At 37.5% G+C, this 288,358-nt stretch overlaps 7 protein-coding genes across 10 annotated transcripts in view; 5 read left to right on the top strand and 2 right to left on the bottom strand.

Moving 5' to 3' along the window:
- The window catches only part of ccdc30 (coiled-coil domain containing 30), a 28,740-nt gene extending 2,276 nt beyond the window's left edge, over nucleotides 1-26,464 (top strand). Inside the window, exons 2-26 of the mRNA XM_055165479.1 lie at nucleotides 181-345; nucleotides 992-1,112; nucleotides 2,588-2,778; nucleotides 3,258-3,344; nucleotides 5,895-5,972; nucleotides 6,258-6,414; nucleotides 8,063-8,178; nucleotides 8,971-9,086; nucleotides 11,096-11,288; nucleotides 11,363-11,458; nucleotides 12,624-12,752; nucleotides 14,144-14,281; nucleotides 14,352-14,530; nucleotides 15,246-15,495; nucleotides 16,001-16,123; nucleotides 16,663-16,833; nucleotides 17,995-18,204; nucleotides 18,619-18,776; nucleotides 19,338-19,503; nucleotides 19,971-20,092; nucleotides 20,197-20,338; nucleotides 20,852-20,988; nucleotides 21,734-21,851; nucleotides 21,930-21,979; nucleotides 23,377-26,464. Coding sequence (XP_055021454.1) covers nucleotides 181-345; nucleotides 992-1,112; nucleotides 2,588-2,778; nucleotides 3,258-3,344; nucleotides 5,895-5,972; nucleotides 6,258-6,414; nucleotides 8,063-8,178; nucleotides 8,971-9,086; nucleotides 11,096-11,288; nucleotides 11,363-11,458; nucleotides 12,624-12,752; nucleotides 14,144-14,281; nucleotides 14,352-14,530; nucleotides 15,246-15,495; nucleotides 16,001-16,123; nucleotides 16,663-16,833; nucleotides 17,995-18,204; nucleotides 18,619-18,776; nucleotides 19,338-19,503; nucleotides 19,971-20,092; nucleotides 20,197-20,338; nucleotides 20,852-20,988; nucleotides 21,734-21,851; nucleotides 21,930-21,979; nucleotides 23,377-23,563 — 3,600 coding nt within the window. The 3' untranslated portion in view covers nucleotides 23,564-26,464. The remainder of the gene's footprint in view (nucleotides 1-180; nucleotides 346-991; nucleotides 1,113-2,587; nucleotides 2,779-3,257; nucleotides 3,345-5,894; nucleotides 5,973-6,257; nucleotides 6,415-8,062; nucleotides 8,179-8,970; nucleotides 9,087-11,095; nucleotides 11,289-11,362; nucleotides 11,459-12,623; nucleotides 12,753-14,143; nucleotides 14,282-14,351; nucleotides 14,531-15,245; nucleotides 15,496-16,000; nucleotides 16,124-16,662; nucleotides 16,834-17,994; nucleotides 18,205-18,618; nucleotides 18,777-19,337; nucleotides 19,504-19,970; nucleotides 20,093-20,196; nucleotides 20,339-20,851; nucleotides 20,989-21,733; nucleotides 21,852-21,929; nucleotides 21,980-23,376) is intronic.
- A 7,875-nt stretch (nucleotides 26,465-34,339) lies between these two features.
- Nucleotides 34,340-51,015, bottom strand: znf362b (zinc finger protein 362b). 2 transcript variants are annotated; one of them, XM_020925825.2, is made up of 9 exons: nucleotides 50,896-51,015; nucleotides 49,634-49,697; nucleotides 48,077-48,347; nucleotides 44,353-44,457; nucleotides 40,792-41,110; nucleotides 40,145-40,369; nucleotides 39,591-39,669; nucleotides 38,238-38,396; nucleotides 34,340-37,235 (listed from the first exon to the last, which is right to left on the bottom strand). In XM_020925825.2, exons 2-9 carry the CDS (start codon nucleotides 49,694-49,696, stop codon nucleotides 37,116-37,118), a joined length of 1,341 nt encoding a protein of 446 aa, XP_020781484.1. In that variant the 5' UTR covers nucleotide 49,697; nucleotides 50,896-51,015; the 3' UTR covers nucleotides 34,340-37,115. The 2 variants fall into 2 exon arrangements, with proteins under 2 accessions (XP_020781484.1, XP_055022447.1); XM_055166472.1 differs by having other exon boundaries at nucleotides 48,077-48,320.
- Nucleotides 51,016-61,607: 10,592 nt separating this feature from the next.
- On the top strand, nucleotides 61,608-85,024 carry si:ch211-112c15.8 (tumor necrosis factor receptor superfamily member 1A). Of its 2 annotated transcripts, none has more exons than XM_055165685.1 (10): nucleotides 61,608-61,785; nucleotides 69,770-69,854; nucleotides 70,435-70,557; nucleotides 72,818-72,913; nucleotides 73,387-73,417; nucleotides 73,732-73,862; nucleotides 77,132-77,293; nucleotides 77,850-77,881; nucleotides 78,016-78,127; nucleotides 82,194-85,024. In XM_055165685.1, exons 1-10 carry the CDS (start codon nucleotides 61,762-61,764, stop codon nucleotides 82,514-82,516), a joined length of 1,119 nt encoding a protein of 372 aa, XP_055021660.1. In that variant the 5' UTR covers nucleotides 61,608-61,761; the 3' UTR covers nucleotides 82,517-85,024. The 2 variants fall into 2 exon arrangements, with proteins under 2 accessions (XP_055021660.1, XP_020781488.1); XM_020925829.2 differs by having other exon boundaries at nucleotides 77,123-77,293.
- Nucleotides 85,025-87,027: 2,003 nt separating this feature from the next.
- On the top strand, nucleotides 87,028-103,848 carry alas2 (aminolevulinate, delta-, synthase 2). Its single transcript, XM_055165683.1, has 10 exons — nucleotides 87,028-87,185; nucleotides 90,453-90,801; nucleotides 92,226-92,321; nucleotides 93,647-93,869; nucleotides 95,266-95,450; nucleotides 96,350-96,529; nucleotides 98,212-98,376; nucleotides 100,138-100,406; nucleotides 101,568-101,730; nucleotides 103,403-103,848. The coding sequence occupies exons 2-10, from the start codon at nucleotides 90,477-90,479 to the stop codon at nucleotides 103,564-103,566; spliced, it is 1,770 nt and encodes a 589-aa protein (XP_055021658.1). The 5' UTR covers nucleotides 87,028-87,185; nucleotides 90,453-90,476; the 3' UTR covers nucleotides 103,567-103,848.
- A 65,308-nt stretch (nucleotides 103,849-169,156) lies between these two features.
- Nucleotides 169,157-188,299, top strand: LOC110161109 (ERBB receptor feedback inhibitor 1). 2 transcript variants are annotated; one of them, XM_020925820.2, is made up of 4 exons: nucleotides 169,164-169,321; nucleotides 178,154-178,304; nucleotides 180,759-180,814; nucleotides 185,349-188,299. In XM_020925820.2, exons 2-4 carry the CDS (start codon nucleotides 178,258-178,260, stop codon nucleotides 186,269-186,271), a joined length of 1,026 nt encoding a protein of 341 aa, XP_020781479.2. In that variant the 5' UTR covers nucleotides 169,164-169,321; nucleotides 178,154-178,257; the 3' UTR covers nucleotides 186,272-188,299. The 2 variants fall into 2 exon arrangements, with proteins under 2 accessions (XP_055021477.1, XP_020781479.2); XM_055165502.1 differs by lacking the exon at nucleotides 178,154-178,304 and having other exon boundaries at nucleotides 169,157-169,321.
- A 556-nt stretch (nucleotides 188,300-188,855) lies between these two features.
- emc1 (ER membrane protein complex subunit 1) lies at nucleotides 188,856-217,766 on the bottom strand. Its single transcript, XM_020925819.2, has 22 exons — nucleotides 217,629-217,766; nucleotides 215,684-215,811; nucleotides 215,514-215,579; nucleotides 215,031-215,124; nucleotides 214,813-214,941; nucleotides 214,121-214,247; nucleotides 213,847-213,996; nucleotides 212,550-212,717; nucleotides 211,981-212,052; nucleotides 210,813-210,911; nucleotides 210,639-210,735; nucleotides 209,782-209,898; nucleotides 207,814-208,013; nucleotides 206,933-207,082; nucleotides 202,672-202,833; nucleotides 201,494-201,613; nucleotides 200,958-201,095; nucleotides 195,838-196,011; nucleotides 194,171-194,381; nucleotides 192,391-192,475; nucleotides 192,111-192,240; nucleotides 188,856-190,612 (listed from the first exon to the last, which is right to left on the bottom strand). Exons 1-22 carry the CDS (start codon nucleotides 217,718-217,720, stop codon nucleotides 190,433-190,435), a joined length of 2,889 nt encoding a protein of 962 aa, XP_020781478.1. The 5' UTR covers nucleotides 217,721-217,766; the 3' UTR covers nucleotides 188,856-190,432.
- Nucleotides 217,767-219,810: 2,044 nt separating this feature from the next.
- On the top strand, nucleotides 219,811-287,694 carry ubr4 (ubiquitin protein ligase E3 component n-recognin 4). Its single transcript, XM_055166171.1, is given in 105 exon segments — nucleotides 219,811-219,949; nucleotides 221,891-221,988; nucleotides 222,066-222,169; nucleotides 222,457-222,586; nucleotides 223,230-223,378; nucleotides 224,481-224,580; nucleotides 224,668-224,809; nucleotides 225,958-226,082; nucleotides 226,185-226,309; nucleotides 226,385-226,444; nucleotides 226,950-227,140; nucleotides 227,430-227,529; nucleotides 228,121-228,258; nucleotides 228,344-228,461; nucleotides 230,412-230,497; nucleotides 230,499-230,600; nucleotides 231,708-231,864; nucleotides 231,943-232,028; nucleotides 232,940-233,109; nucleotides 233,278-233,557; nucleotides 234,630-234,762; nucleotides 234,855-234,934; nucleotides 235,013-235,141; nucleotides 236,936-237,118; nucleotides 237,348-237,470; nucleotides 237,553-237,782; nucleotides 238,571-238,689; nucleotides 238,767-238,864; nucleotides 238,947-239,104; nucleotides 239,391-239,597; nucleotides 239,695-239,796; nucleotides 241,063-241,163; nucleotides 241,244-241,631; nucleotides 241,712-241,775; nucleotides 242,311-242,502; nucleotides 242,588-242,658; nucleotides 242,960-243,107; nucleotides 243,690-243,923; nucleotides 244,406-244,576; nucleotides 244,759-244,941; nucleotides 245,024-245,182; nucleotides 245,572-245,724; nucleotides 246,053-246,280; nucleotides 247,088-247,245; nucleotides 247,465-247,639; nucleotides 248,399-248,600; nucleotides 249,429-249,592; nucleotides 249,673-249,889; nucleotides 251,260-251,476; nucleotides 252,623-252,686; nucleotides 253,379-253,513; nucleotides 254,062-254,233; nucleotides 254,619-254,741; nucleotides 254,816-254,937; nucleotides 255,447-255,558; nucleotides 255,794-255,924; nucleotides 256,004-256,181; nucleotides 256,305-256,409; nucleotides 256,584-256,721; nucleotides 257,362-257,530; nucleotides 258,213-258,417; nucleotides 258,954-259,067; nucleotides 259,597-259,806; nucleotides 260,108-260,257; nucleotides 260,715-260,942; nucleotides 261,304-261,382; nucleotides 262,326-262,568; nucleotides 263,122-263,290; nucleotides 263,870-264,014; nucleotides 264,096-264,181; nucleotides 264,269-264,356; nucleotides 265,147-265,340; nucleotides 265,659-265,898; nucleotides 266,951-267,089; nucleotides 267,257-267,382; nucleotides 267,472-267,600; nucleotides 268,067-268,416; nucleotides 269,604-269,694; nucleotides 269,892-269,976; nucleotides 270,066-270,193; nucleotides 270,281-270,410; nucleotides 270,846-271,006; nucleotides 271,353-271,462; nucleotides 271,745-271,886; nucleotides 273,113-273,194; nucleotides 273,281-273,454; nucleotides 273,573-273,694; nucleotides 274,205-274,402; nucleotides 274,627-274,707; nucleotides 274,788-274,875; nucleotides 274,982-275,109; nucleotides 276,280-276,387; nucleotides 276,469-276,585; nucleotides 277,423-277,613; nucleotides 278,687-278,860; nucleotides 278,944-279,043; nucleotides 280,026-280,244; nucleotides 281,145-281,258; nucleotides 281,562-281,704; nucleotides 281,785-281,910; nucleotides 283,405-283,599; nucleotides 284,050-284,274; nucleotides 284,917-285,007; nucleotides 285,100-285,262; nucleotides 286,870-287,694. Coding segments are annotated over 105 exon segments (15,465 nt in total). The 5' UTR covers nucleotides 219,811-219,827; the 3' UTR covers nucleotides 286,935-287,694.
- The last annotated feature ends 664 nt before the right edge of the window (nucleotides 287,695-288,358 follow it).

Below are 288,358 nucleotides of genomic sequence, written 5' to 3'. Positions count from 1 at the left end.
TGAAAGTAAACAATTACAGTGCATTTGAAGAAATGTTTAACACACATATCTGTTCTAGTGGTAAATTATCTATAGATTTTTATCAGGATAGTCATTTTGATCAATATTTCCCACCCCTATTACATACAGTACAACACCTTTCACTCATACAGTTGTACTCATTGATTGTGTGGTCCCCAGGTCCCGGTGGAGGGGGCCTCTCCTCCGGGACTCAGTCCGGGTCTCGGTCCGGGGCAGGTGCAGGAGGACCTGGTTCAGCAGCTCCGGGACTGTGAGGCCAAACTCCAGTCAGCCACAGATGAGCTGCAGACCCTCCGGACGCAGCAGGCCAACGAGATGGAGGAGGTGAATTATTCAGACTCCCCTGGGCTCTTTGTGTCGCAAAAGGTCAACTGTTAAAGAGCTTTTATGACTACAGTACCACATACAAGCCAGCTCATTATGTTGCTTTGGGTTTTATAAGTTTTACCAACTGTGTATTAAAGTTATTAAAATGTATTCTATGTCCTATGAAATCTAAATAACATTACATTATAGTAGAATAAGGCAAGATTATGCAGTAAAATCAACTGACCAGAATAACAAATGGGACTGACAACCATTAACCAAAATAAAAAATTTTCTGAAATTGGCTATTGGCTCACTTACCCAGTCATTGCTGATTATTCCAACTATATGAATTTTGTAGTACTTATTTTTTTATCACAGAATTACCACTTCTTGGATTTTTATTAGTTGAATTTATGGGCCATTCACTGTTGATCTGAACCCACTGCAATTTCATAAAGCTGATATGCATTCAAAAGTAGTAGAATTGGTACAGGATGTAGTAAGATGCAACTATAAATCTAAACTAAAACTACTTGTGTTATCTCACTATGTTCAGATATTGATTCTCTAATTCAGGCGTTAATGCTCTTAGTATCTATAGAGCCATGATATAGAACTGCATTTTGTCATTATAACTATTTCTTGTGCATCTTTCCTTCAGGTTGAGAGCTACGTGGCCCATATCCGAGGCCTGCTGGAGGAGAGAGAGAGTCTGACTGCGGACTACGAGAGGGACAATGAACAGTTGCGTCTGGAGCTACACCACATTCGAGAGCAGCAGGGTAAATAATACTCCGTCCACTGAGCAAGGCCGTCTCCGCTCGGCATATTTCACATACCGAGCACAGAAGTCTGTATAACTTGTCTTATGTTTTGGAGGAATTATGCAGCCTTCTCACACGACGGGCTCCCAATTATTCGAACTGTTCAAGCTGTAATTTAAAGTATTTATAAAAACACAGTGGTGAAGAAAGACATTTCACTTCAGTGCCAATTTCAGCTGATGTAGCCTATTTTATGTGGATGATAGAGACAAAAAACTAATAATATTAACACTTATAGTAACTGCACTTTTAATAGCCTTAATAAAGTATGACTTAATTCATAATTAACAAGTGATTTATGAGTAACTGAGGTTTATTTAATTGTAATGCCTAACCCTCTAACTGAGTAGTTTTGAAGTCTGAATCATTTTTAATAATTAATTTGTTCAACATGAATAGTCTTTCATGTTTTATTAAGGTTAATGAAGGTGTAGTTATTAGAAAGTGGTAACCAATTTCCTATTTATCATTATGTCAGTTCCAGGGATGTAACAATATCCAAATCTCTCAGTACAATATCATCACAATATGCATCTCACAGTACAATATTTATTACCATATTTTTGTAGATGGGACACTTTTTTGCTTTTAAAATACCTTGACAAGAGTTTGGTGTGGATTATTACTGTCATAATCCCAAGAGTTCAAGCAAAAAACATATTTCTTCATATTGTCTGCACTGAAAGGAATCATGGGATATGTAGTTCCTGATGTTTATAAGGTGTTGCTACTATAAAGCAATGCATTTAAGCAAAGGAACTTGTAAATCGATATACTGTGACAGTCACGATATTATTGTGAAACTTTTGATGATACGATATCACGATATCTTGGTTATTGTTACATCCCTAGTCAGTTCAGATGCCTCTCCTGATACGACTCTTGAAACTCCATGTCACTGTACTGAATCCTTGTATCCAGTTTTTAATTATTAAAAAATATACAGATGACTTAAAGGTTATAATAAGTTATAATGTAGCTTCCTCATCACAAACAGACCTGGAGTTGTGTTTTGTTTCATTCACACATGTTTAACACACAAATCTTGCATATTTAGTTATTCTCTCAAACATGTCATTTGGTAATACAGTAAGTGCCCCACTGTGTTTTTAAACTACGTACACCTTCACTAGAATCATTTGGATCATTTGAGCCCTGGAATGCCAATCTCTAGCTGTTAACTTGACCCCTACATGACATCACAAGGTAGACCGGAGCAATTTGAACTTTGGAGACAGACTAATAATAAAGGGTTACACCAACGTGTGAGAATGAAACAAAACACAACTCCAGGTTTGTTTTTGATGAGGTAACGATATCATAAGATCGCTTAATGCTCGTAATATAGAACCTTTTAAGACATAAAATCTCCATCTGACTAAATTTTGAGAAGGAAGATCAAAAGTGTCCATAATTCACCCTTTGTTTTGCAGAAGTGGAGAGTAAGGAGTTGGCGGAGATGCTGGCTCAGAAGGACCTGGGGGAGATCGGGCTGAGCACTCCCAGTGAGCTGGTGGCCTATCTGCTGGTGGAGAGGGCCACGCTGCTGGAGAGACTGGAGGAGACGGAGAGGAGGCTGGAGGGACAGAGTCTGGGCGAGGAATACAGGGAAATGCATTTACAGGTAAGAATAAATACTAAACAATTTTACAATTTACTGACTTACTAAAATAATATAATACAGTCCACTGGCTTTTTTGGTCTTCCTTAAAAATTATTAAGTTTAGGTTCAGGTATGTCTATTATTATATTATTATCTTGGAGTTTGATGGTTATAAGCTTTTGGAATTTGGTTGAAAATATCCTTTAGATTCACAATATTGCAGTAAATGTCAAAAATAGTTTAGCTGTGTGAGAAACGAGCCTGCTCAGTGCTGTAAAATAAATTTGAAATAAAGGCATACATAGAACAAATAAATCACTAAACAGTTTACCAAGACCGGGGTATGGAGTGAATGATTGATGATCTGTAAAAGCATCTTTGTGACATATGTCGGTGAAAAGCTCTATTTAAATGAAAACTTACTTACTTACTTTAATGTATCTTTTTATTTGAGCTATTCTTGTATGTAAATGTTGCGCTTGTTTGATGGTTTGATCCAGGAGATGGAGCACTTGAGGCAGTCTGTGGGCGAGGGGCTGTGGACGCAGAAAGAGGAAATGCAAAAGACAATGGAGAACATGGCCAAGGTGAGCTCGTTCACACGTCACCATGGAAACCAGCGCAAAACAATAATGGATTTATACCAAATAACACAGGTGCGTCTTTGTTCTCCCGCTCATCTGGGTTTGTTATTATGGCAACAGAAGAGGATTATCTCCAATGCAATTTTCTCCAACTCAAGAAGCTTTGTGCGGATGCGTCTCATACAATTAATATTTTTTTACTTGAGAGAAAACTTGGATCAATGCCGTCTTAGTATGAGTGATTGATGTTACAAAAACTAAAGCATTTTTAGTTCATAATCACAATTTAATGATTTACTGGCAAATATAGAAGGATATCACTGTATTATTTTTACACAGAAGGGCATCAGTCTAGTTCCCACTCCCTTCTTTGCCAGAACCAAACATGTTTATGTCATCAAAAGAGTTTTTTCAGTGACACAGGTGAAACGCAGGATCTCATTGTTCACCTATCATTTACAAACAAGTATAAGTGTAACGATATCCAAGTCTCACGATACGATATTGTCACGGTATGAGCTTCACAGTACGATATTTATTGCGATATCATGGGAAAACTCACAATATGGTGGGGAGGCTCACGATTAGGGATATAACAATATACAAATCTCTTGGTACGATATCGTCACCATACCACACCATACCAACTTTATTTAAAGCACTTTAAAAACTTTACAGGAGGCCAAAGTGCTGTACACAAACACAGGACAGACAATGAGAATCACAGTAGAAGAAAATATACAGTAAAAACACAATACAACTACTAAAAAACATAGAAAACAGTAAGATACTCAACAAGAAATGTACATGTCACTTGTTAAAAGCCAGTGAGAAAAGGTGCGTTTTTAGGAGTGACTTAAAAACAGGTACAGACTTGGCCTCTAATCTCTAATGGTGACAGGTTCCGCAGCCGTGGGGCAGCAACAGAAAACGCACGGTCCCCATGAAGCTTATGTTTAGTTTTTGGGACGGCGAGCTGCTGACCTGAGAGTGCGAGAGGGGACGTAAAGGTGGATCAAGTCAGCGCGTTAGGAGGGTGCTAGGCTGTGCAAACACTTAAGTAAATAAAAGAATTTTAAAATCGGCTCTAAAAGACACCGGGAGCCAATGGAGAGAGGCTAAAATAAGTGAGATGCTCTCGTGTTTCCGGGTTCCAGTTAAAAGTCGAGCCACGGTGTGAATCTCATGGTACAATATTTTGTGGAGGTTAACAAAACTGCTATATGATATTTTTTTCTCTTAAAATGCCTTGGCAAGACTTAATCCAAAGAACTAAGACTAAACGTGCTTAGAACTGTTATTTTTTCTTGTAATCTGCACTGAAAGGAAACAAAGGATCATGGTCTATGTAGTTCCCTGTCTTTTTTTAGCTATTGCTGCACCATAACTCCTGATTTAAACAAAGAGACTTGTAATTCGATATATTGTGATGGTCCACGATATTATTGTGAGGACTTTGACGATATAATATCACGATATTTTGGTTATTGTTACATTTATACAAACAAGATTAGATTTCCGTCACCTCAGATGAAGTTTTTGAGTCTAGTTCTTTGCTCATTGATTCTACAGAAATCAACAATGTTTTTCAGTCCCCTGTGATTTATTTATTTTATTTTATTTTTTTCCGCAAAAGCCATACTAGTTTTTATACGGACGAACCGTGCGTGCCCCTGATTGGCTAATCCATCAATCATGTCACAGAAAACAGGGATTGATGCACCGTTATGTACTTGGGAAACATGGCAGATTATGTACAAAAGGAGGACCTTTATCTGACAAAGATTCTGCTGACAGCAGCTAGAAGGGCAATTAAAAACAACGACAGTGGATAAAAATTATACAGAATATTTACCTCATATTACATTAGATTGAAGGTCTCAAAATTTATGAAGCTCTGGGAGAAGTGGATTACATCTGATCTAAAATGGGGTAAACCATGGTCACATTCCACGGTGAAAATGAACATCTTTTAAACTGACAATTCTTTTTGGGTGACTAATGGGAGTTTGCCTCGCAGTCTCAAAGCACACTGACTGAGGATCGCTGCTTTGTTGACACTGAAATTACAATTCTTAGCACTGGTGGTACTCCTCCTCCCAATACAATCAAGTTCTCTATTGTTTTATTTTGTTGCCTTTTTAAAAAATTTTTCCTCTCTGTTAAAAAGCAAATAAAAATGAAGTTGCAAAAAAAAAAAGAAAACCGGGATTGACCAGTGACCAGACTCATAAATTTGTAAAGTGTGTCTTCTTCATTTCAGACAACAACAACAAGAAGAACAAAATAACAGCTTTTTACCTGAAGAGATTCAATTGCTCATTTATCTCGTTAGAACTGTAATTTGTTGGGAAGAAAAGCACAAAATTTCTGTCTCTATACTTGGCGTTTTCTTCAAACTTTGCCCGTGTTTAGTCAGGAGAACAGCCAGCGTAAGATCTGGGAACTGGTCAATTACCACTTATTATCTACTACAATGATTATGAATTTTTATTACCATCGCTTTTTTATGATGTTGTAAGTTTTTGTGCACACGTTGGTCTTTGATTTTAGCAGTGCCCCACCCAGAGTCCGTGGAAGAAGCTGTTTGGTCTTCGCAGATCTGGTCAGAGCAAATACAATCTCACCCCTGTACGTTCAAATCTCCGGTCTATTTACACTCCACTAACACCAATCACGGGACCACCGAATCCTTTTACCTGTCCATGCATGACCACCACAAACCTACGTCCTCCAGCATGTCACGGGCTAAAGCATGTCTGTTTTAATCGGCAAACGTGGGACTAATATTTACCGAGCCTCTTTTCTCAGGTCTGCAAAGATGAAAAACAACATGCATGCAACTTTCTAATGATAATCCGTAATATTTGCTATGGTATATTTTCGTTATTTGAGTTTGAGGTGCTTTTATTTTAGGCTCGGATAGAGGAGATAACCCAGGAGCGTATCGAGCGGCAGAGGCTGGAGCGGGACCTGGAGGAGGCGTCTCGGAGACTGGCCATGGCTCATCAGGACATCAGGAGACTCACCAACGAACTGGACACGGCCAAAAACAATAACACGGAGTCCAGTGGTAACAAATTCAAAATATTACTGTCACTAATATTTTTTATATATTTTATGATTTTTTTCAATATAATAACCACAAATCTGTCCTTTCACAACATCTGACATCCATGTTTCATCAGCAAAGGGCACTATTTTTTGATCTTTGTTTTTTTTTTTTTTATCTGTGTTGTTTCCTCAATCCGTGTATCATTCGTTCATTCGTTTTTCAATATAAAACCAAAAATAAGAAAAGGAAAGAACAACTGTTTTCTTCATTATTTGTCTCCAAAACCAAAATGAAAAAACGGCTAACGATTTGTTTTTTTCAGTTTTCGATTTTGTGTTTAAATGAATAATGGAAAAAATGGATAATGGCCGTTTCCCGTTTCCCTGACTTAAACTGCAAGAACGGACTGAACCAGGAATAAACCAAGTCTAAACCAGTCTCAGTCCCAGTCTCAGTCCCTGTCCCGGTCCCGGTCCTGGTCCAGTCCCGGTCTCAAGACTAAACCAGAACTGAACCAGAACTGAACCAGGACTAAACCAGGACTAAACCAGGACTAAACCAGGACTAAACCAGGACTAAACCAGGACTGAACCAGGAGTGTTGGGACTGGCCCGGCCATGCCCTGCGTAGACTGTCGGGTGATCAGGAAACCGGGACCAGACTGGGACCAGGCCGGGACTCAGACCGGGACTCAGACCGGAACCAAACCAGGACTGAGACCAGAACTGAGACCTGGTTTAGTCCTGGTTCAATTCTGGTTTAGAGCTGGTTTAGGCCTATCTTAATCCTGATTTAGTCCTGGTTCAGTCTGTATGCTGCGCAAAAGTCCAGTATCACAGTTTAAGTCACAAAAACAAGAAATGGCCGTTATCCGTTTTTTTCCATTACTGATTTAAACACAAAATCGAAAAAATGAAAAAAACTCATTGTTATTTGTTTTTTCATTTTGGTTTTGGAGACAAATACTGAAGGAAACTGTTGTTCTTTCGTTTTCTTATTTTTGGTTTTATATTGAAAAACAAATGAACGAATGATACACGGATTTTCCTCATCGCAAACAGACCTGGAGTTGTGTTATGTTTCATTCACAAATGTTTAACACACAAACTCTGCATTTTTAAACTGAAAACACTAAAATCATTTGGATAATTTCAGATCTGGTATTGCCAATCTCTACTGAAAGGTAAAAGGTATTCTAAAACTACCACTGCATGACATCACAAGGTGGAACAGAGCATTTTGAGCTTTGGAGATGTAGACGGTCTAATAATAAAGGGTCACTCAGACGTGTGAATGAAACAAAACACAACTCAGAGGATGTTTTTGAGGAGGTAGAAACATTATAAAAAAAAGGCTTAAAGCTCACAAGAGTCAATTTTGTGACCTTTAAAGCTTGAAAAATTAAGCAAATAATTAAAGGTACAATTTCCATATATGTTTAAATCATTGTCTGTAATCCCAGGCTGTGAGCTTGAGGGAACAGTCCGAGAAGTAGAAAATCTGAAAAAGGAAGTGGACATACTCAAAACCAATGGTGGGACAGACTTGTGTTTGAAGTGAATTGCACGCTTTGTTATTTTTCTACGTGTGTTAGTGTGCGGTGCTTGCTTACAGGACACTTTTGTCTCTATTCTTAAATACATGAAAGTATTTGTATGTTTTTCAGACATGATGAAGCTGCAGAAAGCCAAAGATCAAAACGACAAACTGGACTCTGAAAACCGAGCTCTTAGAGACAAGATCCACACGTTAGAGGCTGAGAAGAGGAACCTAATGGAAAAGGTTAGAAGATTTAAGAAAGGTTTAAGAATAATGGAGATGGCAAATTTATTTATAAGGCGCATTTAAAACCAGAGTTGAGTCAGACTTGAGTCACTATTTTTAAGATTTAAGACTTGATAAATTAGACAAAGACTTGGGACTCGACTTGGACTTGAAGGTCAGGTGACTTGGGACTTGACTTGGACTTGAGGTCTGTGACTTGATAAGGTCTGATACTTAGACTAGCTGACAAGATAACTGTTTTTACGCATTCTTAAATCTAAACTCTTTCTGTTCTGATCGTAATAATTTGCACTCTTGTCAAGACATTTAAAAAAGAAAAATTAGAATTTCTACAGCTCTTATATAAATACTCATATAAAATATCCCATGACTTTTTAAGTACAATTTAGTTTTAAAAGTATATAAACTGCAAAAATCTAAAAGCTATATTTGGTATTTTGGTTTAAAGACTTGAAATGACTTGAAGCTCAAAGCAGACGACTTGGACTTAACCTGGATTTATGGGCCAGTAACTCGAGACTCGACTTGGACTTGTATGTCTTTGACTTGGGACTTGACTCGGACTTGAGGTCAAAGACTTGACACTTACTTGCGAAAACAACGACTTGGTCCCACCTCTGTTTAAAACAACGTTAGCTGACCAAAGTGCTGTACAATCAATAAAGTAAAGAAACAAGATTAAACAAAAACTTTTAAAACACAGACCGTTAAATAATTACAATACTAGGTGTGGTATAATTCTCACTATTTCTTTCCACTCTGCTTTTTGTTTGTGTTGTGCGTTCATAGATTTCCAGGAACAGCAACCCAGATGTTTCTTCCAAAGAGGAGCAGGGCTTTGGTGAAGAACCAACTGTGAATAAATCTGCCTTATTCACCAGTGACAGTGATCCCATTCACAGACGGTAAATAAAGTAGAATTGTTGAGTCACAAAAACTGTTTGCAGAGGTGGAAAATAGGCCTTGGTGATATGGAGATACAGTAAACATCTAATTGTGATCTCACTGCTGCGACGATCTGTTATTTTGGTGATACAGTCATAAAGTGATTCACTGTTTCTCTGTTTACTGCAGCTCTGTTGGTACTTCGCAGTGACACCGCTCATGGGGTGTTCTACGTGTATTTATAGGGCACAATGTTTACCAGTTGCCATGGTGACACAATGCACACATTAGCACACACCGTGAAAAAAGTTTAAGATAGTCTGAGATTTCAAGAAAGAATAGAATTGATTTAAACAGCACATTTTCAGGAGCTTGTGATGAATAGGAGCGTTCATGTCCCTGTTTGATTTTCAACAAAAGATGAGAGTAAATAACAGAAAAGCTGAAAAACTAAGGCTTGCTCACTTGTGATAGAAATGTTATTTGAGAGGGTTTAACAGCACAAATCAGCTCACCTACTGTACTTATAATTGTAGTTCCAGCTAAGTCAGTTCTTCAGACAGAGCAATGCCTACAATTAGCAAAGTATCACTGCTCAAACACGCACTTTTCCACACACTTTTCAATTTGGTTAGATTTAAGTGAGTGACAGATGAATTGAACCGATACAATACAATGTGTTCGTGATTTATAATAAAATCAAAATGTGACCCCCAGTGGAAAGTAACTAATTGCAATTACCGTATTTTCCGCATTATAGGGCGCTCTGAATTATAAGGCGCACTGTCATTAAATGGTCTATTTTTGAACTTTTTTTCACAAATAAATCACACCGGACTTTAAACGAAACACAACAGTTGGATGGGTCAGTGGGACTTTGTTTGACACGTTCACGGTGACTCTGGGCTTTGTCCAGCTGTGGCGTGTAGGGAGGGTGCTGTCTGGGACCGCTGGATTGTCGGCGTGTTCGCAGTGACTCAGTTGTTCAGTTGTGTCTAGAAGTGGCACATTGCACTCGCTTTTTCGGTTCGTTCCTCCGTTCCGTTTCTCGTCCGCGTGGAGTGATGAGTGTGGCTGTGGGTGTTTTTCGCTGCGCAGTCGCTGTCTGCTCCGTGTGTTTGCGTGCGCTGTGGGTGGTGCGGCTTTGTAGTTTACTAAAGTCGTGCTGGGACACCCGAGTGGAATTGTGTATAGGGCGCTCTGGGTTGTGGGGCACGCGGTCGTTTTTTGATGGGGTTGGAGGCTTTTGAGCGCGCCCTATGGTTCAGAAAATACGGTACTCACATTGTTGTAATTTAGAGGATTTATAGGTAATTGTACATTTTTTTGTAGACTTTAAAAGATGTACACTACTTCTCAAAAGTTTTAGAACATAATTTTTCCATTTATTTATTGCAATTCAAGTCGTGCGAGTCCAATGAAGAGCTTGAAATGGTACAAAAGTAAGTACTGAACAGCCAGAGGTTAAAAAAAGACAAAAGATAATAAAATACAAGTCCAGGCTCTGCCAAAACTACCTCAGGAAAAAAGAACAAGATGTAAAGCTTGAAAACATGGAGTGTCCAGCAGCACAGTGTCCAGACTTAAACCCCATGAAGCTCGTTTGGGATGAACTGAACCTACAAGTACCACACATTTATGGGAACTTCTGCAACAGATTTGGAAAGAACTTTCTGAAGAATATTTAATTTCTGTTGTAAAAAGAACGAGCTACAAGTGTGTTCAGCTGTTATATTTGCCAAAGGTGGACACTTTCATGAATCAAAAGTTTAGAATACATTTTGGTCAACAGTAAAAACTGGACAAAGTGTGGTGTTCTAAAACTTTTGACCTGTAGTGCATTTGTAATTGAGTCTAATTGTAAATCATAAGACTGTATTTATTTAATTTAAAATCATAGATATTATACAGTACAGCACAAGTCCCAGTTGTTCTAAAGCACATCTTTAGTACTTTGCACTGCTGCTTGTTTTTGTGTCCATAAACCAGGGGCTTTAGTCAACTCACTTTGGCCTGTTCTGTGTATCAGGTGTCAGGCGGCTGTGGAGGACGGTCTGGTTCAGCTGAAGGATCTCCAGAGGCAGCTGCAGAGACAGAAGAAGGAGAAGGAGGAGCTGGAGGAGAGGAACGAGGAGCTGGAGGCGTTACTGGGAGAGACTCAGAACAGCAGCCGTGAGGAGAGGCACCGGCACGAGGGGGAGGTGGAGGGGCTGCACAGGAGGGTGAGGGATGCAAATATAACACAGAGCAATGCTGGGGTTTCAAGTTTGTTCATACGGGAACTGTTGTGATGCAGATTAAAAGTCTTGAAGCCGAACTAAGGAAGCACGAGGCTCAAGAGCATCCTCTGAAGAACGGAGAAGAGGTCAAGACCGAGTCCTACTTACAACTGGTAGGAAATTACTGCTGAACTTCACAGTATGTTTTTTTTTTTTTTCCACCCATAGCGTTCGGCTCCAGCCAAATGAATCCCCGTATTAAAGCATAATAAAAACACCAGGATCATGTAGAGCAGGGTAATAGACCAAAATGATGAGGCTCGCTGCAGCAGTTACAGACAGAGGGGCAGCAATTTTTTTACGGAAAATCAATATGAGCCACGTTTGAGTTGATGGAGACGAGTTGAACCGAGTTTGAGGTGATGGAGCCGGAAGCCCCCCACCATCGTCACTTTCTATTTGGAACATGAAGCTTAGCAGATTAAATCTCAAACCTCAACTTTTCCATGTAAGTTTGGTTGTGGGCAAAACACCTCACCCATCATGAACTGTAGATGGTCAGAAGAGCCAGTGGTGCAGTTTTATCAGTGTAGTTCTGTTCAGTTTACACCAAGGAGACACCAGACCAAGTAAAAGTCAGATTTGTGGAGATGTAAACATACATGTTTTTCAGAGCAATAAAAACATCCCAAATCTTTTATCTGACTAAAAGGTAACATGGTAAGTAGGGATGTAACACTAACTAAAATATCGTGATATTTTATCATCAAAAGTTCTCACAATAATATCGTGGACCGTCACAATATATCAAATTACAAGTCTCTTTGCTTAAATTAAAAGTTTTTATGGTGCAGAAATAACTCTTAAAAAAGACAGCGAGAACTACATAGACCATGATCCTTTGCTCCATTTCAGTGTAGACTACAAGAAGAAATAACAGTTCTAAGCACTTTTAAGTCTTAGTTCTTTGGATTAAGTCTTGTCAAGGCATTTTAAGAGGAAAAAGTAGAATATTATTAACAGTTTTGTAAACCTCTACAAAATATCACAATAAATATCGTACCGTGAGATGTATAATGATAAAATATCGTACAGAGAGATTTGGATATTGTTACATTCCTAATTATGAGCTTACCCACCATATCGCAATAAATATCATACCGTGAGGTTCATACCGTTACAATATCATATTGTGAGACTTGGATATCGTTACACCCCTAATGGTAAGGCTATAATAGTTATCAGTGTTCCAAAGCCTTAATTATTCATGAATATGTATTAGTTGCTTAAAATAAAAATAAGAAATTCAATAAGTTGTGGTTTATGTATTATTTCTAGCATCTCAGAGACAGCAGTCAGGAGAGACTGGCTCTGCTGGAGGCCCGTCTGACAGAGGAGAAGGACTGGAGGAAACAGCTGGAGGTGGATCTGAGCTCGGCCCAGACGGCTCTAAAGAAGGACAAAGAGGTCTGACTCACTGAGGACTAAATTAAATGTTCTTTCTTTGGGCCAGCAGCAGAAGTGGCAGAATGTGTTAAACAAGACTTCCTCATCCACGTGAACCCACTTAGTTTTGTTATATTTAGTGTGATTTTCATGCATGTTTGTATTAATTGTAGTAATTCTGCTGCATTCAAGACGCCATTGTTCAGAGAATTCCAATTTTCACTTCCAATTACATGCCCACTTTCCTGTACTTTCAAAAACATGTAAAACAAATGTGGATATCAGCTTTGCAGTTTGAACAGGAAGTCAAACACTCTCCTTTTCTACAATGTTTTAAATCATTATTGTGATTTAAAGCAGATCTAGAGAGGTAAATGAGATCGCCTCGTCTTATTTACCCTCTCAAAGTTTTATTTTGAGTGATTCATGGATGTTTGAGCAAGCTCTAATCACTGCATGATATTCATCTATCCGAGGAGTGGCTGAGTCATTGTTGTGATGACGTTTACAGTGACGTCAGCTCCTACTGGGCACCGCAGTGTTCTTACACGGACATCAGCGGATGTGTGTCTTATTAAGTCATTTTAGATGAATAGTTCAGCTGGGTATCATTGAGAAGTTGCCGATACGATACATATCTTGATACAGTGCACTTTCGATCTGATACGATATATTTCAAAACGATTCGTCTTTGTTAAACCATTTCTTCTGCAAAGTGAATATAAAACACACACATTTTAATCATCAAAACAGTGAAAATGTCAAATGTGTTCCATAAACAAGTTTCCTTCCTCTAAATAAGCAACAAAACTCTAGTGCTGTAACAAAATAATTTAGTGAAATATACAAACGTAGAGAAAAATCCCGCACACTGTCTTACTCGCAAATTGTGAGATTTATTATAGTAACTGAAAGGATTTATTAGGTTTGTTCTAATAAATCTCACAATTTGCAAGTAAGACGGTGTGTGGGATTTTTCTCTATGTTCTTGGGCTGCTCCCTCCCTTCCAACGCACCCATCTCTAGTAAATGATGTGTGAAGTTCTCATTCTTTTAAAGTGAAATATACTAAAATATACTCTTGGCGATAAAGCAGCCCTTGATATCGATACTGTATCATCACATTTAACGAAATGATATATCAATAATGAATAGTGTGATTTCAATTTTGCAAATTATAACACAGCACCTTCTGTGTTCTTTAAATGAGCTAAATGTAAAAAAAAATATCTGTGTTTCTTTAAAAAGTGTACTATTTCTATACCAGATTGGATTTGAAAGCGCACTTCATCTCCCCACGACCTGCTCTATTTTGGCGTAACAACATCGACATTTTAAATATGTAATTATTCATTTACCCAGTGGTTAAACGGTGAGCTTTTCAGGTTACAGTTTAGCTCCTCTGTGTGCAGGCTCTCCAAGCAGCTGAAAGAGAGCTGAAGAAACTCAAGATGGAGGTGAACAGTCTGCAGACCGAGTGCCAACAGGGAAAGACTCTGATCAAGAGCCTCACGCAAGTCAAAGGAGAGAAGGCGATCCTGGAGGAAAAGGTCTGGATATAGAATAATGATAGCTCAGAAAGATGTGACTAAAACTAAAACGTAATCTTCCTGTCATCAGATGGCTCAGTTGGAGCGAGCTCACACCCGGCTGCAGACTGAACTGGAGCGAGTGAAAGAAGATGAGAGAACTAAAGAGGCTCAGAGAGGAAACAGTATTCAGATAGAACATTTACAGCAACAAGCCGATCGACTGAGAGGTGAAGTGGACAGTCTGCAGTCTGCTTACAACAAACTCAGGTACAACTACACATGAGAGATCAGTGTAAATGTTATATCAACTTAGGTCAATATGGGATGCATTTTTAAATTCAGGGCTCACAAGCTTTCCACTATTTTGTTTTCTTGCCACAAAAAACAAACTTATGTGATCTAGGACTGAAAGATTTGGAAAAAATATCAATAATGTCAATTTTTTCTGATAAGCAATGCAATTTTTAGTTTTAATAATAGGATTCTGTCCAAAGTTCTCATTTTAAACATGTCCGGAAACACAAAATTATGAATTGGCAAACTAATACAAGAATCACATTTCAGAACAGGTTTGCACAGATCTAAATTACAGGGTTAGTTTTTTATGCAGAAAAAGACACAGGTCATTTTGTTGTTTGTGGATGAAATTATTGTACTTAAAAATTGCAGTCTTTTGCTAATTGCGTGCATTTTAATTATGGGTTTGATTCAATTGTGGTTAATCTTGTTGCTGTCTTGTTTCATTCCCACCTGGATGATTATTACTCTGTACTGCATATTTAGGCTGTCTTCCTCTTGAGAGCCAAAATGTTTTGTCTCACAGCATGATGTCATCCGTACATACACATTTAGTAGACTTTAATAGGGTTTCATGTTTTAATTATCTACACTTTTTTCACTGATCAACTTTGAAATATCATTGCAAACATGTATTTTGTCCTTTACTGCTCCTTACACCATGACTTAATGTTTTATATTCCAGGGATGAGATGGTCTCGGAGCGGCAGCAGACCTCCGAGCTCCAGGACAAACTGAGCGCCAGTGTCCAGGAGAAGATCAGCGCTGAGGGGGAGAAGGAGAGGCTTCAGCTGGAGGTGCAGCGTCTGAACGAACAGCTCAAGTTACACAAAGAACAACTGGAGTCCAGCAAAGAAGCTCTGACCACACAGAGGGTCCAGACAGAGGAGAGGCTCAGCCCAGTGAGGAGCACCCGAGAGGAGGGCTCCAATGAGGTGGGCTCATGCTTTTGGGTTACAGTTTGTTAATGGTCAGTTGGATTTTGAATCACTAGCACTGTACAAACAAAACTGTAAATCATTTATTTAACAACCAATTACGTTTTTTCTTTTGTATGGAATTATTTAGATGCGACTAAGAATGCAAGATACATTAAAATTAAATCAAAATCAGTTTGCAAATTAATCTGGATTATACATACGGTACAAATAATTGTTATTTGTGGGTTTATAGTCCGCATTTTTGGAACTTTTCACCATTCAAAAGACATACGATTGTGTTTTAATTTGTTAATTGCTATGATAAAAGTGGTAACCTACAGATAGTTCAGGAAATTGTCACTTAGATATTTTTATAGCAAATTTCCATTGTCAATAAGTCAGTTTCAAGTTTTCCCAGTACCCAATACCACTAGCAGTTTTTTGTTTTTGTTTTTTTTTTCTTAAAATTAAAAAATAAGCATTTTGAAAACATTTATTTATTCATTCATTGTATCTTTAGCTCTTCCATCTGAAGCAGGAGCTGAGTCAAGTCCAGGCCAAACTGGACCGAGAGCGAGAAGTGTCTTCCCAACACCAGCTGGCTCTGCAGGCCCAGCTCAGCGAAGCACAGGCTCGTGTTAAGGTAAATATTTAGACTATTACCAGTCCGTTTATATACAAGGATATGTTCACTTTCATGCTCCATTTATTTTACTTATTTTGTCATTCAGCTTTTTGCAGTGACAGTTTTGGTTTGGGCTGTGTAATTCATCACATTTTAATCGAGCTCAAGATTGCAAATTATCAATAATTAACTTGGATTTTCGGTTGAATCAAGAGATCTGCAGCCAAAACTCTGTGATTTGGAGAAGAGTTCAGACTTTGTAGGACATTTTTGGACTATTTTATGTTAAAACGCCACTGTATAATTTTGTACTGTTTATCTTTAAGAAATTAATATTAAAACCTTTGAACCAAATTTTTGAATCATTTACCTAACACGTAATCACATCTTTCTTTTTTATAATATTTAGATATGACTAAGAAAGTAAGATCAATTTAAAGACATTTGAATTTATATACTAAGACAAAATCAAATTATAAATCGTGATCAATCATTATGAGGATTTTTGGACTATACATGTCTTAGTAAAAGTTGTATTTTCTGTTTTGTTCGCACAGTCCCAGGATTCTGTGTTGAACCAAAGGGCAGAGGAGGCTCGTCAGATGAAGCAGGACCTGCAGAGAGCCCAGAATCTGTTCACTTCAGCCGAACGAGAGCTGAGATACGAGAAGGAGAAGAACATGGACATCAAGAAACACAACACACTGTTAGAGCAGGAGAAACTCAAGGTGAGACCTACAACACTGGTCTTTATGGAATTATACATGCAATAAAGTCCAAGTTTTAAAAAAATACTTTATGAAGCTTGAAAAGAACTTTATATTTTACAAATCTTTGAATGTAAAAGTAATGCTTATTTAAGTGTGTTTCAGTCGTTTGTTTTGGTCTTCAACTTTTAACCCCCATGTAAAAATATTTCTAGTTCTTGGTTTAGATAGAAGAGATGGATGAATATACATATGGATTTTTATTTTATTATTTATTATGTATTTATTTATTTTTAAACAATAGAATATAACATTTAACAAAATACAATAATTAACATAAAAACAAAACACAAAAACAGAACAATACTTACAACAAATATTAACAACAAAACTGCTCACCCTTAACCCACCCCATCCCCCCAAACACACAGATAGACACAAATTTAATTAAATAAAACAAAAGTAATGTGGTGCTGCAGCATAACCACACTGCTAGGCCACCTTATAGTATTTATATTTTGGCCAATCTGTAATTTAATTTCCCTTGATTTTATTATTACTTGAATTTTAATATATGCATCAAAGAAACATCTTGTGTAAAAGTTAAAAAATTGAGTTGCTGTGTTAGAATTTTCCTTTTAAGTGGCAGTTTTCAGATGTTTTGACCTGGTTAAAGGCGCAGTACATGATTTTTACTGTCTCAAAAACGTGAAAAACGGAATTAGTTAATTAATTTAAGTTATTTATTATCTCATGCTTTCTGATCATTCTAAATATTCATCACAATAAGTTCGTAAGAGCTTTTCACTTCGCTCGCAGACAACTGCTTAGTTTTACCATGACTCTAAACTCACAACAACTAGCAGGGTAACACACACTTCCTGATTATCAGACGCTAAAATACTTTATAATTAGATGCAGACAGTATGCATTTTATTTTGAACTCAAGAGCTGCTTATACGACCAGGGCAAGGCTCAAATGCATGGGGGAAAATAAGGTACAGGTCCTTTAATATCTTTGAAATTACTGGGCCAATCCAAATAAAATAATAATAATACTGTTTTTAGTTAAGGTAATGTTTTTTCAAATGGCCAGTTGTTCATAGAGTTGGTTGCCGCCTCATATTCACTAAACTAAGATAAGATAAACTATAATTATAATGTCTGTCTGTGTGTTCTCAGCTGTGTGCAGAACTGAAGCAGCTCCAGACCAAACTGATCCACACGGAGCAGAGCGTCCAGTCCCAGATCTCCGAGTGCACCCGACAGCAGAACAGGGTCAGAGAGTTGGAGCTGGAACTGGCGCGCTCCACCTCCAACCGCAGCGCCACCACCAGCCTCCAGGAGGAACTGCAGGCCGAGAGAGCGCGCCTCATCGTCGCTGATAAGAAGGTCAGAGCATTGAATGAATGAATTAATGCCTTTATTTGTCAGTTTCTTCACATTTACAAAGCATACAAAGGAATCAAAATTGGACTTGTCACCCCATTTGTACATTTAGAATAATAATACATAACATTGGGAGACTAGACATGGGCCAGTCTGGAAGACAGGGAGCAGAGGAAGAAAACGAAACACCAGAACACCAGAAGAAGAGGAAAAATTGTTCCTTGTTATTAAAAGATGTATGGATGCCTGTTTGAATAATTTATGTTGAAGTCCCAAATACTGGTTCAGAAAATTTTGTGATAATTGTATATTGAAAACCATGAACAAATAATCCAAATTTTTACTTTATTACAGGAAAAAATTATTACATAACCATGAAAAAACGAACACACTTGTTCTAATAAACTTGTTTTTCAGGTGGTGGAGTTGCAGCAGCAGTTGAAGTCAGCTCAGCACATGTTGCGTTTGGAGGAGGCTCGGGCCGGAGAGAGCAGCCGTTTGGAGAGAGACAGCAGAGACCTGAGCGACGCTCTGTCGGCGCTGAGGGCCCAGCAGCAGGAGGAGCACATCACCAGGTCACACACAAGTCCAACTTTGTTTAGTTTTCCTGTCTGGTTCAGTGTTATGGATTCTAGTCATTATAACCTACAGTTTTAATGTAAAAATCTAAGTCCACGTGTTATTTAAGGATGACTCCAGTATTCCAGTGTTTACTATCGATGGATTTCAGAGTGTATTAGCACTGTTCACATAGCAATTAACGATAATCTTCTGAAGTCCTCAAATGACACCTTTAAACAGGAATCTAAAATCCATGAATATCCTTTGACACTATGATGGCAAGATGTGTAAGCATTCCAGTTCTATTAACTTTTAGTATAATTACTTAATTTTTGCGATATTACAAGAAGCAAAAAGTAATAATAATAATACAATTTGTTGATCCAACATTAGTTCAGCTCACCAGCAGTTTGAGATCAAAACTCTTTTCATACCTAGGATTTTTCACTTTATCGTGATTGTTGCATTATGATGAATACCAGAGTTGAAATGTTGTATTGTGAAACAAATATTATGTTCTTCCATGTTTTTGTGCTGACACGACTTAACCGTACTGTATATTGTGTTGTATTCAGGAAGTTGCTGGAGCAGAGGGAGGAGGAGCTGCAGCAGCAGCTGAAGGCGCTCAGACTCAAAGAGGCGTCTCTGAACAGAACCAACTCTGAGCTGAGTCTGAGGAGCCAACAGCTGGACACACGTCTGGTGCTGCTGGAGAGTGAACTGAGCAAAGCCAGAGAGGAGGTCAGGATGTACAACAACTGTAACAGCTTCTGCCACAGCACAAACGGCTCTAGAGCTAACTGTGCTGCTCAAGTCAAACTAGATCAAATAATTACACCTTCTCCGAAAGTGTAATTCTGTTCAGACAGCACTTTGTAAACGACTGCAGGACTTAAACATTTGAGAAAAGACTGAAATATGAACTGATAAACTAATACAAGAATCTCATACTTTTCTGAATATGTTTGTAGAGGTACAATAAGATGTAAGACAGAGGGAATGATATTATCGAAATAATTGCAGCCGTTGCAATTTGATATTTGCACCAACTCATATATTGTGCAGTCATAATCTGTATATCCAAACCTTCACTTAGGAGTTTCTCTTCACTTATGCAGATTTAATTACCACAGGAAAAAAATCATTAACAATATTCAGAATAGTAATAAAAAGTCAAAACAAAATAAGTTTATTTCTTGTTTCTAAAGGTGAAAAGCAGCCAGCAGTCGACTCTCAAACTGCAGGAGGATCTGGCATCTAGTCACTCCGAGAATGAGCGACTCCAGTCAGAAGTGCAGCAGGTTCTCCTCCAGATGGATTCATACATCAGGTGACATATCTATAATATATAGACCATAGGCTTAATCTTATAGTATGTTATTTATCATACTAATAATTATATATATACTCTTACATTACCTGTGTCTGAAACAGGAAGTACAATGAAAAGCAGAGCCAACACAAGACGAAGCTGCGCCAGGCCAAACAGGTGTATTTGAAAGCCACAGCCCAAAGAGACCGACTCATTCAGAAACTGGAGAACGACCTGCTGCTCGCCTCCAGCCTCTGCCACAAGGTACTGCCCCCTGTTTTTTGTTGTTTGTTTTTCTTTTTGTTCTGTTTTCAGGTTTGAGCCGTTCACTCCCAAAGAGAAGTCATTTTGCATTTTGAAGTAGAAGACTGTGCAGCCTTCAGTGCAAAATTTGGAAAAACTTCACCAACGGGCAAACAAATTTGGACTTGGTACCAAAATTTTAAAAAGGAAGGCTGTTTATGCAGGGCTAAAGGATTACATATGTGTGTGAACATATTCCAAAATGCAAAATGACTTCTCTTTAGGAGTGAACGGCTCTACCTGAAAACAGAACAAAAATAAAACATTAACATAAAACCTTGATCTGTTTCTATACAATCTGTGAAAATTTGAGGTTATTTCAACAAGAACTGACAAAATTATCGGCCGGCGAAATTATGTACACCCTGTATTTCCATGGAAACAAGCTTGTGTTAATTGAATCTACACAGAGGCTTTAATCACAGGACTTGTATTTATTATTTATTTACATCTGACTGTGTGGTGTTTGTCCAGGAGAAGGAGCGCACAGACACGGTGATGCAGGAGAACGAGAAGCTGCTGGAGGAGAGACGAGAGCTGCTCCAGAAGATCAGCGAGGCCGAGGAGATGGGCAGCAAAGGCATGAGGACGGCCTCCACCATCGAGCACAAGTACGGGACTGTAGGAAGAACTATACTCACTGTTTAAACATATAATGAAGGTTTTCTCTCACCGTTTCCTTGCTCTGAGATATATATCGATTGATTCACGCATGTTTGAGTCCCACATTATGCACCTATTTCATACTTACTACTTACTGCAGTTCATTGAAATATTCAGATTTCAGGTGATGCACAAACCAGAGCTCGAAATAACAACATTGGAAATAAAATCAACCTTTTTTGTCAGTGAAAAGGTCCTGGTATTGTCCTGTTTTATGATGAAATCCAACACAACTTAACATGAAAGTCAAATCTGTTCAGTAGTTCAGAATGTTAAGTTAGTGGACTTGATTCTTTTATTATCTTATTATTATCTTATCAAAGTTTTCTTCTTCCTACTCCTTTTGATGTTATTTCTGCTATGATTTCACTGATGTTATATGTTCCATTGTAAAAGAATGTAAATTTCTTAGTTGCCCAAAATAAATACATAAATATCTTTAATGTATTTTACAATTGAACCACAACTGCAAAATAAGGATCTCTGTGAAGGCAAAGAGAAATTTGATGTTTGTAGGGAAAATTGTCCTTGTATTTAAACGATCTTCTAGCAAATTCTCATCAACCTCTGTACCACAGCTGATGATGAAGTGGCAGCCATTGACACAAGCCCCTAATGTATCTGTAGTTGATGTGATGTTGCTTTCTTTCCCTCTGTGACTTTTCTGTTTCTTTCCTTTTCGTTCTGACTCAGAGTAAACGTGTTGGAGGCTGAGAATCGGCAGCTGCAGGAGCGGTCTCTGAAACTGTCCAATCAGGTTTGTTCTTTGGAGCGCGCCCTGAGGAACGTGCAGTCCCTCTACAATCTGGAGGTACGGCAAGTATCAAGTATAAATAAGTACAAATAAAAATGTGGAGGCACCATTATCATACGTATTGACTGTTTTCAGAAGAAACAGACTCAAGATGGTTTTAGTGAGCTGCACACATCATCTATCAGGTAAGATCTCTGCAATTACTGCTAAAAAACTTGAGTAATCTTAGAAAAATGAATGGAAATTTTAATAGACTCTTGTATATTAAATTTTTGTACAGTATGGTACTTGTGGACAATATGATACCCACATTAAAGATCCATTATTATGCAAAATTTACTCTTGTGAGCTTTAAGCCAGAGGTGGGACCAAGTCGTTGTTTTGCAAGTCTCAATTATGTCTCAAACCTTTGACGTCAAGTCCGAGTCGAGTCCCAAGTCAAATACAGGCAAGTCCAAGTCGAGTCTCGAGTCACTGGCCCATAAGTTCAAGTCAAGTCCAAGTCGTCTGCTTTAAGCTTCAAGTCATTCGAAGACTTTAAACCAAAGTACTAAATATAGCTTAGATTTTTGCAATTTATATGACTTTTAGGCTAAATTGTACTTAAAAAGTCATAGTATATATATGAGTATTTATATAAGTGTTGTAGAAATGCAATTTTTTCCTTTTTAAATGTCTTGACATGAATTTAATGTGAATTATTACTGTCAGAATAGAAAGAATTCAGATTTAAAAGTGCTTAATAACAGTTATTTTGTCATGAGTCTGCACTGAAATTGAAGGATCATGTTCTCTGTAGTTCCCTCTGTTTTATTACATTGTACTGTATATTACTGTAGTACATTTAAGGATACTACATCACAGTACTTCAGTTGCATCCAAAGTAACAAGTAGAGAAGTAGGAGGGACATGTTCCAGTTTGTTCCTGTAAAATTCAGCACTGCATTTATCAATTGTAAAGAGAAAAGTATTTTCTGTGTATATATATATATATATATATATATATATATATATACACACATATATATATATACACACACACACACACACACACACACACACATATATATATATATATATATATGTTTTTTTTTTTTTTTTACAAGTGTCTTCTAAATTCAGAGGGCTCAAGTCTGAGTCAAATACAAGTCAATGACCTTCAAGTCCAAATCAAGTCTCAAGTCTATGTCATTTTATCAAGTATCAAGTCCTAAAAATAGTGACTCAAGTCTGACTCGAATCCAAGTCACAACTTATAAATCCCCACCTCTGCTTTTGGCCATGTTTGATTGTTGTTACCTCATCAAAATCATAAGCAAAGTTGTGTTTTGTTTGTTTGTTTTAGTTTGTCTACATCTCCAAAGCTGAAAGAGTGATGAACTTAAATATGCAGTGTGTGTGTGTTAAACATGTGTGAATGAAACAAAACCCAACTCCAGGTCTGTTTGTGATGAGAAAACAACATAGATCAGAAAATAGCGTAATATGGGCTCCTCCAGATCTACTTATGACATTGTTTATAACTGTGTAAAGTTCATAAATAATACAATACAAGCTCATGACTTTGTTACTTTCCCTTTAGTTTCTCCTCCGCCCCGCGCGAGAAGCTGGACATCTTGGACGCTCTTTGTCGTGTGAAAGTGGACGGGACACGCCTCTCCTCCCACAGCTTCACCGAGCAGAGTTACCTGAACCTCACCTCCCCCGTGGCCCCTCCCCCCAACGCCAAAGACCCCGAGGACGGACCCCCGAACCAGGACAAGACCTGAACTCAACCAGGTCTCAATCCCAACTGGTACAGGGCCCCGAACAAGCTGTAGCATCTACCACAAGACAGAAGAAGAAATCGTGGTGAGAGTAAATGCGTAAAAAGCAATCGTAAAGGCTTAAAATGCGTCTCGGCTCAGGTATCATCCATTGTATTAAAGGGCCCATATTACGCTTTTAACTGATCAATGTTTTAATGTCGTTTCCTCAACACAAACAAACCTGGAGTTGTGTTTTGTTTCATTCACACATATTTATGCATATTTAGGCTGAGTTCTTCTTTTCAAAATTCAAAACTGGGACACACTCGGGTTGGGATGGTTGGTTTAAATAAAATTGTGAAAAGAGCTCATAACATTGTCCATTCTTAACTCACTTGTTGTGGGTCATAATCTGAAGGACTTCTGTCTGTGTATTTTTTTGCCTTATGCTCGTTTTTAAGTTCAGTTTTCTGTGTTTTAGCTCAACAAATGACATTATATTGCCCCTTTTTATTGTTGGTGTGTATCAGATTGGTCAAAATAAGGAAACCTCGGACATTTCTTGTATAAAACTGGGATGAATCAGTGGTTTTAGATAAATAAGCTGAGACAGGGAAACGGCTCAAAACTGGGACTGTCCTGGGACAAAGATCCAGAGGTGGGGACTTGCAATTCGTGACTCGAGTCGAACTTGAGTCACTATATTTAGCACTTGAGACTTGACTTCGTAAAATAGACTAAGACTTGGGACTCGACTCGGACTTGAGGCCTGTGACTTGAGAAGACTTGATGCTTCTACTAAAAAAATATATGTTTTTAGAAAATACTTTTCTCTTTACAGGTGATAAATGCAGTGATTAATTTTACAGGAACAAACTGGAACATGCCCTTCCCCCTCTGTTTGTTACTATGGCAACAGCAACTGAAGTACTGTGATGTAGTATTCTCAAATGCACTACAGTAATTAATATACATTACAATACAGTAAAACAAAGGTAATTACATGCAGACGGTGCAGAGTACATTACAATATAATTGGAATTTAACATCTTAATTCTTTCTATTCTGACCGTAATGATTCACACTAAGATCTTGTCAAGACATTTAAAAAGGAAAAAATAGGATTTCTACAACTCTTATAAATACCCATATATAAATACACCATGACTTTTTAAGTACAATTCAGTTTAAAAGTCATATAAGTTGCAAAAATCTAAGCTATATTTGGTTTAAAGGCTTGAAATGACTTGAAGCTTAAAGCAGACGACTTGGACTTGACTTGGACTTATGAGCCAGTGACTCGAGATTCGACTTGGACTTTCCTGGCTTTGACTCGGGACTTGACTCAGACTTGAGGCCAAAGACTTGAGGCTTACTTGGCCCGACCGCTGCAAAGAGCGACGTCTGGTCACCCTCGAAACCTTCACTAGAATAATTTGGATAATTTCAGCCCCGGAATTGCCCTTTTCTACTGAACTAAAGATAAAAGGTCACTGTTAACTTGAAAACTACTGCTTCATGACATCACAAGGTGGAACAGAGCATTTTGAGCTTTATAAATGTACACAGACTAATAATAAAGGATTACTCAAATGTGTGAATGAAACAAAACACAACTCCAGGTCTGTTTTTCATTAAATAATAACATTATAACACAACTTAAAGCTCACAATTTTGCGTAATATTGGACCTTTAAATATTGTGGTGGAATAATAATCATGATTTTAGGCACTTTGACCGTCACTTGTGGCCTCTGTGGTAAATGAGTTTAATGTACAGCGTCGCCAGTCACCGTTAATAGTTTACGCAGCTTTGGACTTTTTGGTACAATGAATTTTGGTAAAACTATTTGTAAAAAACCTTGTAAATACTGAGATGTTTGACACGAGCACTTTATACTTTTTTATAGTACTACTTTCATTTGTTTACATGACGATGGAGGATGTAGCAACAGAATAATAATAATAATAATTGTCCTAGAAACAGCTGAAGTATTTGGTTTTGTGTCAAATCTTGTTTTACTACGAAGATTCAAGAATACGGAGAAACACTATACACTGATCAGCCGACTGACATTTGTTTGTTTAAAGGTCCACTCCACTAGAAATGTTACGCAGTGCACCTTTAATTAACATCTTTTATAAGCTCTAGTAACCGAGAACCTCATTTTCTTCTTGTTCTTTTTTTTTTTTTAATTAAATCATAACCGTACAGTACAAAATTCTTAAAGTGTTCTGGTAAGCGGTACTTTTGCCCACTTAAGTATTATATTTTTCTTTTAACTTTTAATTTGTGCCACAGTTAAAACAGATAATACAAAACAAAACAAAATAGCTACGTAAATATCAAATGTCTCACTGTAACTGAATTTATCTGTTTGAAGTTTTAGGCTTGATGTACGATTTCTTAAAACTGTGAGCTTTATGATAGTTTTGCATTAAAAATAATCATCTTATCAAACAATGTAGGTTTAGTAAATAAGTATACAGCATGTGGAGACGGAGAACTACTGAAATCAAGTCTGAATTCATGTGTTTTAATGAATGTGAAAATTCCTTTTGTCGTCAAAGGCTGTTCAGTGTGTAGTCGCATGGTACTTAGCCATGTTTTCATCAGTGGTATTCTCCTGTAGTGCTTCTGAGCGCTTCTTTTATACAAATCTGCAAAGAAAAAATGTCGTGAAGCAAAAGCACTTGTAGTTTAAATGCTTGGATTACCGACACGTTTCTTCAGAAGTGTGAGTGTTTTCTACCACTGTGTGTTTTTTTGTATTAAGAGTTCATGATCACGTAAAATGTGCCTGAAACGATTCACTTGGACTCGCTGCTGCGTCTTAAAACAGAAGCCTAAAAGCAACAAACGAGGATCAGACTCTGTATTCTGTAAATATGTTTTGGGAAATAAAGTATTTTCATAAATAAATGTGTTAAATCTTTTGTGTGTTCAGTGGGTTTCAAATGCAGGTTTAGGAGTCAATATGTTTGACACTTTTCACACCGCTATGATGTCCAACGACGTTCATTTGGTCTTCTGATAATTTGTTATTAGGTTCTTTAGGGATTATAAACCGGGACGAGGGGCTTTTTTACTCTCACACACCTGGGATACAGTCCTGAGGAAGTTGGACTGCAGATGGCGCTGTCATCCTGTCTTCCACCGGTAGGTAGACAGCGCCAAAACGTGTATAAATCAGATGACTAGACACGTCACAGCAACATCACGTGACCACTCTGAGGAAGACCGCAGGGAGCAGTCGAAACTGTCAAGTATGAAAACGAGGAAAAATAACCCCTATGATGTGTTTGTGATGTTATTTTTGTGGCTGTAGAGACTTTTCAAAGCCTGATCTCGTCAGATCTCAGAGGCTGGGACTGGGTACTAAATGGATGGGAGAGTGCTGATAATACCAGGTGCCACAGTGGGTAAAAAACCAAATCCAAATCTCTTGGTACAATATTTTCCAGATATGCATCTCACAATATAATATTCACTATGATAGTTTGGAAAGGCTGATATAATTGTAGATGGAACACTTTCTTCCTTTTAAAATACTTTGACAAGATTTTGGTGTGAATTATTTCCTTCATAATCCCAAGAATTCAAGTAAAAAACACATTTCTTCATGTTGTCTGCACTGAAATGAATCATGGGATACGTAGTTATATGTTCATTAGCTTTTGTTATATAAAACACAACAACATTTAAGCAAAGGAACCTGTAATTCGATATATTGTGACAGTCTCTGATATTATTGTGAGACTTTTGGCGATAAGATATCACAATATTTCAGTTATTACATCCCTATTGTCTAGTATGAACGTGGAGTGCGAGAGTGTTGGTGGTGGTCGGAGATTTCTGTCAGTCTATCCCAGGGCAGCTGTGGCTACAATAATAGTTTACCACCAAGTATGAAAGGGACTTTTCCTAGAATCAAAAGCTAATCAGGTCCATACTGCAGAAAGATCCAAAAACATTCTACATACTTACAAACAGTAGTCAAGATGTAGTTAAAATATGAAAAGACAATTTGTTATAGAAAAACTTCTAAATGTACTGAGGTAAAAAATTGCAGGCGTTTTAACTTAAGTACTGGAAATGTACTTCCATTTTGTTACGTTCCACCACTAAAACTACTACAGCTCCTCCTGCTCCTGCAAACCACAGACATCACAAGAACAATCAGAGATAGCAACCCCCCCATGAGGCATTGGTGGGAGCAGTTCATCACCACAGAAGCAGCTTATGAGGAGCCCAGCCCATACCCCGGTTATGTGTGTGCCAACTTGTGTGATGACTGGGTGAATATTTTAGCCCACAGATGGTTCAGAAATTGCCGACATTGTCTATCCTTTATAATGGCGTGACCTTTCAACTGACCCGTGTGACCTCAAATGACCTCGGATCATCACCAAACTTTTTTTGCGGCATCGGGCACGGGGGCTTGACCCAACGTACCAAATTTGGTGACAATTGGTCCATAAATGGCGGAATTATCGCGGGTGGACAGACACAAAACCTGGTCAACCATTCGGGGACCAGGTAACAAACTGATATTTACCACAATAATCTCAATGAAAACAGTACAGCGTTCAGTTTATAACAGTCTGTTTAATAAACAAGGTTAAGATACAAAGCTTGTTTTCCTTTTTTAAACATTGATAGTTTCTCACTCCTGGCTGTGCATAATTAGTTTAGTCTAGAAAGTGTTTTAATATGAAAGCACAATGCAGACAGGAGGAAAAAGTGTCTAAGGAAATCTACATAATACTTTTCCATAGAGAAACATGGTTAATACAGAGTCAGCTTGGTGTGTTAAAAAACAACAACAAAGAAATTAAAATTATATGATTGAATACTGCAAAAAAGGACAGAGAGGGAGACGAAGCTGGTTCAGTAATGTGTGAATGTGGCTTTTCAATTCTGAGAAAAAGGCCAGAAATAAGAAGAACTTTGTATGACTAATTGCAGTGAACACAACGGTCAGCTCTAGTCAAATGAAGCTCACTGAGGCTGGCAGTTATAGGACCGAATTTGGCATGAATTTATGAGGAATAGGAGTTTATTTAAAACACCAGGATCATGTAGAGCGAGTTAATACGAACATTTTAGGACGCAAATGACTAGATTCTAAGGTGTTTGCTTTTGGAATGCATATCTTATACCAATCTTACACATATTTGGTAAAGTGTCTTGCCCAAGGACACAGCAATATCATGGATTATCGATCACATTTACAAAATACTGAACCCTCGTTGAAAGAGTTAGTTAAAGTCTCTTGAAGTGTGGCTGTGAGCTGTAGCTGAAAATGCTGCTTTCTCTCTTCGAAATCATCGTAATTGGACTTTTGGAGATTTATTTAATACAGATTTAGTTTATTATATTTGGATTGTGATTAAATTTGTGAGAAATGGTTGAAATCAAGCAGTTCACAGGGAAAAGATCTTAGTAATAGCGTAATAATTTGGGATAATATCTAGTTAGAGCTGACAATTTATGGCCCAAAAAACATCCGTCTCTGTTAATAAATTGCTAATTGTGACAATTTAAAGGCGCACTGTGTAACTTTTCTGGTAGAGTGTCCATCAAATGCTTTTCTCCATGTTGTCTCCATGTTATTGCTTTGTCTGGATTGGAATGTTTCACAGTATGGCATTAAACCTTTCTATCTTCACGGAGACCAAACCAGACCAGGTTACAGGTCAAATCTGCCAGTTTTTCAAAGTATTTTTGAGCTTTAAAATCATCTGTACTTGAATAAATGTGCGTATCCATAGAAACAAGCAGGTGACGGAGCATCCACCAGAAAAGTTACACAACGCGCCTTTAAAATAGAAGTTTACATTTCAACTGCTATACTAACCAAAGCCACAAGGGGTCAGTAGGAGAACAAATAATTCATCTAGTTTACGATTGGCTGCTTTTGTGACAGGATTTTCCGATATGTGTGTCAGTGCGTTAATTTCTAGTCAGTGCAAAAGGTTAAATTAAATACCCATCTTTTTTTAGTAAACGCAGTATTTGCAGCTACAACATTCAGCCTTACTACAAGTTTTAAAGGTCCTATATTACACACGTCATGTTATAATGTTGTTACCTCCTCAAAAACAGACCTGCAGTTGTGTTTTGTTTCATTCACACATTTGAGTAACACTTTATTATTCGTCTGTCTACATCTACAAAGCTCAAAATGCTCTGTTCCACCTTGTGATGTCATGAAGTGGTAGGTTTCGTGTTAACAGATCCTTCTTTCTGCCTTTCGTTCAGTAGAGATCGGCAATTCCAGGGCTGAAATTGGCAAAGTTTGAAATGATCCAAATGATTCTAGTGAAGGTGTATGGAGTTTAGAAACACTGTGGAGCATATTTATGTGCAAAAATATTGAAATATTGTAACATCGAAATATCGTATCGTTTAATGTGATGATACAGTATTGATATCGTCGGCTGTTGTATGGATATATCGCCAAGAGTATTTTTTTGGCGTATTTTACTAAATTATTTTGTTACAACGCTACAGTTTTGTTGCTTGTTTAGTGCAGGGGTGTCAAACTCATTTTGGTCCGGGGGCCATAACCAACCTACTTTGATCCAAAAGGGGCCGGATCAGAAAACTCATGGCATATATAACCCCAAAAATAGCAATAAGTTCAAATATTAGTGGAGAGAAATGCAAATCTATAACAGAAATCTTTTTTAACTGATGAACTCTTTCTTTTACAAAATATTATAATATTATGAACAACCTGAAACTTTAAGAAAAATGCAATTTCAACACAATGTTTTAACATTAACTTGTATGTAAATAGGAATAAGTCAATTTTCATGGAAAATCCTGCACTCGGCTCCACTTTTCTCATTTTTGACATTTTGTTGATGAGGGTGTCACGGTCAACAGTCAAAACGATCGTCCTTTAAGAGCGTTTGGAAAGAGACAAGTCTTCATTTGTGCTGCTCTGGTGGGAGGGGCCACGTACAGAGACGCTGGAGATGCTGCTATGATAAGCAACGCAGAAAATTACCAATATTTTCATAGAAAATATAATTCAAATATTTTAGTAGAAAATCAACCAGAGGGCCAGATTAGAGGTCTTGGAGGGCCGGATCCGGCCCCCGGGCCGTATGTTTGACACCCCTGGTTTAGAGGAAGGAAACTCATTTATGCAAAACATTTGACATTTTCAGAGTTTTGAGGATTAAAATCGGTGTGTTTTACATTAACTTTGCACAAGACTTTTAGTATCACAGCCATGATTTAGTCTTGATTTGAAATATATCGTATTGAATCGTATCGAATCGAAAGGTCACTGTATCGAGATATGTATCGTATCATGGCCTATGTATCGAGGTATGTATTGTATCGGCAACATCTTAATGATACCCAGCCCTAGTTGAGCACTTTCTGTATCACCACATGACATCACAAGGTGGAACAGAGTGTTTTCAGTTTGAGAGAAGAATTAAATATTCAGAATTTCTGAGTTAAACTTGTGTGAATGAACCAAAACACAACTCCAGGTCTGTTTGCGATGAGAAAACAACATTATAACAGATCAGAAAATAGCGTAACATAGGCCCTTTAAATGTGCACTGTGTAACTTTTCCGTTCCGTCTCCATGGCGATGTCACCGCTTGCCAGCTTTGCCTTGAATGTCCCACAGCACGGCATTAAACTGTCATAACAGAGACGAAGAGGCGACGACGGCACACCGAGGATGCATGCGTTCGAAAGGGTGTTAATTTCACTATAAAACACCTGAAGTAATTGAATAACTGTAAGAAAAGATAGGTTTAATGCCCTACTGCGGGACATTACAGGCCAAGCAATGACAACGCCGTGAAAAGGGGGAATCCGAGCCAACTTAAGTTACACACTGGCACCTTTAAAAAGCAAAATAACTGAAGTAAAACATGGTTAACATAAACATCAGCTAAAATAATTACAGTAACTTCTTTATAAACTTGTACAGGAACAAAATATGCTTCTTAAAAAAGCTACTATGAATGGATAACATGTACAAACTCCCATAGACGAGGGAGCTAAAGAGGCAGGATTCGTTGTAATTTCGTTCTGTTTTTGCCCAATGGCTTGAGTAGTAACAGTATTTTCATCTATATAGTGTACTGTGTGTATACTTATTTTACATAGTCCCCCAAAAAGTCCAGCACTGTCTCCGTTAAGTGCCCTGAAGGAGGATTTTTGTACCGTCCAGAGGTTCAAAGTTACAGTCAAAACACAAGCGTACAGAAATACAACGTACAAATTATCATGAGGCGTACGGGAGGTGGAGTATACAGTCAGTAAAGCTTATTTTGACTTTAAAAAATACTAAAAGTGGGCTGGAACATCTGCACAGGGCGTCACAATTTGGTCCCGTGTGTTACTGCAGGGGTCAAAAGTCGCTGATTTAGCCAGGGGAGTCCAAAATTTATCATCAAAACACAAACCGAGGTGAAGGCAAGTCATGGGTCGTAAACTGGTGGGTCATACAGTGAATAATTTAAAGCTGCATTGTGTAACTTTTCTGGTGGATGGTCCGTCAAATGCTTTTTTTCTCAGTGGGACAGAGCTGGGACCAAGTCGTTGTTTTGCAAGTCTCAAGTAAGTCTCAAGTCTTTGACCTCAAGTCCAACTCAAGTCCCAAGTCAAATACAGGCAAGTCCGAGTCGAGTCTCGTGTCAGTGGCTCATAAGTCCAAGTCAAGTCCAAGTCTGCTTTGAGCTTCAAGTCATTTCAAGCCTTTAAACCAAAGTACAGCTTAGATTTTTGTAATTTATATGATTTTTAAACTAAATTGTACTTTTTGTACTATTTACAGAGTATGTAAGAGTTGGAGAAATGTAAATGTTTCTTTTTTAAATGTTCTCAACAGGTCTTAGAGTGAATCATTACAGTCAGAATAGAAAGAATTCAGATTTAAAAGTGTTTCTCAAGTCACAGGCCTCAAGTCCGAGTCAAATCCCAAGTCACTGACGTTCAAGTCCAAGTCGAGTCCCAAGTCTTAGTCCATTTTATCAAGTAAAGTCTCAAAAAAAAAAAAAGACTCAAATCTGACTCGAGTCCAAATCACGACTTGCAAGTCCCCATCTCTGGTCTGGAATGTTTCACAGTATGGCTTTAAACCTTTCTATCGTCATGGAGACCAAACCAGACAAGTTACAGGTCAGATCTGTGGAGAGGCGACCTCGCTCACAGTCAGAATGCCTGTTTTTTTGTTTTGTTTTTTTTTACATATTTTTGAGCTATAAAACCACCTGCAATTAAATACATGTAAAGTAGAGCTGTTTAATGTCATACTGTGGAACATTCCAGACAGAGCAATGGCGTATCCATAGAAACAAGCAGGTGATGGACCTTCCGCCAGAAAAGTTACACAATGCAGCTTTAAATATGTGCATTTATAACAGGTTAGAACGAGCCTCTAGACCTGTAATCATGCTTACAAACACACATCTGACACTGGCTTTATCAAGGTAGATTTTAGAAAACTCGTAGTAGTAGTAGTCGTAGTAGTAGTAATAGTAGTAGTAGTAGTAGTAGTAGTAGTAGTCGTAAAAAGTACTACGCAAGATAATATGGGCCAATTCATCTGGAAGCCTGAGGGCCAAGAAAAATTGGTTTGAGGGCTGCATTTGGCCCCTGGACCACAGTTTGGACAAGCCTGAATTAAGCCATTTGTTTTATATTTGGATTTAACGGATGGATCGTCCTTTGGCTGGTTTAGAACCGATTTAATCCTTGTTTAGATCTTCAAGTGGATGCTCCAAAACTTTTGAGCATTAATGATAAAACATACTGTATATTTTTTTGTCTCGAACAGACATAAGCACAACATAAGGTACATTTTTGTCCTTATTTGTAAAAATGTAATAAAAGTAAAAGACTAAATATTTAATCTACCTAATAAAATCATTGTCCACTCTTTTTTAGAGGAATGATGGTGAACTTAAAGGTCCGGTATTACGCCAATTTGACTTTTGTGATGTTTAAGTCATGTTATAATGTTGTTACCTCCTTAGAAACAAACCTGAAGTAGTGTTTTGTTTCATTCACACATGTTTGAGTAATCCTTTATTATTAGTCTGTCTACATCTACAAAGCTCAAAATGCTCTGTTCCACCTTGTGATATCATGACTTGGTAGTTTTCAAGTTAAAATTAATTCTCGTGAAGGTGTATGGATTTTAAAAACACAGTGGAGAATTTCCTGTATTACCACATGACATCACAAGGTGGAACAAAATGTTTTCTGTTTGAGAGAAAAACTAAATATGCAGGATTTGTGTTAAACATGAATCCGTGTATCATTCGTTCATTTGTTTTTCAATATAAAACCAGAAATAAGAAAGCGAAAAGCAAACTGTTTTCTTCATTATTTGTCTCCAAAACCAAAATGAAAAAACAGATAACAATTTGTTTTTTTCAATTTTCATTTTTGTGTTTAAATGAATAATGGAAAAAACAGACAACGTTTCTTGTTTCCTGAACCAGGACTGAACCAAGACTAAAACAGGACTAAACCAGGACTAAAACAGGAATAAACCAGCAATAAACCAGGACTGCAACAAGACTAAAACAGGACTGAAACAGGACTGAATCAGGATTAAACCCGGACTAAAACAGGACTAAACCAGGACTAAAACAGGACTGAACCAGGACTAAAACAGAACTAAAACAGGACTAAACCAGGACTGAAACAAGATTAAACCAGGACTAAACCGGTCTCAGTCCTGGTCTCAGTCCTGGTCTCAGTCCTGGTCTCAGTCCTGGTCTCAGTCCTGGTCTCAGTCCTGGTCCTGATCACCCAATAGTCTACACGGGCACACCTCTGGGTCTGTCCTGACACTCCTGATTCAATCCTGGTTCAGTCCTGGTTTAGTCCTGGCTCAAGTCCTGGCTTAGTCCTGGCTCAGTCCTGGTTCAGTCCTGGTTCAGTCCTTGTTCAGTCCTGGTTTAGTCCTGATTCAGTCTTGGTTCAGCTCGAAAGTCCGGCATCACAGTTTAAGTCACGGAAATGGGAAACATGATACGTTTTTTCATTTTGGTTTTGGAGACAAATAATAGTAGAAAATAGTTGTTTTTTCATTTTCTTATTTTTGGTTTTATATTGAAAAACAAATGAACAAACGATACACGGATTGACATGTGTGAATGAAACAAAACTCCAGGTCTGTTTGTGATGAGGAAACAACATTATCACAGCGTAACTTGGGCCTTTGTAAATGTTTTTGACTCATAGGTGTCGCATCGTGGGTATAAAAACAAAACTAAAGACACACATTTAGTTTTACACCTTGTTCAGGTTCTTATGGCACTAAAACATAAAAACTAAACCTAACATGGAAGTGTTTGATTACTTTAGGATCATTTAAGGTGCCTTTAAAACATGGAGGAATATTTGGGGATTAATTTAACATTCATTTAACGTTTCGCCCTCGTTTTTTTTTTTTTTTTTTACAATCACCAAATTATTAAATTGTCTTCCAGCGATTGCCTTTTGTTCACGGACCCTGTATCATGGAACAGGACTGAGGCTGTAGCTGCCTTTGGCTTCTCACGATTTCGCCCAAACCCCAGTGGCCTCAAAGTGCTTTAAATCATCTTTGGATGCTTCTAGTTACACCCAGAAAATAGGAATTATTTTATATTCATTTTTAAAAGGGCTCATGTTGTGTGGCACATTAAAAAAAACATTTAATGGAAGTAAAAATAAGCCTCCTTCAGACCAAACACAAAAGCCTTTCTCTCACAGATCAGCTGCTGTCTACGTTTACTCTTCTCTGATTGGTTGGACAGCGCTTTAAATTACCGTATTTTCGGGACTATTGGGAGCACTCATAAGTCTGCAACCCCATCAAAAAACGAGTGCGCGCCCCACAATCCAGAGCGCCCTATACATGAATCCACTCAGGTGTCCCAGCACGAAAACATGCAAACACGCACGGAGCAGACAGCGACCGTGCAGTGAAAAACACCCGCAGACACACTCATCACTCCACGCAGACGAGGAACGGAACGGAGGAACGAACCGAAAAAGCAAGTGCAATGTGCCACTTCTAGCCACAACTGAACAACTGAGTCACTGCGAACACGCCGACAATCCAGCGGTCCCAGACAGCACCCTCCCTACACGCCACAACTGAACAAAGCCCAGAGTCACCATGAACGCCACAAACAAAGTCCCACTGACCCATCTAAGGCTACCTTCAGACTTAATGCTCAATTGCGATTTTTTTGTGAAATCCGATGTTTTTGCGAGGTCGTTCACATTTCCAATTAAATGCTACTTGTATGTGACTCCAGTTTGAACAGTAAACGACCTGAAAGTGTCCCGCATGTGCACTGGAGACACGATGACGTCAACCACAGCGAGCGTGCTCTGTGTTTATGGAAGCTGTCCAAACATGGACGCGAGCATTGAGCACCTGGCGATTTTGAAGTTTCTCTCGTACCGGAGCCAGAACATGAACAACTTTCTTGTTTTAAGGAGGAGATTGAGAAGGAGAAGGACGAGGTTTTGGCTGTGGCGTTTTGTGGGGCAGCGGCATTGACGTCCTTTGAAAGGAACGTGTGGATGTGGAGACGTAGTCAAGAGTGGTGAGTGGTGATGTGCTTCGCTTCAGTGACACGTAGTTCATTAACAATTTTCGCTACATCAGCGCAGAATAGTGACGTTTGTGGCTTGTTGATAACGTGTAGGTCTGATGAATGCGCTTTGGCCGTTCAGACTGAAGTCACATGTCAAAAGATCGGATATGTATCGGTTTTAGGACCATATATCGAAGTGGCCTGGGTCGCATTTGAAAAAATCTGATCTGTGTCGTTCAGACTGTCATTAAAAGATCGGATACAGGTCACATAGGGGCCAAAAAATCAGATTTGGGTCACTTCAGGCTGCAGTCTGAACGTAGCCTAACCAATGACAGTGCGCCTTATAATCCAGAGCGCCTAATAGTGCAGAAAATACGGTATTCACTTCCCAGATTCTTAAATAGATAAACACGGACAAACACAGACAGAACTGTAATTGAAATGTGTGAAAGTTTAAGATCAGTGAATCAGCAAATTTCGGTTCATCATTTAGGGAACTTGCAATTCAAGTCTTTCCTTAAATAAGATTCTTAGTAGCCTGGCCAGCCAGACTATTTGTAATATTCAAAGAAGTTAAGTTATATAACCAGTTACTTGTATCATAACTTTTACTATTTTGTGAAAAGGGGCAGGACAAACGGATGACAGACATTCAGTCTCACTCCACTAAAAGGATCTTGTGTCTGGTCTGAAGAAGGCCTTGGACCAACTCAAACATGTCTAAAAGTCCAATCAACCCAACGGTTTACTCAACTGTACCAAAAAGTGCTTTAGAAATCTGACGCGTAACAATATCCGACCTCTCCACTCTCCACGAATCAACAAGCTTTGACATTACATTCGTAAAATACTGCTGCTTTGTTTTTCAAACCACTTTCACTAGGTTCAAATGGCCTGTTAATACCAGCTGTAGTACTGTTTGTGCCTGTAGGTGGCGGTAGCGGCAGGGCCTGGTGAGCGAGCTGCGCCGTGGGCCCCACTCTGGATCAGATGAGGGAGATGCGGATGGGGATGCTGTTGGGGGAGTCGGTCCTCTGTGGAGACTGGTGGTTGACCAGGTGTTCCACAACAGTGTGTTTGGACATGTGCTTCATAAGGTAGGTCTCCTGGGAAAAAAAACACAGAGAAGAATCAGAATATGTTTCATTAAAGATGCATTGTGTAACTTTTCTAGTGGAGGGTCTGAGATGTTGTTGTTTTGTCTGGTATTAAACCTTTTTTATCAGTTTTTTGAGCATTAAAACCACTGTGGAACATTTCAGGCAGAGCAATGACATCTCCATAGAAACAAGCAGGTGATGGACCCCCAACCATAAAGTTACACCATGCATCTTTAAACAACAACTATGCACTCTTATGTAACCTTACGTCCTGTCAATCATCAGATCATCTTTGTACTTTTTCCTTACGACCTGCTGAGTTTTTCTGTATCGAGTTTTTTAAATTTTTATCTATATTTTTTATTACTTTATTTCTATATTTTATCTTTATTTTTTACTGGTACATATACATTTATATAATTATGCCTTTTTTTTTTTACACCAGCCCTATTTTTGCTACTTATCTAGAAGTTACTATTACCATTTATATTTTTTTCTCTTTATATTGTTATTTATTTATTGTTATAATATAGTGTGATGTGTGAACTCCTGTGTCCAAGTAATGTCCCTTGTGGATCAATAAAATTTGTCTTAGTGTAAGTCTAATAAGCTAATAATCATATCATATCATATAAATAATATACTAATCAATAATAAAGCTAGTATCAAAACATCTATACTTGGATTTGAACAAGTATAGATGAAAATAAAAATATACTGGTTATACTATAACATTTTCTGAACAATTTAATCTTGAATGTTATCAGAACAAGTGTAATACCACATAGTAAAATAAGCAAATACTGTAATTGTGTGTTGAAAACGAGTATATTGTGTAAAAAATAGCCAAAATAGTCAAAATCAAGTCTATTCCTCAGTACTAGAGTTCAATTTATTTTATTGTTTGTTTTTAAAGCAATAAGTACATCTGGGACCTCATCCAAATGTACATAGATGGTACAAAGTTGTAGTAAAGCAGATTGAAGTATAAAAGATGGTGCGACTCACTGAGGTGTACGCGCGCCCGCACATGCTGCAGCAGTACGCCTTGGCGTTCTTTATGGCGTGCGCCGACAGGTGGATCTGGAGCGAGGCCGAGTCCGAGTAGGCACGGTAACAGTTTGGACACTTATACGGTTTGTCTTTGTTGTGCTGCCTCTGGTGAGACTGTGGACGGAGACAGGGAGACTGTTACCATGGAGACAGAGACAGGACAGGGAGGCTACAGCAGGATGTTACCACAGAAACAGAGACAGGGAGATTACAGGAGACTATTTCCATGGAGACAGAGACAGGAAGAGTACAGCAGACTGTTACCATGGAGACAGACACAGATACAGGTACAAGTACAGGGAGAGTACAGCAAGATGTTACCATGGAGACAGAAACAGGACAGGGAGAATACAGCAGGATGTTACCATGGAGACAGAGAACGGACAGGGAGGGAACAGCAGGATGTTACCATGGAGACAATGGTGTGTGTTGGGACCATAGACTGTATAAAGAAGTGAACTTAGGCTACGTTCAGACTGCAGGGCTTAACACTCAATTCCGATTTTTTTGTGAAATCCGATGTTTTTGCGAGGTCGTTCACATTTCCAATTAAATGCGACTTGTATTCGATCCCCTGTGCGAACAGTAAACGGCCCGAAAGTGTCCCGCATGTGCACTGGAGGACACGATGACGTCAACTGTAGCGAGCGTGCTCTGTGTTTACGGAAGTTGTCCAAACATGGACGCGAGCATTGAGCACCTGGCGATTTTAAAGTTCCTCTTGTACCGGAGCCAGAACATGAACAACTTACTTGTTTTAAGGAGGAGACTGAGAAGGAGAAGGACGAGGTTTTTTGGCTGTAGCGTTTTGTAAGACAGCGGCAGTGACGTCCGCTGAAAGGAACGTGTGGATGTGGAGACGTAGCCAAGAGTGGTGAGTGGTGATGTGCTTCGCTTCAGTGACACGGAGTTCATTAACAATTTTCGCCTACTTCAGCGCAGAATAGTGACGTTTGTGGCTTGTTTATAACGTGTAGGTCGAATGAATGCGCTTTGGCCGTTCAGACTGAAGTCGCATGTCAAAAGATCAGATATGTATGGATTTCAGGAGCACATATCCAAGTGATCTGATCTGTGCCGTTCAGACTGTCATTAAAAGATCAGATACAGGTCACATAGAAGCCAAAAAATCGGATTTGGGTCACTTCAGGCTGCAGTCTGAACGCCTAAGTGAGTGTGACGTCACCCATAGCTTCAGTCAAATGAAGCTCATGAGGCTGGCAGTTATAGGAGCACTCAGGTTCACTTCCTATTTGGAATGTGGCGGCTAGAGGGTGAGTTATGTCCCTTTCTATCGCTGGGACTCACCTGGAGGTTGGAAAGCTGAGTGAAGGCCTTTTCACAGCCGGGATGAGCACATTTGTATGGCCGGTCACCAGTGTGGATTCTGGAGGAATTACAAGAAAGATTAAAAAAGATTAACTAACACAATATGCACAATGTGTCAAATTACACTGGTATAATACAAATCTAGAGATAAAGATAAAAATCACAACTCAGTATGTTTATATTTATGTTTATATTTCCTGTAAGAACTAAACTCATCTCCTGCTCTTGAGACTTATTGACTATGATTTGTTAATTCTACATCTGCCAGTCTGACAGATCTGCCAGATCCATCAAACTGACCACACCTAGAAACAACAGCTAATAAGAGACACACCACAGCAGTCAGCGGACACCTCTGACGAAGACAGAAGTGTTTAGCTTTTTACAAAGTTGTCTTATTAAAAGAAAACACAAAGTTTCTAACACTACTATACTGCTTTATACAATGTCTGTAGAACAATTCACAACACAATATAATCCAACCAAATAATCCTTCCACTAATCCCACAGTATAAACCAGTTGGGCCGCTGACCTGGTGTGCTGCTGCAGATGGGACAGCTGTCTGAAGGAGTTCTCGCAGTAGGAGCAGTGATACGGTTTGATGCCCAGGTGGATGCGCAGGTGCTGGGACAGATACGAGGCGTTGGCGAAGGTTTTGGAGCAGTGTGGACACTTGTGGGGCTTGGCTTCTGTGTGCGACTTGGAGTGAAGCTGCATCTCCGACTTGGACAGGAAGGTCAAAGGGCACACTTTACATCTGGGAAAGAAGTTGAGAAATAAGAAGCTAATACCAAAATGTTTCTTTGTGTCATTTCCTAAAATTATTATTATTTCTTTGCATCATTACTGACAGTATGTGTCGAAAATGTTGTGTCAATGTGTCAAAACAGCACCTATAAATATATATTACTAAAAAAAAAGAGAGGTCAATCAATGTATCATTAGTTTTTCAAAATAAAACCAAAAATAAGAAAATGAAAAAACAATGGTTTTATATTGAAAAACAAATGAACGAATGATACATGGATTGAGGTCCAGCACAATTTTCATTTGTTGGATCTAAAATTGTAATGGTTCATATTGTGCTGTGGTAGTGGTTTTGTTTTCTTTGGTGGCTGCAGTTATTGGACTGGTGAAAACTGCCAATGCTAAAAACATTACAGTACACTACATCCCGACCTGTACGTCCTCCCCTCTTTGGGCGCCACGGTGACACAGCCCTGGTCGGCGAGGATGGGGTAGGGCACCACCAGCAGCGGTCCGGACGGGTTCTCTGCCTTGATCTTCTTCCTCCCGCGTGGGGCTTTAGGGGGCGGTCCCAGGAGCCCCGCCAGGCCCCCGGTCTTCATGTGGTCCATCCCCGGCGCGGTGGTCAGCCCCGAGAGGATGTTGACAGAGGGGGCGCTGCTGAGCCTGTTCTGGGAGCTGGAGGTGGGCGTGGTCGGGGTCAGGGCATCAGAGGAGCTGTGGGTGTCCGCTCTCGAAGAAGGAACTAAACCTGGAGGAGTGGAGATGGGTTATGGACAGTGTTGGGCGTAACGCGTCATAAAAGTAACAAATTACTGTAATGCGTTGCTTTTTTCTGTAACGCAGTAATGTGAAAGTGGTAATATTTTACTCGGTACAAATGTCAGTAATGCACGTTACAATGCATTTTTAACCTGGATTGAAGTGGTGGGTTTTTTTCGTTTTTCTTCATAAAAATTCCCTAAAATCACCACAATATCAGCAGCGGTGAAACGCCGGAGATGCGCCCGGGTAGACCGTGAGCGAGCAAAAGGGCCGACGCAGAAGTCCGAGCTCCATGGGGCTAATCGCAGCTGATGCCCGATCACGCTCGGGAGTTCTCTCAGGCGCGGCCCTAGATTCCAAGTTCTAGTCCAAGATTAGTCCTGGTTTGGTCCGGGTTTACTCTTGGTTTAGACCTGGTTCAGTTCTGGTTTAGTTCTGGTTTAGTCCTGGTTCAGCTCTGGTTTAGTCCTGGTTTAGTCCTGGTTCAGTTCTGGTTCAGCTCTGGTTTAGTCTTGGTTTAATCCTGGTTCAGTTCTGGTTCAGCTCTGGTTTAGTCCTGGTTTAGTCCTGGTTAGTCCAGGTTCAGTTCTGGTTTAGTCCTGGTTTAGACCTGGTTCAGTCCTCCTGTTTCAGTCCACAGTTCAGTCCTGGTTTAGTCCAGGTTCAATTCTGGTTCAGTTCTGGTTTAGTCCTGGTTCAGTCCATATACGACGCAAAAGTTCAGCATCTTCACAGTTATTTTGGTGAGAGTAACTTAAAGTGCTGCAATAGTTGTGTAATGTTTTACATTTTAAATACAGTAATATTGTAATGTAATGAATTACTTTGAAATGGCAGTAACAAGTCATAAATAACACATTACAGTTTTAAAGTAACTTGTCCAACAGTGGTTATGGATGCGCTAATTTCTTATGAATGCGTAAAGGTCCTAAATTATGCAAAATTTACTCTTGTGAGGTTTAAGTCATGTTATAATGTTGTTACCTCATCAAAAACAAACCTCGAGTTGTGTTTTGTTTCATTCACACATGTTTGAGAAGCACTTTATTATTAGTCTGTCTACATCTATAAAGCTCAAAATGCTCTGTTCCACCTTGTGATGTCATGAAGTGGTAGAAGTTTTCAAGTTACCAGCTCCTTTTACTTTTAGTTCAGTAGAGATTGGCAATTCCAGGGCTGAAATTATCCAAGTGATTCTAGTGAAAGTGTATGGAGTTTAAAAACACAGTGAAGCACTTGCTGTGTTACTACATGACATCACAAGGTTAGGGTGACCGGGTTTTTAAACTCAAAAACTGGGACACCCCCGTTTTGTGGTGGTTGGTAATAATAAAATTGTCAAACGAGTGAGTAATTAAGGAAAATTGTTCTGTACTCGGCCCATTCATGGTGAACATGTGAGTCAGTGTAGTGACTCACTTGACTCAGTGTAGTAGTACTTTTCTTTGTGTTTTGGTCATTTTTAAGCAGCTTTTCTGTATTTTACCTGAACAGATGACAATTTATGCCTCTATTTACTAGGAGTGTAATGATATTCAAGTCTCACGATACAATATAATCACGGTATGAACCTCAAGGTACGATATTTATTACGATATGGTGGGAAGGCTCATGATTAGGGATGTAACGATATCTAAATCTCTCTTTACGATATTTTCACGATGTACATCTCACGGTACGATATTTATTGCGATATTTTGTAGAGGCAAACAAACAAAACTGTGAATATGCTACTTTTCCCTCTTAAAATGCCTTGACAAAACTTAATCCAAAGAACTAAGACTTAAAAATGCTTAGAACTGTTATTACTTCTTGTCGTCCGCACTGAATTAGAGCAAAGGATCATGGTCTATGTAGTTCCCTGTGTATTTTTTAGCTATTGTTGCACCATAACTTTTAATTTAAGCAAAGAGACTTGTGATTTGATTTATTGTGATGGTCCACGATATTATTGTGAGAACTTTGACGATACGATATCACGTTACATCCCAACTATTTACTGTTGGCAAGGATCAAATTGTTCAAAAATAGGGACAAATGGGACAATTCTTGTATAAAACTGGGACAAATCAGTAGTTTTGGATAAATCTGCTGGGACAAGGGATGAAAAAAAAACACATACTGGTTATAATATGACTCTTGAAGTGTAATCTGTAATACCACATAGAAAAATAAGCAAATACTATTATTGTGTGTTGAAAATGACTTTATTGTGTAAAAAAAATTGCTTTTAAAAGTGTAAAAGTGGAGTGTTTTAAGTCTCGTCTTAAGACCCACTTTTATTCTCTGTCTTTCCGTACTGCGTGAGTTGTGTGGTCTCTCTGTCTTTTACTTTATTTATTTGTTTATTTTTATCAGTTTTATTTTTTGGTACTACTTTTATGTATTGATTTAGTTGTTTTTGTTCACTGATTTCATTGTTATTATTTTGTTCATTTATTCTGTTGGTTGAAACATAATTCTGCAGTTTTTTTTTGGAAGTGGGATGTTTTATATTGCTACATGAAGCATTTTGGAAGCTGTTTTGTTTATAAAATGTGCTATACAAATAAAGTTGGATTGGAAAATGATCATTTGAGTATCAAAATAAGCAATAAGTACATTTATGTCTCTCTTTACTGTTGGCAGGGATCAAATTGGTCAAAAATAGGGACACCTGGGACATTTCTTGCATAAAACTGAGACAAATCAGTAGTTTTGAATAAACCTGCTGGGACAGGGGGACACAGGGCTCAAAACTGGGACTGTCCCGGGTAAATAGGAGCGCAAAGTGGAACAGAGTTTTTTTTTGTTTGAGAGAAGAAGTCAGCCTAAACATGCAGGGTTTGTGAGTTAAACATGTGAAAAGGTCAGGTCCAGGTCATGTTTTTGATGAGGAAACAACATTATTAAGTAACACGGGCCTTATAAATCTGCTCTTGGGTCTTTGTGTCAGTAGCATAAATTAGTTTCAGTTTGACATTTACTTCAGCAATTGTTATAACTTCAAATTTTGTTATCATGACGGCTAATGTCAAAAAAACACAGAAAAACTTTTCACATTCTCACTTTTTCTTTTGTATTTTGCGGATAAGCGCTCACGTATTGACTGTCCTATTTATAATTTCAGGAAGTGAAAGTACATAGAAAAGCCCGGGCTTTCAGACTCATTGCTTGCTAAAACCACAATTGTGACTAACCTGTTCAGCGAATGCCACATGAAATTTCTCAATCTGAGACTCCTCCCACCTGTTCTGTGGTTGAGCCTCGCAGACTGCTCGCTCAGTTGTCTCATGTGCCAGTCTTCCCATAATCCTTTGGCCTTCACAGCAGCTTTATCATCCATATTTACATCTGAAATTAAGCAAACAGTAATTATAGTTATTTATGAGATGGGTTTTGAAGACATATTACGTGTTATTTTTTCAGCTTTTTCAGTTCCAATACCAATTTCGATGCCCAGAAGTACTGAATTTTGTTACTTAAAGGTGCATTGTGTAACTTTTATGGTGGAGGATCCATCACCTGCATGTTTCTACGGAGATATTTTGTTATTTATTTATTTATTTCAAACCTGCACATACAATTTATCTAACAACATAACAGTACAGACGCAGGTTGGAAAAGGAGATGGATGAAACTTAAACATGTCCAATCCCGTCCCACACTTCACACAACAACACTTCAACTATTCAAGACAGACAAAACAAACATTTACACACTCATCCAGATGAGGGTGATCAGATTTTCAAACTCAAAACCTCGGACATCCCTGGTTTGTGGTGGTTGGTAATAATGAAATTGTGAATCAAGTGTTTAATTAAGGAAAATTGTCAGTATAGTCATATTTTCTTTGTGTTTTGGTCATTCTTATGCAGCTTTTCTGTATTTTACCTAAACAAATGACACTTTATGTCTCTCTTTACTGTTGGCAGGTGTCAGATTTGTCAAAAATAGGGACACCTGGGACATTTCTTGTATAAAACTGGGACAAATCAATGGTTCTGGATAAATCTAATGGGACAGGGGACTCGGCCCAGGTAAAGAGGGACGTCTGGTCACCCTATACTTGCTCTGTATCTGTGCAATAGAAAAGTTGAGGTTAAAACTAAGGTGTATTTATGTTAGATCTGAGCTATCTATCTATAATAAAATTGTGAATTGAGTGCGTAATTAAGGAAAATTGTTCTGCACTCGGGCCATTCACGACTAACTTGAACCAGTATAGTCACATTTTCTTTGTGTTTTGGTCGTTTTTAAGCAGCTTTTCTGGATTTTACCTAAACAAATGACAATTTACGCCTCTCTTTACTGTTGGCAGGTGTCAGATTTGTAAAAAAATAGGAGATTTTTTGTATAAAACTTGAACAAATCAATGGGTTTGGACTGGGACTGTCCTGGGTAAATAGGGACGTCTGGTCACCCTATACTTGCTCTGTATCTGTGCAATAAAAAAGCTGAAGTCAAAACTAAGGTGTATTTTTGTTTGATTTGAGCTTTCTACGATAATGTAAATAATTTTTAGCCTATTTATTATTATACCACTAATCAGAAACAGTGTTTTTCTATGTATTTCTATTGGTAAAACTGCACAACACATTTTAATCATTGCAAATTCATTAATATTTTTCAAAAGCATACAAAATAGGGTGACCAGATTTTCAAAATAAAAACACCCCTAGTTTGTGGTGGTTGGTAATAATAAGATTGTGAATCGAGTAATTAAGGAAAATAGTTCTGCACTCGGCTCATTCACGACTAACTTGAAACAGTATAGTCACATTTTCTTTGTGTTTTGGTCATTTTTAAGCAGCTTTTCTGTATTTTACCCAAACAAGTGACAATGTATGCCTCTATTTACTGTTGGCAGGGATCAAATTGGTCAAAAATAGGGACACCTGGGACATTTCTTGAACAAAACTGGGGCAAATCACTAGTTTTGGAAAAATCTGCTGGGACAGGGGACATAGATCTCAAAATTGGGACTGTCCCTGGTAAATAGAAATGTCTGATTACCCTAATCCACAACACTCTCTGACTCAGGGCATCACTGTCTCTCCTACCAAGTATTTTTTCATTGTTTCTCTATTAAATAACTTTTTAAACTGAATCAGACTCCTACACACTTTTAATTCTTCTGATAATCAGCTCCACAGATCAACTCCACGCACTAGTTCTAAATTTCGGCTGATAAAATGTTGTATTACCTCTAAATTTGTAGTTATGATGAGCATTTTGATCTGAATGAGCTGGAAGAGAGTTGCTAAATGTCCTGAACATTATTTGAGCTGTTTTAAAGTTTAACAGATCAAGTTTTAAGTTTGATGATTTTAAAAACAGTGGGTTTGTTGGATGCGTACAGTGGACATTGTGAGCAATACTAATGACTCTTTTTTGCAGTGAAATTAAGTGAAGTAAATAAATGAGTCTTACAGAGTTTCCAAAGACTTCAACACAATAATATTAATAACAAAAAACAAATGAGTGATACAGTAACAGTAGAGCATTCTGGGTTAATAAATGACTTGATCGTTTCCTCACTCCTACACAGTTAGCAACTTTTGTCCGCTGGAACTTATATGAGGTTTCCATGACATTTTCTCATCTATTATAATTCCAAAAAATACATTGCTCTGCCTGGAATGTTCCACAGTGTGACATTAAACAGCTTTACCTTACGTTTATTCAGTTACAGTGGTTTTAAAGCTCAAAAGTACCAAGAAAAACAGGTGTTCGGACGGAGAGCAAGGTCGGCTCTCCACAGATCTGACCTGTAACTTGGTCTGTTTTGGTCTCCAGGAGGATAAAAAGCAAATCAATCAGCAAAACAGTGAATATGTCAAATGTGCTGCATAAACAAGTTTCCTTCCTCTGAACAAGCAACAAAACTGTAGTGCTGTAACAAAATAATTTAATAAAATATACCAAAAAAATAACTCTTGGTGATATCGATAAAGCAGCCCATGATATCGATACTGTATCATCATATTAAATGATATATCGATACTTCTTTTTGATATTTTTGCGCACCCCTAGCCCCCATGCTCACTTCCTATTTGGAACATGGAGGCTAGTGGATTAGCTATGTCCATTTACTAGGAGTGTAACGGCACATGTATTCAGGCCGAACCGTTTTGGTACAGGACGTTCGGTTCGGTACAGGGCCGTGCACGAGTGAGTTTGCGCAATTTGTGTGTGTTTATATTCTGCCACTACGTGTGCACCTACACAGAAGGCTCGGCTCTTTAATATTCACGACGGAACTTGTCCGGGATTGAGTGTTTCCTACAGCGCTTTATAGTTAGGGCAGCCTCCTTGACAACATTTGCCCTTGGCCTTGACTACGCCCGTTCGAACCAAGTGAATCCTCGCAAAACTACGGTCGTCGTGCCACAGTCCTCACTTTCGCCTTTCACGAGCATGAAATCTCCGCTCCTCACACCCCAGACCCACGAGCTCTGTCCCGAGCTAAAGATTATTTTGAACCGCTGAGGACATTGTAACTGCAGCAGATCTGCACTTACTGCAGACAATGTGGACAAGTTGTTTTTTCTGGCCAAAAATATGAAGACTGAGTAAAACTTCATCGTGGTACTGTTAGTGCTGCGCTTTACTTTTTGAAAAGTTTAGTTTACTGTTTACAAGGAATGTATTTTTTTATATTTCATACATTTGTTTCTCATGTATAATTTATATTTAGAAATGTATATATAGAATATTTTATTAAACTTATGAGTATTACCAAGCAGCACTTTGCATTAATTTTATTTTCGTTTAATGAAAACACAAATAAACGACAAGCAAATGGTATTTCATTTTTTTCCCATACTGTACCAAAAATGAACTGAACCATGACCTCAAAACCGAAGTACGTACCGGACCATGAGTTTTGTGTACCGTTACACCCCTACCATTTATATATACAGTCTATGCTTTATACAATTATGAATCAGTTTTCTCTTTTCCTGTGTACCTGGTCCGGAGCTGGTGGCGGGGCGGGCGTGGAGAGCGATGTCCGGTTGCCCTGAGCCCTGCGTGTGGTGCCCCGGTACTGACGGCTGCTGCTGTGGTGTCTGAGGCTTGGGTCCTGTGATGCCGTGAGCAGCGCCCCCTTCAGGAGAGGGGGAGGGCGGCACCAGGAGAGGCTGTTGGGACGGTGTGGAGGTAGGGGGCAGGTGCAGGGGGCGGATCTTCTCACCCATGAGCTGCTCCTTGATCTTGTTTATGAGCACGAGGTTGTCCAGCTGAAAGGGTTAACGCGTCATGCTCAACAGAAACAGCCACCAGTGTCAATGTCTCCTGCTACAACCAAAATCTCCACTGATATTTTTAAAAGATTTTGTTGCTTGTAGGTTGTGACACTAACGTATGATCTACAAGAAGAACTTAAAGGTCCTATATTACATAAAACTGACTCTTGTGAGATTTAATCCACGTTGTCATGTTGTTACCTCATCAAAAACAAACCTGGAGTTGTGTTTTGTTTCATTCACACGTTTGAGTAATCCTGCATTATTACTAGGGCTGGGTATCATTAAGAAGTTGTCGATACGATACATATCTTGATACAGTGCACTTTCAGTTTGATACAATATATTTCAAAACGATTTGCTCCGGTTCAATAAAAATAAAGGCTAAATCATGGCTGTGATACTAAAAGTCTTTCTTAAACCGCTTCTTGTGCAAAGTTAATATAAAACATACCCATTTTAAGAGATAAGAGTTTAATATAAGAACATAAGAAATTCCTTCCTCTCAACAAGCAACAAAACTGCAGCGCTGTAAAAAAAAATAAGTGAGTAAAATATGTCAATAAACACTCTTGGCGATATATCGATACAACAGCCCATGATATTGATACTGTATTGTCACATTATGCAAGACGATATATCAATATTTCGATATTTTTTGCACACCCCTAATTATTACTGTAGTCTGTCTACATCTCCAAAGCTCAGAATGCTCTGTTCCACCTTGTGATGTCATGAAGCAGTAGTTTTCAAGTTAACAGCTGCATTTTACCTTTTCTTCAGTAGAGACTGACATTAGCAAAGGTAAAATTATGAAAATATTGTATGAGTATGAAGAGTATGAAGATTTAAAACACAATGGAGCACTTCCTGTATAACCAACCACATGACATCACAAGGTGGAACACATGTTTTCTGTTTGAGAGAAAAACCCAGCCTAAATATGCAGGGTTTTTGTGTTAAACATGTGTGAATGAAACAAAACAAAACAGAACTCCAGGTCTGTTTGTGATGAGGAAACAACATTATAACATAGATCAGAAAATAGTGTAATATGGAGTTTGGTGAAGTTTATAATTTTATCATCAAAAATAGCCTAGGTTTATTGTTCATATTATTTCAAACTATAAAACATCAAGAAAGCAACTCGTAGGTAAAACTATTACAGATCTATAGACTAAGTCAGGGTCTTCCTGCAGAAACTGGTGTCTGAAGACTCTCAAACTGGGCTAAGAATAGCTGTGATTGTGAAGGAAATGTCAGAGCTGGAGCAGACGTACCTGGCCGGGCATGGAGGGAGGAGGAGGCCAGAAGTACGGATTATTGAACCGAGGCTCCGCCATCCTGACACAAGACAACACATGAACTTAAAACAGTGGTACAGATATTTGTCTGAATCATAGACAGTAAATATAACTTTGTTATACAAATATACAGTCTATGGTCTGTGCTGGTTTGTAAGTGGTTTCAAACACAAAGAGCACTGGTGTATTTTTTTACACAAAGTACAAAGGATATTATACAGATGAATCACAGTATTTTGTTCTCTCTGTAGCTTTATAATGTTACTAACACCAACTGTTTTACAAGGTCCAAATGTCATATTTTAAGGTTTTATGTAATATTTCTGTAATAGCAACGCTTACACTAAAAGGAGTAAAAACATTTTCAGCCTTAAATTCTTATGAAAACATGTTAGAATGTTAATAACTTTATTTCACCAAACCCTCTCCAAACGTCACCTGTGTTTATTCATAATTTATACACGGTGTATTCTCCAAAAGATTCATTGAATTACTGTTTCAGGTTTTTAGATTCTCATTCCTTTGTCTTGTCGTGGACCCTCCTTAAATGTGATCAAATGTAGTTTGAAACGCTGTTAAAAATCCTAAAAGTCATAAAGCCAACTTTGGAGTCGGTGAGTTTTCGGACATGTGCGCGGTCCGCGGACCTCTCCAGGACCAGCGGTGCGTCCCAGACACTCTCAGACACTCTTAAAACATTTCCAGACAAAAGAGAAACAAAAATGGCAGCCTTATTTTTATAAGGCGGGGACGCCATATTCTGCAGACCCCAAAAATGTACGCGTTGGACTCTTTTGTGTTTGGTGAGAGCTGATTTTGGTGCTAAAGAGCGCGCGGCGGCGGACACAAAGGTGTGTTTATCATGTCACAGGCTTGAATGATTGTTTACAGCGGCTTTGAATAGCCCGGCCTCCCTTAAAAAAACTGACACTTCCTACAACAACCATCCATGCCCCGTAAAAAACACACAGAGCACGGAAACAGCGGAGAGAGGCGAGCTCCAGATCAGGGACATCGCTGTTACTACAGCGCGTCCGCACAATGCTTCGTCTGCTCACAGACACTAAGCCATGTTGTCCACTTTCCCTTTTTATCCCCATTCTGCAACTTTTGGGCGAACAGCAGCTGCACAATTCAATGCACTCGCCATATGCATCTTACAATCCAAATGTATTTATTGCATACTGCACGGAGACACACGCATTGCCTTTTACACATACAAAGACGTGCACACGTACCTTTTTACCCGCTTGCAGATAATGTCTTTTGCAGCTATTTTTTTTAAAGCTAGATGTTCTTCTCTCTCCCTGCTGCTTCCAGACGGACCACCGCTTCCGGGTCGCTTTGTTCACTTCTGGGTGTTGCACAGCAGCAGCAGCGATGCTACCGCTAATCGCAGTTTCAAACTCACGGATCTATTGAACAAACAACAAACTACACACATAATGCACATCTGCAGGTTTATCCTGTGCACGCTGTAGTCCGAGTTTGTGATAAGAAAGAAGGCATTGCATGGTCTAGTTACATTACAGAGTGAATAGATCTGCAAAAATGGCAAAAGCCCTGGAGAAAAATCAAACATTAGGAGTCAGACATGCATTTTTATAAAAGGGGTAAAAAGAGAAACTCGTGTCTGACAAGAGTCTGTATTTGGGAATCTTCTATTACAGAGTATTACTGTAGTTGTAGCAGATTCACATAGAGTCTAGGAGCTGCACACAAGAGAAAAATAGAGAAATAGGTTTTGGATTCAAGCAGGATTCAAGAAATTAATAAATTTATCTACCCTTTTAGTTAATGACCAACGTAAAAGTGGTAAAGTACTGCACTTTACTGTAAAATTTTAGGTATATGTACTTTACTTAAGAACATTTTAAAGTGGATGCTTTTTACTCTGCTACATTTTTGAACTGAAAAGTAAGTAAAGTATTTTTTATTATTGTTTGAGACCAGCTGAAAAGGCTGAGGGTTTATTTTTAACATGTTTGTAGTTTGAGTAAACAGAAATATACAAATACAAAAACATTTTCTTTCATTTGTTTCTTTTGAACAAAATTCAGCTCAAATCTTTATCAAAATCACTCCATTTGAAGTTTTATTAAACCTCAAAATCTGTGTGAAATGCTTCTACTTTTTACATTTTTAAACAGGTACTTTAATACTTTTACTTAAGTTGACTTTTACTACTCACCTACTACATACTTTTACTTGAATGTTTTTGCTCCAGTATCTGTACTTTTACTTAAGTAACAAATTTGTGTTTATTATTGTATCATAAAAACTCTGTTGCTTATACTTTAGCAGGTGAACCATGATATGAAATGAGAATGAGGAGACACGAAGACAAACATCTCCCCTGGGGTTTTGACACTCAAGAGGAGGAAAGGGAGAGGCTGAGGTGGTGGATGGTTCTGCTGCTGCGGTGGAGCAAGCACTGTCAGCCGGATACAGGTGAGTGTGTTTTATTATTAGGGATGTCAAAAAGGTTATGCAGACACTAAAAGTAATAGTATGAAAACTGTAAACTTTAAATATGACTAGACTCGAGTAGTGACTGGTTTAGAAATAAAACTTGTAAAAATCTATAATGTTTAAGTATGTATAGTCAATATAATAACAACACTTGAATGAGAATTATTGACTCTTATAGACAGTGATGGAAGAAGTACTAAATTTTGTTAAGTAAAAGTACAGATATTATTAGTCTGTCTACATCAGGGGTCTCCAACCTTTTTCCTTCGGTGAGCTACATTTACAAAACAAAAATGCCAGAGAGCTACTCATTTTGGAGCCTGCAAGAAACTGAGACGATTATAAGAAAGAGATCAAGCCTTTGGGAACAGTTAGATGCCTACAAAACATAAACCATTGTTCATTTATTAGTGCACAAGGTTGGGCTTCAAAGTTATACATTTACAATGGTAACAGGCATGTAGTTAACCAATTTTTGTTATTCAGCACAGTGGTATAATTCAGAAATCCTTTGGCGAGCTTCTTGGAAGGGGGTGGAGAGCCACTGGTAGTTCCCGAGCTACAAGTTGGAGTTCCCTGCTCAAAATCTCACTATGTTCAAAATGCTCTTTTCCACCTTGTGATGTCATGTGTTGATAGTTTTCTGTTAACTTTTACCTTTAATTCAGTAGAGATTTGCATTTCCAGAGCTGAAATTATCCACATGATTCTAGTGAAGGTGTATGGAGTTTAAAAACACAGTGGAGCACGTCCTGTATGACATCACAAAGTGGAACAGCATGTTTTCTGTTTGAGAGAAGAACTCAGCCTAAATATGCAGGATTTGTGTCAGTGTGAGTGGTGGAAGTAGTACCTAATTTCATTACGTAAGTAAAAGTACAGATACTGGAGTTACAAAAAATAACTCAACTAAAAGTATCACATGAAAAAAATTTACTTACTTGTCACAAATATGCGACAAACTCTTTGGATGGAGATATAAGCCGGGATAGCAGCTGCATTGCTGTTAGTGCATTTGCTGGACCTTCGTAGGAACCTTTGGCAAACACTTGTTTCTAATTGTCGCAAATTTGCAACATACACAAATTTCTATTTATTATTTTTGCTGTAGTCAAATTAATATTCTCAACTTAATGTACCTACTATGTAATCTACTTAAAGACAAAAACACACACAAAACTTTTTTTTAAAATATATATATACATCTATATAAATTCAGGTATTAAGGAATTAAAGAACTGTTTAATAACATGTACTTAAAGGTGCATTATGTAACTTTTTAGATGGGGGTCTGTCACCTGCTTGTTTCTGTGGATATGCCATTGCTCTGCCTGGAATCTCGATTTACCGGTCAATCTTCGTTCCTACTCTCACCTATGGTCATGAGCTCTGGGTAGTGACCGAAAGGACAAGATTGCGGATACAAGCGCTCGAAATGAGTTTCCTCCGCAGGGTGGCTGGGCGCTCCCTTAGAGACAGGGTGAGGAGCTCAGTCACACGGGAGGAGCTCGGAGTAGAGCTGCTGCTCCTCCACGAGGAGCCAGCTGAGGTGGCTCGGGCATCTGTTCCCGATGCCTCCTGGACGCCTCCCTCGGGAAGTGTTCCGGGCATGTCCCACCGGGACCCAGGACACGCTGGAGGGACTATGTCTCTCGGCTGGCCTGGGAACGCCTCGGGATCCCCCTTGAAGAGTTGGAGGACGTGTGTGTGGAGAGGGAAGTCTGGGAGGCCGTCCTCAGACTGTTGCCCCCGCGACCCGACCCTGGATAAGCAGAAGAAAATGGATGGATAGATGGGTCTGTCACCTGCTTGTTTCTATGGACATGCCATTGCTCTGCCTGGAATGTTCCACAGTAGTAGTAGTAGTAGTAGTAGTAGTAGTAGTAGTAGTAGTTCTTCGGTCAATTAACATAATCATACATCATATTACAATGATTTAACACAAAAAAACAAATTATGCAGTTAATGCATATCAATAAGGTTATTCTATAGACCGAAGGGGTTTAGGCTGAAGTTTAACACTTGTTTTGTCAAACCCTATTAACATATAGAACAGGACACAAGATGGCAGAACTATTTACAGAAAACAACACAAAACTCCTCTTTATGAGAGCAGGAAAGGAAATGTCCCTAAATCTTTTAGTATATACATAAACAACACAGAACACAATCCAATACACGTCGATGTTCATATACACACACACACACACACTCTGACCCTGTACATGTTAATATTTATACCTATTGGTTTATAAATACATTTAAATATATAAGTATAATTGGGGGTTACAGTTAATCTGTAAATTCAATGGGGTAAAATATGATTTATTGTTTTTCTCTGTATTTCTCTATAATTTTAGTCTTATATATTTTTATAAATGTGTAAATTGTTTTAGAGCCTTTTAAAGTTTCATCGACAGTGTAACATTAAACAGCTCAAGCTTATATTTATCCAATTACAGGTGGTTTTATAGCTCAAAAATACCTAGAAAAACATGGCATTCTGACTGTGAGCGGGGTCGCCTCTCCACAGATCTGACCTGTAACTTGGAGCTTGTTCACACGAGAACGCTTGCGGGTAAAAACGACAAAATATGTTATTGGAAGTGCCTTTTGTTTAGACAGTGACTGCATTTTTGGGGCTTAAAAACACAAAAATCTGAAACCACCCTCCAGAGTGGAAAAGTTGAATACGCTCGTGTTGTTTCCGTCTACACTGCCCAAAACGCAAAACTCTGGTCAGATCTGCTCACGTCACATACGAATTTACGTCACATACATCACCACCTTGCGCCACCACCGAGCCGCCTGACATGCACATCCAACCGAATTCCACACACTCTCGCGTCACCGTATGCTCCCGAAAACACTCGTCTAAAAGTGAAGACGTGACCCCACTTTTGCGTCTTCTGTTCAGACCGTCATCATATAAACATAACCTTGGTCTGGGTTGATCTCCATGAAGATAGAAAGCTTTAATGCCGTACTGTGAAACATTCCAGACAAAGCGATAACATCTCCATGGAGCAAAAGCATTTGAAGGACCCTCCACCAGACTAAAGGTTCACTGTGTGACTTTTCTGGTCGAGGGTCCGTCAAATGCTTTTGCTCCATGGAGATGTTATCGCTACTCACACAAATCTCCATATATGGCCAACTTTTTTAAAATAACCTTTCACCTATAACGTAAACATGCAGTGGAGAATTTTATACATTTCCTGTTTAATATGTACGCATTTTGAGGTGAGTAAGTCTTCGCCCACTTCCACAACCTTAGATAGAAATCTGCCTCGCTTCCTCATTGTTCTTAAATATTAGACTGTTTTCTGATCTATGTTATACTGTTGCTTCCTGATCACAAACAGACCTGAAGTTGTGTTTTGTTTCATTCGCACATGTCTAACACACAAACCCTGCATATTTAGTCTGAGTTCTCTACTGAAATAAAGGTAAAAGGAGCTGTTAACTTGAAAACTAATGTAGATGTAGACAGACGAATAGCACAGGATTACTCAAACACGTGTGAATGAAACAAAACACAACTCCAGGTCTGTTTTCGAGGAGGTAACAACATTATAACATGGCTTAAAGCTCCATTTAAGAGTCCATTTTGCGAAATATAGGACCGTTTGAAGCTGTTATAAAGACTGGCGGATCAAATGAGGCAGACAAAAAGTCCAAAAATTAACAGGATTTATTGATAACAAAAGATGTGCAGGTTGATGGGAGCTGATTTGGAGGCTGGGGTGAGAATCCAAGGAGGCAAAACAAAACAAAAAAAAAAGGCAAACTAAGTACTGGGAAACAGGCAACAATTCAAGAAACAAAACTGGAGCCCAATAGTTGTACAACGTAGGATAAAGTGTTGATCTGTAGAGGTGTGGATGTTTGAACCAGTTCTTAATACTGCAGAGGGGTCCAGTCAAGTGTTAACGGAGGGAAACAGGGGCAGATATTTCACATTCAAATGTCTCTTATTCAGAAACTAGAGGGACTATTGAAATAAGTAAAGTATCAGAATGTAGGAAAGAGTTAACACTCCAACAGGGTAAAGTTAAACCTGTGATATTCTTTCAAGTTGTTGACAAAAAATTTAAAAACTCATGTCGTTAACGGAGGGAATGAAATATGCAGCACTTTTTGGGCAATAAATACAAACAGTGATAACTCTTGGTTCTCACTTACATATCCTTAACAAACTGGTCTGAATATTTGCTTCATATAGTTTTCTACCATATGGTACAAGATTAGGTTGAAAAACCTCTTACTTTTTGAGTAATGATATTTTTTATTAAGAAAGGTCATGGTAACGGAGGGAAAAGTAACGGAGGGGAAATTGTGCAAGCAAGTAGAAGGTGCATGATTTTGCATAATTTGTCGCTTTTTTCTTCTGAATACTTTAATATTACTTCAAAATGAAAGGAAACTATTTCTATAAAATATGTCAGTCCTTCAAAGCAAATTTTAATCATTTTAAATACTTTTTTTTTTTTTTTAAATCATGTACCTTCATCAACAGTTCAAAGATGGAATAACACAAGATATGATGAAATACATCAGTTTATTTACATGATTTGCAGGTCTTTGAAATTTGGGAAATAATTTTTGTTCCATAAACTAGAGTACATATGTATCTGTTGAATACATTTTTATATCAGATGCATTAACTTGAATTTTTGGCCTTGCTGTTTACTTCTGCTTGACCGGGCCTAGAGGTGTAGCAGAAGTAGAAACCCTTTAGCACAGTCCTTCAGAGTTTACAGAGTTTACAAAGTTTACTAATCTTCTCAAGGGTCTAAAAGTCAGTCTCCATCTGGAATGTGGCCCAACACAGGGAGAACGTGCAAACCCCTCTTCTCGTCCCCCGGCATCAGCAGCACTGCCAGTACTCAGACTGTAGTACACTGGTAATAGACAATTGTGGAAGAAGTACTCTGTTTTGTTGCTTAAGTAAAAGTACAGATAACAAAGCAAAAACATTCTCAAGTAAAAGTAAAAGTATCAAGTAAAATTATTAAAGTACATGTTTAAAAATGTAATTTGAGAGTAAAAAGTAAAAGTTTTTCAAGCAGATTTTGAATTCTAATAAAGTTGAAATGTAGTGATTTTGACAAAGATAGAAACAATTCTTTTTTGTTGTTGCTGTTTTTATTTGTATATTTTTGTTTGCTCTAACTATAACCTTGATAAAAATAAAAATAAATAGTGCAGGATTTTCAGCAGGTCTCACACAGTAATACAAATACTTTTACTTTTCAGTCCAGTTCAAAAATGTAGTGGAGTAGAAAGTATAGATACTTGCTCTCAAATGTAGTAAAAGTAAAAAGTATCCACATTAAAATGTTCTCAAGTAAAGTACAGATACCTAAGAAGGGACTAGTGCAAGTGCAGTAATCTATTTATGTATTTATGTATTGTTTTTATTGTTATGGATGCATGAATGTGTTTATATTTATGAATTTTTACTGCTCTGGCCGAAGTTTCGCTGTATTTTGTACAATTACAATAAAACTAATGCTAATTAATTTTATTATATTAACGTAAAACTTAATATGTACCACCCCTGGTAAAAAACGTACACTTAAATCACGTAGTATCATCTGTAGTAGAAGTATTATTAACAGCAGTGATAGTAAAAGGAATAAAACAGTCTTACAGTAGCAGTAAAAGACTATAAGTACTTTGATATAATTATACAGACAATATTGCTGTGAAGTTTTAGTGGAATTTCATGTCAGTTTCAGTCTGGAAGGGCATCTGGCTTTTAACTCAATACACAACTGCTCATTTGGCAAGAAGTAGGTTTAAATAAAAGTTATATTAAGTATTTGCAACAGAAACACGTCATTTATTAGACATATTATTATTTTGAGTATTTATACCAGTGTTTCCCAAAGTTTTTTTCTGGGGATCCATATTTTAAAAGTCACAAACCTTTGCAACCCAAGTTAATAGACATTATTCATAAATCACAAAATAAAAGTGGATTTGACCATTATTGAACATTAATGAGGATATTTTATTGTTGTCTGAGTGATCGTGTCTCTCTGAACAATTAGTATTACTCAAGTTTTAAACAATGAAAAACAGTCATTGAAGCAGCAAAAAAAGGATCCATAAGTCGCCTATTTGGACATTAAATGTAGCTCATTTCTTTTTCTTTTCAACATTCAATTGAACCAGCAAAATTGGAACAAAATAGTCAACATTTCTAATGAGATATGTGGGCCGGACTGTGTTTTTGTAGCGTGTTCCAGTCCGGTTTGCAGGAGGAGACGCAGCAGCAGATCAGACGCAGCGTTCAGTCTGTTTCTGTGCTTTGTTTTCATCTTTGTGAGCACAGATGTGTCATGTGTCAGAACTGTAAACTGCAGAGCTACATGCAGATTGTGACAAGGCGACCCAAAAAAAAAATCTCTTGCGATTCACCGAAGGGTCACGGTCCTAGTCTTTGGGAAACAATGATCTACTGGACTAACAGTAAAAGGAGCTGTTAACTTGAAAACTAATGCTTCGTGACATCACAAGGTGGAAAAGAGCATTTTGAGCTTCAGAAAATAAAGGTGGATTTGAACCATTATTGAACATTAATGAGGATATTTTATTGTTGACTGAGTGATCGTGTCTCTCTGAACAATTACTCAAGTTTTAAACAATGAAAAATAGTAATAAAAGTATTCATAAGTGTCCTGAAGTCCTCTGACCTTTGCTGATTTGTCATTCTTCATTCTTTTTGGACAACCAAGCTGCATTTCTCAACTTTAGCTGCAGGAACACTCAGGGCAGACAGGACTCGCTGACTCACTCGCTCTTTCATGTGTCAGAACTGTATACTGCAGACGTACATGCAGATTTTGACAAAGTGACACAGAAAAAATCTCTTGTGACCCACTTAGTTATTATTTTATTATTATACATTGTGTCCATTGTAAACTGTAATATCGATCTAAAACGGCTTAATAATAGAAAAAGGTTCAGCTGATGTTAAAGGCCCTATATTACACAAAATTAACTCTTGTGAGCTTTAAGTCATGTTATAATGTTGTTAATTCGTCAAAAACAGACCTGGAGTTGCGTTTTGTTTCGTTCACACATGTTTGAGTAACTCTGTCTACATCTCCAAAGCTCAAAATGCTCTGTTCCACCTTGTGATGTCATGATGAAGCAGTAGTTTTCAAGTTAACAGCTGCATTTTAGCTTTTGTTCAGCTGAGAAAATAAATGGGCAATTCCAGCGCTGAAACTAACCAAATGATTCTAGTGAAAGTGTGTTGAGTTTAAAACCACAGTGGCACACTTTCTGTATCACCACCTGACATTTCAAGTGTTTTCTGTTTGAGAAAAGACCTCAGCTTAAATATGCAGGGTTTGTGTGTTAATTAAACATGTATGAATGAAACAAAACACAACTCCAGGTCTGTTTGTGATGAGGAAAAAACATTATAACATAGATTAGAAAATAGTGTAATATGGACCCTTTAAAAGCAGAGGCGTCAAACTCAAATTCACAGAGGGACAAAATTAAAAACTGGGACTAAATCGTGGGCCAAACTAAATATTTACAGAAAGATTTCAACAACATCTGCATGTTTTCTTTTCTTTCAAGATATGTAATGATAAAACTTTTCTTATTAAAATTAATGTTTAATAATTAAGAATATAACAATATCCAAATCTCTCTGCATGGTATTTTCATGATATACATCTCATGGTACGATATTTATTGCGATATTAAAAGTAGCATATTAACAAAACTGTTAATGTGCTACTTTTTCCTCTTAAAATGCTTTGACAAAACTTAATCCAAAGAACTAAGACTTAAAAGTGATTAGAACTGTTATTTTTTCTTGTTGTCTGCACTAAAATGGAGCAAAGGATCATGGTCTATGTCAGTGGTGTCAAACATACGGCCCGGGGGCTGGATCCAGCCCTCCAAGATCTTTAATCTGGCCCTTGGCTTATTTTCTATTAAAATATTTTAATTTAATTATATTTTCTATAAAATATTGGTAATTTTCTGTGGTGTTTATCACAGCAGTGTCTCCAGTGTCTCTGTACGTGGCCCCTCCCACCAGAGCAGCACAAATGAAGACTTGTCTCTTTCCAAACGCTTTTAAAGGACGATTGTTTTGACTGTTGACCCTGACACCCTCATCAGAAAAATGTCAAAAATAAGAAAAGTGGAGCCGAGTGCAGGATTTTCCATGAAAAATTGACTTATTCCTATTTGCATACAAGTTCATGTTAACCCTCTCCAGGCAGGCGTTGCAGATTTGTAACAGCTAAATTCCAAGTACCTACTTACTCCACATCCATATTATATGAGCTTTTTTTACTCAGGAGCCTTTTCTCCCATCCATGCTGATAAACGTGGACGATGCAGACTGTGTAAGAATGGCTACGTGCAAACGGCCTGCCAGAAGTGCAAAATACTTTTTTTTTTTTTTTTTTTACAAAGGATAAAAAAGTCTGAATTGTATATTACTACCCCATATTATAATTTTCCCCAAATATCAGATTTTTCCTGATACTAAAAATGTATTTGAGCCTGAGAGGGTTAAAACATTGTGTTGAAATTTTTTTCAATTTTTCTTAAGTGTCGCAAAGATGTATTTCATATTTTAAGTACAAAAAGTCTTGTTCCATTCGTAGCAATAATGACATTATTGCTGAAACCCTTGTTAATTATCCTTGGTACATCAGAAGTATTTAATAATCTGCCTAAAATCAGACCAAAAGCAGTTCATTTCCTATTGTCTTATTAACGCAAAGAAACTACTCTTAATGTCATGTCAAGCTCTAAAATGTGGCTGCGAGACCTTGTAAACATTTTACATCTAGAGAGAATACGATACTTGTTAAAGGATAAACTGCAGTCATTTAAGAAAGTGTGGCAACCTCTTATTGATTTTTTTAGAATCTGTAACTATGTGAGTAACATCTCCAAACAAATCCACAGATATGTTGTTATGTTTGTTCTCAGTGTTGTGAGATTTATTTTTATTTTAACTTTTATATCCCAAAAAGTACTGAGCGCTGTTGATCCTGTACAATTTGAGTTGTGCTCTGTTTTTGGCTCAATAAAAATGTTATGACTAAACAGTGAATCCAGAACAAGCATAAGATAAAATAATAACAGAATTTTAAATAAATAATGTCTCTATTGCCTGTATCTGTAGCCGGCGGGCCTGAGTCTGACACATTTGCTTTAAAGAAACAGCATTAAGTCCAATTTAAACCTCGTACTTATTGTAAACACTTTTTGTTGTATTTTCATTTTTGATCACTGATGAAAATATTCTATAAATACGTGATCAATTCCTTTCAGTCATTCCCTTTGACTGTCACTGAAATTGGGTCGAAGTCAGTGGGTGTGTGGAAAGGGCGGAGACGCCTAGCGAAGATCTGACGTACTTCTTCTCAGCCCTCTTTGGGTGACGCTGTTTCCTGGTGCTTCCTGTTTTCACTCACCACTTTTGTGAAATCTTCACATGGGTGACAGCTCCTCAGCAGCCTCACAACTGAACCGTGACTCGAGCGACTATGGAGACTTTTGGATGCTAATTTATGAGAAGAAGAAGAAGAAGAAGAAGACCAGGATGAGAAGCTGAGTTTGAGCTGCTGCTGTTTGAGATGAGACAGTCCATCATGAGTTTGGTAAGTTTGTGTTTTGGAGCGGTGTTTGTACCATGTGGAGATGAAAAAAACACATACATATTAAATTAAACGTGCTCTCCGTAAAGATGTTATTGCTTTATCTTGAATGTTCCACAGTATGGCATTAAACATATCTATCTAAAAGCATTATAAAGGTAAGTTAAAATGACTTACGGAAAGGAACAAATGAATTTTTCTTATTTCAAGCAGTGTTCGATTTTGATTCTTACTTTAAGCACAAAGAGTTGTTGTTTTTCTTATCTTAAGTGAAGCAAAGATGTATTTTCATGTTTAATAAAATGACTTAAATTAAGAATATTTGACTTTATTTGAGGTAAATTATCTGCCAATGGACTAAATGTGTCTTTCTTAATTCGAGCAATTCGTTTAATTTTGTTTTTAAGTGCAAAGAGTTGTTGTTTTTCTTATTTTAAGTGAATGTATTTTAAGTACAAAAAGTCTTGTTCCACTGGTAGATCGTTTTACTCATCAAGTGAAATTTACTCAAATCAAGATAAAACTTTCTTAATTCAAGTCGTCTTAACTTGACTAGATTTTAGTTTTTTTAGTGAAAGTGACAAAAAAAGTGAAAAGTGACAAAAAGTGATTTACCAAGATTTTTTGTACTTAAAATAGGGAAATACGTCTTTGTTACACTTAAGAAAAGAAAAACAACAACAACTCTTTGCACTTAAAAACAAAATTAAATGCTCCGTGAATTAAGAAAAACACATTTAGTCCATTGGTAGACAATATGGTAGATAACATTTACTCAAATCATGAGTAAATGAGTCACTTTCTTAAATTAAGTTGTCTGATCTTGGATATATTTTAGTTTTTTCAGTGTACAAGTTATCTATGCTTTATACATTATCTACCAATTGACTAAATGTGCTTTTCTTAATTCACACAGCGTTTAATTTAGTTTTTAAGTGCAAAGAGTTGTTGTTTTTCTTATTTTAAGTGTAACAAAGATGTATTTTCATATTTTAAGTACAAAAAGTCTTGTTCCACTGGCAGATAATTTTATTTGTCAAGTGAAATTTACTCAAATCGTGATAAAACTTTCTTCATTCAAGTCATCTGAACTTGACTAGATTTTAGTTTTTACTCATAATTTAAGTTAAATGACTTAAATTATGAGAAAAATTATCTCCAATGAATGAATCAAATGTGTTTTTCTTAATTCAAGCAGCATTTAATTTAGTTTTTAAGTGCAAAGAGTTGTTGTTTTTCTTATTTTAAGTGTAGCAAAGATGTATTTTCATATTTTAAGTACAAAAAGTCTTGTTCCATTGGTTGATAATTTTACTTGTCAAGTGAAATTTACTCAAATCGTGATAAAACTTTCTTCATTCAAGTCATCTAAACTTGGCTAGATTTTCATTTTTTCAGTGTACATGTAAAAGCTGCACTGCGTAACTTTTCTTGAAGAGGGTACGCTACCGTCTTCATAAAGATGTTGTTGTTTTGTCTAGAAGGTTCCACAGTATGGCATTAAACATCTTTATAAAAGCAAGATCTATAGGTAAGTTAAAATGACTTAAATTATGAGTAAAATTATCTATAATGGACTAAACGTGTTTTTCTTCATTAAAGAAGCGTTTAATTTTGTTTTTAAGTGCGAAGAGTTGTTGTTTTTCTTTTCTTAAGTGTAACAAAGATGTATTTTCATATTTTAAGTAACAAAAGTAAGTACAAAAAGTCTTGTTTCGTTGGTAGAAGTGAAATTTACTCAAATCATGATGCAACTTTCTTCATTCATGCATGGCTAGATTTCAGGGTTTTTTTTTAGTGTACATATTAAAGATGCACTGCGTAATTTTCCTGGTGTTGAGTAAGCTGCCGACTTTTCTCCCTAAATATTTTATTGCTTTATACGGTATGAAATATATCTGTCTTCATGGTGACAAACAGTTGATGTCAGCAGGCCAGGCATGTGGGCAGATCTGTGGAGAGGTGACCTATTAGGAAATATACGTTTAATGCCATACTGCGGAACATTCCAGGCACAGAACGGTTCATGGAGGGAAGCAAGTGGCATACCCAAGAAATTAGAAGTTAGAAGTGCTTTGATTTAGATCTTGTCTAGTTTTTAAATGAAAAAATAAATAAAATAAAATTTGGTCAAAAATGTTCATAAGTAGCGTTATAGTTTTTTGTACATAATTTTACTTCAATAACAATTTCTCATCATCTTAGAGAAATTTTATTGATCCATAAGGGAACATAATTGCTCATACATTAGGAACTTAACAATATCCAAATCTCTCGGTGCGATATTTTCACGATACGCATCTCACGGTACGATATTTATTGCGATATTTTGGAGAGATGGGACACTTTTTCGCTTTTAAAATACCTTGACAAGAATTTGGTGTGAATTATTTCCGTCATAATCCCAAGAATTCAACTAAAAAACATGTTTCTTCATGTTGTCTGCGCTGAATTGAATCATGGGATATGTAGTTATCTATGTTTATTTGCTTTTACTACTATAAAACAATATATTTAAGCAAAGAAACTTATATTTCGATATATTGTGACGCCCCACGATATTATTGTGAGACTTTTGACGATACGATATCAAGATATTTCGGTCACACATCAACAACAACATAACAAAGTGTAAAAAATATAAAAAATGGTAACAAAACTTCTAAATAAGTAGAATAGGACATAAGACATAATTATATAAAAGTATGTACAGTAAGTAAAAAACAAATATCGCAATATAAACACAGAATATCACAGTTGTTTGTAATCTGATCAATCTGTAATCCATCATAAAATAACACAGATATTAGAGCAAAAATATGAAGTACTAGAATATGAAGTACAAACTTTTAATATTGTCAGTGCAATGTAGTACCCCAGTTAAAGTTTACTTTGATAACTACAAGGCCACAATAAGAGATTTTGAAGTCCGATATGATTCTGAAGTAAAAGTAAAAGATAAACAGAAATAGAAGACCCAAGAAGAGATTTAAAAACCACAAAAACTATTCTAAATGTGTCATATTGTTAAACAAACACGAGGTGCAATAAATAAACAGCAAAATTAAACACTTTTGTAGTTAGTTTGCATCTGAAATGAGTCATCGAAATGATTAATGCAACCCTTTACGTCTTTGTATCTCATAATACGACTGAAAACTAACCAAACATTTCCTAAGCTGCAGAAAGAAAATGAACACACGACAGTGAGGACTGACTGATTGTGGTTAAGATATTATAGACCTGTGTAGATTTGTAGTTTGTAATTGTGTTTCTCATCAAATTTATCTAATGTTTGTAAAGAGACACTGTGATGTATTTAACTGTATAGTGATGGTTTAAAGGTGCACTGTGTAACTTTTCTCTGTTTGACACCTTCTTGTTTCTACGGAGATGTCATTGCTCTGCTCAGAATGTTCCACAGTGTGACTTTAAACAATTTTGCTTGATATTTATTTAATTACAGGTGGTTTTAAAGCTTAAAAATACCAAGGAAAACAAAACATTCTGACTGTGAGTGGGGTCGCCTCTCCACAGATCTGACCTGTAACTTGAACTACTGATGAACTACTTCAACTACTACTACAAGAACTACTACTACAAGAACCACTACTACAACTACTACTTCGACTACTACTACGGAAACTGCTACAGATACTACTATGACTGCTACTATGAATACTATTGACTACATATACTACTACAACTACTACTTCGACGAATACTACTACAACTACTACTCTGAATACTATGAATACTATTGACTAGTACATATACTACTATGAATACTACTACAACTACAAGTTTGATGAATACTACTACAACTACAACTTTGACAAATACTACTTAAGTACAACTACTACTATGAATACTATGAATACTTTTGACTAGTACATATACTACGAATACTACTACAACTACTACTTCGACGAATACTACTACAACTACTACTGTGAATACTATGAATACTATTGACTATTAGTGGGGTCACCTCTCCACAGATCTGACCTGTAACTTAAACTACTGATGAACTACTACTACTACTACTACAACTACTACTACAAATTGTACTACAATCACAACTATTGCAACTACTAATATGAATACTATAAATACTATTGACTGCTACGTATACTACTACAACTACTACTAAGAATACTATGAATTCTGTGAATGTACTACTACTGTAACTACTACTTCAACTACCTTTACAAATTCTACTACAAATACTCCTATGAATACTACTACTACCACAACTACTATGACTACTAATATGAATACTATGAATACTATTGACTACTATGTATACTACTACAACTACTACAACTACTGCAACTACTACTATGAATACTATGAATACTTTGAATACTTTGAATACTATTGACTACTACGTATACTACTACTTCGACTACTACTACGAATACTACTACGAATACTACTACTACTACGAATACTACTATGGATACTACTATGACTACTACTGTGAATACTATGAATGAACAACTACAACTACTATTTCGACTACTATTACAAATACTACTATGAATACTACTACCACAACTATTACAACTACTACTATGAATACTATGAATACTATTGACTACTACGTATACTACTATGAATACTACTACAACTGCTACTTTGATGAATACTACTACAACTTCTACTACTACCAAAACTATTACAACTACTACTACGAATACTGGGAATACTATTGACTATTACGTATACTACTACGGGTACTACTACAACTACTACTTCGACGAATACTACTACAACTACTACTATGAATACTATAAATTCTATGAATGAACTACTACTTCAACTACTGCTACAAATTCTACTACAAATACTCCTATGAATACTACTACTACCACGACTACTATGTCTACTAATATGAATACTATTGACTACTATGTATACTACTACAACTACTACAACTACTACTACAAATACTATTATGAGTACTATGAATACTTTGAATACAATTGACTACTATGTATACTACTATTTCAACTACTACTACGAATACTACTACAAATACTACTACGAATACTACTACTACAAATACTACTATGAATACAATGAATGAACAACTACTATTTCGACTACTACTACAAATACTACTACATCTATTACCACAAATACTAGTATGAATGAACAACTACTATTTTGACTACTACTACGAATACTACTATGAATACTACTACAAATACTAGTATGAATGAACAACTACTATTTTGACTACTACTACAAATACTACTACAACTATTACTACAAATACTAGTATGAATGAACAACTACTATTTTGACTACTACTACGAATACTACTATGAATACTACTACAAATACTAGTATGAATGAACAACTACTATTTTGACTACTACTGCAAATACTACTATGAATACTACTACCACAACTATTACAACTACTACTGTGAATACTATGAATACTATTGACTGTGAGCGGGGTCGCCTGTCCGCAGATCTGGGCTGTAACTTGGTCTGGTTTGGTCTCCGTGAAGATAGAAAGGTTTAATGCCATACTGTGAAACATTCCTGACAAAGCTTAACATCTCCATGGAGACGCAGTACACTTTGGACTAAATGACTTCGCAAAACGATGACAAACTATAAAAAATATCACGTAGATGGAAATATTCTAAATTAGGAGTATGATTAAATTTCCTTTTTTGAACACTGAATATTTTAAACTATTTTTTCTGTCTTTTTGTTAAATGTAAATGTTTTGAACGTCTGTATAGAATAAAGTATATAGAGAGAGATACTGTATGTTCTGTTTTCTTAAAGGTGCACTATGTAACTTTTTGGTTGGGGGCTTGTTTCTATGGAGATGTCATTGCTCTGCCTAAAATCTTCCACAATATGACATTAAACAGCTCTACGTCATATTTATTCAATTGTAGGTGCCCAAAAACACCTTAAAAAAAAACTGGCATTCTGAGTTTGAGCGGGGTCGCCTCTCCACAGATCCGACCTGTAACTTGGCCTGGTTTGGTCTCCGTGAAGATAGAAAGGTTTAATGCCATACTGTGAAATATTCCCGACAAAGCCAGAGCTGGGACCAAGTCGTTGTTTTGCAAGTCTCAAGTAAGTCTCAAGTCTTTGACCTCAAGTCCAAGTCGAGTCTCGAGTCACTGGCCCATAAGTCCAAGTCAAGTCCAAGTCATCTGCTTTGAGCTTCAAGTCATTTCAAGTCTTTAAACCAAAGTACCAAATATAGTTTAGATTTTTGCAATTTCTATGAATTTTAAAGTAAATTGTCCTAAAAAAAATCATAGTATATTTATATATGAGTATTTATAGATTATATAAGAGTTGTAGAAATGTTATTTTTTCCTTTTTAAATGTCTTCACAAGATCTTAGTGTCAATCATTATGGTCAGAATAGAAAGAATTCAGATTTTAAAGTGCTTCTCAAGTCTTCTCAAGTCACAGGCCTCTTCAAGTCTGAGTCAAGTCCCAAGTCATTGACCTTCAAGTCCAAGTCGAGTCCCAAGTCTTAGTCCATTTTATCAAGTCAAGTCTCAAGTCCTAAAAAAAAAGCATTTAACGGACCCTCCACCAGAAAAGTTACACAGTGCACCTTTAAATATTAAAACGTTCAAAGTAAAGTAACTCTAACCCCAAAAATATACAGTTCTAGCTTTCATATATTGAACAATAAGTAGATATAGTAATTATGGTGACAGGCCTAGTAGCACCTTTATGTGTGGGAGCTCTAAACAATCAGAGAAGACTTTAAAGAGTATGTGAAAGTATAAACAACTGGGTCAGTTACCACACCAAACTAAGTTACAGGTCAGATCTGCGGAGAGGCGAATTTTTCTTCCAGGTGAATTGGCCTAAATTACCTTGCATCAATTAAAAATGAACTTTTTACTGCAAGTTTTTTTTTGAAAATCTACCTTGATAAAGCAAGTATTTAATATTTAGTGTGTGGTTTTGAGAATTTTAGCATGAATTAAGTCTGATGGCTCATTCTAATGTGTTAAACATGCACATATTTTAATTATTCACTGTACTGAGCACCAGTCTACGGCCCTCGATCAGCCCTCTGCTTCATCTGTGTTTAGATATGTGGCCCTTGATGAAAAAAGCTTGGACACCCTTGTTCTAGTATATTTTGAGCTATAAAACCAGCTGTAATTCAATAAAAGGAAGGTAGAGCTGTTTAAAGGGACAGTCTGGAATTTTGGACACATGACCTCATGTCCTTGTGAGCCAGAGTGTTGGAGACGTGTGGAGACACTTTTTAAAATATTCCATCCAGTCCTTGTATTTGCAGAGGTCACTGGTGCTAGACTAGTGCATGTCAATGGCCATAGTTATCCTGCCACTAAAAACACTCTTACCCACTCCACAAAACACCTGAAGTAAATCTATTATTACACCAGACTGTCCATGTAAATTGTTATGTCGATAGAATAATTTTAGAAGTAAAACCAACCTTGCATTTGAAGTTTTTATGTCTGAGCAGCAGCAGTGAGTTGTACTTCCTGATAGAAAGCTTGGCAGCGGCGGACTGATTTATGAGAAAATAGTCCCTCAACACAGACATTCACGTCGACAGTCTGGTGTAATAATAGATTTGCTTCAGGCATTTTGTGGAGTGCGGTAAGAGTGTTTTTAGTGGCAGGATAACTATGACCATTGACATGCACTAGTCTAACACCAGTGACCTCTGCAAATACAAGGACTGGATGGAATATTTAAAAAAGTGTCTCCACACGTCTGTCCCTTTAAAGTCATACTGTGGAACATTCCAGGCAGAGCAATGGCATATTCATAGAAACAAGCAAGTGACAGACTAACCAACCAAAACGTTACAACATTGGGACTGGATTAAGAATAAATAAAAATAATCATAAAAACTGAGCTAAACCCGGGGTTAGAAGAAAGTGTGAACCCAGCTTTAATCTACAGTAATATTAAATTGTTATCTTTCTGATTTTATTTTCTACCAGGTTTGTGCTCTGATTCTCCTCTTCATCTCAAAATCTTTGGTGGTAGCACAACCAGAGAAGTGCCAACAAAACCCCTGCCCTCCTGGTAAGGCAAAGCATAAATATCACTACACATTTCACAATTATAACCAATGTAAATTAATAAACATATTAAATGTCCTATATTACACAAAACTAACTCCTCTGAACTTTTAAGCCATGTTGTAATGTTGTTATCTCATCAAAAACAGACCTGGATTTGTGTTTTTTTGTTTTATTTACACATGTTTGCCTTTATTATTAGTCTGTTTACATCTCCAAAGCTCAAAATGCTCTGTTGCACCTTGTGATGTCATGAATTGGTAGTTTTCCAAGTTAACTTTTTGCTTTTGTTCAGTAGAAAATCACAATTCCAAGGCTGAAATTAGTCCAAATGATTCTAGTGAATGTATATTAAGTTTAAAAACAAAATAGAGCACTTCCTGTATTACCACATGACATCACAAGGTGGAACAGAGTGTTTTGTGTTTAAGAAAAAAACCCAGGCTAAACATGCGGGGTTTCTGTGTTAATTAAATATGTGTGAATGAAACAAAACACAACTCCAGGTACGTTTGTGATGAGGAAACAACATTAAAACATAAATTAGATAATAGTGTAATATGGGCCCTTTAATATCATTGTAGGTTATTACAGAAAGAAGTGTGGCCCTGATAATAGCTGGAATTTATGTCAAAAATGTAAGGATGGATACTACATGGACACAGAAAACACTGCAAGAACTTGTATCCAGTGTACGAAATGTGGTGGTAAGTATATTATTCCCAAAGTTTTTTTTTGTTTTTTAACTTAATTCTTCTTTTTTCTTTGCACCATTTCTCCTCGTGTCCTGCATTTCTATTATTTATTTTTAGTTGTATTTTACTTTTTAATCTCTGAATAAATCACAGAATTTATTTGATGGTGTAACTTTTCAGTTTCGGGGTCCATCACCTGCTTGTTTCTATGGATACGTCATTGCTGTGTTTAGAATGTTCCACAGTATGACATTAAACAGATCTACCTTACATTTATTCATTTATTACAGGTGGTTTTATTGGTCAGAAAGACCCAGAAAAATAGGCATTCTGACTGTGAGTGGGGTCGAATCTCCACAGATCAGACCTCTAACTTGGTCTGCTTTGGTCTCCATGACAACAGAAAGGTTTAATGCCATACTGTAAAACATTATGGACAAAGCAATAACATGTCCATGAAGAAAAGCATGTTGCATTTGCATGAGAAAAGCAAGTAGCACTGTTTTAGTAATTTAGTATTTTGATATTTTTGACCACATTTGCCATTATAATAAACTCAATCATCATCATCGTTTTGGTGATTTACTTTACTTAAGTTTACGCCATATGAATCTATTCTTCTTACCCTTAAACAAATTAAGTTATTAATCAAATTGGCCAAATTGGACAAAAATTGTGCAAAAGAAGAAACAGATCCACGTTGCAGTTCTTTGGAGCTCTTACATTTTTATTTATTTATTGGGGTTAAGCCCTTCTTAAGACATGAACAAATACACCACTTTAAAACAGAGTGAACACCTGTTTGTATTAGGGTTGGGTTCATTAAGAAGTTGCCGATACGATACATACCTCGATACACAGGCCACGATACGATACATATCTTGATACAGTGATCTTACGATTTGATACGATATATTTCACATCGATTTGATACGGTTCAATAAAAAAATGTGTCTAAATCATGGCTGTGACACTAAAAGTCTTTGTTAAACCACTTCTTGTGTAAAGTTCATATGAAACACAAACATTTTAATCATCAAAACAGTGAAAATGTGGATTGTGTTGCATAAACAAGTTTCCTTCCTCTAAACATGCAACAAAACTGTAGCGATGTAACAAAATAATTTAACAAAATATACCAAAAGATACTCTTGGTGATATATCGATACAACAGCCCATGATATTGACACTGTATCATCACATTAAATGATACGATATATCGATATGTTTATATTTTTGCATACCCCTAGTTTGTACTATAGAATTCATTCAACAATTGTAATCTTTTTTTTTAACATTGGGACTGATCATATGGTGGGTCAGGAGACTAGACCTGGGCCTGTATATAAAACAGGTGTGAGACTAAACTTTTCCTCTTTGAAGAAGGGCTGCCTAAAATGTCACATTGTGGTGGCAAAAGGAGAAAATCAATTTGTTTATTTGGTGGAATACGTTTCTCAGCTCATTCAAGCTGCTTCTTCAGTTCTGGTCAAAATGCTGGTGGATACTAGCCTGATTCGTTCATTCTTCTACGAAGTGAAACCGGCATTAGGATTCGTTTGCTCGACGATAGGTGGGTACATTTTTTATTTAACCAATCGCTGCTATTTGGTTGTGACGTATGTAATGCGCCACTAACGGGGCTAACGGAGCTTTTCCCAAATCCCGTAGAAAGAAGGGCAATAACGTCTTTCCCCTTGATAAAATTCACCAAACATTCTCTTTGTTCTGGCTTTAAATCCTCGATCTCGGGAATCGTTGACAACACAGAATATATGACTCTTCGTTGATTGGCTTGCACTTCTGGGGTTTTTGCAAACCGTCTAGTGTACTCCAATTCCTGACCTAGATGCTGGAGAGAAATGAAAATTGAGCGGAGGCACTAAGTGGCACCAGCCTGACCAGGTGGACACTGCCTTGAGCCAACCATCACATTGTGGTGTCATTAAAATAAAAATTTGGGGGCTCCAAAGTGCACATCTGTTTCTTTTTTGCATAACTTTAAACATTTCCATCTAGCATTTATTCATTACAGGTGTTTGTGTTGCTCAAAAATGCAATAATTTCTTCTGTGAACAGGGGTGACTCTCCATAGATCTGAATTGTAATGTAGCGTAGTTGCTTGTCTCCCTCTATAATCTATACTGTGGAACATTCCAGACAAAGCAGTCATATTTCCACTCAACTAGAAATGTTACACAGTGCACCTTTAAATGCAGACTCATAATTTCAGCAGATTGACCACATATTGTGCCATGTTCTTTCTGCTCAGTCAATACGGTGATGAAGAAACAATGCACTTCTGTTTCTGATCGGCAATGTGTCTCGAAAGGAAGTGACAGGAATCTTGGTTGCTCGTCCTGTTTGAGTATGTACTGTTATGTTTTATTTCAAATTAGCGATGTAACAATAACCGAAATATCGTGATATCGTATTGTCAAAAGTCTCACAATATATCGGATTACAAGTCTGTTTGCTTAAATTCATTGTTATGGTGCAGCAATAGTTAAAGAAAGCAGAGAAATACATAGACCATAATGCTTTGCTCTGTTTAAATGCAGACTACATGAAGAAATATCTGCTAATAATAAGAATAATGATAGTTTTTTGGATGTTAGTTCTTTGGATAATGACAGAACCAAAGTCTTTTGAATGCATTTAAAAAGAAAACGTAGCATATTGTTCACAAAATATCACCATAAATATCGTACCCTGAGATGCATATTGTGAAAATATCATCGATAAATTTGGATATCGTTACATCCCTATTTCAAATTACCCAAAATATATAAATTGTGATTTTAATAAAAAAGTAATGACTGTTTTTTGTGTACGTGGCAGCCACAAGGAAAAAGCATACCGAACCCCAGAGGTAAGACATATTTATGTTTTTAAATCTGATGAAATGATAAAAATGAAATAAGTACTTTACTTATTTTATTAGTCAATTCATAGCATCCTTTACTGGCTCATACCATTTTGTAAAGTAAATTTGGGTATTTATGTACTTATCTTTTATTGGACTAAATTAACGGTGCCTTTTACTTGTGTTCATGTTCTGTGGTTTCTGTTTTTAATATGCTTAAATTTGTCAGATTGAATGTTTGTGTGTGAATTATTATTATTATTATTATTATTATTATTATTATTTATTTTTTTTTATCAAAGTTGTATTTTGTTTTTCAGGGTAGTGGAGTGTAACCCACTGTGCATACTGTTAACTACACATGATACCACTGCAGTTACTACTAATACTACTACTACTACTATTTCTGCTACTACAAGAGGAGCTTCAAATGTCACAACAAAATATATCTGTAAGTCCACTCTCATATGTATTGTGTCTTCAGAGATTGGTTATTTCATTTGGGTTGCCAGTTCCTTCAACTAAAATAAGCCCCAAAGAACTCTTTGGGAAGATGTGATGACAACCTCCGGCGGTAGTAAGTCTGACAAATCTAGGAAAAATAAAAAAATCAACAACAACAACAACAACAACTCAACAATTACAACTGTTTTCATCATTTCCCCGCTGACACACGACTCCGACTCCTCTCTTCTCGTTGCGTGGGAACATACAAATTGTCATCGCATGTTTCCAAACGTCTTCCTTGTTTGTGACGTAAGCGTGAATAGAGCCTTTCACGAATCAGTGCTAGTGCGGCCTTTGCAGCTCAGTGAGTGTATTCTGGAGGTTCTGAGCTTTCACATGTCCATATACCTCGAATGAGATAAAGCTGTACAGTATGTGTTGTCTGTTGTACAGTTGTAGGGAGTATTATCTGTTACATAAGATAATTGTTGTACAGTTGTAGGGAGGATTACCTGTTAAATAAGTGTGAGTTGTTATACAGTTGTAGGGAGTATTATCTGTTACATAAGGGTGAGTTGTTGTACAGTTGTAGGGAGTATTATCTATGACAAAAGGATGATTTGTTATACAGATGTAGGGAGTATTATCTGTCCCATAAGGGTGAGTTGTTGTACAGTTGTAGGGAGTATTATCTATGACAAAATGATGATTTGTTATACAGATGTAGGGAGTATTATCTGTTACATAAGGGTGAGTTGTTGTACAGTTGTAGGGAGTATTATCTATGACAAAAGGATGATTTGTTATACAGATGTATTGAGTATTATCTGTTACATAAGGGTGAGTTGTTGTGCAGTTGTAGGGAGTATTACCTGTTACATAAAGGTGAATTCCTGTACACTTGTAGGGAGTATTATCTACTACATAACGGTGAGTTGGTGTACAATTGTTGGGAGTATTATCTGTAACATAAAGGTGAATTCTTGTACAGTTGTAGGGAGTATTACCTGTTACATAAGGGTGAGCTAGTGTACAGTTGTAGGGAGTATTATCTGTTACATAAGGTTTGTTACAGTTGTAGGGAGTATTATCTGTTACATAAGGGTGAGTTGTTGTACAGTTGTAGGGAGTATTATCTGTTACATAAGGGTGAGTTGTTGTACAGTTGTAGGGAGTATTGTTACATAAGGTGAGTTGTTGTACAGTTGTAGGGAGTATTATCTGTTACATAATGAGTTGTTGTACAGTTGTAGGGAGTATTATCTGTTACATAAGGGTGAGTTGTTGTACAGTTGTAGGGAGTATTATCTGTTACATAAGGGTGAGTTGTTGTACAGTTGTAGGGAGTATTATCTGTTACATAAGGGTGAGTTGTTGTACAGTTGTAGGGAGTATTATCTGTTACATAAGGTGAGTTGTTGTACAGTTGTAGGGAGTATTATCTGTTACATAAAGGTGAGTTGTTGTACAGTTGTAGGGAGTATTATCTGTTACATAAAGGGTGAGTTGTTGTACACAGTTGTAGGGAGTATTATCTGTTACATAAGGGTGAGTTGTTGTACAGTTGTAGGGAGTATTATCTGTTACATAAGGGTGAGTTGTTGTACAGTTGTAGGGAGTATTATCTGTTACATAAGGGTGAGTTGTTGTACAGTTGTAGGGAGTATTATCTGTTACATAAAGGTGAGTTGTTGTACAGTTGTAGGGAGTATTATCTGTTTGTACATAAGGGTGAGTTGTTGTACAGTTGTAGGGAGTATTATCTGTTACATAAGGGTGAGTTGTTGTACAGTTGTAGGGAGTATTATCTGTTACATAAAGGGTGAGTTGTTGTACAGTTGTAGGGAGTATTATCTGTTACATAAGGGTGAGTTGTTGTACAGTTGTAGGGAGTATTATCTGTTACATAAGGGTGAGTTGTTGTACACAGTTGTAGGGAGTATTATCTGTTACATAAGGTGAGTTGTTGTACAGTTGTAGGGAGTATTATCTGTTACATAAGGGTGAGTTGTTGTACAGTTGTAGGGAGTATTATCTGTTACATAAGGGTGAGTTGTTGTACAGTTGTAGGGAGTATTATCTGTTACATAAGGGTGAGTTGTTGTACAGTTGTAGGGAGTATTATCTCTTTCATAAGGGGTGAGTTGTTGTACAGTTGTAGGGAGTATTATCTGTGACATAAGGGTGAGTTGTTGTACAGTTGTAGGGAGTATTATATCTGTGACATAAGGGTGAGTTGTTGTACAGTTGTAGGGAGTATTATCTGTTACATGAAGTTGAGTTGTTGTACAGTTGTAGGGAGTATTATCTGTTACATGAGGTTGAGTGGTTGTACAGTTGTAGGGAGTATTATCTGTTACATAAGGTGAGTTGTTGTACAGTTGTAGGGAGTATTATCTGTTACATAAGGGTGAGTTGTTGTACAGTTGTAGGGAGTATTATCTGTTACATAAGGGTGAGTTGTTGTACAGTTGTAGGGAGTATTATCTGTTACATAAGGGTGAGTTGTTGTACAGTTGTAGGGAGTATTATCTGTTACATAAGGGTGAGTTGTTGTACAGTTGTAGGGAGTATTATCTGTTACATAAGGTGAGTTGTTGTACAGTTGTAGGGAGTATTATCTGTTACATAAGGGTGAGTTGTTGTACAGTTGTAGGGAGTATTATCTGTTACATAAGGGTGAGTTGTTGTACAGTTGTAGGGAGTATTATCTGTTACATAAGGGTGAGTTGTTGTACAGTTGTAGGGAGTATTATCTGTTACATAAGGGTGAGTTGTTGTACAGTTGTAGGGAGTATTATCTGTTACATAAGGTGAGTTGTTGTACAGTTGTAGGGAGTATTATCTGTTACATAAGGGTGAGTTGTTGTACAGTTGTAGGGAGTATTATCTGTTACATAAGGGTGAGTTGTTGTACAGTTGTAGGGAGTATTATCTGTTACATAAAGGTGAGTTGTTGTACAGTTGTAGGGAGTATTATCTGTTACATAAGGGTGAGTTGTTGTACAGTTGTAGGGAGTATTATCTGTTACATCACTGTGTAACAGGGTCCACCATTTGCTTGTCTCTGTGATGACGCTATTGCCTATGGCTTTGTCTGGAATATTCCACAGTACACCATTAAACGTATCCATCTGACATTCATCAAATTAAAGTTAAAAATACCTCGAAATACATGCTTTCGTACTGTGAGTGGGGGTTGCCTCTCCATAGATCTGGCCTGTGACTAAACAAGTAGTGATGATGATGTTAAATCTCTGTCAGTCCCTGCAGGTGTGGGCCCTCTGGTGTGGGTGCTGGTGTTTGTGGTTCTGCTGATTCTCGTGTTCTGCGTCAGTGTCCTGTTATTGACAAACCTGTACAAATACGTGCACGTCTACTGCCCCTGCTGGAGAGTCAAGGAACACGCCGAGGCCCCTCTGCAAGCAGACAGAGGTAAAGGACACACCTGAAATCATAGAATCTGTAAAGACGTGTATAAAGAAGTGGATAAAGAAGTGTATAAAGTGTTCAGCTCGAGTCAAATGAAGCTCACGAGGCTTGCAGTTATAAGGAAAAGGAGTTTGTTTACGTACAAAATAGTGAAATAAAAACACAGAATCATCTAGAGTGGGTTAATATGAACATTTTAAGACCGAAATGACGAGCCTCACTGTTACAGAAATAGGGGTGACAATATCCAATATAAAGTCAATTAGAGCCAGAGTTGATGGAGCCAGAAATGTCTTTGTTCATGCTTTATTAAGGCTGATTAAAATGTAGTTATTGCAAAAATGTTTTCGTCAAAATAAACACGGTTTTCTATTATCACTTTTACTGTACTGCTACATTCTTCACTTTCACACATGCAAAGTCAAAAGATTTAACAGCTTGAAATGATTAGATAAAACGTAACATATGTTCAAATGTTGCATATCAGCTGTGTCTTTCTGTAAAACTGCAAAGACTTTCATGAAACAGGAAGCTGACTTATTATCTTTTCTCTGAACAGAGCCAGGCTGCCTTCAAAGCCCGACCACACTGGTGCGTACTCTGGCCTTTCCTGATAACTATCTTTAAGTTTGCATCGCTTCTGCGAGTGCTTCATTCCACCCCTAAAATGTCACCAAAAGTTCATTTCAGACCCATGAATGTTCTCACATGTAAACTTTTTGTAGGTTCAGGATTTTACCATCTATGAGGAAATTCCCATGTTCGATGCCATGAGCCCTGTCCCCCCGAGAAATCCTGCCAATGGCGCCCCCCAGCTGTCAGAAGAGGAACACAGAGGTAACGCACATAAAGACAAAAGAGTTTATAATTACCTTTATCAGAAATCATACTGAAGTAAGAGTACCACTACTTCAAGGGATGTTTGTTCTTATCTATCGGCTGGATGTAACAAAACTTCAATTTTCAGCTTGTTCTGCTGTTGTGACGCTTCGACCAGTCAGATAGTCGACATGACATTCTGTGTTTTCCGAAAGCTTTCAGTGAGAGCCGTCTCAGACTGATAAAAACAATATAGATCTAAATTCACAGTGATTAAAATAAATCTGCCATGAGCCCGGTTATTTATCTTATGCCAAAACCATATGTGATATATACAATAATATCATGAGAAAACTAGATTTATTTCTTTGTTTTATGTGGAGCTTTTATTGTCTGGGCTGCCTGATAATTATACTGCTACAGAAGCTCCTGTGCACATCAGTGTTTGCACTATCTAGAGTCAAATATATTCACATTTTCCTTATTTGGGTTAGTTCTCATTTGAAACTGTATTAAAACAAAAACATTATAGTCTTGTTTTAGATCAGCTATACACCTGTTTTCATCCTGGTGTTACTCTGAAAGCCAAATATTAGAAGGTTAAAGATCAGTGGTGGTGAGTTTGCCCAGTCCCACATGGGCACTATGCTGGATAGATTTTCCCACTGTGGGGACTAGAACACTGATTTCAGAAGAAAGAAAATAATGAATCATATTTGAATGGGCATTTTTTTACCAATTAAATCTGCGCACATTTGCTGTTGAAGAGCCAGGTCTAAACAAACAATCTGTATGAGGCAGTATTTTCTCACTCTACCTCAGAAACATGTTTGCATAAGTTTCAGTTCTGTGGCTGTTGTGGGGAGGTAGGACCTGAAAACAGTGGCTTCTACAGATCAGACAGAGCTGCTCCTGAGTCTGAGTACCGCCTCACTCAAAGATTTATATCTATTTTCCATAATATAATGAATTCATGTGACTCAAAATGTAGATGTCTTTTAATTTGCTTGAGTAATTTAAAGAAAGCAATAATGATGATGTTTGCAAATTCTTGGATGTAACTAGAGGCATTGGTACACTGAAAAAAAAAGGTAGCTGGATTTGCGTTAAAAAGTTATGGAAAGCGGTTGCATGCAATAAAATTATGTTTATGCTTTGAAACTTATTCCGATCCCCTCTACACATATTTTTCTCAGAACATGAATGTCACTTTTTCATGTTGTTGAAATTTGATCAAATCATGCTGAATATGCATATTTATCTTATGGTACCTTATCGTGAAATGTATAAGTATGTATAATTTTATTTAATTGATCTAATTCTGTAAAAGAATACAAAAACAGTCTTTAGTTTTCCACAGTTCTGTATTGCCTTAACAGAATCAAACACACAGAGCACAAGTACAGAGACACACAGTTTGGAGCTGGACAGTGTGAAGATTTATTCCAGTGAAGACGCTCTGGTCTCTGCCTGTGGACACAGGAATAACACATGATCACATTCTGATGATCTACTCTCTTGTACATGTTTAAATACATTTAAAGTACCTATAATGGACCAGAACAGAATCACGAGAACATTAGAACTGTATCTGCAGAAACAAAACTCACCGTGTGCTGCTTTTCTTCCTCTAAACGCAGTAACAGGGAGGGCATCTGGTATAAAGTCTCCTAGTGCCACATCACCCTGTAGAAACACGATAACTGTTTCAATAGTTCAGTATCTGTACTTTTACTTAAGTAACAAAATTGAGTACTTTTTCCACCACTGCCTACAGGGAAATATATTGTGTCCATATATTGTGTCCATGATAATTCTGTGATTAATATAATATCATCCATGAAATAAAAAAGCTTTTCAGAAAACTAAACTAAAAAACTTAAATTAAAATAAAACAAAAACTATGAAATCTTCTAAACAGAGATATATATTAACATTCACTTTTTGGACAAATTTAAATTACTTACAGACAAATTTTTGCATATTTTACCTCTGATTTTCTGTCTTCAGCTGATGTTTATTTCATCAAGTTCCACACTTTAACAGTTCAAAATCCTTGCTCTGCTTCAGATGTTCCACAGTGTGACATTAAACAGATCTACAGTACTGCACATGTATTCAATTACAGGTGGTTTTAAAATACCTAGAAAAACAGGCATTCTGACTCTACCTCTTATTTTTAGCCTTATTTCCATTTAACTGGGGCTTGTTTCCTTTTTTAGACGTTGGCTGGGTTTTAGCTGGTAACTCTACACATATATTTGACCCACAGAAACAGTAATATTTGAATGAGGTCAGAGAGGCAGTCCTGTGCGTAGAGCACATATATTCCACTTTACTTTCTGTCTCTGAAAACCCCTGTGGTTTGAACAGAGCAGGAGAACTGGCCACCTTCTGCAAAGGTAACCTTTATCTGACTTTTAGATATACTGTATGTGTAGATGGTTTGGAGATATCATCAAAACAAAAGGTCCCCTCTGCCTCGCTCTCCTGGTTCTGAACCTCAGCACCTGATGAACTGCACCAGGTTTCTTGACATTTACAGTGTGCACGTTAACATTCCTGGTTGTGCAGAAGATATTGATCTTTCTGAGCAGAGGAGCCGTTTCCTCGTTTTGTGGGTTTTGGTCTCTTCCTCTCACTTGCTTAAGTGCACTGGTAAATACCCTTTAAGTGAATGAATGTGAAAGTGAATTGTGGCCTGCTCCGCCAACTGTCAAGTTGCTGCCTGCTATGGCTCCTAGAGCTACGGCTACAGAGAACTTTAATGAGCCTCAATATAAAAGTCTTGTATTGTTGATTACAAGTTCTCATTTAGACCTGCTTTTAATTTTTATAAAGTCTTGGATTTGATGAAGCAAAAATACAACAAAGCCCAAAAAGCTAAAGTAAGGCTTTCTAAATAGAACAATATAATGAGGGAAAAAACTCCAGCTCCAGTTTGCAATTTTACACGCACAACCTGGAATAGACACTGGTTACCATAGCGACAATGTGAGACCGTTGTTAATGTGTGTGTGTATATATATATATTTATTTATTTTTTTAAATATATATATATATTTTTTTTTTCTTGCAGTAATTTGATTTACATCATCCGACGTGTTTTTCTGCCCTCTGGTGGCCATTTTCCATGTCTACAATCCCTAATCAAATATTGATTGTTTTTGCTCAAATGAATGATCATAGTTATATAAGATTTTGGTGCCGCTGTAATTCGGCGGCCCCGGGCTCCAGCGCTTAACGCTGAGCTCATGGGGATGGACCGGACGCGGTCCTGCCCCGCTTGTCATTAGGACAGGCCTGGGCTGTGATGAGTGACACCGGTCCGGTGCTTTGACTTTTCTTCATCCACGTATCTATTTTATTTTATTTTTTTGCGTATTTGTTGTGAAAACTCGCCGCTGGCAGCTTGGAATTCTCAGGTGAGACTTGAGGAGTTTGCGTGTACCCTCCAGTGTCTGAGTGCGTTACTGTGGGTTCTCCGAAAAAAACACACAAATCAGGCCTAACCTCGGTAAAAGCTGGAGGACTTTGAACTTACAAATGCAGTGTAACAGAGCGTGGCCAGAGCAGCCTGTGGTGTTTTCTCTCAATATTCCAAATCGCTGTGGTGAAGGTGAAGGCCTTTTGCAGCTGCGCGTTTCCTCAGCAGTCATTTTAAAAAGTCACCACAAGGGGCGCTGCTCCACAAGAGTTTATTTGGCTGCACACGTGCATAGCCAAGCCTTAGGCCCTATGGTTAAAGGGACATGTAGTTTGAGCTCTACTGTTTTAAAGGTTACCTTCTTTCAGACTTATTTAGATGATAGGCCAAGTTGAAATGTTTAGCTGCTCCCTCATTCATACTATAGGCCATGTGGGTGAAGTGCCTTGCCTAATGACACAGTGACGGATATTGCCACTGGTGTCCCACTGTGGCACCTGGTATTCTCAGCAGGCTCCCATTTAAGTACTAGCCAGGTCCAGCCCTGCTTAGCTTCTGAGATCTGATGAGAACAGGCTTGGACAAGGATGTTTGGCCACATCATTATAACCGTATTTAAACTATATTTTGACTCTTGTGTTCTTGTCTGATTCTTAGCTCTCCTAGACCAGACCCAGCGGGAGCCCTTCCCTGCCATCGTCATGTACGCTGTGATAAAAGAGGTGCCTCTGCGTCGCTGGAAGGAGCTCATGCGTCTGCTGTCGGTGGCAGATCAGCAGCTGGAGCGGGTGGAGCTGGACGTGGGCTTGAGCTCTATGGAGAAACAGTACCAGCAGCTCAGGCTCTGGAGTCAGAAGCCAGGAGCTAAAATGGATGATATTTACTCAGCACTTCACTACATGGAGCTGATGCGATGTGCACAGATGATCAGGGAAAGTCTTGACCAGATACAGCAAAGACCAGAAGGGGACGCTGTATAAAACAAACTAAAGATTACAGCCCTGTTATATTTGGTGCAGAACATTTTAGAATTTTCTTTTTTAACCTCAAACCCCAACTAGTATAACTTCTCCAAACAGAAGTCATGAAGATTATGATATGAACTCACTCACAGCATCTTAGGATCAGATAATAATTTGCCGCCAAGCAGGTTTGAAAGGACTCCGTAGTTGTAGTACTGCAGTCTTATGATACTGTAGTACTGTAATCTTTTGATACTGTTGTACTGTAGGCCTTGAGTTCTAAACACGAACATGTTATTTATTTATTTTAGTAATTTCTGTGACTCATGACTTGACTCTGAACACAAACTTTGGCTACATTTAGATGTCCAATGAAAATCTGAATCATCAGATCCCAATAATTCAGTCAGAATTTTGGTGTGTTTACGTGCACAAAAGAAATCTGATAAAAATCCATTTCAAAATGTTGTATTTGATAGACAATGACAATGAACTGTAAATATTTCTTTCTACTTTTATAATTTTCTCTTTATTTTTTATTTGTCTCTTTATTGCATAATTTTACTTGTCAAACCTGCTCAGGTGTGGACAGTCAGATGTTTGATGTGGATATAAACAGAGACACTGGGACTAGGTTCAGAGCAGAGAATTTGGACTGGAGCTTGTAAACTCTCAACCTGGATCTGTACAGGCAAGTGCAGAGGGGGAGATATAGGGGGCGCTATAGCAGGGGTATTCTTGCCCTACAAGTTCCCTTTTCTATCTTTTTTTAATTTATGCCTCCACAACCTGACAGATTTTCTCTGCACAACCATGTCTCTGACTCTTTAGACTGTTTTGTTGCAAGCAGGACTAAACCAGAACTGAACCAGGACTGAAAAAGGACTAAACCAGGACTAAAACAGATTTAAACCATGTGTAAAACAGGACTAAACCAGAACTGAACCAGGAGTGAGTGTCGGGACTCGGTCTCTATCTCTTTCTCGAGCCCAAGATTAGTCCTGGTTTATTTATTTTATGCTGAACTGCAGCCAAATATGCACTTTTTTTTTTTTTAAATCCTATGCACATGCAGATTTCTGAAAGTTTCGTTTTCAGCCGCTGCTGCTGTCAAACTATGGGTCTACATGCGGCTTGAAGAGAAAAAGTGAGAAAAAGAGAAAACACGGCTCCCAATAAGAAGCAGGCTCCCGTTGTTCGCTTCAAAGAGTCGGCTCTAAGAGCTGCTTCTATCGCGACCGACCCATAACTCCTAGCTAGTAAACTATCGCTATTAGCCTTTAGCCGTAAAAACGTGCGCACCGCGGTAATTAATTATATGCATAAATGTGGATCATTCACACGTCTATTCACAGCTCATTTACATATCAATGCTGGTCCAGTAACAAATATACGGCCAATATAGTCACTTTACAATAGGCCAATAGAAAACAGCCTGTTTATGTGCCGTAGCTACAGCAGCTAATCGCTAATAACAAATAACCAAAACTAGCTTCAAAGTCGATGTATTTCCAACAATCAACACTCACACAGGCTCCTCCTCACATCACAAGTCTGAACTAATAAAAGTCCTTTTAATCCAGACTCAAACTGATTGTCTGTAAAAAGAAAATAATCTCAGTGTTGCGCACCGCTGCGGGTGTAAACAAGAACACGTGAGTGAAGTGAAGTGACTCTGTGGTGTGTTCAGGGACAGTACGGACACACACAGACAAATTACACCGGAGATAAATACTGATGCGGAGCCACATATTAGGACATTTATCTGTCTGTAAATTGGATTAAATGAACATAATGTAGAGAGTCTAAGCTTTATAACAAGGTATAACATGCCCACGTGAAATATCGGCCGATATGTCTCCAGTTGCCCACATCGGCCGATATATCGGCCGGGCTCTAGTAGAGGTATTGGAAGTGTTAATAGTGATTCCTGTAGTAAGTATCAAGTTTTTGTGTGGTGCAGCATTGCTGTTGTTCTTTTGTTCTGACTACTTCTACTGGAGTGTTAGCAGTCAGAGCTGTACCTACACTGCAGATTGTGTGGTTGTGTTGTAGGCTGCGGGTGACTCAAACAGAGTATTGTGGGTTTAGTGGTGGTGACCTGTATCCACCATCGTACATAAATCAGAGGAGAATTCCCCTGTAGAGATACAGTAGGCCAGATGTATTTTCACATCTACATCCTCTTATGAGAAAGTATCTGTTAAATATTGATGTGTGCTGTTTGTGGATGTGTTTTTCATTAAAGGTGCATTTGTAACTTTTCTGGTGGAGGGACTGTTACCTACTTGTTTCTATGGAAATGTCATTGCTCTGCCTGGAATGCTCCACAGTGAAGGAAGTTCAGCCACCACAGCCTATTCCACCAGACTATTTCCTGGTGCTGATGTAGTATCTCATTTTGAGAGTTTAAACTGTTGGTCTGATTCTGCATCGACTTCTAAGAATTTATTTTCTAACACGATGTATCATATGAGTGACTGTTATTTTTTGTCCAAAATAAATTTGTATTATTTTGTTAAGAAAGTTGTTGTGTAGGATGTTTGTATGTTTTGACTAAATCAGTAGTCTTAATTCACAAAATTATCACTAATCAATTGCCTACTGTTTTGCACATTTGTCATGCGTAAAATTAGTTAATTTATTCTTCACCAAAATGAGTCTTCTTTTGGTAATCACTATTTTTGCTCCGTGCTCATTAGCCTTGATGATGATGAATGTATTCTTAATGTACCTTACCTAAAATGAACAACATTTGTTTCATTTGTACTATTAGTATGGTAGTATGGTAGAACATGGGCATTAGATAAAGTAAAAATACAAAAAAAAAAAAAAAAGCTAGAGTTAAAAGTCCAGCTCCAGTTTGCATGAGTTCAGGTTTGAGTAGAATTTTACACGCACAACGTGGCTCCTGGAAAAGACACTGGTTACCATGGCAACGATCTCGGACCTTTTTAAAAAAAAAAAAAAGAAAATTTTTATTTTTTTTTCTTTCTTGCTGTAACTTGATTCACATCATCCAACGAGTTTTTCTGCCCTCTGGTGGCCATTTTCCATGCCTACAATCCCTGATATTGACTGCCCCCCTGGGCTGTGATGAGTGAGACTGGTCCAGGGGGCCAGGGGTTTGTGTGTTGGAGCCTGTGTGATCTGATTGTGTTTCTCTGTCACTCTAAAAAATACGCACAAACACTTACAAGGTGGGGGACTTTGGTTTAAAAGATTCAGTATGTCATGGCCGTAGCGCCGCCTGTGTAAACTGTTTTCTTCAAATGTCATATTCATGACACAACAGAAGGCGCCTGTTTTTCAGCTGCGCTTGTTCTCTGCGGCTGCACGGATTATGATTGTCACCACAAGGTGCGCTGCTCCACTGTGGTTTATTTGGGTGACTAACAGCGGGTTATAAAAAGCCATAGGCCCTGTCATTATCGGTTGAGACCCAGGTTTCCTCTCCTACAGTTGGAGGTCTTCAGGACAATAAAAGTGAACAGTTGTTTACGCTATATGCTACATGGATGTGTCTGAAATCAAACGAGAAGACAATATTTCAGGTTCAGATAGAATAATTCGGGCTTTATTAATTCTCTGCAAAATTTTCCAAAAGCAGACATTCAGCGACATTTAGCAGCGGGAAAGAAATTGAAATTTGAATTCTCTGCTTTTCCCTTTGTTGTTGTGGTAAAGTCAATAAAAACAGAAGAAAACAAATGAATTAGAGTTACATGAAAAACAATCAAAGTTTTAAAGAAAACAGACATTTTCTTCGTAAATAGCAAATGGTCACATTTTTATATAGCGCTTTTCCACCTTTAAGGTGCTTTACATCAAGGAACCATTCACCCATTCACACTGCTATGCTTGGCTCAGGTGCACAACAAGAAGGGGAGATGACACCGTGTTGCTCAAAATAAGTTTTTTTCTTTTTTGTCATTCACTTTATTGGATTGTCTTTATGGAACTTTTGAGTAACTGCTTTGCAATATTTGACAGATCATCCAGCAATGATGGGTCCCCTATCAACATACCGACCAGCAGGCCTCCTGTTATTCCACACTCTATGTCCTTCCATTTTCAATTATAACTAGGTTTGCACCAGCCCACTAACGGGCGTAACTGTGATGCTCTGTAATAATCTTGAAGACACGGAAGTGCTAGACCTCCTCTGTCCTTTGAGTGTTGTAATGTTTTATATTTCACCCTTGTTTTTTTGCCTGCCCATACAAATCTTGAGATAATCTTATCCCATTCTGTAAAACCAAGACTGAGACAGCATGCGAGAGTCATATTGACTGTCCAAACTAAATAACAAACATGTGTTATCAAATTAAGTTTGATATTCTTAAAAATAAATATATTACAGTAGTGAATTTCCCTCGGGATCAATAAAGTATCTCTCTCTTTCTTCATTCACAAAGTCACGACAGCAAACTACCAAATAACAATAGAGCTGATTCACTGTCACAACGCAGAGATGAGTAACGCAGGGAGAAGTTAGGAGGGGAAATCTCAAGTAAATGTGAATGTAACTTGCGTGTGTGTGTCTTGTAAAAGTTTCAGGGAGGCCCCACGAAGCAGAGGGAGGGAGCTGTTACATCATCTGCTCATCTGATTAACTGGCCTCTCTCTTTCCTCCTCCTTCAAACCATCAGCTGTCCAGGCGTTCGTCCTCAGTGCAGGTCAACAGGTGAGGCTGTTTTAACTATTTCTGTGTTTATCTTGTATTGTATTATGGTAATACAAGCCCCTGCTGACTGTTTGTAAATGTTGGTCATTCTTATAATTTTTTTCTAATTCTAAATTGAAGAGCTTTGTTTGAGATTTTTTGTTGAGATTATCACTTCATCTTTTTAAAATTTATCTATAAACAGGCCATGACAACTAAAATATGCGAAAAACCTGGGCCCCCAACCACAAATTATAATATTTTTGTAAGAATTCAAGTGAGAAAGCAGCTCAAAACTAGTTATCCTGAATTACGAAGAAAATATAATACACCATTAGTTTTGTTAATGTTATTAATATATATTTTTATTATGTTTTTTTGCATCCTCTTTTATAAGTTCCTTTACACAATTTAGACATCTTTAATTATATTTTGCCGTATAAAACTGTTCTTTACATCTTTTTTCATGTATTTTGATGTATTTTCTATCATTTTTTTTAACTTCTGATTTTAAAACGTAGCCCGACCCTGTTTCCTTTTCCCCTCTTTCTCTGAATGTAAACACAAAAATACTATCTTGCTCCGAAAATGTATAGATAATGCATATTTTGACCCAGAAATGTGGTTTAAAAGCCACCTATCTTCCTCGATAACATCTCAAAACAGAAACCCGCAAATCCCCAGAAATCCATTATCACTAAAACACCAGATGGTAAAGTGACGTATTCACCTCCAACTAAACCCGTACAATATTTAATTAAGTAGATTTTAGTTACATTCATTCAGTAGCTCTAATTACCGCTTGAATTGTGAGATTTTGACTAGTATGAATGTAAAATTATTGCATGGTTTTGCAAATGTGACGTATTCGGAGCCTCACTCGGTTTTACGTCATATCAGCACCTTTGAGGTCTGCTCATATTGATAATGTTTCGTCAGGAGCCGCACCCAAGAGGAGGAACTTATCACTTTTATGAGGCGGTCACTATGAATAATTATCTCCTAATATTTCAACATTTTAAATTACGCTGAACTTATGACTTCTGAATGTTTTTACGGTTTAGTTTATAGTATTGTATCTGACTCATTTATGAGCAAGTTGAAGAATATTTTGCTTTACTTTACTTCACTTTATTATATTATTTTACTATATTTTGCTTTTGTAATAGCTACCTTATTACAACGTCCAATATACATTGTTTATTATGGACAGTAGTTTGCCTCCCTGCTGTTTTTAAATATCAGTCCTATTCAAATTATGTATTTAACGTGTTTTTGTAATTATTATTTAAGGCAGACATGTCAAACTCAGGCCCAGGAGCCAAATTTGGCCCGCGATACAATTATATTTGGCCCGTGAGATCATACCAAATATATATTAGAGCTGGCCGGCCGGCTACAGATTCAGGCTATATTTTTTTATTTATTTATTAAAATTTTTGTTATTACTTTATATTCTGCTTGTTCTGGATTCAGTGTTTAAGCAAAACTATTATTAAACATTTATTTTAACGAGAAAACAGGCAGATGTTGTTGAAATAAAAAAAAAAAAAAATTTAGTTTGGCCCACGACTTAATCCCAGTTTTTAATTTTGGCCCTCTGTGAATTTATGTTTTACACCCTTGTTTTAATGCATTTTTCACATTTTCAACATGTAAAGAGGAGCTGAGAAAATGTAAATACAAGAAGCACATTTCAAAACATGATTGTATAGATCTAAACTTCAGGGTTAGATGATTTTTTTATGCATGATAAAACTGAAAATTTTATTATTTGTGGAGGAGATTAAAGTACATAAAAAAATGTTGCCTTTTACGAGTTGTTAATTACATCCATTCACGTTCAAGTTTTGTTTTACTTTTGACCAAACATGGAGCAATAACACAAAGACATTTATTACCAGCAGCAAGTGGACTAAGGGAGTGTGATGTCTCTAGATTGTCTCTAGTAATGAGTTTATTTACAGACAAAACAGCAAAATAAAAACACCAGGATCATTTAGAGCGGGTTAATACGAACATTTTAAGACTGATGAGGCTCACAGCAGCAGGTACTGAGAGAGGGGTGACAGTTTTCCGTGTAAGGTCAATTGGAGCCAGAGTCGATGGATCCAGAAGCGCCCCCATGATCGCTTCCTATTTGGTATGCAGTGGCTCGTGTGTCAGCTACAGCATGTCCATTCATATAAACAATCTATGGTTGCAATACTATTGCTTTTAATACAATAAAATAATACAAAAAACACTAATAAACAAAAAACAAAAGACATAAAGGAACAGAAAATAGTAAATGCAAATTTGATCTAAATGTAAACACCCTAAAATGTAAATACACATGTAAACACTGCATTGAGAAACTCTGCACTCTACACCAGGAGTCACCAAACCTTTTTCTCTGGGGGGCCACATTATCGCTCCTGACTGTGATGAGGGTCGGGTCGGCCGTATAACAGAATTAAACAACCCTTTATATATACAGATTATATTGTTTGAAAACCACCACACTCTCTTTACATGTCAGACAAACTGCACAGTTCAACACTGAACAAAAAAATAATCAGTCGTCCACTGTTCTTTGAAAACTCAACACTCTGCGTGTGCTTTGACTCTCACTGTTTGATCTCGAGCTTGTCAGGTGACGAAAATTCTGCGGCAAATTCTGTGGCAAATTCTGTGGCAAATGTAAATAAAAACAACAAAATACAGGATGCAGACGTGTTAATATTTGCCAGAAAATAATAAAAGGGGGCAGTGGCGGGCCGAAGTTGGCTCGCGGGCCTTACTTTGATGACCCCCCTGCTCTACACTGTACTTCTTTTTATTTATTTATTTGTTGTTCTTTTGTTGTTTGTTGTTGTTGTTTTTTTGTTTTTGTATTTTTCTATGTGTGTTAGTCTTACATTTTGTTATGTCTTACGTTTATTTTGTTAGGAAAGTGCTGCATATTCATTCCCTTAAAACAGGCATGTCCAAACTATGGCCCGTGGGCTAAATGCGGCCCTCAGACAAATTTTTCTTGGCCCTCAGGCTTCCAGGTGAATTGGCCCAAATTACCTTGCATTAATTAAAAATGAACTCTAATGAAGTTTTATTGAATATTTAATATTTAGTGTGTGGTTTTAAGGATTTTAATAAAGACTGATGGCTCATTCTAACGTGTTAAATGATATGTGGCCCTTGATGAAAAAAGTTTGGACACCCCTCCCTTGAATAAAATAAAATAAATAGATAGATAAAACTCCTTTACAGTGGTTACATATTGTATGATCTTTGTTTTTTGTTTTTAAGTGTCAGAACAGCTCTTGATCCAAAATGGCTGCCTTCCTCCATCACTGCCCCTTCCTGAAGTCGGTCCCTCAGCCGGCTCTGAGAAGAACCGGAGCTGCCCTCATGTCCATGGCCGACCAGTGCCCCATCATCACGCGCCAGATCAGCGTGAGCTCGCTGGCCACGCTTGAGAAGCAGCCCGCAGAGTCTAAACCAACCCAGCGCGGAGTCCTGGGTCTGAACCAAAAGAGGACCGTGGCTCAAACTGCGACTGACGTGGCGGTCTCTGTGTCTAAAGGGTGTCCGTTTGTGAGCTCTCAGATCGGTTTGGTCCGAGCCAGTCCCGAGGTGCAGGAGGATGTGCAGGAAGGTGAGATCAGTCGTGGAAAAAGTACTCAATTTTGTTACTTAAAGGTTAATTTCCTCCTTGTTTCCATAGAGATGTTATTCCTTTGTCTAGAATGTTCCACAGTATTGATTAAACTTGTCTATCACGAGGGGAACAAGCAGGTGACAGCACTACGCTACATTACAGGTCAGATCTGTGGAGAGTCGCCCCTATCCACGAGAGAATTATTGTATTTTTGAGCAACAGAAACACCTGTAATGATGGAAATGTTTAATATCATACCATGGAACATTCCGGGCAAAGCAATAACATCTCCATGGAGACGAGCAGGTAGCGAACCCACCACCAAAAAAGTTGCGCAATTCCTATATAATGTACTGTATCTAGTTTGCAAATAAATAAAATAATAATAAAAAACAAACTATAAAACCAAGTAAACTTTAAAACCCACAAATAAAAAAAACAAAAAAATAATATAAAAAAAGTAAACTTTAAATCCCACAAACCAAAAAAAAAAAAAAAAAAAACCCTATAAAACCAAGTAAACTTTAAAACCCACAAACCAAAAAAAAAACCAACAAAAAAAAAAACACAAAAAACTATAAAACCAGGAAACTTTAAAACCCACAAACCAAAAAAACTAAACAAAAAAACAAGAAAGAAAGAAAAAAAAAAAACAGTTGCACAATCCACATGCTTAGATCTCAGAGCAAAACAATACTCAAGTAAAAGTATTTTGTGCAAATTTTGAGCTCTAACAAAGTTTCAAATGTATTAATTTTGCTAAAGATTTACACTGAATTTTGTTGAATAGAATTAATTATGCTGGTAGTTTTTTTCCTGTATGTTTTTATTCGTATATTTTACTTTATTTACATTATGAACATATTTAAAATAAACCTTCAGCTTTTTCAGCAGGTCTCAGACAGTAATAAAAATACTTTTACTTTTCAGTCCTGTTTAAAAATGTAGTGGAGGAGAAAGTAAAAAGTATCCCTTAAAATATGTATATGTAGTAAGTATAGTAAGTAAGTAAAGTACAAATACAGATACTTAATACTTCAGTACTTAACTATTTACTTTGTTATATTCCACTTCTGGGTGAGATTAATCAAAAAGTCTGATTAGTTTGTGGCAATAGTGACAGTAGAGTGACAAAATGTGAGGTATTTATGTGATCAAAGTAATTAAAAAAGGCTTGAGTTTTATTTTAACTTTGCCCGATACTTTGTTAGGCACAGTTGAGGTCCTCGCTGCTTCTTACTTATAAATTAACTGTGCTTATAAAACGGGACAACACCCAATGACAGTTAACATCCTTGTATCGCAAAGATAAGGCCCCAAATAAACGCGCCATTACATTACACACAGAATTTCAGAGTATTTAGAGCAAGACAATACAAATAACAATGTAATTATTATAACTTTTTTTTATTATTCCACAGGGAGGATGAAGTCTCTCCTGAAAAGTCTTAAGGAAACAGTTTTACCTTCTGCAGCTCAGAACAATCCCATCACGCAGCTTCTGAAAGACAATATGGGTAAGATTTGGTTACGTGTATCGGTGCAGTGGTTCTGCTTTGTCACTTCCAACACCGATTTTTAAGTATCTGAGCTTTAAGTATCTGCCAGTATCCGATATCAACCGATACTAGGCTAAAAACAGCAATAATTTCCTTTAAAACAAAACAAAACTGATCCAGACCTGTAACTAACTACACAACAGCTTTGTTACATCAATATATTTGTGCACCCAGGATATCGAATGAACCGATACTTGAAACCGATATCCAATAGAATAAATCTGACGATACCAGTACTGAATTGGTGCATCCGTAATTATATACAGAGATTTAATTTATTACCTACAAAGAGACACAGAGAACATATAAACAATCTGTCTACTTCAAAACCAAAGTCACCTTAAAAACTGGAGTATTCATTCTGTTGGAAGCTACTACTACTACTACTACTACTACTACTACTACTACTACTACTACTACTACTACTACTACTACTCCTAATACTACTACTACTGCTACTACTACTACTATTACTGCTCCTACTACTACTACTACTACTACTACTACTACTACTAGTGCTATTACAATTACTACTATAACTACTACTACTATTACAACAACTACTACTACAACTATTACTACAACTACTACTACAACTATTACTACAACTACTACAACAACTACTACTACTATTACAACAATTACTACTACTACTACTACTAGTGCTATTACAACTACTACTACAACTACTACAACAACTACTACTACTATTACAACAACAATTACTACTACTACTACTACTACTACTACTACTACTACTACTAGTGCTATTACAACTACTACTACAACTACTACAACAACTACTACTACTATTATAACAACTACTGCTACAGCTATTACTACAACAACAACTATTACTACAACTACTACAACAACTACTACTACTGTTACAACAACAACTACTACTACTAGAACTACTACTACTACTACTGCTCCTAATATTACTACTACAACTATTACTACAACTACTACAACTACTATTACGACTACAACTACTAGTACGACTAGTACTACTACTACTAATACAACTACTGCAACAACAACTACCACTACTACTACTACTACTGCTACTACAGCTACAACAACTATTGAGTAATTTTTAAAGTGGGATAAGTGAGAGTATATGTCAAGATGGAACTTTTTTAAAGGTGCACTGTGTAACTTTACCGGGGAGAGGATTCACCACCTCCTTGTTATTGCTTTGCCTGGGATGTTCCACAGTATGGCATTAAACAGATATATCTTATTATATTTATATTATATTATATTTCTTTGTTTTCCAGTTGGTCCGTGTTACGACTACGATCGATTCTTTGTGGAGAAAATCAACGAGAAGAAGCAGGACCACACGTACAGAGTGTTTAAGACCGTGAATCGTAGTGCCCACTCTTTCCCCTTCGCCCAGGACTTCTCTGTGGCCGGGCGCGAGGGGGCAGAGGTTTCCGTCTGGTGCAGCAACGACTACCTGGGCATGAGTCGCCATCCACGGGTCATCAAGGCCATCAGGTAGAACTGAAGTCTGATTTTAAAGGGCCCATTTTACGCTGTTATCTCATCTGTTATAATATTGTGTTTGGACTCGGTCTTGTCTCAGATTTGAAGGCATTTGGATTTGGTCTTGTCTCGGTCTTGAAGACGTTTGAACTCGGTCTTTTCTCTGTCTTGAAGGCATTTGGACTGGGTCTTCTCTTGGCCTTGAAGGCATTTGGACTCAGCCTTATCTCGATCTTGAAGGCACTTGGACTCGAAGGTGTTTGGACTCGGTCTTGTCTTGGACTTGACGGTGTTTGGACTCAGTTTTGTCTCTGTTTTGAAGGCATTTGGACTCAGTCTTGTCTCTGTCTTGAAGGTGTTTGGACTCGGCCTTGTCTCAGATTTGAAGGCATTTGGATTCGGTCTTGTCTCAGACTTGAAGGTGTTTGGACTTGGTCTTGTCTCGGTCTTGAAGACGTTTGGACTCGGTCTTTTCTCTGTCTTGAAGGCATTTGGACTGGGTCTTCTCTTGGCCTTGAAGGCATTTGGACTCGGCCTTGTCTCGATCTTGAAGGCACTTGGACTCGAAGGTGTTTGGACTCGGTCTTGTCTCGGACTTGATGGTGTTTGGACCTGGTCTTGTCTCAGTTTTGAAGGAGTTTGGACTTGTTTTTTTCTCGGTCTTGAAGGCACTTGGATTTGGTCTTGTCTCGATCTTTAAGGCATTTGGACTCGGTCTTGTCTCTGTCTTGAAGGTGTTTGGACTCGGTCTTGTCTCTGTCTTGAAGGTGTTTGGACTCGGTCTTGTCTCTGTCTTGAAGGTGTTTGGACTGGGTCTTCTCTTGGTCTTGAAGGCATTTGAACTCGGTCTTGTCTCGGTCTTGAAGGCAAAGGCACTTGGACTCGAAGGTGTTTGGACTCTGTTTTGTCTCGGACTTGACGGTGTTTGGACTCGGTCTTGTCTCTGTTTTGAAGGCGTTTGGAATCGATCATGTCTCGGACTTGAAGGCGTTTGGACTCGGTTTTGTCTAGGTCTCGAGGACTGACACTCGATGAGCGACTAAATGGAGATAGATTTATAAAAACACTGATATATATATGTGCCAAAATAACTGTATAATACAAATAAATGTCAAAAATGACAAAGATGGTCTTGATTTGGTATCGATGGCGCATGGCCTCAGTCTTGTCTCGGTCTTGGCCTTTAAAAGCCTTGGTCTTGTCTCGGCCTTGACCTTCAGGCCTTTTTGTCTTGGTCTCCGTACCCTGTGGTCTTGGACAGGTCTTGGTCTCGTTTAGTGCGGTCTTGACTACAACACTGCACAGGTGTTATACAGACCTATGGAGAAAGTTAGAGAGTTAGTTGTGTATCTTTATTATTCAGTCTGTAAATCTTTTTAAAAGTTTTAAAATCCTCTCTTCCCTTCAGTTCTGCTCTGGACAGACACGGTGCAGGAGCCGGTGGCACCAGGAACATCTCAGGAACCTCTAACTACCACGTGGCGCTGGAGAAAGAACTGGCACAGCTTCACCAGAAGAGCGGCGCTCTCGTGTTCAGCTCCTGCTTCGTGGCCAATGACTCCACTCTCTTCACTTTGGCCAAGATGTTGCCAGGTAATTTTACACCACAAAACTATATTTAAAAGAAATTAGAACAAAACAGTAGCAGAATAAAACCAGGTATAAGAAAGCTGAATGTCCATAAATCAACTCCATTTTCCTGACAGCTCTTAGACTTAGAATATATTGATCCACAAGGGAAATTACTTGGACACAGTAGCTCACACATCACAATATATGATAATAACAAAGAGAAAAAAGTACAAATGGTAACAATAAAGTGCAAGTAAGTAGCAAACATAGCAAGAGACAGGTGTCAAATAAGGCATAATTATATAAATGTACATGTACAAGTAAAAATAAAATTGAAATAAGTAGCGGTGTAACAATATCCAAGTCTCACGGTACGATATCTTCACGGTATGAACCTCACAGTATGATATTTATTGCGATATTTTGGGAAAGCTCACAATGTGGTGGGGAGGCTCACGATTAGGAATATAACAATATCTAAATCTCCCAGCATGATATTTTCACAATATGCATCTCACAGTGCAATATTTATTGCAATAAAAAGGCCTTGACAAGACTTAATCCAAAGAACTAAGACTTAAAAGTGCTTAGAACTGTTATTTCTTCTTGTAGTTTACACTGAAATGGAGTAAAGGATTATGGTCTATGTAATTCCTGAAGAACTTTGATGATACGATATCACGATATTTTGGTTATTGTTACAGTACATCCCTATAAATAAGTAATACAAATATCTCAGAAATATACAAGAGGAAGAAAAAGGAGAACAAAAATGATATAGTCTGGTGCAGTGAGTGAGCAGGAGTGTCCATAAATAACGGCCTATACTTACTTGACTTACCTTCAGTTGCCCTCATAGTTCATTCAGTGTGCTCACGGTGCATTCACTGTCCTCACGATGCATTTGCTGTCCCCTCGAGGCTGCGAGATCTACTCTGACGCGGGGAACCATGCCTCCATGATCCAGGGCATCCGGAACAGTGGAGCCAAGAGGTTTATTTTCAGACACAATGACAGCAAACACCTGGAGGAGCTGCTGCAGAAGTCTGACCCGACCACGCCCAAGATCGTGGCCTTTGAGACTGTGCACTCCATGGACGGTGTGTATACTTTTTATTCAGATTTCAAGTATTTATTTAGATGCGAGTGTGTTTAAATGCTCCATATTATGCTGTTTATAATGTTGTTTCCTCTTCAAAAACTCCGTACACCTTCACTAGAATCATTTGGATAATTTCAGTTCTGGAATTGCCAATCTCTACTGAACTAAAGGTAAACTGTAGCTGTCAATTTGAAAACTACCTCTACATGACAACACAAGGTGGAACAGAGCATTTTGAGCTCACATGCGAATGAAACAAAACACAAATCCAGTACGTTTTTGATGAGGTAACAACTTTATAACATGACTTAATATAATATAAGTCAAATGAAACAGAAAACGCACACCAAAGTTCTTGTAAAGGTGCAATTGCAAGGAACAGCAAAATAAAAGTGAAAAAATGCATAGCACACTCAAATAGCTGATGTCCTTTTTTTATTTAACACTGTAAAAAGCACGAAAATATATCTGATCAAGGCTTTTTTTGCCGAAATGTTATTTAAAAATTTTAAAAAAGCTTTTAGACATTGACCATCTGAGTGTGCTATGCATTTTTTCACTTTTATTTATATAATATAGGATCTTTGAAGGTGGCCTATGTAACTGTAAGCAAGTGGAACCACCAAGTCAAGTTACTAGGTAGACCTGTGAAGAGGAGAGCCCGCTTGAATATCTATCTTGAACACGCGCAATTAGAGATAGCAACTTGGTCCCCCATGAGGCATCGGTGGGGTCAGTTCATCACCACAGAAGCAGTTCATGAGGAGCCCAGCCCAAATTACATGATCGTTATATCCACAATGTAATGTGTGTATCTGTACAGGCCCATGAACATTTGTGTGATATTGGTCACACATGAGAACATCTGTGTTTACTAGTGTGTAACGAAAATGTAATTTTCGAAAGTTCTGTATATGTTAGTTGTGTGACTGTATCAGTGTGTTGTGTATCACCAGAAAAAGAAGAAATGGAAATAATTTTCGTTCCAATTAGAATTTTAGCGGCTACACTGAAAAAGAAAGGAACTGTTATAATTAGTGATTACCTCAAAAACTATTCATATTTTACTATACAAATGCATAGAATTATAAATAGATAATATTTTTTCTGAGATTTTGAGACCACTACCGTTGCTCTAGCTCGATCCTTCGCGAAGTTATGACCAAAAACGCTGGTTACCTTGACCTTCAAGTGACCTTGACCGGTTTAAACCTGTAACATCCAGTGTACCCTGGTTATGTGTGTGCCAACGTGTGTGATGATTGTGTGAATATTTTAGCCTGCAGATGGTTCAGAAATTGCCAAAATTGCCAATCCTTTATAATGGCATGACCTTTCAATTGACCCATGTGACCTCAAATGACCTCTGATCATCACTAAACTTTTTTTTGCGGCATCGAGCACAGGGGGCTTGACCCACGTACCAAATTTGGTGATAATCGGTCCATAAATGGCGGAATTATCGCGGGTGGACAGACACACACAGACACAGGGTGAATACAAAACCTGGTCAACCCTTCGGGGACCAGGTAATAAATGCAAGATAAACATGTTTAATGCTATACTATGGAACATTAAAGGCAAAACCATCACACATAAATAAAGTGATGCATGTGGGAAATAAGTTATGCAATGGGTATTATTGCAATGCACTAATCCAGGTGTGTGTGTTGTCTGTAGGTGCGATCTGCCCCCTGGAGGAGATGTGTGACGTGGCGCACAAATTTGGAGCTCTGACGTTTGTGGACGAGGTTCACGCCGTGGGTTTGTACGGAGCCCACGGAGCTGGAGTCGGAGAGAGGGACAACATCATGCACAAGATCGACATCGTGTCTGGAACTCTGGGTGAGTTTAGTCAGACAGGAAACGGCAACGTAATTTAGCTGAATATGCTTATTCGATTACATTATTTTTATTTAGTTTGTTTATTTATTTGGAGGATAAGTCACTAGAGATGTCTGGGTTCTCATAGTTACAAAAGCAAAAGACAGATACAGTAGGGCAGACAGTAGGCTACATAAATTCAAATAACTGTCTTGACCGACTCTTGCAAGTTTGGAGTCAAAGTGGGGCAGCATCTCATTTTTAAATTGCTGTAGAGTGTCAGTCAGGGTTTTGTTGTTCACAGACTGGTCCAACTCTGAATCCATGTTGTTAGTTGGGTAACAAAGGACATGTGGAAAACTTGATGAATTCAGATCCACAAAGTAAATAGAAGAATGCAAGAAGTTGAGCAGATTTTGCGCATTATAGAAAACAGACTGAGGGTTCCACTTCAGCTCGCATCAGCCATACTGCTCTGTCAGCCTTCTTTATAAATAAATGGTTACTTTTATGGGGCAAAAGTGTAAAATCGCAAATAAGGGAGCGAAATATTTGTATTTTCCTGACTTTGCCAAAAGAGGTCAGCTCAGGTCACAGCCTTATCAGCTCTAAGTGAGTGTGGAGCTGTAGATAAAACTCTCATCCAGATACATATGTCAGTCCGGTTTATGTGTCCAGTGTAATGTTACATCACCAAATATAAAGTAAATGAAGTAAACCTATGCAACAAAGACCAGTGTTGGCATAATCATTTGTTGTAAATAATGGTAGTAAGTCTGTGGTAGTAGATCGAAGTACGTAGTAATAGTAGTAGTAGTAGTAGACAGAGCTGGGACCAAGTCTTTGTTTTGCAAGTCTCAAGTAAGTCTCAAGTCTTTGATCTCAAGACCAAGTCAAGTCCCAAGTCAAAGACAGGCAAGTCCAAGTCGAGTCTCGAGTCACTGATCCCTAAGTCCAAGTCAAGTCCAAGTCATCTGCTTTGAGCTTCAAGTCATTTCAAGTCTTTAAACCAAAGTACCAAATATATCTTAGATTTTTGCAATTTATATGAATTTTAAACTAAATTGTACTTTAAAAGTCATAGTATATTTAAATATGAATATATGAGTTGTAGAAAAGGGTTAATTTTTCCTTTTTAAATGTCTTAACAAGATCTTTGTGTGAATCATTACAGTCAGAATAGAAAGAATTCTGATTTAAAAGTGCTTCTCAAGTCTTCTCAATTCAAAGGCCTAATGTCCGAGTCAAGTCCCAAGTCACTGACCTTCAAGTCCAAGTCCAAGTCGAGTCCAAAGTCTTAGTCCATTTTATCAAGTCAAGTCTCAAGTCCTAAAAATAGTGACTCAAATCACGACTTGCAAGTTCCCACCTCTGGTAGTAGATACACACTCTACTACTATTTTTTTTTTTTTTCCACTTTTTTTTAAGATACATCTTTTGGTGTGCTAGGTGTGCAATTAATGTTATTTTAAAAAAGTACACAAAAAAACAAAACAAAACAATTACGATTATTTTTTACATTTGACTGGTTAGTCCTAATGACTACATTTGCTTCTACCTGTGTTAATTGTTTAAAATTTGTATAAAGAAATGTATACACTTCCAAGGTTATAGTTGGATTCAGTATTTATCTGATTTTTCTTGACTGCGGCTGTACAATAATTTAGATTTTTGTTGTTTCGTATTATATAAAGGAATGGATAGAGTATGTTTAGTACTTATTTTACCATGTACTAGTCATTTTGGACATTTAAAGCAATAATTACGTTGTTTCCTTCCCAGGTAAGGCCTTTGGTTGTGTGGGAGGTTACATTGCCAGCAGCGCCGCCCTGGTGGACACAGTTCGATCCTACGCTGCGGGCTTTATCTTCACTACTGCACTTCCCCCCATGGTCCTGGCGGGGGCGCTGGAGTCCGTGCGGGTCCTGAAGAGCGCGGAGGGTCAGGCTTTACGCAGAGCTCACCAGAGAAACGTCAAACACATGAGACAGCTGCTGATGGACCGCGGGCTGCCTGTGGTCAACTGCCCCAGCCACATCATCCCCATCAGGGTAAGAGGGGCCGGGGTCTGGGGTCTGTGTGGAGGTGTGGAGGAGGGAGAAGAGAGGAAGGAGTGAGGATAACAAGAGATAGTAGGACAATTCAAGAACAACAAAACAAATTCAGAGGTTGATGGTTCAGTCTCTGTTCCAACAGCAGCATTGTACTGTTGTGCATATATATCTGGATGGATGTGTATGTGAACGATGTCCCAGCAATATGAATCTTTTTACTCTTAGATCAATAAGTTAATAGTTAATCTAATAGTTTAAAATAAGAAGAGTTTAAAATAAGTACAAGTTAAAAATAATAAGATTGTCTTTCACTATTAATGTGCTTTACAGGCTTGTCGAAGCCTCTCAAATAACTACACTGTCTCACTGTCATCATTATTGATTCACTTCACACTCGGGGTGTTAAGTGTCTAAGGCAGGGTTGGGCAAACTTTTTGACTTGTGGGCTACAAAGGGTTCTAAAATTTGACGGAAGGGCCAGACCGAGAGCAGATGGATGGAGTTTTTTTGTAATTCACCTCATAAAAGAAAATAATAACCCATGTTATTGAAATATCCCATAGTTGAAAATCGTTACAAAGCATTACAACAAAATATCTGTGTTTCAAGTCCCACGATATTTGCTATTTATTGAAATGACTTTTAAAACACAGAAAATTACTATTATTATTATTCAAGTTCAGCGGGCTGTATTAAAAAGATTAAAGGACAGCATATGGCCCCTGTGCCGTAGTTTTCCCACCCCTGGTCTAAGGACACAATAATAGAATTTGGTCTGAGCTGGAATCAATCTTCCGACATTCAGGTTGAGGGACCACTGCTCTAACCACGAGCCACTGTCACCAAAGTTATGGTTATTGTTTAGGTTAAGGTTAGGCAAGTACTGACTACGGTTCAGGCTCCAGAAAATTAAAATAAATATTTGTAAGTATATTGGCCTCAAGAAGTATGGAAACAGATTGTGGGTGAGTGTGCTGGTGTGAATGTCCCCACCAAATAACGAAAACACTAATAATCATTGCTGCACAGTGGGAGAGATTAACATAACTTAAAAGTAATTCAAACATATTGTATAGCTAACAGTGTATTTACATATTATTGCACTCTTTGCTATGAATAATTGTTCTGTTGTTGAATAATTGTCAATAAATATTGTAGGTTGGAAATGCCGAGCTGAACACCAAAGTGTGTGACACTCTCCTGGAGAAATACAACATCTATGTCCAGGCCATAAACTACCCCACTGTCCCCCGAGGAGAGGAGCTGCTGAGGCTGGCCCCGTCCCCACACCACCAGCCGGACATGATGGAGTACTTTGTTGGTGAGTTATCGAAGACTTTATAAAACTTAAAGCTGCACCACGTAACTTTCTACGGAAGCCGAGAGGGGTCACAACAAACGCAAATGCCGCAACAAATACAAATGCGACAACACACCAAAAAAAGCCACAACGGAAATGATCGCGGGACTCTATTTTAATGCAAATGCCGCAACAAATACAAACGCCACAACACAAATGCAAATGCTGCAACACATCAAAAAGCCACAACACATCAAAAAGCCACAACGGAAGTGAACGCGGGACTCTATTTTCCGACAGACCGATCATGCGGCAAGTGAAGAAGAAGAACTACAACGTGAAATGAATAATTATAAAACAATAAATTACTTTTACTTACGTTTCCAACTTCTCCGTTCCTTTACTTTTCACTTTGTAGTTCTTCTTCTTCACTTGCCTCTTGATCGGTCCGTCGAAAAATAGAGTCCCGCGGTCACTTCCGTTGTGGCTTTTTGTTGTGTTGTGGCTTTTTAATGTGTTGCAGCTTTTGCGTTTGTGTTGTGGCATTTGTATTTGTTGCAGCTTTTGCATTAAAATAGAGTCCCACTGTCATTTCTGTTGTGGCTTTTTTTGGTGTGTTGTGGCTTTTTGTTGTGTTGTCGCATTTGTATTTGTTCCGTAACTTTCTGGTTGGGGGACCGTCACCTGCTTGTTTGCTGCACCGCTATGTCATTGCTCTGACTGGAATGTTCCGCAGTATGACATTAAACAGCTCTACCTACAGGTGATTTTATTGCTCAAAAATACCTAGAAAAACAGGCATTTCCCCGGGTCGCCTCGACATAGATCTGACCTGTAAAACCTGGTCTGGTTTAGTCTCTGTGAAGATAGAAAAGTTCAATACCACACTGTGAAACATTCTAGACAAAGTAATAACACCTCCACAGGGAAAAGCAGGGGGCAGACCCTCCAAAAAGAAAAAGAAAAGTTACACAATGCAACTTTAACACAGCTTTAATTATTCACGAGGAAAAACCCTTTGTTTGGATTAACTGTAATCATATGAAACAATAGGGCTGGACCGTTAATAAAATTATAATTAAGATCGAGACTCAGTCATTTCTAATTGTCAATGATCATCTTGGGACTTTTTAATCCTCTGTCACTAAAACATGAAGTTTGGAGCAGCGTTTTATTATTAAATAGCACTGATTAGTTAATTAATATTCAGAAAATTTATTTTGAAAGGCATTTTTAAACACAAACCATTATTTAATATTATAAGAGATTACTTTTTTGCTGTATCACCTGTGAAGGACGGTACAGTTTTTGTCATTTGTACTACACTTGTGTATCAATAAATCAATATTGTAAAATTTAAAAGTACATATATAATGTATAATATATAATTATTATGGCAGACCTTTTTATATATTTAAGTGACTGAAGATATTAAGTACCGATAGAAGCTAAAAGTAGTTGTAGTTGTCGTAGTAAGTTGTAGCAGAATTGATGAACTCAATAAATTCAGTGCTGATTTGACAACGAAGTACTAGTTGTAGTAATAGTACTGCAGTATTTATAGGCTGTATAGGACTTTTTTTTTTAACAACATTTATACAATTTATTTAGTATTTAGTAAATCCAACAATTTGTCTCATCATTAAAATATAACAGCTTTATTTTACAACAAAGTTCTCTTTTCTTTGTGCAGATAAACTTGTGGAGGTGTGGCAGGAGGCTGGTCTGGTTCTGAACAACCCAAACCTGGCGTCGTGCAACTTCTGTAACCGCCCGCTCCATTTCGACCTCATGAGCGAATGGGAAAAGTCTTATTTTGGAAACATGGAGCCTCAGTACATCACTGTGTTAGCCTAGGATACTAAATCACACAGTATATTTCCTAAAGATATACTTATAATTCTGCTGTATCATTACATGTGGACATTATTCTGATTTATAAATAGTTTGTTAATGTTTTATTTATTATAATTAATCAGTATAAAGTAAAAGGTGCCCTTCAGTGGTAAAGACAAATCCTGCACTAGGCACTTTCTCTCCATTTAAGAGTGAAGAAATAAAAGGCTTTTAAAAGAGTTGTAAATTGGTGCTGTGGGCTATTAAATAAAGCTTAAATAAATAAACGATTACTCAAAAGTGTGTACTCCATTTTGGTTGCATGTCTAATGTAGGATTCATAATTATGTAAGTAAATAAAATAATACATAGTTGTTTAAAATTGCCAGTTAAAGTCTGTATGAGAGACAGTTTTTTTAAATTTAAGTTGGTGGGATAATAATCAAGAGATGTAGTGGTTCATTGTACAAAATGGTTGCTAGGTATGAAAGTCCCAAGTGTTTAAACCTAAAAAAATTTACAAATTGGGGAAACGGATGTGAATTTTTGCTAAAATCTTAAATAAAATTACGTTAAATGTGTTTTGGTAAAATTAGGAGTCTAACCAGTCACAGGCACTTGAACACAAACGGTGGGTAATATGCAAAATAAGTTCATATCACTTTTTAAAAAAGTATTATCACAATTTTTATCACGATTCATATACACGTACAGGCAATGTTGGGGAGTAACAGATTACATGTACCGGAGTTACGTAATCAGAGTACAAATTATGAGTAACTGTTACAGTTACTGTTTCAATGAGTGGTAATTAGATTACAGTTACTTTGTTGAAATAAATGGATTACAGGGCGGTATTTTCCTGTTTTCACATTTTGGGCTATTCCCTTTTTTTTTTTTGTCTGGTAATTCCACTCATTGCTGGACACTAAACCAGGTCTAAACCTGGTCTAAACCAGGTCTAAAACCAGGTATAAACCTGGTCTAAACCAGGATTAAACTAGGACTAAAGCAGGACTAAAGCAGAACTAAAGCAGAACTAAAACCAGGTCTAAACCAGGACTAAAACCAGGTATAAACCAGGACTAAAACCAGGTCTAAACTAGGTCTAAACCAGGTCTAAACTAGGACTAAACAAGGACTAAACCAGGTCTAAAATAGGATTTAACATGACTAAACCATGCTGCATGGACCATGACTCCTCCTCTTTTATCAATAATATTTTTAATACGGTTAAGTCAATACTCTGCCTTTTTATTTTCTTTTAGCAGACAAAACATCTTATGTTACAATATCCTAGTCTTTGCTTCTCTACAGTAAATCAAGCAGAGTATTCAGATTACGTTACTCACTTTAAGTAATTTAATGGATTACGTTACAAACTATATTTTGGTGTATGTAATCTGTAATCTGTAAAGGAATACATTTTAAAAGTCACCTTCCCAACACTGAGTACAGGTCCTTTGGGTGTTAACTAAACCTATTTGCGTCTTCTGAAAGTTAAAATTTCTCTGTGTTTGGTAAATTCTACTTGTCTCACGCAAAGCCTTAAATATTACTCTATTTTCTGATCTATGTTATAATGTTGCTTCCTCCTCCAAAACATACCTGGAGTTGTGTTTTGTCTCATTCACACATGTTTAAAACACACAAATCTCGCATATTTAGTTAGGTTGTGTTCTTCCCCAAACTGAAAACACCTTGTAATTCATGTAGTAATTCAGGAAGTGCTTCACTGTGCAGTTTAACAGGAGGACTGGTCAGGTAGTGTCAGCAGATCCAGGTGAACACAACAGGAAAGGCCACGTTGTTACTTCGCTCTGTTGTTTTGTGGTGATTACCGTATTTTTTGGACTATAAGGCTTAAGACTTAAAACCCAGAGATGTTCATTTTGACTTCTTATATACTTTAACTTCTTGGGTTCTTTTTAAAGACAGTACAGTAAAATGTTTTTACCTTGTTGACATGTTTCGGCTTCTGCATCTTCAGAACTGTCACCGGTGTTGGTTTTGACGTGTCGTATATCAGCTGTTGTTACTTCCTGTAGGTGTGGTCAGACCTGATGGACCTGCAGGTCGCTCAGACTGACCACACCTCCCGTCGCCCGATGTTGTCTGGAGGAGGGAGTCCCAGGTGTGTGAAAGGAGGAACGCTCTGTCATCACGGTTAATGCTCTCCGTGCCTCGTTTCATGATTTCGATGGCCTCCCTGATCCAGCGTTTGAACTTGTTGTTTTCTGATCCAGCAGCCGAAACATGTCAACAAGGTAAATGCACTTTACTGTATTGTCTTTAAAAAGAACCCAAGAAGTTAAAGCACTTAAAACCCTTTCTCAAAAATCGGCAGTGTGCTTTATGTATTAATTCTGGTTGTGCTTACTGACCTCGAACCGATTTTATGTGGTACACGGAGCTCAAAAATCTGTCAAAATGTTTTAGTGTGACTTTGGTAAACTACGAAACTGCACCGCCGGATGGAAACCACAGAGTAAAGTCCAGTTTACGGTCCTTAGTCTGACAGAAGCTGCACAAGGAGTGAGCTGTTTTTTCAGGGTTTATAATTTATGCAAATGAGCCATGTGGTTTTTAATCTTCATTCATTCTTCATTTGTGTAAAATGTAAGCAAATGTGCGCAAAGTTGCATTAAACACATTATTACTCAGTGTATATTTGAGTCATCCTTGTAAAAAAAAAACAAAAAAACAAAACTTAAATGATCCACTCACATTCACATTCATAATACACATTCACCAAGACAGGGAGGCAACGCCGGGCGAATTACGCCACGATCTGCCGATGGATCGTGGACGCCTGGGCTAAGGGATCAGTCTCAAGTGTCGTCCGTTTGTTTCTCTTAATGCGCCTTATAACCTGGTGCAACTTATGTATGAAAATAGAAGAGAGAATTCAACATTATTGATATTGTGCCTTATAATCCAGTGCACCTTATTGTCCAAAAAATACGGTAAATGGTTCATTGCCTCAAAATATCTCCTTTGGAAGGTCTCGGAGTATTTCCTCTGGACCACATTTGCTGCCACATGTGGAGTAAAAAGCCTGTAGCATCTCAAATGTCCATAGCTCGCTCCTTAGTTAGCCTCTTGCACATTCTTTATGCGTACGGGAAAAACTAAAACAATGAAATCCTAATTCACATTACACGGACTGGTCACTTCTCTTTTCACCCTTGTCCTTAGTCTCTTTAGCTCTGCGTTCTCACTGTCCACCGCTAACCCACATTCTACCAGCGTCCAGGCCTTGTCCAACTGCTGCTCCCCGTAATGCTGCAGCGCCCCCTTCAGGAAGCACTCTGCCGCTCTGCTCCTGCCCAGACCGGACTCTATACACCCCACAGCCTGCTCCCGGTGAAGTCTCAAGGCCTTGGTGAAGTCCTCCAAAGCAGGACCGTCTTTTGAACTTAGCAATAAACTCCTTCCCCGTCTACACAAATCCTCAGACTGGATTTTGAGCTCGTCTTCGCCACAGGGGGCGCTGTTGTGGCGGAGGATGACGCGGTCCAGGTCGGAGATGGCGCGCTCGTGCAGTCCCAGCTGTGCCAGGCAGGCGGCGCGCTGGCGGAGGTACTGGAGCTTGTGGTTACCGACGGCCTGGACGGAGACGGTGAGGAGGGACAGGGCCTGGTCCCACTGCCCGCTGGAGGACACTCTGCTGGCTTCTGCTGCTCCCGCCTAAAAGGGAGAAAACACTGTTAAAGCTGCACTGCGGAACTTTTCTGGTAGAGGTCTTATGTATCTGCTTGTTTATATAGGGATGTATATGGGGATTCTTTGCATGAAATGTTCCAAAGTATGGCATTTATTTTCATTCGACCAAGCCAAGTTACATATCAGGATGAAACATTTGTAATTAAAGTATATGCAAGATAAGTCCGTGTATCATCCGTTCATTCGTTTTTCAAAATCAAAAATAAGAAAATGAAAAAACAACTATTTTCTTCTTTGTCTCCAAAACCAAAATTTAAAAAACGGATAACGATTCGTTTCCTGTTTCCGTGATTTAAACTGCGATGCTGGACTTTTGTGCTGCATACTGACTGAACCAGGACAAAAATAGGACTAAAACAGGACTAAAACAGGACTGAACAGGTCTAAACCAGCTCTAAGCCAGAACTGAACCAGGAAAAAAACAGGTATCAGTCTTGGTCTCAGTTTCAGTCTGGTCTCGGTCTGAGTCCCGGTCTGGTCCAAGTTTCCTGATCACCCAACAGTGTACGTGGGCACATGTCCGGGCCAGTCCCGACACTCCTGGTTCAGTCCTGGTTTAGTCCTGGTTTAGTCCTGGTTCAGTTCTGGTTTAGTCCTGGTTTAGGACTGAGAACGGGACTGGACCAGGACCAGGACCAGGACTGAGACCGGGACTGAGACTAGGACTGAGATTGAGAGTTTAGCCCTGGTTTAGACCTGGTTTAGTCCTGTTTTAGTCCTGTTTTAGTCCAACATCGCAGTTTAAGTCATGGAAACGGGAAACGTCCATTATCTGTTTTTTCCATTAATATTTAAACACAAAATCAAAAACTGAAAAAAACTAATCGTTATCCATATTTTCATTTTGGTTTTGGTGACAAATAATGAAGAAAATTGTTGTTTTTTAGTTTTCTTACTTTTGGGTTTATATTGAAAAAAAGAATGAACGAATGATACACGGATTAACATAGATATTTAATGCCATACTGTGGAATATTCCAGGTAGAGACCCGCGGGACCCGACGCTAAACAGTGCGACGCTGGACACATTTTAAAAGCTCACTACGAGCGCGGGCGGGAGCGGGACTGCGCAATGTGCAAACTAAATATGAGTGTAAAGTAAAATATAAAAATGATTCATGTTTGCTTATCGTACATCATTTGTGCTGGATATTTTATTTACCATTAATAAAAACAGCCTAAACTTTCACATGTGGTGTAATCTCATGCGCATTTTAGACAACTCCTTTCCCTTCTCCATGTTTGATAGAGCTTAAGAAAGCGAACATCCCCATCTTGCGGGTTTTGCGGGCGGGAGAGAGAATGAAAATTACAATTCTTTGAGGGCACGAACGGGAGCAGGACTGAAAATACTGTCCCATGCAGATCTCCAATTCCAGGTATAGAATTCGTATTATATCTTCATGGAGACAAGCAGGTGACAAACCCCCAGTCAGAAAAGTTACATAGTGCATCTTTAACTAAATGGTGTTAAAAGGTGATTCACAGATTATTTCAGGGGCCCAGAGTGACTTTGTCCTGTTCTTTAATTTGGCAACTCAAACCCCGATTTTGATAACATGTACGTGATATAAATTATCGAAAGTGATCGCAATTACATACAAATGTAGATATATCCTAGATAAAAACTGTCTTTTTATTATATACAACTCGCTGGTAATGCCCTACATAACCTACTGTATTGAGATTTGGGGCAATACATATAAGACTAATACAAATCCAGTCTTTACCTTTCAGAAAAAGGCAATAAGAGCAATCACATTATCATCTTATAACGAATCATGTTCAAAGTAAACAATAATCTCCTGTCAAAATCTTTACAGAACATGTTCAAAATCAGAAATATCCAATATGAGCTCAGAGGCACAGCCATGTTTATCAAAAAGAAAATCAGAACAAGGGGTGGAGCTCTGGAACAACTGTACAGAAAACCTAAAGTTGTGCACCAGTCTCTTTCACATTATAAAGAAGTTTAAATGTTAAACTCTGGACAGATACATGAAATATGATACTTAGTTTGTGCTGTAGTACTTTGTTGTACTATTTCTGATTTGTTTCCTCTTGCTGTATTTATGAAGATGAACTGGTGTCAAGATGACGCTCTGACAAAGGAATAAAGGGTAGGCATAATAAGCTTAAGCTTCAGTCTGCACCTTTTCGGTCTGTGTATGTTAAATTTGACTGTGAGTTAACGTCAAAATATACCTGTGACCGAAATAAATAAATATACGTCATACATATGAAGCATAACAAAAAAAAACTCACCATGCATGTAGGGTGACCAGATTTTCAAAATAAAAAACTGGGACACCCCTGGTTTGTGGTTGGTAATAATAAAATTGTGAAATGAGTGCGTAATTAAGGAAAATTCTTCTGCACTCAGCCCATTCATGACGAACGTGTGTTAGTATAGTCACATTTTCTTTCTGTTTTGTTCATTTTTTAAGCAGCTTTTCTGTATTTTATCTAAACAAATGACAATGTATGCCTCTCTTTACTATTGGCAGGGATCAAGTTGGTCAAAATAGGGACACCTGGGACATTTCTTGTATAAAACTGCGACAAATTAGTAGTTTTGTGTGAATCTGCCGGGACAGGGGACACAGGGCTCAAAACTGGGAGTGTCCCGGGTAAACAGGGACGTCTGGTCACTCTACATGCATACCAACCTGTCCTTTATTTAACTTTGTGAATTACTTAATCTCTTGTTGCTCCATTTTGTTTGAATATTCCAGTAGATTGTACAACTGACTAATAATTGTTCTTTACCTGTGCGGTCCGTCTCCTCTGGTTGGTGGGCATTAGTTGCAGCAGAGACTCTAGTGCCCCCATGTGTTTGTCTGTGAGTTTGCAGAGTCTGAGGGCAGCGCTGCAGTAGCTCTGCTCCCAGGCCTCCACCACCCCCAGTCTGCCCTGAGCCACAGCATCTCGGGGCTCCTGTCCGAAAACCTGCACCAACTGAGCCTCAGCGGTCTTCACATCACCTACGACAATAAGAAAATAACATGCTCTGTTCCACCTTGTGATGTCATGAAGTGAAAGTTTTGAAATTAATAGCTACCTTTTACCTGCTGTTCAGTAGTGACTGGCAATTCCTGGGCTAAAATTATCCATATGATTCTAGTGAAGGTGTATGGAGTTTAAAAACACAGTGGAGCACTTCCTGTATTACTATATGACCAGTGGTGTAGTGTTTTTGTTTTTTTTTAAGTCGGGGTACACAATTTGTGACATCGATGTGATGAATATACTCGACTTGACGTGCCGAAATACACACAGGTGTCATATAGATGTTTGTTTACTTTTTTTAAAAAGTCACGTTCAGTACAAACATAAATGCTCCAGCCCAGTAAAAATCTGTAATATTTGATGTTTTTTTTACTCAAAATGATGCAGAATCATGTTATTAACATTAATGCTGTTCATAATCACCTACAGAACATAAATCATAGGCTACAACATGTGCCCAGGACTGAACCAGGACTAAAACAAGACTGAACCAGTGTTAAAATATGTGAATGAAACAAAACACAACTCCGGGTGTGTTTTTGATGAGGAAACAACATTACTGGAAACCACTAGGGCTGGGTATCATTGAGAAGCTGCCGATATGATACATAAGTTGATACATAAGCCACAAAACGATATGTTTTTCGATACAGTGAGCTTTTGATTCAATACGATTCGATATTGGTCTGTAAAAACCAAAGGCTATATCATTGTTGTGATATTAAAAGTCTTTATTAAATCACTATGTTTGTGCAAAGTTAATTTACTCAAAACAGCGAGTATGTCTAATATACCGCATAAACAAGTTTCTTTTCTCAAAACATGCAACACAATTGTAGCTCTTTCACAAAATAATTTTGTAAAATATACCAAAAAAACACCCTTGGGGTATATCGGTACAACAGCCCACAGTATCATGAAATTAAATGATACGATATATCGATAATTCAGTATTTTTGCACACCTCTAGATAACTTGAATTAAAAAAAGAAAAAAGTGTGCGATTTGAGTTAGGGTTGGGTATCATTAAGAAGTTACCTTTATACGATACATATCTCCATATAGTGAGCTTTCGGTGCGATTCGATATATTTCAAATTGATTCGATACAGTTCAATAAAAACAAAGGCTAAATCATGGCTGTGATACTAAAAGTCTTTGTTAAACCACTTTCTGTGCAAAGTTCATATGAAACACAAACATTTTAATCATCAAAACCAGTGAAAATGTCAAATGTGTCACATGAACAAGTTTCCTTCCTCTGAACAAGCAACAAAACTGTAGCGCTGTAACAAAATAATTTAGTAAAATACATTAAAAAAAATACTCTTGGCGATACATCGATACAGCAGCCCCCGATATCGATACTGTATCATCACATTAAACGGTACGATATATCGACATTTCAATATTTTTGCACACCCCTCGAAACCACCCTTTAAATTTTAATTAATTACCCAGCCCTACATCTTAAGCATTAAGCACCCACCTTTAGCTAAGAGTAAATCCACTTGAAGCAGGTGCCATCTCGGATCTCTGGCCTCGGTCTTGAGCAGAGTCGCACACACCACACTCTCCTCTCTCAGCTGTTCCTCTGGTATCGGGACGCCGTTACAGGACAGATTCTGGGCCAGTTTATGGAGACAGAACTCGTGCAGCCAGTCGCACACCAGCCTGCGCGCTTTGTCCTTCAGAGAGAGGAGGTCTTTGCTCACTTCGTCAGGGTAGATCAGTAGAGCGGCCAGCAGGTCCTGAGTGCACTCCTGAGGGAAGAGGGGAGAGAGAGTGTAAGAGTAGAGGAATACAATTGAGATTTTAAATGATACTTTTCAAACTAGAAGCCAGGTTGTGTAAGTACATATGACAGGTTTTCATGTTTTTCTAAAAATTCCATCCAAAATCTCTGGCAGTTTAGAGGTCCTGTATTATGCAACGTTGACTCTTATGAGCTTTAAGCCACAGAACGCAGTTTCCTCATCAAAAACATACCTGGAGTTGTCTTTTATTTCAGTCACATTCACAGCAAAAATTGGAGGGTTAAAATTTCAGTGTCATTTTAAATACTGTATTTTCCGGGCTATTGGGCACGCTCTTAAGCCTCCAACCCCATCAAAAAACGAACGAGCGCCCCGCAATTCCTATACACGAATCCACTCAGGTGTCCCAGCACGACTTCAGTAAACTACAAAGCCGCACCACCTGCAGCGCACGCAAACACACACGGAGCAGACAGCGACCACACAGAGAAAAACACCCGCAGACACACTCGTCACTCCACGCGGGCGAGGAACGGAACGGAGGAACAAATCGAAAAAGCGAGTGCAATGTGCCACTTCTAGACACAACTGAACAACTGAGTCACTGGCAACACGCCGACAATCCGTTGGTCCCAGACAGCACCCTCCCTACACGCCACAACTGAACAAAGCCCAGAGTCACCGTGAACGCGCCAAACAAAGTCCCACTGACCCATCCAACTGTTGTGTTTCGTTTAAAGTCCGGTGCGGTTTATTTGTGGAAAAAGTTTGAAAATAGACCATTTAATGACAGCATGCCTTATAATCCAGAGCGCCTAATAGACCGGAAAATACAGTATTTGAAAGTTAAATGGGGGTTTAAGTTGGGGTTATTTCCCAGAGTTGATATGGTTTAAGTTAATTCAACTTCCTCTAGTGTTAATTCAACTTTCCTTAGTGTTAATTTGGCACCTTCCACCCACGACTTCAATTTCCCATGAGAGAAGACCAGTTTGAACCAGTTTTGTACATAATTTCATCTTAAATTAACTAAAATAAAGTGTAAAAATAAAACACCTTTGTGTGTTGTTCAGCTAAATCAGGACAACCCTACAAAGTGTTATCTGTTTACTCTCCAAACATTAATGTAACTCTTGATTTCAGGGTTAAACAGGAACTTTGGTCCAGTGTTACTTAATTAACATTTCCAAAAATGTTAAATTAACTCTAGAACAGATTGAACTCATATTAACCCTGAGAAAATGTTAAAATTGATTCTATGAGCGTCAATTTTTAATACTTTTTGCTGTGTATGTTTTAGTAACCCTTTATTATTAGTTTGTCTACATCTCCACTCAAAATGCTCTGATCCACTTTGTGATGTCATGAAGCAGTAGTTTTTAAGCTCCTTTTACCTTTAGTTCAGTACAGATAGGAAATCACTTAAATTATTCTAGTGAAGGTGTTATGAAGTTTAAAAACACAGTGGAGCACTTCTTGTATTAACACATGACATCACAAGATGGAATAGAGTGTTTTCCATTTGAGAGAAGAACTCAGCCTAAATAGAGCTTTTTCACAACAGCCAGAAATCCCGCCCAGTAAGGTTGTGGAACTTCCCGTTAATGCTTTTCTTTGGCAAAATATCTGTGGAAATGTCTCGCGTATTTTCCACCCGCTTCATAAATCTGCCCCATCACCAAATCTTCACCCAACAAGGTCGACAAAGGATAAACATTCTGTCCATGAAGAATTTATCCACAACTATCAAGGTAAGAAAAACAAAAATGTAAAGGCGAACAACAACTAGCATTAGTGAACTACTGAGCAAAAATAACGTTATGATCATGAATAAAACATAAGTCACTGGTTAAGTCAGACTGATTAAAATAAAAAATTGATTTCATAATGTTAATATTGGCATAGATAGAGAGATTTGTGCAGTTTAAATGCTAGACATGTAATCTGTGAACTTCTATAGCATCTGAACTGCACAAATCTCTCAATCTCTCAATATCTAAATCAGGAAATCAATTTTAATTCTAGAATCAGGCTGAATTAACAAGTTACTTATTAATGAATTACTTATAACCAGTGTTGGGAAGGTTACTTTAAAATGTATTCCTACAGATTACAGATAACATAACCCAAAATGTAGTTTGTAACATAATCCATTAATTTACTTAAGGTGAGTAACGTAGTCTGATTACTTTGTATTACTTGACACTGTTATGCTTTTTAAAACTATATGAATGTACCAACAACATCCTGAAAATTCTTGTTAGTTCTTTTCAAATTGTCTGTCTAGCCCAAGTCTCCATGAACAGCAACTGTTTACTGTAGAGAAGCAAAGACCGGAAAATCTTAACATAAGATTTTTTGTCCTGGTTTTAGTTCCTAGTTTAGTCCTGGTTTTAGTCCTCATTTAGATCTGGTTCAGTCTTAATTTAGTCCTGGACTGGTTTAGTCCTGGGTTTAGTCCTGGTTTAGACTTAGTTTAGGCCTAGTTTTAGTCTTAGTTTAGTTCTGGATTGGTTTCGTCCTGGTTTTAGTCCTGGTTTAGACATAGTTTAGACCTAGTTTTAGTCTTAGTTTAGTCCTGGTTTAGTTTGGACTGGTTTAGTCCTGGTGTTAGTTCTGGTTTAGAGGCGCACAGGAGAACGGCGGTGTCCGAGCAGTACTGAAGGAGACGTGGGATATAGCCCAAAATGAAAACAGGAAAATACCACCATGTAATCCATTTATTTCAACAAAGTAACTGTAATCCAATTGCCACTCATGGAAGCAGTAACTGTAACTGAATACAGTTACTCATAATTTGTATTCTGATTACATAACTCCGGTACATGGAATTATTCAATACCATACCGTTAGTTTTGCTCAGTAGTTCTCTAATGCGTCGTCGCTGTTTGCCTTTACTTTTTTGCCTTGATAGTTGTGGATAAATTGTTCATGTACAGAATGTTTATCCTTTCTCGACTTTGTTGGGTGAAGATTTATGAAGCTCATGGAAAATACGCAAGACATTTCCACAGACATTTTGCCAAAGAAAAGTTCCGCAACCTTACTCGGTGGGACTTCCGGCCGTTGTGAAAAAGGTCTATATGCAGGGCTTATCTTTTAAACATGTGTGAATAAAACAAAACCCAACTCCAGGTCTGTTTGTGATGCCGAGGAAACAACATTATAACATAGATCATAGCATAATATGGGCCCTTTATGTATCTCCAGGCCAAAATCTCCTGTACCTTTTGTTGGTTGAGCATGAGATAAGTGAAGCCTCGTCCACACAGAGCAGGTACATGTTTGGGTTTTTCTTTTAAAATGGCACTGAAGTCGTAAATGGCTGTTTTTCTTTGGCCCAAAAAGGCGTAACACCGAGCTCTCTCCAGCAGCGATTCAGAAGCATCTCCACCTGTAAACACATTTAACACATTCATTTTAGCGCAACTTGTCGAAAAACACATGTAGATAAAACTGGGAGGAAGTAGTGACGCTAACAGTGGGCCTATTCATTCAGATAACAACATTTTCTGGCAGGAGACCATATCTTGATAACACTGTCAACAGTTCTGAGTAAATGTGATACTAACCAGACGCCATGATACCGATGGACAGATAGGCCACTGCTTCTCTCACGGTGCTCTCGTCTCTTAAACTCTCCAGGATTCGTTTGGCCACAAAATGACAGTGTTTCTGCAGCTGAGACCGGTCCTTCTTATGGGCCACGGCCAGCAGGGGGCGCAGGCAGCTGGTGTCGCCACACTGGATCAGCTTTTTCAACAACTGAAGTAGAAATGAAGAGAAATATAAATACAGATAAAAGCTTTCATATATTGAGAAATGCTCTAACACAGGGGTGGACAATTATTTTTTCCAAGAGGCCACATGAAAAACAGAAAATACTGTGTAGGCCTAAAATGCTTAAGTCAATTCTGCATAATATTAATTGTACACACACGTTGATTGCGTCACACAGTACATGAATAAAAAAACAGCTCTAAAATAAAAGCGAGGCAGCTTTAGTCCATGTGTGAGGTAAAATGATAAAATGTTTATTTTGTAATAATTGTAATTTGGTTTGTAAAATAGACCAGTGTTTTATTTAACTCACTGCAGTACATGTATTATGGATTATCTGAAGTAAACACAAGACAAACAGATTTGCAGATATTTTAAAAAAAGTAAAATCAGCACCTGGAGCCTTCAAACAAAAAAACAACCTTAGCCATGGCACTGAGCCGATCTCGTAACAGGAAATATATGAGGGTATTTAAAACACCATAATCTAATCTTAAATACCTGACACTGTTTGTATTTGTATTGTATTTTATTACATGAATTCTTTAACAGACGTCCGGTGATAATCCTGTGCAAATCTGTATCTCAGTATTTAGTTTTGGAATTTTCTATCTTCTATCTTTTCTATCTCTTTCTTTTCTTTTCTCTTTCAGTCTCAGTCAATGTCAGTAAAATAGAGTATTTACAAACTTCCCTTATCCTGTACGAATGTGCTGCAAAATAACATCACTGTTGGGCAAGTTACTTTAAAACTGTAATGCAATATTTATGACTTGTTACTGTCATTTCAATGTCATTTGTTCCATTATAATATTACTGCATTTAAAATGTAAGACATTACACGACTATTGCAGCACTTTAAGTTAATCTCACCAAAATAACTGTGAAGATGCTGAACTTTTGCTCCATATATGGACTGAACCAGAACTGAACCCGGACTAAACTAGGTCTAAACTAGGTCTAAACCAGGACTAAATTAGGACTAATCTTGGACTAGAACTTGGAATCTAGGACCGCCCCTGAGAGAACCCCGAGTCTGTGGAACAGGATGTCTGCGCGGCGCAATCAGGCATCAGCTGCAGTTCGCCCCGTGGAGCGCGGAGTTCTGCATCGGTCCTTTCACCCGCAGTCACCCAACGGTCTACACAGGCGTGTCTCCGGCGGTGATTTTTGTGAATTTGTATGAAGAAAAACCCACTACTTCAATCCAGGTTAAAAAAGCATTGTAACACGTGTTACTGACATTTGTACCGAGTAAAATATAATTTTTTTTTTCCCTGTAATGCCTTACAGAAAAAAGCAACGCATTACAGTCATTTATTACATTTATAATGCGTTACTCCCAACACTGAGTAACACAGAGGTGGGGCTAATGTCTGATCTTGAACTTGGGGATGTTTGATAATTTGCAAATTATCAGACATCCTCAAGTTGTTCTTATGCCGTGTGAATAGGTCTTAAGGGAGTGTGACGTCATTAGGTTAGGTTAGCACTTGGCAATATGGGCAATCTTGGAGCCAAGTTACATATTAGGCATATAATTTTATTTGTGGACAAAATAGTGAAACAAAAACACCAGAATCGTGTCTACTGGGTTAATACGAACATTTTAAGACCAGAATGATGAGTTTCACAGCAGCAGTTATAGAGAGGAGACATTTTCTCAACGTAAAGTCAATTGGAGCCAGGATCAGACGTTACCTATTTGGAACTTGCGGGTTAGCAGTGTTCACTTCAGTGTGCACTGTGTAACTTTTTGGTTAGGGGTCCATCACCTGCTTGTTTGTATGGATATGTTATTGCTCTGCCTGAAATGTTCCACAGTATGACACTAACCAGCTCTATATCTTACATTTATTTAATTACAGGTGGCTTTACAATTAAAAAATACCTACAAAAACAGACATTCTGACTGTGAGCGGGGTCGCCTCTCCACAGATCTGACCTGTAACTTGGTCTCTTTGGTCTCCATGAAGATAGAAAGGTTTAATGCCATACTGTGAAACATTCCAAAGAAAGTGAAAACATCTCCATGGAGAAAAACACTTGACAGAAAAGCTACACAGCGCACCTAAATATACATTCTATGTCTAAGCATTCTACGTTCTTTTGTCAAAATAATTTCTTTCAAAAATTCCAAAATCTCAGTATCAGTATTTGATCACAGTAAGATAAACGTATGTAAACATGTACTGTACATCATTACCTGGTTGGTATCGTACAGGAAGCCCCTGTGCAGCTGGAGGAGAGCGAGTCGAGCCAGGACGGGGGCTCTGGGGGAGTTGGGCCCGATGGACAGCAGCAGACGGTAGGCCTCCTCCACTCGCCCCAGCTGGTACAGAGAGTCTGCACTGAGGATCTGAGCCCCGTCTGAACCAGGCTGCAGCTCAGACAGGAGAGAGGCCAGACACTGGACACCTGCGGGGGTCCTGGAAAACACACACAAGTATTTAAAGAGCTCATATTACGCTATTTTCTTTTTTCTATGTTATAATGTTATTTCCTCATCACAAACAGACCTGGAGATGTGTTTTTCATTCACATGTTTAACACAAATGCTGCATATTTAGGCTAAGTTCTTCTCTCAAATTGAAAACACTCTGTTGCACATTATGATGTCACGTGGTAATACAGGAAGTGCTCTACTTTGCTCCATAGTCTTCAGTGCACTTCAGTAGAATAATTTAGATGATTTTAGCCCTGGAACTGCCTTTCTCTACTCAGCTAATAGTAAAAGGTAAGTAAGTAAGTAGGCTTTTATTTACATAGCACCTTTCACAGATTAAAACATAACAAAGTGCTTTACAGAGTGCAATAAACAACATACACAACAACAGAGGAATTACAGACACAGTCAACTAAAAGCCTGTCTAAAAAGCAATGTCTTGAGCTGCTTTTTAAGAGTCCATAGAGCAGGGGTCTCCAACTGGTGACTCTCCACCCCCTTCCAGGTAGCTCACCAAAGGATTTCTGAATTATATTGTGCTGAATAAGTCAAATTTGATTGCTTAAATGCATATTACCATTGTAAAAGTATCATTTTGATGCCTAACATTGTGCACTAATAAATGGATAATGGTTTATTTTATAGACATCTAACTGTGCCCTATCTAAAGCTGGCCGTGGCTCTTATATTTACTCAATTTCTTGTAACAGCTTAAACAAGTAGCTCTCTGGCATTTTCATTTTGTAAAGAGAGAGGAAAATGCAGGTAAAATGCAGAGGAAAAAGGTTGGAGAGTCCTGCCATAGAGTCTGCCTCACGGAGGGCTAAGGGCAGAGCATTCCATAATTTGGGAGCCACAGTCTGAAAGCATACATCACCCTGAGTTTTAAATTGGGTCTTTGGGACCATCAAGAGGCCCTGACGAGAAGACCGGAGGGTGAGATCTGAGGAGTAGGAGCGCAGTAAGTCCCTGATGTACTGGGGCGCCTGTCCAGTACACGTGTGTGACGTGTGTTCGCCTGTTTGCTCCTGTTAAAAACCTTGCACCCGCATTTTGTACAAGTTGCAGCTGCTTAAGTGTAGAAGCGTTAAAACAAGTAAAAAGAGAATTATAAAAATCTCTAACTAAACGGTAGCTGTTAACTTGAACACTACCACTAGGTGCAACTTGAGCTCTGGAGATGTAAACAGACTAATAAGGATTACTCAAACATGTATGAATGAAATAAAACACAACCCCAGGTCTGTTTTTGAGGAGATAACAACATTAGAACGTGGCTAGAAGTCAGTTTTGTGTAATGTAGGACTATTTCTTGGGGTCAAAGTTACATACTGTAGCTTTATGTATTGTTTCACCTTTGCCAAATATAAGTCCTTTCTTTAATTTATAATTAATTATTGCTATAGTGAATTACTGCTCTGTCATACACATAAAATAGGCTAACAATAGGCTATAATAGTAAACATATGGGTAGAACGAAGAAATAATTGGAACAGTCGCCCACTGACAATAAGAGAAAGTCCACCTCTGTGCACTTTAAACTTGGTGATGAAGAAAAAAACAAGTCTGTGAACACTTTTAATCTGGCCTTTTACTGTTCTATGTTATGTTTTTATATTTTTTATTGTCTTCGGTGTCACCTGCCGAGGGACAGCAGATGGGAATTTGCTTTTTTGCTCAGATTTATGCTCATATTTACACTTTAATCACAGATGTTCATTAATTTGCACTATCTCTACCAAATAAATAAATAAATAAGAATTGGAGGATGACTAAAGAAGGAAATTTATGGATTTATTAAGTTATCTGGTGCGACAGAGACCAACAATTCACTGCAGCGCCCCCTGGAGGACTAAACTCACCCTGACCTGTGCTTGTCCTTCTTGCTCGCATCCTCCTCTTCCTCCTTCTGCGTCTTCTTGCTGACACAAGACGGCGACCGCTCCTTCCCGGTCGCCTCCAGCATCACCCTGCCTTGCTCCAGCAGCACCGTAAACAACAGCCCTCTGTAGTTCCACGGCACGAGGCTCCTCACGCACAGCGCCGTCTCTTGAGGATGCAGCCTGCACGCGGTCATGAAGTCCAACGTGGTCAGGTAATTCAACCCCCCAATCATTCGTAACAGGCCTCTTCCACATAAGGCCCGGACGCAGCTGGACGGATGAGGCGCGCTGTGCTCTATCACAGCTTGAAAATCCTCCAGCGCCCCTTTGTGGTCGTCTGAAAGAAATCTAGCGTAACCTCGTAAAACTTGCACGGTATTTTGGTAGCTCTGTTGCTTCTGCGAGCTCACAAGCTGGCTACAAATCGACAAAGCTTCCTTGTGCTCCCCGCGAAGCAACAGGCAATCAGCTAGACGTACTCTCAACTCTCTACCGCCCCCGTCTGGCTCCAGGTGGCATAAAGTTCGTAGATTGGCGATGACCGGGTCGAGCAGCTCCACTCCTTCCGACGATCTCAAATCTGGTCTCAAAAGCGCGCGTTCTTTAAAATCGGACAGTCCTCTTTCGGCTTGTTGCTGGAGGTGGCTTCGCGTCGCCATTCCGGTCCCCTGCTCGGTGAAAAAAGTTTGGAAATAGTTTCGAGCGGTGGCCGGGTGGATTTGGAACGCCTCGCCTAAGTCTTTACACGCATCTTGGATTCTTCCCACGACGGAAAAGCACGCAGCAGCTCTACCTGTTAAAAGTCTTGAGGTGTTTTCTAAATCGAATGAATTTTCAGAACTACTTTGATTAATGACGGTCGTGTACGCGTCTATGCTCTCTACAAACTTTCCGACGAAGAATAAATGTTGCGCTTTGAGTTCTTGCATTTCCAAATTGTCTGGCGATAACGCTGACGCAAACTCAATCGCCAGCATCGCAAGTTCAATCTCTAAATTTTCGTTTTCGTCTGCTAACTTCGCTTTAGACACAAAAGAAAGATGCGTTTGCGATATATTGTCTTTAAAAGCGCTGACTATTTTATCCAAATGTTGACCTTGTCTGCTTTTAACTAACTGCACAGTGGCCATTTTGTTTTTGTGATACGCTTTGAGGTACAACTTTAACCCCGTGACTTCATGGCGATGGGAAAACAAGCAAGCCAACGCGCGGGTGAGCTCCAAAACTAAAATCGTCTGACCCTCTGGCGGCGAGTTTCTCTTCCCTTCGAGTATAGAGGTACAACGTGCGAATATTTCTTCGCAGCTATGCCCGCCGTTCAGAAGCAAAGACTCCATTTTGAAAACAGTCGCTGAAATGTTATTCGGGCAAAGCGTGGACAAGAACACGGCAACTAATCCTTTATTGAATCCTTCAGGGTCACCGTTGCCATCGAGCCAGTTTTCCAAAGTAGAAATTATGTCTTGTAAGTTGGATAGTTTTCTCATATGGGACACGGTGGGCCCGGCGTGAGTCCTGAACGCTGACATGTAAAGAGACGACGCTTTATCAAGTTCCCCAACGGATAAAAAGCGGTCAGCCTCTTCACAAAGCTCAGAAAAATGGCCGCCAGGATGAGATGGAGACGTCATGATCAGCTGAAGGCATAAACAGACCTGCAAATTGGAAAAAAAGTGAAAATTTAGTGTGTTTTAAAGTTGTTGTTACCTGGTCCCTGAAGGGCTGACCAAGATTTGTATTCATCCTGTGTCCACCCGCGATAATTCCGCCATTTATGAACCGATTGCCACCAATTGGTACGTGGGTCAAGCCCCTGTGCCCGGTGCCGCAAAAAAAGTTTGGTGATGATCTGAGGTCATTTGAGGTCACACGGGTTAATTGAAAAGTCACGCCATTATAAAGGATATCTGCTTGTCTCTATGGAGATATAATGTAGAATGTTCTACAGTACGGCATTAAAGGTCCGAGGAGGAAAGAAAGTCGCCCAAGCTACAGGTTAGAATCAGATCTGTGGAAAGGTGACCCTGCTCAGAGTAAGAATTTAAGTTATGAAAGTAGTTTTGGAGCAAGATAGATGTCGTCTGTGTGGAACAATCCATCCACAACAATAATGCTATCTCCATGGAAACAAGTCACAGAAATGTTATTTAATGCACCTTTAACAATAATTGGAAAATGGCATGCTTGTTGTAAGTCCTAAATGTCTCCCATTTACTACAAGTGTAGAGAAATTGCTATATTTGCAAAAGTATGTTTATTTTGTAATTCCAGTTTATCTTAAATGCGCCGGTCAGAGTCAAACAAAAGGGTCGTATGTGGCCCGAGAGCTGTACAAAGCCCAGATCTGTCCTACAGAATGTTGTGATGTCATCTAAAACCAACCTATAGTAGCTCAGGGGTGAGTTCAATTTAGTTTTTTTAGTTGACCTGGCCTTTTTATGAAGTCATAATAAAGTGTACATGGTCATTTCTAAAGGAAGCTATAGAATAGACAACAACAGTCTCAGTGAAATACAGTGTGTGTGTGAACTATTGGTGATTTTTAGAATGTGAAACATGATGAGCAGTTTGTTTTAGGGCTTGTATTATATAAAATACAAATAAAAAATATATTCTATTTTATATCTCCATAGAGACCACTTTTTTTTTTTTTTTTTTTTAACCAATGCTGCTGTGGATTATGGACTTAAAATGTCTCACATTTACTTCAAGTGTAGAGAAATCGCTATATTTGCAGACTAAACCAATAATGGCCATATCTTTAGTTTAGTTTTAGGCCTGCTGTAGTCTGTTTAGTCAGAGGTGCTGCCCTGGCTTCCATTACGCACCCACCTGCCGCTGCTGTGGAGGTCGGGACCTTCTTTACACCGCGTTAAAGTTGAAGAAGCCCTTGACTGTGAAAAAGTAGAAAGCGTCCTCGGCCGCGACGCTCGACGTCACTTTATTTTATTTTCGCGAACACGAGCGCAGATTCAGCGCGAGGCCCTTTTTGTAACTCAATGCCTTTGGTGCGCGCGCGGTCTCCATGGCAACAGGTGTCCCGCTCAGCCCGAAACAAACAAGACTGCTCCAAAACCACATCCCCAAAGCTCAAAAACAACACCGCCAAAGCTCCAAAACATCCCCAAAGCGTTTAAAGTGCACGAGGTTTATTCTGTTGACAAGGAAAAACAAATAGCACCGCAAAAAGTCTGGCCATGTTGGGGTCTGTGCGCCGCGCGCGAGGAGCTCGTAAGTTTCCTCAGACTGGACACTTGTTTCCCAGCAACACGCGCGGCACAGACCATTATGCACAGACGGAAAAAGTCATTTGAATAGTTTTAATCTAACTAATTATTTAAGGCTGGTTTGGTGTCTGGTCTCAAATATTAAAGTTTGTAAATGTCATGCGTATGAACAGAACAAAGGAGAGATACAGTTGATGGCGAGTAGCTGTCTCTTTAAACCAGGGGTGGGCAATTATTTTTCCATGGGGCCATATTAGAAACAGAATATATTGTGGGGTGCCGGGCCAAAATGCTTAACACAATTGTGCATAATATTTATTGTATTCCTTTAAAAAAAATAAAATAAAAAATTGTTTTGACAAGCTGGTAAGACTCTTAAGAGTAGTTATGGCTAAGCAATGAAAAGTGAGGCTGCCTTAGATAAAAGTCTTTAAAAAAAAAAACACCTCTAAAATAAAAGCAATGCAGCTTGAGTCTATGCATGATGTAAAATTATAAAATCTGTTTATTTTGTAATCCCTGATTATCTTAAACGGGCTGGTCAGAGTCAACCTGGGAGCTGTACAAAGCCCAGATCTGGTCTACAGAATGTTGGGATGTCATCTGAAACCCAACCTATAGTAGCCCAGGGGTGAGTTCAATTAGTTTATTTTTTTATTTATTTTTTTGTTGACCTGGCCTTTTTATGAAGTCATGATAAAGTGCATATTGTATATTTAAGTGTATATATTATCAGACATAGAACACAAAAAATTAAAAACAAAGTGAGTGAGCAATGTTTTCTTTTTATCATATTGTCAAGCAAAAAAAAAAAAAAAAAAAAAAAGATGTACTGCTATCTTAATTAATAAAAATATTCCTTTTATTTTAGAATATGAGAAAAAGGATCCCAAGGGATGATTTATCTTAAATACATAGGTCATATTTAAAAAAAAAAAAACACACATAACTTTCCTTAATGTCTATGCTTCTAATATAGATACTCCTTCATTTATATCTCATGTAATATTACTGTTTAATCAGCATTGTAAAGATTTCGGCTTTTTGGCTGGGGACTTTAATTGTATAATGGACGCTACTATGGATAAATCGTCCGTTACTCCTATATCTAATCCTCGTGCATCAAAAAATTTGTATAATTTGACCAAAGAATCAGGGTTGTTAGATATCTGGCGGCATGTTAACCCAACCACAAAGGATTATACATTTTACTCTCACCCATTGTTCATATTTAAGACTGGACAATTTTTTTTATTCCTAAAACAGCATTGCATGTCCAGGCATGTCATATTCAACCAATTGTTTTATCTTTCCACGCTATAGCGGATTTAAAGATTAATTTGCACTTAAATATCCCGAGGACATCAATATGGAGATTTAATACTTCACTACTGCAAAATGATGAATTCAACTCTTTTTTGCAGGGAAAAATTGTAGAGATTTGGGATAACAGTAAAAACAGTTCTATCTCTTCCTCTGTGGTTTGAGATGCTGCCAAGGCTACTATACGTGCATATATCATTTCATACTCTTCATATCAGAAAAGAATGTTACAGTCATATAGAGAGGGTCTTGAAAAAGATGTCCGTAACTTGGAACAAATACATAAACTTACTCCCACTCTTTCAAATTTAAAACCCTTATTAGCATCAAAATCCTTGTTGAGTCTTAATCAATCCAGTTAGAAGTTAAAAACAATTACTTTTAACAAAGCAGGAATACTACGAATATGGCAATAAATCAGGTTATCTTCTTGCCCACCAACTAAAAAATCTAATTAATGATCGATCTATTAATATGATTAAGACAAATGATTCAAATATTTATGATTTTGAAGTAATAAATACCACATTTCAGAGGGTTTTATAGTTCACTCTATTCTTCAGAAATTACAAATCCTGATATTAATAGTTACTTAAGAAATCTTACTCTTCCTGAAGCTATAGAAGAGGATGTATCAATGCTTAACTCAGAATTTACTCCAGAAGAAGTCTTGGCTGCTATTAAGGCATTACCAAATGGATAAAGTCCTGGCCTGGATGGATTTCCCATCAAATTTTATAAGAAATTTTGGTCTGAAATCAAACCAATATTAATGGGTGCAGTTAACAACATATGGACTGGTTCAATTCTACAATCCTGGAACTGTGCATCTATTTCTCTTTTAAGGAAGAAAGGGAAAGATCCCCAAGAGTGTGCCTCCTATAGACCTATAAGTCTGCTTAATGTAGACTATAAAATTGTAGCGAAAGCATTTGTGCATAGATTGGAGAAGATTCTTCCTATAAACTTATACATCAAGACCAAGCAGGATTTGTGAAGGCACGACATGGCTCTGACAATGTGAGGCATGCCCTTAATATTATTCACCAATTAAACAATAGCAAAGAACCAGACATAATTTTGTTGCCCGATGCAGATAAAGCATTCGATCGTGTAGAGTGGCCATTTCTTTTTTCTGTATTGAAGAAGTTCTGTTTGGGATCAAATTTTGTTAATGCAGTCAAGACCTTATATTCACAGCCCAGTGCTCAAGTTAATACTAATGGGTTGCTTTCTAATAGGTTTCCAGTTTAATGAAGATGTAGACAGGGGTGTCCCCTTTCGCCTTTATTATTTTTATTGTTTATTGGGCCCCTAGCCCAAAAAATGAGGTCCAACACTGAAATAAATGGAATTACAGTAGGCGGAGAAACTCATACTATTTCCTTGTTTGCCGATGACATTCTTTTGTATCTGTCAAATCCAAGTAAATCCATTCAATCAGTCTTAAACTCTATTAATGAGTTCAGTGTATTATCAGGATACAAAATTAATCTTAGTAAATCCGTTGTTTTACCTTTTAACATCCCTTCTGCAGAATTGACAAAGCTCCCATTTCAAGTTACAAAAAGGGCTCTCAAATATTTAGGAATTTATTTAACGGCTGACTCAAATAATCTATTTGATTCAAATTATACACTGGTAATTGACAAAATAAAAGAAGATTTAACCAAATGGTCATCATTGCCAACACCTTTTTTTGGTAGAGTTAATGTCATTAGAATGCATGTTCCTAGACTATATTATTTGTTTCAAAATTTACCTTGTTACTTGTCAATTAATTTCTTTTAAAATAAACAAACAAAAAACATTACTACATATTACATTTGGAAGAAGCAACATCAGACAATTAAATATGATACTCTCACCAAACCAAAACACTTGGGAGGTGTATCACTTACCATTTTTTGACTCTATTATTGGTTGGCTCGACTTATAATGAAGATGACCAGTTGGTTTTTAAAAAGAGAAGAATCAAATTGGGTTGAACTGGAATCCTTTACATGTAGACCTATCAGACTGGAGGATTTTTTATTTGTCAATAATGCATAAAACATGGATAGGTTGAGTAAAAATTATATTCTATATAATACATGGTTGGTGTGAAAAGATATCAAAAAAATATTTGAATATACCATCAGTTTTATTTATTCGATCTCCACTAAATTTAAATCCCGATATTCCTGAACAAATTAAGGGTATTGGCTTTTCAAATTGGGTTTCTGCTGGCATTACCAACTTTTCAGACTTGTGGTCATTAAACACCATAAAATCTTTTGAACAAATCAGAGATGAATTTAATATTCCTGTAAAGGATTTTTACAAATACCTTCAAATTCGAAATTTTACCTGTACATTGTTAAAAGAAAATAACTTTAGACTCACAATGATCTCAGCTGTCTCACTAAAAGGAAAAAGCTCAGAGTACTACACAATTCTTTCAAACCACAACACCAATGCATATGACTTTCTGAAGCCGTTGTGGGAATATGATCTGCATATGACCTATAATGAAGAAGAATGGTCTGAAATTTGCAAAATAATATTTCCTAAATGTTTACCTATATCAATACATGAACAAAAATATAAATTATTTCATAGATTCTATTATACCCCAGTGCGTCTTCAGAAAATGAAATAGCCAATCCCATAAAACAATCAATTGGGACTTAGTAAAGAAAACCTTCATTCTGTCGTTTTCAACTTATTTAAAAATAAAGAACTGAGACTCAAAAGTGAAATCAAAGGCGATTTTAATTTATCTGAAATTTCAATAAATCACAAATCTGGTCACAGTCATCAAAAAAGGACACCTGGTTTACAGGCAACACAAAAAAAGCAATGTATTTTGTAACCAGGGATTTCTGTTCTGTGTTTGAATATTGTGAATCCGGAGGTCTGGTTCTTGTCTTCCTTCTCCAGCAGATGGCACCACTGCTCTGGGCGATGCGGGATGATTCTTAGGTTTTCCTCTGTAAAACTCAGTCAAAAGTCAAAAATTCAGAAGTATAGCACAATTTGAGTAACATGTTTTTTTCTTTCTAAATTCTACACACATTACACATTTTATTCAACACTGCAATATTTACAGATGTACTTTTTATTCTAGCAGCAGGAGACATTTTGGTAACGAGTGACTAAATCAAACCTATAAATATAACTTTAAAGCTACAAGATAAAAGACAGATTTAAGTTGGTACAGTGAATAGATTAAAGTGCATATGGTATGTTAGCAAAAAAAGATTTCTAATTTCATTTCCTGGTTGAACACGGACAGAAGATACAGAGCCAATTTCATAACTTTACCTAGCAACCAAAATGTGAAAAAGGGGCATGTCTAAAATGACACATTATTTCAATTATCCCTGCTTTTGAAAGTTTTAACATAGATGTAGCCTTTTTTAGGACCAGTACGTCCTTTATTTTTGTGCTTTTCTTTTCAACTTTTGTCCAGAAACTAACACAAAATATGATAAATATTCACCACAAGTAAATATCACCAAACCAAGTAAAAATAATTAGAAAAACCTGGCATACACATTTTAAGATCAGGCTAAAAGAGGCAGGTTTTACGCCGAAGCAACCCTCTCCATTTATCCAGGCTGGGGACTGGCACAGAGGGACACACACAGCGCCCTCTGTGGCTGGATTAGACCCACCGCCCGTGTTCGTACAGAGTTAGTGTGTTAGTAAGTGCGTGCAGACATACTCACAGTAAACAGCAGCAGCCTCTGGACCTGTGAAGACTAGTTTAAAAGTTTAGTAAAACAGTTTAGATCTGCAATGAGAAGAGTCAGAAGAGTTAGGGTTAGAACTGTCATTTCACAAAACAAGACCAAAACAATTTTACAACACACACAATGGAAATATTAATATGAGATTTAACCTTTAACCCTGTAAAGTTAATACAGTGTTTAAACACAAATGTCAACATATTTCAAACTGGTTAAAATGAGCAGATCATGTGCAAACCTGTGGAAGAGTTGGATTAGGACAGGACAACTAGACTTTCAGTTTAATGTCAGGGTTAGGACCAGAGCCATCAGACTCTAGAAACCAGTCCAAATCTGGCCCACGTTTAGACCAGTTCAGACTAAACCAAATATAAACATACACACAACCCAAAGATCAAGTCAGTTTTCACACCTTTTTAACTCCAAATGAAACTGTTGAAGGGTTAGTTTACAGTAAGTAATTTCAGTTTCACCCAACCATAACATGTTTTACCAGCCTGTTTAAATCTGGCCACATTTAGACCAGTCGAGGCACACACCAAAAACACACAAGGGCCCAAACCCAAATGCAACCTGTGGAAATTATGGTGTAAACATTGAATCTGGCCCACTCCACATTTAGACCAGATAAGACCAAGAGAGACCAGCAGTCCCCATAGAAGTGAGCCAACGTTTAAATATGGCCCACTTTCAGACAAGTTTAGGCCTAAAACTAAAGCCTTGGACTGTCACATAAAATCCTCAGCATATGCAGGCCTTGGTTTTAGATGATGATTCACACAGAAATGTCACCTACCTGAGTTAAAGTCTGCACGAACAGACCAATGAATCCAGTGAAGTCTGCAGCAGGGAAAGATCCTGTAAGATTATGTTGGTCACAAATCCAACGTTAAAGTGTCAAAACTATTACATTCAGATCACAAAAAAGTGACAGAACACAAGGGCCTCAACCCTTGGACCAAGACTCAAGTCAAGATGAGTGGCTGAGCACTCACTCACAGCAAGAAGGTTCCTTTCTGTGCAGAATCTGCACAGGTGTATGGCAGCAGCTCACTGCTCCTGACAGGCTGTCCCAGCAGCACTTTGCATTTGACCCATTCATCATCAACAGAGGGAGAATTTCCCTCAAAAATTCCCTACTAAAATATACTGTACCTTAAGATTATTGATATACTGTACCTTAAGATTATTCCAAATGATCAGGTTTAAAAAGATGTGAGTTTCTTCAACCTGAAAACTGAAGAGTTAGTAACATGACAGTCATCACATTTTAGCTTTAGCTGTTTTCAAATAAGATAAACTAACATCTGCTACAGTTGTGGCAGATGATTTTCATGTCTCACAGTTGCAAGACATGAAGTAGATTTAGCTTAGATTAATTATGAACTAATTAACAATGATAATAATACACTGATACCTGTAAAAGAGTTAGAGGACACCACCCAAACCTGCAAACACAAAGGAAAAGTTATTAACAATATTACAAAATACTAGTGTATTTCAGCAAAACAGTTTTAAATTTACCTTTGGGTCTTTGGGGGAAAGCTGACTGAAGCCCAACCCAACCCAACAGAGTTTAGGTAAACTCCTCCAGCGAGGTGCTCTGGATCAATTCTTTCATTCATCCCATATTTTGGAGCATAGCCTTTGAGATAAGATTTTCCATTCTTCTTCTAACTTCAGATGGAGGCAAAGGTTCATTTTTCACTCTTTAGCTTCTATAGCAGTAGTAGGTATCACATAGCTGCTGTAAAAGGGTTAGACACCAACCTAAAACCTGAAAACTCAGTTGCAAGACATGAAGCATATTTATCTTAGATTAAACTATGAAATAATTAACAATGATAATAATAATAAACTGATACTTGTAGAAGAGTTAAAGGACACCAACCAAACCTGCAAACACAAAGGAAACAGTCATTAACAAATTACAAGATGTATTTTATCTTGAGAGTACACAAATAAAACTATCTTAGCAGTATTCAACAAAGCATGGTTTCACTTAGCTGTTTCTTAAAAACTACTGTATTTCGGCAAAACAGTTTTAAATTCACCTTTGGGTCTTTGGGGGAAAGCTGACTGAAGCCCAACCCAACCCAAAACAGAGTTTAGGTAAACTCTTCCAGCAAGGTGCTCTGGATCAGTTCTTTCATTCATCCCATATTTTGGAGCATAGCCTCTGTCACAGAGCTGCTGTAAAAGGGTTAGACACCAACCTAAAACCTGAAAACTCCAGGGTTAGTCAGTAACATATGGCAGACATGTTTTATCTTTAGCTGTTTTCAAATAAAATAAACTAACATCTGCTACAGTTGTCGCAGATGATTTTCATGTCTCACAGTTGCAAGACATGAACTAACTAAATAACAATGATAATAATAAAAGTGAGACCTGTAGAAAGGTTAGAGGACACCACCCAAACCTGCAAACACAAAGGAAAAGTTAGAAACAAAAATTACAAAATACTAGTGTATTTCAGTAAAACAGTTTTATATTCACCTTTGAGTCTTTGTTTTGGGTTGAACATCCGTCAGCTTTCTCTCACAGAGTTCAGGTAAACTCTTCCGGCAAGGTGCTCTGAATGCATCACAATTTTCCTCAATTGTGCACTTGTTTCAGTTTTATTATTACCAACCACGCCAAACCCACACCCAACACAATACAAGGACCGAAAACCAAGTGCCACCTGTGGACATTAAACACTGAAAATCTAGTCCACATTTAGACCAGATCAACCCACAACAAACCACACAGTCTCCATAATAGTGTGTAGAATATGACACATTTGGACCAGTTTAGGCCCAAATCTGAGCCATTAAAATCCTCAGATCTTGTTTTGAGACGACAAAAGGTAAAGAATAAAAAGAATAGAGGTTTTAGGATTTGACAATTGTACAGTTGGATGCATTTGTTTACGGTTTTAAATTTCCAGGATAGATGAGAATTTTTTATTTTCCAAGTAGGTTTTCATCTCATTTGAAACCTTTGATGACACCTTCCACTTTTTGTTTTGCATTTGTTTAAATTTGCATGTTTGAGTATTTTATGGCAGGTCCTGTACCATCCTTTTATCATTCATCTTTGGAAAGTGATCATTTAATTTCCACAAATGTTCCATTAATTTCATATAATTCTGAGTCATTGTGTTCCAGTTCATTGACCCAAGCTTGATGCAGATGTTTAAACCTTTTCATTGCAATTTCTTACATTTGAAAAACACCTTTTTTTTTTTTTCCCACCATGGTTTTACACTTTGTGATAAGTGACATTTTCACTCATCAAAATACCGAGAGAGACTTTATTTGAGACACGTTTTGCTTTTGTTTCCTGAGTTTCCTTTGTGACATAGTTTCCTTCAATTTACTGACAAATCCTTTTGCATTTGTTTTCAGAAAAGGCCTTTTTGTAAGTTTCCTTTTACCAGACAGTTTCAGGACACAAGGCCGCACCTCCATGTTTCCTTTTATAATCCACCTTTTTCAGTGACCCATCATTTAAAACACATCCACAGAGTGAAATAAATTTCATTTCAGCCAAAGCATCTTTATCATTTGAAACTCATCACATCGACGCTTTATTTCAGTTCACTTTGCACATTGCATAAACGTGAATCAGAGCGCGGAGTAACTACGCACCCGCAGCAGCTTCATTCATCCAACATTTACAAACGAACAACAATTTATTATTGCAAGAATCACTTCGTATCCACAAACAAGACTTACCTGGACTCCTCCGTGCTGTTTGTCGTGCTGATGGTGATTTGGGTCTCGTTGCACTTTTGGCGCGTTTTTCTGAATCCCGCGGGTCCTGCGCTTCCACACCGACTTTTCTTTCTTTGTTGCTAAAAACGTCGCGCTGCCGTGAGAAGAGCTTCCGCTGACATGAAGCAGCGTTTGAAGTGACATCAAGAGTCACTTTAGTGAAGCTGTCGACAAACAAAACGAGTTGGCTCGGCTCCCCGGTGCCACGTCATCAGGTGACAGGTCCCTTACCTGTGCAGGTGAGCGCCATTTTTAAAAGAACCCAGCATACATCTGTGCTCACGTGACCACGCCCACCTGACGGGAATCACCATGACAACTATCCCACGGTATCTCCCCCATGGGTCTATCTATCTATCTATCTATCTATCTATCTATCTATCTATCTATCTATCTATCTATTTATCTATTTATCTATCCAGTGTTTCCCGGAGCACTTAACAGTTAAAGCGGCGCCCTGACTACGTTCCTCCAAACCACCGCGCACCCCGCTCTTCACTTCTCCGTGCAAATTCAATTCAGTTCAATTCAGTCTTTATTAAGAACACGTAATATCTGGTTCATAGTATTAAAAAGAAAATAGTAAGAATAAAAAAGTGAAATACAGTGCATGTTATAATGTATACAGACAAGAGCGAAGAAGAATCTCCCCTCCTCACTTCAAATTACTACACCACCTTTTTTTTTTTTTTTTTTTTTTTTTTTTTTTTTTTTACGGCTGCCAGTTAAATAGAAAAAAATAGACAGCACTAGGAGTTGCTGCAGTTTCTCTGGTTTAAAGCAGATCTATTATGCTTCCTCTTCACCATGTACTCTCCCGAAGTTGTATTTGGAGTGATTCGTGCATGTTTAAGCAAACTTTTATTTGTCAAGACTCCATATTGCTGATCAGTCACCGTTTTCACTGCTGCCAGTACATGCTCTCCGCTCTTTACTTACTTTTTTCTCTTAATTAACATTTCTCTTATCCAAATTTGCTAAGAGCTATTTAATTTTGTACAATAATGTAACAGTATTGTGTTAACTAAAGTGCAAACATTATGTTTTCCAGCATCTTTACTCTGTGATACTGTGAAAAACTTCACCTTAGACCAGTGTTTCCCCGAGACTGGATCACGAGAGATTTTTGGGGGGTTCGCCTTGTCATGATCTGCATGTAGGTCTGCAGTGTACAAGCCTACATTTAATGTCCAAATAGGCAACTTATGGATCCCTTTCATTGGTGGTTCAATTATAGTTTTTCATTGTTTAAAACTTGTGAATTACTAATTGATCAGAGAGACATAATCACTCAGTCAGCAATAAAATATCCTCATTATTGTTCAATAATGGTCAAATCCACTTATTTCCTCCTCAAAAACATATCTGGAGCTGAGTTTTATTTAATTCACACATGTTTAAACAAACAAACCCTGCTTATGTATAAGCTGTTCTTTCCCAAACTGAAAACACACTTATTACTTGGTCCCCGAAGGGTTGACCAAGTTTTGTATTCACCCTGTGTGTCTGTGTGTCTGTGTGTGTGTTTGTCCCCCGCGATAATTCCACCACTTATGGACCGATTATCACTAAATTTGGTATGTGGGTCAAGCCCCTGTGCCCGATGCCACAAAAAAAGTTTGGTGATGATTCAAGGTCATTTGAGGTCACACGGGTCAATTGAATGGTCACGCCATTATAAAGGATTGGCAATTTTGGTAATTTCTGAATATTCACCCAATCATTACACAAGTTGACACACACATAACCGGGGTACACTGGATGTTACAGGTTTAAACCGGTCAAGATCACTTGAAGGTCAAGGTAACCAAGGTCAAATATACATTTTTGGTCATAACTCCGAGAAGTGAGTGTCTCAAATTCTCAGAAAAAATATTATCTATTTATAATTCTATGCATTTGTATAGTAAAATATTAATAGTTTTTGAGATAATCACTAATTATAACAATTTCTTTCTCTTTCAGTGTTTGCCATTAAAATTGTAATTGGAACAAATTAATAATAATAATTTCCATTTCTTTTTTTTCTAGTGATACACAACACACTGATCTACAGTCACACAACTAACATTTTTTTATTACATTTTCATTACACACTAGTAAACACAGACATTCTCATGTGTGACCAGTATCACACATGTTCATGGGCCTGTACAGATACACACATTACATTGTGGATATAATGATCATGTATTATGGGCTGGGCTCCTCATAAGCTGCTTCTGTGGTGATGAACTGCCCCCACCGATGCCTCATGGACGACCAGGTTGCTATCTCTCATTGCGCTTGTTGCTTATTTGAACAGGGACAGATACATGAACATAGGTTAACAATTCAGTGATTTGATGCTGGTGTCAGTGTTTATAGCCAAGGATCATTCAGAACACCCGTCCCCAGAAGGGATTTTAAACAGCTGACTAAAATGCAGTGGGATTAATGGATGCAAAAACAATAAATACAATGAAAGTGTCAAGAGAATCAGACATCAAAATATCACAAACATACAAACTCACCCTCACGTTTGGCTTTTTATCATCCCCCCTCTCCTCCCTGTCCTTTCATTCTCTCTCTTATTTGGACTGTATGAGGGATGGACTGTCTTCTGAGAATAACAATTATTATTATTATTATTTTTTAAATGATTCATACAAATACATATTTTTCATTAGGGTTAGGACACGATACTGCAATATAAATAGCAATTGTCATTAGAGTAAGTGGAAGTCAGAGCTCTGCAGTATCACAGTTCAACCTCAAGGGGGCGGAAAAGTAGCAGAGATTGAATTAGTGTATTTGAGGATGAAAATGTTGATCTGTTCATTGTGCTTGACTGTATCATAGACTGTGGTTGGTTCTCATTTCAGTCTTTTGGAAATCCTGGTTCTGTCCTATTTGTAGAGCTTATTTAGATCAGATTTTGTCTTGGTTTGGACTGATTTTAATCTTTAGTTCTTGTTTTAGTCTCAGTTGCATTCCTTGTTTTCAAATTTAAAGTTCCTATATTACACAAAATTGCCTCTTGTGTCTTTAGTCATGTTATAATGTCGTTACCTCCTCATAAACATGCATGGAGTTGTGTTTTGTTTCATTCACACATGCTTAAGTAATCCTTTATTATTAGTCTGTGTACATATTCCAAGCTCAAAATGCTCCACATTATATCAGGAAACAGCGTAACATGTGCCCTTTAATGATTTCTATCTCGTAAATACATGGCTTCAGGCACGCACCACCTGGCAACCACTTAATATTTGTAAATGAAACCGTGAGTAATATAATATAATATGACACCTGCTTATCTGTCCGTAAAGGGAGGTGTCCAATGTTAACGATTCCGTAACGATAATAAAGGTGTAACAAAAGTATTAGAATTAATGGCTTTGGCTCCAGTCCCAGAGTCCTTTGCTCTAGACGTGTCACTTTAAATACTATATCGAGTTATCGTTCAATACGTGACAGATGGAGCTATAATTATTGAGGTAAATGCTTATGTGGGGACTGTTTCCTTGCACCAATGGGGAATTTGAGGTTATTTTTCTGTACTATGATTAGATTTGAGCAGTAAAAAGTTGAATTATGAACTTGTATGGCTCATTATAGACACAAACTACTAACTAACTACTTAACACTTGCATTTTTTGTGGTTTAAAGGGGCATTGTGTAACTTTTGTGGAGGATTTGCTACTTGTTTGTTTGCATGGAGATGATATTGCTTTGCCTTAAATGTTCCATAGTATGACATTAAACTTAAATCTTAATTTTAACACAATTACAGGTGTTTTTATTGCTCATAAGTAGAGCTGCTCGATTATGGAAAACATCATTATCATCATTCAAACTATAATTTTTTTTGTTACAGAATGCATTTATTTAGCATTTCTCTCTCAAAACAACACTTTGTTATTGATAATTTACGCAAAACTTTCAAATTGAAAATAAATAGAGGCTACAAATATGCACCTTAGAGCAGTTTTGCGATGTATAAAATAAATAAAATATACTTTGAAAATAAAATAAGGCATAGAAAATTACATAACATTGTATCAAAAATCAACTATATATCCAGCTGTTCTACAAGCTATATTAAAAAAAATATATATATATACTTATTTATATTAAAAATATCTCAAAATTAACTGTTCAGATTTACTAGTTTCAATTCGATTATAGGAGTTTGATGATCGTTTGACACACAAATTGAAATCGCGATCAAATTCAATTAATTGCACAGCCTTACTCCTAAGTCCAATGAAAAACATGCATTCATACTGTAAGCGGGGTAACTTCTCCACAGATCTGACCTCTAACTTAGGCTTGTGGCGTTACTTGCCTGTTACCATGGAAATACACTACCAGTCAAAAGTTTTAGAACACCCTAATTTTTCCAGTTATTTATTGCAATCCAGTTATTTATTGCAATTCAAGTCGTGCAAGTCCAGTGAAGAGCTTGAAATGGTACAAAGGTAAGAACTGAACAGCCAGAGGTTAAAAAAAAAGATAAAAGATACAAAACCAAGCTCTGCCAAAACTACCTCAGGAAAAAAGAACAAGATGGTAAAGCTTGAAAACATGGAGTGTCCAGCACAGTGTCCAGACTTAAACCCCATCGAGCTGGTTTGAAGAGTGAAAGCCAAACAACCTAAAAGTGCCACACATTTATGGGAACTTCTGCAAAAGATTTGGGAAGAACTTTCTGAAGAATATTTGATTTCTCTTGTAAAAAGAACGAAAGTGTGTTCAGCTGCTATATCTGCCAGTGGTGGACACTTTCATGAATCAAAAGTTTAGAATACGTTTTGGTCAACAGTAAACAACAACAATAAACACTAAAAAACTGGAAAAAAGTGTGATGATCTAAAACTTTTGACTGGTATTACTGTGGAACATAAGGCATAGCGCACTCAAACCTTTTTTATTTTTAAATTATGTTTCAACAAAAAGCCTTCGTCAGAACATTTTGTTTCGCTTTTCTTGCTTTGGACCACAGTATAAAAATTTAAAAAAGGGTATCTGAGTGTACTATGCTTTTTTCACTTTCAAATTACTGTTCCTTGCATTTGCACCTCTACAAGAACTTTGGTGTGCGTTTTCTGTTTCATTTGATACTGTGGAACATACCATAATTCTGCCGACTTTTTAGAGCACTTTGGAAACTGTCTTGTTTATAAATGTGCTATACAAATTAAGATGGATTGGATTGGACGCCAGGCAAAGCAATAAGATCTCCCTAGAGACAAACGTTACACAGAGCACCTTTAAATCTGCTTTGGGGTTTTTGTGTCAGTGGTGTAAATTAGTTTTAGTATTACCGTCTGTGTTTACTTCATCAGTATCTCTTCCAAATGTGTTTTCGTGACAGACCTACTTTGTCCCCGTTGGTCAGTCCTCTCACACGTTGTAGTGATGACAGTTGTGGCTCATATACTGACAGACTGAGGCTCCGAGGGCGTTTGTGGAGGAGTGAAATGATGAAATCACTGCTCTGCCTTGACCCAGAGCCAGGGCTGTTGGATTACATCAGCAGAACACGCACTGAACACTCCTCTGAGCTTTGGCAGCGCTACACTTTCCATTTGATGTCACTCAGGTTTTTATTCCACTTTACAAGACAAGATGTACAGTACAGGTTATAGTTTCCAAATGTGAAGTACTGGACTTGTGGCTGGGGAGCATTACTTTTTGTCTACACGAGCCTGTCACGATACCATACTGACAAAGAACAGAAAAGGCTTGGCTAAAATTGAAGATATAAACACTTAAATCTAACAGAAAATGACTTAAAAGTGGTTAAATTATCTGTCCATGCCGCAAGATAATTTTATTTGACAAGTTATCTTAAAATAAACTAGCTTAATTCATCAGTTCACTTTTCACTTTGTGGAAATTGTCTGACCTCACAGCATTAGGATTCGTTCGCTCGACAGTAGGCGGGTGCTTTTTTTTATTTAACCAATCACTGCTGTTTGGTCGTGACATATGTAATACGCCAAATCCCTTAGGACGAAGGGCAATAACGTCTTTCCCCTCGGTAAACGTTCTCTTTGTTCCAGCTTTAAATCCTCGATCTCAGGAATCGTTGCCAACACAGAATATATGGCTTTGTCTACATCCATCTCGACCACTTTGTTTACTGTTGTGCTGTACCATAAAAGGGACCCAGACAGGCGCTTGAGTTTGACGTCATGGCTTCACAGCTCTTCACTGATTGGCCAGTGTGTGGTCTACAACTTCTGGGGTTCTTGCCAAATTGTCTAGTGTATTCTGATTCCTGACCTAGTCGCTGGAGAAAAATTAAATTCAGTGGAGGCACTAGGCGACACCAGCCTGGCTAAAAATAAACTACCTCTAGACAAAAAGGAAGCAGTCTCAGAACTAGTAAGTAGATAATAAATCTGAAAACAAGATGAATAACGGATACACGTTTTAAAATCTTGGCCAGATTAGAGAAATTGACAGAGTAGGAACAGAATAATGTCCCTAAATTGAACGCTGTCATCAGGAACTTTGTGTATATCTTCAAGAAGCTCTTTGAAGACTCCCAGAATGAAATTATAAATGTTTTAATAATGTCTGAGCAGAGCAGTGTCAGTTTCAGTGAAGGTTGGCTGTTTGAATCCTGCTCTCGACATAAGAAAAAAAAAACATCATGGGTCGAGCAGTCAGATCCACTGAACCACAGGTTGGCCGGTGTGATTCCAGCTCCCACAGATGAATGTTGTTGTTGTGTCCTTGGGCAATATACTTAACCCACCTTGCCCCCAGTGTGAATGAATAAATGTGTGTGTGAATGGGTGAGTGGTTCCTTGTTGTAAAGTGCTTTGAGTGCCTTGAAGGTGGAAAAGTACTATAGAAAATGTTTATATGGACTATAACAGACCTGGGCATTGTAGAGCTCCCAGGCCACATACGGCTGTTTGTTTGACTCTAACCGACCTGTTTAAGCTCATTTGGAATTACAAAATAAACATATTTTATAATTTTACCTCATGCATGGACTACAGCTGCATTGCTTTTATTTTAGAGGTGTTTTATAAGGCAGCCTCACTTTTTCATTGCTTAGTCATAACATAAACTCTTAAATGAATTCTGCTTTAAATTTAGTTTGTTTTAATTTATATTTTGTCTCTTATATATACAACGTAATTGTATATGCAAATTTGCTGTTCTTACACTGCTCTCTTTCTTGGAATTCTGTCATTGTTTAACAGGGTTAGGCATTAGAAGTACTTTTTACTTCAGCCTAAACCCTTTCGGTCATGATCCATGGGGTTGTAGTTTATGTTTTGTTTTGTTTTGTTTTGTAGTGCTGCAAAATGACCAAATAAACCACTACTATTTGTACTACCAGCTCATCAAAACAATGCTTTTTACTGCTTTTTATAAAGAAATACGATTAATATTATGCAGAAACACAGTATTTTCTGTTTCTCATGTGGCCCCACAGAGAAAATAATTGCCCACTCCTGGACTATAGCCGATTATAACTGACTTTTAATGCAGTTTTCTTTATAAAGATGATTATTATTACGGTTGTATTTGTCTTCTGTCTGTTTGTAAATGTTCTGCATGGACCCACTACAGTCTGAAGTAACTTTTTCTTTCCACTAGTGGGAAAATATTTTAACTTGGCCTTGTGCCGTCACATGCGTCACCTCGATCATTTTACTGCGATGTGACTTTAGGCGATCAAAGCAATAACATCTCCATGGAGACGAAAAATTACATAATTGAAACAATACACTTTAACTTCGATACCACAATTTATTTAATGAGTTTCTGTTGTTGTTCCAGTTTTGGCAGAGTTTAGTCCTGTTAGTTTTGCCAAAGATTAAATCAGTATTTCAATCCTAAATGAGTTTAGTTTAGATTTTGCAATTTCCTCTGCGGTGAAAAAAGCTTTAAAAGGGTCAGACGGGGTTACAGAGTTCTAACGAGTCACTCCAACTCCAGTCATAGTAGTATTTGTAGTAGTATTCATAGTAGTGTTCATTGTAGTCATATTTGTAGTCTTATTAGCAGTAGTATTTGTAGTAAGTAAGTCTTTTTGTAATAGTACATAGTATACATAGTAGTATTTGTAATAGTATTAGTAGTAGTCAAAGTAGTAGTTGTAGTAGTATTCATAGTTGTATACATAGTAGTATTTGTATTAGTAGTTGTTGTTGTGGTAGTATTTGTAGTAATATTCTTAGCAATATTCGTAGTCGTATTTGTAGGAGTATTTGTAGTAGTAGTTGTAGTAGTTGTCGTAGTAGTTGTAATAGTATTCATAGTAGTATTTGTATTAGTAGTTGTAGTAGTTAGTGGTAGTAATTGTAGTTGAAGTAATATTCTTAGCAATATTCGTAGTAGTTTTTGTAGTAGTAGTTATATAGTAGTTGTAGTAGTATTCATAGTAGTAACTGTAGTAGTAGTATTTGTAGTAGTAGTTGTTGCAGTATTCATAGTAGTATTTGTAGTAGTATATGTAGTAGCATCTGTAATCCTATTTGTAGTAATATTCATAGAAGTATTCGTAGTAGTAGTAAATTGATCAGTCCTTTGCTGTCTGCAGTACTGCGCCAGTCTGGTTCCCATCACACCAGCAGCCCTCTCCATTCGTAGCAGAATTTGTAATCATACTTGTAGTTGTATTTGTAGTAGTATTCATAGTAGTATTCATAGTAGTATTCATAGTAGTAGTAATTTGATCAGTCCTCTGTTGTCTGCAGTTCTACCCCGTCTGGTCCTCATCACACCAGCATCCCTATCCATTCATAGTAGTATTTCTAATAGTATTCATAGTAGTATTCGTAGTAGTATTTGCAGTAGTAGTAATATGATCAGTCCTTTGTTGTTTGCAGTACTGCCCCGGTCTGGTCCCCATTACAACAGCAGCCCTCTCTATTCGTAGTTGTATTCATAATAATATTCAGAGTAGTATTAGTAGTAGTATTAGTATTAGTATTTGCAGTAGTAGTAGTAGTAGCAGTAGTAGTAATTTGATCAGTCCTCTGTTGTCTGCAGTACTACCCCTCATCACACCAGCAGCCCTCTCCATTCATAGTAGTATTTTCTAAAAGTATTCATAGTAGTATTTGTAGTAGTATTCATAGTAGTATTTGCAGTAGTAGTAATGTGATCAGTTCTTTGTTTTCTTGTAGAACTGCCCCGGTCTGGTTCCCATCACACCAGCAGCCCTCTCCATTTGTAGTAGTATTTGTAATAGTATTCATAGTAGTATTAGTAGTAGTATTTGTAGTAGTATTAATTTGATCAGTCTTTGTTGTCTGCAGTCCTGCCCCAGTCTGGTCCTCATCACACCAGCACCCATCTCCATTTGTAGTAGTATTCGTCGCTGTATTAGTAGCAGTATTCGTAGCTGTATTAGTAGTAGAATTCATAGTAGTATTTGCAGTAGTAGTAATTTGATCAGTCCTTTGTTGTCTGCAGTACTACCCCGGTCTGTTTCCCATCACACCAGCACCCCTCTCCATTTGTAGTAGTATTTGTAGTAGTATTCGTAGCTGTATTAGTAGTAGAATTCATAGTAGTATTTGCAGTAGTAGTAATTTGATCAGTCCTTTGTTGTCTGCAGTACTACCCCGGTCTGTTTCCCATCACACCAGCCCCTGTGTAGCCCTGTGTAGCTCTCACACACTCTTTGGCACGTTTCCTTTGTTTCTGTGCGTTTCCAGTGGTGCTTGTGTACTTTTCACTCCTCGGGCCTGACTCACCGCAGCTGTGACTCACCTCCCGGCGCCCGGCCCCGCCCCCCTCGCTACGACATCACCATCGCATCATTTCCTGTCATAACATCCTCACTGTTTACATAGCAGCGTATATGGGCCATCAATGAAAGACTGTTTTTTTTTTTTTCTTTTTTTTTTTCATCTGGGCTAATAAAAATAGTTTGTGAGTCACATTCTGCTGTTCGCTGTGAGGTGTGGTCCTGAAATGACGAAATGTGAAAATAAAGGTTATCTGAGGTTTATTCAGGCAAAATGTAATATTATACTTTTTTGTAATTGTTAAAGGTGCATTGTGTAACTTTTCAGGTGGAGGGTCCGTCAAATGCTCGTCTCCATGGAGATGTTATGCTTTGTCTGGAATGTTTCACAGTATGGCATTAAACCTTTCTGTCATCGTGGAGACCAAACCAGACCAAGTTACAGGTCAGATCTGCGGAGAGGTGACCCCGCTCACAGTCAGTAGTATTCATAGTATTCAAAGTATTCAAAGTATTCATACTAGTATTTGCAGTAGTAGTTGTAGTAGTATTCATAGTAGTATTTGTATTAGTATACGTAGTAGTCTATTCATTTACTATTCATAGTATTCAAAGTAGTAGTCATAGTAATATTATATGTAGTAGTAGTTGAAGTAAAAGTTGTAGTTGAAGTTTATTCATAGTATTCATAGTATTCATAGTAGTAGTAATCGTAGTAGAATTCATAGTAGTATTTGTAGTAGCAGTCGAAGTAGAAGTTGTAGCAGTTGTAGTAGTCGTAATAGTTGTGGTAGTAGTATTCATAGTAGTATTTGTAGAAGCATTTATAGTAGTAGTTGAAGATTTAGTTGTTGTAGTAGTAGTTCATTCATAGTATTCAAAGTATTCATAGTATTCATAGTATTCACAGTATTCATGGTATTCATAGTAATAGTCGTAGTCGTATTTGTAATAGTATTTGTAGTAGTAGTGGTAGGAGTTGTAGTAATATTCATAGTAGTATTAGTAGTAGAAGTAGTAGTTGCAGTAGTATTCTTAGTAGTATATGTAGAAATCAATAGTATTTATAGTATTCATAGTATTCATAGTCGTGGTTGAAGGAGTTGTCGTAGTAGTATTCATAGTATTTGTAGTAGTATTCATAGTAGTAGTCGAAGTAGTAGTTGTAGTAGTTGATCAGTAGTTCAAGTTACAGGTCAGATCTGTGAAGAGGCACCTCCGTTCACAGTCAGAATGTTTGTTTTTCTAGGTATTTTTGATCAATAAAACTACCTGTAACTGAATAAATGTAAAGAGCCGTTTAATGACACACTGCGGAACATTTCAGGCAGAGCAATGACATCTCCATAGAAACAAGCAGGTGACAGACCCCCAACCAAAAAGTTACATAGTTTGCATTCGATTCTCTAAATTTTGCAATTCCTTTCAAAAATGTCTTGAAAAGTCAAAATGTACAAACTGGTTTGAATCTTTTATAAATGAAATATGTTATTGATTAGTGTATTCTGTCTGGTGGTATATAGACAGTGCTGTAGTTTGAACGTTTTCCTACTTAGAGACCATTTCAATCGTTTTTGGCATCGTAATGTTTATGAAGTGTGAATGTGTGAACTGCTCTGAGAAAGATGCAAATTAAATTCCCATCTGAATATAGTAATTATCTCGACAGGCAGTTGACCACTATAGTTTTAGTCATCGCTTGTCTATAAAATATTTTTTTCTTTGACAGTTATTTTCTTTTTCAGGCTCCAGTCTGATTGGCTACTGGTTACTAATTTAGACCTAAACTAAAGTCATTTTTGTGTGTAATCTTCCTGCCTGATTAAAAAATAAATGGCTTAGACTAATCTTCCAATGAATACAAAACTTCACTGCAAAAAAGCTTGGCCAAAATTGAAGATATAAACACTTAAATTTATCAGAAAATGACTTAGAAGTAGTGAAATTATCTGTCCATGCAGCAAGATAATGTTACTTGACAAGTTATTTTAAAATAAACTACCTCTAGACTAGAATGAATCAGTCTCAGTGTTGAAATAAAATAAAATACTCCACAGACATTCAGTTCTAACAATTAAACAAAAGTAAATCAAACCGACTACCAAAAAATACAAATTAACATAAATATATTTAATTTTAACCATTTGTTTTACATGTGTCAGTGTCTGCATTTTTCCTATGTAATCAAAAACAGCCATGACCATCTGTCCTGTGACTGATCGTTTCCTTGTATAAACTCCAAACCACAAGTCCATGTCTAAAGACCTCATTTAAATTGGATGGAAATTGTTACTCACCTCGTTGCCCCTTAGCAACCGAGTTTGTTTATGGTCAAGAGGAGTGTTTGCCCGGGTTGTCCAGAAAGGAAAAGACCAGACTGGAGCTGGAAATATTCACTGTACATCGAGGAAGTAGGGCTTTTTCTGTTAAAGGTTTTATATTACACTATTTTCTGATTTGTGTTATGTTTTTCCGTCATCAAAAACATGCCTGAAATTGTGTTTTGTTTCACTCACACATGTTTAAAATCACACAAACCCTGCATATTTAGTTTTTCTCTCAAACAGAAAATGTTTGATTCCACCTTGTTATGTCATGTGGTAATACAGGAAGTGCTCCACTGTGTTTTTAAACTCCATACACCTTCAGTAGAATCATTTGGATGATTTCAGACCTGGAATTGCCAGGCTCTATTGAACAAAAGGTAAAATATAGTTGCTGGAAAACTACGACTGCATGACATCAGAAGGTGGAACTGGAGGAGGGTGGAATTTTGAGCTTTGGACATGTAATCAGACTAATATTAAAGGATTACTCAAACACTCCTGGTATGTTTTTGATGAGGCAACAACATTATAACCTGGCTAAAAGCTCACAAGAGTCAATTTTGTGTAATATAGGACCTTTAAGAATGCCAATATTGATATAATTACATACTTTTTGACTCTGTAATTTCAGTTATAATAAAAGAAAAAAAAAAAACATGATGAAACTCAAAATTAAAACATAACAGAGACAAAACCAGGACTAGTGCATTTTTGACAGACAGTGAACTGAATATTATTGCAGTGTGGATTATTGTGTCATCTGTAGCTATGAAAGGAAAGGATGCAGATATTTTGTCATTGTACATATTTGAAACTTATGGACCTGATCTCAGTTTCTTGATCGTACACTTCACATTAAGCTTGAATACATGTTGAACGGTCGATAGTAAAGCGTAAACGTAAGAAAAGGTGGCTGCCAAATTATATATTTATATATATATATATATATGTATACAGTATATTTGTCAAAACTGTACTCAGAGGTGAAATCAAAACGACTTGAAGCAATACTTAGTTATAGTACACGTTAACCTCATATTAGAAGGAAAAAAATAATTGTTTGGAGACCTGCCCCTGTTTTTAGCAGTGGGTCAAATTCAGACTTCCTGGATGTATATCTTATATCATTTCATATTCTGTTAATCAGTGCTCGTTAGCATGCTAGTTGTGGTTAATATTACCATGGTGGTTAAACTCCACTCTCTGAAAATTGTGAAAAACCCCTTATAAGCTCATTGCGGAGAAAAACTGGGATGCTTGGAATACATAAACACAACCCGAAGTGAGGAATAACTTTGGACCATTGCAAACTAGAGAGGGTGCAAAAATACTGAAATATTGATATATCGTATTGTTTAATGTGACGATACAGTATTGATATCGTGGGCTGCTGTATCAAGAGTATTTTTGGTATATTTTACTAAATTATTTTGTTACAGAGGTACAGTTGTGTTGCTTGTTTAGAGGAAGGAAACTCATTGTGACACATTTGACATTTTTACTGTTTTGATGATTAAAATGTTTGTGTTTCATATTAACTTTGCACAAGAAATGGTTTAACAAAGACTTTTATTTTATACAGCTATGATTTAGTCTTTATTTTTTATTGAACCTTATCAAATCGATTTGAAATAATGTAGTATTGTATTGAATTGTATCAAATCATCTCACTGTATCGAGATATGTATCGTATCATGGCTTATGAATCAAGATATTTATCGTATTGTGATTTATGAATCCAGATATGTATCATATCGTGGTTAAGTATCGTATCGTGGCTTATGAATCAAGATATTTATCGTACCATGGCTTTTGAATCAAAACATGTATCGCGGTTTATGTATCGAGATATGTATCTTATCGGGGCTTATGAATCGAAATATTTATTGTATCGTGGTTTATGTAATGAGATATGTATCATATCTTATCTTATGAATCGAGATATGTATCGTATTGTGGCTTATGGATCGAGATATGTATCGTATTGGCAACTTTTGAATGATACCCAGTCCTACTGCAAACTGTATAAACTATAATCTGTAATCAAACTATAATCTAGTTTTGTTTTTTATGTTTATAAGACGGTAAAAATCACGTACAACTCCTTTAAGTACCAAGCAGTGGGCAGCTTCAGTTTCAGGATAAAGCTCAAACATGCAGGAATCAATTAAAATGCAATTGTTGATAGTTAAACCTCATAAAAGTCCAATCTACATTTTACAATATCTTCGCTTTATTATTAGTTTGTGTTGCTTGACCCAGATACACCCATAGTTACCTACTATTTATTATGATAATTAAATCTTTGTGTATTTAAATAGAAATATAATACGGGTACATGGATGGGGTTAAGTCTGACTCACTTGGATGCTCTACTTACTGTATGGGTTAGTCACGTTGCCAGGAAATAACTTCAAAAGCCCAAAGCTCAAATCAAAGTCAGGCTTAGTTTGGACTTGTCTGCTTTTATTAGGGCTTAAACCAGCCCTGTATTTTCATGGCAGATACAGATGTGTGGGAGGAATGTAGAGCAGTTTAATAATAAAGGGACTAACTGGAAATTAAAGCCCACAATGAAATATTAAACCAGGGCTAAAGCCAGAGATGAGCCAGGATTCAACCACAGAGTGAGAGGCTTAGTCAAACTCAACTATGGGGGCGGTGGAGGATTTGGGTCTGTCCTACAAAGATTCCCGTCATTAACAGAAAATAAATAACGTAATCATTTGAAACACTTAATGTATGAGAGGGAGATTATATCAGTTCTAATGTCACAGGATTTATTTTTATACTGGACTCAGGAAAGTTACAGGAAGTGTTTTTTTTTTTTTTGCTTTTTCTAATGGAAATATGGGTGTTGTTTACACAGTTATCATAACAAAGTATAGCCATTTATATTATGTTTATTTTTTTGGTTTGTTTGTCTTGCAGTTGGAAAAGTTTAAGATGCACTGTTTAACTTTTCTGGAGGGTTTGACACCTGCTTGTCTCTATGGAAGTGATATTGTTTTGACTGGAATGTCTCAGTATGAATTTAAACGTGTCCATCTTGCATTTACACAAATACCATGGGTTTTTATTGACCTAAAAACTTGCCTCTCCACAGATCTGACTTGTCACTTGGCCCCGTGGCATCACCCGCTGTCATTTGTGTTTGTCTGTGAAGTCCCTAAATCAGGGGTGTCAAACTCATTTTGGTCCGGGGGCCGTATCCAACCTACTTTGATCCCAAAGGGGCCGGATCAGAAAACTCATGTCATATAAACCCCAAAAATAACAATAAGTTCAAATATTTGTGCAGAGAAACACAAATCTATTACAGAAATCTTTTTTAATTGATGAACTCTTTCTTATTATAATATTATAATATTATGAACAACCTGAAACTTGAAGAAAAATTCATTTTCAACACAATGTTTTAACATGAACTTGTATGTAAACAGGAATAAGTCAATTTTTGTTGTAAAATCCTGCACTCGGCTCCACTTTTTCTCATGTTGGACATTTTGCTGATGAGGGTGTCATGGTCAACAGTCAAAACGATCGTCCTTTAAGAGCGTTTGCAAAGAGACATTTGTGCTGCTCTGGTGGGAGGGGCCACACACAGAGGCTCTGGAGACGCTGCTATGCTCAGCGACGCAGAAAATCACCAATATTTTAATAGAAAATATAATTAAAATATTTTAGTAGAAAATCACCCAAGGGCCACATTAAAGGTCTTGGAGGGCCGGATCTGGCCCCCAGGGCCTTATGTTTGACACCAGTGCCCTAAATCGTCAATCGTCAGGTAGAATCCATAGCAAAGGAGAAATTCAATTCTGAGGTTTTTTGATCAAATACATTTTACAGCTCTTCCAAGCTACTTCTTTATTTCTGGTCAGTGTGGATGTAACAATAACCAAAATATCGTGATATCGTGTCGTCAAAAGTCTCACAGTAATACCGTGGACTGTCACAATATATTGAATTACAAGTTGCTTTGCTTAAATTCATGGTTTTATAGTAGCAACAGTTTATAAACATAGGGAACTACATATCCCATGATTCATTTCAGTGCAGACAACATAAAGAGATATGTTTTTTACCTGAATTCTTGAGATTATGACAGGAATAATTCACACCAAAATCATGTCAGGGTATGTTAAATAAATATCGTACCGTGAGATGCATATCGTGATAATATCGTATCAAGAGATTTGGATATCGTTACATCCCTACTGGTCAGTGTCCAGTGTAATGCCATACTGTGGAACATTCCAGGCAATATCTCCATAGAGAAAAGCTGGTGATGAACCCTCCATGAGAAAAGTTACAAGGTGGACGTTTAAGATGTGAACTTAAATACAACTTTACTTCAGGTTTTTTAACCTTGCCGTATATTTTAAAATAGTGATACTGGCTCGGGTTAGGTTAGGTTATTGCCCACAACTACATGACAAATATTGAATCATATCAGACATACTCATTTAAAGCAGACCTAGACTTTAAAGGGACAGTGCGAAATTTTGGACATAGGACCTCATTTCCTAGTTAACTAGAGTGTTGGAGATGTGTGGAGACACATTTGGACTCCATCCAATCCTTGTATTTGCAGAGGTCGCTGGTGCTAGACTAGTGCATGTCAATGGCCGTAGTTATCCTGCCACTAAAAACAGTCTTACCCACTCCACAAAACACAAGAAGCAAATCTGTTATTACACCAGACTGTTGATGTAAATGTCTCTGTCAATAGAATAATTTTAGAAGCACCTAGCACCTATCTTTCAGGCAAAGCAAAATTCCACTGCTGCTGAGAAAATAGTCCCTCAACTTGCAACGATTCATGTGATGCAAGATTAGTTTTACTTCAAACATTATTCTATCGACACAGACATTTATATTAATGGAAAGATAACTATGGCCACTGACATGCACTAGCCTAGCACCAGCGACCTCTGCAAATACAAGGATTGGATGGAGTCCAAATGTGTCTCCACACATCTCCAACACTCTGGCTCACAAGGAAATGAGGTCCTATGTCCAAAATTCCTATGTTACTATGTTATAGCTGTTTCCCCTTCTCTTTGAGGTTTATTTCGTCATTTGTGTCGTCCAAGTCGGATCCATAACAAAGGAGAAATTCAGTTGTGAAGTTTTTTGATCAAATACGTTTCACAGCTCATCCCAGCTGCTTCTTCAGTTCTGATCACTGTCTGACCAGAACTGAAGATGCAGCTGGGATGAGCTGTGAAATGTATTTGATCAAAAAAAAAAAAAAAAAAACTTTGGTCCAGTTAACAGGATCGAATTTCTCCTTTGTGTCCTTTGTGCAAGTTTGAATAATCTTTATCCTCCTGTATTCAAGATGTCATTGCTTCACTCATCCCCCATTACGCCCACTGCTCTGTACTTACTTTGTTGTACAATTTTATTTTCTTAAACACGTAGGATACTGCAGCATTATGTTGCCATTCTTGCACTAATGAAAAAAATCTGTTACTATTGTGATGTGCAGATATCCATCGGAGGTGCCAACAACTTCACGGCTCTCTGTTTCATTGTTTTATATTTGTTTTAAAAGTCAGCAGATTTGTTTCTTCTACGTTTCTGTAGCTGAATATTGCGGTTTAAAATGTCCAAATTATAAGATAATGATCCACAGGCGTCATAGATTACAAGTATATGACACAAGCACACTATCTTCTTTAATAGGCCCATAAAACTGTGGTTTACCTCATGGCATCGTTCCAGGAATTTTCATGTTCTCCATGTGTTTTTTTAATGTGTCCTTATGTGATCTGTACATTAGGCCAATAATCCTGTTTTTTTTTTTTATCCATTTATACACTGATAGATAAAGTAACTTTTAAATAACATTTCATAAATTGACAAAGAAAACATGAGTAATACGTAACAATTCACAAATGTTGACTTCACACTCCACAGAAATAAGGTTATGATTAAAGGTGCACTTTGTAACTTTTTGGTTAGGAGCTCGTCACCTGCTAGGATATGCCATTGCTCTTTTTGGAATGTTCCACAGTATGGCATTAAAGAGCTCTAATTTGCATTTATTCCTATTATTACCTGTTATGGCTTCTAATTTATCATTAGCTGCATGACATGTAAATAGCCATCCTTAGGGTGTCTGCTTCTTGACTCACACAAAATCAATTTACAAAACCTCACGTGGTCTGTAGTGCGTTTCATTTCATTTCATTTATTTTCAGATTTCATCATATGGACGTGCGTGTGCGCTCAAAGACCATGTCGATCACCCTCCACAATAGCATGATCCCCACACACCTGTCACCCTATTTGACCCATTTATTTGACCTAATTCCCCTTAGACCCGCCCTCTTATGTTATAAACAAAGGACCTAAATTGATTGAAATAACTTAAGTTAGGACTGTGAAAATACTTTAATATTTACATAAATTTAAGAATTAGTATTTTTGTAACTTGTTTTAAGGAAGAATAAAATATGAATTTATGGCAAATAAAATAACTAAAATAAATTAAGTTATGGGTCTAACATTACCTTTAAGTACACGCATGGGAACACTATAAGATAAGAAGAAAGAAACTGACATCTGTGCTCAAAAAAGAAAGCTGATATTATTTCCGTCATGATGTTCTGGACAGTCAGCCTATTTTAATTCAAGGTGAACTGTGTAACTTGTCTGGTGGAGGGTCCATCACCTGCTTGTCTCCAAGGAGATGTTCCTAGAATGTTCCACAGTATGGCCATAAACACCTGTAGTTGAATAAATGCAAGACATGATTACTTTAAGACCATAATCTGGACAATTTAAACCAAAGCAAGAGAAAAACAGGGTACAGACGCTCTCCAGAGAAGTTACACATTGCACTTTTAAATAAAAAAAAAAAAAAAAAAAGCATACTTGTATAACTTTTTTACTATGAGGCAACTTGATCCACGTTCTTATTCTTGCTGGGAACATGACTGGCCTGTAAGTCATCGTCAGTATGTCTAAAGGTCTCAGGGAGGGGTCAGATGAAGCAGGCTATTGCATTTTCAACTGACAATCTCACACACCAATATCAATAAAAGCCACCACCATTACTATAGCGCGTGAACCATGACTAAACTGTGGACCAATGAGTGAAGTTCAGTGTCACCGTGAGTCAACAGGACGTGACAGAGCGCAGATACAAAAGGATGTAACCCAACACTGAGGAGCTTCCTGCGCAGGTGGGAGTGCGAGATGATGAGAGAGGTTCTGGACTTTGACTTAAGGCCAGCTCAGACAATCAGGACCCACATACAGGCTTTTAATGAGGAAGTCTGGGCCCATAAAACACAGCTGCTGGTCTATATTCACTAATACTACATGAATGCAAACGGAAAATGTGAGAATCTTTAACAATGTGCTTGTAAAGCGTGGGGCATTGTTGGAAATAGTGTATTCTTAAAAAAAATACGGGGCACTATGGGAGTTTTTACTGGGCTGTCCAAAATCTACAAGTCTCTATTTTTTTCCATTTCCAGGGAGACAAGCATTTGACGGTCTAGACTAAATCCACCTCCACCGGAAAAGTTACATAGTGCATCTTTAAAATGCATAGATTGTTGTATCATGTTTGTACAAAGGGCTCAGAATCAAAAAACAAGTTAATACTACATTGTTTGTCTTTCTTCTTTCTGTTTGTCTTTGTCTATTCATGTAAAAATGTTTGTGCAAGTTCTTAGTCATCCAGGCAGGATTCATAGCAAAGGAGAAATTCAGTTATCAGCAGAATTTAATTTGTCCTTTTCTTTGTCTTTGTCTTGAAAAGCGCTGTACAAGTTATGTATTATTATCATTAAAAGGTAAATTTTCACATAAAATTGTAAAACGGTATTTATAACTTTTTAAAATCATAAATTAAGTCTCAGTTAAGTTAGAAAAAACATTCTGAGATTTTATAGATTCCACCGATGTAATAGCCAGTTGCTTTTTTGTTCTTTTTTGTTCTTAAGACATCGTGTTTTTTGGTGCTTTAAGGTCCCAAAAGTATACAAAACTATAAATAATAAGATAAGCACGCTATTTGGGACTTATTTGGGCCTCGATTTAGACTTGGGAAAGGACAAGGAAAATTATTTGGACACAGTAACTCACACATCACAATATAATATAATATAATAATAAAGAGCAACAATATAAATGGTAAATAAGTTCAAAATAGAGTAAAAAAAAAGTGTCAAGTAAAACAAAATTATAAAATGTATGTACTTAGACTTTTAATATAATAAAGAGTAACAATATAAATCAGGGTAGGCAATTATTTTTTCCATGGGGCCACATGAGAAACAGAAAATATTGCGGCGGGCCAAAAGGCTTAACTCGATTCCACATAATATTACTTCATAAAAAGCAAAACTTTCTGATATTTCATAGATTCCACCAAAGTAATAGATAGCCAATAGCTTTTTTGTTCTTAAGACATACTGTTTTCTGGCACTTTTAATGTCCCAAAAGTAAACAAAGCCATAAAGTAAATCATGTATAAATGATGTAAGCTGAAAACAGGGACTCGCTGTTAAAACCACAGTTCTGTCCTGTTTGCTCTGATTGATTTTTTGTAGAAACAGGTGCAACAGTCACAGTGTCAATATTTGCAGGTCTGGTTTGGATTTTGGGTCAAACTGTATTCAAGGTTTCGGGTTACATGATTTATTGAACCACGGTTTCACAATTGAAAAGGTGTTTGTGTAAAATGCTGGTTTATGCAGGTAAAATGTAGCTCTGTTTTGGCTGTTCAAGTTTTCATCATATTTATTTTTCTTTAATTCCACTGTTGAGTTAATTAGCATTTAATTAGCACAGACTTGAGTTTTTTTTTATGTTTTTACTTTCTATAATTTGGCATTTCAAACACAATCGGGGTAAGACTTGCAAGAGGAATTCAAATTTTTACAAGTCAAAAGTACAAGTTCATTTTTCTTTAAAGGTGGACTATGTGACTTCTTATTTGGAGGGTTCTCTTCTTGCGTCTCTCCATAGAGGTGTTATTCTTTGCCTGGAATGCTCCACAGTAGGGCATTAAACATATCGCTCTTGCATTTGTTCAATTATAGGTGTTTTGTTGCTCAAAAATACCACAAAAACAAGAATTCTTATCATGTGCAGACTTGTTTCTCCATAGATCTGACCTTTAACCTGTCTTCATTGTTATTTCCAAACTGTGGAATAATCAAGGCAAAGCTGTAATATCTCCATGGAGACCGCTGTGGCAAGTAATCCACCAGAAAAGTTACACAGTGTACCTTTAGATTTGACAAATATATGAATTGATTAGACATCGACTGTAAAGAAAAACTATAAACCAAACCAAAATACAAATAGATGCAGATCTAGATGAATATTCTGTATCAAAGTCATATTTCCTTTTTTTTTTTTTTCTTTGTGTCTTATGGTTTTCTGAAAATCCAGTAGAACTACTCATGTCACTTACGGGACGCGGCCGCCTACTACATTTCCCACAATGCACCCTTGTTGTAACCTCACGTCACCTTTATCTGCAGTCCTTGACCTCGTGACCCCATCTGTCTCGCTCCGTCTGCTGCTGTTTATTGGCCTCCCTCCACAGTTCGCACACAGCTTTGTAGAAGGCCCACACATATGATGATCAAAGTCGTGCTGACCATCACTCTTCGCCCCCTCCTCCTCCTCTTCCTCTTCCTCCTCCTCCTCTTCCTCCTCCTCCTCCTCCGTCTGTGGCTCTTTGATAACTCAGCGGTCTCAAGGCCAAACAATGTGTACAAAATCCCACTCAACGCCCCATGAGCAGCGTGATTCAGCAGAGGGTAATTTGTCAAAACCGCAAGACAATTTTTAGTAAATACAAGTAAAGCTACAGGCTTTACTTGTATTTATTTTTGTGAGCTTTTATTGTCAAAAGTTCAAAGTTAATTCAGTTCCAGTATTTTTTGATGTGGTAATGGGAGTGATACTGTTTTGCTTTATACTTTTTAGCTCTTTCTGCATACTAACAATGATCTTTTTCTTTTCTTTTCTTCTTTTAAAAGTCTCTGAACACTTTAAGATGCAAAAAATTCCGATCAGATTATTTTTGCCTCGACTATTCAGTACATTTCTCATATCAAACGCCTAACTAACTAACTTTCCTGGTGATGTGGGCGGCAGCTGTTTGTCTCCATGAATAAGAGATTAGTCTGACTGTGATTACTCTGGAATGTTCCACGTTATGCCGTTAAACATTTCCATGGAAACAAGAAGCAGGTGCTGCTACTGGATCAAGTTAGGCTATAGGTCAGATCTGTGAAGAAGTGAATCCGTTCGCAGAAAGAATGCACGTTTGTCAAGGTATTTCACTGATAATTTAATAAATGCAAGGTCCTACATTACTTGAATTCGACTCTTGTGAGGTTTAAGACATTGTTATAATGTTTTTATCTCATCAAAAACATACCTCGAGTTGTGTTTTGTTTTATTCCCACATGTTTGAGTACTTAAAAAAAAGCTTAAAGTGCTCGGCTCCACCTTGTGATGTCATGAAGCTACTTTTTACCTTCACTTTAGTAGAGATTGGCAATTTCCAGGGCTGAAATGATCCAAAGTGTCGGCCTAAATATGCAGAGTTTGTGTGTTAAAAAACGTGTGAATGAAACAAAACACAACTCCAGGTCTGTTTGTGATGAGGAAACAACATTATAATCAGAAAACAGCATAATATAGGCCCTGTAAGTTTTATCACACAGACATTTTGCACCTTTTATATTTCCTAACTTACAGTTCATTGATGTCTTTACTCTATACTGCCTTACAAAAGCAGAACGCCGTAACATCATAGTCCAGTGAGGTTCATTTGGTCTTTCGATAATTTATGTTATTATAGTTTCTTTTTTCAGGGTCAAAGATCAATGTTGATCTCAATATTTTTCACAATATTTATTCACGTGATAAAGGAGGTCTCAAATACAAACAAAATGACATGAGCTCATTTTTGACCAACCATGATGTTACAGCTGTGTTAGTAGGTTCTTTTTTGAGACCAAGAGTTTGTTTTCATACCTGACAGTTTCAGCTGCTCCCTGTGGTCTTCCTCAGAGTCACGTGATGTTGCTGTGACGTGTCCAGTCATCTGATTTATACAGGTTTTCGCGCTGTCTTTGTGCCTCCACCGGTAGGAAGTCAATCAGCCATTTCTGACCACTGTAAAAGAGAGAAGCACATTATGGACTCGGACGGAGCAAACATCATCAGGACAGAGGAAAACAAACACCGTCGCTGGATTAAAGAGGCAATCAAAATACAGAAACGTGCCCAGGGGGCTATAAACAGGGATCAGGGGGCTTTTTTACTCTCACACACCTGGGATACTGTCCTGATGAAGTCGGACTGCAGGCTGTCATCCTGCCTCCACCGGTAGGAAGACAGCGCTAAAACCTGTTTAAATCAGCTGACCAGACACGTCACAGCAACATCACGTGACTCTGAGGAAAACCGCTAGTGAACGTATGAAAACAAACTCTTGGTCTGAAAAAAGAACCTAATAACACACCCATAACATCAACATATTTGGTCAAGAATGAGCTCATGTCAATTTGTATTTGAGACCTCCTTTATCATGTGAATAAATATTGTGAAAAATATTGAGCTCAAAATTGATCTTTGACCCTTATTTGTCAGTTCCTGTACACTGCCTTTGTATCATGAGCCAAAACTAAGGAGTCGTGCAAAGGCAAAAGGCACTAACAGTGTATATTTGTTTGTGATTTAGTTAATACTAGGGATGTAACGATATCCAATATTATCACGATATGCATCTCATGGTACAATATTTATTGTGATATTTTGGAGGAGGCTGATATAATTGTAGATGGAACACTTTTTTGCTTTTAAAATACCCTGACAAGATTTTGATGTGAATTATTTCCGTCATAATCCCAAGAATTCAAGTAAGAAGTGTAAGTGTTGCTACTATAAAAAATGCATTTAAGCAAAGGAACTTGTAATTCGATATATTGTGACATTATTGTGAGACTTTTGACGATATGATATCACAATATTTCAGTTACTGTTACATCCCCAGTTAATAAATATATTTTATTATAAAATCAAACCTCTCACCTTCTTCTTTTTGTTGCGGCCTTGGCACAGGGTCTTAACATGTTAAATGAATAAACCTTTGTATTTAAATATACTTAAATTATCTTTAATGTGAAAGTATTTGGTGTATTTATTCATACTGTACATACTATACTGCAAAGTAACTTGTCTGTCAAACTGTTTAACTGTGTAAGTGTTGCCGCACGATCCTGATCAGCACTAAATATTAAATTCAAATCTGTTCTATATATTTTCAAACAAACACCATGAGGACTCGACCTTGGTGAGGTGTTTTTAATTATAACAGAAGTCTGGTGAAAATCAAGCAAATAATGATACTGCCAGTTTCTGCCTTTTGCCTTTTGCACGACTCCTTATTTTTGGCTCATGATACAAAGGCAGAGTCAATATTTTTCGCATACAAATATTTCTTTATTTCAGCAACTAAGTGTCAAATTTTGGGAGCCCTATTATACTTTTGTCTGGACAAAACAGAAACTTTGAAGTCATTTTTTTCAGTTTCACACTCCGGCGACTTAAGCTCTTTTGCCTTTGTAGGACAGAATACGCTTTACTTCTTCTTCTTCTTCTTCTCCTCTAACCTCCATGCTCTCCTTGTATTCCTGCACACACATGTTTTAGCTGTTGCGTGCTCCATGTTGGCTGATTAAAGTGACTGATAGTTTTCATATACGTGTGGAATGTCCAGGTCCTCCCGAGCGTGACTCCACAAACACGCGCTATAATCACTATTGCATGTTTGTACACAGCTGGTTCCTCTATAAGAGCCCGGGCCGCTCAAATGAACTTAACATCCACACGTGTCCATAGCACCTACTTACAGGGAGCAGGGGGAGGCGGCCGCGCTGAGATAGACACGCTATTCAGGACTTATCTGGTTTAGACTTAGACTTGACTTAGACTTAAACTTTATTGGTCCACAAGGAAAATGATTTGAACACAGTAGCTCACACATCGCAATATATTATAATAACAAAGATCAACAATATAAATGGTAAATTAATTCAAGATCAGTAGCAAGAGGCTGGTGTCAAATAATACAAAATTATATAAATGAATGTGCTTAGACAGTATAAATGGTAATAATTCATTCTAAATAAGTAGCGAAAATAGTAAGACAGGTGTCAAATAAGGCATAATTATATAAATGTATATGTACAAGTAAAAATACAATATAGGAATATAGCAATACAAATATATCTCAGTTAAACGTAAGAGGAGAACAGTGCAAAGATGATATGATGATTGACAGGACATAGGGTTATCTGCATATTAATAACCATCTGTAATTAAATAATAAGTAAATATGACAGATTATAGCAAATAAAAATGCACTTGTACATCTGTGATCTGTGGAGGGTGACACAGAACAGTACAAAATGCAAAACAGATTCACAGAGACACATATAAAAGTAAAAGTGTTCACAAATTTTGTTTTCAGTTTAAGTTGCAGTGTGAGTGGGCAGAGATGGAGATTGTTCCCATAATTAGTCTCTTTGACAGACAGACAGCACAGTCTGTAGAAATATGCAAATATATCTCAGTTATATAAAAGGTCATGAGGAGAAACAGTGCAAAGATGAAATAGTGACTGTGAATTTATACTGTAGTAATAGTTGATTGTTGGTGTTAGTTTCGCTCTAGATTTTAAGGGTGTTGTGTCATTGGGCAAGATACTTCTTTTGTGTTGGCAAGGAAAGTTTATTTGTACAGCACAATTTGTACACAAAGTATTTCAAAGTGCTTTACAGAATAAGAAAGACATTAAGAACACAGTAAAATTATATAATAATAATTTTATTTGTTTTCCAAAATAGGAAAAATAGGATGGTTTATTTTTCAACACATTTGTAGTTTGAGCAATTTAAAATAAACAAATATACAAATATACAAATAACTGTTTCTATTGAACAAAGTCAAAGTCAATAAATTTAAAAGTCAGTACATTTAAATATTTATTAGATCTCAAAATATGTGCAAAATACTTACTTTACTTTACTTTACTCTTTAAGTCAGTTTTTAAGCAGGCACTTTAATACTTTTATTTAAGTATAATTTTCATCTGATACTTTTACTTGAGTATTTTTTGAGTTTCCTTCCTCTAAACAAGCAACGAAACTGTAGCACTGTAACAAAATTATTTAGTAAAATTTGCCAAAAAATACTCGATATCAATACAGCAGCCCACGATATCGATACTTTATCATCACGTTAAATGATACGATACTACGATATTTCAATATTTTTGCACACCCCTATTTATTATGTTGATAAATTGTGTTTTTTTTTTTTTTTTTTTAAGTTTTGGGCATGTAAATTGTGTCGAACTTTTGGATAAGTCGCCCTAATGTGATGTCGTCAGCATGTTTTAGAACTCTACTTCCTGTAATTTTCAACATATTTTTCAGTTTTTCTTCGCAAAATTGCTTTTTAATTTTCGTAAAACCGTAGTTTATATTTACATGTATTATCCCACCAAATTAAGTCAAAATTTGAGAATCAGAACAACCTGTCATACCATCGTAAAATCACTGTTTCCTTTCTAAAACACCACAATTTAACACAGTGACATGGAGCTGTATATAATGTATTTGACAGATCTCCAGTGGGAGGTGGTCCACTCTGTTGTGGGACAGGAAGTCACTTGACCTCCGTCCTGAAGCGCTGACCCTTCAGGAAGGAGCCCAAAAGAAAAAAAAAAAAAAAGTAAAAATCCAGGAAGCAGCCCCCTCAACAAACACACACGGACAGACACCGCAGTTTCCAAGGTGTCAGTGAAGGCGGCCTGGAGGAGTTTTTCTCTCAACAAGTTCAGAAGAAAGAGATAAGTCTGCGTTATTTTATGATATTATTATGTCTGTATGAACCAGGATGAATATAGAGCTCAACAGTGACCACCCACAGTTCCAGTTGTAAGTACATTTCCTTTTCATTTTCCAATAGATTGTCTGAAAAATGAAAAAATAAAATAAAAATACAAGAAAGTTTGAATGCTTGCTTGCTTTTATTTCACATCTGTTTCTGAAACTTGATAAATCCATAAGTTAAGTTTTTCATTTTTTTACTTAAAATAACTGGACTTTAATTTACCACATTTCCTCCCTTGTGTCTTCAAACTCTTAATATTTGAAATTTTCCAAAACTCTATGGGGAAAACAAACGGGGAATTTACTTCTGGATCCACAGCTCCATGAGCCCAAGACAGGATAATAAAGCATGGCCAAACTAGGGCTTAAAAATGGAACTTAAAGGAAAGTATGTCCCCATGGAGATCTCTGTAATGGTCCACAGTACAGCATTAAAGTACACTGTCTCCGTGGATACATCAGGTGATATAACAAATCCAAGTTACAAGTCAAATCTGTGGAGAGAAGATCCCACTCACAGCATGAAAGCATGTGTGTCAAGATGTTATTTAAGCAGTAAAAACATCTGGAATGTATAAAAAACCCCAACATAGATAAGTTTAATGACAGCCAGGTGGTGTACCCTCCTCCAAAAAAGTTACATAATGCACCTTTAAGAATTGTAAAGTGTTTTCAACAATATGATCGCATGTATTTTAAATCTTAAGTGGACTTTAAGTTTTATGAAATATAATAAAAACCCGAATAAAAGACAGAAAACGAAACTCAGAAAGTAAATAGGGACCTTGAATAAACCAGATCTAGAGCAGGACTAGACCAGAACAAAACCAAGACCAGACCAAGACTAGACCACGACTAGACTAATATTAGACCAGGACTAGGACAAGACTAGAACAAGACTAGAACAAGACTAGACCAAGACTAGACAAGACTAGAACAAGACTAGACCAAGACTAGGACCAAGACTAGACTAAGATTAGACCAGGACTAGGACAAGACTAGAACAAAACTAGAACAAGATTAGATCAAAACTAGACCAAAATTAGACCAAGACTAGAACAAGACTAGACTAAGATTAGACCAGGATTAGGACAAGACTAGAACAAGACTAGAGCAAGACTAGAACAAGATTAGACCAAAACTAGACCAAAATTAGACCAAGACTAGAACAAGACTAGAGCAAGACTAGAACAAGACTAGACCAAGACTAGACCAAGACCAGACCAAGACTAGAACAAGACTAGACCAAGACTAGACCAAGACTAGACAAGACTAGAACAAGACTAGAACAAGACTAGACCAAGACTAGAACAAGACTAGAACAAGACTAGAACAAGACTAGACCAAGACTAGAACAAGACTAGACCAAGACTAGACCAAGACTAGAACAAGACTAGACCAAGACTAGAACAAGACTAGACCAAGACTAGACCAAGACTAGAACAAGACTAGAACAAGACTAGACCAAGACTAGAACAAGACTAGAACAAGACTAGAACAAGACTAGAACAAGACTAGAGCAAGACTAGAACAAGACTAGACCAAGACTAGACCAAGACTAGACCAAGACTAGAACAAGATTAAAGCAAGACTGAACCAAGAGTAGAACAAGACTAGACCAAAACTAAACCAAACCAAGACTAGACCAGGACTAGAATAAGACTAGAACAACAATAGAACAACAATAGAAAAAGCCTAGACCAGGACAAGACCAGGGCTAAACCAGGACCAAACCAAGGCTAAAGCAAAACTAAACCAGGATTAAACTAGGACCAGACCAGGACTAGAACAAAACTAGAACAAGACTACAACAACATTACAAGACTAGACCAGGGCTAAACCAGGGCAAAACCAAGGTCAAGGCACAATTAGACCAGGACTAGACCAGGCCTGAATAAATCAGAAGAGCTGACAGCTGTAGGGCTTTGGTCTTTTGGAGCAGGAAGTGCGCTGACCCTGTCCTGTGGGAGAGGGCCACACGGACACAGGGCCGCCTCTATTACATGAAAGTAGCGTGTGCCTGTTACTCTGCTGAAACTACTACGCAAATACATACACACCCAGTCCAGATAAGGCCCACGTTTCTGTGGAATAAAACTTAATACTTGTGAATTGGCCTATCACAATAACAAATTTCAAAGCGTGAGATCTTGCCACACAGCAATATTGCAATAAATTGTAAAACTGAAACTACTTTATGCCAATGATAATAAAGATAATTCTGGGAAACAGAAAGAGACAGTTTCATTAAAAATGCCTGAGCTTCAAAAAATAAACAGCAGAATTAACCAATAATTAGGCACAGAAGAATTTAAAGGTACAGTCCGGAGTGTTGGACATAGGAATTCATTTCCTAGTGAATATTCCATCCAGTTCTTGTATTTGCAGATGTCATAGTGCATGTCAATGGCCATAGTTATCCTGCCACTAAAAACAGTCTTACCCACTCCACAAAACACCTGAAGTAAAATTATTATTACACCAGATTGTCGGTGTAAATGTCTGTTTTGATAGAATAATTTTAGAAGTAAAACCAACCTTGCATTTCAAGGATTTATGTCAGAGCAGCAGCAGTGAGTTGTACTTCCTGATAGAAACCTTGGCAGCGGCGGACTGATATATGAGAAAATAGTCCTTCAACATGCGACAATTCATGCGATGCAAGGTTAGTTTTACTTCTAAAATTATTCTATTAATTATTCTATCAACACAGACATTCACATGGACAGTCTGGTGTAATAATAGATTTGCTTCGGGTGTTTTGTGGAGTGGGTAAGACTGTTTTTAGTGGCAGAATAACTATGGCCATTGACAAGCACTAGTCTAGCACCAGAGACCTCTGCAAATACAAGGACTGGATGGAATATTTAAAAAAGTGTCTCCACACGTCTCCAACACTCTGGCTCACAAGGGAATGAGGTCCTATGTCCAAAAGTACGGATTGTCCCTTTAAGCTCTGTAGTGCTCCAATATTATCATACTACAACAAAAATAACAAAAATCTGAACACTAAATTGGTGAATGGTCTCATTTTTATAAAGTGCATTTCCACCTTCAAGACTCTCAAAGTGCTTTACATGAAGGAATCATTCACCAATCGGCTCTATTCACGCTTACATCACAAACCAGAAAGACGGTTGGAAACGTGATAACAACTTCCGGTGGGCTCTGTTCATAGTAGTAAGTGAGGAAAATGAGAAAATGGCCCAGTTTTCTTCATCTCCATGTCATGTAGCGTTCAGTTATATTCGGCTAATCAACAATTACAACCATACCTCAGTTTTCATAATTTCATGCAATTAGAAGAGATGAGGCGCCAAATTCAAGATGATTCCAAACAGCACATACGTATGCAGACTTTATTTTACCGCTGATCAAATTTACTTCAATGGGTTTTATTTACCCTGCATATTAGGCTTTAGCTCTCAAACAGAAAACACTCTGTTCCACCTTGTGATGTCACGTGATAATACAGGGAGTGCTCCAGTATGTTTTTAAACTCTGCACACTTTCACTAGAATCATTTGGATAATTTCAGCCCTGGAATTTCCAGTCCCTGCTGAAAAGAAGATAAACAGTAGCTGATAAGTTGAGAACTACTACAACATGGCATCACAAGGTGGAACAGAGTGTTTTCTCAGCCTAAATATGCAGGATTTGTGTGTTAATCATGTGTGAATAAAACAAAACACAACTCCGGTTATGTTTTTAAGGAGGTAACAACATTATAACATGGCACAAGGTGCACTATGTAACTTTTTGCTACTTTAACCTGCTTGTTACTATGGATATGTCGTTGCTTTACCTATAATATTCCACATTATGACATTCAATTACAAGTGTTTTTTTATAGCTCAAAAATACCTATAAAAACAGACATTTTGACTGTGAGAGGGGTCACCTCTCCATAGATCTGACCTGTAACTTGGTCTGGTTTGGTCTCCATGAAGATAGAAAGGTTTAATGCCATACTGTGAAACATTCCAGACAAACATCTCCATGGAGAAACGTATTTATTTGAAGGACCCTCCACCAGAAAAGTTACACAATGCATCTTTAAATGGCCACAAGAGTAAATTTTGCGTAATACAGAACCTTTAATCTGTAAAGAAACCCAAATAGCTTCTGGTTCCTCTTTGTCTTTATCACTGGTTTTATGTACTGGTCTTTCTCCATTAATTAGTCACTCAACAGGAAGCTGACAGATCTGTTTGATAGGTGACTGTTCTTTTGAATAAACAGACTCCCATTGATACTGGAACAAAGTCAGTGGAAATACCCAGGATGTGATGAGAAACAAGGGCAACAATCAATTTTCTAAGTAGTCTATTGCATGTTATGTAAATTTGCACAAACCATTCATATACTGGGTCAATCGAAACCAGTGGCGGAAGAAGTAATTTTGTTACTTAAGTAAATGTACAGATACTGAAAAACATCACTTGTATATTAGTATATTTAACTACAAATGTGTTAAAAATAAACCTACAGATTTTCCAGCTGGTCTCAAACGATAATAAAAATACTTTTGCTTTTCAGTCCAGTTAAAAAATGTAGTGGAGTAGAAAGTAGAAAGTACAGATACCTGCTCTCAAATGTAGTAAAGTAAAAGTAAAAAATGATTTTGTACAGATACTAAAAGACTTCAGACTTAAGTATAGTACTTTACTACTTTTACTTCATTACTTTCCACTACTGATCAAACCCACTTCTGAAATACAGGACTTAAAAGCATGTTAATATTACAAGTTTTACTATGTTTTTAATAATATTTAAGTTTTATACCACAATTATGTGTATAGAATTTTGATTTTTGTAAATATTCTGTATGTAATAGTCATAGTTGTAATATTTGTAGTACTTTTAGCTTGTCGTGTCAGTATTTAAACCTGTAATTGCTGCAATACTATGGTGGCTGGGTGGTAGTAGTAGTAATAGTACTAGTAGTAGAAGAAGTAGTAGTAGCAGCAGCAGAGAGAGAGAGATATACTTATTGATCTTGATGGAATTTATAGTAGTAGTACTATTAGTTGTTGTTGTTGTAGAAGTAGCAGTAGCAGCAGTAGCAGCAGTAGTAGTAGTAGTAGTAGTAATAGTAGTAGTAGTAGTAGTAGCAGTAGTAGTAGCAGTAGTAGCAGTAGTAGCAGTAGTAGCAGCAGTAGCAGCAGCACTAGTACCAGGAAGAATCAGTAAGATACTTTTTAAGTTGATAAAATCCAGACACTGTTTGTTCAAAAGTATTACCCCTGTATCTTTATTTTTATACATGTAACTTTCACCCAGAAAAAAAAAAAAAAAAAAAATCATGTTTAAAAGGACAAAAACTAGACTAAAGCAACAAAAGTTACTTTTTACTCTAGTTTGGGTCCATAATCCATGTTTACTACATTGAGAAGCTACCTATATAACCCTCTTTGGATTAAAAAAAAAGTTTTATATTGTTATAACAATGTTTTATATTGTTTTATATATATTTTTATTCCCCAAAGTTATGGTAGAAAAGGTAGCTGAATACTATAGGAGCATACTAGTTGTATTATCGTAATAGTTGTAATTGAAGAAGATGCAGTTTTGTCGTGTCAGTAATAGTAGATTGTTGTGTAAGAGTTAGTACTAATTCAAAAAGGATGATCTGCCAAAACATAATAATATAAACATAAAATAAGTACTACAAGTAAACAATAAAAATCATAAAAAGTTAATCATTTATTTGTAAATTACAGCCCAAGAGCTCCTTCGTTTCACATGCGTCACTGACAAAAACAAATTGTGATTGAACGATGCAACGACGCAAGAGAGGGAGTGGTTAGCTGACTGATATTCATCTGTATAAAAAAACACAGAGAGATATTCACGCAAAGTTTCATTATCCTTAAAATATATGTGTCTTAATGTTTGTTTCACTGTTGTTTCTGCATTTACTTATCACTAGAAAAGAAAAAATCTGATCAGAAGAGTGGAGTTTTCTATTCTTCTCATTTGTACCATGCAATTTGAAGCGTAATTTTTCATAAATAAATTTCTGTATTTCTTTGATTTTTAAGTACATGACTATATTCTGAAAATTACCAAATGAAAAAGTAATTGTACCAGGATGCAGTAGCTCAAAAATCTGCATATACTGTATATTTTTGGTATACTGTATATATTTAGTTACTTCTGAACACTGCTTATAATAATAATAATGTAATCTAAGACCTTTACCTTTTGTGATTTTGTGATTGCATCAGACCTTAAATGCACATTACTGTCAGTTTATCTTTTTTTGTATAATAGCATTCAGTCTTTAATCCCCATGTTGTCTGTGTGGTTAAATCATAGCCTGTGTATATAAACCCTCTTTATACACTGATCTCTGGTTGAATACAAGCACTGAACTCTCACCCAGAACTAGAGGGTTCAAAAACAGGCTCTAGTGGCGTTGGTGCCGGTGCAGTCCGCCCACGCGTCTCAGCTGGGGCAGTCTGTTTACTCCTGTGTTTGAAGGGCAGGTTCCCAGAGGACCACAGAGAACCAGGACAGAGCCAGAGCAGGACTTTTACCACGACATACGCACGTCACTGGGACTGTGAAATGACCAAAGCAAAAGATAACATCAATTTATATCCATATTAGGGCAATAGCTTAGTAGCAGTAGTAGTAGGAGTAATGGTAGTAGTAGTAGTTATAATAGTAGTTGTAATAGTTCTAATAGTCGTACTAGTATTAGTAGTAGTATACGTAGTAGTAGTTGCAGTGAGACAGATAATATGATTTTATATCCATACTACATCTCTAGGTTATCAGTATCCAAAAGGAAAAACTACTTTACAACTATAGTAGTAGTAGTAGTAGTAGTAGTAGTAGTAGTTGTAGTAATAGCAACAGCAGCAGCAGTAGTAGTAATAATAGTTGTAGCAGTACTATTAGTTGTAGTCGTCGATGTCATAGTAATAGCAGTAGTAGTGGTAGTAGTAGTAGTAGTAACAACAGCAGCAGTAGTAGTAGTATTAGTTGTAGTCATCAATGTCGTAGTAGTAGTATTAGTAACAGCTGCAGCAGTAGTAGTAATAGTTGTAGTAGTAGTTGTAGTCATCGACGTTGTAGTAATAGTATTAGTAGTACTACTAGTAGTAGTAGTTGTTGTAATTGTAGCAGTAGCAGTAGCAGTAACAGCAGCAGCAGCAGTAGGAATAGTAATAAAAGTTGTAGTAGTAGTTGTAGTTGTAGACGTTGAAGTAACAGTATTAGCAGACATACTACTGGTAGTAATTGTAGTAGTAGTAGTAGTGGTAGTACTAATAGTTGTAGTAGCAGCAGCAGCGGCAGTAGTAGTAATAAAAGCTGTAGTAGTGACTGTAGTTGTCGACGTCGTAGTAATAGTATTAGTAATACCAGTACTAGTAGTAGTAGTAGTTGTAATAGTAGTTGTTGTAGTAGTAGTTGTAATAGTAGTTGTTGTAGTAGTAGTAGTAGTTGTTGTTCTAGTACAGGGGACTCCAACCTGTAGTTTGGGAGCTACCAGTAGCTCTCCACCCTCTTCCAAGTAGCTCGCCAAGAGGTTTTACATATATTAAACGTATTGTGCTGAATAAAAAAGCATTGATTAATTACATGTCTATTATCATTGTATCATCTGGAAACCTTAAATACTAACGAATAAATGGACAATGGTTTATGTTTTATAGGCATTTAACTGTACCCAAAGGCTCCCCCTCTTTCTTATAATCATCTACATTTCTTGGGGCCACTAAAATTAGTAGCTCGCTGGCATTTTTGTAAAGGTAGCTCATCGGAGGAAAAAGGCTGGAGACCCCTGTTGTAGTAGTATTAGTTGCAGTAGTAGTTGTTGTAGTAGTAATACTTTTAGTGTACCTGGTTCAGTGTATTTACTTCTGTGTTTGAAGCTTTACACGCCGTACAGACACCATTAGGACTCTCAAATGACCAAAGCAAAAAGTGACTCAGCCAACATGATTTTATATCCATACTAAGTCTCTAGGTTATCTGTATCCAAAAGGCAAAACTATTGTTACATATAGACTATAGTGATAATAGTAGTCGTAGTAGTAGTTGTTATTGTTGTTGTAGTGTACTAATAGTCCGTAATATACTTTTACGATACCTGGAGCAGTTTGCATCTGGACAGGGCCAGGACTTTTACACCCCATACAAATGTCACTGTGACTCTGAAAGACAAAAACAACAAGTGACTCAGCTAACATTATTTTATATCCATACTAAAACAGGTTTATCAGAGTACACTTAAGAGTTAAGACTTAAACTTTATTGATCCACAAGGGAAATTATTTTAACACTGTAGCTCACACATCACAATATAATATAAAAACAGAGAGCGACAGGATAAATGGCAATAATACATTTGAAATAAGTAGCAAAAATAGTGTCAAATAAGTCATAATTATATAAATGTACATGTACAAGTAAAAATCCGATAGTTATAATGTTCATAGTTGTTGATACTTTGCAGTGATATCAAACTGGGGGTGTTCTACATGTGTCCCTATGGTGGAATGTGTTGCAGTTACCTTGGTGACACACTGCACCAAAGTAAAATTCTTTCAAAAAGTTTTAAGTCTAAAAATTAACAAAAATGTAAAGTGGATTTAAACAGCTAATTTTCACGAACAGCTAAATCAGTTCTTTCTGGTCAGATGGTGTTAAACAAAGTTCAGATTAAAGTTTAACTTGAGAGAGAGCTGCAGACAGAGCAGAGCCTACAGTTAGCATCACACCCCCAGTTAATGACATCAGCAGCAAAATATCTAGTATAATATTATTTATTACTGGGTCGGTTTGCAGCCGAGTGTGAAGCGGCTGGAATGAGGATCAGCTCCTCCAAATCCAAGGCCATCGTTCTCGACCAGAAAAAGGTGGCTTGCCCTCTGCATGTGGATGAGTTCAAGTATCTCAGGGTCTTGTTCACGAGTGAGGGGAGGATGGAGCGTGGGATTGACAGGTGGATCGGTGCAGCGTCAGCAGCGATGTGGTCGCTGTATTGGACGGTTGTGGTGAAGAGGGAGCTGAGCCGAAAGGCAAAGCTCTCGATGTACCGGTCAGTCTATGTTCCTCCCCTCAACTATGATCATGAGCTCTGGGTAATGACCAAAAGGACGAGATTGCAAATATAAGCTGCTGCAATGAGTTTCCTCCACAGGGTGGCTGGGCGCCTTAGAGATAGGGTCTCCTGTTAAGGTTAATGGATATTGTGCACTGTCCCTGTCTCATTAAATAAATAAACAAGTCACACGGGAGGAGCTCAGATTAGCGGCGCTGCTCCTCCATGTTGAGGGGAGCCAGCTGTGGTGGCTCGGGCATCTGTTCCGGAACGCCTTGTCTGAGAGTCCCTGCTTAGACAGCTGCCCCCAAGACCAAGCCCCGGATAAGCGGAAGAAAATGTATGGATTATTTTTTTTTATTAATTATTATAATAAACACTCAAAGACACTGTAGAGAACAAGTAAAAACATTAAAACAATCACTAAAAACACTGTAAAATATATAATTACTAGTGTAGCCGTACAATAGTTTACACATAATCTTACCAAATAACAAAAACAGTACTAACGTTGGTCCCAGTGCAGTCATAATAGATTCCAGACACAACACTTAGATTTGGTATTTGTTAATATTTACTTATGTACTGTGACTTTCAGGTGGAGAATTTCGTGCGTAAATTGATTTAGATTTGTCCCGGAATACACCAGGCGTCTTCATTTGTATAGTCTCTCCACACTTCCACACACTTTACAACTGTTTTGCTGAAATACGTAGACAATTTAGCCGCATCCTCTTACTAATATTAGTCTTGTATGGCATTCCTCTCTCTCGCTCTGATCCAAGTGGTTGTTTTCCTCATAGTTCCATGGTTTTGGAGGAATTTTTCCCTTTAAGGAAAGCGGGGCGGAGCCTGAGCCGAGGAAGGAGCTGGAGAGGTTTATAAAAGGAGAGAAGGAAATGCGCGTCACGGTGACAAAAGTTGTGTGTCCGCCCCGGAGTGTTGTCAGAACTGGGATGTGCACATGGTTCGATGCTCGCTGGGAATCTTGCTGCGTAAAAGCGAAGAAAAACGCGGAGTTTGGCGAGAAGTCATTGGATAAATGTTATTTGGCCGATACAATGGGAGTAGCCAGCCACGTTTTGCGCGGTAAGACATGTTTAAACTATTATTATCACGGACCAATTGGGAATTAAAATCAAATTGAATTGACAGTAGCATCGCTGAAGACTCAATACAGCCACATAATCGCCTTTTGCCAAATTATGGGCAAATCTAATCAATTTTTTCAGATATCCATAAACCGTGCGTAATGCGATTTCTGTGCGTAATTTGGAGTTCTTTGTGTACATTTCTTGTCTAGACTTTCCAATTACACCCAGTGAGAATATCTGCCGAGGCGGTGAAGATTTATACCACAAGTGGGCGCAGTGCTCTATAATTTAGTGTCTATGTTAAGAATATGAGTTATGAGTTTGTAATAACTTGATTATAATAGGCCATAATAAGGAATTGAACTTGAACCGAGCAAAAACGTAAATAAAACTGCGTCAAGTGGAATATTATAATTATTTAGAGTAAACCATTATGCTGCAAACAGTCTATAGAATTTCTCAAATAAAAATAAGGGCTTAAAAAAGACTAAGCAACTAAATCAAGTCTGATCTGTTTAACAAGTTCCAAACCAAAGTTATATCAGATGTAAACTTGAACTTGTCCTTTAAACTATTGTAAATACTGAACATAATTTCTCTATCTCCAAATCTGAGTGAATGCATTGCCTTTTTTTTTCTTCACCTCTCTGACCTCAAAATGCTTACTGATTCACCCAGATTTAAAAATTCCACGTAATTTCTTCCATCTCATAACAGCGCTAATGAATGACCTGAAAGGCAAAACTCCAGAGCAATACAAAACCAGGTTAAAACTATAAATAGATTTTGTTGTAAACTTTGCTGAAATAGTTTTTTGGATTAAATTAGTAACCTTAATAACCTTTGAGAACACAACAGTATCAAGTACATGTTTTTTGTTGTTTTGAATTTATTATTACCATTTGTTTTAGACCAGGACTAAAGCAGGATGAACTAAATAGTCTAAGTCTAATGTTTAAATGGGAAACTATGCAAGTGTGACCTAAACTGAGCTTTAAGGGAGAGCTAAAGGGCTAGGACTAAAACTAGAATAGTACTAGACCAGACAGGCATAAACTTGGACCTAGTCAAGCCACAATATCAATGTCATACCAGGACAAAAGTGGACTACATCAGATCTTTACCAGGATTTAAGTCATTACTAAACCACACTGGGACTAATCAGGGCTAGTTTACTCATTCTGTGTCATCTAAACCAGGACTGAAAAAAGGACTGAACCAGGACTGATCCAGGGCTAAACTAGACCAGGACTAGACCACAACTAAATCAGGAGTTGAGCAGCACTGGATCAAGACTAATTCAGGGTTAAATTGGGACTAAACTGGCCTCAAACCAGGACTAAACAAGCACTAGACCAGGATTAAACTGGGATTAAACTGGGATTGAACTGTGAATAAACTGGTACTACACCAGGACTAGACTAGGATTAAACCAGCACTAAACCAGGACTAGAATAGCATTTGACCAGCACTAAACCAGCACTAAACCTGGACTAGACCAGGACTAAACCAGAACTAGAATAGGACTTGACCGGCCCTAAACCAGCAATAAACCAGGCCTAGACCAGCACTAAACCATCACTAAATTAGCACAAAATCAGGACTAAACTGGGCCTAAAGCAGGACTAAAGCAGGACTAAAGCAGGACTAAACCAGCACAAAATCAGGACAAAACTGGACCTAAACCAGGACTAAATCAGCTCTAAATCAACACTAAACCAGCACAAAATCAAGACCAAACTGGGCCCAAAGCAAGACTAAAACAGGACTAAACTAATACAAAATCAGGACTAAAACAGCACTAAACCACCACTAAACCAGGACTAGACCAGGACTGAACTTGGCCCAAACCCTGCCCCTTGAGCTTTTGTAGACACCACACTCTTGAACTCTTTTGACTTGCTGCTCTCTCATATTGTTTCCGGCTTGATACCATTATCTCGTGTTTACAGTCTTTATTTCCTCTTCGTGCTGTAATATCTCCACAAAAGCCTTGTCAAAACCAAACCCACTGAACCTAAACAGAAACTTGGAGACCTGAAGGAAGGAAAGCTCTTGATTTACGTGACGCAGCACACATCTTTGTCAAAATTACTGGTGGACAACATTATCTTAGCTGTAGAATGTGCGAGTCATTGTTAAGCGTGAGCAGCAGACGCCTTCTATTGTCCCAGCGAGATGTTTGTGGTTTAAAATATAATAGCGACAACAACGCAGTCTCGTGTCTCCGGATTTGGCCAGAAGCATGCACCGATACTTTTTGGGATTTGCTTTGCTTGTGTGCAGCTAAATCACAGTTCAAATAAGGACTAAACCTAGACAACAAGATGTAAATTATAGTCTGTAGAAGCTAAAAGTTCTGAATAATCAGTTTATTGTAGAAGGACTTGGTAGGATCTTGGTAAGGAGTTTTGTCACGAGACCGAAACTGCAGACTGCAGAGTTTAGGTGCAAAGGAATAGACTTGATACTCAATACTGATTCCGATACCACAATGATAATAAAAACACTTTATTTAGACAATAGAATGTGATTTTCAACATTAACTCATAGTACTTTCTTAGTCTCAGTCTTATATCGGTGTAATCCCTCAGTGGTCCAGGTAGGTTCCACAGTGGTCCATGTTCGTAAACTAGTCTCTGTGCTCTTATACTTGTTCTAATGCACCTCAAGATCATTCTAAAGCTTCAGGAAAGGTTAATTTCTGTCCTCTGAAGGTGACTTTTTTAGTGTCGATAACTGCTCGAATGAGTATCTAGTCTATTACTACTACTACTACTATTTCAGTATTGACTAATATCTGATTTTTTTATACTTTTGAATCCAAAAATGGCAAATTTATGAACAAAAATAGCTCTATATAATGCATAAGAAAAATATTGTTCTAATTTACTGTAGAAACCTTTATCGCAACCATAAATAATCATCATTAAGTAATAAATATACCAATAAATCAGTCAGTTTTTTATCAAGAGTTTTTTTTTATTGCTTGGATACATGACTCATTTCCTTTGTTGTGAAAAATAGAACAATTTTGCAATAGCATAATTTATATCTTGCGAGTAAATACCGTAGTAACCATTAACTACAATAACTAGTGTCATTCGTGGTGGTACAGTGGTATATCGCTCAGGCAATATAGCTAGAAAGTTTCAGGTTCTCTGTATCTAATGGGTTTTCTACTTTAGTTTCCCTCATAAAGCTTCCACCATTGCGCCATCTTCCATGCGAGGTGCCCTTGACCAGATCCTGGATTAAAGGTCCTATATTATGCATAATTTACTATTGTGATCTTTAGTCATGTTGGAATGTTATTACCTCATCAAAACATACCTGGAGTTGTGTTTGCTTCATTGACCTAACCCTGTATGATTAGTCAGTCTAAATCCCCAAAGCTCAAAATGCTCTGTTACACCTTACGATGCCACGAAGCAATAGTTTTCAAGCGACCATTTAGTTTTTGTTAAGTAGAGATTTGAAACTGCAAGGGTGAAATCATCCAAATGAGTCTAGTGAAGGTGTCTGGAGTTTAAAAACACACACATTATTACCGCACAACTCCAAGTATGTTTATGATGAGGAAACATTATAACATGATCAGAAAATTGTGTAATATGGGCGCTTTGAGATCTAGATACTCGATCGGCCTACTTTTCCAGGTTGTGTCAGCTGTATTGATGGATATACAGAGGTCAAATTTGCCCCAAAAGAGCCAAAAAGTCTTCCTTAATCAGTTCAGTATTCAGTAGATGGAACATTTATTTCTACCCTGCTTATTCAGTACTGACAAATTAGCTGTTTATTTTACATTTGACCCTTTTCAAATCACTCCAGCACCATTATTCAACCTCCTCCAAAACCTCCTGAATCTCCAATGCTTTCCTCCCCACATAAACAAACTATTTTCCTTCACTTTTTTGCGCCGAGCTCCATACTTCGGGCTGGGTTCCTTGTCACCATGGAGTATTCCTGTGTCCTAACCTCCTGAGATAGTTCAGGCTGCACCAGACCCACACAAAGCGCCCATTCACGGCTCAGAGTGGCCTCATTCAGGGCAGTAATTGTGGGTAGAATCCGTAATTGTTCAACCCTCTTCCATCTCTGAGCCCCACTGACGGATATGACGCCACATAAGGTTGTTTTAGGCCCATAAATATTCAAATGACAGCTCCTTGTTGTGGGTTTGTCATTGAATTATGCATGTTTCAGATAAACGCCCAGTCAGAGAGAATAGTGGCGTTATGTAACAAGGGTTGCTCATGGTTTATTCAGCAGTTTTGAAGAGGTTTAAAGATCTACTACAACGCAAATTGCATCATGAAGGATTGTGATTAGGGCCGTGCCTCATTTCTCTTTCCTCGCCTCCTTTTACGTGATTCCTCTCCTCGATTCGTCAGGAAATTGGGTGAGGAAGTCCCACCCACAGAGGAGACACAACGAGGAAAGAGGATGTAAAGTTTGATTAGTTTATCTGATGTCTGCCTCCTTAAACCTCCCTCATGTTTACTCCTTCTGTGGTTTTCTTTGGGACACCACTTCATATGAGCCATTTGATTGACAGCTGCAAAATGGAGGATCGAGGAGAGGAATCAAGGAGAAAGAAGCGAGGAAAAAGAATTGAGACGCATCTTTTGAGAATCCATCGTAAAACGGTGTGGTCTTGGGTAGGGATGTAACGATATTCAAATCTCATGGTACGATATTGTCACGATATGCATCTCACGGTATGATATTTATTGCGATATTTTGAAGAAAAAACATGTTTCTTCATGTTGTTTGCACTGAAATGAATCATGGGATATGTAGTTCCCGATGTTTATAAGCTGTTGCTACTATAAAACCATGCATTTCAGCAAAGCAACTTGTAATCTGATATATTGCGAGCCCACGATATTATTGTGAGACTTTTGACGATACGATATCACAGTATTTCGGTTATTCTTACATCCCTAGTCTTGGGTTTTTCATCCAGGTAGGTTCCATGTGCGTTTACTAGTCTATGTGCTCTTATACTTGTTCTGATACAGCTCAAGATCATTCTAAAGCGATTCAGAAAAGGTCCTGCGAATGTGACTTTTTTAGTATCGATACCTGCTCTAATTTTGATACTAGTTTGTTTTAGTATTGAGTAGTATCAGATTTTAGTAGATAGTTAGAAATATCAGGTTAAAATATTGTGCAAAATGTAAATAATCTGTAACAAGACTCATTAAAATGAATAGAAATGTCATTGTATAGTTAGTACACTTACACACTCAATTGTTTTGCAGCATTTTAAACTTTTTTTTGGTATTTTTAGGCTAGATACAACAATGCTCAACACTCTCATCTTGATTTTCCACGCATTTGAAATTGGGAATAGATGTTAAGTAGATGGGAATAGATAGACTTAGACATTAATTACTTGGACACAGTAACTCAAACATCACAATATATTATAATAACAAAGAGAAACAATATAAATGGTAGTAATAGATTGTAAATAAGTCACAAAAATAGCAAGAGACTGATGTTAAATAAGGCGTAATTAGATGCATGCATATTTACAAGTGAAAATAAAATAGAAATAGGTTATAAAAATTAAAATAGCATTACAAAGATAGGGACTACATGCTCAAAAAAGTGTTATGATGCTTTATGTTTTATGTAACAAGTAAACTGTGTTACATAAATACAGAAAACACAGTGCTCCAGCTCGCCATGATGTGTTCCCCGTGCAGAGACAGCCCTTTCTTTGACACTGGGGCTGGGGTCTGGTCCTGGAGCTGGAGGAGGAGGAGGAGGTGGTCCCAGAGCTTCAGAGGAACGCTATACAATATCCCTTGTTGTTAGTGAGGATACAGGCTGTCCATGTGGTTTACGGTCAGGACAGAGGGACAGAGGAGGACACAAACCCCCCATCACTAGAGAGGCTCCTTTTTCGACTGGTATTAAAATGCTCTATCATCATGGAGACCAAACTAGATCAAGTTACAGGTCAGATCTCTGGAGAAGCAACCCCACTCACAGTTAGAATGTCTGTTTTTCTAGGTGCTTTTGAGCTTTAAAACCACCTGTAATTGAATAAATGTAAAGTACAGCTGTTTAATTCAAGGCAGAGCAATGACATATCCATAAATACAAGAAGGTGATGGACCCCTAATCGAGAAGTTACATAGTGCACTTTTAAATCTCCAGGAGATACTTTAGTCAATATTTTGGTCAATCTGCTGCCTAAAAATACACACAAAGCTTTATATTTACACTTTAATATGAAGAGATAGCTGCACAAAATGTGACTACACTTCTCTCTTATATGTTTATGGTAAAAAATAAGTAAAAAATTAAAGTTTGTAGTTAAATTAAATAACATTATTAAATAATACAAATTGGACCTACTTAGTTTAGAGTTTCTATTGGTTGCTGTTTTATCTGCACCAACCACGATCTCTACCTTTCTCATTAAACTATATGTTGGCATTGTACTTGAATTTGTAGTATTAATACGAATAGTGAGAAGGTCCCAGACTTTAGGGCATTTCTGTGATGAGTTTCTATGTTTTGACCTTGTGGGTATTGTTGTCACGATACTAAAATTTCAAAAAAGACTATTAGTATATTATATATTAGTAGTTTTTTTAGTATGTGGTCTTACATTTTGGTTTCAGATACAGAAGACTATTCCAGAAGTCGATTTAGTCACAGATTTTGAAGCAGGATTTATTGTTACACAGACACACTGCGATAAACGAGAATATTGAAACTACTACTGTGCCACTGATACAATAACAATAATGCAAGATAATCCCAGTAAACCTTTTTTAAATAGACAGTATCATTAAAGGCCTGAGCTGCAACATTTAGTGTACTATTATTAGACAATAATAAGCCACAGAAGTGACTTATTCAACCTCAAATGTAATTGTATTAAAAAAAAAATACCCCAAATCTACACACTTTTACTACAGATGTAACAATATTGAAATGTCTTGGGACAATATTTTTTACGATATGTGTTGTGGAGAACAAAAAAATGTAAATATGCAACTCTTTCGTTTTAAAATGCCTTGTCGAGCCTTTGTTCGTGTCCTAATCCAAAGAACTAAGATTGAAAAGTGCTTAATAACAGCTATTTCTTCATGTGGTCTGCACTGAAACAAAGCAAAGGATCATCGTATACTCTAAGTAGGTCCCTTGTTTTTAGCTCTTGCTGCACCATAACAATGAATTTAATCAAAGAAACTTGAAATTTGATATACTGTGATGGCCCACGATATTATTGTGACACTTCTGACGATACGATATCACGTTATTGTTACATCCTTAAACGGTACAATAAATAAATATTAAACCCCAAAATATATTGTTCCAGCTTTCATATACTGAACGATAAGTAAATATAGTGATTATGGTGATAGGCATATTTAGGATCATTATTTATAATGCCATAGAACTGTAAAATATTAAATAAATGTAAAAAATTACTTAGATTTAGGCCTGTCACCATAATTACTATATCAATTTCAAAATATGATACTGTAGCTGGAAGAATATATTTTGAGGCTCAACATTTATCGTGTGTACAGTTTCTTTAAATGTGGGGAGATTTAGGTATTTTTGTTGTAATATGATAAGATTTGAGCTGTAGAAGGTTGAATAAGTCACTTCTATGGCTAATTACGGCTTCATTCTGATATTTATTTGTTGCAGCTCAGACATTTTTGAATGATTTAGACAATTTTGGATTATTGTTATTGTGTCAGTTGCATAAAGTAGTTTCAATATTATAATTTATCTCAGTGTATCACTGTAACAATATATCATGCATTAAAATGTGTTATCATGACAGGCCTACTCAGACTGATCCACAATGTTTATTACATTTTGACTTAGTTGGGCAATAAAACTCACTTCTGAAAAAGGATAATATTTGAAAGTGCTCTAGGCCACTTTGTCCAAAGTAATGCATTAACTGACATTACAAAATCATCTTTCTCCGACAACACAAGCAGGTAACAAAATATTTTCAGGAATTTAAAAAAGCAAATTTAAAGATGCATTGTGTAACTTTTCTGGCGGAGGGTCATCAAATGCTTTTCTCCATGAAGATGTTATAGCTTTTTCTGGAGTGTTTCACGGTATTTTATCACATTAACATGCTCTGTTCCAGTCAAAAAAATAAATAAATAAAATAAATTAAACCTTTCTATCTTCATGGGGATCAAGTCAGACCAAGTTACAGGTCAGATCTGTGGAGAGGCGACCCCACTCACCTGTCAGAATGCCTTTTTCTCGGTATTTTTGAGCCATAAAACCACCTGTAATTGAATAAATGTAAGGCGAATCTGTTTAAAGTCATACTGTGGAACATTCCAGGCAGAGCAATGACATCGCTATAGAAACAAGCAGGTGATTAGACCCTCAGCCGAAAAGTTACACATCTTACCTTTTAAATAAATGAAAAATATGAAATGAAAAAAGTGTGTAATATTCCAAGTAAGGCATTCATTTTCTCCTCACTGAACAATTTTAGCATTAAATTTCATCAACAGAGCAGCAGACAAAAACTGCGTAACATTACATCCACCTATGTTCTTGTCTGTACAGTCTTTCCCAATGCAGCCTGTATGTTTGTTTTACCTCATGGGACGACCTTTGACCCCTGCAGCTGCGTTTGTACATTCAGTCCCAGATGTGCGCTGTTTACACTTCTCCTCATTCCTTCATTTCTCCCATAATCCCTGATTCAAACCACATGTGGAGAGATTTAGTTTATTTTACAGTCTGTAACTTGTCAACATGTTTAGCCATTGGGTTTGAAGTGCTTTTGTCTCTGTTTCCTGCACAGTTTGTTGGTGTGTGGCCTGAAGCAGTAATGGAGCGAGTCCTGTACCGATATCAGACAACTTTTGATGCTTTTTAAAAATACAAAAATATATTTACGGTGTCAACATGGCTGGGAATGAGAATAACCTATGGGGACAACACGGTCTGAGCAGGTGAGTGGTTGAAAGTTCATATCATATTAAGCTATTTTATTGATTTAGACTTAGACAAACTTTATTGATCCACTCGGGAAATTATTTGGACACAGTAGCTCACACATCACAATATAATATAATAACAAAGAGAAAAAATATAAATGGTAGTAATAAATTCTAACAAGGAGCAAAAAAGAGAGCAAGAGACTGCGATCATATAAGACATAAGTAGGTTAATGTATATGTTCAAGTCAAAATAAAATAGAAAAATAAGTAATAAAATAATAAATAAAATCTCAGCTATATATAAGAGGTCATTAGCCAGGCTGGCGCCACCTAGTGCCTCCGCTCAATTTCATTTTTCTCCAGCGACAACGTCAGGAATCGGAATACACTAGACTATTTGCAAGAACCCCAGAAGTTGTAGACCGTGCACCAGCCAATCAGCAAAGAGCTGTGACGCCATGACATCAAACTCAAGCTCCTGTCTGGGTCCCTTTTGTGGTTCAGCACAACAGTAAACAAAGCGGTCGAGATGGATGTAGACGAAGACATATGTTCTGTGTTGGCAACGATTGCTGAGATCGAGAATTTAAAGGTGGAACAAAGAGAATGTTTGGTGAATTTTATCAAGGAGAAAGACGTTATTTCTCTTCTTCCTACAGGATTTGGCGCATTACATACGTCACGACCAAATATCAGCGACTGGTTAAATAAAAACCGCCTACTGTCGAGGGAACAATTCTAATGCTGTGAGGTCAGACAGTTTCCACGAAGTGAAACCGGCTGATGAATCAGGCTAAGAAGTCATAGGAAGACAGTGCAACAATTATTATAGCAACAACAATTATTATAATGTTGTTTTGTTATCAAAAATGTATCTGGAGTTGTGTTTTGTTTCATTCACACATGTTTAAAAACACACAAACCCTGCATATTTAGGCTATATTATTCTCTCAAATATAAAAAACTCTGTTCCAACTTGTGATGTCATGCATCCAGGAAGTGCTCCACTGTGTTTTTAAACTCCACTTTCACTAGAATCATTTGGATGATTTTGGCCGTGGAATTGCCAATTTCTACTGAACTAAAGGTAAAAACTGTTAACTTGCAAACTTCCCCTTCATCACATCACAAGGTGGAGCAGAGCATTTTGAGCTTTGGAAATGTAGACAGACTAATAATAAAACATTACTCAGACATGTGAATGAAGCAAAACACAACTCCAGATTTGTTTTTGATGAGGTAACAACATTCTAACGTGACTTAAAGCTCACAAGAGTCAGTTTTGCGTAATTAGGACCTTTGCGTAATCAATGAATCTTATTTTTGTACTTCATCTATGATAACTATCCTTCCTCGAGCTACTTAGTGCTTGTCAAAACATTACAAGTCTGGAAAATCTTAACTAAACATGTGTCAAGTCATTTATGTGCTCGCATTCCATACGCTTACTTTGATTTTAGAGTTTGGAAAATGAGACGGTACCTGTCAAATGCCTAAAGATGCACTGTATAACTTGTCTCGTTGAGGGTCTGTCACCTGTTTCCTCCATGGAGATGTGCCTAGAATGTTCCACAGTATGTCCTAAAGCTATGAATCTCCACGGAGACTTGCAAGCCAAATTACAGATTAGATTTGTGGAGAAGCAACCCCACTCACAGTAAGAATGAATGTTTTTTTAAAGATATTTTTGAGCACTTAAACACCTGTAGTGGAATAAACGCAAGACAGATTAGTTTAATGCCGTACTGTGGACAATTTAAAGCAAAGCATTAACATCTCCATGGAGACAAGATTGAGGACCTTCTCTAGAAAAGTTACACAGTGCACCTTTAAAAATTTCCAAGCGTGAACTTAAGTTGTGATTTAGCTACAAATATTGCTCCAACCGAGTAAAAAAATTTTAAAATTGAAAAAAAAACAACAACAACAAAAAAAACACTCAAAACCTGGAGTAAAGCATTGCCATGCCGATAAGTAGGTTACAGCTTTTCCATAAGAAAAGTTACATAGTGCACAATAAATGCATTGACAGTATTTTGAATGTTAAAAAACTATAAAACCAAACCATAAGATGAGTGGAAAGGGTTAACATTTCATATTTAGCCCTAATAGTCTGATAAATTCTACACATGTAGGTCCTGTAAAGTCATGGAAAATTCAGGTTAGGTCATGAAAAAGTCATGGAAAAGTTTCGAAATTTTGTCAGTGAAAGAGCAGGAACCCTGTATATAGCATTACAGAACTAAAAAGTAGTTCAACCAAATGTGTAACAACATGACTGAGTGAACATATGATTTCCGACCGTTGTAAATGAATAGTTCTTATATAATAGGACATCATAGTACATGTTTTGTGCATATGTCCACTGTGTTTTTGAACATGTAATGGGTCACTACAGAGCCCCATGTGACAAATGATTGACTCTGACCGTGAACAAACCTATACTGAACCCGGGCTGTTTTTCAGAGACTGCTTCGGACTGGACATGGACCACAACCTCAGGGGCCTCCACAAGGACTTTGGTGAGTATTATTGCTCTATAGTTTATACTTTAAAGGTCTTATATTAGGCAAAGTTGACTATTGTGAGCTTTAAGACGTGTTTATAATGTTGTTACCTCGTCAAAAACAAACCTGGAGTTGTGTTTTGTTTGATTCACACGTGTTTGAGTAATCCTTAATTACTAGTTTGTCTTCATCTCTAAAGCTCAAAATGCTCTGTTCCACCTTGTTGACGTAGTTGTTTTCAAGTTAACACCTACCTTTTACTTTAAGTTCAGTAGAAATTGGCGATTCCAGGTCTGAAATTATCCCAGTGGTTCTAGTGAAGGTGTCTGGAGTTTAAAAACACAGTGAAGCAGTTTCTGTGTTACCACATGATGACATCACAAGGTGGAAGAGAGTGTTTTCTGTTTGAGAAAAGAACTCAGCCTAAATATGGAAGATTTGTCTGTTAAACATGTGTGAATGAAACAAAATAAATCTCCAAGTATGTTTGTGATGAGGAAACAAGAGGGATGTAACAATATCCAAATCTCTCAGTATGATATTATCACGATATGCATATCATGGTACGTTATTTATTGCGATATTTTGGAGAGGCTAATATAATTTTAGGACACTTTTTTGCTTTTAAAATACCTTGACAAGATTTTGGTGTGAATTATTTCCATTATAATCCCAAGAATTCAAGTAAAAAACATACTTCTTCATGTTGTGTGTACTGAAATGAATCATGGGATATGTAGTTCCCGATGTTTATAAGCTGTTGCTACTATAAAACCATGCATTTAAGCAAAGGAACTTGTGATTTGATATATTGTGACAGTCCACAATATTATTGTGAGACTTTTGACGATAAGATATCACAATATTTTGGTTATTGTTACATCCCATCCCTATGAAACAACATTATAATACAGATCAGAAAACAGCGTAATATGGGCGCTTTAATGTATTTGTCTTGTATATCAAAATCAAATAATATTCACAGGTTAAATGGTCGCCATGAGAAAATCACAAATTTAAAATTTGCTTTCCAGTTTCCACTCTCAGTTTTTAGGTGAAGACTGTGAACTCTTTATTTATCCTTGGGGATGTTATTGTTTTGCCTGGAACGACACAAAGTCATAAAACTCAGCAGACACCGGCGACTCCACCAAAGTATTTTCTGACAATAAAAATGGGTCTGGAATTTAATAAATGAAAGGTGGAAAAGGTTTAAACCGTGCACTGAAACATTCCTGGCAAAGCAATAACATTTTCATGAGACAAACGAGTGATGGAGCTGTCCCAGTGTAGTGCACCTTTTATATTAATCTGTTATGGAGTATTCTTTCATCTCTTGTGTGTTTATGGATGTGACTGGAAACTAATCCAGCCTGTTTATTTTATTCACATGCACAGTTTAAAAAAATAATAATAATAAAGTGCAAAATCAAAGTCAAGTCAAGTCAAATCCAAAAATGTCTCTATTACAGTTTGTTCAGTAGAAATTATTTCCAGATTAGTTTTGTAACAATAGTAACATTTCAAACTTTACTTTCAATACTTAGGAATCGATACTGAATACCGATTCCGATGTCACTCTGATGATAATAAAAACTCTTTATTTAGACAGTAGAATGTGATTTTCAATGTTAAATCATAGTACGTTCTTTTATATTCCTATGTGGTCCATCTTTGTAATCCCTTCAATCATTTCTGTCCTGTGAATGTGAATTTTTAGTATTTACTGTATTAGGGATGTAACATTAACCGAAATACCGTGATATCATATCGTCAAAAGTCTAACAATAATATTGTGGGCTGTCACAATATATCGAAATACAAGTTCCTTTGCTTAAATGCATGGTTTTATAGTAAAAACAGTTTATAACATCAGGAACTACATATCCCATGATTCATTTCAGTGCAGACAACATGTAGAAATGTTTTTTACTTGAATTCTTGGGATTATCATGGAAATAATTCACACCAAAATTGTGTCAAGGTATTTTAAAAACAAAAAACTGTCCTGTCTATAATTATATATATACAATAAATATCGTATCGTGAGACACATGTCGTGATAATATCGTACCGAGAGATTTGGATATCGTTACATCCCTAGTATTTATACCTAATTTTGAGTTTTAATATCGATTAGTATCTGATTTTCAATACTTTTGACAAATCCAGATAGAACTTAAAGGTGCATTTTCTTGTGGAGGGTCCGTCAAATGCTTTTCTTTAGGTAGATTTTAGTTTATGCTTTGTCTGGAATGTTTCACAGTATGATATTAAACCTTTCTATCATCATGGAGACTAAACAAGACCAAGTTACAGGTCAGATCTGTGGAGAGACAACCCCGCTCACAGTCAGAATGTTTGTTTTTCTAGGAATTTTTGTGCTATAAAACCACCTGTAATTGAATAAATGTAAAGTGGAGCTGTTTAATGTCATACTGAGGAGCATTCCAGGCAGAGTAATGACATATCCATAGAATCAAGCAGTAACCAAAACGTTACATAGTGCACAGTGTTTAAATATTGCCTAAATAAATGAAATAAACAAAAATCCTTGCCAGTAATAGGCCCCAGTGTGTGTGTGCCCAGCTGGTGAGACATTGTGAAAGGCAGATAAAGCTTTAATCTTCGTGTTGTGGCGTTTTGACAAAGGGGGCGAGAGGTTAGGTCTTGAGTTTTCTATGTTTTCAGTTGTGCTTCCGTCAGAAACAAAAACAAGTCTGTGGAGAGCCGCCCACTGACGCTGGTATGTGCCCTCCTACAGACCCACGAGAGAGAGGAGAGTCCGCTTTAACTCCTGCTCCAAATATGTTTAAGAGTTATGTTATTTATTGGTCTGGAAGGAGATGGAAATATGGAAATGCTACTTCGATCTGCAATGTCCCGATGTTTCCGGGTCACCATATGAAACCACTGCATTTGATTTTACAGTGTATCAGTGACAAATACAAAGACTGAAGAATATAAACTATTAAATTTGTTAACAATTAGAATGTCTCAGCATTGTTATGTATAAATCTGTAATATTAAAAGGGCTCTTGTGAGTTCTATATATGATTATTAGTTTGTTTATTTATTTATTGAGACAGAGACAGATTAACCAGATTAACAGGAGAGATGCTTTGTACCAGGTTGTAGCACCTTTATTATTTTAAGTTGCAAATTAAGTTAGTTTTCCTCCTTCCTAGTCATTCATCCATACTCCTCCACAGTTGTTTATTGTTACCTTTTGCATCCTTAATTTGGTTTAGAATAAATTAGTTTGAGTTTTTCTGAGCTATATGGTGACTTTATTTCTCAAGCTTTTGTACATATAATGATTAGTGCTTAGTCCAGTTTTTAGAGCTGTTTTTAGTGCTTTATCTAAGTTTCATCAGATCCCAAAAGGGTTCGTTAAACCATGGCAGTCTCTTTTTATGTGATTTTCTCTGTTTTAATTGTGTGTGTCTATCAAATTAATCCTTTATAGCAGTTGTTATATTATTACATGTGTGATCACAATTTTTACTAACCATTTTTCAAGCCCAGTCTGTAGTCTTTTAGCTCCTAACCTGTCCACTAGGAATGTCAGAAGTATTGGAAATCAGATTCTAATTGATACTAAAATTGGTACTGAAACTAGTTACTAATTTAAGCACGTATCAATACTGAAATTCACATAACTGGATAAAATTTGACCTTCCTGAACAGTTTTATCTTAAGTTTTATGCGAGCTCTAGTAAGAAAGACCACATGGTAAAATAAACAAGTTAAAAATTATAATATTGTCTAAAAAAAGAGATTTTAAAATGATCATTTTGGTATCAAAATCACAAATCAAGTATTGAAATCGAGTTCATGCACCAACTAGGACTGTGCAACACATTTCTTGTTCTGTGTTTTTTTCTGTAATTACAGTGTAAATATCCTCCTGAGATCTGGTCCGATCATTTGTGTCCATTATAGTGGACTTTGAGTTAACCAGTTGTTCTTTTAATTGTTTTGAGATAGACTGTTAATGGGGGGACTATAGGTTTCTCGGTTCCAATGCCTAAATGTCTAGGATAAAAAATGAACTCAGTAGGAGTTAGTTTGTGGCTACAGTATGATTAAAAATAAATAAATAAATAAATAAATAATTAAAATGGAGTCTAAAAAGTTTTTGAGGCAACTGTAGAAGCTTGTCAGAGATGTTGGTCTTCAAAAAAGTTTAATTTAACACCAAAATGTCCCCGGCGTCCATTACAGAGGACATGTTACAAATTAGAAATAAAAATAAAATGAACAAAATCTAAATGCTAAAGTGTTCATTTACCTCCAAATAGACAGAAAATCACAAAAAATATATATATTGCAACATACTTTTTTCTTCGGGTCCCAGGAGAATATGACAAAGAAAGATAATGACAAATCCACAACACAAAACACAACACAGAACAATAAAAGGCCAAAGTTAAAGTTGCTTGTCTTGCCACAATCAAATACATTTTTGGACACTATTTGACTGAAATTACATAAAGTAGTAGAGAGTTTGGAATCTAAACTAAACCGTTTCCTCTCTCCTCCACAGCTTCTCTCTCCCATCCGCCTTACTTCTCCGACGCTTACCTCGCCTCTCAGCGTCTCCTCCGACCTCCACAAGAGGGGGACCAGGTCGTGCCTTCAGCCCAGAGAGGGTGCACCGTCTTGAGACAGCGCGCGTCCAAACCCTTACCGCCTCTTCCAGACCCCGAGGAGCTCATGTCTGACGAAGCCGCAGACCAAGAAGTGGAGTTTTTCACTAGTGACCGACGATGCCTGCTCCCGAAGTCCTTCCCCAAAGCCCCATGTAAAGGAAGCAGTAATGTCAGCTCTAGACACAACGGGCAAGTGAACTACGCTTATCAGGATGCATCTTTGCTTGATAAAGACAGTGGGAATATGGCGTTTTCATGGCCTGGATGCGATGACAGACTACCAGCTAGAGGCAGCCATTTCCCTGCGAATAACTGGGATAACGGAGATGCATTCTGGGGCAAACCTGACGATTTAACCCCGAAAATGCGCTTTTCTTGCTCTGTTCCTCCTATTCCCGACGACAAACCAGAAGTCCCACCGCGCATACCGATCAAACCTAAAAACCTGACTTTTTCGAACGACGATAAACCCCCGAAAATCCCACCCAGAGTCCCGCTGGTACCACCCTGCCCCCCCAGAACGCCAAGCCCGAAAAGTCTGCCCATCTACATCAACGGAGTCATGCCGCCCACGCAGAGTTTTGCTGCTAACCCCAATTACGTTAGCAAGACTTTACAGCGCCATCACAGTGAAAGGGTGCCCAGTACGACACAGTCTTCACCGTGTATAGTGCCCATTTTAAAAGATGGAAGGCAAGCCAGTACCACACACTACATCTTACTACCTCCAGGGGCGCCGGCAAGCTCAAACCGGAGAGACAGACTGCAAAGTGAACCGACCAGGAAGTCAAACGGCGGCTTCTGGAAAAAACGATAAATATAATAATATAACAGTATGAAATGGACATTAAAGGGATGTTATGAAGGAGGTATGAATGAGGTCCATAGTCATTACAAGACGGTTTAAGCAAATAGGAGGAGTGTCTGCTACTTTGGGGTATTGAAATGCTCCAATCAGGTATGGCTGTATGACCACAGGCCCAGAATATTGCCCTGTACAAAATAGACAAGAAATATTGAGTAAAATTATTTAAAAATACCAGAAGACACTTTTAGAAACCTTTAAAAGAAACTATAATTGGAAAAAATGACCACTAAAAGACTAAAAATAGGCCATTAGCGACATTTATGCTACACAAATTATACAAAATTTTATTACTATTATTGTTTAAATTACTTAAATTAAAAAAATATATAAATTTGTACCATCATAGTTTCCATGGGACCTATAGGAAACACTGTAGTGGTCTCAGAAATCACTCAAGTGAGAGAAAAAAGTGTTTCTGGAAACATCTACTACAGTAGGAGTAACTGGACATGAGATTTGATTTATAATTTGTTCTTCTGAAGAACAAAATGTTAAACCATATCTCATATTTACAGGTCAAACCACAAAAATGAGAAAAACTCAAAGTATTTTTGGCACTCACAGTGGAATGAGTAACCAAGAGGACACTATAAAATGTATTACTAAGAGAAGAACAATTTTATGACAAATTTACTTTATAACACTTCAGGGAACAAATATATTTAACCTGTATCATCTTGGACCGAATTTGAACAATACTAAAATCTAACAAACTGGGAACATCCTCAAATAACTTCTCCTCTTGTTGAGCCTGTGGTCATAGTGCGATACCTGGTTGCTATGTTGTATTATATATAAAAGGGATTAAATGGAGTTTGTGAATTAATCTTATCACATTATAATTAAGCGATAAGAGCTTGACATCTGGACATAGTCTTAACATGACTAATTACAGGGAAGTTGATACTGAAAGAACTTCTCGTTCCTTGTATTTTAAAGTGGTCCAGATCGTCAGCTCTTTTCTTGACTTCGATTATAGTTATCGTAATTGACGACATATAATCCCTTTAGGATGTAATATGTTACCTGCCAGTATTCCATAGTAAATCAAGAAAACTAACATTCCAGTATTTTAATCAATGTTAGAGAGATATACCTCCTGAAACCTCTGTGGAGTGGTTGGCCTTTACTCACTGATCACTTTATTTGGTACACTGTTTTTGTTGTGCTTCTAAATACGAGTCACATTACAGCAAAAAATCCACAGGACAAAAAAGGAATTAAAAGAAACTTGTAACCTAAAACTAAACTAAATGTGGCAAGTTTCCTGAGTATTATATTAGAAGCGAATTTGAAGCATTATTGGTGTACCTAATAAAGTGTCCGTGTGTGTAGTGAAATGAGCCTTACCAGGACTGAACTCTTAACTGTGTACAAGCTGGGCTTGTACAGACATGATGTGTCTTTTTACAACTTGCTGCTTCAATTTTACTGTAATTAAATGTATTTATAGACTTAATTAAATTACAATTTATCAAACGTATTTTAAAGAAACAAACATGTTATAGTCAATTAGTCACTTAATTGAATTTATTTTTAAGTATTTTACTTATCGTTATGAAATCATCTTCACCAATAGATCGTTAATGTAGTTTTAGTATTTTCACCTTTAATAGGCAGATTATTATATAAACAGATTATATAATATAATTTTATATTATCATATAAACAGTGTCCACACATTAAAATCATACTAGTTTAGCATCAACTTTTCATGGGTCACTTATAGTCTCAGATACACCTGGAAACCTCTTAATATAGGCTTTTATATGAAAAATGAAATGTGTTAAAATCAGTAAAACTGACTCTAAAAAGCAATGGTAACTTCAGTTGATCCGTCCTAATGTAGATATGTTTCATTGTCAGTGTTTACAGCTTCCTCTGTACATTATATTGGTAATTTTGTCTTAAGGTTTCTGAGAGTATTGTAACATTTGTTTAATCTATTTATAGAAATAAAGTAACTTATTCATTCAATGAACCATTGGAGTCTGTCTTAAATAGAATAAAAGGTCCTATATTACACAAAATTGGCTCTTGTGGGCCCTTTTGATTTTGTGACCTCCACAAAATCATTGTTTTGTTTCATTCACATGTGCGAGTAATCCTTTATTATTAGTCTGTCTACATCTCCAAAGCTCAAAATGATCTTTTCCACATGTCATAAAGCAGTAGTTTTCAAGTTAACAAATCCTTTTACCTTTAGTTCAGTAGAGATGAGCAATTCCAGAGCTGAAATCATCAAAATTATTCTAGTGAACCTGTATGTGGAGCACTTCTTGTATTATCTTTACATCACAAGTTGGAACAGTGTTTATTCTATTTGAGAGAAAAACTCAAATAATGCTAAATATAAACACAACTCCAGGTACGTTTTTGATGAGGAAACGTAACATAGCTCAAAAAAGGGCATCATAGGCCCTTTAATCCTACACTGCCTTTGACCCACTGAAGTTCAAGCTGCTAAATGTCCAATATTTACTGACAAAGTTGAACAAAGACACCCCTCACTTATAAAACATGAAGAAACTAGTTTTGTTGAGAAATCTTTAATTTAAACGTTATAACTTGACAAAAGCAAACCATTGAGTGAGCTACAAGATGAAGCCTGTACATAATTAACCTGTAATCTACCAGCATTCAGTGAACATGACACAAAGAAAAGATGAGACTTTAAACATCTTAAATATCCACTCTCGCTCCAGCACGCCCATGACTTTATTCACAGTTAATTTGCCATAAAACCCACTGGCATTTGGTAGTAGGAGGGTACCACATGCAACAGCACAGCCTGGTACAACTAATAGTTTCATAGATTTCAACTTCCTGTAATCCATAGCCTGTATAAAGAAATGGACTAAAGGAGTTTGGAGTCACCCACAGCATTTGGCTCCAGTCAAATGAAGCTCACTGAGGTATGCCGCTATGGGGGAGAATTTGGAGTAGAGTTTGTATGAGGAATACAGGGTTCCCACTCTTTTTCACTGACAAAATTTCAAAACTTTTCCATGACTTTACAGCACCCAAATGTGTAGAAGTGATCATACTTTTAGGGCTAAATATGAAATGTTAACTCTTTCCACTCACATTATGGTTTGGTATTATAGTTTTTTTAACATTTAAAATACTGTCGGTGCATTTATTGTCGTCTCTTTTAAACAAAAGTCGCAGATGTTTGGAAATAATTGCAATAGCCTAATGATAATTTAACAGAGCGCTATAGTTGCGGGAAAGTGATACTAAAATTCCATGACTTTTCCAAAAGTTTAATTGGGTTTACAAAATTCCATGACCCTTTCAGACCTGGAAAATGACATTTTCAATTTCCATGACTTCCCCAGAATTTCCATGACAGTGGGAACCCTAGGAATATGAATATATTTACGGACAAAATAGCGAAATAAAAACCACAGGATCACGGGTTAGAGCAGGTTAATATGAAAATTTTAAGACCAAAATCAAAATGACAGGGCTCACAGCAACAGTTACAGAGAGAGGGGTGACAATTTTGTAAAAATTTGTCAAGTAAAGCGATCCCTTGTTCACTCCCTGTTGGGAACGTGTCCATTTGTATATACAGTCTGTGCCATTATCTGTGACATTTTGAGAACTTTGAGACATATATTTAGTTTTAAAAATTGTTAATCGTTAATCATGCTAACTTCCCATCATTCCGGTAACCCTTGGATAGGACGGATAGTACCAGCATCTCCTTCAATTTTAATCTAATCTTTCAATTGATTTTCTATTCATGTTACAGATAATGTATAAAAAATCTCCTATAACTTCCTATACCTGACCTGCAACTCAAATTTAAATAAATCTTGCCTTTTATTAGTTAAATTTAAATAAATCTAGCCTTTTATTAGTTAAATTTAATGGCACAATTATAATTATCTCTCAAAATAAGTTAAAAAACACACATAAGTCATTGTACTCCCTTCGCCCCCCCATCAGTGCAGTTTCAACAGGTCAAACATAGGGACCTAAACATTTTCTACAGGCATATCCTTGGCCAACTCGCTTGTATTAAGACTGGGGGCCTTCACAGTGCAGCATCGGGGCTCTGTTAGAAGGGATATCCTTTTGTATTTTGCATATTTTCTCAGTTTATCGCCAGGCCCGGTTGAGTAGTTTGACCTCTGCTAATCGTTTGCTGATCATTGTGGCGAAGAACAGAGCCAGTAAGACGCTGGAGATGAGCATGTAGTCGTAATCGTCCTTCAAAACGTCAAACTGCTTCGAGGGGTACACGCGGGTTTGGTAGATGTCCAGGCCGTACGCAACCACCTAACAAAGAACAGAGTAAAAGGTTAGGATGAAATCAACATTAAAAAAAGATAAAAATGAAAACAATCAATCAAACTTTATAGATTTACAATGCTCAGGGTGACCAAAGTGCTTTCCAGTAAAACCAACACAATAAAACATTCATAATTAATAGATCCATTCTAAGTTTACACCCTGTTTGCAAGCAAGGTGCCAATTAAAACTAACAAATTATAGTATTTAAATGTGTGAAAGTGCGAAACATGAAATTAAATATACAAAATGATGCTTTAATATAATAAAACGTAAATTAAAAAAAAAGTCTGAATATAAAGCAAGGACACTACTGCCTCACCTCCACCTCCTTGTGTCTGTTATCTTATTGTAAATATTGATTTTGTATTTACCAGTCAAAAATAGTTTATCCTGTTGTTTGTTGTTAATTATGAATTAAAATAGAGATTTCTGAATTCTATGTATTGTGGATAATCATTAAAATTTGATTAATTACCATTGTAAATGTATGACTTTGATGCCTAATTGGTGCACTGATAAATGGATAATGGTTTATGTTTTTATAGACATCTAACTGTTCCCCATCTAAGGATTGCCGTGGCTCTTATATTTACTCTTTGCTTCTTTGCGACTGTTGAAATAGGTAGGTCTCTGTCATTTTTGTTTTGCAAAGGGGCTCACTGGAGAAAAAAGGTTGGAGACCCCTGCTTTAAAAGGTGGGCAACTTTTCTGGAGGAGGGTTTGTCAACAGCTTTTTTATTTATTTATTTTTTTGGTTTTGTATTTTTTGTTGTACTTTATTGCCTCCTTGGAGATGTATTGCTTTGCCTGGAATGTTCCATAGTATAGTATTAACCCAAGATATCCTCTTATCTTATAATGTATTCATTAACAGGTGTTTTTATTGATCTGAAATAACTTGAAAAACATTTTACATAATATTACCGTTGGCAGGGTCACCTCTTCACCGATCTGACCTGTAACTCGGCCTGGTGTTTACTTTGGAGCACTAAAGGCAAAGCAATATCCACGGTGACAAGCTGGTACCCTCAACCAGAAAAGTTACATAGTGCACCTTTAAATTTGTGCTGTTTTGGTTTCAGTTACAGCAAGAAATATTCATATAGTTTTTTGAGTTTTTGATCTCATTTGGCTGCTCCTTTTTAGACAGGATTGATTTAGAGTTGCGTTAGTCCAGATGCCCTTCCTGTTGCAATATTACTGTGAATGAAAAGGATCGTTGGGTTCGTGAAGTCTTGCCCAGGGATACAATGTTACATTTTAGAAATCTGGCTTCTTCTATTTCCTCTTAGACTAGATGCTTTGCTGCCCCCTTCAATTATCTTAAGAACTGCATGCCTAAATAAGATTAGATTTTACAGTGGAGTAGAAATGTGGTTGGAATTAATACATTTTTATTTATTGTTTTATCAATCAACAGACAATGAAAATCTATGGACACAGAGTTTGAAATGTATATCTAATTATTAAAAAGTGAACTCACGAGACATGTGGACTCCAGCCCAGAGGGGACCGTGTGGATTCCTCTGACCCGGGACACAGACTGGTTATAGTTGATGTACCACTCTGTTCGGATCGGCAGCTCTGGAGCGTACGGGATCAGGTTCTCCTCACTGAAAAACAACAAGATCATGAGTTAAAGGTCCTACATTACACAAAATTGACTCCTGTGAGCTTTTAGCCAAGTTGTGTTGATTTTTGATGAGGAAACATTATAACATAGATAAAAAATTCCTTCAACAACATGTGTAGGATGCACTCACCGGCTCTGCTCAGATACAATCTCAGGTCTGCGTGGGTCCAAAAACATCTTTGGTAGAGATAAAATGCCTCCTGAGGGTAAACCAACTGACGACAAATGACAACAGGTATTTAGTTAAACTTTGCAGTACTTTTAATTTAGGTAAAGGTAAGATTAGGGTCTAAAACAGGTCACTTTGGCATCTGCATTTGGCCAATTCACGCATCATCCTACATTGTACAGTCTAGCTCGCTTCTTCAGAAAATGAAATGAGTTTACGTTTTTCATTGCTCGACTATACTAACTGAGCCTGTTGCAGCTTTGGCACATTTTTGAGAATAGAAGAATTCTCACACCTGAAGTGAACAGTCCCACTGCATTGTGCTGAGTCTCGTTCACACAGAGGGGACTGTTCAGAAAGTGGGTTAGTCTGACTGACCGAGCTGCTGCACTTAATGACATTTGCAGCATAACTCCAAAATAGAAAAGATGCATTTCACTCCAGTAATTTTAATAGATTATCTTAATCTGTCCATAAAGTTTTTAAAGGAGTACAGAATGAGTAAGTCGCTACTTTTTTATATTCTGTTTTGTTGTTAAATCTTGTTGAAAGAAATAGTCTTCCCATTGCCCCTAGTGGTAAAACGAGAAACAACATCCAGGGTTGTCCAAATTTCTTTTTTTTTTTTTCTTATTCAGCACTGTGAGTATTTTTCCCATGTTATAATTACATTTAATTATTTTGCTCTATGCTATGATAAATGGTCACATTTTTATACAGTGCTTTTCCACTTTCAAGGCTCTCAAAGCTCTTTACATCAAGGCATCACTCATAATTTCACACACACATTCATACACCAGTGGGGCGAGGTGGATTAAGTGCCTTGCCCAAAGACACAAATTGCCATGTTTACATAAGAGCTTTAATTCTGAATAAAAATAATTTAATTTTGCTTTAAAAAGACCATGTAAACACTTAACTCCTAATGAAAATGATTATTCAACATTAAACTTAATTCCGAAGTAAGTTGGTGGTTTATTCTGATTTTAAAGGTGAATTAATTTATTCCTCGATTATGTAAACGTTTATTCTTCTTAAAAATAATTCGCTCATTAAGCGCATGCTTGTTGGGTGGCCCTTCTGACGCAATCCGGCTCTACTAGTCGTTACTTCGGACTGTCATCCACTGCTCTTTGGATTTGCAAGTGGGATGCAGGAGTGGGCTGAGGTAGAGCAGCTGGTGGCTCAGTTTGTCTTCTTCCTCCCTTCTCCAACACTCTTCCCTTCTCCTCCTCAGCTGACAGATGTAAAGTGTGATGAGAGAATTTTCCAGCTGCTCCTTCATTATCATTGGAACAACTCCGAAAAATTTTAAACGACAAACCGAGATGACAAAAAGGCAGGTAGCAGCTGAAGTGTGTGTTTTCTTCCAGTCAACATAAATATATTCATCTAATCAGAACCCTTCACGACCTCTAGACATTGAGCAGAATTAAACAAAGGCAATTTAACGTTTTTCCCATGTAAACCTTAATTCAGAATAATTATTTCCATGTAAACTCGAAGGAAAATATTTCATTTCGGAACTATTTAACTCAGAACAATTAATTCGGAATTAAAAAACAACATGTAAACGTGCCAAATGACAGCATTTATCTGTGTGCGCAGGATCTGAACCCCCAATTTCCAGATCAGTGGACAAACGCTACCATCTGAGCTACTGTCACCCAATATGCTTATAACTAGCGTTTTACTTATTATAATTCATTCATCAGTCCAGAAAGTGAAAGTAAAAACTCACTGAGGAGGTGTCTGCTGGTGATGCCCTTCTCCGTCAGGGTGGCCTCCATGGCAGAGATGGCTGATGGGAAAATGTAGGACTGCTGTAGGACCTGAGGAGCGAAGGGCCGGTCCAGAGAGCTGAACACGGTGCTGTTGTAAAGCTCCATCCCCTCGTACAGTTCAATCACAGAGAACTCCACTCTGCGGGACTTCGTGCTCCAGTATTCGTACTGCGGACGGGAAGAGAAAACAGGTGAGAAAACAGAATGAGAACGACAGAGGAGGCAAAGGGAGCGGTAGTGGCAGTGGCAGTAGTAGTAGTAGTAGTAGTAGTAGTAGTACTAGTAGTAACAGTAACAGAAGTAGTAGTAACAATAGTAGTAGCAGTAATAGTAGCAGTCATAGTATTAGTAGTAGTAGAAGCAGTAACTGTAGCAGCCATAACAACAATAGTAGTAGCAGTTGTAGTATTAGTAGTAGTAGTAGCAGTAGTAGCAGTAGTACCAATAGTAGCAGTAATAGTAGTAGCAGTAGTAGTAGTAGTAATAGTAGTAGTAGTAGCAGTAGCAGCAGTAGTAGTGCCAATAGTAGCAGTAGTAGTAGTAGTAGTAGCAGAAGCAGCAGTATTAGTAGAAGTTTTAGTATTAGTACTAGTAGTAGCAGTTGCAGTAGTATAAGTAGTAGTAGCAGCAATAACAGTAGTAGTAGTAGTAGTAGTAGTAGTCCTCATAGTAGTAGTAGTAGTAGTAGTAGTAGTAGTAGTAGTAGTAGTAGTAGTAGTAGTAGTAGTAGTAGTAGTAGTAGTAGTCCTCATAGTAGTAGTCGTAGTCATAGCAGCAGTAGTAGTAGTAGCAGCAGCAGTAGTAGTAGTATTAGCAGCAGTAGTAGTAGTAGTAGCAGCAGTAATAGTAGTAGTATTAGCAGCAGTAGTAGTAGTAGTATTATTAGCAGCAGTAGTAGTAGTAGTAGTAGCAGCAGTAGTAGTAGTAGTAGCAGTTAGTACTTAGTAGTAGTAGTAGTAATTGTCTAAGAAATGACAGTAAGGCTAGAAGTATTTGTGGAAAGTACAACTCAAATAAGAGGAATTTAAAAATCTGTCTGGACGTGATTTTGAGGTTGATTTTATGTAAGAAAAACACGCACAAACATCTGGTATTTTCAAATAATAGACCGCAAAAATGACAAAAATACGAAAACGCCTGAAGGAGACGTGCGCACAGAGTATCCAAAACAACACAATCACTCTAAAATAAATAACTTAGTGGGAGTAAAATTATGGCGTCTGACAACTACTCAAAGAAATAAATTAAGCCAGTCATGCTTGAATGAAACAAAAGACAACTCTGAGTATGTTTTTGAGGAGGTAACAATATTATAACATGCCTTAAAGTTCAAAAGAATCCATTTTGTTTAATATAGGAACTTTAAGATTAGGTTAACTTCTATCTCCAGGAAATCTTTAGTCTAAATAATGTTCCTAAAGTGGATGACAAACCCACAAGTAGTGCATTCTTGTATGTTTACCAGTGTATTTCTGTTTATCGTTATATCCTACCCTTCCTTCCATTTCCACAAATATGTTCCAATGTCTCGATTTGTAAACTAAGCCTCTTCACTTTCCTATTATCCGTTTACAGGAATGCTGTTTGTAATCCCGGTTATTTAGTCTGTGCGCCTCCCACTCACCACCACCCAGTTTTCCGAGTGCACAATGTGGACCGGACCCCTGGCTTTCCTCTGGACGGCCTCGTGGATGATTCTGCCCGTGATTCCGTCGATGAGAATGATCCCTACGAAACTGCGCTCCTGGTGCTGGTCGGTGCTCTCCGTCACCAGGGCCAGAAGGTTTGGGTTCAGGTACTGAGCAGAGGAAAAAAAAAACAAAGAAAACGAGTTAAATATTAAAACATCCAACAGTGTAACCCATAGACTGTATAAAGAAGGAGACCAAGTGAGTTTGACGTCACCCTTAGTGTTCAGCTCCAGTCAAATGAAGCTCACCAAGGCTAGGCAGTTATGGAAGGAGTGGCTGTTAAGTCCAATCCAATCCAACTTTATTTGTATAGCACATTTTATAAACAAGACAGTTTCCAAAGTGATTTACCGTATTTTCCACACTATAGGGCGCACTGTCATTGAATGGTCTATTTTCTAACTTTTTTCACATATAAACTGCACCGGACTATAAGGTGCATTAAACGAAACACAACAGTTGGATGGGTCAGTGGGACTTTGTTTGTGGTTCACGGTGACTCTGGGCTTTGTTCAGTTGTGGCGTGTAGGGAGGGTGCTGTCTGGGACCGCTGGATTGTCGGCGTGTTCGCAATGACTCAGTTGTTCAGTTGTGGCTAGAAGTGGCACATTGCACTCGCTTTTTCGGTTCGTTCCTCCTTTCCGTTCCTCGTCCGCGTGGAGTGATGAGTGTGGCTGTGGGTGTTTTTCGTTGCGCGGTCGCTGTCTGCTCCGTGTGTGTTTGCGTGCGTTGTAGTTTACTGAAATCGTGCTGGGACACCAGAGTGGATTCGTGTATAGGGCGGCTCAGGATTGTGGGGCGTGCAGTCGTTTTTTGATGAGGTTGGAGGCTTCCAGTACATAGCAATGTAAAACAAGAAATCAGCAGAATAATGTTCCAATCAAGAGGAAACTAATATATCAATAAATAAAATAATAATCATAAAATCAGTAAACAAAAATAATAAAATCAATATGCAAAAGCAGTACTAAAAAAATTTAAATAGATAAAAACAATAAATAAACAAAAGACACAAAGCACCACAAAACTCACAATGTGTTAAAAGCTCAAATTGTTTGATATAACTTATAAATACTGCAATATTGATATTATTGCAATATTACTTAATACTTCTTAACATTGTAATACTTTTTGGTGCAGTTATTTTAGTTGTATTATATTGAAACTAAAATGTGCACACATAAAGCCACAGGATGTAACTTTTCAGTCAACAAATAGACTAAGATAAAAGCATGTTTATTATATTGGTTGTGTTTATTGCACTGAAAAACATGAGCAGGCTTGCAACTCCACAAACCTGCTTGTTTCCATGGAAATGTTGTTCCTGTTGTTGTAACAGTATGGAGAAGGTTTCGTTCTTTGTACCTCCAGAAAGTTACATACTGGATTTTTAACATTTATTAAAGAAGACTTATTGTGCTTGTGTCTGCTATACGGATGCAATAATAACTGAAATATTGTGGTATCGTATCATTAAAAATCTCACAATAATATCGGAGGCCATCACAATATATCAAATTACAAGTCTCTTTGTTTGAATGAATAGATATGGTGATTTTTATGTCTTTCTTTGTGATTTTAATGTCTTTCTTAAGTTGTAAAGCACTTTGAATTACTTTGCGTATGAATTGTGCTGTACAAATAAACTTTCCTTGTCATGGTGCAGCAATAGCTAAAAAACAAAGGGAACTACATAGACCATGATCCTTTGGTGTTGTCAGTGCAAACTACATGAAGAAATAATTATAATAATTATTAAGCACTTTTAATTCTTAATGCTTTATATTATGACAGTACCAAAGGCTTTTCAAGGCTTTTTCCAAGGCTTTCAAAAGGAAAAAGTAGGATTTTACAATTTTGCAAATCTCCACAAAATATTGTATCGATGCATTTTGATATCATTACATCCCTAATTTGCTATATAGTTATAATCTATGACACCTGTGGATTATTATGTTATAATTTGGACATTTTAAATTGCAATATCTGTTATTTAAACCATCTTAATAAAAGAAATAAATCCATTTTGCTTTATTGTTGTACTTATATCGCTTTTACTTTCAAGAGATACAGAAAAAGCATTGTTTTATATAACGTATAATTTGCAGCCCTTAATTCTAGTATCACACTTTGGGATGGAACGGATGAGTCAGGGCTAAAAATAGGCAGTAATTTATACAAAAAAGAACGAGACACGATAAACCCTAGTATTATCTCGACATCGGCTGAGGGGAAGTGATTCAGAGGGAGAATTATAAAATGGGGAGAGTCACATGAATGAAGAAACCAAAAGTGCACTTGGGTGAGAGGTTTTGGAGTGCGCCTTTTGATTGGCAGAAACTTCAGTCATTTTTACACCCACCCTCCAAATAAAAGACCTGATTCATATGTGGGTGTGAAACCAGGGTGTGACACAGACAAGACTCAGCAAGAAGACCTGATATGAAACATGTAGTGGGCAGCTTTCTCTTTTATTTACAGGTGCATTGCGCAACTTTTCTGGTGGAGGGTCCGTCATCTGCTTGTCTTCTTGGAGATGTTATCACTTTGTTTGGAATGTTTCACAGTATGGCATTAAACCTTCCTATCTTCATGGAGACCAAACCAGACTAAGTTACAGGTCAGATCTGTGGAATGTTTTTCTACACTGTAAATTTCTCTTAAAACTTATATCAGGTTATTCATGTTGTTTTCAGGTTGATTATCTACTTATTAAACCACAGACTGCTTAATTCTAGTCTAGAGGTCGTTTATTTTAAGATAATTTGTCAATTGAAATGATCTTGCTGCATGGACAGATAATTACACTACTTTTAAATCATTTTCTGACAGATTTAAGTGCTTATATTAGTGATGTAACTATAACCGAAATATCGTGATATCGTATCGTCAAAGTTCTCACAATAATATCATGGACCATCACAATAAATCAAATTACAAGTCTCTTTGCTTAAATTAAGAGTTATGGTGCAGCAACAGCTAAAAAAAAAAGACAGAGGGAACTACATAGACCATGATCCTTTGCTCCATTTCAGTGCAGACTATAAGAAGAAATAACAGTTCTAAGCACTTTTAAATCTTAGTTCTTTGGATTAAGTCTTGTCAAGGCATTTTAAGAGGAAAAAGTCACATATTAACAGTTTTGTTAGACTCCACAAAATATGACAATAAATATATTGTGAGATGTATATCGTGAAAATATTGTACCGAGAGATATTATACCTAATCATGAGTCTCCCAACCATATCGTGAGCTTTCCTACGATATCACAATAAATATCGTACCGTGAGGTTCATACTGTGACGATACTATATTGTGAGACTTGGATATCGTTACATCCCTAGTTTATATCTTAAATTCTGGCCAATCTTTTTTGCAATGTATGTATTTTTGAGCTACAAAACCACCTGTAATTTAATAAATGTACAGTAGAGTTGTTTAATGTCATACCGTGGAACATTCCAGGGAAAGCATTAACATCTTCATGGAGGCAAGCAGTTGACGGAGTTGCACAATTCACGTTTAAGTAGAGTCGTTACAGAAATTTGTGGATGAAGTAAGATTTGTAAATTCTGTGAGTAATACTACCAGTTTCTCTTTCTGTTCAGTTGTCACGTATTTGTTAATCCCATGATTTTACTCTGTCAAAAATGGCTTTATCTGTCCTATCTGACATTAAGACCGTTAACTTAGAAACAATATTAATCAGTAATATTAGTTGTTCCTAAATATGTACGTGCCATTTTCTTTTAAGGGCCCACATTGCGCTTTTTTCTGATCTGTCATAATGTTGTTTCCTCATCAAAAACATACTTGGTTGTGTTTTGTTCACACATGTTTAACAGAAACCCTGCATATTCAGGCTGAGTTCTTCTCTCAAATGGAAAACACATATGTGGTAATACAGAAAATGCTCCACTGTGTTTAAAACACACCTTCACTACAATCATTTAGAAAATTTCAGACCTGAAATTGCGAACCTCTGCTGAACAAAAGGTAAAGAGTAGCTGCTAACTTGAAAACTACTGCTTCATGACATCACAAGAGCATTTTGACATTTGGAGATGTAGCTGAAATAATAAAGGATTACTCGAAACACCAAGTATGTTTATGAAGAGGCAACAACATTTTAACATGACTTAACGCTCACAAGAGTCAATTTTGTGTAATATAGGACTTTACTGTGTAGGGCTGAGTATCATTAAGAAGTTGCCGATACGATACTTAGGTCACGATACGATACATATCTTGATACAGTGCAATTTCGGTTTGATACGATATATTTCAAATTGATACAGTTCAATAAAAATAAAGGCTAAATCATGGCTGATACTAAAAATCTTTGTTAAACCACTTCATGTGAAAAGGTAATATGAAACACGCCCATTTTAATCATCAAAACTGAGAATATGTCAAATGTGTTGCATAAACAAGTTTATGCAACACATTTGACATATTCACAAAACTGTAGCACTGTAACACTGTAGCACTGTAACAAAATAATTTAGTAAAATAAACCAAAAAATACTCTTGGTGATATATCGATACTGGATATTGATACTGTATCATCACATTAAACAATACAATATATCTATATTTCCATATTTCAATATTTTTGCACCCCCCTATTACTGCGTGCCATTAACGTGCAATCAAACCTTTTATTTCACTTTAAAGTTAACTTTTACAATGTTTTGTTAACTCATTTATTTATTAGATAATTTAAACAGGGGCAACACGCATTAATAAAAACATTATGTAAAAGCTGCAGTATTCGATAGCAGCATCAACGACTTCTATCAGCAAATTGATTAAGTTACAAAATACAGTAAACCAATTTTCTAACATAGACAAACTCAGTTGAATAAAAGCCAGTCTACAAACTAATTAATCGGCTAAATAGGTTATAGAATTAGATGCACTAGAATAAATCAAAGTCTTAAAAACAGCACTAATTTTCTGCCAAAAAGTTCAAAACAAAATGGCTTTAAACAAACCCTCAAGAATCATTTAGTCTAAACGCAGTAGATTCACTTTAAGTTACGGTCGTTACCTTATAGAGGACGCTGCGGTCTCCCATGACTCTGCCCTGGGAGTGGACATGCTCATTGGCCCTTTTTCCTTTCACAGAGACGATCTTCTGCACCTCTGTTGGAATCACCACCTCCCAGATCAGCTCAGTCGACAAGTCCTGGAAACAGTTCATGTAATTTTAAATGCAGTTCTTAAAGGCGGACTATGTGACTTTTCTGGTGGAGGGTTTATTGCCTGCTTGTCTCAATAGATTATTTATAGCTTTAACTAAAATGATACACAATATGGTATTAAACTCCAAAAAGAGGCCAAATTACTGGTCAGATCTGTGCAGAAGCGAGCACATTTACAGTAAGAATGTTAAGGTAAGGTGTTTTTGAGCAGAAAGTGAGCTTGTTAAAAGTGACAACATTGTTTACAACATCAGATGCCCTCCCAGACAAGCTTTTAAAAAAAATTATCTTAACTTGAAACTAGAACTAGACCAAATTGTGAGTATGTGAGGTAGGATCTGTGCATTAATAATGTCTACAGAGCACTAATATCATTACTTACGGTTCTCAGCCTGTAACCGCTCAGCCTTCCCTGACTTGCATCAACAAGAAAAAAGAAAATGGAGGAGGCCACTTCTTGAAGTTGTTGGAGGACGTTTTTTGTTGATGGAAAAGCAGACACCTACAAACACATCAAAATAAAATAAAAAATAAATAAAATAAATTGTGAACTGTGTTGCTTCTATACAACCAGAAAAAAAACTTCTAAATAGGGAGTAAAAATGTTCTGAGATGGTACAAGATGTTTTGAGACATTTGAGACTCGGCTGGTATTCTTAATGTTCAGTTCATCTGTCGACAATTGTTATGTTGGCTACAAAAAAAAATACTTGTGGCCAGTTTAGAGGAAAAAATAAGTAATTTCCATTCTATCTATAATAGAAAATGGTTGTTTATACCACATAAACCCCACCTTGGAGTGTTTTAAGCCTCATCTTAAAACCCACTTTTATTCTTTTAACACTGTGTGAGTTGTGTGGTCCTCTGTGTCTTTTATTTATTTTATTTTATTCATTGTTTTATAATTTTTAGCTTTATGCATTTTAACACTTTTTATTTATTGTTTTTAATCATGATTTACTAACTTTACTTACTTATTAATTTGTCTGTGCAGCACTTTGGAAACTGTCATGTTTATAAAATGTGCTATATAAATAAAGTGGATTGGATTAGATAAACTGATAACTACTACAGGCCAAAGTTTTCATAAAGCTGGTCACTAGAAACTATTTCCAAATTTTATGGAGGCTGACAAAATTGTGAATATGCTACTTTTCCTTTTAAAATGCCTTTACAAGCCTTTGGTTCTGCTTAACAAAAGTTATTTCTTCATGTAATCTGCATTGAAACAGAGCAAAGGATCATGGTCTATGTAGTTCCCTCTCTTTTTAGCCACTATTGCTTCATAACTATTAATTTAAGCAAAGATACTTGTACTTGATTTTGACATATTGTGATGCCCCACGATATTATTGTGAGACTTGACGATACGATATCATGATATTTCAGTTATTGTTACATCTCGACTGGTCACATATTTGAGGAATGGTTCAAGATTAGATGATTAGATCAATGTGAATGAAAGAACATTTTGTATTTCACAATTGTTTAGTTATGAATAATCATAATAATCAACAGTTTGATACTGTGACATCTCTAAACAGAAGACCAGCTGCTTACTTTGTACTGATCATCGACGAGGAGCAGGACTTTGGCGTAGTCCTGGTCCATCAGCGGTAGGAGCATGGACTGAAGGATGGGCTGGGGGAGCAGAGGGGGGGTGATGTGGCTCTTCTTTCCATAGATGGGGTTAAAAACGTGGAGCGTGGCCAGGCCTGTATCCTGATGGGAAAGAAAACAAAACAAAAAAAGTTGCATTCACATTTTAGAATTAGGTCCAAGTTGAAGTTCTGATACTAAAATGATTCATGGGGCTTTTGAGACACAATGCCAGGAACAATTATGATAACACAGTCTAACTTGTCCATGCTATTTATAGAATTTTCTTCATACTGGCAGTAATGAGAGAAGTTTCTCGTTGGGCAGTGTCTATTCCCTTGTTTGGTAAAAAAAAAAAAAAAAGAATATATACACTACTAGTCAAAAGTTTTAGAACTCCATACTTTTTTCAGTTTTTTTTTTAACTGTTTACTGTTGACCAAAACATAGGCAGATATAACAGCTGGACATTCGTGGCTCATTCTTTTTACAATAGAAATCAAATATTCTTGAGAAAATTCTTCCCAAGTCTGTTGCAGAAGTTCCCATAAATGTGTGGCACTTGTACCTTGCTTGTCTTTTACTCTTCTGTCCAGTTCACCCCAAACCAGCTTGACGGGGTTTAAGTCTGGAGACTGTGCTGGACACTCCAAGTTTTCAAGCTTTACCATCTTGTTCTTTTTTCCTGAGGTAGTTTTGGCAGAGCTTGGACTTGTGTTTTGTTATCTTTTATCTTTTTTTAAAAACCTCTGTCTGTTCAGTTCTTACCTTTGTACCATTTCAAGCTCTTGATTGGATTTGCACGACTTGAATTGCACTACATAACTGGAAAAATTATATTATTTTAAAAAGTGACTTCCTATTTTAGATGGCGTTATAAAAAACAAAAAGACTGTTCAGACAACATCTACCATGGATACTTTATCACAAAAGTGTCCCTTGATCTGTTTTCAAAAGTGGAGAGAGTTGAATATTTTATTTTTGTAAAAATCTGATTTGACATAGTCCTAATTCCATGGACTTATTGATACTTTGCAGTAACATTATATTGGGGGTGTTCTACGTGTACCTCTATGGTGGAATGTTTAGGATTTACCATAAAAACACAATGCACAGATTAGCAAACACTGCCAATTTTTTTTTTTTTACCTCTTGTATATTTCTCCAAATAGTATAGCATATCTGAATTATTGTCTGTTCTTGAGCCAATTACATGATTAAATGCTTTCACAAAAGACTTGAACTCAAGAGGGTCTCCAGTAAAAACAGGAATATCAAGTTTGGGAAGTTGCACCATATTCAGTTGTTTCACAAGCATCTCTGTGATGTCCATCTGTCGCTTTAATAACTCCAAAATTTCCCTATGGAAGTTCGGCTCCACTTGTACAATGCCGACAGGCTTGGTGAACATTGGGAATTTGTCCACACTATTTGCATCTTCCACAGTAAAATTCAACATATCTTCATCAATTTCTTTATCCAAATCAGCAATATCATAGTCTTCATCAAAGTCTTTCATTTGATGTTCTTCTTCCAGGTTATGGATATATTTTACCTCTTTTGTCTGTCCTGTTGTCTTTGGCACCATCTTTTGTCCATCTTCTGTAACTGTAGTAGCTCCACATGGTTCCTCTTCAGTTGGTGGTGTGGGGCATTTGAACAAAGAACCCAACAAATCACATCCAATTAAGCACAGTGCAAGACACTGGCTTTTCCACACATCAAAATGCATGTGCATCTTGGTCCAAAAGTTGATCTTTGGTTTCAACTGGAATGTGCAGTATATATTCCAAACAAAGACAACAACAATAATCCATCCAGTGTCCATCTTGTTTGGTTAGTCCACAATTTCTTCAGAGTCCAAAAAGCAGCCAAGTTTTTTGACTTAATGTAGTGGCAGTTTAACTCCAGTCTGCCACTATAGCTGTGAGGGCTGTGTGGCTTTAGCTTGACTCATGTGTCTAAGATGAAAACTGAAAGATTCAATGTCCAAACTTACAGAATATTGATTATGAGGTTTAATTGTAGATGCAGCTTCCATAACTGAAGAATACACAAAATATCCTGATCACACGGTCAAAAAACTGTATGGCCTCAACCCCCTACAGCTTCCACACAAAGAATAATCAGGCCACAAAGGCCACCTGGCTATGAGCCACTAGGCTCCACCCCTAAGGCTCCACCCCAAACAACTTGAACCAATGTGGGTCAAAAATGGCCGTAACATCACCTGAAAACTAACTCAAGAAAAAACACAAAATGAATTTAAACAACACATTTTCAGGAGCCTGAGAGTTCATCGTCCTATTTAAGTGTTTGATTTTCAACAAACAGGTGAGAGTGACTAACTGAAAAAAATGCTGACTAATGCTATCTAGCGTGTGACTGTAATTTTATTTGAGGGGGATTTGTTAACAGCACAAATCAGCTCACCTGTCACTTCTTTATGGTCAGATCGTGTTAAAACAAAGCTCAGATGAAAGTCTAACTTGAGTAACAGTTTCAGACAGAGCAGTGCCTACAGTTAACATCACACACCCAGGGAAAGTTGATGGCATCAGCTGTAAAGTATAAATATAATGACTAGTATTTGTGAGATTTACAGTTTTTGAAGTAAATACCTGAATTTATGATCCACATGTGTTATTTGAACCTTATTTGTAAGAAACTGGCTCTTCAAACTTTCCATATAAATCTTAAGCCGTTGAGTCTTTTTAACTGACATCCGGTCCTTAGGGTTCAAAAATTGCACCACTTTCTGGAGCGATTGTGAAAACATAACTTATTTTATGAGTGTTAACACGGAAGACGGTGAACTTTGCCAGCCTTTGTTTCACGTGAATAGGTCCAGTAATTACAGAGTAATGACACATAAACCAGGATGAACATCTGGATTTTGACAGCTTAAGGTGTGTTGTGTAACTTTTCTGGTGGAGGGTCCGGCAAAAGCTTTTCTCTGTGGGGATGTTACTGCTTTTGTCTATTTTGCTCTACAGTACGATGTTAAACCTTTCTATCCTGACAGATAACAGATATGGGGCAGATAACATAAGATTACTCTTCTTTCTGCTCCTTTTATTAATTTCTTGTATGTTTAAGTTTATGTGTTAATGCCGTTTTATGTTTTAGGAATTACATAAACAAATACAAAAAATTTTAAAGTACAAAATCTTCAAGTCAGATCTGTGGTGAGTAGGGGTTTGCAAAAAATATCAAAATATCGATATATATATATCGTATCGCTTAATGTGATGATACAGTATCGATATCATGGCCTACTGTATCAATATATAGCCAAGAGTATTTTTTGGTATATTTTACTAAATTATTTTGTTACAGTGCTACTGTTTTGTTGCTTGTTTAGAGGAAGGAAACTCATTTATGCGACACATTTGACATTTTCACAGTTTTGATGATTAAACTGCGCGTGTGTTTCATATTAACTTTGCACAAGAATTGGTTTAACAAAGACTTTTAGTATCACAACAATGAGTCAGCCTTTTTTTTTTTTATTGAACCATATCGAATCGATTTGAAAAATATCACATCAAACCGAAAGTTCACTGTATCGGGATGTGTATCGTATTGTGGCCTATGTATCGAGGTATGTATCGTACCGGCAATTTCTTAATGATACCCAGACCTAGTGGAGAGGCAACCTTCGCTCACAGTCAGAATGCCGTTTTTTCTAGGTATTTTTGAGCTGTAAAACCACCTGTAACTGAATAAATGTAAGGTATCAGAGCTGTTTAATGTTATACTGTGGAACATTCCAGGCAGAGAAATTACATATCCATAGAAACGAGCAGGTGACAAACCCCAAACCAGAAAGTTCCATAATGTACCTTCAAAGTTAAGTAAATTCCACTATGGAAATTTACTCTCTGTTCTCCAGCTCAGAGTCAAAATGGACTCTTGTGAGCTTTAAATCATATTATAATGTTGTTACCTCCACAAAAACATACCTGGAGTAGTGTTTTGTTTCTTTTACACATGTTTGAATAATTCTGAATTATTAGTCTGTCTACATCTCCAAAGTTCAAAATGCTCCGTTCCAGCTTTGAGAGAAGAACTCAGCCTAAATATGGTGAATTTATGAGTTAAACATGTGTGAATGAAACAAAACACAACTCCAGGTATATTTGCGATGAGGGAACATTAAAAAATAGATCAGAAAATATGCGATGAGTAATAAATACATCTGAAAAGGGCTGGTCATTACCTTGTCCTTGATGAGCAGAGTGCATTGTGGGGGATGGGGGAAGTGGGCCGTTGTTCTCTGCACCATCAGATTAAACGCTGCATTCGAGGGGACATTCTGCAGGTAGTGCTTCCAAACTATGGTGCCGGTCTTGCTGTCAATGCCAAAAAGCTGCAAATGCAAAAAGTCTGTCATTATACAGAAACTTGTTTACATATTTTGTCTAAGAAAGCAAATCCAGCTGGCAACAATAATCCATATTCCTCTACAAAAAAAGAGCTAAATCCACAAAGTAATCAATACTAAAACTCAAACTGAGCCTAGATACTACAAACATACACTGAATATTTTAATACTGAAATAAATCGCATAAATAGGACATGTGTTTCCTGAATACTTTTAGAATGGTCGTGATCTACATAAGAACTGGTTTAAGCTCACATAGAAATATATAGAAAAACAGTTGTCTTGTATAGTCTAAAAGCAAAACATTTTTATTTTAACTGGTTTCAAAATCAGAATCAAGTATGACTAAATTTGAAACTGAAATTTCAATAAAAGTATTTCTTACTGTCCACACTGAATAAAAATATGATTTGTGAAGAGACAATATATAGTAAAATATATATTTCTTGTTACCCTCTATGCATCTTTAAAACAAATGAATAGCAGAAAGAACCAATACAACCCTGTACAGCTGAAATTTTATGTTACTACATAAAAATTGCAAAAATCTCCCCACTATAACAAAGAAACTGTACAAATGATAAATACAAAGCCCCAAAATATATTGTTCCAGCTATCATCTGCTGAATGATAACTCAATATCATATTATTAGTAACAAAAAAAAGTCTAAAAACATAGTCTAAAGCCAGTACAATGTGTGAGTTTTTCCCTGTACCTTTCCAGACGCTGTCACCATGACCATCATCTTCTGCAGGTTGAACTCATCTCGGGACAGATTTTCGATGGTCACTTCGTTCTTGACTTGGCTCCGTGGTTTTCTGGCGTCGTAGAAGAGTTTCCAGAGATGGGAGGCCCAGGCCTGGAGCAGGATCAGCTGAGAGGACAGTCTCTTCAGGACCATGGACATCAGACCGTCTACAGAGAAATGGAGAGGAAATAAAGGAAAAGTAATTATGAAAGATGTTATTGTAATTTGTAAGAATGCACAGATACAGATACTGGTATCGAGTATCAGGACTCTTAAGTGACTGATATAGGCCCAGAACATCTCATGGTTTCTTTATTTCATTCAAAACTGTTGACTTGTTACTTTCAGGATACATAACAGTTACATAACACATTCAGAACAAATTTGTAATAAGTTAACTATATTTTGAGAGAAAAAAATCTCAGTTTCAATTACTCAGATAATTAAAAGCCAGTATCAATATCGGTATCAGGACTGAAAAACCAGGATTGGTGCATCCGTAGTAATTTGGCAGAAAGCATGCAACAACATTATACAATTTTACATCTTAAATCAGTTTAGAAACACAGATGGAGGGCAGGCGAGCATAAGAATCCTCAAAAGTCTACACGAAGATCGTATGGCTGAACGTCACAAACACTAACAATTAACAATTAAGTGTTATAATATCACCAACTTCAACTGAATATTTTTAAGGATGCACTCATACCAATGCTGCTAATGAATACAAGCACTGATACTGAAACATTTGCTGTATCAGGTATCGGTTCCATGTTATTTGTTAAGCCAATATTAGTTTGGGCTTTAATTGGATGTAATGAGACTATTTACAGACTAGTCCAATGAGGTTAAGTTGGTCTTCTGATATTTTATGTTATTAGGTTCTTTTTTCAGACCAAGAGTTTGTTCTCATACCTGACAGTTTGGAGTGCTCACTAGCGGTCTTCTTCAGAGAGGTCACGTGATGTTGCTGTGACGTGTCGCTGGATTAAAGAGGCAATCGAAATACAGAAACGTGCCCACCGGACTATAACCCGGGACAAGGGGCTTTTTTACTCTCACACACCTGGGATACTGTCCTGAGGAAGTGGGACTGCAGATGGCGCTGTCATCCTGCCTCCACCGGTAGGAAGACAGCACCAAAACCTGTTTAAATCAGCTGAGCGGACACGTCACAGCAACATCACATGACCACTCTGAAGAAGATCGCTAGTGAGCAGTCAAAACTGTCAGGTATGAAAACAAACTCCTGGTCTAAAAAAAGAACCTAGTAACATATTTACAGACTAATTTGGGTTCAGGAAGTCTCATAATGTTTGAACTTTTATTCATATAAAGCTGTTCTGTAGTGATGTGATGGATAAATAAAACACAACACAACTGGATCTCTTGTGTATTGGATCACTGATAATGGCAAATATCGGGTATCGGCAGGTACTAAAAGTAAAAGTATTGATATTGGTAAAGAAACCTGGATCAGTGCATCCCTAATATTTTTCCTTAATCTTTCAAATCTATTAAAATTTTTAAGACATGTAAGCAGTGCAGCAATGTAGTGTGCTATATGACTTATATTTGACACCCACCTCACCACACAACATTAAAGACTTTATATGACCAAATAAACTACTACAACTATTATATTACTTGATATTTCTCTGCCTGCCCGCCATCTCAATCTACAGTACACAGACCACACGACAATCACATGAAAACATCACAAGTTACAAAGACAAAGAGAAGCAGTTACCTTGAATGGCTGCGTCCGAGTGAAGCATTAAAGGAAGACAAAGCAAAAGCAAGTGAAGCAACGTACACCAGAAACAGCTGAGTGAGTGAGTTAGTGAGCATTTGGGAAAGGGCAGCTGTGTGACTCTGAACTGCTCTTTTATGAAATGTACATAATATTATTGAACATTTTGGTGCAGCATTTACCAGCCTTCTTGCCAAACTCTCCCTCGAGCTCGGCCTGTGTGGCAGTGAGCGGCAGATCCACCATTTCCATCGTCACCACATCAGACAGGGCCTCCTCTCTGGTCCACATCACCCGCCCTGGAAAACAACAGTTTAACTAAACTGTCCCAGAAAATATTCACCACTTCCAAACACAAAACTATAATATGAATTCACTAAACATTATAACATAAAACTACATTTACGGGACAATAGAAAGTTGATCTAGATGCTCTCTGGCTTTTAGCGACGCGTGAGTTGTGTGGTCCTCTGTGTCTTTTATTTACCATAATTTATGTTTGTTTGTTTGTTTGTTTGTTTATGTATTTATTTTATTTATTATTTTAATCATTCTTAGCTGTAAGTATTTTAACACTTAAATTTTTTTTATTTATGATTTACTGTCTTTTATTTTATTAATTTCTCTGTGCAGCACTTTGGAAACTGTCATGTTTATAAAATATGCTATATAAATAAAGTGGACTGGATTGAATTAGATGCATTTATGTCGTCAAACACTAAAAATGTCACAATTTCTGATTTAATTCTTTGACAGATTTTTTTTTTATATATACATTTAAATGTGCTCCTACCTGATATAATGTTAAACCACTTTTTTATTTGAAATTCGTGGGTTTGATGCCATTTTGCGGACTTTTACCACTTGCGACAGCAGTTGTGCACATTTTTTTCATACATCTGAAACCCCATAGACAGGGTTACCATTGAAAAACTAGAGTGCCTATAGTGCCCTCCTGTGGCAGTTGGAAAAGGTGCAGCTGTCTGTCAACAATAATTCATGAAACAGACTTGTACAGATTTGTTCAAAGGGCAAATACCTGGCTGCTGGATAAAAGTGAGCTGGTGGTCTTCTGTCTGCACCATCACCCTGTAGCCCACTGAGTCATCCTTCTTCAGAAACGCTTGCACATACAGCTGTAAAATGAAAGAAAACCATAACTTATACTTAAATATTTTATGATGACAAGTAAAAAGGCTGGAGCTAAACAGACCTTCTCTGGATTTCCTCCATTTGGATCCATGGTAAAAATCAGAGTTGTGTCAAGAAGTCTGCGTCCAGTTTCGGCACTGAAGAGGTTAATACTAGAGGCCTAGAAATAAGGAATAAATAAGAAATAAAAAACAAAGCCGTTATAATACTAATAAACAAGGGAAACCATTGTATAGCATAAGTTAATAGGTCTCAAAAATTTCACAAAAAGTACCACGTCAGACAATATTTGCCTATTAAAGCAGTTCTAAGACTATACTGTTGCTATACTAGTTCTAAAAAAGCAGTAACTGAAAGGAGGACAAAATGTGGATTAAAGGTACACTGTGTAACTTTTCCGATGTAGGGTATAGAGTAAGAAAGTGTAAGAAAAGCATAAGAAAGCTCGATCGATGTTTCTTCTGCTCAATAAATAATCCTGTGAAGTGATGACGTATTTTTTGACAATAAAGTCGTGTCTGTGAATTCTTATTCGAACTGAAGAAAGCGCACTCGTAAATTTTTATTTTGTGATTGTAATTCTTGATGTCATAACTTTTCAATTCATATTCTAAAATATGAAACTAAACTAAAATACAAACAACACATTTTATGTACGACTGGACTCATTTGAGAGTTTACGAATATTTATTTTATGCTCAACTACAGCCAAATATGCATGAATTTCTATCCTATGCACACAAATATTTCTTAAAACTTTCTTACTCCATAGTAGGGTCTGATGCCTCCTTGTCTCCATAGAAATTACTTTTGCCTTGGATGTTCCTCAGTATGGCATTAAGCATCTAATCAGCATTTATTCAATTACAGTTGTTTTTATTGCTAAAAAAATGCCTTAAAAAAAACATGTTGTGAACGAGCCTACCTCTGCACAGATATGATCTAGAACCTGCTTGTTCGTGCCACCTGTCTGTCTCCAGGGAGTTAGATACATTTAATGTCACACTGTGGAACATTCCAGGCAAAGCAATAAAATCTACATAGAGACAAACAGGTGGCGGGCCCTCTAGCAGAAAACTTGCACAATGCATCTTTAAATTAATCATAAATTTAGCAAATATCTGAACTGCAGACTAATCAATCAAAGTACCACATGAAGGAGCTCGCATACCACAGTATGAGAACCACTGAAATAGATAAGCATATTTATCACACACTGTACCACTCACTGTTTTGTTCTTGGGTGACATAACGGCTACAACTGTCTTCTCTCCACTCGTAGCAAAAGAAACCAGCATTGCCTAAAAACAAGATAAAATAAATACACATTAGCCTTTGAAATTCTAGACACAAAATATTAAATTAAATGACCTGAATTATGGAAAATTGACTCTTGTGAGCTTTAAGTCATCTTAAAATCTTGTTACCTAATCAAAAACAGACCTGGAGTTGTGTTTTGTTTCATTTACACACGTTTGAGTGAGCCTTTTTTATTAGTCTGTCTGCATCTCCAAAGTTCAAAATGCTCTGTTCCCCCTTGTGATGTTGTGTAGCTGTAGTTTTCAAATGAACAGCTCCTTTTACCTTTTGCTTAGTAGACATTGGCAATTCCAGGGCACTTCCTGTATTAGCACAAAGTGGAACAAAGTACTCAGCCTAAATATGCAGGGTTTCTGAGTTAAACATGAGTGAATGAAATAAAACACAGCTCCAGGTCTGTCTGTGATGAGGAAACAACATTATAACATAGATCAGGAAACAGTGTAATAAGGGCCCTTTAATTCCTAAGTGAGCTTACTGGTTTGAAATCTCTGAGTGTGAGTATTTGTCCTTTGTTCAGTTGCAGCAGCAGGTGTTGATCTGGTCCGGTCTGGAGGAAGAACTCAGAGAGCGGAGGTCGTGCGGCGTTGGGCTGAGAGGAGACCAGCACTGGGCGGAAATCAGGAGAAACTTCCACACCAATTGACTGGAGGAAAACAAATTGAGAATAATTTGTTAGGATTTGTCCATTGAGTTAGCCATTAAAAAACAAGATAATATAATGAAGATTTTTCACATGATTGATCTGTTATCAATTATTTTATAACAAGGGAATACAGAAGGAGTTTAAATTACACCAAACCTATTTAATTACAATGTGGTGCAGTGGGTCACTTGTTCTGCCCATCAGCAATAGGGTCAGCGGTTTGTACCTTGCTCAAGTATATTCACATACTCACTACCAGCCAGGAAATGACACTTTACTTCAGGGTTGCATATAGTTCAGTTGATTTTATTGGTGTATTTTAACAAGGACCATGCACAAACCCATGAATCTCATAAAAGCACCAGATTTAGCTAAAGCTGGTTTCAATCTGCAGTCCCTGGGCAGGTTAACAAACAATTAAAATATATCCATCCATTTACAATCAAATCACGCATTCTCCCACTCTTTAAATTCAATATTGACACTTATACGGAGTGAACAGTCACAGATTACAAGACAGAGAAGTGAATAATTAAAAAAGTTGCAAATGTTGTATTTTGACATTAGATTGACTGAGCCTCACACATGTAGTACAGCTGGGAACTTTTCTGGTGAAGAGTTCGTCAAATGCTTTACTCTATGGAGATCTTATTACTTTGTCTGGAATGTTTCACAGTATAATATTAAATCTTTCATGTTATAGGTCAGATCAGTTGAGAGATGACCCTGCTCACAGTCAGAATGTCTATTTTTCTAGGCATTTTAGAGCTATAAAAACACCTGTAATTGTAAGAAATGCAATGTAAAGCGGTTTAATGTCACACTGTGGAACATTCAAGACAGAGCAATGAGATCTCCGGAGAAACAAGCATGTGACAGTTCAAGAAAAGTCACATAATGCAACTTTAAGTTACGATATCAGCATTTTTCAAAATTTACAAATAAGAGCTGCACTTCCCCCCCGGGTCAAAGTTTGAACACCCCCACTTTGCTTTATTTAATCAGATATACTGTATTTACTGACTAAATATGCCCCCATATCCCCTTATCATTTTATTTAAGTTATAAAGTTACGTGCAACACAGAAGTAAACACTGGGGACAAATAACGCAATAAAATATTTGCATACCTGCAGTGAGATCTGACTCATCTGTGAGTGTGAGTGCAGGTCCACAATATTCAAGGACAGAGACAGTGGGTCCACACAGGTCAGCATTCCCTTCCCAATCACAGAGCAGCTGGACTCGAGGTCAGACAGCCAGGGAGCTTGAATTGTGAACTGGACACAAAGATAAATACAAAAGTAATCCATCTGTGAGAGTTTACTTTTAAGTAAATGCCCAAATAGAGTAAATGCCAAAATTACAGAAGAGTATCAGAATAAGGCAAAATATAAATTATACCTGTTTTAGTATTTCTCCATCGTCCAAGCTGTAAACCACCACTGTAATTTGAGAGTTAGGGACAAGACCCAGAACAAAAACTTCTCCAGTACCATCAGAATAGACCACCTGGTACTCCACTGTGTCACTGTAAAAGATAATAAATTGTGAAAAATATGCAGTTTTTGATTCTTTTTATATTATTTTAAAGTCCTATATTATTTTAAAGTCCTATATTACGCTTTAAGACATGTTAGAATGTTGTTACCTCATTAAAAACATACCTGGAGTTGTGTTTTGTTACATATTTGAGTAATCCTTTATTATTAGTCTGCTCAGAATGCTCTGTTTTCAAGTTAACCGCTACCTTTTACCTTCAGTTCAGTAGAGATTTCCAATGCCAGGACTGAAATTATCCAAATGATTCTAGTGAAAGTGTATGGAGTTTGAAAACACAGTGGGGTACTTCTTGTATTACCACATAACCTCACAAGGTGGAACAGTGTGTTTTCAATTTGAGAGAAGAACTCAGCCTAAATATGCAGGGTTTGTGTGTTAAACATGTCTGAATGAAACAAAACACAATTCTAGGTATGTTTTTGATGAGGAAACAACATTATAACATATCAGAAAATAGCGCAATATGGGCCCTTTAATCACTATAACATATGATAAATATTAAAGACAGCTATCAACTGCACTACTACTCATACCTTTCTGGAAGATTCTCAATCCATTTCTGATGTCCATTGGAAAGATAGTGAAGGGAGACGGCAGTCTTTTTTAAAACCGCCACATATCTGACATGCTCCAGCTGCCCCACCAACGAAGCAGACTGGAAACTACAAAAAATAAACACGTAAAAAAGTTAAACAAACAATGAACGCAAATGCTTCAATATTGCTGTGAAAGGTGAATAAAAAGTTTGTACCTCCCAGAATCTAGCACAACCTCCCAGTTCAATCCTCCAACATTCACCTCCCAAGAACGCAGCAACCGGCCATTACCAACCACCATTACTGCATCTGGAGAAAAAAAGATAGTAAAACACTTGAAAACTTAAAGCTGCATTGCGCAACTTTTTTGGTGAAGGGTCCATCACTTCTTTGTCTCTTTGTAGATGATACATTAAAGACATCTATCTAGCAGTTATTCATAACGAGTGTTTTTAATTGCTAAGGAATACAATAATTATCTCTGTGAATCTGCCTGCCTCTCCACAGATCTGTCCTGTAATATAGCCTGTAGTTGCCTCTCTTTAGATAGATAACTTTAAACTATACCGTGAAACATTCTAAACAAAGCAATAACATCTCCATGAAGACAAGCAGGTGACGGACCCTCCACCAGAAAAGTTGCACAATGCACCTTTAACTTACTTATGAATAAATTATATCTAAGTGCAAAATATTACCTTGTCCTTGCAACAGAAGAGCATCGATGTTCCCCTCTGGTCCAGTCTTATCAACATGACGCCAGACTAAAACAATGATTCAAGAATTGGAAGTAGTTTGAATACAGAAAAATGTTTATTTATATGTTACACATGAACTATAAGTGCGTATTTAGGCAATTCAAACTCACATAGATCTCCAGTTCTTGTATTGATAGCGGCGAAAACATTCTTCTCTGTAGCTACAAGAACCTTTTTGGAGGACTGGATCTGATTGTCAAAATGAGCAAAGCGGACATTGCCAACAAACTGCTGCCTCCTATGGTGAAAAAGAGAGAAAAAAACTTTGTACAGGTATTCTTGTCACAATAATTACTATATCAACTTATTCTTCAATATATGATAGATGGAACAATAATTTTTGGGGGTCAGTATTTTTTGTGTACCTTCCAGTGCATAAGTGGGAAATCTTTTGTTATTTATTATTTATTTATAACAAGGACAGTGCACAAAAAACATTAAACGCAGAGAGAAAAGATGCTCTGAGCCAGATTTATTTACAAACTACTGTCCATCTTCCATCTATTTCATTTCATGGCAACGCGATTTAGAAGGTTGAATTAACGACTTCTAGGACTCAGTATAGATACAAACTAATCACAAAGGTGTCAGCTATTCATTTATTGTAGATAATTTTAATAATATTGTACATTTAGAATTTTTTGGGGGATAATGCTGCTGTAGGGTTATCGTGTCAGTGGTATAAATTAGTTCCAATATTATCGTTTATCGTCTATTTTTATGTAAACTAGAAAAGCACTCAGAGTGCAGACCTCCGCCAAGGACTACCCCCATTTTTTATATAAATTGCGATAAAATCAGTCTTCTGGATCAGATCCGGATCAGCCTTTGGAATATGAAAGAGGATCCCATTGTCCATCCCAGAGTCAAATTTCATGGGGTTTGGTCAATAATTAACCGAGATATTGAGAAACAAAATTTTTGGCCCCATTTACCACAATGTTAACTAAAATTTCAAAGTGATCCAGAATCCAGGATTTCTTCCGGATCACCCCCAAAATGAAATCAGTTCTTCCTTTTCACATTTCCAACAAATCCTGAAAATTTCATCAAAATCAGTCCATAACTTTTTGAGTTATGTTGCTAACAGACAAACAAACAAACAAACAAACAGACAAACGCCAGCAAAAACATAACCTCCTTGGCGGAGGTAACAATATATCAATCTTCAAAACATGTGATCGTGACAGGCCTAGTAAAGTAATCAATCTTTTAAAATGTCACCAGCATTGCATGTCAGGACCTATTTTTTTTATTAGCTAGAGCTCTTTCTTTAACTTATTCTGAATTAAAAATAGTGTAAACGTGCTGACGTCTGTAGGGTGACCAGAATTTCAAAATAAAAAAACTGGAACATCACCATTTTTATTTTATTTTTTTGGTGGTTGATAATAATAAAATTGTGAAACGAATGCATAATTAAGGAAAATTGTTGAACAAAGACCATTCATGACTAACATAGGAGTCAGTATAGTCCAATTTTCTTTGCATTTGGGTCGTTTTTAAGCAGCTTTTTGTATTTTACCTAAACAAATTACAATGTATGCCTCTCTTTACTGTTAGCAGGGATCAAATTCGTCCAAAATAGGGACACCTGGGACATTTCTTGTATAAAACTGGGACAAATCAATTGTTTTGGACAGATCTGCTGACAGGGAACACAGGGCTCAAAACTGGGACTGTCCCGGGTAAATAGGGACGTGTTGTCACCGTAGAAATTTGTAACTTTTATCACAGAAATGCAAACCTTTTATCAGATTGAAAAAAAAAAAAAAAAAAAATCATGGATCAATACAGGAACCGATGCACAAATAATCAAAGTTCATTGTCAGTTCCATTCCTTATGTAATCAAGCTTGTGAAAAACAAACAGTAGGAATGTTATGTCAATATATTACGTATTCTTTATTTTTTTCTACATTTTTTCTATATACATCCACACTGAGCCGGGTCGACGCTTTGGTGTATGACAGATGTTAGCATGAGCACACTTTTACAATGAAATCTAAACTTAAATGACAATAAATTACAATCAGTTTAGACATGTATCTCTTACCAATCAAATTTCCCAACTTGATCCTCAAACACAGCCCGGACAGAGCAGAAAAGCACAAGAAATTTCAGGAAAAGCAGAATGAGCTTAGCCATTGCAGCAGACTAGACTTGCTCTTCGGGGGAGGAGGAAGCCGGAAGTGGCAAATGTCAATGTTGTCATTACGCTGAAGAATATCGCCCTCTCGTGTTCAGGGGGTCTATGAAATAAATAAGCATTGATTAAAAATGCTCGCGGATCCTTTTATGGATGCGGCGTTTGTCATGTTGAATCTGGTCATTTACACAGGTGATTGCATAAATAACGAGACAGTCTAATGGTTAAAGTCACTGTTATCAGAAATAGTACAGCAAAAAGTGACACTGTTACACTGCAGTGATGTTTGGATCCTGATCATCTCTCCAACAATTGCCATAGACATATAATTGTGATTGTTCGTGGAGAAAAAACAGCTCTGGTTGTTTTCTTTTGTTTAAACTGATAATTAGGCCAGATAGGTCTACAGTGGTTTTACGCTGAGTTTTTATGGAAAATGTAATTGCATTTTCTCTTTTCATATTTTGCAATTCATAATAACATATTAGGCTATTTTTTTCACTTTTCTCTTCCTAACTAGGCTAATGAGTGTACAGGTGTGCTTTAGAAGAAATTTGATCAGATTTTTGATAGCTGAAGTTGAAGGAACTGAAGGGGTCTGAAAACCTAAAGCCACATAAGATATAGGCAAATGCTATAGACCTAACAAAATGCATATCCTAAATATCAACCTACTTGTGTAAAAGACACATTATAATTGCCTGATAAACAATTGTAATGGTATATATTTACCCCACACTGGAGTTGTGCTTGATGTTTAATGAAAGCACAAGTATAGCCCTGGCAGACAATGCAGCTGTCAGTGGTTCAACCAAAGACATGTGACATTTTGGTGTTCCACTATATTGCATAGGCCTGCGGCCCATTTGAAGAGCCCCTTGTTTATCCTAAGATATAAGATAATAAGATTTATTTGTCCTATGATGAGGAAATTACAGTGTCGCAACATACAGTTCAGAAACACAGCAGGATAGGAAACATGCAATCAGAATCACACCTAAAAATAGAGCTAAGATCTCATGCAACACTGTGCCAGTAGAGTACAGCTATAGGCCAAGTGGCTTTGGCTATGGTTATTACAGTCCAGTGCATATGCAAGAATAAGTAGCAGGTAAAGCAACTTCAGTGTATTATATTCTTATGTACAATAAGTGGTAATAACTGTTTAATTACAGTGCAGCAGCATGGTCAGTATAAATATCAGGTAATGCGCTCATTTGTATCATTGTCTGTGTAATTCCTCATTTGTCCAGGTAGGCTCCATAGCAAAAGAAAATTAAATTCAGCTGGTCAAAATTTTAGAGTGAAGATGATTCAAATTGCCACCCAAAACACCTGGGTGACCACAGGCGGTGAAACGTCTTCTATCTAAACCTTTTGTCCAGATAAGAGAGTTTAATTTTAATTAACAATTGTACCAGTGATGATTCACTTTATTTTACAGTATTGCACAAAGTTAGTACAGGTGAATGACATGTGTAATAGCGTCTGACGGCAGCAAGAAGGGAACACCTGCAGAACCTCTCCTCCACACTGTCAGGTTGAATGACTCTGTCACTGAAGCTGCTCAGAACCCTCCTGTCCCCCTCCTCCTGTGCTGTCCAGTAGAGGACAGTTCAGGACAGAGCTGGACATCTTGATAACACTATCCAATTTCTTCCTCTCCCTCTCTGTGATGCTGCTGCTTCAGTAAACCACACCATACAGGATGGCTGATGCCACCACAGAGTCGTAAAAGCTTCAGGAGTGGCCCTTGTCACTCCAAAACACCAGTCTCCTCAGCAGGTAGAGCTGCTCTGGCTCTGTCATCTGTGTTTTAAGTGCAGTCCAGTTTGTTAAGAAGATGAACTAAGTAGGTACTTTGTAGATGTGAGTAGATGTGAGATCCTCAGAGATCTAACACAACTCTGCAGCTACAACTCGCACTTGTAGAATAAAGATGCAAAGATGCAAGTTATAATGTAGTGCCTCCCCTCCCCTCGTCCACAGGCACAGGGGCAGAGAGGACCCACCCCAGGACCCACCCTGGTGCTGGGATACAGGCTGTTGTGAGCGCCCCCTGTGAGCTTTCTTTTGGCTCAGGCTTTTTTTCTGTGGGTTTTCAAGATGGCGTCAAGCGGAGGAGATGAACACGAATGGACAGCGGCGGTGCGGCCGCTTTTATCAGCCTCGTACACCGCCTTTGAAACGAAGGAGCTACCTCAGCTTGTCGGGTCTATAATAAACAGGTGAGGCGCTGAATGTCAACTTGTTTGGAGTGTGTGTGGCTCAGTTTGGGCTGTGGCCACTCTGGAGTCAGCTGCTCGGCTAACATGCTAACGTAGCTCTCAGTTAGCATCAAGTTACACAGCCTTAAGTTGCACCACAGCAGTTTGAGCGTTAGCTCCCGTGCTAATGTTAGCCAACTTACTTTATACGCTTTCGGTTCTCCTGCTTTTGCACCTGTGCTAAATTGCTTTAAGTGCTGCATGGCTAATGAGCTGCAGTGTTAACCCATAAATGTAAAGTGGAACAAAATGAGCTGGGTGACTGAACACAGCGTGCTGAAATTTTGCTTCATCATTAGCTAGCTAACACAAACATTAGCAGCTGAAATGGGCAAAGGGCCTTCTGCCTTGACTTCTTAATGTCACGTTTTATATTTGAATATATTTGCTTACTACACAGAATAAATATTAAGTTACATGGCTGTATTGAAGAAATCGTTTCTATTTTTACGTGACAATGTGCTGAAAAGCTGATAATGCAGTTTGAAGTGAACATCTGTCTGAGCTGAAGTAGGCGGAGACCCTTCTCTCACTTTGGACTGATGCGTGCGAATGTGGCGTTAAAATGCGTCAAAATACGAGCGAATGATCAACATCATCTTTAACTTTTTGTTCAGTAACAGAGAACTGTTCACATGATATGATTTTGATGTATATTGTGCCGTAACAGCTGTTTCTCAATGATCCAATGAAAGAAATCTGTTTCAGTCGACCCACATAAAGGACTTTTATTCCATATATTATTATTATTTCAGTGAAGCACAGATTGCTTCTGTCAGTCTCTGACACTCCCTTTTAAAGGCTCACGGTGTGCCTTAAAGTGAGGAGCTTCCCACAGCATTGTTTTAATTATTGTTTTTTTTTTTGCTGTGTTCGTGGCAGCTTGAAAGGAACACGCTCCCGGCAGGTTTTACTGAAAACGAAACACAAACGCAGTTTGAGTTCACTGACATCACAGCCTTGACTCCCGCATTGCCTAGACCAGAGTATGTCAGTCTCTGCCAGTCAATTTACCATTTGAATTTGGACCCCTACAATTTGGTGTTTCCCATTTCATAATATCTGTTTTTCCTGTGTTGTAATGTTTGTACATGGTGCCCCCATAGGCACAGATTCCCACAATAAAGTCTAGTAATGCACAAATGTAGAAGCTTTAATAATGCATATTATTCTATTTTCATTGCGCCATCATAAAGCATATGTACAAATAATGCCTGTTCTTCTACACTGAATTTCAGAAAGATATTTTGTTGGTTTTAACATAAGTACGTGTAAAGTAGCAGTAACACAGAAGTACTAGATGTTATCTATGCAAATGTTTTGACAGATAACATTGGATATGAGGATATGATGTTGTTGAAACAGTACATACATATAATATTTAGAACCTCTCCACTATATTTATTCACAGATAGATAAAAACTGTGAATACACAACTTATAATTTCTAGACTTTGACCACTTGTCTTTGAATATATATATATTTTTGTAGTCTTTTTTTTTTCTTGGCTCAAGTACTATCAGATGATAGATATGCTTGTGTGGTGCAAGGCGGAGTAGCAGAAGTTTGTTTGTCTCTGTCTCTGAACGTTCAAGCCCTTAAGGCTTTTTTTTTTTTTTTTTTTTTTAACCTGAAAGAGAGAGACTTTATATGTTGAGTTGCTGTAAAATGACTTTCCGTATTACTAACACTTTGGTAATTTAGTGGCTGTAGCGTCACAGGAGAACATTTGTATTGGACAAATGGTCCTTTTATGGTGTATACCTACAGCTAACATTTACTTCAGGTTGTAACACACTTGATATTATGCATGTTTTAACTTGCTAATTAAAATACATAATAGAGATGTATTTGATTTTGATCCTGTTTTAAATGTAGTTTATTACTTTTTATTTATTCCAGTGAAACAGATATTCTACACCATGACAAACAGTACGAGCCTTTCTACTCATCATTTGTGGCTCTCTCCGCCCATTACATCACCACAGTATGTGGACAGAGTAAGTATTAAGCAAGTCTTTCTCTTGTCATACTTAATCTTTACGTTCACAAATTAACTTCCAAATTGTGTTTCTAGTCCCAAGAAATCAGTTGCTGTCGGTGGCAGCTGCGTGCAAAGTATTAATCGAGTTCTCGTTACTGCGGCTGGAGAACCCGGATGAAGCATGTGCAGTTTCACAGGTAGGAAACAGACTGAAAAAATCCCCTCAGATTTATGAACTTTGTCTGTATCAGGCTCTCAATCTCTCTCTCAGTCTCTCTGAGACTGACTAATCAACTGTAATATTAATTGTATGCACCTCATTTCAGAAAAACACCATAAATGGTTACAACTTGATTTTAGTGCCTACCACAGTACTGTTTTTCTTTTTTATTCATATCTCTTTCAGTTCTCTAACTTCTTGCTGTTCTTATTTTGAATCACATTTTTAATGCCTTATGCATCGACTATGTTTGTTTATCCTCAGAAACACCTGATTCTTCTCATAAAAGGACTTTGCACTGGCTGCAGCAGACTGGACCGCACAGAAATCATTACTTTCACTGCTATGATGAAGTCTGCCAAGTTGCCTCAAACCGTCAAAACCCTTTCAGATGGTAAGTGGAAGCAGAGCCCTAAAAAGCCCTTAAGTCCGCAAGCCCCCACTATTGAACTCCCATGTTCTAGTGCAGATTTTTCAAATTCACTAAGAAGGTGGACACTGCTTTGTAGGAATGAAAACATTTGAAAACATTTGAAAACCTTTGAGCAAGGGCATGAATTCTGAGTATCTTTTTGGGTAGTTCCTTTTACTCTAGAGGGTCAGTTTGTTTTTTCATGACCGATCAATTAATATAACTTGGGCTAGTGAAATCCTTCTCTAATTGCTACTCAAGCAACTCTGACCAGTGTTTCCAATAGATTTTGTTAAGATTATGGTGGCACAAATACTTTTTATTTGAATAATTTCATTCTAGTTGGCAGTCTAAATGCCACTTCCAGCCTATATTTAATTTTAAGCAGCATTTTTGACCAGTGTTCTCTCCTTTATAAGTTCATGATAATACAATGAGCAACAACATCTAATTTTGTTTTTCCAATATGTTTGTAGTTTATTTCAGACAATAGAGGACCACAATTCCTGTATTAATGGGGAACACTTCAACATTCTTTTCATTCTTGTTTTGTGGCTAAATAAATGTCTTTACTAAAAAAAGATGTTACTGGTGGTTTCTTACTGTAGTTCAATTTTTTCAACAGTGGAGGATCAGAAGGAACTGCCCACTACTACTGTGAACCCTGAGCTTCGACAAAAAGAAGTACAGATGAACTTCTTTAATCAACTCACTTCAGTTTTTAACCCGGACCTTACCACCATCCTGGCCTCCCCTTCAACAACGCACATGCAGGTACATTCATGTTCATTTACATATAAACAAAAACACAATTATATAAAGGAGCCAATAGGGATGGGACGAGATCTTATGCCATGAGACTGTGCGCACATGAAAACGATCTTGCAAGATTTTTTCCTCTGTCTTTACATTTGGCAAGGGCTTGAAAGGGTTACATCTTGCTCTAGAAACTTGCATAGCTTTGAGTAGCTGTAGCTGAAAGACTCTTCTGCATAGAGACTTGTATACTATTCACATACATATTTAGACTGAGGACTCGCCCCATTTTTTTCATAGTGGTAGGACCAATATTTAAATGACTGAATTCTGTGAAAATCATCACGAAAAAAATCACTTTTCTGTTTGTGAATTTTTCCACAATCTTTGGAGTGGCACAACAGGGAAAACAGAGGAGCAGATCCAGTCTAATAATTTTGACTAAAGTTTGTTTAAAGCATAAAGGTTGCTTAATGTATATGAGCTATAAAAGAATATGAAAATAGGGCTGCTCGATTATGCTCGATTGGTGAATATTGAAATCACAATTATTTTTTAGTTACATGATGCATTTATTCAGCATTTCTCTCTTAAAAAACCCTTTGTTATTGATAATTCATGCAAAACTTTCAAACTGAAAATAAATATAGGCTATAAATATGCACCTTAGAGCAGTTTTGCAAAGGATAAAACATAAAATGAATAAAATATACTTTAAACATAAATAAGACATAAGACAAAGAAAAACATAAATGTATCCGAAATAAACTATATCCAGCTGTTCTACAATCTCTATATTAAAAAAATAAAATAAATACACTTATTCATATCAAAAATATCCCAAAATAAACTTTATTAAGATTTATTGTTTCAACTAAATTATGAGTTTGGCACACAAATCGAAATCGTGATCAAAATTCAATTAGTTGCACAGCCTTAGATGAAAATGACAATATGGCTGTCAACAACTCAATAACACTCATCAAAAATATTTCACAACTACCTTTTATTTTAGTAACCAACCTTGTATTTTTTAATAATGAGAGCATGGTATTAAATCACACAATACAATAATGCTTGTTTTTTCCCTTCTATCCTTAATCTTAACTTATTTTTTTAGACGGAGAGTGACTGCGACGACCAAACTTCAGACCAGGCTCTTCAGGCCAAAATGAAAAATGCCTTTGTATCTCAGAATGTGTCAAGCTTACAGGAACTTGGTGAGTTAAGACCTGGCTCTGTTAGAACTGCACTTCAGGTCGTATTTCACGGTGCACTTCTGAAAATGCTTTACGTCGTCTTTTTAGGTGGGTCTGAGAAACTGCTGCGAGTGTGCCTCAACCTGCCCTACTTCCTGCGCTACATCAACCGTTTCCAAGATGCTGTGTCGGCCAACTCGTTCTTTATCATGCCTGCCACCGTGGCGGATGCTACAGCTGTCCGCAATGGGTATGTTTGAAAAAGTACTTAATTAGACAAACTTTATTGATCCACAAGGGAACTTATTTGGATGCTAACTCACACATCACAAAATAGTATAATAACTAAGAGAGAACAAATATTAATATGCATATCTATAATAATAATAATCTAGGAGAGGTGTACTTGACTCTTAAACATTTTTTCTAATTTTATGCAAGAGTTTGTGGTTTGAGTCAATTCTTTTCAGTTTTACTCTATTGTTTCAGATCAGTGTTTTAAACTTTTCTCTTGGGTTCCATTGCAATTTACTTAAACTTATTTACTTAACTTGGGAAAACCTGACAAAAAATACATGTATATATTTATGTTTCTCATATTGATTGATCACAAGGTTTTGTTAGAACTGAATTAGTCCCTATTGAAAACACACAAAAATGGCATCCAGAATTAATTTCCTGACCATAAAAGAGTAGAATGACATTTATTCATAAACATTTAACACAAAATATAATAATAATATACAGCAATATTGCAATTTCTTCATCCAAAATCTGCACTCTGCTCCAAACCCAATGCCTGTACTGACAGAGACCTGAGCTCATGATTGATGACTAGAAATGACTGAACCTGACTCAAATTTGATTCACTGCATTGCCCAACTTAGAATATATACAGTCTATAATTCCTTCTGCATTCACACTGAGTAAGAACACGCCTGTGATTTAATGTGCTGGTGTGACATTGATGTTGTTATATAATATAGCTATGTATTTAGGTTTTTTCTTGTATTAAAAGTGCATTGAGTAACTTTTCTGCTGGAGGGTCTGTCATATGCTTTTCTCCATGGAAATGTTATTGCTTTGTCTGTAATGTTTCACAGTATGGTGTTAAACCTTTATATCTTCATGGAGACCAAACCAGATCAAGTTAAATGGTCAGATCTGTGAAGATGTGATCCCACTCACAGTCAGAATTGATGCTTTTCTTGGTATTTTTGAGCTATAAAACCACCTGTAATTGAATAAATGGTAAGGTTGAGCTGTTTAATGTCACTGTGGAAAATTCCAAGCAGTGCAATGACATACCATAGAAACAAGAACGTGACAGACCCCCAATCAAAAAGTTACGCAGTGCACATTTAAACAAGCTTGTAATAATCTTTCTTCCTTTTGCAGATTTCATTCTTTAGTGATCGATGTAACAATGGCGTTGGACACACTCTCTCTTCCTGTTCTCGAACCTCTGACTCCAGGGAGACTTCTGGACATGACTGTGCTGGCTCTGAGCTGCCTCTATGCTGGTTGGTATTACTTCATAACCAACTACCTAGATAAACTCCATTATTTATTTATTGCATACCTATGATTATTTATAATACTAAATTCAATTATTATCTCTGTAGGTGTGAGTGTGGCTACCTGCATGGCTATTTTGCAAGTTGGGAGTGGTTTACAGCTCCGCTCTGCCACCACTGGGACGAAAGAGGAGGATTATGAAAATGATGCTGCCACAATTGTACAAAAATGTGTAAGTAAATTATTGTTTTAATCCTATACTCCAATACCTGACCTTGTAACTGATGGCAACTTTCTTTTCTTCCAGCTTGAAATTTATGAAATGATTGGACAAGCCATCAGCAACTCTCGCAGAGCTGGAGGAGAGGTACGTTCTTTTAAATATTACACAAAATTGACTCTTGTGAAGCTTTTAGTCGTGTTATAATGTTGTTAACTCCTTAAAACATACCTGGAGCTGTGTTGTTTCATTTGCACATGTTTGAGCAATCCTGAATTTTTAGTCTGTCTACATCTCAAAAAATTAAAGTGCTACCTTTTAACTTTTGTTCAGTAGAGATGGACATTTCTAGTGCTGAAGTTATCTAAATGATAGTGAGGATGTGTGGAGTTTAAAAATACAATGAAGCACTTCCTATACTACCACATAACATCACAACAACAGGGTGTTTTCAGTTTGAGAGAAGAATTCGGCCTAAATATGCAGGGTTTGTGTGTTAAACATGTGTGAATGAAAAAAAAAACTCAAGGTATGTTTGTAATGAGGAAACAACATCGTAACATATCAGAAAATGGCATAATATTGGCGTTTTTAAATAACTTTGTTTGTCAGCAGAATATTTACTTAAAATGTGATGTTTTCCCTTTCACAGCATTACCAGAACTTCCAGCTGCTCGGTGCTTGGTGCCTGCTGAATAGTCTGTATTTAATCCTGAACCTCAGCCCCACTGCTCTGGCTGATAAAGGCAAAGAAAAGGACCCTCTGGCTGCTCTCAGAGTACGCGACATCGCTGCTCGCACTAAAGACGGAGCTGGTTCACCCAAACTTGGGCCTGGAAAAGGGTAAAAAAAAACATAATTCTTTGTATAGCAATAGAAAATTTCAATTCTTTAAATTTCTTCTTCAGTTCTGGTCAAATTTCCAATGGACCAGAACTAAAAACAGCACTTGAATGAGCTGTGAAATGTCTTCATTCAAAAAAAAAAAAAAAAAAAAAACTTTGTCCAGCAGATTAGAAATTTTCTTTTGCTATGAATCCTTCTGGATGACTGAGGGATTACACAGACATAATTGTAGTTTTTTTTTCTTTTCCTGATGAAATATGTCTAATTATATATATTATTTTTAAAGCCACCAAGGGTTTGGAGTTTTGTCTGTCATCCTGGCAAACCATGCCATCAAACTCCTGACCTCACTTTTCCAGGATCTGCAAGTAGAAGCTCTGCACCGGGTAAAATACAAAACCAGTTCATTTTATTATGTAATTATCAAACATTATAGTGATCAAACCATTTCAGAATTCAAAATCCTTTGGTTTAAAACTGAGCAGGTGGACGGGTGATAATTCTGTGGCGCAATTTGCTGTTTAACTGTCAGATTACATATCTGTTGACCTGGTTTATTTCTGTCATACTGGACCTAACTCCATGAAGCAATAACTGGCACAAAGGTCAGCATAAATGAGCAAAACTGACATTATTTTTTCACAATAGCTTCAGAAAGTAAAGTGAAAGAACTATAAGCCATATGATTCAAATGAGAAGTTTGCTGAGTCAATCCCAAACAAATACGTTTAAATATTTTTTGATTTGAATATTTCTTTCAAAAACAGTGGATCTCCCATAGAGTTACATAAATCTCTGCCCTTCATCTGAAATTAAGACATAAAATTCTACAATGTGAACACAACCTATTGAATCTCCTGCAATTTCTATTTATAAATTTGAAATCCTACCATTATCTATTCTAACCTTTACGTCACATTTGTCACATGAATTTCCTTATCACTTTTCCTCCCTGATTTTCCTCACTTTCTGTGCAGGGGTGGGCGAGTGATGGTCCTCCAGCTGAACTCAACATCATGGCCCAGAGCACTTCTATTCAGAGAGTTCAAAGACTCATAGACTCTGTGCCACTCACCAACCTCCTGTTTACTCTGCTCTGCACCTCATACAAAAAGGTACAGGTTTATCCAGTCACATTTGTCCATATTTACTAATGTCATTTACTTTATTTACTATATGTGTTCAAATAATGTGTTTTAGGCTTGTGTTCTCCAGCGACAGAGGAAGGGTTCAGTCAGCAGCGATGCCAGTGCCTCCACAGATTCTAACACTTACTATGAAGATGACTTTAGCAGCACAGAGGAGGACAGCAGCCAAGGTACTCCAGCCCAAACGCTGGCAGAGCAAATAGGGTCTTTCTGCTGGAATTCATGTTTAGAGAGATCGCAGCCTGACTCCTTGAATTACAAAGAACTGTGAGCTCAATTAAAACCACTAACAGTGTAAATCTACAGCACATATTTTGTGGATTGAACGAGTGTGTCAGTGCTGCGCTGTGTGAGAGGCAGTGGGACAGGTGCTCTGCCTGCGGCGTCAGGCAGGGGGCAGTCAGGAGCATAAACACGCCACACCACACTGTGACTTTGAACTGTCTGTCCACTACTGCTCTCAGTGTAGTGACAGTCTCTATCTCAGCAGAGAGAAGACAGGAGAAGACAAGTGCAGCTTGTGTCTCAGGTCAGAACAGACTCAGTGTCCACCTCACTGTCCCCGAACCATTCTGTCCCTGTTTGTCTCACAGTAGCTCTGAGCTGTGGCCTGTAGTTTAGGACGGACTGAGCCACTGATGAAGCAGCTCTGGCAAAACACTCTGGTTTGATTTAACACACACTAAATTCTGTTTTGACAGACTCTTTCACTCTGGCTCAGTGTAGATGTAAGGATAATACCAATGCTATTGACATGTAGAAGAGAGAACTCCCCCACAGCATTTCAGCTCCATCTTAAAATCATCAACATGTCTTCCTTTGCTCACGACTGACCATTGAAATCCAAAACTCCAAATTTAACATTGAGAGATCTATGACAGGCCATTTGTTGTCTGTAGATACTAATTATCACCTGTCTTGAGAAATATGGAAACAAATTGCAAAATGTTTTGTTTTTCTCTTGTAACACGAGTCTTCAAACATGTCAAAGATGCTTGATAGACATTATTCGGAGAGGACGGAAGACTCCCATGTCAAACAGTGGTATTGTTCTTGTACAGATGTTGTGCTTGTGGGGCTCAATCACACTATGTCCAGCTGTCACCTGAACAGTTCTGATTGTGTATGTCGCATGCACACGTGAATATCAACTTTGTGATATTCTCCACATTGAAGAAAGAGTGACGCTCTCTGGAAGCTAAGCCATAACAAATGAAAATGTGCAGATATGTAATCACTAATGAAGGTTTTAGATTTGTTTATTGTTTACAGCTATAGGTAGCTATGGGTGTGATCGACTGCAAAGTATGTGATTAAGTTAAAGGTGCATTGTGTAATTTTTCTGGTGGAGGCTCTATCAAATGCTTTTCTCCATGGGCATGTTATTGCTTTGTCTTTAATGTTTCACAGTATAGTCATTAAACGTTTTTAGCTTCATAGAGACCAAACCAAGTTACTGGTCAGATATGTGAAGAGACAACCCCACTCAGTTTGACAGTGCCTGTATTTCTAGGTATTTTTGAGCTAAAAAAAAACAAAAAAACACCTGTCATCTAATAAATATAAGGTAAATGTTTAATGTCATACCATGAAATATTCCTGGCAGAGCAATGACATACTCATAGAAACAAACAGGTGAATGGACCCCCAACCAAAAAGTTACACAGTTCACCTTCAAGAAGTGTTTGAAATAGTCAGATTTATTTAATTTTTTACAAAATCTTCTAAAAATGCTTTTGATCTTGTTCTGCTTAATGCTGCTACCTTGGTGACCACAGATAAAGCTTTGCAACGCTTTTAATTACTGGGAGAACATTTGATTCTGCTCTTACTATAGCACTAGATTTTTTGCATGTGTACAGATTGTGGTTTTGGTGCTCTCATTTTAAATTGTAGCGAGTTAATTCGTGTGAGATTATCTTCTTTTAAGCTGTTCCACCAACACAACACTGGCACTTGTAGTCCTTGGCTTTTGTCCACCTCCTTCACAGTGTTGTAGGTGTCTCCAAGTTTTCTGACGCTTCTACATTTTGGCTTTAGATGTGGTGCCATGCTTCAGTCTTCAGCCTTGTTCAACCCTTTTCAGTTTTGTTTTATAATTTGTTTGCCGTTATTTGCAGATGACGACAGTGAGCCAATTCTGGGGTTGTGGTTTGAAGAGACAATATCCCCATCGAAGGACAAAGTAGCACCTCCACCTCCCCCTCCCCCCTCCGCCTTTGGAAACATCTCCCAGGTTAAAAAGCCCGAGCAAGCAGAACCCAAGTGAGAATGGGAATATTTTAGCTGGACGCAAAGACCCAGAGCTGGTGAGGACCCAAATTACATAACAGCTATTGTGTATCATTGATTCAGTGATGGAACGTAATAAAATAAAAGTATTGAAGTATACATTTTAGGTAGGTTTACTCAATGATACTTTTACTTATACTTCACGACATTTGAGAGCAGGTATTTGCATTTTCAACTCCACTACATTTTTGAACCTGACTTAAAAGTAAAAGTGGAAATCAGCTGGAAAGTCCTTCTGGCTGGAAGGTCCCCAAGCTGGAAAGTCCTCCTGAACTGTACCTTTATGAAAGTTAATCTATATACATTAAAATAAAATAAGAATAGTCCACTACTGCCTCAGAAACTCCTGTGTTCTCAATAAATGTGCCACAGCTATTTCAGGATTTTATCTTACATATTTCAATAAAATACGTATTTAAGACCTTCCTAAAAATTATTCGGAATGATTTTTGAACAAATTCTGTAGATTTATAAGTTTCTTGTGTTGCGCTACTTACAAATTATATTCATGTCAGGTAAGGAAGTAATTGGTATTTCTTCCAAAATCAAGAGTTACAGATGTTATAGGGCATGGGGAACAAGAAAAATTATTTAAAATACGACACAAACAAGGCCCAACATGTGTTCTTGCTACGTTCATTTTATTATGATATAGAATGGGGATTTTCTGACTAAATACATCACATAATAAAGGCTTGTGAGAACATTCTGCCGCTCGAGCTGGGACTTTCAAGCCAGGGGGACGCTCGAGCCAGTATTCGTGAAAGTATTATTATTACTATTATTATCTGAGACTTACTGAAAAGGCTGAGGAATTTATTTTGAACAAATTCATATTCTGAGCAAACAAAAATATACAAAAAATAAAATCTAGGAACAAAACATCGATTCATTTGTTTCTGTTGAACAAAATTCAGTACAAACCTTTATTAAAATCACTACATTTGAAGCTTTATTAGAGCTCAAAATCATCTGTGTAAGTAAATTGACTTTTTACTTTTTAAGTACTTTTTGAAACATGTACTTTATTACTTTTATTTAAGCTAATTTATTCATGTGATACTTTTACTACATCACTGCTTATGCATAGGCTGTTGATTGACTTTGGTTATCTCTTTCTACAGTTTCTCAGTTTGGCCTCCAGTATTTTAAATTTCATCACCACATCTATGCTCAAATCAAGAAATAACTTTATTCGCAACTACCTGAGCGTGTCACTGACGGAGCAGCACATGGCGACTTTGGCTAGTATCATTAAAGACGTGGATAAAGATGTGAAAGGTAACGCCACTTGATCAGGAAAATAATTTCACCATGAGCTGGTTTTGTAAGATTAAATTTGTGTTGTTGTTTTTTCAGGGTCGTCAGATGAAGTGTTTTCTTTAGCTCTGTATCACTTCAATCACACTTTGGTCACGTCTGATCTTCCATCTCCAGCTCTACAGGTACAAACAACATTTATATAAAAATGGTTGTAAATGGTATCGATGTACTCCCATCACTAGATAATAGTCCAGGTATATTCAACTACATTTTCTTTATTGCGTTCAATTTGTTTTATTTGTTATCAGACAACAAAATCAAATAACATTTAAAATTTTCCCCCAAAATCCTCAATATTGAACTAATTTCAACTACATTTTCCTGAGGATCAGAATTTTCGGAGGACCATAGCTTCTGGTTTGTATAGGCGCACAACACAGCACCTCTTCTAACATAATCTGTGGTCATACAAAATTTCCACTCCTATACTTAACCTGCACTAGACCATAGCGTACTAGAACTAAACTTGAATTAACCCAGGTCCAAACCAGGTCTAAAGCAGATTTAAACAATAACCAAAACAGAAAATATTAATACTAACCTAGACCTAAACTTGGTCTAATCAATTAAATGAAAGAAAATAAATGTTTTCAATATTGGGCTGTTTGGTAGATCAGTACCTTAAGTTGAAAAAGCTGGACTACTGGAATTAATGTAGAAAATGAGGATAAGCCTGCAAATCTGATAACAAATGTAATAGAGTTGGTAGATAACTTGTACTGAAATGCGTAAGATCATGAAAGATTATGAATCTTTAACAAATTTATTATTAACCATCCATTACTTGAACATTAAGAAGATGATCTATATTAAATAAATGTTGTATTTACTGTTAAATGGTTCTTTATTTTGAAAATCTGTTTATTCAGCATCTACAAAAAGCATATTAATGGAAACCTAATTATTAATCAAGCAATTATTGCCTATTTAATAAAACCTCACATTTAAACTGACCTAAAGTGATAGAAATTTACCAATATTACTACATAAGCATAATTACAGTGGTGTTATAATGTCCTCTTATCTTTTTCAGAGCACACTACTTCAGCAGTTGGGGGTGGCCCCTTTCTCAGAGGGCCCCTGGCCTCTGTACATCCACCCTCAGTCTCTGTCAGTCCTGTCCAGGCTGCTGCTCATCTGGCAGCACAAGGCCACACTCCAGGGAGACCCAGATGTCCCAGAGTGTATGAAGGTCTGGGAAAGGTAAGTTTGCTCAAATGGGAGAATTTTACTAAGTTCAGTGCTGTTAATGTATTCTCGTTTAGAGTTGCTTTACTTTTCAGTAATTATTTTTATAATTAATAATAATATTTTTTCATTAAATATAGAGAAAAATAGCAAACAGGATGAACGTGCTACTTTTCTTTGTAGATTCTTGGGAACCCTGAAGCAGCACACTCTCCAGGGCACAGTGCACGGAGATGATGACCTGAACGTGGAGCACCTCCAGCTTCTGTTGCTCCTTTTCCACAACCTCTCTGAGCGCGGCCGCCGCACCGTGCTCACGTTGGTCACACAGGCCATCGCTGAAGTGGCTCAGAGCAGAGACTCACAACTCAAGGCTGTGCCCCTCAACCTGGCACGACTACTGCTGGTGTTTGACTACCTGATACGGCACTACTCCAAAGCTCCACTCTACCTCTTTGAACAGGTAAAGCTACTGCAATGGACTGTAAACACCTGGTTATTTTCTTATTTATCAGATAATTTCTAGTGTTCCAACCATAAACTGTATAAAGAAGTGGACTAAGGGATTGTGATGTCACCCATAGTGTTCAACTCCAGTCAAATTAACCTCACAATGCTAACAGTTACAGGAGCATTATTTGGAGCAGAGTTCCAGATTAGGAATAGAAATTCATTTACAGAAAAAATTGCAAAATAAAACAACCAAGATCATGTAGAGCAGCTTAATATGAACATTTTAAGACCAAATGAGGAGCATGACAGCAGCAGTTACAGAGAGAGGGTGGCGAATTTTCATTGTAAAGTGAATTTGGAGGCAGAGTTGATGGAGCTGGAAGTGCCCCCATGCTCACTTCCTATTTGGATCGTTCATTTTTACAGTCTACGATTCTAACCAAAAAAAAACGTTGTGTGGATGGGTCATGGCTCAATAAATCTTAAAAAAAAAACTTGACGACAACAAGATATTGACTAGGCTTGACTACTGATTTGAGTTTTCAGTAACACTTGCTCAGTAGAGGAAGCAATGTGTTGGTTTATTTTTCTTTATTCTGAGAAAGCTGACAGTTGAATGTAATATTTTCACATTATTTAGAAAAGCCTAGCAATTTTCTGAACATGCAGTCTCCCCACAATTTGGTAATTAAGCTTCATTTAGGCACATCTATCTTGTTAAACTGTGTACTTATGTATTCAGCTGGATTGATTAATTGCTAGACTCAAAACTAGAGGAGATGGGGCCTTTGCTGTAGCGGGCCCTCAACTGTGGAAAGCCCTCTGATTACACATTAGAGCTGCTGCTTCCCTGGAGAGTTTTAAATTGCTGCTAAAAATGCACTTTTTACACTGCTTTTTAACTCAAGTTGATTTTCTGGTTTTATCTATGTTCTTAACCTTGTTTTATTGTGTTTACTTGTATTCTGCTTTTATCTTTGGGGCAGTGCTGTTTATTTTTAAATATGCTATATAAATAAACATACAGTAGACCATGATTTTGACCTAATTCTTCGTTTCTAATTCTTTCATTTATTTAATAGGTACAGTACAATCTCCTGACTCCCCCCTCGTCTGGGCCCAGCTCTGCTCAGGAAGGAGGCAAGCGCAGCAGTTTGCCTCTGTACTATGGCTTTAAAGAAGTGGAAGAAAACTGGGCCAAGCACTGTTCAGCAGGTGAGGACATTCAACTGAAATAGTATTACTGTCCACATTTAAGATCCTAGTGTGCTTTCTAATGGGTCTAAAAATGATCGTATTTCTTCCAGACTCAAATGTTCAACCCAAATTCTACTGCGTCCTGTCCCCAGAGGCGTCTGAAGATGATATAAGCAGATTAGATGGGAAGGTAATGCTGCATTCTTTTATATTTTTTTGTCCATGTCTTCATTCACAAACCCTATTAATCTTTTGTTTTTTCTGATAGGTCTTTCCAAAACTCTTCAGTGGAGCAGTGAAATATGACGATCTCTACTCTTGGCTCATCTCATTGTTGGCAGCAGGCTCCCAGTTTGACACAGCCAGGAGACAAGAGACAAAGCCAATTACAGCAATGGTAAGAGCAAATAAATGCCCAATATTATGCAGAATTGACTCATGTGAGCTTTAAGCCATGTTATAATGTTACTTCATCAAAAGCATACCTGGAGTTGTTTTTCATTCACACATGTTTGAGTAATCCTAGTTCATTAGTCTGTCTACATTGATTAACAATTGCATGTCCAAAGCATCCAAAGTATTCTAGTGAAGGTATATGGAGTTTTGAGAGAAGAACTCAGCCTAAATATGCAGGGTTTGTGTGTTAAACATGTGTGAATGAAACTAAAAACAAATCCAGTTTTTTGTGAAGAAGAAACGGCATTCTAACATCAGAAAATACTGTAATGTACAGTTGGGACAGAATGTTGGGTAGATATATTTGGCAAAACAAGAGGGCTAGAATTAAATATAAGACATTGCAACTGAGGAAGGAGAGGGGTGGGCTCGGGCTCCCATGCTTTCAGGACTATTACTACGTGGCTCAACTCAGACCTTTGGTATGTTTATGTTCACCAGCCTATTCTGCAAGCTGGAAAGAAGTGGAAAGAATTGAGATGGAAAATATTCCAATTATGGCACTATTGGCTGATAAAAAATTACAAATCAATGTTAACATAACAGAGGATTTTATGTATGAATCCCTCTTGAAAAGTTGGGATGGAGTTCTTAGAATTTGTGAATTGGAGAAAATATCTAAAATATTAAGATGGGTAGCCTATGACTCTGATTTCCCTCTAAATACTCATGATAATAGGTTCAAAACATGGATATCAAAGGGTCTGACGTCATACTACTCTTTCATCCACAAGGGGGTATTTTTGAGCTTTGACAAATTAAAGGGGAAAAATGGATTAGAACAGGAAGACTTTTACAGATATCTACAGATTAGACATCATTTTGACCAAAACATGAAAAGTATATGGGAAAACGGCAATATGGGATTCATATTGACCCTTCTAACATTAACAAAATCAATGTCTCAGAGTAATATAATATCTAAATTGCATAAAGCAATTCAACAAGGTAAAGAAGGTAATACAGAATACATTAAGAAAAGGTGGGAAATTGAAGGTAATCTGAAAGCTGGGAAAGAATTTGTCAATTACAATGGAAGATAACATTATCTAATACATGGCGAGTGTTTGGATGGAAGAATATTTTCAGTTTTTTTTTATCACACCCATTCAAAAAAGACACCAGGGGAACGGGGATTCATGTTGGAGACTCTGTGGCTCATCGGGGGCGAACCACTATCTACTACTATATTTTTTGGGATTGCAATGTTCTGAAATTTTATTAGACACAGATTTGGAGTCATATAAACCATGTTTTTGGATCTAAATTGATGTTTAACTTTGAATGTTTATACTTGGGAGATGTTAATGTCCAGAATTGGGGAAATGATGATTAAAAAGTTATTAGCAATGCTACTTGTAGCAAGCAAAAAAGCCATTACAAGAAAATGGCTCAGGGCGGATCCTCCATCGATAGAGGAGTGGATAGAAATAGTTTTTGAGATTTATGTGATGGAAAAGCTGTCTTTCACCCTCCAGGACCAAAGGGACTTATTTTATGAAACATGGACGAAATGGACTGAGTATGCGAAACACATCAGATCGGACTTTATCTGAAAATTAATAGCGTATCTTGATTGATATCTCATTGAACAATTGTAACGGCACTCTTCTCCTCTGTGTTTGTTTTTCTATTTTGTTTTGTTTTGTACAATTGAAAAATTAAAAAAAATAAAAATTATTTAAAAAAAAGAAAATAGTGTAATGTGAACCCTTAATTTTGTGTCTTTGTACAGGAGGCATGTTCACTGCAGTACTACTTTCTGGTGCTGTGGAGGATTCTGGGAGTTCTGCCCCCATCAAAGGCCTACATCGAGCAGTTGAAATCGGGCTGCAGTGACCCAACTGAGAGCGACATCCTCCACACTCTCAGATGGTCCTCACGCCTTCGAGTGTCTACCTACGTCAACTGGATCAAGGTTTGTTCAAGGAGTTTTGCTTTTTGTGCATTTATGTTGAGGTCAAATTTTTTTTTTAATACTGAGTGAACAGAAGTGTAGATGTAAAGTGATTTATTGCAGTTGAAATTTTTTTTATTAATAAGATGTTTTCACCATTTAAAGGGCCCATTTTGTGCCATTTTTCATGTTATAATGTTGTTTCCTTAAACATTTAAAAAAGTATAATTTCTTTCTAAAATCTTTTTAGGAGCACTTGGTGAAGCAGGGAATGAAAGCAGACCAAGCAACTGCACTGGTGGAGTCAACAGCAGCTCTGTGCAGTACAGTCAAATATGATGTGGATTTGGCAGAGGAGTACATCGCCAGACAGGTAATATTACATACTAAAAACACAAACACAAATGCACTATACTTAGCAAATTTACATAATATCTTTCTAATTTTTGTTCCAGATTTCCACCTTCTCCAGCGTGGACCCTCGTGCCATCCTCCCTCTTCGTCAGCTGCCCTCTCTTCAGGCCATCTACACTCTGGATGCTGTAATCTCCAAAGTGCAGGTTTCTCTGGATGAACATCTGTCCAAAGTGGCCATTGAAGCAGACACACAGAAGTCCTCAGAGATCACCAAGAACCTGCTCCCGGCCACACTGCAGCTCACAGATGTGTACACAGCATTTACCAGGTGAGAAGAAGGTTTTAGGATCCCACGTCTCTATCACCTTGACCTCTTTCTATCATGGGTTTTTGCCATAAAGAGTTAACCAAATTTAAAATGTTTATATATAGCAACCTGACATTAAATGTGCTGTACCCAATTTTGAACCATGAGTGAAAAGCAAAGGAGAAATTCAATTCTGTCAACTGGACAACAGTTTTTTGATCGAATACATTTCACAGCACCTCCAAGCTGCTTCTTCAGTTCTGGTCAGACGTTGTTGGACACCGCCTTATATCTGCCTGAAGGGAGGTGCAAACTACACTGAAACTACTCAGAAACTAGCACACCTATTTGTTTACAGTTTGTTTCAGGGTAATTTCAGTGTAGTTTACTCCTCTTGAATGAGCTGTGAAACGTATTTGATCAAAAAACTTTTGTCCAGTTAACATTTTTTTTCTTGCTATGAATTCTACCTGGACGACTGAGGGATTTGAAGAAGTGAAGAACATGCTTTTCGTAATTCACACCCCATTAGTTCTTTATCTCACTGTAATACTGAACGATGACATAGAAGCTGTCTGGTTTTGTTCTCATCCAACCACATTACATTTACAAAAAAATCAACCACATACTTTTTACAGTCAAATTTCCTTTTTAAAATAACCACTGCATAATGTGATTGAACAAGAAGAAATATAAATCAAATACACCTTTAATGTATTACTGAATATACTAATGCCTCTAGGATTAAGAACATTAGATATTCACTAGGAACCATTTACTAATCCTTACAAAAACAAACCTGCTTTTAGGTCGTACCTCCTGATGAACATCCCAGAGGAAGGAGAGAATAAACTGACTGATGCTAAACTCCAGGGCTACGCTGCTGTTCTGTCCATCGGATCAACGCGCTGCAAGGCCAATATGCTGGGTAATGAAATGCTCATTGAATATCACTTTATTCTTCTGTTACTCAGTATAATTAAATACATTTCTATTATTCCCCAGGTCACAGTGTAATGCAGAACCTGCCCTCCGCTGTGCAGACCGTGTGCGAGACCTGGAACAGCATTCACACCAATGAGTTTCCTAACATTGGCTCCTGGGTTAGTAGTTCACTGATAAGTGTTTTTATAATTTTACTTACTTAGTGGAAATGTAATACTTGCATGCTAATTATCCCTTTAGCGAAATGCGTTTGCCAATGACACCATCCCATCTGAGAGCTACATCAGTGCCATCCAGGCCGCTCACCTGGGCACTCTGAGCTGCCAGTCTTTACCACTTGCGTCTTCATTAAAACACATCCTGCTGTCTTTGGTTCGCCTCATCGGAGATCTCATTGTGTAAGTGAAAGCTGGAAAAGAAACATTTAAAGGTCTCATATTACGCAAAATTTACTCTTGTGAGCTTTAAGTCCACAAAAACAGACCTGGAGTTGTGTTTTGTTACATTCACATGTTTGAGTAATCCTGTGTTATTATTTAGAACATGCGTGAATGAAACAAAACACAACTCCAGGTATGTTTGTGATGAGGAAACAAGATTATAACATAGATCAGAAAACAGCGTAATATGGGCCTTTAAATAACAAAAAACAAATGTGTTGACTTTGCTGTTTATTTTCTTCAGAACGGAGGAGTTGAATCCGTCCCAGGTCGTGCGCACACTGTTGCCGCTGCTGTTGGAGAGCAGCACTGAAAGTGTGGCAGAAATCAGCAGCACTTCACTGGAGCGGATCCTGGGGCCTTCTGAGTCAGACGCCTTCCTCGCCAGGATTTATGAGCGTTTAGTGACGGGCTGTTACAACATCATTGCCAATCACTCAGACCCCAATAGGTATCTTATCTCAAAACCTCCTTTCTGCTACAGCTGCTGTAATAATTTTATTTTTCTATGTGTATGTAACATTTTTGTCTTCTATCTGTATCCTCAGTGGTTTAGATGAGTCTGTCCTGGAGGAGTGCCTGCAATACCTCGAGAAGCAACTGGAAAGCAGTCAAGTCCGGAAGGCGATGGAGGAGTTCTTCTCATTTGGGTAAATATAATGTGCTGTGTAATATTCATTGGTGATGACACAAATACTACATGTTTACTAGGGCATTGTTCATTACTTCATGAAACTAATGCTCACATTCTGAACTCACAGCAGCAGCTCAGTTGTTTGCTGTTGCTATGGTCATACCCACAGCTGTTCTCACACCACCTTTAAGCAGGGTTCCCATGATCATGGAAATGGAAAATGTCATTTTCTATGCCTGGAAATGTCATGGAATTTTGTAAATTCAATTAAAGTTTTGCAGTCACAGAATTTTAGTATCTCTTTCATGCAACTGCAGCATTCTGTTAAGTTATTATTAGGCTATTATGATTATTTCCGAACGTATGCACCTTTTGTTTTAAAGAGACGACAATAAATGCATTGACATTATTTTAAATTTCATATTTAGACCTGAAAGTATGCTCAATTCTACACATAGGTGCCATAAAGTCATGGAAAATTCACTTTAGGTCATGGAAAAGTTATGGAAAAGTTTTGAAATTTTGTCAGTGAAAAAGAGTGGGAACCCTGTATAAGTTATGCAAAATAAACTCACGCCAGTTAGCATTTGAATACTCACTAACCTGACTTTAACCTACATTGTATCACACAATTTAAAGGGCCAATATTACGCAAAATCGACTCTTGTGAGCTTCAAGTCATGTTAGAATGTTGTTACCTCATCATAAACATACAACTTGTGTTTTGTTTCATTCACATATGTCCGAGGAATCCTGCCATGCTTAGTCTATCGTCTCTGAAGTTCAAAATGCTCTGTTTCACCTTGCAATATGATGAAGCAGTAATTTTCAAGTTAACAGCTTGCTGGCATCTTTTGTTTAGAAGTGATTTTACAGTTCCAGATTTGAATTTATCCAAATGATTCTAGTGATGGTGGATGGAATTTAAAATAAAAATAAAACACAGTCGAGCACTTCCTGTTTTACCACATGACTTCACAAGGTGGAGCACAGTGTTTTCACTTTGAGATAAGAAGAACACATCCTAAATATGCAGAGTTTGAGTATTAAACATGTGTGAATGAAACAAAACACAACTCCAGCTATATTTTTGATGAGGAAACAACATCATAACATAGAAAATAACATAATATGAAGTCTGAAACTTGATACATAGGAACATAAGAATATACACAACATGGACAAATAACTAGCCATTCCTCAAGGCACACTTTAAACAGTATGTGCTTGATAATAACCATCTAATTATATGTTATCTAATTATATGCTTTGTCTCCCACAGTGGTGAACTTGTCCAAATCATGATGGCCACAGCAAATGAAAACCTCTCTGCAAAATTCTGCAACAGGGTTCTGAAGTTCTTCACTAAACTTTTCCAACTAAGTAAGTCTAAACTGCTCTAATATTTTTTCGTAATTTATACCATAACATGCAAAAACTAATAATATATTTCCATTCTACAGCCGAGAAGAGCCCCAACCCGAGCCTGCTGTGTCTGTGTGGCTCTCTGGCTCAGTTAGCTTGTGTGGAACCATCTCGTCTACAGTCCTGGCTGACGAGAATGACAGCTACCCCGCCGAAGGACTCAGAGCACCTAGATGTGGTACAAGAAAACCGCCAACTACTGCAACTGCTCACCACACACATAGTTCGAGACAACAGCCAGGTCGGAGAGGGCGTGTGCACGGTGCTCCTCAGTACGCTCATACCCATGGCCACGGATATGTTAGCCAATGGGGACGGGACAGGCTTTCCAGAGCTGATGGTGATCATGGCCACTTTAGCCAGCGCTGGACAAGGAGCAGGGCATCTGCAGCTACACAGGGCAGCTATAGACTGGCTGACGAGATGGTGAGAGTTTGTGCTAAAAGTTGTGATTAATTACTAAATGAGACAGCTACTGATTAGTCTTTTCACTTTTGTATTTCTAGCAAAAAATATCTGACTCAAAAGAATGTAGTTGAAAAAGTGAGCACGAATCTAACACAAGGAAAGGTAAGCTGCATAGATTTTACTTAAAAGTCCTTCCTGTATTACACAAATTTGACTCTTGTGAGCTTTAAGCCATGTTATAATGTTGTTATCTCCTCAAAAACATGCCTGAAGTTTTTATTTCTTTCATACATGTTTGAGTAACCCTTTATTTTTAGTCTGTCTACATCTTCAAAGCTCAAAATGCTCTGCTTCATTTTATGATATGTAGTGGTAGCTTTTAAATTAACAGCTCCTTTTACCTTTAGTTCAGTAGAAATGGACAATTCCAGGGCTGAAATTAGCCTGTGTAACCACATGACATCACAAGTTAGAATAGAGCGTTTTCTATTTGAGAGAAGAATTTGGCCTAAATAAGCAGGGTTTGTGTGTTAATTATGTGTGAATGAATTAAACACAACTCTTTTTAAGTATTTTTTTGATGAGTAAACAACATTATAACAGAGACTAGAAAATAAGTGTAATATGAGCCCTTTAATGTGTGTTCCAAAATGGAGGTGGAAATTTTATAATGTTAATAAAAAACATGAATCCACAGCATGCCAGTATGCTGGAGTGCTCGTGCCACATCATCTCGTATCTGGCCGATGTGATGAACGCGCTGAGGCAGAGCAGTGGGCAGGGGAACTCCTCTCTGTTGGTGGATGGAGAGGAGAAGGCCATGGAGGTGGACTCAGACTGGGTGGAAGAGCTGGCGGTGGAGGAGGACGACTCCCAGGCTGAAGATTCAGTAAGACTGTTTTACTTCTTATTCTTGGAAGTGGTTTTGTTTGAAATGTTTCAGTTTAAATATGATCTCCATATAATGTTCACAGGATGAAGACTCTCTTTGCAACAAACTTTGCACCTTCACCATCACACAGAAGGAGTTCATGAACCAGCACTGGTAAAAGTTTTAGACTGTATGTGACAGCAGTGGGTCAAACAATGCTGATATTGGGTTCAGCTTGCCTCATAAAGCGCTTTGTATGAGGGAAAATGAGTAGAAAGCAGAACAGTTCTTCGTAGAAAGATAGTTATAGATATTACTCCGTAGATTTTGATGCTTTTACTGGTGCCATTCTAACCCATACCTTCGCCTCTGAATTACTTACATATACATGGCTTATTATCTGTTAAGCATATAGTAATTTAAATGAGCATGTCTGACATTGTATTGATCTCCGTGGACCCTCTTTGTCCTGCAGGTACCACTGTCACACCTGTAAGATGGTGGATGGGGTAGGTGTGTGCACAGTGTGCGCCAAGGTCTGTCACAAAGACCATGAGATCTCCTATGCCAAATATGGCTCTTTCTTCTGTGACTGCGGGGCCAAAGAGGATGGCAGCTGCCAGGTGAGACCGCACACCTCAGGTCACCATGGGAAGAGAACAACAGCGGTAACTTTGGCTCGAGTCATTCTCCCATCGACCTCCATCCTCTCATTTCACCAGACAGGGACATAGCTAGCACCAGTGTGAATATTTATATGTTTATGAGTGTTGACCCTTTAGCTGGTTATATTTATTCCCTGCAGTAGTTTGTACAGTTAATTAGTTACCGTTTATTTAATTTATCAGCTGTTTGAGAGAAGAACTCAAACGGCAGTAGATGCACCACATCTACTGTTGGGAATAAATGAAACCTCCCCAGATCTCCCAGCATAATGTCCCTTTTAACAGAATTAAGAATAAATACTATGTCAGTTTACTGGTTAAAATAAACTTCAAATGTAGCAGACAAAACAAATAGATCGATGTAGCATATATTGGCATGCCCATCATTTATAATAGAGTACTGTATGGTTATTGTTTGTCATAGTTTAGGCTTCCACCTCCCATCCAATATTTATTTGAATGCATTTTTTCAACATTTATAAAAACCCAAACTTTATCAACTTTATTTAATGCTGTTTCTAATTTCCTCTCTCTCCTCAGGCTCTGGTCAAACGCAGCCCCAGCAGTGGGATTGGCTCCACTCTGAAGGAGTCTTCTGCCTTCCAGAGTGAACTGAGAATGCCTGAAAGCGCCATTCGCCACCAGAGCTCCTCTCCGTCTGATAAGGGAAAAGTGACCATCTGCGACGGGAAACCTGGAGACGAAGACCGGCCCAAGAAGAGCAGCGTGTGCAAAAGCATCGAGGGCTGCCAGGAAGAGCTGCTCTCACAAGTGGTAACAAAACAACCTCACTGTTTCATATGTGGCAATATTTATGGCTGAATTGCCCACTGTAATTGTATATGCTGGATAATGTGAAGTCGCCAACAATGCACCTTCATTTTCATTAATTACTTTATGCTGTTAGGACTGATTGAACTGGTGCATTATCGAAAAATTAACAGAATTTTTCTTGTAATTACGGTTATTGTTCTTGCATCTTTTCTAAAATGTTGCTCAGAAATAATAATTCAGTAGGAAAGTTAATAGTAATTATGTATTTTTTCTATCCAACTCGTGAATTTGGAAACTCCATTTTCTCTGCAGGTTAGTTTATGATGGTGGATGATTAATATGTTGATTCATTAATAAAAAAAAGTACATAAAAAAAATCTGAAGTCATTTACATTGAATATAATCTTTAAATCATTATATCCAGTTTGTGATCTTGCAGTCAATAAATCCTGTTTGCTTATTCATTCTTGTGTTTCCTTCAGATGGGCTCGTCCACTGCAGCAGCGATCCTGGAGATGCTCATGTTTCTGATGGAGGCCATTCAGACGAACTTCCAGCAGGCCTCAGCGGTGGGCAGCAGCAGCAGGGCCCAGCAGGCTCTCAATGAACTGCACACTCAAGACAAGACTGTGGACATGACCGACCAGCTCATGGTATTAAACACTATTATGTTTCTGTGTTAATTTGATATAGGAATCAGGATTTCTTTACAATTCATTATTATAATTGAGAATAAGTATTTGTATAAGTATTTGTATGAATAAGTATTTGTCCTGTAACAAGTATTGATCTGAACCTACCTGGTTTGATGATCTAAGTGCATCTTTTTCTTCAGGTTCCCACTCTTGGGTCTCAGGAAGGAGCTTTTGAAAACGTCAGAATGAACTACAGCGGAGACCAGGGCCAGACCATCCGACAGCTCATCAGTGCACACGTCCTGAGGAGAGTGGCCATGTGTGTGCTGTCCTCACCACACGGACGCAGACAGCACCTCGCCGTCAGCCACGAGAAGGGAAAGGTAAGAACAAGAATTTTTATTTTATTGACCTCTGTTGAAATTTACAAACGCTGAATATCTATGTTCTGTATTTTCTCCATAGATCACAGTGCTGCAGTTGTCCACTCTCCTGAAACAGGCCGACTCCAGTAAAAGGAAACTGACTCTGACCCGCCTGGCCTCAGCTCCGGTCCCTTTCACTGTGCTCAGTCTCACCGGAAACCCCTGTAACGAAGACTACCTGGCTGTTTGTGGACTCAAGGTGAAATACTTTAATGGTGCCTTTTTAATATATTAGCTATAATTTTGTTGGACATTGTATTTATTTACATTTTATTCCAACAGTCTGGTTTAGTTTGTAGGTTTCCTTTAGGGTTAGGTTACCTTGTACTTGTAGGATTAGGTTTTTTTAATAATATGCTTGAATTAAAAAAGCTCAGTTAATTTCACTAACATAACAGAAATATTCACCAGATATAAAATTATTGTTCTCACTGCTCTTTATTTCTTTCCTAATTTTTTTAATCCTTAAAAACTAGTAAAAGCCAAGGTGACTTAATTCTGATACATATTACAAGACATAGTTATTAAATAATACTATACTAATTCAATTTTATTTTTTTGCATATCTGAACTTGTTTTTTCTTCCAGGATTGCCATGTGCTCACGTTCAGCAGCACAGGCTCCGTGTCTGATCATTTAGTTCTTCATCCACAACTCGCCACCGGCAACTTCATCATCAAAGCGATCTGGCTCCCCGGCTCACAGACTGAACTCGCCATCATCACTGCAGACTTTGTCAAGGTCCATTTTTTTTCTTTCTTGTAATTTTCTTTTTATTGTTTCTCAAAGTGGCTAAAATTTAATTAATAATGAGTATTGTACATGCTTTCTTAATTCTATCTAGACTTAGACTTGTGTGTAGTAAAAATAAAATATAAAATACGGGGTCGCTAATTTCACCTGTCCATAGTATTTTATTTTACCTATATATTCTCGTCCTGCTTTATTCTTTTAATCATGCATCATTATTATATCTTTCCTTCTTTTCTTTTTTATGGTGTTCAAGTGTATGTTTCTGGAGCTATGAATATCAAAAGTTAACATTTCTATTTCTCCCTTTCTTCCATAGGTTTATGACTTATCTGTAGATGCCTTGAGCCCCATGTACTACTTCCTTCTTCCCAGCTCAAAGATTCGAGACGCTACTTTCCTTTTCAATGAGGAAGGCAAAAACATCATTGTGATCATGTCTTCGGCGGGTTACATGTACACTCAGGTCATGGATGAATCCAGCAGCGCTCAGCATGGGCCCTTTTATGTCACCAATGTTCTGGAGATTACCCATGAAGACCTAAAGGTAACTGGAATTGGAATTGGGTTATTTATTTAAATTATTTCAATGATTTTGAACTTGTACAGGTTCTCAAACTTGACTTGGCATTGGTTATCCTATGTGAAAGGAGCACTTTTTAACTTCTCCATAGAGATGTTATTTCTTTGCCTGCAATGTTCCACAGATGGGCATTAAACAAATCTCCCTTGCATTTATTCAATTACAGGTGTTTTAGAACTCAAAAATACCTTAAAAACTTGAATTCTTACCATGTGCAGGCTTGCTTTTCAATAGATTATAACCTGTCTCCATTGTGATTACCAAGTTCATTTTCATACTGTGAAATAATCAAGGCAAAATGCTAATATTTCCATGGAGACAAGCAGGTGATGGACTCTCCTCTAGAAAAGTTACACAGTGTACCTTTTAAGTAAATGTTTTATTATGCTGATTCACATTATTTGTACCTTTGAGAGAAAAGATTTTATTTGAAAGCATCTGTATTGAAAATAATATAGACTTTAATTAAATCTAAATGTGGGTGGGATTTTTGATGGCTGAAAAATGTGTACCTGCATTTTTGTAATTCTCCTTTTAAGTATAATCAATTCATAATTCACAAATCATCATAAATGTCTTTATAAATGCCTTGGTTTAGGATACAAGCAAACAAATAAACAAAGTACTGTAAAATATAACGCTAAAATACTGAAGTATCACCTTATCACCAAACTTCTGTTCTTTTCATTGCCTATCTTTGTTTTAAAGAAGAGAATTTATCTGACTTTGTGGTTGGTGATGGACTTTTAACTATTTTCTCTTTATTTTCAGGACAGTAACGGTCAGGTGGCGGGTGGAGGCGTCTCTGTGTATTACTCCCATGTGCTGCAGATGCTCTTCTTCAGTTACAGTCAGGGAAAATCCTTCGCCGCCACAGTGAGCCGCAGCACCACCGAAGTGCAGCGTCTGTTCACCATCAACATCAAAGGGTAAATAAAGCTATCATTGCTAAAAATAAAACCATGTATTAAAGGTCCTACATTACTCAAAATTTACTCTTGTGAGGTTTGAGGCATGTTGTAATGTTGTTTCTTTCTCAAAAACATTCCCAGAGTTGTGTTTTGTTTCATTCACACATGTTTGAATGTTTGTTTGTTTTTTATTAGTCTGCATAGATGTCATTTTATTTGTTGGTTTGGTTTACTCAGGTCAAATGGAGGCAGCAGTAAGATGTCCCCAGCTTTGTGTCAGTGGTCTGAAGTTATGAACCACCCTGGCCTGGTCTGCTGTGTCCAACAAACTACAGGAATACCACTGGTTATAATGGTCAAACCTGACACTTTCCTCATCCAAGAAATCAAAACTCTCCCAGCCAAAGCTAAAGTAAAAAACACACCAAAGCTTTAATACTAGGGATGGGACAATAAACAATAATTTCGTGTGTCATGGTAAAAAAGGGTACGCAGAAATTGTTCATGGGATATTTTATATAATTGTGAAAATCGCCAACAAACATAATCGCCATTGTTTCACCAGAATGAGCAGAAAAAATCTTAACCATGAATTTCTCTGCTAGATCATTGTTGTTTTCAGTTATAACAAAGTACATTGCTATAACAGATGTTTAAAGGTACATCGCTTTTGGCCTGTTACTGCTTTGTCTGGAATGTTCCACAGTATAGATTAAACCTATATTAAATCTATCACAAGTGAGACACTATGCTACATTACAGTTCAGATCTGTGGAGAGGCGCCCCTATTCACAGAAGGAATTATTGTATTTTTTAGCAACAGAAACACCTGTAATGAATAAATGCTAGATAGAAATGTTTAATGTCATATCAGAGAACATTCCAGACAAAACAATAATACCTCCATGGAGACGAGCATGTGCCAAAAAAGTTACACAATGCACCTTTAAATATGGGGCCTCTTCATAATATTAAAATTATAATTATTCATATCCATAAACATTTTGAACTGTCAGCAACTTTGATAATAATGGTGATTTTATCGTTAACCGCGGTTATTTATGCCATGATCTTCGTGACACCAAATTTCAATATCGTCCCATGCCTACTCAATACTACACATAGTTTTTTTTTTCCTCTGTCCATAACACTGTATTATCTTCTTGCTCAGATTCAGGACATGGTTGCGATCCGGCACACTGCCAGCAACGAGCAACAACGCACAACTATGATTCTGCTCTGTGAAGACGGCAGTTTGAGGATTTACATGGCCAACGTGGACAACACCTCCTACTGGCTACAGCCGGCACTGCAGCCCAGTTGTGGCATCAGCATCATGAAGCCTGTCCGCAAACGCAAGGCTGCTGCCACCAGTAAGTACTGAACTACATGAATACTGTCATTTTGTATGTAAAGTCCTCATTGAGATGTTAGCAGTTCCAACTTGTCAGAGAGCTAAACTCTGATTCAATGACGAGGCAGTTTTTGTAGTTTTCAGATTTAATGCTCATCTTATGAATGCAGAGTGAAACTGCAAGAGAAAAATACAATCAGCGATAATTTCACATTCCAGTACATGTATATTGAGAGCTCAGTAACTTGTAGTAAAGCGGTTACAACATGTTGCCCATAAAAGGTGGCTTATTTTAACAACAAAATAAATGAATTTGTCACACATCCATTTTTATCATTGGCATGTTAAATGAGGCTGTGTGATACAAACAAAATTACCTGTAGCATAAACTATGTAAACATAAATAATGTGGCTGATTACTATAATAATAACATCTTTTTTAACTATACAGTTTTGGTTTAAAGTAATTTATACACACATGAAATTACCCAAATTGTACAAACGTATACATACAGACTGTATGAGTCCGTCTTTATTGCCTCTTCACCAACTTGTATTCTCATCTCTGTTGCTCATTTTTCACACTTCCAGTTCCACTCACTGGTGTGGAGTACCAAAATAAAACCACAGATTTTAAAACAAAAGTATATGTATTAAAATGAACTAGATAACGCCTGAAAGGCAGAACAATGTCTCTTGTGTCCCTGTTAATAGGTTAATAGAGATGGGCCATTCTGTGATTACACATCTTTAAGAAAAAATACTTTTATTTGCTTTACTGTGCTGTTTACATAATTTAGCACAATTAAAAAAAACTCTTTCTAATCTTACTAATTTTTACTTTTAGCTACACGCACATCCAGTCAGGTGACCTTCCCTGTAGACTTCTTTGAGCACAACCAGCAGCTGACAGAGGTGGAGTTTGGAGGCAATGACTTACTCCAGGTTTATAACGGACAACAGATAAAACACAGACTCAACTCCACTGGGATGTACGTGGCCAACACCAAGGTACGTAACCCCAAACTGTAATTTACACACCTTTTATACATATCTTCATCTGATTGTTAATGCTAACTCTTCATCTTCAGCCTGGAGGGTTCACAGTGGAGGCGGTCAATAACAACAGCTCCATGGTGATGACTGGGATGAGGGTTCAGGTGGGGACCCAGGCCATAGAGAGAGCTCCTTCGTACGTGGAAGTGTTTGGACGAACCATGCAGATCAACCTGACCAGAGCAAGATGGTTTGACTTCCCCTTCACCAGAGAGGAGGCGTTGCAGGCGGACAAGAAGCTGTCAATATTCAGTAAGAGCAACTGCAAATATGTGTTACTACATTGTCCAAATTGGATCAATAACTTTAATTTGTAAAGGCAATAAGGTACCATTGTCATAATTAAAGCTCTTATATTACAGAAAATTGACTCTTGTGACTAGGGCTGGGTATCATTAAGTTGCCGTTACGATACGTACCTCAGTACATAGGCCACAATACGATACATATATCGTATCGAATCGAAAGTGCACTGTATCGAGATATTTCAGATCAATCCGATACGGTTCAATAAAAAATAAATACTAAATCATCACTATGATACTAAAAGTCTTTGTTAAACCACTTCTTGTGCAAAGTTAATATGAAATACAGCCATTTTCATCATAAAAACGGAGAAAATGTAAAATGTGTCACATAAATGAGTTTCCTTCCACTAAACAAGTAACAAAACTGTAGCGCTGTAACAAAATAATTGAATAAAATGTACCAAAATATAATGGTGATATATCGATACAGCAGGCCATGATATCCATACTGTATCATCACATTAAGCGATATGAGATATCGATATTTCAATATTTTTGCACACCCCTACTTGTGAGCTTTAAGCCATGTTAGAATGTTGTTGCTCTCTTGAAAACATAACTTGGAGTTGTTTTTCATTCAGACATGTTCGAGTAATCCTTTATTTTTATTCTGTGTACATCGCCAAACCTCAAAATGCTCTGTTCCACCTGATGTCATTTATTTTTACCTGTAGTTCAATAGTGATGGGCCATTCCAGATCTGAAATAATCCAGATTATTCTAGTGAAGGTGTATGGAGTTTAGAAACACAGTGGAGCACTTCCTGTTTCACCACATGACATCCACAAGTTGGAACAGAGTGTTTTCTGTTTTGAGAGAAGAACTCAGCCTAAATATGCAGAGTTTGTGGTTTAAACATGTGTGAATGAAACAAAACAAAAGTCCAGGTTTGTATTTGGTGAGGAAATCATTATAACATGGCATAATATGGGCGCTCTAAACTAAAACTCCTGAAATGACAATAACAAATGCTAAAACTTCTTAGTCTTCAATTTACAAATGGATGAAAAAACTATAATCTTCAAGCAATATTTACTTTATATAATTGAAGTTGGTTTATAGTCTATTTTTGGAGAAAGACAAAATGCATATTCTTTTTGGGACTAACTAATACAAAAGTTGTATATATTTTATCTACAACTCATAATTGCTAATCTGGTTCCCTATAATTTGTTCATTTATGAATTGGCACACTTACAAAGACAGATATAGAGTTACAGATTGTAGAGGAGCATAGCAAAAACACTTTTTGAAATTTCTTTTGCTATGGATCCTACGTAATTCTGCTAATCTTAAAACTTCTTCCCTTTCCAGTTGGAGCGTCTGTGGACCCAGCGGGAGTCACTATGCTGGACTCCATTAAGATCTATGGTAAAACAAAGGAGCAGTTTGGCTGGCCCGAGGACCCTCCTGAAGACTTCTCCTCAGCTTCAGTTAATAACGTGTGCAGCCCCAACCTCAACCAGGGCAACGGCTCCAGTGACGGGGACATTTCCACCCCCACCACAGCCAGCGGCACTGTGCTCGAAAGGTATGTGATTTGGGAGTTTTATTGGTGTTATGGACAATTAGAGCAGGAAAATATTAACTTGATAGATGTGTTTATGTACTTTTAAAGGTGCATTGTGTAACTTTTCTGGTGGAGAGTTCATCAAATGCTTTTCTCTGCTTTGTCTGGAATGTTTCACAATATAGCATTAAACCTTTCTATCTTTATGGAGACCAAACCGGTCCAAGTTACAGGTCAGATCTGTGGAGAAGTAACCCCATTCACAGTCAGAATACCTGTTTTTCTAGGTATTTTTGAGCTATAAAACCACCTGTAGGTTAATAAATGTAAGGTAGAGATGTTTAATGTCACACTGTGGAACATTCCAGGCAGAGCAATGACGTATCCATAGAAATAAACAGGTGACAGACCCCCAATAAAAAAGTTACATAATGTACCTTTAAATATTCATTAAATTAGCTCTTTAGTTTTTGGTTGCCATTTCAAAGTCAAGATTTGAAAAACTAAATACTGCAAAATGTTAGGATTGTTACTAGAAAGATTAGATTTTTAGTAATTTTGCTGTTTTGGGCTTGGGCAAATGATTAAATATGATGTGTAACATGCATAATCATTGTATAATTCAGCTTTAACTGTTCTTCATAAAATGTTTAGCTAGAAAACGACATTAAGTCTTGAAATTGTACTTTAAAAATGTCACACTCAGTATTACAGGAGTAAATATTGCATGGCTATTGTGACTTCATCTCTCTTTGCATGTCCTCCTTTTGTTCAACAGAGTCATTCAAATTCACTGGTTTATTTCTGTGGACCTCACACTTTTTTGTTCTTTTTCTTTTGCTCCCACAAATACAATAAAAAGTTCTGAAACTGAGTCCTTGTCAACATTGGACCGGTTAGTAACAGCCCTTTCTTTGCTTGTTTGAATGGGTTTTGTGCATGTTTGCTGCTTGTGTGGTGCCCCCTGCCTGTGGACTGTGAACATACCATGCACCATCTCGACTTTTAAAATACCCCCAGTGGCATTTTCTCTGCATTGAGTGTTGTTTTTTTGCATTTAGTTTAGCGCATTTGTAGAACACTAAGATTTTACCTTAATTTCTTGCTTGTTTTTTCGCCCTCCTTTTTCGTGAGTAAGAGATGTTAATCTTTCTTTTCCTGTTACAGATTGGTAGTCAACTCCCTTGAGGCGTTGGAAAGCTGCTTTGCCGTGGGCTCCTCTGGTGAAAAGGTAATGGCAAATCTAAATGTAATTGTTACACGTAGAACTAATGCACATAATTTAATAAAGAGAGACCATTTTGATGTGTTGAAATTATGAGAAAGCCCAGCTGTGTTTTTTTACAAAATATTTTTCATTTTCTATCGTTCTACAAAAAATATCTAATGTGTTTTTATGTGTCTGTTATATTCTCTTTTGATCATTTTGCCATGTTATAATGTTACCTTCTCAAAAACATACCTGGAGTTGTGTTTTGTTTCATTTACACATGTTTGAGTAATTGTTTATTAGTCTGTCTACATCTCAAAATGTTCTGTTCCACCTTATGATGTCATGAAGCAGTTGTAGCTGTCTTTTACCTTTTAGTGTTTTAGTGTAGTGTAGTTTAGTGACAGAGTTCCAGAGCTGAAATGATCCAAATGATTCTAGTGAAGCTGTATGGAGTTTAAAAACACAGTGGAGCACTTAACGTATTACTACATGACATCACAAGGTGGAACAGAGTGTTTTCTGTTTATAATAGAATAACACAGCCTAAATATGCATCTATGTGTGAATGAAGTAAAACCTAACTCCAGGTATGTTTGTAATGAGGAAATAACTTCAAAACATACATCAGAAAATGCCATAATATGAGCATTTTAAATACTCCTTGACAGTCTTTGTTGTAGTAAAATTTTAATTGTACATTTCTCTCACAGGAAAAGAACAAAACTGCCGCACTGGAGCTCGCCACTCTGCTCCTGTCCATGCCCACACCCACAGGAGTCCAGCAGCAGACCAAGGGGCTGTTGGCCAGTCTGCACACCAGCCGCACAGCGTATCACAATCACAAGGTACTCTTCACACATTTAAGGTTGTTTCTTTGTTCATAGAGCATAAAAAACCTCTTTCTTTTAGGATGAAATCAGAACAATGAATAGGCCTGTCATGATAATTACTATGTCCACTTATCATTAAAGGATGGAACGATAATTTTTGAGGGTCAATATTTATCGTGAATACTTTTTTCCTTGTACTAGTAGGAATTTTTTATTATTTTTCAGCAATATGATAAGATTTGAGTTTTAGAGGTTTGAAGTAAAACTATACAATTTAATGATGTGTTGCATTTTGCTATTTAGTTGTTGCTCCTCATGTTTTGTCGATAATTCTTCTTTATGCTTTGGTTTCAGTAATATCGTTTATCTTATATAAACCAGCAAAATATCACTCTTCAAATTTTGTTATCATGATAGGCCTACTTTTGCCAAAACTATAGATTCTTAAATGTGAAGCAGGATCAGGTATGCATTTCTCAGTCTGTAGGCATCAAAAGCTTCCATTTTCTTCAACTTATTTTTTTACAGCTATAATAACACCTCTGTATTTTCTGTATTCGCAGGACCAGTCATTGCTGAGTAATGCAGTGCAGTGTCTGAACAGTAGCACTCGAGAAGGGAGGGAGTTGGACCCGGACGTGTTTCAGAGACTCGTGATCACAGCGCGCTCCATTGCCATAATGAGACCAAACAACCTGGTTCATTTTACAGAGAACAAAGCACTGCATCAAGATGGTATGAACCTTAAACTAACAATTAACAGTTGAGAAAAAGATCATAACTTATTTTTTGATTGCATCTTTATAGACAGTTTAGTTAGTGTTCATTCAAAGGTTTGGTATTATACAAAATTCACTGTTGTGAGCTTTAAGCCATGTTTTACCTCATCCAAAACTTACCTGGAGTTGTGTTTTGTTTCATTCACACATGTAATAATAAAATAGCCCTTTATTATTAGTCTGTCTACATTTCTAAAGCTCAAAATACTCTGTTCCACCTTGTGATGTGTAGCGGTAGTTTTCAAGTTAACGGCTATCTTTTACCTTTTGCTCAGTAGAGACAAAGCACAACTCCAGGTACATGATAAACCACCTTTATTTGTTTTAATTTTGTTGAGCAGATGATGGACACAAACTGGTGGATGGAGAAAGCTGTAATTTCATCACTCAGCTCATGAACAACTTCTGGAAACTACACGCCCTTAAACCAAAGAATGCTTTTCTTGCACCCGCTTGTCTGCCAGGTGAGTTTCAAGTTGAGATCAAAAAAATACATTACATTGAATACTTTTATTCTGATAATTTCTTCTTTTTCCAGGCTTAACCCACATTGAAGCTACTGTAAACGCTTTGGTGGACATCATTCATGCCTATTGCACTTGTGAACTAGATTACATCAATGTAGCCTCCAAGATCTATATGCAAATGTTACTATGTCCAGTAAGTACGAATGATGAGGAGTTAAGCTACTTTGTCAACAATTAAAGTGCCTATGACAAGTCGGACTACTCATTTTTTTCCCAGTTTGGCCAACTTGTAGGTTTCAGATTTGACGTCCTGGTTGGAAATTGTCACTTCACGCTAGGGAATTCCATTACCGTTACTTAGGAATCATGATTTCTATTCGACAAATAAAAATACAGCATCTTTATTTTGTTGAAATAATTTTCAAAGTATCAGGAAAAAATGTGTTTATCATGTGAAAACTGTGACAAACTTTTTTGGATAGACTTCTCCCTGTAGTGTGATGTGATATCAATATGGGACTTCCTGTACTTTTCTTCACAATTTGCTTCTTCATTGGTGCAAAACTATAATTTACATTTACATCAGGTATTATCCGACCAGGTAAAGTCAAAATGAGAAAATCATAAAAACCTGTCATACGCATTTTAACTGTTTTAAAGGTTGGACCAATCATTAACAGTTTCTTTCTAATCATCTTCCAGGACACATCGGTGAGCTTTGCTTGTAAACAGGCTCTGATCCGAGTGCTCAGACCGAGAAACAAGCGCCGCCATGTCACCCTCCCCTCTCCTCCACGATCTAACACGCCCATAGGTGACAGATGTCTTCATATTATATACTTCTAAATTGTGCTTTGTGCTATTTTTGTTTAAATTATGGCAGTTTGTAAACGGTCAAGATTTCAATTTTAGAGGACTTGGATCTTGACACTAAAGGCTTGTTTTTTTTTGTCCATAATCCATACTAGCATTGAACCTAGACTAGACTTGGGTATCTGTTATAGCATCTTTATGTTTGAAACAGTAAAAATAGTTTGGATTTTCCTCAGGAGACAAGGACGATGACGACGACGATGATGCTGATGACAAAATGCAGTCTTCAGTTCTGACCGGAGTAGAGGAGGGGCGGCAGGAGAGTCAGGAGCAGAGTGAGGTCGACCACGAGGGCTTTGAGATGGTTGTAAGTAGAAACACAAGTAAATCACACACTTCTTTAGCTTTGGACTAAATGTTATACTTTGATTCCTTCTCCTCATCAGTCTGAGTCCATGGTTCTGGACACGTCAGATAATGTGAACAATGGAAACCCGTCTCCTCTGGAGGCTCTGCTGGCTGGAGCCGAGGGCTTCCCCCCGATGCTCGACATCCCTCCAGACGCAGACGATGAAACGATGGTTGAACTGGCCATCGCTCTCAGCCTGCAGCAAGATCAGCAAGGTATGGAACAGTAGTTTGTTTCCAAGTTTAAGAAAATTTATTTGAGTGCTTATGAAGTAGACAGATTAGTATTAGAAACATTCAGTTCTATTTATATTGAATATCCATGTTTGGCATTTGTAGGCAGCAGCAGCAGTGCTCTTGGCCTACAGAGCCTGGGTCTCTCTGGCCAGGCCCCAAGCTCCTCTTCACTGGACGCTGGCACTCTGTCAGATACCACTGCCTCAGGTAACAGATAGTACATAGAATAGTTTAGAGAGAGACTTTTCCATGTAATAAGCACAAGAATAATGTAATAAATCTTTTGCATGAGTGTTGCATGGAGAACATGTCAGTTCAGTGCTGAATCATGTCTGGATGACGGCGGTGTATTTACTGTTCCAGCTCTTGCTTTGATTTCAGCCCCGGCCTCAGACGACGAGGGCAGCACCGCGGCCACAGACGGCTCTACTCTCAGGACGTCTCCAGCCGAACACGGGGGCAGTGTGGGGTCTGAGAGCGGGGGCTCCGCCATAGACTCAGTGGCCGGGGAGCACAGTGGTGGGTCACTTCACTCACTGAACTAAAAAAACACACACATTTTAACTAATGTAGTTCATAAACGTGCAGAGGTGTAACTTTTTGGTTGGTGGTCCATCAACTGCTTGTTTCCATGGATATGTCATTGCTCTGCCTGGAATGTTCCACAGTATGACATTAAAGCTCTGTCTTACGTTTATTCAATTACAGATGGTTTTATAGCTCAAAAATAGTTATAAAAACAGACATTCTGACTGTGAGCAGTGTTACCTCTCCACCAGTCTGACCTGTAACTTGGTCTTGTTTTTTTCTCTATTAAGATAAAGAAGGTTTAATACTATACTGAGAAACATTCCATGATATGACAAACATTAACATTTCCATGAAGAAAAGAATTTGACAGGCCCTCCCCCAGAAAAGTTACTGTATTTTTAAACCCAGAATAAAACCGCTGTATCATTTGGCACAACAGCTGAAACAGCCTCTTTGTTTGATACCAAGTTATGTAGAACATTGTGAACTGCTTGAATTTTTAGTTTGTATTTCATTTAACCTACCAAAAACAACAAATGTTAACATGAAATTGTGGATTATTTACACACGGATTTATACAACTTTTATTTTGCACTTTACTGACTCTGTTCCAATGTTGTTTTTCTAGTCTCTGGCCGCAGCAGTGCCTATGGGGACGCTACAGTGGAGGGGCACCCTGGTGGTCCAGGCAGCGTGAGCTCCAGCACCGGGGCCATCAGCACCACCACAGCCCAGCAGGAAGGAGAGGGGTCAGAGGGAGAGGCCGAGAACGAGGGGGACATCCACACCAGCAACAGGTCAGTAAAGCAAAATTTTGAGTTTGATCAAAAACACTACACAAAGATTTCATACAAGGAGGATGGGTGAAGGAATACGCCATATAGACAGCAAATAATGTTTTTTAAGATAATTTATAGATGTACAGAGGAGGGACATGGTGAACATATAGGTATAGAAAGTTTTACTTGTAGGCCTAGAAGGGACATTGCATCTTTTCTGGTACAAGTATGGCAATAAAGATGCTTATTATTTAATTACATACAATAAAAGAGTACATTGAAAAAACTATGCAAAGATTTCATATGAGAAGGATGAGTAGGACTATCAAGGAGTACCCCAGATGGACCACGAAGACACTTGACACACACAAAAAAAAAAATGTATAGACATGTACATATAGGTATTAAAATTTGTTGTTATATATTGACTGTTCATGTGATTTTCTGTTAATGTAAGGTCAGTGTTTTATGGTTTTACTACGAGAGTGGACCCCACGTAGAGTAGTTGTGCACTTGTGGGACTAAAAGGGATCCTTAAATAAACAAAAATAAACACAAGTGTAGAGGGGTTTTACTTGTAGGCCTAGAAGGGGTTTTGTATCTAATGAAAAATGACATGAAATTTCTTACTTTGATGGATTTCTTACTTTAAAACAAAATAAAATTTGTTTCCATCCATTAATAATCATTTCCTTTTCAGACTCCACATGGTGCGCCTCATGCTGTTGGAGCGCCTTCTCCAGCACCTTTCTCAGTTACACAATGTGGGTGGAGTCCAGGCCATCCCGTACATGCAGGTCATCCTTATGCTGACCTCTGACCTCGACGGAGAGGACGAGAAAGACAAAGGCGCGCTGGACGACCTGCTTGCTCAACTCATCGCAGAACTGGGCATGAACAAGAAGGTAATGTTGGACTAATCAATGCTGTTAGTTCAGTTGTTGTATCTTTTTTTTTTTTTTTTTTTTTTTTTTACAAGCCCCAATTTAAAGGTGCTCTATATAACTTTTTTGGTTCAAGTCCAGCACCTGGTTGCATCCATTGAGATATACTAGTGAGATTGCTTTACTTAGAATGTACCACAGTATATCATTAAAGCTTATTATTGCTTCCTATTTAATTATAGATGTTTTTTTACCTTTAAAAATGTATTAATGTAATGTAATCAGGTTCATCTCTCCACAAATCTGACCTGTAAATTGGCTTGGTGCTTGTTTCCATAGAAATAGATTAATTTGATATCACACTGGAAAAACTCCAGGCAAAGCAACAACATCTCTATGGTAGCAGATCACTTAGAAAGTTACACAATGTGCCTTTAAGTTAGAGTTTCATTGTATTTTTATGTCTACAAAAACCTATAACGTTTGGGCATACGTGATGATACTTGCAGTTTTTCATGAAAAAATTGGTTAAATCTTTCTCTTCTTTCTTATTTTAGGATGTCTCAAAGAAGAATGAACGTAGCGCCATCAATGAAGTCCACCTGGTCATCATGAGACTCCTCAGCGTCTTCATGTCCCGAACAAAATCTGGTTCCAAATCCTCCTCTGAGGTACTTTTATTAAAGGGTCTATATTATGAAATTTTAAAAATCTATGTTATATTATTGTTTCCTCATCAAAAACATATTTGGAGTTTTGTTTTGTTTCATTCACACGTTTAACACACAAATCCTGCATATATAGGCTGAGTTCTTTTCTCAAATAGAAAACACTTTGTTCCACCTTGCGATGTCATGTGGTAATACAGAAAGTGCAACTGTTTTTAAATTAAATACACGTTGACTAGAATCATTTGGATACTTTCAGACCTGGAATTGCCCATCTCTACAGAACAAAAGGTAAAGGGTAGCTGCATTTATAGTTTTGGAGATGTAGACAGACTAATAATGCAGAGTTACTCAAACGTGTGAATGAAACAAAACACAATTCCAGGTTTGTTTTTGGTGAGATAACAACATCATAACAATGCTTAAAGCTCACAAGATTCAATTCAGTGTAATATAGGACCTTTAATACTCATTTTTATTAGTTAATGCATTTGGAAATTCCTAATCTTATAATTGTTTCTCTTGTTTCCAGTCTTCGTCTCTCATCTCCAACGCCACAGCCACTGCCCTGCTCAGTCTGGGTGCCATTGACTACTGCCTGCATGTGCTCAAGTCTTTGCTGGAGTTTTGGAAGAGCCAACAGGGAGAAGAGGAAGCAGTGACCACCAGCCAGCTGCTCCGACCCCACACGGCCTCCTCTCCCCCAGACATGAGCCCCTTCTTCCTGCGTCAGTATGTGAAGGTATGGTAGAAGTATGTGAAGGTTTTTGTAGAAGTATCTAAAATCAAACCTTAGACCTTAGACCTCACAACCAAAAACAGCTTAAAACTCACCTTTTCCTTATTGCCATTAACCTCCACATGTGACTGCTCCTCACTACTTCTTTTGTCTGTCCTGTCCTTGTTTTGTTGTTACTTTACTGTGAAGTGTTTTTGAGTTAGGGTGAAAAGCGCTAAAACCTAAAAACCCATGTATAATTATTATTAAAAAATATTGTAAACCAGCATGTTTTGTGACCACTTTTTCGTTTGTTCCACTACAGGGCCATGCTGCTGATGTATTTGAAGCTTACTCACAGCTCCTGACAGAAATGGTGCTCCGACTGCCCTATCAAATTAAGAAAATTGCAGATACCAATCCACGTATCCCTCCACCAGTCTTTGACCACTCCTGGTTCTACTTTTTGTCTGAGGTATGCCATGAAGGAACAATATCCGATGTAATGCAGTATCTAGGTCCACAAATTTTTCTTAAGTTAAAGTAACGATAACAAATAAGCTTTTTACTTTGGTAAAAAAAATAATAACAAAATCTATTTTAGTGGGATATAAAATCGTTTGTGTAAAAATACAGCCGTATAATGTTTTTCTATTTCCATTTTGATTCATTAGTCTATTCAGAAAGCGCCCTCAGAATATGGCAGCGTGAAAAACGTATCAGTATCGAAAATTGGCTGATACCGACATCAGCTCATTTGTGTCAATAATGGCTGATACTGGTACCGATATATCCCCCATCCCTAGTTTTATCATCAAGGCTTTGGTTATAGTTATGTGAGATAATGCACATTTATATGCATGTGTAGAATGATCAATATTTGAAGTGAAAACAAAACGATGTACAGTGTGTAATGACCTGTTTCTCTCCAGTACCTGATGATCCAGCAGACCCCGTTCGTCCGGAGGCAGGTCAGAAAGCTGCTGCTCTTCATCTGTGGCTCAAAGGAGAAGTACCGTCAGCTCAGAGATCTCCACACGCTAGACTCACACGTGAGGAGCATCAAGAAGCTTCTGGAGGAACAGGGCATCTTCCTCAGAGCAGGAGTTGTGACCGCCACCTCTGGGTCCGCCCTCCAGTACGACACGCTTATCAGCCTGGTAAGATTTCTGCATTTTTATAATTATTTAAAGGTGCATTGTGTAACTTTTTGGTTGGGGTCTGTCACCTGCTTGTTTCTATGGACATGTCAATGCTGGAATGTTCCACAGTATGACATTAATCAGCTCTACCTTACATCTGTTCAGATACAGGTGGTTTTAAAGCTCAAAAAATCCTACAAAAACAGGCATTCTCCATGAAGATCGAAAGAGTTAATGCCATACTGTGAAACATTCCAGACAAAGCAATAACATCTCCATGAAGAGAAACATTTGACGGACCTTCCACAAGAACAGCTACACAATGCACCTTTAAATCACAAAATCATTATTTATCTGACCATTTCTTCTTGTTACTCAGATGGAGCACCTGAAAGCTTGTGCTGAAATTGCAACTCAGAGGACCATCAACTGGCAAAAATTCTGCATGAAGGATGATTGTAAGTCTTCAGTGTATTAATATTAGTCATTAACTCAGAATTAAATATTTATTATACTTAAAAAAAAAACAACCCTCAAATAAAGCAGTGTTCACACTTGGTTTGATAGTTTAGTTCAGACGTAGAATTGGTTCAAACTTGTAGCCTTGTTTGAGTCCTGATTTAATTTTAGTACCTTTTTTTGTATTTTGTCTTCAGTTTAGAACTAAAGGTCTGGTAAAACTTTAAAACATCTGCTGCACCAAGCAGTCATATTCTTTTTTATTTATATAGCGCTTTTCACAGACATTTTCTGTCCCTAAAGACGCTTTACAGAGCAATATTCAGCATTATTCATTCAGCATTATTCATTCACTCTATACCCTGGTGATGGTAAGCTACTATTGTAGCCACAGCTGCCCTGGGGCACACTGACAGAAGCGCGGCTGCCATGCCACTCAGTGCCATCGGTCGCTCCGACCACCACCATCACTCACACACACACCACTTTCATACTAGGCAATGTGGGTGAAGTGTCTTGCCTCAAGACACACAATGATTGAACTGATTGTATTTAACTGACCTTGACTATCAACTGCTCTTGGAGTCTTATGTAGCATGTTTTGGGTGACAGTGAGAGATACAGGACTACATTCATACCATACTTCATACAATTGTACAACAACTCACCCTTATGTAATAGATTTGTCTATTTTTGCACTGTTTCTCCTCCTGTCTATAGTGTAACTCAGATATATTTTGTACCATGCTTCTGTGTTTTATATTCTCTTGCTATTTTTGCTACTTATTTTACTATTGCCATTTATAGTTTTGCTCTTTGTTCTATTTATTGTGATGTGTGAGCTACTGTGTCCAAATAATTTCCCTTGTGGATCAGTAAAGTTTAAGTTGTTTGTCTAAAGCATATATGTTTATATTTATATTTTTTCTCCTGTATTCCCAGCGGTGTTGTACTTCTTGCTCCAAGTGAGCTTCCTGGTGGATGAGGGCGTCTCTCCAGTCCTGTTGCAGTTGCTCTCTTGTGCTCTGTGTGGCAGTAAAGTCCTCGCCACCTCTTCCTCCAACTCCTCCTCTTTCTCAACGGGCGGCTCCGCCAACGCAGGCCAGACCGGCGCTTCCCAATCGTCCCAGAGCAAATCCTCCAGCAAAAAGAGCAAGAAGGAAGACAAGGAGAAGGAAAAAGAAGGTAAAATAATTACTTTAGTCCTTGCGAATAAAGGTCCTACATTACACAATATTGTCAGCTTTAACCCTTGTTATAATACTGTTACCTCATCAAAAACAGACCTGGAGTTGTGTTTTGTTTCATTCACATGTTTGACTAACCCTTTATTATTCATCTATCTACGTCTCTAAAGCCCCAAATGCTCTTTTCCACCTTGAGATGTCATGTACTGGTAGTTTTCAAGATAACGGCTATCTTTTTACCATTTGGTTAGAAAAGATTGGCAGTTCCAGGGCCAAAAGCATCCAAATTGTTCTAGTGAAGGTGTATAGATTTTAAAAACACAGTAGAGAACTTCTTGTATTACCACATGACCTCACAAGATGCAACAGAGTGTTTCTATTTGAGAGAAGAACTCAGTCTAAATATGCAGGATTTGTGTGTTAAACATGTGAATGAAACAAAACACAACTCCAGGCATGTTTGTGATGAGGAAACAATATTATAACATATCAGAAAATAGCGTGATATGGCCCCTTCCATATTTCATTGTTATTGTTGATTTCTTTTCCAGGTGAGGGAGGGGGAAGCCAGGAGGACCAGCTGTGCATGGCTCTCGTCAGTCAGCTCAACAAGTTTGCAGATAAAGAGACTCTGATCCAGTTCTTGCGCTGCTTCCTCCTGGAGTCCAACTCATCGGCTGTTCGCTGGCAGGCCCACTGTCTGGCGCTGCACATCTACAGGTAAACAACTAATAAGATTCTAAGAAAACCTGGCCAACCACTGTTACTGTTACTCACTGTCTACTTTAAAGGTCCTATATTACACTAAATTGACTCTTGTGAGGTTTAAGCCATGTTATAATGTTGTTACTTCATTAGAAACATACCTGGTGTTTTTTGTCTCATTCACACATGTTTGAGTTACACTTTATTATTAGTCTAGCTACATCTCCAAAGCTCGGTATGCTCTCCTCCACGTTGTGATGTCATGTAGTGGTAGTTTTTGAGTTTACCATTACCTTTTACCTTTAGTTCAGTAGAGATTGGCAATTTCAGGGCTGAAATCATCCAGATCATTCTAGTGAAGGTGTAGGGAGTATAAAAACACAGTGGAGCACATCACAAGGTGGAACAGTGCTTTTTGTTTAAGAGAACAACTTAACTCACAAATCCTGCATATTCAGGCTAAGTATGAATGAAACAAAACACAACTCCAGGTCTGTTTGTAATGAGGAAACAACATTATAACATAGATTAGAAAATAGCCTAATATAGACCCCTTTAAAAACTTCAGAAATAAAAACAATTGTTTTTCTTTAGGAACTCAAGTAAATCCCAACAAGAGTTACTGCTTGAGCTGACGTGGGCGATTTGGCCTGAGCTTCCTGCCTACGGCCGTAAAGCAGCTCAATTTGTCGATCTGCTCGGATATTTCTCTCTCAAGACTCCTCAGACTGAGAAGAAGGTTGGTTCTGTCTCCAGCTTTTCACATTTGCTTTTAATTGTACTTCCTGTAAATATTTGTATCCTGTATTTGTGTTTTTAGTTAAAGGAATATTCTCAAAAGGCTGTGGAAATTCTACGGGCGCAGAACCACATCCTGACAAACCACCCCAACTCTAACATCTACAAGTATGTTTCTATTACGTTAAAGATGCACTATGTGACTTTTCAGTTCTTTTGAAAGAGTCTACTCATTGTTATTTTTTCTTTCTTTAGCACACTGTCAGGTCTGGTGGAGTTTGATGGCTTTTACTTGGAGAGTGACCCTTGTCTGGTCTGCAACAATCCTGAAGTGCCCTTCTCAGTAAGTTACTCAAATGGAAAACAGTTTGTACTAACACAGCAGCCAGCTTACTTTTTTGCTAAAATAGTACTTAAAGGTGCACTGGGTCATTTTTCTGCTTAAGATTTTCTATGGATATGTTATTTTCTTCCCTGGAGTGCCCCACAGTATGGCATTAAAATGATCAGTTTTGCATTTTTTTGATTACAGTTGTTTTAATATCTAAAAACTCCATTAAAAACATGGATTTTGACTGAGCGCTTTGTCTCCTTTCTAAAGATCTGACCTACAACTTGGCCTAGTAACATTACCCTCTTGTCCAAATAAGTTTAATGCCATACGCTGGAACATTACACACAAAGAAATCTGATCTCTATGGCAGACCTTCCACCAAAAAAGTTACACAGTGCACTAGGGGTGTAACAATAACCAAAATATTTTGATATTGTTTCGTCAAAAGTCTTTCAGTTAATATTGTGGACCATTGTGGACCATCACAATACATCGAATCACACGTTTCTTTGCTTAAATTAATTGTTATGGTACAGCAATAGCTGAAAAAAACAGAGGGAACTACATCGACCATGATCCTTTGCTCTGTTTTGCTGCAAACTACATGAAGAAACAGCAGTTCTAAGCACTTTTAAATCTTAGTTATTTGATTTAGGTCTTGTCAAGGCATTTTAAGAGGAAAAAGTCCTGCAATAAATACCGTACTGTGAGGTGTATATCGTAAAAATGTCGTACCGTGAGATTTGGATACCGTTACATCCCTACAGTGCACGTTTAATGATGATTTCTTTCTTTTCAGAATATCAAATTGTCCTCCATCAAAGTGGACACTCGCTACACCACCACACAGCAGGTGGTGAAGCTCATCGGCAGCCACACCATCAGCAAAGTTACGGTGAAAATCGGGGACCTCAAACGCACCAAAATGGTTCGAACCATCAACCTGTACTACAACAACAGGACTGTGCAGGCCATCGTGGAGCTCAAGAACAAGTGAGTTTATTTTACCTCATTCACAAGGACCATAATACATAATTTGAAGAGGATTTTTTTTGCATTATGGGTTTTGGAAATATAACAAAAATTAATAATGGGAGGGGATTGACAGGAATAAGTGTAAGCCATATCTGTGATGCGTTAATCTGTATTGAAATCTGCCAAATCATGCACTAGATTGGCAGACTTGTCAATAAAATATAAGTATATGGGTAAAAAATACTCAGATTAGAACAGATACTAAATAAGTTTGTAATACAGATGCAACACTATTCATTATGATGGATCGTTTAACTTATTTTGTTGCATCTTCAGACCAGCACGTTGGCACAAAGCTAAGAAAGTACAGCTGACTCCAGGCCAGACGGAGGTGAAGATCGACCTGCCCCTGCCCATCGTGGCCTCCAACCTCATGATCGAGTTCTCAGATTTCTACGAGAACTACCAGGCGTCCACTGAGACCCTCCAGTGCCCGCGCTGTAGTGCCTCTGTCCCTGCCAACCCCGGGGTCTGTGGCAACTGTGGGGAAAATGTCTACCAGTGCCACAAATGCAGGTTAGGAACTGTTCTCTATTACACAAAACAGACTCTTGTGAATTTTAGACCATGTTATAATGTTACCTCTTCAAAAACATACCACAAGTTGTGTTTTGTTTCATGCACACGTTTGTAAATGTTTATTATTAGTCTGTCTACATCTCCAAAGCTGAAAATGTGCCATTCCACCTTGTGATATCATGAAGCGGCTACCTTTAGTTCTTTAGCAAATGGCAATTCCCTGGCAAAAATTATCCAAATAATTTTAGGTGAAGGTGTGTGGAGTTTGAAAACACAGTGGCGCACTTTAGGGTTGGGCAGTAATACAGTATTGCAGTATCCTGAGGTATCAAAAAGTAGCAACGGTATCAGTTTCATTAGTCGTTAAAAAAAATCTGCTGCACATAAGGACCTAATATAATAATTTATTGATACCTAAATTTGTTTGCTCAGCACAAATGAATGTGTGGTTGTATTTTCAATTTAATACTATCACGATTTAAAACTAATAGTGTGTGTGGGGAGATGATGTTCGATTAGCTTCATTTCATTGTCACATGATGCTCATAAGGGAGACCAAGACAAGAGGGCAAGTCCGGCTGCAAGCGAGATGGTCTCAAAAAATAAATATATACTAGTACTTCTGCAATTTGGCAGCATTTTACAGCTGTTACATTTGCACTTTAAAAATGTTAATAAAAGTTGTTAATGATGTACACATTTTGTTGATACTTTTCAATATTTTTAGGCAAATACAATGCTTGCTATTCTGTTTCTGAATGGTATAGGTGCAAGTAAAATTATTAATTAGTCAAGGTAATACTGTATACCCCAGTAAAATGCTGAGAAGATTTAACGGTATCAACATTTGGATACCGCCCAACCCCAGAGCACTTTCTGTATCACCACATGACATCACAAGTGGTTTGTGTGTTAAACATGTGTGAATGAAACAAAACACAACTCCAGGAAACAACATTAGAAAATAGCGTAATATAGGCCCTTTAATACTGTGTGGTTATAATGAGGAAGTATTGCAGTAATCTAATAACTGTTGTTGTTGTTTTTAGATCAATCAACTACGATGAGAAAGACCCGTTCCTGTGCAACGCTTGTGGTTTCTGTAAATATGCTCGGTTTGACTTCATGCTCTATGCCAAACCCTGCTGCGCTGTGGACCCCATTGAGAACGAAGAGGACAGGAAGAAGGTAAATCATGGTTATTGGGTTCAAACATGGAAAACATAAAGAATATTTATTGGGGCAGTTAAAATTTTGAGTAAATACTTGGCACTATACATACAAAAGTGTCTTCCGTGTACCTTTTGATGTACCTTTTCAGTTTAAATAATCTTTTCTGTTTATTTCCTCTCCAGGCCGTGACAAACATCAACACTCTTTTGGACAAAGCAGACAGAGTTTACCACCAGCTCATGGGCCACAGACCTCAGCTGGAGAGCCTGCTATCCAAGGTCAATGAGGCTGCACCAGAGAAACCACAGGTGTGTTGAAACACCAAAAACAACATTTATATATGTATATGTATAAAATCTCTTATTTCTAAGCACTATATTCTCCTTGTATTTCCCAGGATGACACAGGAGCTGCTGCAGGTCTGGGTACGTCTTCGGCAAACGTCAACCGCTACATCCAACAGCTCGCCCAGGAGTACAGCGGAGACTGCAAAACCTCATTCGATGAACTCTCGAAGATTATACAGGTAAGATTCAACCCAAGGGCCAAACGGTTTAAAAAAAAAAAAAGGTAAAATAAACAAACAATTTCTCAGTTCTGAATGATAAGGACAGGATTTTGGCAGTACATAATCGTTGCAAATTATGTAATGATCCGTAATTGTGATATTCATAATCAAGCAACCCTACTTAACTATTTCATTTCAATTCAAAATTATTATGACTATTACTTTTTATTATTATCGAATTTTAATAAATTTTCTTTGATGAATGTCATATTGTGTACTTAGACAAACTTTATTGAGCCACAAGGGAAATTACTTGGACATTGTAGCTCACACATTACGATATAATCACAAAGAGCAGAAAATAAATCAACTAAATTCAAATAAATTAAACTCTACTAATAAATGAAGTGGCAAAAATAGCAAAAGCCTTGTTTCAGTTGTCTTTACCAAAACAAATGTATTTTACATTTTGTTGCATTTACAGAAAGTCCTTGCGTCTCGTAAAGAATTATTGGAGTACGATCTTCAGCAGCGAGAAGCAGCCACCAAATCCTCCCGTAACAGCAGCAGTCACCAGCCCACGTTCACTGCGTCTCAGTACCGTGCCCTCTCTGTGCTCGGCTGTGGCCACACCTCCTCCACCAAATGCTACGGATGTGCTTCTGCAGTCACTGGGCACTGCATCACTCTGCTCAGGGCCCTGGCCACTAACCCCGCCCTCAGGCAGATACTGGTACTGCAGGGGCTGATCAGAGAACTGTTTGAGTACAATCTGAGGAGAGGGACTGCAGCCATGAGGGAGGAGGTCCGCCAACTCATCTGTCTACTCACAAGGTACTGTTAGTTTTGTGCATATCTTTGTGAAAAATGGAATCGTATCCTTCAAAGTGTTATGTTTTTTGTTTTATTATTGTTTTGTTTTATAAATTAAATGGTTGTAGCTGTGTTGAATATAGGGCCTTATACCTGAATGCTACACTTTCCAATCAGACAGAATAAAAAAAATTGAATTTACTGAAGGTATTGAAAAGGTCAGTTGGTATATACCTTTTTCACAACGGCCAGAAGTGCCCCACTTTAGGTCTGCAGAACTTCATGTTCATGGTTTTCTATGGCAAAATGTTTGCGTAAATGTCTTGTGTATTCTCCACCAACTTCATAAATCTACCCCATCACCAAATCTTCAACAACAAAGTCCTCAAAGGATAAACATTCAACCATGAAGAATTTATCTACAACTAGAAAGACAAGAGCTTAAAGGCAAACGACGACTAGCATTAGTGAACTACTGAGCAAAACTAACATTATGGCCATGAATAAAACATAAGTAACTTGTCCACTCAGACTGATTCTACAATTAAAATTTAAAAAAAATTTCATGATGTTGATATTAGTATAGATAGATTTTTGCAGTTCGAATGTTAGACATCTCTAGCATACCATAACGTTAGTAATGCTAGTGGTCTGTTTTAAGTTTTCGTCTTTCTTACCTTGATAGTTGTGGATAAATTCTTCATGGTAGAATGTTTATCCCTTGTGAACCTTGTTGGTTGAAGGACAGATTCATGAAGCTGGTGGAGAATATGCCAAACATTTCCACAAACGTTTTGCCATAGAAGGCTATTAACTAGAAGTTCCATAAACCTAAAGCGGGACACTTATGGCCATGAAAAAGGTCTATTATAGTAGGTTGGATGCATCAAATCACTTGCCAGACACTTCTACATTCTGTTCGAATTCAGAAGGAACTGGAGCCAGACAATAAAGGGTGACAATCCTCTGTTCTAACTTGAGAAGATCCAATCAGAGATGCTAATTTGTATCAACCACAGCCACTAATTTGTGTCTCTCAAATGCAGAAGACATCTCTCTTCTTCAAAATTCTCCTAACATTCAGAACAAAATATACAACTGGCATCCCTGTCTTTATCATCTTTTCAGGAATTCCGGTGTTTTATTGATCCCTATTTGGACCTCTGTTTTTTCCCAGTAGCTTCACTTCCTGATATTTGTGTTTTCAGAGATCACCCAGAAGCCACTCAACAGATGAACGACCTGATCATCGCCAAAGTGTCCGCAGCCCTCAAAGGTCACTGGGCCAATCCTGATCTGGTAAGTTCTTCAGTAATGCATTTATTTTGGTTTTCATGATCCCCCCATTAAAATAAATAAAAATAAACACAAAAAAGTACACAAACAAAACAAAAAACAACCTGTTATGAAGCTCTAATATGGTACCAATTGCAGTCAAATTTGCGCAATCATAATTTGGATACTCCTTATTGACATTTTGCCTTTTTTTGTTACAGGTTAGTAATCTTCAGTACGAGATGCTACTGCTGACAGATTCAATCTCCAAAGAGGGAGGATGTTGGGAGCTGCGTCTGCGCTGTGGTAAGTCCAACAAAGTCCCTTTATTGAATACAGTTTACATAAAAAGTTTGTGCAACCAGTATTAACTTCATCCTCTTTTTCTGTTCCAGCTCTGAGCCTGTTCCTGATGTCAGTGAACATAAAGACTCCTGTTGTGGTGGAGAACATCACTTTAATGTGTTTGAGGATTCTCCAGAAACTCATCAAGCCTCCCGCACCAACCAGCAAGAAGAACAAGGTACAAAGAAACTCCAATAACTTGCATATCACAATCGTCACAATCTTCTCAACAATAGCATTAAAATGATCACTTTTTTCTTCTTAGGATGCTGCTGTAGAGTCCCTCACCACCATCAGACCGTACAGTAATGAGATCCATGCCCAGGCTCAACTCTGGCTCAAGAAGGACCCCAAAGCTTCGTACGAGGCCTGGAAGAAATGTCTCCCAGCAAGATGTGAGCACCATCAGCCCTTGTGATGAGGAAATCACATTATAACATAGATCAGAAAATAGCAATAGCAATATGGGCCTTTAAAGTGACTGTTCCCCTTTTTTCATGTAATAAAGTAAAATTTGTTTTGCCCAAGTACAGATTTACTGTAAAATGGTTGTTAGGGTCTACATCTAATTATCAAGCGTTTTTATCATTCCAGAACCAAGAAGTAATACTGGTGCGTTGTTGTTGCCACCGTGCAGAACATTCTTTGCAAAGTTGTGAAAAGTTCTTAAATTCATCACTGTGAATAATCAGGATACTAGAAATGTGTTAGGAAAGTGAGGAATACATTTGAACAGCTGCAAATGGTTTTAAAATAAAATGGTTTTATGTTTTTAAGACCGTAAAAATTGGTTGCATCACCTTTTTAACTTTATAATTTATTGTCTACAGGTCAAGAGAACACGCCCAAACCACAGAATAAAGCAGAGTTGAGGAGGCAGTACCTGCTGGAGAAATACGCCTGGAAATGGAAGCAGTTCATGAGATCCAGAAAAGGAGATGGTCTGTTCCCACGACTGCTCAAACTCAGCCACAACAACTGGCTTCGACAGGTGAATACAGAGGACTATTATTACTATTCCTTTTTTTTTTAACAGTAGTAGTGTAATCGATGAGGTTAACTCAGAAAATGTGCCAACAGCTGTAGAGCGCATCAATACGTCACCTTTAGAGCAGAATTTGTAATTAATATGTCAGATATAATAGGAACAATTGTGCTCTGAACATCCGTGCTGTATTTACACACAAAGCACAACAGTGTACGGACATGTAGCACTACGGACTACATCACGATATGATCTAGACATTTGTTAATTTATTGTAAATAATGTAATGTCTGTGTAGCCCGTAAAAAAGTCTAGGAACAATATTAAATCATCTTCACCAATGTTGTTTTAGGTTCTGTTTACTCCGGCCACTCAAGCAGCGAGACAAGCCGCCTGCACCATCGTAGAAGCCCTGACCACCATCCCCAGTCGCAAACAACAAGTCCTAGACCTTCTCACCAGGTACACACAAAGAGGATTAATATTGTAGTATTGTACATGAGTTTAGTAAAGAACTCGACAGTGACTTTCCACCCCCTGGTTCCTATATTTCAAAATGAATGGAATATTTACGTCCAGAACCTGAGCGAGCGGGCACTATTGAACTTCATACTCCGTGTATTTTATAATATGTTGTGTTGTGTGAGCTACTGTGTCCAAATAATTTCCCTTAGCTCGTTAAAGTTTGTGTAAGTCCAAGTGTACTGCGGTGTATAATGTTTGAATGCTTGTGTGTCCCTGTAGTTATCTGGATGAGCTGAGTGTAGCTGGAGAATGTGCAGTGGAGTATCTAGGCCTGTATCAGAAGCTCATCAAACCCACTCACTGGAAAGTTTACCTGGCCGCTCGGGGAGTCCTGCCCTACATCGGCAACCTCATCACCAAGGTAACTGCAACTGGACCTCTAGCTTAAAGTGCCCATATTGTGTTTTCTGATCGATGTTTCCTCATCACAAACATACACACAAACTGAATATTTAGGTTAGTTAGTTCCTCTAAAAAAAAAACACTCTGTTCCACCTTGTACTTTCAGGTTTTGAATTGCCAATCTCTGCATAACTAAAGGTGAAAGGTAGAACTTAACTTGAAAATTACTGTTGCATGACATCACAAGGTGGAACAGAGCATTTTGAGCTGTAAACAGACTACAATATTTTCTAGACTAGAAGTCACTCTGAAGTACCAGCTAGAAAATGTGTAGAAGAAAAAAACATACAAGTCACACTTTTGGAGGGAAATTTATTTTATAAAATCAGAGACCAGGAACCGACATTTCATCTTGAAAGGCAAGTTATAGTAAAAACAATAGAACAGAGAACAACAGACTGTTAACGTCACATATGAACAGTTTTTCAGATAACTATAGTATAAGCAACAGAACTGAACAAGTTTAACAAACTCTCCATCTCACTCCAAATCACTAAATCCATTGAATTCTTCATCCTCCGCGACCTCCAGAGGTAAACAGAACGCCACTTCCTCTTCTCCGTAGCTGACGTCAGACTTTGCATCAGTTCCAGTTAGAATTATTCCGGCTTTACTGAATCCCGACAGGATGATTTCGGTGTCACTGAAGTCCAGGCTTTGTCGATCCATCCAGTGACTTCCAGGAAACTTGCATTGATGCACCCTCCCAGTTGTCACAAGTTTCTCGCTCACTCCAAACTTTTTTTTCGCTACCTGCAGCTTGTAATCTGCAAAATATGATTTTCTTTTTGGGGGCGTTTGTGTTCAGTCTTCTCAGTTGTCTTTCTGCAGGAGACATGTGCAGTAGGGTGAAGTGACAGTGGTACAGCAGTAATAATAGTAGCAGATACTGACACACAAGCCTAGAGTGCCCTCTTGCGGCTGTCAGTGTGAAAATTTTAATATATAAGTCATACCGGAGTATAAGTCACAGGACTACCCAAGCCATGAAAAAAGGTGCGACTTATAGTCCAAAAAATATGGTAATAATAAAGTTACTCAACCAGGTATGGTTTTGATGAGGTAACGGCATTCTATCGTGGCTAAAATCTCACAAGAGTCCGTTTTGCGTAATATAGGACCGTTAACATTCAAATGTCTAACGTGTCCTTCCTGTACTGAAAATATGCCTTTCTTACTTTTTAGGAAATTGCAAATCTTCTGGCCCTGGAAGAGGCCACTTTGAGCACAGACCTGCAGCAAGGCTATGCACTCAAAAGCCTCACTGGTACATTTCTGTTTATCACTTTTCTCAAATTGAAATCTTAAAACCCCACCATATTGACTCTCCTGTCTTGCTCTGTTGTATTGCAGGCTTGCTCTCCTCTTTTGTGGAGGTGGAGTCCATAAAGCGTCACTTTAAAAGCCGGCTGGTGGGCACGGTGCTCAACGGATACCTGTGTCTGAGGAAACTGGTGGTGCAAAGGACCAAACTGATCGACGAGACTCAGGACATGCTGCTGGAGATGCTCGAAGACATGACCACAGGTTTGTTTACAGCACATATTTTGGACTTTGTATATGTTAGACTTTATTAGGTTTTTAAAATGGCCTAAATCAATGGTAGATATGGAGCTAAAGTGCTTTTTTCCCGTCATATTTCCAGGTACAGAGTCGGAGACCAAAGCGTTCATGGCGGTGTGCATTGAAACAGCCAAGAGGTACAATCTGGACGACTACAGGACCCCGGTGTTTATATTTGAAAGGCTCTGCAGCATTATCTACCCTGTAAGTTTCTCTAAAAATAACACTTTAAAAAAATATATTTCATTGTATACTAGTGTTTCCCATAGATTTTGTTAAGTCTATGGTGGCAGAAGTTATTTTATTTGAATAATTTCAGGGTTTTTTTGGAGTATAAGTGTCACTTACTGTTTATATTTAATTTTTAAGCAGTCTTTTTTTACTTTTATAACTTTATGACAATGTAACGAGCAACAGTGTTTAATTTTGCTCTGCCAATGTATAGTCCAGATTATTAAAAAAAATTGGGGGCCAATTTTAGACCATGGTCGGCACTATAGTCTTCTGTATTAATGGGAATATTGGTTATTGTAATATTGTATTTTATGGACTACATTTGCCTCATATTGGAGAGCTTTATTTTGCTATAGATGGATGCATACATACTGTACATAATTTTTATTTTTTTTTCAATTTCTTTCTTTCATTTGACTTTCTTTTATTTGTATGTATTACAATATAAACCTCTCACCTCATGCCCTCTCTCATTTCCAGGAGGAGAACGAGGTGACGGAGTTCTTTGTGACTCTGGAGAAAGACCCGCAGCAGGAGGATTTCCTTCAGGGCCGGATGCCTGGGAATCCCTACAGCAGCAACGAGCCCGGGATCGGCCCTCTCATGAGGGACATCAAGAATAAGATCTGTCAGGACTGTGACCTGGTGGCTCTGCTGGAGGACGACAGCGGCATGGAGGTGTGGCAACCATTCTGAATTGTGCTATTTGTATGTATAAATGGACACAGCTAACCAAAAAGGAAATGAGCATGGGGGCTCTTCCGGCTCCATTGATACTGTTCCAGTTGACTCCCATTTCTAATCTCAAAATGGCTCCAAATTCGCTCCTATAATTCATCATGAGCTTCATTTGCCTGGAGCCGAACGCTGTGTGAAACTCAAATTGTTAAATGTTTTTTCAGCTTTTGGTGAACAACAAAATCATCAGTTTGGATCTGTCAGTGGCTGAAGTTTACAAGAAAGTGTGGTGCCCTACAAATGAGGTACGTGCTTCTCAAACTTTGTGATTTTAATTAAATCCTAAATTTAAATGTTCAATGGTTGTCATATTTTCTTTCTTTAGGGTGAGCCCATGAGAATAATCTACAGGATGAGAGGTTTACTGGGAGATGCTACAGAGGAGTTCATTGAATCATTGGACTCCACCACAGGTTTGTTTGGGAAATGCACATTTGTGATTCACACACCAAGGGTTTTTACCACTTTATTTCACGTTATTAACAATATTTAAATTAAATGAGACTGTTTTCTTTCTAGATGAGGAAGAGGACGATGAGGAGGTGTACAAAATGGCTGGAGTGATGGCTCAGTGTGGAGGACTCGAGTGTATGCTCAACAGACTGTCAGGAATCAAGGACTTCAAACAAGGGAGACATCTGCTCACTGTAAGTCTACACACAGGTTTATATTACAGCACAATGGTTCACTTTTATTTTCTTTTTTTCTTTTCATCTATATGGAATGGGTTATCAAGCTGTGGAACTTGCTAAATCATGATTTTAAAAGTTGTACTAGGGTTTTTAAATTTAAAAAAATGTACAAGGACTACATTATGTGTCTAAGGAAAACCACAAGACAATACTGTAACATGCATATGGCTCATTGGTGTCTTGGTTGGGTTGGTGTGGAGAACAATTATTAAAGAAATGGTTTTTTTTGTAGTGCTGTCAGTCGATTAAAATATTTAATCGTGATTAATCTCATGAATGTCATAGTTAACTCACGATTAATCGCACATTTTTTCTCCTTGAATAAATATTTTAATACTCTTATCAACATAGAAAAGTGGATAGGCTTTGTGCATTTTATTTTATTTTTTTTTAATTGCACCTGTGTTTGCGACAGTGTTTGTCACCCCACCACTGCTGTACTAAGGGCGATGATGTTATCATATGTGGCGCTGTAGAGCTAATGCATTGGCTGAGAAAATAAGTGGCAGAAATATCTATTAAACAGTGAGATTGATATGAGTCCTGTGGTGATACGCGCTCCTCTGTGAGTTTATGGATATAACAACAGCTCGGAGCACCAAGAACAGGAGAGCCTGCAAAACTTATGCCTCTGTCACAGTCATTATCGAAGGTCAGCATGGATTTGCCGTATGTTTTGGAGCGGACTTTATTTTGTGTTTTCATCGTATGAATAACATCAGCGCACCTCACAGGGCTTCTCAGTTTCATACAAATTGTTTTGCTTCCTGTTTACAGCCAGATCCTGTAGTTGTTCTAATGTTACAGCAGTATCCATGACTTATGAAAAAACTAGTTCGCAATTTAAAAAAATTCCACTGTTAAAATAGTTTTGTGTTAACTTGTTAATAACATGATATTTTTGACAGCACTATTTTATTTATTTTTTTAATCTGTGAAAGGAGCAGGGTTTATAAGATTTAACTTCTTCCTGTTCCTTGTTTTTCATGCAATGACAAGGCACATGGTTGGAACATGTATTTTTGTTAATTGTCAGATTTTTTGTTGTTGTTCTCTTTTAAATTGATGCCAATGAGCAATAAATAAATAACTAATAAAAGCTGTTACTGTTTTTTGTATTTGCAGGTCCTGTTGAAGTTGTTTAGTTACTGTGTAAAGGTGAAGATCAACCGGCAGCAGCTTGTCAAACCAGAAATGAACACACTCAACGTCATGTTAGGGACTCTCAACCTGGTGCGTGAAACTTTCTCAATATAAGAAAATGTGTTTATAATAAAAGTATATGCTAGAATTTGTTGATCTTGTTTATTCCAGGCGTTGGTGGCTGAGCAGGAGAGTAAAGACAGCGGAGGAGCATCCATAGCTGAACAGGTCCTGAGCATCATGGAGATCATTCTGGACGAAGCCAATGCAGAGATTTCAGAAGATAAGGTACGGACAACTGTGAAGATCATTTTGAAACGGCTATAAAATTATTTACACAACTGTCAACACATCTTTGTTATTGTATGTTTAAACCTGGAGAGACTCAGACACAAAGAGAGGATGACTGTAGCAAAGGAGACGACGAGAGGATGACTGTAGTGAAGGAGACGATGAGAGGAGGACTGTAGTGAAGGAGACAATGAGAGGATGACTGTAGTGAAGGAGACAATAAGGATGAGGAGAGAAAAGAGGACGATGAGAGGATGACTAGCGAAGGAGACGATGAGAGGATGAGGAAAGAGAAGGGGACAGTGAGAGGATGAGAAGAGAGTAGGGGATGATGAGATGAGTTGAGCGAAGGGGACGATGAGACGATGAGAAAGAAGGACGATGAGAGAATGAGGAGACTGAAGGAGAGGGATAAGAGGATGAGGAAATACGACGAGAGGTATTAGAGGATGAAAAGAGAGAACGGGACAATAAGAGGATGAGGAGAAAGAAGGACGATGAGACAATGAGGAGACTGAAGGAGAGGGATTAGAGGATGAGGAGAGAGAACGGGATGATGAGAGGATGAGGAGAAAGAAGGACGGTGAGAGGGTAGGAGAGAAAAGGGGACGATGAGAGGATGATGAGAGGGTGAGGAGAGTGAATTCGACGATGAGGAGGGGATGATGAGAGCGTGAGGAGAGTGAAGTGGGCAATGAAACAATGGGGGGAGTGAAAAGAAGGATGAGGGGAGTGAAGGGGTCAATGAGGAGGTGCTGGAGAGGTGGTGAGGTAAACGAGAGCGGAGTTAGACTTCCCCGGTTGAATTTACGCTCCTTTTTGTCCTTGTTTTAGGGAAACCTGCTGCTGGCTGGGGACAAAGATCAGCTGGTGATGTTGTTAGATCAGATCAACACGCCCTTCGTCCGCTCCAACCCCAGTGTTTTACAAGGCCTCCTGAGAATCATCCCCTACCTGTCCTTCGGAGAGCTGGAGAAGATGAGGATCCTGGTGGAGCGCTTCAAACCATGCTGCAGTTTTGACAAGTACGCATTCGTAGAGACTTTTATAGATCCTTTAAAATGCTGTGTCGTCAGAATGTTCAAAATTATGGAAAGGAGGCAACTTAAGGCAAAGTGAAGCAAACATAATATATTTTCTAGGGGTATAACAGTAACAAAAATATCGTGATATTGTTAAAAGTCTCTCAATAATATGGACCATCACAATATATCGAATCACAAGTTTCTTTTAAATTCATTGTTATGGTACAGCAATAGCTAAAATAACAGAGGGAACTACATCGACCATGATCCTTTGCTTCGTTTTAATGCAAATGATGTGAAGAAATAGCAGTTATAAGCATTTTTAAATCTTAGCTCTTTGAATTAGTTCTGTCAAGGCATAGCATATTCACAATTTTGTTATCCTCCACAAATTATCTCAGTAAATACCCTACCGTGAGATGTATATCATGAAAATATTGTACCGTGAGATTTGGATATCATTACATCCCTAATATTCTCAGTAATTAACTCATTAACAGATCTCGCACCCTTTTTCCAATGTGTTTTTTTTATACTACAAATGACAAATAAACTGAACATAACATTATAACAAAAAAGAATTAACACTTATGAATTTCCTATTAGTTTTTAATTTGCTTCCCTGTTAAGAAGAACCTTAAAATTGTATTTGAGCATCACAAAAAGTATAATTTATGATGAAATCTGAAGTATACCTGTAGATGAAGTGACAGACTGTAGCAGGCATAACATTTCTGTAAGGATTTGTCCAATAAGAGCTAAAAATCTGGATTTTCCTGTCAAAGTTTTATCATTTCCATTTGTAAATGTGTTTAAACTGGGCTCTGATGTCACTTACATGTATTCAAGAAATTTTCATTTGCCAAATTTCCTTGTATCCTGTGTTTTCAATATTTTGTGATATTCTGTGATAAAACCAGGTTTTCCCATTGAAATCCCATTATGTTCCACTTCACTTTCGCCTCCAGCTGCCTCCATTTATATTTTTTAAAGGGTTTGTTCTCTCCTCCAGACAAAGACATAAATTATCCATGATTTTGGCTAAACTAATTACATTTTGTGTTTATTTCCAGGTATGACGAGGAGCACAGTGCGGATGAAAAGGTGTTTTTAGACTGTTTCTGTAAAATCGCTGCAGGAATCAAAAACAACAGCAACGGGCACCAGCTGAAAGACCTGATCCTCCAGAAGGGAATCACTCAGAGCGCTCTGGACTACATGAAGAAACATATCCCCAATGCAAAAAAGTAGGTTTACTGTTTTATACTTGTACATGCTTTTTTAGTAGTTAACTCCTCAATAAACCTGTTTTATTTTTGTGTGTTTTTAGTCTGGATGCAGATGTGTGGAAAAAGTTCCTCTCTCGACCAGCGCTGCCTTTCATTCTTAGACTTCTTCGTGGTTTAGCAACGCAACATCCTCCAACACAGGTACAGTTTGTCTTTAATTTCGCTCTGATGCAGCACATGTAATACTAGGCACCTCGAGTCTGTTCTGTTGGAGATCAGAGGATAAACTTACAACTTATGTTAGTGTTAGATTAGTGAAGTTAAAAATGTGCTTTGATACTGCTAATGTTAAAAAAATTCAAGAAAATATTATTTTACCATCCACCTTTGTTTCTAATAGAGACTGATGTGTTTGTTTTTTCATGGCCGATACCGATTGTTTAGAATCCAGAGAAACAGATTTTTGGGTTGATATGTTTGGGCTGATTTGTATTATTTTCTCCAAATTATGTAATTTAAATGACTCACAGCACTTTTTTATTCATAACTATAAGACACCAGTTTAGCCATGTCTTGTGCATTTATCTCTTCACACTAATGTCGGCGTCTCCAACCTTTTTCCTTCTGTGAGCTACTTTTTGTAAAACAAAAATGCCAGAGAGCTACTAGTTTTAGCAGTTGCCAGAAACTTTGTAAATATAAGAGCCATGGTAAGCCGAAGATGAGGTATAGTTAGATAAAACATAACTCATTATCCAGTTATCAGTGCACAAAATTAGGCATCAAAATGATACGTTTAGAAAGACAATAGGCATTTAAGCAATCAAATTTGAGTTATTCAGCGCAATATATATGATACAGAAATTCACGGGCAAACTACTTGAAATGGGGTGGAGAGATACAGGTTGGAGACCCCTGCACTAAAGTGTTCAAATGAAGTATTATGCATATTCTTTAGGAAGTAAGTCAACCAAAGCTAAATATTGGCCTGTGCTGGAGATTAAGGCCGATAGCCTATACACTGAAAAGTACAAATATCGTCCTAATATGTTGGTCCATCTCTATTTTTTACTACAATCACAATTTACTCGATATTCAATCATTTGAAATGTTTGCATGTGTTTTTAAATGTTTTCAGAAATAAGAAATATTGATCCATGCTTGTGTCTGGCCTCCTGTCCAGGTTTTGATAGGGACAGACTCCATCACAAACCTGCACAAACTGGAGCAGGTTTCCAGTGACGAGGGCATCGGGACGCTGGCGGAGAACCTCCTGGAGGCTCTGAGGGAACACAGCGATGTGAACCTGAAGATCGACGCCGCGCGGAGAGAGACCAGAGCTGAGAAGAAGCGCATGGCCATGGCAATGAGGCAGAAGGCACTGGGCACGCTGGGCATGACGGTACACGCTCTTCCACTGTTATTAATTATATTATACAAACAAGAGAAGGGAGAAGAACTTTTTTTTTCTTATTATTGTTTTTTTTTTTTTGTATTTTTGTCCTACTTTGTCTTTTATTATTAAAAACTAAAAAGTAAACAAGCAATTAAAGTCCTTTAACATAGGTAAGGCATCTTAAAAACACATATTTAACACACACATACACACACAAAAATCTAATTTATTCATTCAACTTATTTATTTTTCAGTGTATTTTTGCCATATATGTGCACTTGTTTTGAACTATTCCAGTGTAGTATTTTTTTTTTTTAATCATAGTTTTGGAGCGCTCAGAAAGACAAATATTCTCTAGGGTGGTACTTGATTTTAACCAGGCCTTTGTTTCTTTATGTGTCGTTATCTTACAATACAAAGTAGCAGCCATTAAATCATTAAAGTTTCATTGTTTGTACATTTTAAATTTTAACCTTTAGGGCTGCGTTTATATGATGACGGTCTGAAGAGAAGACGCAAACGTGGCATTGTGTCTTCACTTTTTATTCCTCGTTTAGACAAGTGTTTTCAGGAGGAAATCTGCATGCATACGGTGACGCAAAAGTGTGTGGAATTCAGTTGGGTATGCATGCCAGGTTTCGGTGTACTGTATGTACGTGACGTAAAGGCGTACGTGACCTGCAGATCTGACCAGAGTTTTGTGTCTTGCACTATGGCGGAGCGTATTCAACTTTTCCACTCTGGAGGGTGGTTTCAGATTTTTTGCATTTTTAAGCCCCAAAAAAACCGTCACCATCTAAACGAAAGGCACTTCCAATAAAATATTTTTGTTGTTTTTACCCGCCAGCATTCTCGTGTTAACAGTTTGTAAATAGTTTGTGTTCTTGTTTTGTCTCTTGTTTTCAGACCAACGAAAAGGGGCAGGTGGTTACCAAAACTTCGCTGTTGAAGCAAATGGAGGACCTGATAGAGGAGCCGGGCCTGACCTGCTGCATCTGTAGAGAGGGATACAAGTTCCAGGTAAAAAGATCTCAAAGTTATAGAACAAAACAAAACATTTTATTAAAGGTGCATTGCGTACCTTTTCTCACCTACTTGTCTCGATGGAGATGTTACTGCTTTGTCTAGAATCTTCCACAGTAGAAATTAAACTTTCTGTCTCAAGGAAAACAACTATATGCTACATTACAAGTCAGATCTGTGGAGATGCAACCCTATTTGAGTAATAGAAACACCCAGAAAGCCAAAAAAAACACGGCAGAAACGTTGCGCAGTGCACTTTTAGATTGAAATTTGAAGTTAAAATGTGCCTTTGTTTTGCAGCCTACCAAAGTGCTGGGTATTTACACCTTCACAAAGAGAGTGAACCTGGAGGAGTTTGAGAACAAGCCTCGTAAACAGCAGGGCTACAGCACTGTCTCGCACTTTAACATTGTCCACTACGACTGTCATTTAGCTGCTGTCAGGTATGTCTTTATTTCATTTTTATTTGTTTCATTGTTTTTATAATTATTGAACTACATGTGTGATATTTGTTTTGGTTCAGACTGGCGCGAGGTCGGGAAGAGTGGGAGAGCGCTGCTTTACAGAACGCCAGTACCAAGTGCAATGGGCTACTTCCGGTTTGGGGGCCGCATGTGCCAGAATCAGCCTTCGCTACGTGTTTAGCAAGGTAATGGAAACCAGATGTTATTTTTTAGTCAATTTGTAGATTTGCTAGTGTTGTCTGATCATAAAAAGTTCAGGACTTAAAATTTTAAAGCAGACCATATTATTATTATTATGCAAAATTAACTTTTTTGAGTTTTTTCCATGTTATAGTTGTTTCCTCCAAACATTTACTCACCTGAAGTTGTATTTGACTAATCTTTAATTGGGTATTTTCAAAACACCACATTACCAGTACGCGCACACTGCTGTTTTTTTCAAATTATAAGGTGCACCGAATTATAAGGCACATTAAGTGAAACAAACGGACGACACTTGAGGCTGATCCCTTAGTCCAGGCATCCACGATCCATTGGCAGATCGCGGCGTAATTTGCCGGATGTTGCCTCCCTGTCTTGGTGAATGTGTATGATGAATGTGAATTTGGGTGGGTAATTTAAGTTTGTTTTATTATTTCCTGCGAGGAGGACTCAACTAAAGTCATATTAAAACATTCTGAGCACCGTGTACCACCATGTAAATCAGTTTGAGGTCAGTAAGCACAAGAAGAAAATTGAGAAAATTTAAGGATTTTAGGTGTGCCTTATAGTCCGAAAAATACAGTACTTTGTTTTCCTATTTTATTTTCTTAATCAGTAGTACACATAGGATTCTGCAGAGTTGTGATGTCATTTTAGTACAAATGAAAAAATATCCTCTGCTCGCTGTAGTGACCTGAAGCTCTCGATAGAAGGTGGTGACTCTTTGTTGTTGTGATGTTTGCTTTGATGTCAGCTCCCAATGGGCACTACATTTCTCTAACATGGAAGTGATCGGGCTTGCTTCGTTTATTAAGTCATTTATTATTATTTATTTATTTAAAATGTGCAAATTTTCCCATTATGATTCACAAGTGTCTTAGATTTTAACAGTAAAGCTGCAGACACTTTGTGGCTTGAATCCTGGTAGAATAAATCAGGACTTTGCCTAAAATTTTACTGGCTAAAGTGGATAGAGGGACTGGATGTCTTGGTAATCAAAACTAAACATAATCTGGAGGTTATATCATCTTTTATGTAACTATTGTTTTTTTTAAAGGTGCATTAACTTTTTGGTTGGGAGTGCGTCATCTGCTTGTTTCTATGGATATGTCATTGCTCTGCCTGAAATGTTCCACAGTATGACATTAAACAGCTCTTCCTCACATTTACTCAATTACAGGTGGTTTTATATCTCAAAAATACCTAAAAACAAACATTCTGACTGTGAGTGGGGTCACCTCTCCACAGATCTGACCTGTAACTTGATCTGGTTTGGAATACATAAGGGTAGAAAGGTTTTTTAATACCATATTGTAAAGCATTCCAGACAAAGCAATAACATCTCCATGGAGAAAAGCGTTTGCAGACCCTCCAACAGAAAAGTTACACAGTGTAATAAAAATGAAACTGCCACTGTGTACACTCAAACACTCAGATTCTTTTCCCTCTTGTCTAATCTCTTTCCACGTTGGTTCCAGACACAACACATATCTGCAGGAGTGCACGGGGCAGAGGGAGCCCACGTACCAACTCAACATCCACGACACGAAGCTGCTGTTCCTGCGCTTTGCCACCGAGCAGTCGTTCAGCGTGGACACGGGAGGAGGAGGGAGAGAAAGCAACATCCACCTCATCCCCTACATCATCCACACAGTGCTCTACGTGCTCAACACGTAAGGAGACACTGACACTCAGATGTACTTACATCCAGTTATCAGAATCACAGTTTATTTCTCATTTCAGTAGAAAAAATACACAGAAATGAAACATTGGACCTCAGGCCCAGGTCATCGGCAGTAGGCCTGTGCAGAAATATTGAAAATCATGGGCTGCTGCATCGATTATATGGCCAAGAGTATTTAACTCTAAAATGGAAGCCTAAAGATTTATCTTTTTTATTTATTTAGAATATTTATCTTTGCTAACTCAAGATGGTGCCTTGCACAGATGAAGTGGCCTGTAGTTCTTACATTTAAAAAAAAAAAGGTTCTTGCATTTTGGTATTGCACTTTACATCAAAATTATGCAGTGTTTGATGCTCTACACCTAATTTTGTTGTTTTCTGTGACAATGACAATAAAATCTTAAATTTTGACTCTTAACTCAATGCCCTGTCTCTCCAGCACAAGAGCCACCTCCCGGGAGGAGAAGAACCTGCAGAGTTTCCAGGAGCAGCCGTGTGAGAAGTGGGTGGAGAGTTCGTATGAGGTGGAAGGCCCTCACTATTACACCATCCTGGGCATGCACATCCAGCCCCCCGAGCGCTGGAGGACCACCCGCCTCTACTTCCTCCGACGCCTTCTGCTCACCGCACATGCACGCAGGGTCTCCACCGCCACCACCAACAAGTGAGGCACAGGGATTTTTGCACGCTGGGGGTGTTCTACATGTATCTCTAATGGTGGAATGTTTAGGAGACCGCTAAATTGTTAGCATATTCACAATAACTCACAATTGTTCAAACAGTTGGGCGATTACGGCATCCAGCACGCCCGCATCCCTCTCGTCATTATCCGAGTCAGTGTCGTTACTGTTCCCTGGCATTTCAGTGATGATTCGGGTCTTGATGAAATCTCGGACCACAGTTGATACTGATCCTTAGCCCGGGCGTCCACGATCCATTGGCAGATCGTGGCGTAAGTCGCTCTATCTGTCTGTTTTGGTGAATGTATGTTCTCCTTCTCTTATCCACTGCTCCCATGCACCTCACAGTTTAACTTTATAACAACCTTGAATTTAAAGTCGGTGTTGTGAGCGTGTCTCTTGACAGGTGCATTTTGATATTAAAAGTAGTAGCAGTTTGTATTACTCCACGATGCTCCTGACTACAGTAGCCTTAATACTGCAAGTAGAGCAGCTTTGTAGTTTACTAAAGTCGTACTAAGACGCCCGAATAAATTCATATATGAGGTGCTTTTAAGTGTGCCCTATAGTTCGGAAAATACAGTAAATATTTCCTTTAAATTGGCGTTTTTGTGTTTTTCTTCCAGACTCACAGATAAAGCGCCAAAGGAATACGCCGTTTACCGCTCCCCGCTTCTCTTCTGGGGGCTGGTGGACCTGGTCTATGACATGTTCAGGGTGAGCACCAGAATCTCCAGCCTCTTTCCTCCTCCGTTCTTCTCCTCCTCCTCTAAACTCATCCCCTGTTCTCTGTTCTGTTTGCTTTACAGAAGGTGCCCACCAGTACCACGGAGGGCGGCTGGTCCTTCTCGCTGGCAGAGTACGTGCGCCACAACGACATGCCCATCTACGAGGCGTCTGAGAGGGTGCTCCGAGCTTTCCAGGATGAGCTCATGCCCGCAGAGAGCCTGGCAGAGTTCTTCGATGTCGTAGGTTAGTACAGGAATATAGATTCAAAACGTGAATATACGACTGGTTGCGACTCTGTACCCACGTTTCTTTCTACGGACGTTGCTGCCACTGCCCCACAAAATACAATGGCCAAAAACCTCGTCCTTCTCCTTCTCAATCTCCTCCTTAAAACAAATAACCTATAGATGTTCAGGCTCCGGTACGACAGCAACTTTAAAGTCTCCAGGTGCTCGATGCTGCGTCCATGTTTAGGCTGCATGTGACGTCGTTGTGTCCTCCAATGCACATGCGGGACACTTTTGGGCGTTTAAAGTTCACACTGGAGATCACATACAAGCCGCATTTAAATGGAAATGTGAACAACCTCGCAAAAAAATGGGATTTCACAAAAAAAATCTGAATTGAGCATTAAGCCCTGCAGTCTGAACGTAGTTTATTTTAAACCTTTGCAAGACCTACACAGACTTGTTTTGACCTCAAGAGCTCCTTATATAATACAATTTTGCTTAAATACATGGAAAAACTTGTGCAATCAGAGACAGTAACTTGGTCCCCCATGAGGCATTGGTGGGGTCAGTTCATCACCACAGAAGCAGCTTATGAGGAGTCCAGCCCATATTACATGATCGTTATATCCACAATGCAATGTGTGTATCTGTACAGGCCCATGAACATTTGTGTGAAATTGGTCACACATGAGAATGTCTGTGTTTACTAGTGTGTAACGAAAATTTAATTTTTCATGACTTGTGTATATGTTAGTTGTGTGACTGTAGATCAGTGTCTTGTGTATCACCAGAAAAAGAAGAAATGGAAATTATTTTCATTCCAATTACAATTTTAACGGCTACACTGAAAGAGAAAGAAACTGTTATAATTGGTGATTATCATCGAAAACTATTAATATTTTTCTATATACAAATGCATAGAATTATAAATAGATAATAATTTTTCTGAAATTTTGAGACCACTCCCGTCGCTCTAGCTTCATCCTTCACGGAGTTATGACCATAAACACAGATTTGACCTTGGTTACCTTGACCTTCAAGTGACTTTGACCAGATTCAACCTGTAACATCCAGTGTACCCCGGTTATGTGTGTGCCAATTTGTGTGATGATTGGGTGAATATTTTAGCCCACAGATGGTTCACAATTTACCAAAATTGCCTATCCTTTATAATGGCATGACCTTTCAACTGACCCATGTGACCTCAAATGACCTCTGATCGTCTCCAAACTTTTTTTGCGGCTTTTTTTGTGACAATCGGTCCATAAATGGTGGAATTATTGCGGGTGGACAGACACACAGAGACACACGGTGAATACAAAACCTGGTCAACCCTTCGGGGACCAGGTAAAAATTGGACGACTGTACACATGTTTTGTAATTTATTTTAGCATTTTTTTCCCCCCAATAATTTTCTAAATAACTGTATTGTAGTGAGTATGAGACAGTGTGATATGGTTTATTGTAACAGTGCACAATTTCTCTTTTTGCTTTGTAGAGTTACTTTCTTTTTTTTTTTTTTTTAACAGCATTTTTGCTTTGTGTACTTTGAATTTTAAGCTCTTTATGTTCACGTTTCTTTACGCAATAAATAATGTAAATCATGTGTATGTTTTTCAGGTCTGCTGTCTGAAATCCCAGACCCGGACTCGTTCCTACAGGATGTGTTGAGCTCTGTGCCCTAACGCCACTCCTCTCTCTCTCTCCGCCTCTCTCCAAAAACAAGTGGCCCAAAATTACTGAATTAAAACCAGGACTCACTCAAACCATTAACAAATACTTTTTTTATTTTCGCACTGCTAGATCTCCATAACACCAAGCTTCTACTCACTTCCCTCTCCTTCCACAAAACATCCAGAACAGAAAATAAGAAAACATAACAAAATACAAAGCTGGTAAAATGTTTGGAGAATCCTTATGATATTTGGGTGCAATATTTAAATCCTGAGTGGCATTTGGTTTTATCTTTTTGTTTGGGTTGATGCTTTTAAAACAGTTAGGAGCAGGTTTCAATAGTTATGTCTGTTTTCTTTAAAACTTTTGTTGTTTTTCATGTAACTGGAATTACATTTTTTCTTCTGTTTTTATTAACTTTACCACAGCAACAGAGGGAAAAGCAGTGAATTTAAATGCCCAAATAAACCCCTAATTTTTTTGAAATAAGTTATTAAATTCAGAATAAATTGTCATGTTATATCTTGAACACATTTCTGCCTTGACTTATGTGTTTGTGACTATACTTTCTTGGATTTTTTGGTTTGTTTTACCCCAAACAACATCTGGAAATGTGAATCCGAATGCATGGAGTGTGGAGTTGATGCAGATTTCTTCTCAATTTCTTTCCCGCTGCTAAAACTGTTTTTGTCCAACTGTCGCTGAATGTCTGCTTTTGGAAACTTTAGCCGAGAATTAATAAAGCCCTAATTATTCTATCTGAACCTGAAATATTGTCTCCTCATTTGATTTCAGTCACATCCATGTAGCATATAGCATAAACATGTGGCCTATTATTGCTTGTGCTGGAACTGTTCACTTTTATTGTCCTGAAGATCTCCAACTGTAGGAGAGGAAATCTGGGTCTCAACCAATAATGACAGGGCCTATGGCTTTTTATAATCCGCTGTCACCCAAATAAACCACAGTGCAGAACAGCGCACCCTTGTGGTGAAAATCATAATCCGTGCAGCCACAGAGAACAAGCGCAGCTGCAAAACAATCCCTTTATACAAAAGGCAAATGCACAAATGCTGACCCTGATCACATTGTGACTAGATCCTAAAACTTGCTGCATGGCAAAAAATAAATAAAAAATCTGCATTTAAACAATATTAAAGACATTATTGATCTATAAAATGTAATCTGTCATGTCATCTGAACTCCAGTGTTAAATAATAGTCATAGACCGTGATCATTACTATAATTAAACTGTTGCTTTAAATGTTTAATAAAGTGGACTGATTGTAGTACCCTTTTCCTCCTACTGTGTTGGACCAAGGACAAAGGTGAACTCAATTAACCTTCAGATTCACTGGAAATGCATTTGACTGGTGTATAGATTTGGACAAGTAAAAGCACAGGCCTACGCAAACAAAAATTGAAAAAAGTAATT

The sequence above is a fragment of the Boleophthalmus pectinirostris genome, unplaced genomic scaffold (genome assembly GCF_026225935.1).
Source record: "Boleophthalmus pectinirostris isolate CB_2022bp ecotype Guang Dong unplaced genomic scaffold, ASM2622593v1 HiC_scaffold_8, whole genome shotgun sequence".
NCBI lineage: Eukaryota > Metazoa > Chordata > Actinopteri > Gobiiformes > Gobiidae > Boleophthalmus > Boleophthalmus pectinirostris.
The sequence above is the reverse complement of the archived record's forward strand: the minus strand, read 5'-3'. Positions and strand labels throughout refer to the sequence as shown.

Coding starts and splice junctions, on each gene's coding strand:
- znf362b (XM_020925825.2), bottom strand. CDS start 49,696: ATGGCGGAGCCTCGGTTCAATAATCCGTACTTCTGGCCTCCTCCTCCC. Junction 39,670..40,144: donor CATCTGCAGCAGCACACCAG/GTCAGCGGCCCA, acceptor TAATTCCTCCAG/AATCCACACTGGTGACCGGC. Junction 38,397..39,590: donor CTCAGCTTTCCAACCTCCAG/GTGAGTCCCAGC, acceptor CTCCGTCCACAG/TCTCACCAGAGGCAGCACAA.
- si:ch211-112c15.8 (XM_020925829.2), top strand. CDS start 61,762: ATGAGACAGTCCATCATGAGTTTG. Junction 61,786..69,769: donor GACAGTCCATCATGAGTTTG/GTAAGTTTGTGT, acceptor ATTTTCTACCAG/GTTTGTGCTCTGATTCTCCT. Junction 72,914..73,386: donor TGGTTGCTCGTCCTGTTTGA/GTATGTACTGTT, acceptor TGTACGTGGCAG/CCACAAGGAAAAAGCATACC.
- alas2 (XM_055165683.1), top strand. CDS start 90,477: ATGGCTGCCTTCCTCCATCACTGCCCCTTCCTGAAGTCGGTCCCTCAG. Junction 95,451..96,349: donor TTTGGCCAAGATGTTGCCAG/GTAATTTTACAC, acceptor TGTCCCCTCGAG/GCTGCGAGATCTACTCTGAC. Junction 98,377..100,137: donor CATCGTGTCTGGAACTCTGG/GTGAGTTTAGTC, acceptor TTTCCTTCCCAG/GTAAGGCCTTTGGTTGTGTG.
- LOC110161109 (XM_055165502.1), top strand. CDS start 169,275: ATGTTATTTGGCCGATACAATGGGAGTAGCCAGCCACGTTTTGCGCG. Junction 169,322..180,758: donor AGCCAGCCACGTTTTGCGCG/GTAAGACATGTT, acceptor GCTGTTTTTCAG/AGACTGCTTCGGACTGGACA. Junction 180,815..185,348: donor GGGCCTCCACAAGGACTTTG/GTGAGTATTATT, acceptor TCTCCTCCACAG/CTTCTCTCTCCCATCCGCCT.
- emc1 (XM_020925819.2), bottom strand. CDS start 217,720: ATGGCTAAGCTCATTCTGCTTTTCCTGAAATTTCTTGTGCTTTTCTGC. Junction 215,125..215,513: donor TCTTCTGTTGCAAGGACAAG/GTAATATTTTGC, acceptor TTTTTTCTCCAG/ATGCAGTAATGGTGGTTGGT. Junction 212,718..213,846: donor TGAGTCAGATCTCACTGCAG/GTATGCAAATAT, acceptor GTTTTCCTCCAG/TCAATTGGTGTGGAAGTTTC.